General features: G+C 44.8%; 1 protein-coding gene across 1 annotated transcript; it reads right to left on the bottom strand.

Moving 5' to 3' along the window:
• Nucleotides 1-17977: 17977 nt before the first annotated feature.
• On the bottom strand, nt 17978-204575 carry LOC144504817 (follicle-stimulating hormone receptor-like). Its single transcript, XM_078230567.1, has 10 exons — nt 204266-204575; nt 122085-122156; nt 92266-92340; nt 72373-72447; nt 40076-40147; nt 30730-30807; nt 29649-29717; nt 29424-29498; nt 23759-23953; nt 17978-20423 (listed from the first exon to the last, which is right to left on the bottom strand). Exons 1-10 carry the CDS (start codon nt 204424-204426, stop codon nt 19082-19084), a joined length of 2214 nt encoding a protein of 737 aa, XP_078086693.1. The 5' UTR covers nt 204427-204575; the 3' UTR covers nt 17978-19081.
• Nucleotides 204576-288358: the final 83783 nt, after the last annotated feature.

Genomic DNA, 288358 nt, shown 5'->3' on the forward strand with positions numbered 1-288358 from the left:
GATTTGGTGTAGTTTTATTAATAAAACTGCAAGTGGGTTTAATAATTTTAAAAAACTTTTTAGAATCATAGAATCCCTACAGTGCAGAAGGAGGCCATTCAACCCATCAAGTCGGCACCGATCACAATCCCACCCAGACCCGATTACCGTAACCCCACATATCTACCCTACCAGTCCTCTTAACACTAGGGTCAATTTAGCATAGCCAATCAACCTAAGCCTCACACCTTTGTAACATTTTTATTAATACAATTATGAGCTTTATAAGGTTGTTGCGCTTTGGAACTAGGTCTTTCAGATAAAAAGGAGGGGATCATGTGACCTACTCTGATGTCTGCTTGACAAAGGCTTGGGACAGTTAAAGATCACAGGGGGACAAGATTGTGTCACTGGGGCGATTGTGAAAGGTGTTCACGTCTGGAGACAATGGCAACTTCACAGGGTAAGCTCAGTCACCCAAAGTCCCATAAAATTGCTGGAAGCATCAGGTTATAAACATTTATGTTATAAACTGTGCATTTACTTCTAAGATGAAAGTTGGTTAGGGTCAAGAATAACTAATTAGTATTTCTACCTGGATGCAAGGCTGATGTGTTTCATGTTGCCTGGCGGAAGAGTGCAGTAAGGAGTCTTACAACACCAGGTTGAAGTCCAACAGGTTTATTTGGTAGCAAACACCACTAGCTTTCGGAGCACTGCTCCTTCGTCAGGTGAGTGGGAGTTCTGTTCAGAGGCAGCCATTTTGGAGGTCAGATTACAGGCTTCTAACAAATCAATGCATATCACAGACAGGCAGCAGTGTTGCGTGGTCAGCATCATTGGCGATTTTATCTCTTAGATTCAAAGATCGAGCATGACACTTGATACAATCTCACACCAATTCCAATGCCTTTATTAAGAATCTTAAATAAAACAGTTTCAATTAAACCATACAGCAATGCTTCCGAAACTATATTTTTTCTGCTGTGACACCATTCTAATGCTTCACACAGGCTTATTTTTGATGGATGGGGTAGGGTGCATGTAAAATATTAGGGGTGGCAAACCCACCACCTTCCCACACACTCCAAGCTGTGCCCCATAATACGTTAGGTGGGTGGATACCAAAATCAATAGTCCACCTGCCAGTTTGAAATCAATAATTGACAGTCAATTGAGCTTGTTGAAAAGCCAAATGACTTCAATGCTGTGTTGCCAATGCCATACTCTGGCTGGCCGAGGCAGGCACGTGGGAGGGGCTGGCCGTTGTTTCAAGCAATCTGCTTAAAAGGAGGAAAGGAAAGATGCCCTTTTGTGCCAATTGGGGGCATTTCCTCAGGATGATGGCACCTTTTTGTTCCTCCCCTACTGGCCTCCAAAGACGTACCTCTCCATCCCTGCCCAACTCCCCACTCCTCAGGCTTCCTCACCCTCTTCCATCTAAAACCCGGTACTGTCCAGAAGCCATGGCTGCTTTCACCCATAGATCTACTTGCAGTCCCAGAAGTGCCTACTACTGAGTTCGAGCAGATTGGCCGACAGCTCTTGAGCATGGAACTTCCTATCACTGAGAGGTGGAATTCCCACTCTTACCTTGTACATGCCACCCACAGCATGTTATTTCTAATGAGTAGTCTTGTTTACTGTGGCTTGGCTGGAATCCAACATTTCTTCCAAGGGTCAAGCTATTTGCCCCCCTATAAAATTCAGCTAAATGTGTTGGTTGAGCAGAAGTCAATGTAGGCCAGTGAGAGTGATTAGCGCAGGTTAGGACACATACAGTGGAGTTCTGGATGACCTTAAGTTTATGGAGGGTGGAAGATTGGAGGTAGGTCAGGAGAACATTGGATTAGTTGTGTCCAGAGTAAAAGAGAAATGGATGAGAGTTTTGGCAGCATGTACATTGAGGCAGGGGTGGAGTCAGACAATATTATGGATGTGAAATTTGGTGCACCTTCTGTTGGAGAAAGCATGGGATCAGACATTCAGCTCAGGATCAAATGGAACGGCAAGGATACAAAAAGTTTGGTTCAGCCTGAAACAGTAGCTCGAGAAAAGGATGGAATCCATGGTGAGAAAACAGATTTTGTGGTAGGGGTTGAAGATAATGGGTGGGATTCCCCCGCCGTTCACACCAGTTCTCGGAGATTTGGCTGAGCACCAAATTCTCCATCCTCTCCAATGTTTAATTAGAGAAAATTGCCACTCATACAAGACTGGACATTGGAAAAGTGGTCCAGCAAGACTGACAGCAGAGGGGCCAACAGAGATGGGGATGAGGTAGGGCTAGGTGTCATCAGCATACATGGAATGTTATCATTGAGGGGCATTATGTAGATGAGAAATACGAAAGGGTCAAGGATAGATGAGGGGCAATTTTGGATAAAAAGTTGCAGACAGGAAGAGAGGCCATTGCAAGTGATTTTTGTCTACAATTGTCTAGAGGTAAGAGTAGAACGAGTTGAGGTTAGCCCCATCCAACTGGGGATCAAAGGAATTGGATGAGAATGGTGCAGTCAAGAATGTACATTATTATTTGTTCTTTGGTTCATCATTCTGTATTATACTCTTATTCACAACTATCCATTTCTAATTTCCTTAAGTACCATTAGTCAAAAGTGTAGCATACTTGTCATTCGAAGCTCTGACTACAGACAATTGTCAGTTCACAGTCTTTTCTGAAACATTGGAGTTACTGTGATTACTTTGCTGCTCACATTATTTTTGCAAATTGTTTGTGGAATGTTCTCCTTTTCATTAATATTGGCTCTTTGCTACCAAATGTAAAATCATCCATTGTTTAAGCACTCATTAGTTCATCTGATTAAGCATCCAATTTTATATTTATCTTTCTACTTACCGGCCAAAAAAGATTTTTTTAAAAATGTTGCCTAATTCTTAAGGTGTTGTTACTATTTATTATCATGTAACATATAGATAGAGTAGATTCAGAAAGAATGTTCCCAATGGTGGGGGAATCCAGAACTAGGGGTCATAGTTTGAGGATAAGGGGTAAACCTTTTAGGACTGAGGTGAGGGGAAATTTCGTCACCCAGAGAGATATGAACCTGTGGAATTCACTAGCACAGAAAGCAGTTGAGGCCAAAACATTGTATAATTTCAAGAATAAATTAGATACAACTCTTAGGGCTAAAGGGATCAAGGAATATGGGGGGAAGGCAGGATATTGAATTTGATGACCAGCCATGATCAAGATGAATGGCGGAGCATGCTCGAAGGGCCGAATGGCCTACTCCTGCTTCTAGTTTCGATGTTTTTATGTTTCTCTATTTGCCTGTTATTGTCTGAAATCTGTATGACGGCGTTGTTGTCTTTCCCCAGACTGTTCCCCTGTTGAGTCTACAAATGATAGTCTCTGACTGGTACTAGTATTCCCTGCATGCTGTCTGTTTGCTCAGTGGTAGATGCCTGTGTGGATTATTTCATTCTCAGTGGTTGTTTTTCCTGTTCTACTGCTGCTTTGATGCATTCACTTTCTGTCCTCAGAATAGTCTCCTACCTCTGGTATTATCTTTGTTTGTGCATGCTTTCCAGTTGCATTGGTATTTATTATATGTCTTAAAGATTTTTTTCTGTTTTTATTTACATTTTTCAATGGTGGTTCATAAGGAACAGACTGTCCCATGGGAACTCAAAGTAATTTTGGCTTCAGTACGTTGCATGGGAAAGTGGGGCTGAGTCCACGAGTCCTGACAATAATTGAACTGTTAGTGATTTTCTTGATGTGGTGCTGGCATTATCAATTGTGAGATTGACATAGTGGGCAAAATTTTATAAGTGCAGTGCAGACCCAGAACTGTGCGCCGCTCCTGCTCTCTTGCTCTTTTCCATTTCTCACATGATTCAAAGTAGAATTTAAAACACTGGCTGTGTGGACGGGAAACAAGTGTGATTATGCAATGGGGATATTTTTCCATTGCTGAAACCCACCATCAGCTGGCGATGCAGCAGGTACAGGGAGGAAAGGAAAGAGCCTCCTGGACAAAAAGGGAGGCCACTATATTGTTGCCAAATTGTTGCCTGCCTTCTATACTGCCTTTGCTGGGTGGCTGCATCCTGACCAACTTCCGCCTCTGGTGTTGTCTGCTACAGCCTCTGTTATTGACCAGCAAGAACCCTCCTTTGTTGCATCCTCTCACCCTGCTCCTCAGGTTGCAGGAATATTGGGTGTGAGAGCCATTGGTATTTCAGCAATTGACCTGTTTGAAGAAGGCAGACTGTGTTATGAGAGGAGGTTGTCCATGGATTCATCCATGGATTCTGTTAGGTAACCAATCCTCTATCCATGCTAATACATTACCTGTAACACCATGCACCTTTATCTTATGTAGCAGTTTTTGGTGCAGCTCCTTGTCAAATGTCTTCTAGAAATCCAGATACACCACATCCACAGGTTCCCCATTGTCCACTGCACATGCAATGTTCTCAAAGAATTCCACAAAATTCATCAAACATGACGTTCCCTTCATGAATCCATGCTGCATCTTACCAATGGGACAATTCATATCCAGATGTCTCGCTATTTCTTCCTTGATGATACATTCAAGCATTTTCCCTACGACAGAAGCTAAGCTAACCAGCCTATAGTTACCCACCTTTTGTCTACCTCCTTTTTTAAACAGTGGCATCACATTTGCTGTTTTCCAATCTGCGGGAACCACCCTAGGGTCCAGCGAATTTTGATAAATTACCACTAGTGCACTTGCTATTTCCCCCACCATCTCTTTTAGTACCCTGGGATGCATTCCATCAGGACCAGGAGATTTGTCTACCTTTAGCCCCATTCACTTGCCCAACACTACCTCTTTCGTAATAATGATAGTTTCTAGGTCTTCACCTGCCACAGCCTTCCTGTCATCAATTTTTGGCATGTTATTTGTGTCTTCCACTGTGAAGACCGACACAAAATACTGTTCAATGCCTCAGCCATTTTCACATTTCCAAGGTTATTACATCCCCCTTCTCACCCTCTAAAGAACCAATGTTTACTTTAGCCACTCTTTTTCGTTTTATATGTTTGTAGAAACTTTTGCTATCTGTTTTTATACTCTGAGCTAGTTTACTCTCATAATCCATCTTACTTTTCTTTATAGCTTTTTTTGGGCTTTCTGTTGACCTTTAAAGATTTCCCAATCCTCTAGTTTCCCACTAATCTTTGCTACTGTGTATGCATTTTCTTTCAATTTGATACCCTCCTTTATTTCCTGAGATATCCATGGCTGATTATCTCTTTTTCTACAGCCCTCCCTTATCACTGGTATATTCTTTTGCTGAGCACTGTGAAAGATCGCTTTGAAAGTCCTCCACTGTTCCTCAATTGTCCCACCATAAAGTTTTTGCTCCCAGTCTACCTTAGCCAACGCCCCCTCATCCCTTTGTAATCTCTTTTGTTTAAGCTTGCAATAAGCTTCCATGCTGCCATTCTCTTGCTCCCCTCCCTCATGCCACAGAATCTAACAAGGACCACCAGTGACCTCTGACGCAACTGCTGACTGTTGCACTCCACCTTTAAACAAACATGAACTGAGTGCCACAAGATTCTTCTGCACTGCTGACTTTATCTTAAAAGTAGGACATAATTTTAAAAAAAGTTTTAAGCTAATGAGTATTCATGGAAGGCAAATGTATTACATAGGAACCCATACAGAATGGTGTGAAGTATGACATGCCACAAACACGCAACTGACTTTATTTCTGTATCTCAACGCACCATCGGGAAATAAAAACTTTGCACCCTGTCTACTTTAGTTATGTAGCACGCCGCATTTCCCGCTCTTGTGGGCTCCATGAAATCTCTCCAGTGCATGGAGCGTACATTTGAAATGTCCACATCCCCCAACAATTATTTTTGACTTTATCAATTTATTCACCAATTTTATGAACTACAAACATCCTAATTAATTATATTTGCACTTGGAAAACTAAAACAGAAAGTTTATTCAATTGCAATTTGCATGGTGCACTTCAAAATCCACTCCAGACTACTGATCAACTCTTAATATGAAAAACAGCTAAAAATATTCTGGTATTTTGTGTTATTTGAAATACCACTAGATAATTCCTGCTGGAAAACAATTTCCCAAATTTATGAATATGTTTGTACACAATAATAATTTTGTGGTTGAATAAGTGCAATTTGAATTTAAAAGGGATACATTTATAACATTAAATGCTAGATTATCTTCCAGATTTGTACGCAAAATACTGAGGAGTCTTGACAAGGGAAGAAGGAGCTGTTGGACTGTGAGGCATACCCCTCCCTGAGCTGATGAAGATTTCCCTCCTCCTGGCTGTGCCAGTGCCACTGCTGGCTGTTCACCTCCCACTTACCATTGATACTCAGGCCATCACTTGGAAGGTGGCAGCAGACCCCAGGAAATTGTGGTAATGGCCCCAAAGGCCCTCAATTGATAAGGAAGGTCCCTTCCCTCTGCTATTCTGGCTTGGCACTTCCTTGCTGGAGATTTTGGTCGAAACTTTCACTGGAAGCCTTAATGTGGGCTGTGGGGCACTTGTTTGCCCTTAAGGTCCCTCACCTTCTGTTGTTGCTGCAGTACTGTATGGGTTTTAATGCTGGCGGAGTGATGTTTGATTTAAATTGGTAAGCTACTTCATGCTACTGTAAGGTTGATAAATAGTTCTGATCAGATTTGGTTAATTCATTCAATAAGCTAATTTTCCCACTTTGGTATATAGTAATGAAAATATTACACTGCCCTATTTCAGGAGGTTGTCTCGCTTGAAATGAGCGAGTAAAATTCTTTGTATTCCATTCTAGAAGCAGGAAAGACCTTGCTCTCCCTCCAATCCTTTATCTTTGCTCTGCTTCATTTTTTGTCATCTGATTCCAGTTCCTGTGTTTAGCCAGATTGAAAACTGACTAGCCGCCAAGGCAGAATCCTCCAGCCTAGAGTTGTGCTGACTGTACTATTTTGATGAAGGGCCTACACCTGAAATGTTATGCTGCCTGACTTGCAATATTTGTTGGCAATGACTTCTGTTGTGTTCAAATGAATGGGAAGAATGAGTGTGAGTGTTCGCTGCAATGCTAAATCATTCTTCTTTGTCTCCAAGAACTTGATCCAGATGACCTGTGTGAAAACCCATCTGCACCTGCCAGCTCCACCGTCCTTCGAATGTCGAGCCTTGACAGCTAAGTTAAAAACCTCATTTTAGGTCAAGTGTAACATTGTTAATATATTAGACGAAGGTGTCCACATTGCAACCTGGTCTGAAATCCTGAAATGTGATAGTTACATTACCTACTTTTATCCAGGTGATCAATTTTACAGCTGCACATTACATCCATCAACAAAATTACATTTGTCAACTGGGTAGTGAGTAGTAAAAATGCAGGGCTTTAATGGATAGGTAACTATTTTCCTTCAGTGCTCAGCCACACTCTCATACTAGTTCACCTTTTGGAATGACGTTATGATGGAGGATTGGGTGGTGCAGTAGGTTGGCACTGGCCTTCTATCTCTCAGAACAGGGGTTAAAAATGATGAAAGTGTCCTTGCTTTGCATTCAGAGTCCTCTGTGAAATAAGTGAGCCTGCAGCCAGAGTGTAAGATCCCTCTAATCTTTTGTCACTCGAAGAAAACCAAAATAATTTTGGTGTGGAAAATAGGAAGAAATGGTGCATTGGTGCTCATTACTATTGAATCACATTGTGAGGCAGAGTACAGGGTGTTTTATATTGTATCTAGCTATGCTAAGCATGACCTGGGCATTTGTGATACCAATACTGGACATCTGGAAACAAATTTGTTTTCCAGCAATAAAATACTCATTTCGGTGAGAAAATAATTCAAAATATTGTAAGTTTTTCTTACCAAGAGTAAACTTAGAAATCCTGATGTCATAATTAACCTAACAAAATAATGTAGGTAGATTCAAATATTCCTCCTTTTGAAAAAGATGAAACAAAATGGGCTCTTAAGCATCATCAATGCTCAGGTTAGCAACAATCCTGGCTAATTCCCAAATAAATGATGCATGTTATGCAGGTTACATAAAATATTTTGCAATCGGCAGGAGACTGTTAACTATGCAAGTCAAATTCAAGTAATTGGAATTGTTTTGCTGAATATCGATTTTGCATTTAATACTAGCACTGGTTAAAATATGTTAAGTCTTTCAGAACTTGTTCTACAGAGAAAAGATGAATGTCTAAAGCTGAACTTTTTGTAGGCCTGACAACAAAGGAAGCTCATTAAATACCATTGGGAGACATTTCTTTGATTGCTTTATGTCAGCAATATCACAAATGAAGAGTGTTTATTGTTAAATTCCAGGGCTTAGAGTCTTGGCAGCGAAAGGCATGGCTCCCAATGGTGGGGTGATTAAAACCAGGGATGCCCAAGAGGCTGGAATTGGAAGAACGCAGATATCACGAAGAGTTGTAGAGTTGGAGGGGATTGCAGAGATAAGGAGGTCAGGGAGGGATTTCAGAACAAAATTAATAGGTAACTGACGAAGATTGCAGCACAACTATACAGGCACCAGTAACTTAATATACAAATGGAATGACAATCAATAAATTAATATAAAAGTAGGCAGCCAATAAACTAATGAATTAATAGAGCAGTGGCAATCTGCAAGTCAATATACATATAGAGCAGAAAGTCCAGCAAATTAATAAGTTAATACAGCAGTGGGAACACTATAGCTAATCAATTAATAGAACAATAGCCACCATCAAATCAACAAAAATAGTAGTGAGAATATTAGCAAATATATAAATTAATACAGTACAAATGAATACATCAATAGCTCAGTAGATGCCAGTGAATTAATAAATTAATAGAACACTTAACATAAGCAAATCAAAGGGTTAATAGAATGGGCACCAGCAAATTATAAAAAATCAAGCAGTGAGCATATCGTATGTAACAACAATATAATAAATTAATACAGAAGCACAACTTTAATGAATACTAATTATTTTGAAAGGGAGGAAACCGAGAGTAGAATTTAATACTATTTTTCAGAGTGATTGGAAATGGCCAGTAATGTTTCACAAGGGTAGTAAGTTGAAGGGGAATATACCATGTGCTCCAGTCTCAGTTTCACATTGTCTATGAGTACAACACGTCTTCGAGCTTCCAGCTTTTGTATAAATGTTCTTATGTGCCTAGCCTAAATAAATGATCCCACAACGTATTCACCCAGTCCTTTTAGAGTGATGGGTGCCTTTATAACACAACATGATGTGCAACAGTGGTCAAAGTGTGTGGCAGCAAGGTTATGTACAGCTTCCACATGGTGATCAGTCTTAAATCATGCTATGTGGCATGAGATGACTCTCAAACCTTTGGTCGGACTGCAATGGAGCTGCAGCATCAGAGAGTGCTGAATTTGCAGTGTAGTTACTGCACAGAAAAACTTTGAAGACATCAGCAGCAAAGCTGCATGTGCTGTGTTATTCTCAGTTGTTAATTGAGACCCTTGTTCCAATAATTGATAGACATAAAAACTTTATATTGTATCCAGGGTCAACATAGTGGCACAGCAGTTAGCACTGTTGCCTCACAACGGCAGGGATCTGGGTTCAATTCCAACCTCGGGTCACTGTCTATGTGGAGTTTGCACATTCTCCCCATGTCTGCGTGGGTTTCCTTCCACAGTCCAAAGATGTGCAGGTTAGGTTGATTGGCCATGCTAAATTGCCCCTTTGTGTCATGGGGACTAGTGGGGTAAATACCTGGGGTTATGGGGATAGGGTGGGATTGTTGTCAGTGCATACTCAATGGGCTGAATGGTCTCCTTCTTCACTGTAGGGATTCTATGATTCTATTCTATATTCATTCAGATTATCCATGCACTGAGCTCTGATAAGTGTGGTTGGATTTAATGAAAAGTTTCCAGCTGATTAAAACAATGTAGATCATTATGGAGTATAAATCCTGGATGGCTGTGGTCCCAGCTTGTTTGTCTTGTTGCTTATCATCTGCTTCCCTTTCGACTAAAACCATCAGGGAATTTAGGGGGCTCCATACTTCCTGCAGGGGCACTCAGCTCCTAATCTCATTACAGCCTTGGTTTACACATTAACAAAAGAGCTGAACTCCAGAGGTGAGGTGAGAGTGACTGCTCTTGACATCAAGGCCGCATTTGAATGGGTATGGCATCAAGGAGCCCGAGCAAAACTGTCGTCAGTGGGAAAACCGTCCGTTGGTTGCAGTCATATCTAGCACAAAGGAAGATGGTTATGGTGGTTGGAGATCAATCATCTCAACTCCAGGACATCACTGCAGGAATTCCTTGGGGTAGTGTTCTACGCTCAACAATTTTTGGCTGTTCAGCACCACCTTCTCAAGGGCAACTAAAGATGGGCAATAAATACTGGCCCAGTCAGTGACACCCACATCCTGTAAATGTATTAAAACAAAGTTTTCCATAGTGTCAAGCAGCAAGAATGACTAAGCATTGGATGCCAACAAGAAGATATAGTTGCAGCCATCCCTTGTTGTGTTGGACATGTATAAAGTCACCAAATTCTCTCCTGGCCATTAGCTCAATAGGTTCTGTCCCATACATTTGGAGCCTTGTTTCTTTAAGCAGTTAAGACATTGTAGATTAACTGGTCTTCCACCAGTTTGTGTTCTCTATTGATAATAATGCTCATGTTTCTGCTTTGAAAAGAGACAAAAGGGTCCCTTTAAACATCAAAATGTAATAATGAGCAGCCTATGTTCCATCTGCCATAAAATTATAAGAATGTTCAGAGAATGTACAAGTAATTCTCATAAGCATATGTGCCAGAGCTGCCTGAATGTATGGAAAGCATTCTGCTTGGCAATCACTGAACTGTCAATACAGCTTCAGATAAGTAGAGATCTGAAGCAGAAGTCAGTGCTTGGCGCATGGCATATTGTGGGTTGAGTTCTTGTGTAGAATTACATGGACATTAGAGGCTGGAATAGCCCACATTAGTATTTCTGTTTGAGCCAGACCACATCCTTGACATTGGCTAATGAAATAAATTCAGACTTATACACATTTTCATTGAGCATGGTTTGTTTCACCACTTAATGTTAAAATAATGTTGTTCAAAGACTTGGGCTTTATTGAATAGATAATTTTGCCAAGTTAAAATAGTGACAGGTGATATATTCCAATAAACTAGGGTACAGTGGCAAGGCTTTTCTGACGCCTGGGCTTTGCTACATTTAACATAATATTGGATAGGCAATGACACACTGAATCATAAGGGACACAAGGTCCACTTACAGGAGGGGGCAATGATGCTGAGCGTGAGGAAGATATCAAGCATAATGTTGCAAAACCATAACAATGTGGCATAGGGACTGTCATTTTGAATGGATATTTAAATAATTTAAATTTAAAGCAAATTGAATAATAAGAAGCTATTTTAAAATGATCTCAATAGTTCAGAAAACATTGTCAGGGAGCTATAGTTAGTCAATTTTACAGCTAGTTTCTTTAGTTGCGAAAACAGAATGTGCAGATTCATCTGAGGTGCTGGACCTGGAGGCTGCACAGGAACTATCCAAGAAGAAAGAAGGCCCCAAAATTTCACAAAATCAAAAATTAAGAATTGTCAATGCAGATATTGAGCTCTCTTAAATTACTGCAAAAATTACCCTTTTATTCTCTGTTAGCAGGTGGCTAATGTAACCAACAATCATTGATTGATAAACAGCATAATAAGCTGCAGCTATGGGACAACACACAATGCGCTCTGATAAAAGCTGATCACTCATTCATGTGGCACGACATGAATCATTGAATCAACTGCAAATAGCTGGAAAGTACCATGTCATTCCTGGGAAATTAAATTCTCCCCATACCAACAGGACCAATCTCTGCAAATGTATCTAGAGTCCTTGATGAAATACTTGACATTAGTTTGTTTGTGCATTGCAGTTATATAATAAAGGGTCATCTACTGCACAAAGAATACCCACGTTTATGCAGATAGAACATTGTTTCAGTGTTACGTGCACTTCCAAGCGTACTTTCCTTCACACGATCCAAATCAATACCAGTCTCCAGCTTCACATTTCTAGCTGCAGTTATCAGAATGCAGATTTAACTTTGTGGCAATATTTGCCACTTGACCATCAAAAACAAAGATGTGTTACCATTTAACGTTCTTGTAAATGCTGATAAAGATTTTTTTTCAGGATCAGGTTTTCAGTAGCTACACATTCTGCAATATTTTTAGCCTCAACAAATCAATTCTTTGTGAAATTTAAATGAGACATACTATCCAAGCTACCATGAGTGCAGTACTAGCCTGAAGAACTCAGCCAACTGTATATCCTAAGCTTCTTTTTGCTTATAGCTTCCGCAGTTGAAGGTGGGTAGAGGTAACGTCTTCACCCCTGTCACCATGTTTGAATATAAACATTATAGCTGGAATTTTATGGCCCTTCCCGCCAATGGGATCTTTCGGTCCCACCAAAGTCCGTAGAATCCATGGAATTCCTACAGGGCAGAGGGAAGCCATTTGGCCCATTGAGTCTGCACTGGCTCTAGGGAAGAGCATCTTACTCAAGCCCTTGCTCTATCCCCGTAACCCTGCACATTTACCATGGCTAATCCCCCTAACCTATGCACCTTTGTACACTAAGGGGCAATCCACCTAACCTACGCATCTTTGGACTGTGGGAGGAAACCGGAGCACCCGGAAGAAACCCACACAGATACGGGGGGGGGGGGGGGGGGGGCGGGAAATGTACAACCTCCACACAGAAGTGACCCGAAGTTGGAAGCTGGAATCGAACCCAGGTTCCTGGTGCTACAAGGCAGCAGTGCTGTCGCCATGCTGCCCAAGTCTTTTGAACTGCTCATTGCATTTTCATACCACACCCTTGCGGTTTCAGAGCCAGAAAATTCCACTCTTTATTTTCAAAAAATAATGGATGGATTTCATTGTAACCTGGTGCACAGATAGATATAGCCCGAGGAAGCTGATTTGTTTTTAAGAGACAATGTGGATCTGAATCCTGCAATTTTGTAATGGAATCATTAACTTTGGGAGATGGGGTGAATTGACTATTTTTTTGGGTGCTGTTGTATTTAGAATGCTGTTGATGGTTTTGGAATTGTCTCAGCTGCTTTGGTGTGATTTGTTGCAGCTGTCAAAATGTGAGCAGAGTTTTCAGAGCAGGTTGTTGATTGTGGATTGGCCTGAAACCTCCTGAGTGACATGGAAGCTCTTAATAAAGTGATTTATTTTTTCATTACAGTTATGGAGCTTCAATCAGGCAGGAAAAAAGTCTCAAGGAAGGCTTGTTTTATTGTAATAATGTTGATTTAGCACAGCTTGGTGCACATAAGCACTCTTGAAATGTTCATTGTTTTTAAACTACTGACTGTATGATTATGTTATACTGGCGGTGAAGCCAAATACATTTTTTCACTTTTGTATGGACAGTTCTATTCTATTCTATTTTATTCTACTGAGTGTCCTCTTTATTTGTGCTGCAAATGCATTTGTAAGGATTCATCAATGAATTGATGTCTCTTTTTCTCAATACAGTTCATTGATTTTATTTGGTAACAACATATTAATTCAGTTTGAAAAAGTTCAAGTTTCATTCCAGATTTTATAGTGTAAGAGTGATAACATCTTTGAGAATGAATACTTAGTTACTTAATACTCTTCTGTATATGGGTAAATAAATCCACTAGAAATCCACTTGAAATTACACAGCGCCTTAGGTTTCAAGGCATTTTAAGAGACGTTATCTGACAACTATGGATGCTGAGACAAGTAAACAATGGTGAACAAAAGCTTGATCAGAGAAGTGGGTATTATGAAGAAATTTAAAGGAGAAATGGAGCAGTTTAGAAAGACAAATCCAAAGCATTGGCTCTTCCAAGTGCTGTTCAAGAAATAGAGAAAATATATACTGGAAAAAAGAATCCCTCAAGGGATATTAAGAAGGTGTAATTGGAAAGCATTAATTGGATTCCTCTGCTCTGTATACACTGCACAAGTCTTCTTCCACCTTGTTTCATCTAAGCATATTGGCACTACCTTTTATTCATTTCTCCATCATGCATCTAACATCAGAATGAGGAAATATAAAGGCCATTTGTATACGTGTTTATCAGCAATTGTTTTACAGTTGCACAATTTCTCAGTTTCTACTCATGTGCATCATTTTTCATCTTATCCAATGGGCTTGTACAGAGTGGTGTGTAGCTAGTGACAAGATAACACCAGTGATGCATCAACTTGTCATCAGATTTGATATATGTGCAGAAATAGTCCCAAAACTCAAGGAGATCAAAACAAAGATGTTGTCACTACACGTTGCTGATTGACAACACTAAAACTAGTTTTGATTATGTCAGGAAGCTGAGAAAGTCAGCAGTCATCCCCAGTAAGTCATTTGGTATAATACGTGTGCACATCAAAATCTTTTAAGGAAAAAAAACACTTCTGTCTCTACTGGCAATCCATTGCCTCTGGGAACATTAGCTCAGTCCAATCTGGTGTAAGACAATCAAAGCTTTCTGATCAGTCAATCTTCATCTTTTAGGGCCTTAGGCAATTTTTCAATCAGGTTTTTAAAATGTTGCCTATCAAAACCTCTAAACAGCTCAGGTTAAATGGAATGTAGAACATCAGGAGAGAATCCATTAAAATTCTACTTTGGAACTAGAGTCCCAGGTTAGGTGAGGTAATGAAAACAAGCTTGTTTGTCGATTCTAAGAGGATAACAACCTGCAAACTTGGGCGGAATCTTCCAGGCCCACCAGCAGCAGGAAGCTTGGTGGAGGGGGAATTAATTTGTTGCAAGGTTAAAAAAAATGTTTCCTGGTGGCTGGATGAATTTTTGCAATTATTTTCTTGAGACTTTAACAGCGGCAAGTTTCTCAATGAACAATATTGGGAACCTGTTTTGCATGTATTAGTAAGTCAAGCATGCTCATTAAAAGGCCAGCTCAATGGAATTAAACTCCCTCTCCAAATTAAGTTGCCCACCAGTTAGAAATTAGAATATTCATATTTACAACTGCATATAAGTGGTGTGTACCTGGCGAGATTGACTTCTTCCATGATTTTGAAGTGCGCAGCCATTGCTTTAGCCCTCTTGGGGATCACTCACAAATATCAAATTGTGAATTGAGATTGGGTATTAGAGGTCCAAGCTGCCCAAAGGCTGGTCATGGAAGGCAAGACCAGGGGAGAAGGGTGGAAGTTTGGAGAGCAAGCTGGATAGGAGGGGCAGGAAGGCAGACAGACTGTTAAAGGCAGGGAAAGAGGATGTCTGAGGCAGGCAGACACACTGGCCGAGGCAGAAAGGGAAGTTGTCTGGGGAAGGCAGACGGACTGTCCGAGGCAGGGAGGGAGGATGTCTGGGGAAGGCAGACAGACTGTCTGAGGCAGGGAGAGAAGTTGTCTGGGGAAGGCAGACAGACTGTCTGAGGCAGGGAGGAAAGTTGTCAGGGGAAGACAGACAGACTGTCTGAGGCAGGGAGGGAAGTTGTCTGGGGAAGGTAGACAGACTGTCCGAGGCAGTGAGGGAGGATGTCTGGGGAAGGCAGACAGACTGTCCGAGGCAGGGAGGGAAGTTGTCAGGGGAAGGCAGACAGACCGTCTGAGGCAGGGAAGGAGGATGTCTGGTTAAGGCAGACAGACTGTCCGAGGCAGGGAGGGAGGATGTCTGGTTAAGGCAGACTGTCCGAGGCAAGGAGGAAGGCAGTGAAGATTTCTTGTTGCAAAAGCCAAGTGAATGTTAATGGGTTTTGCTAATATGACACAGGTTGTGTCCAGGTGAGAATGGTTATTTAACAGCCATCTGAATGCAGCATGAAGGACGAAAGAAAGAAACAAGCCAGCAAAAAAAGCACATAGAACAAGATGGAGGCAAACGTTATGATCTGAAGTAATTGAATTCAGTATTGAGTCCAGAAGTGAGTTGAAAAATTAAGTTCCATTCCTTGAGCTTGCATTGAGTTTCATTGGAACATTATAGCAGGCCATAGATAGAAAAGTCAGCATGAGACCAAGTTGGAGTAATAAATGAGTATATGGAAGCTCAGGGTCATGCTTGCAGATTGGACAGAAGTGTTCCACAAAATGGTACCTGGTCTGCATTTGGTCTTCCCAGTGTAGAGGAGGATCACATATTGTGTACAGTGAATTCAGTATACTAAATCGAAAGAAGTATATGCAAAGTGCTTTAATTTGGAAGAAGCATTTGAGAAGGGAGGATGATGAGGAGGGAGGAGGGGAAAGGACAGGTGTTATATCTGCACTTGCACTGAAAGGTGCTTTAGGGAAGGGAAAGGCTGTTAGGGGTGATTGAGGAGAGGAGCTGAGGGAATGGTCCATTGAGAATATTGAGAGAGAAGGAGACTGGAAGGAGACTGCACTAACTTGCACATTTTTAATAACGATGGAGCCCAGCATGTCAGTACAAAGCAAGGCTGAATAATTTGAAGCCACCTTCAGCAGGAGTATTAGGTGCATTACCTATCTCAGCCTCCTACAATTATGATGCCAGTCTCCATCCAATTCAATTCTCTCCACCTAATATCAAGAAATGGCTGAACACATTGGATAGACAAAAGACTGGCAACCCAACCACACCCTGGCTGTAGCACTGAAGGCTAAGTAATTTGTAGTGGCAAAAAGTGATGATTTGATTCTTGTTTGGTACTCGTAATGATTTGTGAACATTTTTTTTCCTCTCTTTCTACGGTTTCAAAATTAAAATACATAGCAGAGTTATTTAAACTGGGAAGGCAGATTGGAGAGTCAAGGCCCAAGTGTAAAACTTCATCAAGAGTAAGAGAAACAAAAGAGCAAACAAAGTAAATCAGGAAGCAGTGATTACCTGACAGTAAAATCTGTTTTTTAAAACCTTAAATATTGCAGTAGGCAAGAAAGACTGCAGGAAAGAGTTTTGTGGTCCTCGGAGAGAATGAGTCAGAGTAGTTAGGTGGGTGATGAGCTGTGATCTCAACACAGTACCAAGGCTGATTTGTTCAAAGAGTGTAATGACACCCAGCATTCTTTAGTAAAGAGTTTCACACTTTAGACCATAAATATTAATAAGTCATGGAAGGAAACAGAGCATATTGAGAGAGCAGATAATAAAACATATGGTATCCTAGTTATTATGAGTAGGGGCACCGAGTTCATGAGAAAGGAGGTCATGTTAAACTTACATAAGGCATTAGTTAGGCCTGATCTGGAGTATTGCGTTTAGTTCTTGGCGCCATACTTGAAGAAGGATGTGAAGGCATTGGAAAGAGAGCACAGCACAGATTCACAAGAATGATTCCAGGGATAAAAGAAACTGTAGCTATGAGGAGAGATTGGGACTGTTTTCCTTGGAGAAGGGAAGGCTGAGTGGAGACTTGATAGAGATATTCAAGATCCTGAGGGATATAGACAGGGTAAATCGTGAGAAACTGTTCCCTCTCAAGAGAGCACCATGAAATAGAGGGCACAGATTTGAAAGTGAGGTGAGGAAAAAGATTTTCACCCAGAGGGTGGTTGGAATCTGGTCTGAACTTCCCTAGAGGATGTTGGAGGCAGATTCGATTGAGGTATTCAAAAAGGTTTTGGATCGTTCTCTGAATAGAAAGAATGGGCAGGGTTATGGGGTTAAGGCAGGGAAGTGAGATTAGGTAGAATGCTCTTTAAGAGAACCAGTGCAGGTTCAATGCACTGAATAGCCTCTTTCTACATTGTAAAGATTCTGTGAATAATACAAAAAGGGCAATATAATGATGCAATACATCAGTGTTTACCTGCCTCAGTGGAAAGGAATAAAGTACAATTAAGTTACAGAACCTTTGTATTACTAGACAATCAAATCTGATGAGTATATAACTTTAAAGTCTAATACATGCATCACAGCACAGTACAAGTGGCCATAGTAAATTCAACAACTTCCCAATGTCCAATGCATTTTCTGTATATCCACATGTGAAGGTGCTGAGAAACTGATTGCATGTAATGTACTTCACCCACAGTGTTCAAAGATGATACAGCTCTTTATTATCACAACAAATATCCATAAGCTTGAATAAAGTTTTCAATCAACAGGTACAAACCGGACTCTTATGAAAACAATTCCAATCTTTTCAGCAGTTAACAATCCTGCAATACATATAAATCAAATCTTAAGCTATAGTTAGAAAATTGCTGATAATCCTTGTTACTCCTCCTCTACTTTTCCCCTTTCCGCTCCTGAATGCTATTTTACTTTGATGGAGGCGGGTGGGGGACATTCACTGTGGCAAAATCCAATGCTCCTCACCTGTCCTCACCCAGATTGCTCCCACTTGCAATATTTCCAATCTAGACATTATTAGATTGGAATCAGGAGCAAGAATCTTGGCAGGTTTCCCCCTCTCTCATCCAGGTACCCTAACACCAATAATAACACATTTAATATTTTGATAACAGCAACAACATCATACTGAGACTTATACAATATAACATGACATTGGTCATTATTGTGATTAAGCACATGATTATCTAATTCAACATAAAACATAAATCTTTAATTCAGCATTGGTCCAACATCAAGTGGTCATTATCTGGAGTATATTTTAGAAAAAAGAGGCAATAGCAACTTTTAAACATTCAAATTCTAGGAAACATAGATGTAGTTTGTTTTCAGGAGTAAATTGTCTCTATCAAATACAAGAAATCCAGAGTACAATATCATTGCTATTTTACATTAAAACATTACATTAAATAACAATAAAATCTGGTAAACTTTAAAGCAAGTCTAATATTGACAAAGTAACTCAAGTGCATTTAGAATATGACATTGATAACTTGTTGCAGAAAATGGGTCTTTGCAAATTACTTGAAACACATATCTGTCTCCTGCAATCAGGTCGTGGTAATGCCATGTTGTACAACCATTGATTCATTTCCTGTAAGATCAGCCTTAACTTAGAGGTGCCCGTTCTGTTGCAAAGGATGCACCACAGGTTTACTAACTTGAGGCTTGGCATCCTGATACACTTAACAACAGATAATAACTTCCTGATATTTTGACAGGAAGACACCCGAGATCTTCTTCAAGGTTAACCAATACAAATTTACTTCAGGAAAATCTATGCACTGTCAGTTGATAGCATAGATTCCTGTAAGCGATTGGTGAGACTCTTGAGAATTGAGGTTGTGAGCTCCACATGGTTGGCGATGAGTGGCTACTGTGCATGCTGTGCTTTGGCCAAAATACGGCATAGAGGCCAAGGTACCATTTCTCACATTGGAATTTTGAACTGAGGATGTTGTTTCTGTCCTGTAAAGCTGTGCTTTCATTTTGCAGTAACCAAACCTGCTTAAAAGAATATAGAAATCTCGGCGAAAGGTCTTGGTGAAAAATGCGTACAAGAAAGGATTGGCACAAGAATTGATTGGGTAAAACAAGACCAGAAGTATCTTGGAACTAGACACTGTGATAAAAGGCACCTTGAGAGCTGCTGAAATAGCAAAGAAAGATATCGGTGACATGCAAATGAAATCTGTGAAGATTAGCACAGCCATGCGTTTGGCAATTTTTGTATCACCATTTGTAGAGATGAAGTTGGGGTTTCTAACTGTTTGGTAGATTTTAATATAGCAAAAACAAATGATCAAAAATGCAATGACATTCAGTAGCAAAATGAAAATAATGTAAGCCTGAGAAACTGGGGAGTTTACATCCATAGGGAGACAGATGCTCACCTTCTTGTAGCTACTGACCCCAAGAAGAGGCAGTAGTGCAACAATGAAAGAAAAAGCCCACCCACCACACATAATTACGATGGCATGCCTTAGATGGAGTTTTCTGTCTAGTTGCATGGCATAGGTAATTGTGTGCCACCTTTCCAGGGTGATTGCAGTGAGTGTGTACACTGAGAGCTCACTGGCAAAAACAGTGAAGAATCCAGCAGATGCACAACCAGCACCAGTCTGCCAGTCTATTGCATAGTTATAATACTGGCCTTTGGTCCAGATATCTACAGAAGCAATAAGCAACAAATAAAGACCCATACAAAAGTCAGAGAAGGCAAGATTGCACATCAGAAAGCGTGGAACTGTGAGTTTATATCGACTGGTTAATAAGACTATGAGAACGATGACATTCCCTATAATAGCAAGAATGTTCATTAGCCATATTATGACTCTTAAAATATCTTTTCCCACAATATCTTCACATGGATTGAAGTCATCTGCTTTTGGATTACAGGTCACATCTACTACATTAGAACAGAGACCATAGTCAAAAAATGGCTCATCTTCACTTAAGTCAAACCATGCCTCACTTTCAAGGAATGCATATTGTTGAGGTATTACAGAATTCAGCGGTATGGATCTTTTTGAATGTGTGGAACCGATCTCAGATTCCATCTCAGAGCTTGTGTTGCTGGAGTCATAATTCTTGCCATAGAACTTGTTACATAACGGAGACCATTGTAATCTGGAAGAAAGCAAAGTTACAAATTTCGGAATGATTCTGGTGAGAAATGAGCAACCTGGAATCAATAACACAGTGTAAGGTGTAAGGAATGTCTGGGGCAGAAAAAGTGTAAGGAATATCTCAGGCAGAGTATCTTTTGCTTAAAGCATGATCTCAATGGGCATGTAGAAAAATTCAGAAATCTATTTTGCAATTTAGAAGATACCATTGTTTTTCTTTCTTCACAGAGCTACTCCAGTGAGACCTCAGACACAGCAAGGTAAAGTTAAAGTTTATTTATTAGTCACAAGTAGGCTTACATTAACACTGCCACGAAGTTACTGTGAAAATCCCCTAGTCGCCACATTCCAGCGCCTGTTCGGGTACACTGAGGGAGAATTTAGCATGACCAATTCACCTAACTAGCACATCTTTGGACTGTGGGAGTAAACAGGGGAACCCGGAGGAAACCCACGTAGACACAGGGAGAACGTGCAGACTCCGCACAGTCAGTGACCCAAACCAGGAATTGAACCCCGGGTCCCTAGCACTGTGAGGCAGCAGTGCTAACCACTGTGCCAACGCATTAAGAGTCCAGAAGCGCTCTACTAATTTCAAAGAAGTTGCAACATCAGATTGGCCTGAGAACTATTCGAATGCTCATTCTGCTGGCTAGCACTATTGCACATTCAGCTCTTCTGGAGTTTGACTGCTCCAAACTGATGTATTTCATTATTTATCAAAATATCGCCGTATAAACTTTGTTTCTCTCTCCAGAGATGCTGCCTGACCTGCTGAGTATCTCCAGTATTTCCTGTTTCACTTTCAGATTTCCAGCATTTGCAGTATTTTACTTTTCTTATTTGTAGTGACTTTTTCATGTTTTTTGGTTTCTAGATGTTCATAAGATATCGGAGCAGAATTAGACCATTCAGCCCATCGAGTCTGCTCTGCCATTCGATCATGTCTTTTGCATTACATCTTTGAGACTGCATTAGTAAAGACATTGAAATGAATCTCTGAACTGTGCTCTTGACTGATGATGGTGGAGGAGATGGAACACACTAAAGGCTAATGGACGGGAGAATGAGCGACACTGTCACTGGGCTATTCAAAGGCACGGGCTAATGTTCTGGGGATAGGAAATTAAATCCCATTATGGCAGCTTGGGGAATTTAAATTCAATTAATTAATAAATCTGGAGTAAAAATCGCGTCTCCATAACAAGAAACACCCATCTGGTTCACTTATTCCCTTCAGTGGGGGAAATCCAGGCTTGACAAGGCCTACATGTGACTCCAGACCCACTGCAATGTGGTTGACTCTTTCTTTCCCTCTAAAATGGACTGGCAAGTGGCTCAGTTGTATCAAAATTCTATAGAAATGTTAAATGAGACTAAAACCAGCCTGGCCACCTGGCTATGACCTAGGCACTAAAAATAGCAAAGGCACATCCTATCCAGATCACCCCTGCTGACTAACATCTGGGGACCTGTACAAAGAAATTGTGAGAGCTGTCCAAACAGACTAATCAAGCAACAGCCCAACATAGGCACAGATTTTTAATCCCAGATGGGGTTTGCTGAGTCGGGAGATTTCCTGGCTCGACAAAGAAAACCTTTAGAAATGTCTGCACGCAGATTTCGGAGCGAGCGTGGAGTCTGCCAGTTGCAGAGGCGGGCTGGGCACAAGGCCTGCCTCAGTGCCCCAGCACTGTGTTTAAATAAAGAAAAAATAAATCTAACAAAAAACATTCCTCCAGCCCTCACCCCTCACACACTCCCTTTGTCTCATTCATGCCAACTTATGTCCCAACCTATGTTATATCATCAAGTATCACCCCTCATGGCCTCCATAACCGCAAAGTCAACTTAGTGCCTCTCGAACCACCTTCATTTCCCCATACCCCTTATGCCAACTCAATGCCAACTCATTCCCTCACCCACCACCCTTTGCCCTTACCTCCTCAATGCCACTCACTTCGTATGCTTGACAGCTTTGACACTTCCTGGATAACTTCAAAAGGCTTGACAGCGGGACAATTCCATAACAGTTCTTTGACAGTTCCTTGACAACTTCCTTGATTCAGTTCCTTGATTATTTCTTGACAGCTTGACAGTTCCTTGACAGCTAAATAGCTGGTTACCACTTCCTTGACAGCTGAACAGCTGGTTTAACAGTTTCTTGGCAGCTGGACAGCTTTTTGACAGCTTGACAGTTCTAATGATTTTGTGCATAAAAAGTGCATAATCATATTCACTTTTAATAATCGCAAGGAGTGCCTTACTTCTCCCAAAAGTATCCTGGGACCCTATCCAAAGGGGTACCTGACCTCTCCAAAGGGGTATTCTGGTTATCCAAACACATGTGCCAAGTTCAGATCTCATCTCACTTGTGCTAATCTGCATACTCCAGATTTCACACTCCTGTTCTTCCAAAATCTAACTTCAGTGGAGGCAGCTGTTGATTTAATTGGCTGGCTGCTTCCACAAAGCATGCATGCGATTCACATTTTCCCACATTATGCTCCATCTACCAAACCTTTGCCCACTCATCGTTAAACCTATCTAAGTTCCTCTGTAGACTTCCTTCGGAAGGCTCCTTCAAGTGCACCTTCCAAACCTGCAACCTTTACCACTGAGAAGAACAAAGGGAGCAGATGTATGGAACATCACTACCTGTAAGTTCCCCTTCAGGTTACACACCATCCTGACTTGGAACTAAATCGTCGTTTCTTCATTGTTGCTGTGTCAAAATCCTAGGCCTCTTACCGTCCTGTGGGTGTACCAGCACCACATGCATTGCAGCGGGTCAAGAAGGTGGTTTACCACCTTCTGAAGTGCAACTACTGAAGGCAATAACTGTTGTCCTTGCCACCGACACTCACATCCTATGAATGAATCAAAGGAACTTGCTTAAAAATAGTTCCATTGTATGTCCTAGAAAATAACCTGTCATCATTGATTAATCTGTTGAGTTGAAATCGTATTTAATTTTTTTCACTGTTCAGTGTTCCCGCATGCATTTTCGATTTACAGGCACTCTTAAAGAGGGCCGTCCCACATAATTAAAGAGCTACTTAAAATGACACAATACCAAACACCAGGGTGATAAAAATGATGAAAATACAAATGCTGGATATCTGAAATAAAAATAAACTGCTGGAAATACAGTCTTATTCCGAAAAAGGCCACATTCCCAGAATGTGGTAATGTATCTTTTTACATTACAGTTGCTAACTGATATGTTGTGTATTTCCAGCAATTTGACTTTTATTTGCAGGCTCTCAGAAGCCTCTCCTTCCTTTTGTGCATTTACATTGGTTCGACATACGTAAAAGAATAAATAATACTCACTCCTTTTTCTTCTTAGCATTTTCATTTTCAAAGGCACAGCAGTGGCTGGGATATGTCATACTGGCCTCCCTTAGTTCTACAAAGTTATCCAGGGGTGGTAACCTTTTCAAGTTATTGGTTGACCGAGCTATGAGCTTCTTAATAGATTTCAAGCCATGAATTGGAAGTGCAGTGATACCAGTTCTGGAAATGTCCCTGTTAAAAGAGTAAGACTGTTGGTGTCCATGTTACCAGCATTATGCCCACCAAACCATTGTGTTGCTGCTGCTATAAGACATCTAGAATTCTGTTTGCGTGTGAGGAGAGAGTTATCTAAATGTATTAATTGAGGGTCTTTTTTTATCAGTTTCAAGCACACTACAAATATTTAAGAAAAATAATGTAATACCGATAGGAATGCATGAGAATGTGAATGTGCTGAATGCTGTATGCACAATTTAGAATATGAAGAAGCAACAATCTGTTGCACATTAGACCACTGGTTTGCAACCTTTGCCATACTATAAAAAGAACTGAGGCACACCTCCTATTTTCTCTGTCTTCTTTCCTTACAGGGAACTTGTTTTTAACTTCTTCCTGTCCTTCCGCCTGTGTTTTGTTTTAGCCTCTCTTTGTCTCTCTCACTTCTCCCAGGCTTTTTGCGCCATTTCTGAGTTTTTGCTCTTTGTGCAGGCACATGGCACCACTCTCTTCAGCTCCAAGTCCCATTGGTCACGTGCATGGGCCTGACCGAGGTAAAAATAATCTAAACAACACTTGTGTGGCTCTTTCCCAGCTGGCACATGCGCGGGAGGCCCAGGATTCGTCGGGTCTTGGAGATGCCAGCCACAGAGCTGAAGACAAAGGTTGAGTTTTTGTTTAATTACATGAATTTTGAATCATTTTGAATCTTTTTTTTGTGGCACTTTGCGGTGAGGAGTTGGGGGTGGGGGTGGGGTTGGTTTTCATGATACACCAGTGTGCTGTGGCACACTGGTTGGGAAGCACTGCATTAGGCATATGCTAACACTGGAAATATGCACCAAAATCTTCCATCCTTGCTTGCGACTGTGATTTGCCAGTGCTGCTCAGAGAGAATGGAGCTTTGGCTGGAACGCCAAATTCTCCGTTCTTTTTTGCAACAGTTCCTGTCATGGACAAGACTGGAAACTTCCACCCATGGACTCACCATGTGCCACTGGAGCCTAATTGCAGTGCAAATACAGAGAAGATGGAAAGAAAGGATCTAACACTGGCTCCAACGTGACTTACAATCCCTCTGCTTTAACTAGGGTGGAATCAATAGTAAAACATGACAGAATTGTACAACTGACACTACTACACAGTAAATATTGAGTAACTAAAGATATGTGATCATCAAGTAATTCATTTCCATTGATATTGATATATGTGATCCGAAAACTAACATTAACCTCCACCTATTCACGTGGAATTGGTGGTCCACAGGTACCTCTGAATAATCTGTTGTTTTTATCATTACTCAATTTTCTTGATGGTGCCTTCTTTCAGATGGTGAGGAAGAGCTGAAGCTAAGGGCGTGTGAAATACTTCATGTTTCACAAATTGTGGCATGCAAACGAGTGCAAACTACTGAAAAGATGAAAGAACCATAGGCTCATGTGTGCCAGCCTCAAAGTTCTCTCAATCCAGCCTCTTGCAATTGCAAGAGAGCAAAGTCTCTTTAAAACCAGCCAAAGCATTGATAAAAGATATTCCTCCATTATTTGGGCCCTCCTCATACAGGACACTGTTCCACACAGCTCCAATGACCTATTTTGCACTCGGCTTTGAAGGATATTTTCCACAGACATGGAAAACTCCTGTAGATGGACTTTCTGAGATGCTAAGCTTTCTTTATAAGCAGGTGTGTGTCCATAGACACTGCAGCAGAGACCCTTGGCCAGCAGGACCTTGCTCTTTAGCTGCTATCACCACTTCTTTCTCCACACCACTGCACTGCCACTCATCTAGTATTTCTCAAACTCACTGTGTAGACTGAATTTTACATGCCTTGGTGGATGTGTTTTGCATGGGGGGATGGGAGGGTGGGGGGCAGGGGGGATGGGGGGAGTGGTGTGGGTACCCATCTCAGCACCTTCCCGCACACCCCTGAGATCTCCTCCACAGTTCAGGGGATGGCGGGTGCTGAAATCAGCTGCCTACTCACCATATTTAAACGAATAATTAAGGGTCAATTAGGTTTGTTATCAAACTAGTTGACTCTGATAATATGTTGTCCACACTGTAGAATGTTTGATGTTGGTGTGGGCCAGGAGTGGGAAGCCCGTTTTTTAAAATTTAAGTGTTCACAGGACAGGAAGGAAGGGGAGATCGCTCTTTAGGGACTGTCTTTTGCTGATCGCGGAGGGCTCCCCTTAGACTGACGTCCCCACTTTGTACCAACCCGCTCCCTCCCTGAAACCCACTCTTTCTCCTACCACCCCTCTGCCTCACCTATCAAAATCCTCCCCACTCAATTGGCCAGCAACTCCAGAGAGTGGGACTTCTGCCGTACTATCTTCACTTTGAGAGGCGGGGATGGGGTACAGTCAGGGCAGCTGCCTCTATCGGAAGCTGATCAGAGGCAGTCATCGAGGCGGCTGAGTGCCAAGGTGGGCTGGTTAAAATGCCTGGTCCTCTTGGCCATTGTCCCAGTTGTTTAGTTATGTTTTAAGTCCTTTAGTCCTCACCCCTCACACCCATCACCTCATTATGCATGCTTGGCTGAAAGCCCAGGGTCTTCGAAAAGGGTTATGTGAGTGTGTTTTTTACATAGGCACAGAGCTAGGTTGATTTTACTTGACTGACATCTTATGAGATTATAATAAGTTTTTCTTTCTGTCATCTCTTTTGCCAATGTCTCATTGTTTATTTGCACAGGTTAAGAGGTATCAAGTACTTAAAGCTTCCGCATTCATACTTTAATAGTCTGTTTGGTTGACATTCTTTAACTATTTTTTTTCTAAGCAGTTTCACACCACAATTGTTATTGTTGGGTTCTTTATTTCTGAACATAGTGTATACTATGTGAACAGGCATGGAAGGGCCATAAGTTGGCTTGGAGAGTATGAGTGGAGGGACCATTAGAGGTGGGTGGGGAACAGCAGCTAGCTTTGAGTTGGTGTGAGGTTATAAGGGGATGTGTGAGGGCAAGAGTTGGCAAAGGGGCTAAAATTGGGCACAAGGGTGGGTAGGGGTGTGAACTGACATTGAGTTAGACCATAGGAAATAAGAACAGAAGTAGGCCATTTGACCCCTTGAGCCTGCTCCACCATTCAATAGGATCATGGCTGATCTGGCATTCCTCACATCCACTTTCCTGCCCTTTCCCCATAACTTTGATTCCTTTACTGATCAAAAATCTATCTATCTCAGCCTTAAATACACACAATGACTGTCCCCACAGCTCATCCATGACAGTGAAAATTGGGGATGCCAGGAATGGATTTGGGAATCCCAGAATTGGGTCCCACCTGCCATTTTTAAATGGCTCAGAGTCCTCCCAAATCTGAGATCATAAGGCCTGTCGTCTCACTTCTGCTATTGTTTCATCTGCCATCATTTTGATGAGTCTTCAAGTAGGTGGTAAATGTTCGATCCAGTAGTGCAGGATGTAGAGCAGTCTAACCAGATGCCGATAAAAAGATTGGCAGAGGCTGCTTCAAAGGTGGGGCCAAGAGTAGCATCAATGCTTCCCCAGGTCTGACTCAAATTGATCTGACTAATTCCTGGTTCTTCTTGGGATTTCCTCCACGTTCCATTCATTTATATTACTCAGCTCAGCTCGAATTTCCCCCAGCAACCCTCCCCCACCCCAGATCCTCTCTAATAATGCAATTAGATCACTAGAAGGCACTGGGCCTCTGACTAGTTTCACTAAGTGGCAAGCAGGACTTGCTACATCTGACCATCTTTTATTTTAAGAGGTCACTTCAAAATCAGCCTCATGTACTAACAATGTTGAATCCCATAGAATCCCTACAGTGCAGAAGGAGGCCATTCAGCCCATCGAGTCTGCACCTTTCACAATCCAATCCAGGCCCTATTTGCGTAACCCCACATATTTACACTAGTGTCAATTTAGCATGGCCAATCAACCTAATCCGCACATCTTTGGGAGGAAACTCGAGCATCTGAAAGAAACCCATGCAGACACGGGGAGAATGTGCAAGCTCCACACAGACAGTGACCCGAGGCCAGAATTGAACCTGGGTTCCTGCAGCTGTGAGACAGCAGTGCTAACCACTGTGCCACCATGTTACCCACGGTGATCTAATAATTGATCTAATAATATCAATCGACATAAATTAAATGCTCTAAAGCAGAGTGCATAATTATCAATAATTGTTTCAACGAGATACAAAAAAACAATGAATTAAGTAGTACAGTCAGAATTGATAAAGCCAGATTAATAAATTAAATTATTAATACACAAGCTGCTAACTCATATATCAACAGATGCACCGATGGGCAAAGCCTTGAAATAATGTGTGAATTACCCATGATTCTCTAAAAGCAGATGCTTAGTAGAGATGAGGTATTGTCCACTAAGAGGGAAAGAACATTTGAGGCAAAGTCAAAGGATTGTCATCTGAACCAAAAGTGGAAGGCCACCTAGCTTCGTCCACAGCCGAGAGCCACATTTGGGATGGCAGCTAATTAAATGGCTGTCACTGGGTCACTGTTCCAGTTAAAGGTGGTGGCTATTGGCCCAGTTGGAGGGCTGTAGACTCTGCAATGCCACCATTAGTGGTGGCCGTGACTGAGACAGCAGCTTCAGGAAGAAGGTGTAACAATGGGGGGGTAGGGCCTGGGTGGGATTGTGGTCGGTGCAGACCCGATGGGCCGAATGGCCTCCTTCTGCACTGTAGGGTTTCTATGATTCTATGATTCAATGGCCGAGCACTCTGGAAGAGGAGTAAGTGGGATCGGGAATGCTGGGATCAGGCAAGTGATTGTGAGAGTGGGCCTGTTAGGTTTGAGCAGTGCTGTTTCTATTGGAGCAACCATTGCAACTGGAGAGGTGGAGCTCTCCACAGGCCAGGGAGAACCCACAGAATGTCCCCTCACCTGAAACCCACTGGGAGGCTGCCAAGTTTCACTGGATGGCCTACCCATCTGCCAGTATATGCACCCCTACCCTTCCCCCAGGAGGTGGGAAAGTAGCCACTTAAGTGGCTCAATTGAGTTCCTTCTGAGCAACCAACCTTCCAACTTTCTCACCACTGGTAAAACGGCATGGAAGGAGGAAGATGCCATCAAACCTCCTGCTGCAACTCTAATGTATACCCCTCTTCCCAAAAGGGCTCGTAAAATTCCAGCCAGAGCATGAGGCTATATTATTCCATCTACTGGTTGGCTGAACAATGATGGGTAGAAACCTGTATAAAAAAACTACTTGCTCAGAATGGAAATTTAACCAAGAGAATGCCATTTATTTTCTGATAAGGAGGCCAATTCAGCTGTTGGGATTAATGAACAAATGTTCCTCACCTTAATTTTGACTTCACTCAATTGAACAAATATTAATTGCTACTACTGAGTCCAAATTAATTCCACCATCTTTTACAATTTTATGCTTGAAAATGTTGTTGGACAATGCCCGCCAGTTGTGCCAATGTGCCTCATTTTCCCTTGCTGCATGCCGTATTGATATTTCACTTACAGAACAGTTGGACCTGTCGCTCCCACGAAAACATCGCCGTGCAATTTCCGTAGATTCTGGTTACCTGTGAGGTTGCTGTACATGATGAAAGGCAAAAAAAAAATCATCAAAATTCCTGAACAGCCACCATGCAATGGGACAATGGCATGCTGTGCGTCCCTTCAACAATACCAACTCAAAAACTGCAATCATGACATTGGGACAAAACCAAATCAGCAAACTTACAGATGATCTATATCTGTTCCGTTAAATGCATGGCTTTGTACTTCTATGAGGTCATTGTTAATCAGTTTTCTGTGTTTGAAAAAAAAAGGAAAAAAGATTTCTTTGGCTTTTCCCCTTGCTGCTAAATGATCTTTCACAGTATAAGCCCAAAACAGTATACATGATTTATTTTACGACTTCTTTATTGTACAAATAAAACACTAAATTAAACAATATTTTATTGCAAACTGAAGTTCTATTTGGAGTTCTCAAAACATTCAATTCCCAGTTTCTGAAACAAATTGTGATACATTATTTTTGCTGTATTGGCCATTATCAGGACTTGACAACAGAAGTGGAACCTGATCAAAATACGCACATGTAAATGCTCCAAATCTGAAATTAAGTCCTCAAATTTCTGGATCACACTGACTCAGAAATCACATCAAAACTTACACGGTTTGTGCATCGATCGTAATACAGAATCTGAAGGTACATTTCCTATAGAGCTCACTTGGTCTGATGTGAGAATGTAAAAAAACTGATGGCAAAACGAGGGCAGCTTGCCCATTTTGTTACAAATAGCTGTTATTTTTAAAATCATGTTTCTCCTCGGAAAATGTAGACTTATTTTCATACGCAGGTGTGAAACCAAGCATCTTGATGCTTCACAGCAGCAGTGCTGAATTATTTAGTGGTTTAAGAACCACCAAAACTTGCTTAACGAGGGGAAAGAAACCCAAATCTCAGTTCAATCCTGGTTCTCCACTCGGGATCACTGAAACTTAGACAACCAGTCTTAATACACAGAAATTTATTTCCAATTTAACCTCTCATTTCTACATGCACCTGAAATGGCACGGACTCCATTGCCAGTAACAAAGATTAATTTACACAGCTTCACCAAACTGTCAGTTTGGACATCCTCCAACAATAATGGAAAAAAATTATTGTTGACATTATTGAAGTCTGCTTTATTCAGTATTGCCTTCTCATGTTAACAACTCTACCAAATGTAGTTTTGTTTTTGAGTGCTATCATGTTGCTGTGCTAGAGACTTCATTTTCAGTGTCTGATGGTCTGTTAGTAGATATGTACTTACATATTTAACGTTCCAGTGCTTAGTCCCTGGAAAGCGTAAGATGGTATAACTTGCATTTTTATGTTGTCTCGAAATTCACTAAAGGAAACAGCCAGTATTTGAGTCAAGAAATGAAGAGGAGAAAACAGGCCAGTTAGTCTGACATCAAGTCTTAACAATGCACTAAGAAAATTATAGTACGATCAGTTAGAATTAACATGGTTTTACTGAAGGAATCAAAAACAGAAAATGCTGGAAAAACTTAGTTGGTCTGGCAGCATCTGTGGAGGGAGAAGATAGAGTTAATTTTCTGGAATTTTCCAGCTGTTCTCAATGGTGGGATCTTCCAGTCCCGCTGATGACAAACCTCCATTGTGGGTTTCCCAGTGGCGGGGGCTCCATAGAAACCCCGTTGACAGTGGCAGGATCAGACGTTCCTGCTGCTGGCCAATGACGAGTCGCCTCCACCGCTGTGAAACACTCCACGGGGTGGGGGGATGGGTGGGGGGGGGCATGAAAAATCCCGCCTGACGTTTTGAGTCTGTATGATGTCACACTGGAATTTTACCGCCTTGCCTGCCCGAGGCTCATAAGATCCCGCCCGAGGCCGATGGAGAATGCCATTCTACGAGCCTCGCCCGTCCCGATTCTGGGGCGGCGAGGCGGTAAAATTCCAGCCCATGCGTTTCACTATTTTGTTCGAGGTTTTTGAGGATGTAACTAGTCGAGTCAACAAAGGGGGCCCGGTGGATGTTTTATAGTTGGATTTCAAAAAGGCATTCGACAAAGGTGCCACACAAAAAGATTAATACACAAGTTACGATGTGGAGCATAATATATCAGTATGGATAGAGGATTGGTTAATGGACAGGAAGCAGAGAAGAGGGATAAATGGGGCATTTTCAAGTTGGCAGGCCATGACTAGTGGAATTCTGCTAAGATCAGTGCTGGGGTCTCAGCTACTTTTAATCTACATGAAAGACCTAGACAAAGGGAACGAGAGTAATATATAAGCAGATATGGACAGGTTAAGTGAATGGGCAAAATCATGTGAAGTTGAGCATAATGTGGGGAAAATGTGAGGTTCTTAACGTCAATCGTAAAAATGGGATTTTTCTTTCTAAAAAGTATGAAACTTTTAAATGTGGATGTTGAGAGAGATTTCGGTGTACTCACGCAAGGAAACCAGAAAATTAGCATGCAGGTACAACAAACAATTAGCGAGGCAATTAGCATATTGAGGGCGATTCTCCCAGTGCAGTGGGCCGGGAGACATAAGCGGAGGCTGTCTCCACGCATCTCCAAGACCTAGATTTCCAGTGGTGTCTTAAATCGGGATTTCCATCCCATTAATGGGTCCGGAACTGAAGTCTCTGGGCCTGCTAGCTTCTCCCCTGCCCCTGCCAGGAGTGGTTCACTCCAGCGGGATTTACAACAGCTCCCCAGTAATGGGTAGCTGGCAGCCTAACCCTGCGAGAGTGAAGGGAGGCCATGGAGGCCCCTAGGAGTTCAGGGGTAAGGGGGGGAGGGTGCCCCCTGGGCATTGCTAGCCTGCCAGTACAAGCCTGGCCCCCTGGCACTGCCCAAGGGTCAAAATGACAATGCCCACCAGGCAGCAGGCAGTGCCAAGAGGGTGGGGCCAGAGTGGGCAGGACCTATAGGAAGCATGGTCTGTGGGGGGAGATCGGTGGGGGTGTGGGGGCCTGCTGCAACTCTGCACTTAGGATCAGTGATGTGGAGATGCCGGCGTTGGACTGGCGTGAACACAGTAAGAAGTCTCACAACACCAGGTTAAAGTCCAACAGGTTTATTTGGTAGCAAATACCATAAGCTTTCGTAGCACTGCTCCTTCGTCAGATGGAGTGGAAATGTGCTTTCAAACAGTGCACAGAGACACAAAATCAAGTTACAGAATACTGATTAGAATGCGAATCCCTACAGCCAGCCAGGTCTTAAAGATACAGACAATGTGGGTGGAGGGAGCATTAAGCACAGGTTAAAGAGATGTGTATTGTCTCCAGACAGGACAGCCTGCAAGTCCAGGAGGCAAGCTGTGGGGGTTACTGATAATGTGACATAAATCCAACATCCCGGTTTAGGCCGTCCTCATGTGTGCGGAACTTGGCTATCAGTTTCTGCTCAGCGACTCTGCGCTGTCGTGTGTCGTGAAGGCCGCCTTGGAGAACGCTTACCTGAAGATCCGAGGCTGAATGCCCGTGACTGCTGAAGTGCTCCCCCACAGGAAGAGAACAGTCTTGCCTGGTGATTGTCGAGTGGTGTTCATTCATCCGTTGTCATAGCGTCTGCATGGTTTCCCCAATGTACCATGCCTCGGGACATCCTTTCCTGCAGCGTATCAGGTAGACAACGTAGGCCGAGTTGCAAGAGTAGGTACCGTGTACCTGGCAACCTCAAACAGACCATTGTCCGCAGCAAACTACCCAGCCTTCAGGAGAACAGTGACCACGACACCACACAACCCTGCCACAGCAACCTCTGCAAGACGTGCCGGATCATCGACACGGATGCCATCATCTCACGTGAGAACACCATCTACCAGGTACACGGTACATACTCTTGCAACTCAGCCAACGTTGTCTACCTGATACGCTGCAGGAAAGGATGTCCTGAGGCATGGTACATTGGGGAAACCATGCAGACGCTACGACAACGGATGAATGAACACCACTCGACAATCACCAGGCAAGACTGTTCTCTTCCTTTGGGGGAGCACTTCAGCAGTCACGGGCATTCAGCCTCGGATCTTCAGGTAAGCGTTCTCCAAGGCGGCCTTCACGACACACGACAGCGCAGAGTCGCTGAGCAGAAACTGATAGCCAAGTTCCGCACACATGAGGACGGCCTAAACCGGGATGTTGGATTTATGTCACATTATCAGTAACCCCCACAGCTTGCCTCCTGGACTTGCAGGCTGTCCTGTCTGGAGACAATACACATCTCTTTAACCTGTGCTTAATGCTCCCTCCACCCACATTGTCTGTATCTTTAAGACCTGGCTGGTTGTAGGGATTCGCATTCTAATCAGTATTCTGTAACTTGATTTTGTGTCTCTGTGCCCTGTTTGAGAGCACATTTCCACTCCATCTGACGAAGAAGCAGTGCTCCGAAAGCTTATGGTATTTGCTACCAAATAAACCTGTTGGACTTTAACCTGGTGTTGTGAGACTTCTTACTTAGGATCAGTGGCAGAGGGAGGGAGGACATCGATCGGGGCTGGCCAACAGGATTGGGGAGGGTTGCGGGGGTGATCGGCCGACCAGAGTGGTCGGGGCCGTGGGGGGTGGGGAGAGGGTGGGGTGGTCAGGGATGCAAAGTGGGGGGGATGGGACTGCCAGTGTGGGGGTGGGGGGGGGGGCGGGAGGATCAGGAGATCGGGATAGCCAGGGGAGGGGGTGTGAATGGGGAATCGAGGTGGTCTGGGGGGGAGGGGGCGGGTCGGGGCTGGCCCGGAGATGTCTGGGAGGCCAGTGATCGTCGGATGGAGGGGGTTGGAATGGCAGCGATGTGGGGTTGTGGGGCTGGCCAGCGATCGGGAGGCCGGCAGTGTGGGGCTACTGTGCATGCGCTGACCCCGACACTGACAGATTGACACATGCACTGTGGCCCGCTCAGCGGTATTCTGCCGGCCTCTCCAGTGGACACCACTTTTTGGAGCGATTCATGCCAGGGCACTCTGCAGTGCCCAAAGTCTGGGAGACGCATTTTGAAAATCCTGCTAAACAAATAGAGGGATTTACTCCAGTTTTTATGCAAATTTGGCACTTAGAATTACCAGCCATTATCTTTTATTGAAAGGGGGCTGGAGTACAAGACCAAATGTTGTTGCAATTGTCAATGAGACTTTGTTGAGACCATATCTGGACTCCAGTGTGCTGTTTTGATTTCCATACCTAATGAAGGATCTACTTGCCTTAGAAATGGTACAGCAAAGGTTCACTAGATTGATTTCTGGAATGAGAAGGTTATCCAGTAATGAGAGGCTGAGTAAATTGGTTCTATAATCTGAGTTTAGAAGAAAGAGGTGTGATCTTACTGGAACAGAGAGGATCCTGAAGGACTTGACATCGTAGATTCGGAAGTTGTTTTTTCCTCTTGGGTAAGATAGAATATGGGGCCATATCTCAGGATAATGGATCAATTGTTTAAGATTGAGTTGAGAAGAAATGTCTTTACTCAGAGGGTTGTGAATCTTGGGAACTCTATCTAAGAGGGTTGAATACGTTCCATCACTGAGTAAGTATATTGAAGACTGGGATGGACAGATTTTTCATCTGTTTTGCATTCAAGGGATATGAGGAGCGAGTGGGAAGGTGTAGTTGAGGGAGAGCATCAGTCATGATCATAGTGAATGGCAGAACAAGCTCGAAGGATTATTATGGTCTAATCCTGCTTCTACTTTTTAGGTTCTTAAGTGTCTATTTTTGTCAAGGTGTGTAGAACATCAATTTGAATTCAATGCAATGTATGTCAACCCTACTCTTTATTATGAGGTTTAGAATTTTATGTGCATAAGGATAATCGATCAATGAGAGTTTGATCTGATCCAAAAGCTTATGCAATTGTTGTGAAGGCATCATTTCTTCATAATATTGCAGTTGTTTCTTTGGGTTCCAACACTGACTCATGCTTGATATGTACTCTTCAGTCCAAACACATTACTCATCGCATGTTAATCAAACAAAATGATATCATTTCTAAAAGGTATTTTATCTCAAAGGCATAATAGTTTTTCACATTACAGATTAGCTAAGTGTGAAATCCTGTCACTTTATGAATAAACTTAAAGCAGGAGATTGCAAATGCCGGAAATCTTAAGCAAAGACAAAAAGTACTGGTAACACTCGGTGAGTCAAGAGATAGAAGGCAACATAGCAGCATTAAAAAAGAGGCCCAGTGGGGATCTTCCCTCCTTTCTGGTGGAGGAATTGCAAGATATTGTGGAACACTCTCAGTTACGAAAGCTGTCTGTTAAATTGTAATAAAGCCAGGGTCTTTGCCATTTGTTCCTTGCGCTTTCCATTTGGAGTATTCATTCCGATGGATACAAGCAGCACGTATATATCACCCAACTGTGCACTGCTGACCTGGATTTTCCACAGTGGATAGAAGATTGCAAGATGCGAGGTTGGTAATATGTGCTTCCACTGCACAGTAAGAAGTCTCACAACAACAGGTTAAAGTTGGACTTTAACCTAGTGTTGTGAGACTTCTTACTGTGCTTACCCCAGTCCAACACCGGCATCTCCACATCATCACTTCCACTGCATGCCAGGGAGCGGTACATGGAATATCGTTCCCTCAAAACCTGTCCATGAGTCTGCACACTTACACACGCAGGCACACTTCTCCCCCTCACCTTCCATTTGTATAAGCCCTTGACAATGCATCCAGTAAATATTTATGCTGCCACTTTTAATCTTCTCCCTTTTAAGTCAAAATTGTAGTCTTTTCCCCCTTCCTTCAGGTCAGGCTGATACTTGTCTCCCTTCAGTTTATGTCAGCACTCTTTATCTTAAATTCATGCTGATGATTTTCCTGTCCTGGCATTCTTTGCTTTAAATTGATTTGATTTGATTTATTGTTGTCACATGTAGTGGTACAGAGTGCAAAGTATTGTTTTTTGTGCGCTATACAGACAAAGCATACCGTACACAGAGAAGGAAAGGAGAAGGTGCAGAATATAGTGTTACAGTCATAGCCTGGGTGTAGAGAAAGATCAACTTAATACGAGGCAGGTCCATTCAAAAGTCTGATGGCAGCAGGGAAGAAGCTGTTCTTGAAGCAGTTGGTATGTGACTTTTGTATCTTTTTTCTGATGGAAGAAGGTGGAAGAGGGTATGACCGAGGTGCATGCATTCCTTGCTTATGCTGGCTGTTTTTCCAAGACAGTAAGTAGCCAGACAGAGTCAATGGATGGGAGGCTGGTTTGCGTGATGGACTGGGTTTTGTTCACGACTCTTTGTAGTTTCTTGCGGTCTTGGGCAGAGCAGGAGCCATACCAAGCTGTGATACAACCGGAAAGGATGCTTTCTATGGTGTATCTGTAAAAGTTAGTGAGACTCATGGCAGACATGCCAAATTTCCTTAAATCTCTATTTCATTTATTCCCTTCCGGTGATACCAATACCCACCTATTCCCTTTCCGTTTGGTTCATGGTGGAAGATTTCAGCCTCACCTGTCCCTCACTTCCCACCAACACGTTGCATTATCTTGCAGTGTGGCTCCCCAATCCTACCTCTTACTGGTCAGAAGATCCAAGATGGTGCCAGAACGTGGCGACTTCTTGCTAATTGTCCCCAGCATACTGTCTAATTCTATCTTTTACTCTTGTTCTATGCTTTTAAAACTGTGCTCTAACTCTTTTACATTCTGCAACCTCCCATTTCCTTCTCCTCTATGTACTCTATGAATGGTACGCTTTGTCTGTATAGCGCACAAGAAACATTACTTTTCACTGTATACCAATACATGTAACAATAATAAATCAAATCAAATCCAATCCAATCCAATCAAGAATGATATGGTTGGGGCATCTTGAGATAGCTGTGCAAAATCAAAGTTGTTGAGGTCACAAAACTATTAGTGAGAATGTCTGTCCTGACTCATGCAAGATCCAAGAATGTGGAACAGTGTGGAGGAGTGGGGGGAGGTGAAGCAAGGAGCATGCCAGGGAATTAAAAGTGGGCATGAAGGCACAAACTGCGTATGCCTGACTCAGCCCTTGTGACACAATGGCCGAGGATTGTAAGCATACATTGTTCCAGAGAAGGAAGGACGCACACTGCTGCACGTGAAAAGTGGGAATGAGAAACAAAGGCCTGAATTTTATGTTCCAGGATCGGATGCGCTGCCAACCCAAACAAGCGCAAAATTGTGTGAGATTATGTCGGGCACATGTCACAATGTCAGGAGGATGTCATCCAATATTACAGTCGACAGGCATACTCAGAACTGGGAAATGCAACCTCCGACAATTAATCTGGCAATTAAGCCACTTAAATGCCCAATTCTTCACAATTGTACATTGTCTGTGCAATTCAGAAGTGGGCACATGGGCAACATGGCTAGGAGGCCATCCTGTTTTTATTGATTTCTCCATCCAGGGCGTGATAAAAGCCAACTGGAGCCTTGGCAATGTGAATATTTAAGAATTTAGGTGAGAGTTTATTGTTTAGTCTTGATAGTTATAGCATTTTCAGTGTTTTTTGAAGGACTCTTTGCCTTTCTAGCTTTTTTGTTTCAGGACTATTTGGCTTACAAACCTTTTTGCAGGCTTTCTGCTGGGTGCACCCTTCAATGCATAAGACAGTGTCATCTGCATTTCTGCGAATAGGGATTGTATGCTCAATTGGTGGGACCCCCTCTGAAGAGGATGAGAAGGCCAGAAGGATAGGAAGTCAGGTGTCCACAGGCAGCACCTCAGAGAGCGATCTATGGGAAGAGAGGTGTAGCCACAGGGGATGCAAGGTGGGATATGCAGGATGGGATATGCAGGCATACAATTTAGACCTGAGCGTTTCAGTTCAAGGTCAAACAGACTAGCAAGCCATTGGGCTCAACTGAATAAGCCGACAGAAAGAGGACTGGAATCAGTGGCAGAAACATTAAGCTCTTGGTTAAGACTAAACTGTCTTGATTTAAATCTGTGATTGAAGTAACGAATCAGATTAATTTTGAAATCACAACTCATTGGTCAGCTAGCTGGTACACTTACATCACAGGAATGTGAAATGTCACCCAGGGAAGGGAAAGTCTGGGAGAACAGGGTACATGCAAAGTTACATGTGTTTACTTTGATCTGCATCCTTAGGGTCCCAGTCATCATTATGAACTAGAACATTCATAGTGGAATCTATGAAAGTGAATAATAGACTGCACCTAAGAATTGAGATATACAGCAAAAAGGGCAAATTTAGTGCTTCAGTGTACCAGGCATTCAAAGGATGCATGAAGCAGACAGCCATGATATAAGGAAGTTGCTGCCCTACCTCCGACCTGAGCTTCCTTCATACATGGCTCTCCACTGGGCACAGTAAATGTACCTTTGAGTGCATGTGCATGACAGTGGCCGAATAAGACAGATTTCCGTGTCCCTACCTATGGGACTAGTGATGCATCTGGGACTAGAAAGAACATTGGTCAGAGAGGAGTTCAGGTTCATAATGGAGGCCTTGTTTAAATGAATTGGTGGAAAATCTGATGGCTTTTCCCTCCTCCCGCTTTTCCAGTGTTCAGCCAATCCAATAGCTCCTGGGCCAGGAACAGCAAAATTTGCTCCTATAGGTCAAGTATGTGAAGGCTGTGAGATATATGTGAATAGCAGATTTGTAAAATATATTTATTCATGGGGTGTGGGTGACATTGGCAGGGCCAGCATTTTTTGCCCATCCCTAATTGCTCTTGAACTGAGTGGCAGTAAAGAGTGAACCACATTGCTGAGGGTCTGGAGTCACATGTAGGCCAGGCTGCAGACAGCAGATTTTCTTCCCTAAAGGACATTAGTGAACCATATGGGTTTTTACAACAATCAACAACGGTTTCATGGTCACTGTTAGACTTTTAATTCCAGATTTTTATTGAAATCGGATTTCACCGTCTGCCATGATGGGATTCAAACCCAGGTCCCCAGAGCCTTACCCTGGGTCTCTATTACTAGTCCAGTGACAGCACCACTGCCCCCCCTTAAAGACATCTGATTTTAAAAACAAACTGATTTAATTCTATACTATTCACCTGGCCTGCAATGTCAGTTTACAGTCAGCAATACAAATGTTCTGTTCACAGATAAAAGCTATTTACCCACTGAATGACCTTGGAGATTGTTCATGTGAATATCTCACCATGTGCATAATTTAAAAACAATAAATACTAAAATATGAAACAGCAAACAATATTGGAAGATTTCAAAGTTGTTTGGACAGTTTAAACTAAAATTAGTATGATTTTGAGCTGTGTGCCAAATATTTGATGTCTATTATGACAAATGTTTGAACATCCAGTTGGACAGTTGCTGTTATTAGATGCTCCATATCAGTTGAGACTTGCAACTCCCTATTTCAGGATAACAACGCCTGCAGACAACAATAAATCTATATCTGAGCAAGTTGGTTCAAAATCACATTGGAATTCAGCTACAAATTCTTAAAGGGCAGAGAACTTGTCTGGAATTAGCGTCCACCAGCCCAGCCAATAAAACATGCATTGATTTATTTGTAAATGATTAGTATCAGAACTAGAAAAAAAAGAACAGAAAATCAACCAGGGAAGCAACAGCTTCCAAACTTTATTGAAAAGATCCCTACTTTAATCACTCTTAATGTAGCAGACTCAGCTCAAAGTACTTACAGAAGCAAGAAGTCTTCAGAATGTATATGCGTGATATCAGGGAAAAACCTTATGCCAGTGTTTGTAATCGTCCTGCAGAGGTGAAGAAGCACAAATGAAACATGGTAGTCAAGCATGCATTACAGAACTAAGTGTTTATGACTTGTTAGCAACAAAATGCACCATAGACTATTCCGTACAAACCTTGTGCTTTTCATTGGAGCTTGGGGAAAGGATTTTTGTGTGATTATATGCTAATTCTGAACTGCAGTTAGACAGATAGAGCCAATTAAGCACAAGGTAAAAGTTTATTTAACATGATGGCACATTAGTCTTTTGCAGGTTGTTGCAAATCTGGATGGTAACATTGACATTTAAAATGTAGACAAATTCTAAAGGACTTTGTGCTCGCTCACCAGTTCTCCAGGCTGGTGGATTCATTAACATACTCATGTGCTGCAACCATACGGCCCTAGAAATTCGCAGAACTACCATCCGTCTCCCTCAGCAACTCGAGCAGGAGATGGGAGGAACCCAGTTGAGAATAACAAGAATTCACTTACAATTGGTCTCGTCTGTTTCTGGGAATGTATAGGCTACCTTGCAAAGAATGGGACTTGCTCAAACAAGGCAAATATCTCTACAAAATGGATTCAAAATGCAGTTTAGTACAGGAATGCTGCCATATTTAGTGAGAAAGGCTGAAATTCTCTGATCTAGCATGCCCCACTACCATTGCAAGCGAGAACAGAGAATTTGGTGCTCAGCCAAATCTCCATTCACTGCAGGGGACCTGGAGGATCCCAGCAACAGACAAAGTCGGAGAATGCTGGCCAAAGTCTACATTAGGGGCTAAACTAGGCCTGGACCTGTCCTACCCACCAGAAGGTTGATGGCATGGGGAAGTCCATACTCCTTCGATGGTTCTTGCATCAGACCACTCGATGTATGTGATATGCCCTCCCCTGACCCCACAATCTATAACGCACACTGGGAAACATTTTGATTGGTGCAATCCAACCAGAATCAACAGGTCAAAGAACAAGAACAAAGAACAAAGAAAATTACAGCACAGGAACGGGCCCTTCGGCCCTTCAAGCCTGCACTGACCATGCTGCCTGACTTAGCTAAAACCATCTACCTTTCTGGGGACCATGTCCCTCTATTCCCATCTCATTCATGTATTTGTCAAGACAGCCCTTAAAAATCACTAACGTATCCGCTTCCACTACCTCCCCCGGCAACGAATTCCAGGCACCCACTAGTCTCTGTGTAAAATATCTGTCTCGTACATCCCCTTTAAACCTTGCCCCTTGCACCTTAAACCTCTTCCACCCTGGGAAAAAGCTTCTGGCTATCCACGCTGTCCATGCCTCTCATAATCTTGTAGACTTCTATCAGGTCTCCCCTCAACCTCTGGCGCTCCAGTGAGAACAAACCAAGTTTCTCCAACCTCTCCTCATAGCTAATACCCTCCATACCATGCAACATCCTGGTAAATCTTTTCTGTACCCTCTCCAAAGCCTCCACATCCTTCTGGTAGTGTGGCGACAAGAATTGAACACTACATTCCAAGTGCGGCCCAACTAAGGTTTTATAAAGCTGCAGCATGACTTGCCAATTTTTAAACTCAATACCCCGGCCGATGAAGGCAAGCATGCCGTATGCCTTCTTGACTACCTTCTCCACCTGCATTGCCACTTTCAGTGACCTGTGTAAGAACATAAGAAGTCGGAGCAGGAGTAGGCCATATAGCCCCTCAAGCCTGCTCCGCCATTCAATAAGATCATGGCTGATCTGATAGTGGGTTCAGTTCCACTTACCTGCCCACTCCCCATAACCCTTAATTCCCTTAATGGTTAAAAATCTATCTATCTGTGACTTAAACACATTTAACGAAGTAGCCTCTACTGCTTCATTGGGCAGAGAATTCCAAAGATTCACTACCCTCTGGGAGAAGAAGTTCCTCCTCAACTCTGTTCTAAATTGACTCCCCCGTATTTTGAGGCTATGTCCCCGAGTTCTTGTTTCCATTGTAAGTGGAAATAACCTCGCTGCTTCTACCCTGTCTAGCCCCTTCATTATCTTATATGTCTCTATAAGATCTCCCCTCAACCTTCTAAACTCCAATGAGTCTACTCAATCTCTCCTCATAAGCTAACCCCCTCATCTCCAGAATCAACCTGGTGAACTTTCTCTGTACCCCCTCCAAAGCTAAGAGATCCTTTCTTAAATAAGGGGACCAAAATTGTTCACAGTACTCTAGGTGCGGCCTCACCAGTACCCTGTACAGTTGCAGCATGACCTCTCTGCTTTTATACTCCATCCCTCTCGCGATAAAGGCCAACATTCCATTTGCCTTCTTGATTACCTGCTGCACCTGCAAACTGAGTTTTTGTGATTCATGCACAAGAACCCCCAGGTCCCTCTGCACAGTAGCATGTTGTAATTTTTCACCATTTAAATAATAGTCCATTTTACTATTATTCCTTCCAAAGTGGATAACCTCACACTTACCAACGTTATACTCCATCTGCCAGATCCTTGCCCACTCACTTAGCCTATAGGGTATAGATAGGGTGAACAGTGGGAAGCTTTTTCCCAGGTCGGAGGTGACGATCACGAGGGGTCACAGGCTCAAGGTGAGAGGGGCGAGGTATAACTCAGGTATCAGAGGGACGTTTTTTACACAGAGAGTGGTGGGGGCCTGGAATGCGCTGTCAAGTAGGGTGGTGGAGGCCGACACGCTGGCATCGTTTAAGACTTACCTGGATAGTCACATGAGCAGTCTGGGAATGGAGGGATACAAACGAATGGTCTAGTTGGACCAATGAGCGGCATAGGCTTGGAGGGCCGAAGGGCCTGTTTCCTGTGCTGTACTGTTCTTTGTTGTTCTTTGTTCTATCCAAATCTCTCCGCAGACTCTGTGTCCTCCACACAATTTGCTTTCCCACTCATCTTTGTGTCATCCGCAAACTTTGTTACCCTACACTCAGTCCCCTCCTCCAGATCGTCTATGTATTTGGTAAATAGTTGAGGCCCCAGCACCAATCCCTGCGGCATGCCACTAGTTACTGATTGCCAACCGGAAAAGCACCCATTTAATCCGACTCTCTGCTTTCTGTTAGTTAGCCAATCCTCAATCCACACTAACACTTTACCCCCAACTCCGTGTACCTTTATCTTATGCAGCAACCTTTTGTGAGGCACCTTATCGAATGCCTTCTGGAAATCTAAATACACCACATCCACCGGTTCCCCTCTGTCAACCGCACTCGTTATATCCTCAAAAAATTCCAGTAAATTAGTCAAACATGACTTTCCCTTCATGAATCCATGCTGCGTCTGCTTGATTGAACCATTCTTTTCCAGGTGTCCTGCTATTTCTTTCTTAATGATAGATTCCAGCATTTTCCCAACTACGGATGTTAAGCTAACCGGCCTGTAGTTACCTGCCTTTTGTCTACCTCCTTTTTTAAACAGTAGCGTTACATTAGCTGTTTTCCAATCAGCTGGCACCTCCCCAGAGTCCAGTGAATTTTGATAAATTACAACTAATGCATTTGCTATTACTTCTGCCGTTTCTTTTAGTACCCTGAGATGCATTCCATCCGGACCAGGGGACTTGTCTACCTTTAGTCCCATTAGTCTACCCACATTTCCACTCCATCTGACGAAGGAGCAGCGCTCCGAAAGCTTATGGTATTTGCTACCAAATAAGCCTGTTGGACTTTAACCTGGTGTTGTTAAAACTCTTACTGTCATTACACAGGACCAGACCCAAGATAGCTTGCTCCCTCGTAGGTTCTGCAACATACTGTTCGAGGAAACTATCGCGACAGCATTCTAAGAACTCTTCCTCAAGTCCACCACGTCCGACTTGAGTTGACCAATCAATATGGAGGTTAAAATCCCCCATGATTATTGCTGTTCCATTTTTACATGTATCTGTTATTTGTTTGTTTATAGCCCGCCCCACCTTGAAGTTATTATTTGGGGGCCTATAGACTACGCCCACCAGTGAGTTTTTCCCCTTACTATTCCTTATCTCCACCCACATTGATTCCACATTTTGCTCCTTAGAGCCAATATCGTCTCTCACCACCGCCCTGATGTTATCCTTAATTAACAGAGCTACCCCACCTCCTTTTCCTTCCTGTCTATCCTTCCAAATTGTCTGATACTCTTGGATATTCAGTTCCCAGTCCTGGTCACCCTGCAACCACGTTTCTATAATGGCCACTAGATCATACCCATTTGTACTGATTTGTGCCGTCAACTCATTCACTTTGTTTTGAATGCTACATGCATTCAGGTGAAGTGTCTTTATGTTAGTCTTTCTTACCTGGACCCGATTTGTTAGTGCATTCCTTTGTTTGCATGCTCTGTCCCTTCCTGTCACAGACTGGTTATTCTTCCCCAGACCATCTCCTTGCACTGTGTTGACCACCTCCCTTCTCATGCTTGTCACCTTTTTTACTCTGCCTGAGGTTAGATTCTTGCCACCTTCTATACTCTCTGTTCTATTACGTGGTCTGGAAACTTTACTAACCTCTCCCCGGACCGCAGCTCCTTTAACTAGTTGAAAGTCTTCATCATTAACCTGCACTCCTACCCTCTCCTTTACCTTTGATTTTCTAATTCTCCATACAACTGAACCCTCCCCCCCACTATTTAGTTTAAAGCCCTATCTACAGTCCTAGTTATACGATTCGCCAGGACTCTGGTCCCAGCACGATTCAGATGAATACCATCCCATTGGAACAGGTCCCCTCTTCCCCAATACTGGTGCCAATGTCCTATGAATTCAAACTCTGCACACCCAGATCCCTTTGCCTATCAATACTCTTAAGGGTTCTGCCATCTACTGTATATTTCCTATCTGTATTCGACCTTCCAAAATGCATTATCTCACATTTGTCCGGATTAAACTCCCTCTGCCATCTCTCCGTCCAAGTCTCCAACTGATCTATATCCTGCTATATCCTCTGATGGTCCTCATCGCTATCCGCAAATCCATCAATCTTTGTGTCGTCCGTAAACTTACTAATCAATCCAGTTACATTTTCCTCCAAATCATTTATATATATTACAAACAGCAAAGGTCCCAGCACTGATCCCTGAGGAACACCACTTGTCACAACCCTCCATTCAGAAACGCACCCTTCCACTGCTACCCTCTGTCTTCTTTGACCGAGCCAGTTTTGTATCCACCTTGCTAGCTCACCTCTGATCCCATGCGACTTCACCTTCTGCACCAGTCTGCCATGAGGAACCTTGTCAAAGGCCTTACTGAAGTCCATGTAGACAACATCCACTGCCCTACCCTCATCAATCATCGCATGGATTTTCAATACCACTTCATTTTATTGAGTTCCATACTCTTACAATTCCATACATATATAAAAAGGCAAGCTAAAACAAATTCACTGTTTGAATGCACCACTCGCTAAGGTTACAACAAAAATGTTAATTAATTTTACAGGGATGTAGGCCACCTGGAAGTCGGTAAAATCTGCTGCGTTTCACAGGCTTATTTTGATGATGGCAATATGGTTCATGTAATTTAAAAGACTGCCATAAAATGTAATGAAAAGTTTTATATGACATCAATCAATGTTACATGGTATAGTTTTGGGAAAGGGGTGACATGTGCTACATGTTGTTTGAGGATTCAGAGTAAGGTAACAGGAAACAATGTTTCACATAACTAAATAGCAAGTATCTACTAAAATTCTGAGCTTCTCAGGATACATACTTATATTAGGCAAAGTAAAGACTTAACTGAAAACAATGGTCCAATATCTATAATTGCACTTCTTGAAGTGTAATAATTAATACAATCATTTTCTGATTCTGGGTAAATTTTCTTTACCTCAATATTCATAAAGTTCACTCAAGAAACCTCTTCCCACCATTGCAAGATGAATCCAGAGAAAGCTGACGGTAGCAAAAAAATTCCTAACAACCCTAAAGACAGAACCACTTTCATGGTCAGACTCATTTTTCTACTCCAGACTGCATCTTGTTGAATTGATGGCCAAGAATAGCTTTTCCTAGCAGTCGTGAGAGTTGAACATTTTTCATTCTGTGTGAACTGAATTAATTCCTCAAGCAAGCATCCTTGACTGCACTGAGTTGCTTTCCACGTTTTTTCTTCCTTAAGATCCTCTGCATCAACTGTTGCGTCCTCTTCTGTTTTCTTCTTTCTTGGATGCCATATTGTTCCTGGCTGCTGGAAGCTTGGTCTCTTGTAACAAGTTGACACCAGTCAGCCATCTGGATGGTTGATCAAGGTTAAACTTGATGGACTTGAAACATTAACTATGACCAGAACTTTTCAGCTGTTCATGCCGGTGGGATCTTCTAGTCATTCCAGTCATCTCAGGGTTCTATATACTGGGAAGGCAAAATTTGGTACCATATGCTTTCTCAAGTGGCAGGAACATCTGAGAGGAAACACATTCTTCATGCATTATCCATCAGATTAAAGTTCCTGTGATAGACCTCCAGCTTAGAATCATGTGCTTCTTTAATTGAATTGAAAGGTTTGCCTTGTGCCAGCCATCTATTTAGACCAGTTGTAAGGATATGTTTTGTCAAGAATTGATCTAAAATGACTCTAATAAAGTATTTTTCCATTTTCCCTGTCATTTTGCTAGTCTTTCACAAAACCTTGTCTTGTAGAATAGTTTCCGCCACCTCTACTATATGTTCTCCACACATGAAGTGTAGTTAAGAAATTTCCCTTTCTTCCAGTTGAGAACACTCTGAATAGCCACATTAGATTTCAAAATTAAGACTTTCAGCTCCTTAGTTTCAATCTGAAAAATTCTGCATTGATACTTGAAAGGAACCTTCATGAGTTTAATATGTTAGTACTAATTTATAATCTGTAAGTTCCCACTTAGCCATGCTTTTGATTTATGCATCCCAGCAAAAAGGCTTTGCAAGCATCTTCATAACTCCATTATTTACTGCTTCACTTCTGTTTTGAAAATCATTTTCTCCTCAATAAAGACATTTCCTTCTTGGTCAAGCATGTTTAAGCTCTTGATGCTTCTTCTTTTCAATGACTCACAGCTCCAATTTAGAGACCTCCCAGTGAGTTTACGGATATTCTGCTGAAGAACTAACTTCCCACCCACTCATAGTAGAATTAGATCTAGCTGACGTCACTGGGGCTGGGCCTCATTTAAATCCAGCCAGATGATATCCCAACCAGACTGAGGGGGAAAGGAGTTGAAAACTGCATTGTCCAGAGGCTGCTGATTAACCATCTATAGATGGTGGGATCGGCTTTCAAAACTATCATGTGGGGGGAGGTCTTGTTTTTGAGACGGGTGACACTTGACAGAGCAGGTCTCAGCTTTCCTTGTGGAGCCCAGAGAAGCATCGCTACTCCTCCTGGTCAAAAAGTTAAATTAATTATTATTTGTATCTGGAGGGAAAGCTATCGTGTCTTCCCCACCCACACCTCCAGTTAAAATTCCGATAACACAATAGGGACCGATATGCATCAGAAGAAGTGCTTGGTTTTGGCCATTGTCCTTGCTGCTTGTATAACTTTAAGATGGTGAGTTCTTTGTGGATGCCTAGTAGGTGAATGAAGTGGGAAATTTCTAATTAGTTAATAAGTTACATAACAGAATACATTCAGATACTGACAAGACTAGCAGTAAAGAATTAAATGATCCTTGAAACAGAGTTAGTAAGCCAACGAGACTAATAGTTTACACATATGTGGACGCAGTAAGAGAATTGAACAAATCATTGTGTCTTTAAAACATATATATTAATAATTTTAAATGTATTCATCATTGTTCATTTCAGCCGAAAGTGGGTTACCGTAAGGGATGATGGTAAAGGTGAAGAGTTCAGAGCCAAAGGCCTGAGAAACCTAGTAGTTAGAATAATTCATATCAGAAAGTTTCTGTTAAGGGAACACATCTTGAAACATTATGAATCGGGATCTTCATTGTCCGGACATAGAATAGATATGTACCTGGACGCAGAATCAGTTTGGCAATGAGCTGGTGAAAATGTTCACTTTGACCTCTATGATGAGCGTCTATAGTTATCTGGCAACCAGGAAATGACTTTAGCCAAGATGGGAGTTAGCGTCCGGATTAAATGGACAAATGAGATATCATTATACTGGATGGCAGAATGCAATTGGTTGAGGTGAATTGCAGAGATTATTATTGATGTGTGTATACTAAATGTAATTGATTTTAAACTAATGTAAGGCAGGAAAAATTTACAAGAAAAACTATAATTGGTCTGTTTTTGATTGTAAACGTCAGATTCATCGGAAAGGTTCTGCCGCTCTATCCCAGAGCTACTTAACTCTTTTGGTGATCTCCGAGCAGCTGCTTGTTGTGTTTTTGTTAAAAAATGTTGCATCTTTTAACAGAGATATCTGCCTCGTGAGCTTTGTATTGTCTGTAGTTAAAGATAGTACCAGTTATCTCAATTATCCCACAACAGTGAATAATCAGGACACTTTGACTGCCGATGTATCCAGCTTTCACTGTACAGCTTGGGTTAAAATCCTCCTTAAAATCATTCACTGCAAGTTACAATGTGCTCTGAGCAGGGAGATTCAAACTTACATTTTAAATTGTCTCTCATTTGTGGCTCATCAGGGATTCTTCAGATGCTTGGCTTTGTGTACCATCTTGTCTGAATGTTTGTTTGAATACACTAACATCTCTCCAAAACACTACAGTTTGTATAGCTGTGTCAAGTCTCCTGCTGGGCTAAGTACCACAGGTCTTAAATCACATGCTTGTTTGCAGAAGACTCCTAAACCTTATAATGTGTCTGACTGGGTGCACAGAGAGTCGGATTTGTCAGAATATTGGTTTACTATACTTTTTCATATACCCCTCAAGGTCCTCCACCTTGAATACATTTCTGGAATGCTGGTGCACTTCAAACGTGAATATATTGTGAAGTGATAATATTTCATGGATAATTAGCCTACATTTCACAATTGAACTCACCATTGAAAGGCAACGAGAGTCTGGGGTACAATCTTACCGGCTGTTCACGCCACCTTCCCACCGGAGCAAAGTCAAGGATTTGGTGAGCAGCCAAATCTCCGTTCACTGCAGTGGAAATGGGAAAATCCCAGCCGCGGCCCTTGATACAAACTGACTGCAAAACATTAAGTCTTGCCCATTCCAGTCTGTACGGTTTTAAAATATGCTAATTGTTAATTAATGTCAATCAACCTTTCCATTATTCAAAAGTAATTATTACAAATGTAGATTTGATTTGATTTATTGTCACATGTATTAGCATACAGTGAAAAGTATTGTTTCTTGAGCGCTATACAAAGCATATCGTTCATAGAGAAGGAAATGAGAGAGTGCAGAATGTAGTGTTACAGTCATAGTTAGGGTGTAGAGAAATATCAACTTAATGCAAGCTAGGTCCATTCAAAAGTCTGATGGCAGCAGGGAAGAAAGTGTTCTTGAGTCAGTTGGTACGTGACCTCAGACTTTTGTATCTTTTTCCCGAAGGATGAAGGTGGAAGAGAGAATGTCCGAAGTGCTTGGGGTCTTTAATTATGCTGGCTGCTTTGCCAAGGCAGCAGGAAGTGTAGACAGAGTCAATGGATGGGAAGCTGGTTTGTGTGATGGATTGGGCTACATTCACAACCTTTTGTAGTTTCTTGCGATCTTGGACAGAACAGGAGCCATACCAAGCAGTGATACAACCAGGAAGAATGCTTTCTGTGGTGCATCTGTAAAATTGGAATCGGAATAGGAGTCCTATTCCTTCAGGTTTTAATTGTTGTTGGAGATTCAAATAATGTCAAAAATAAAATTAAAAATGTATTCTTTAATTTTCCTTTCTTTCTCATTAATCTCATCTTTCTTTCCCTCTCTTTATTCTGTTTCTGTATTTGCTTTGACATTGAGTTCACCCATTCTTATTTACACTTCCTCTCAGTCCTTGAACTATTAATTTTAAAATCCTTCAATCTGATTGGGGTTAGGGAGATACATAATTGCTCATCCTGTTCACACAAATTCCAGATGCTCAGTTTCTCTGGCCATGACATCATTAGCTTGCACATTCAGCAAATTACTGTGCACAACATTGTTGAGATGATTGGGGAAAGAGTAGCCTAAATAATGGCAGATGCTGTTTAATGCCCTGCCACAGCAACATTTTGGTCCAGTGTGTTTTTTCACAGCATTCTGTAACAGTAATGTCACCCAGTTTGTTACTTACAGATGCATCAAGCAGTTGATTTATTCAGACTGGGTAACACTTTCATAACATCTTCCATTGAGCAGCAGCAGCATGGCTATAAACCTAGACCATACTGCTGAGCACAAGATTGTAATGTGATTTGATTCCAATGAAGTAGTCTTTTGAGCCTGTTCACATGAAGTGAGAGGTTCTACTCTCAATATTTGGCTAGTCTATAACCAGCTCTGTGTCAAAATGTTATGGGTTCAAGCCCTACTCCAGGATATGATCTGTTGCAGTACTAAGGGGGTGCTTTACTGCCAGAGATGCCGTCCTTCAGATGAGATGATGCCCTGTCTGTATGTTAGGGTGACAAAAAAGATCCCATGATGCTTTTCTGAAGTAGTAGAGAGGCCTTTCAGACCAATAATTACCGATTTATATTTTCTAAAACGATAACACACTTGACTTACTCTACTTAATTTCCCAGAACCAGATCCAAACTGCTTCCTTCTTTTCTGGATGAGAGACACGTTGACTGAGCAATTTCTCCTGTGCATATATCAGAAATTCTTCTCCTTCACTATCTTTAGCACTATGTTTTCCCTGTCTATGATGTTGAACAAAAGCCAAAAATTGGTGGCTTTTGCTACCAAATAAACCTGTTGGACTTTAACCTGGTGTTGTTAAACTTCTTACTGTGTTTTCCCTGTCTATGTCAGGGTAATCCTTCCTCCTCTTTTTTAGGTAACAGCCTCTATTATTCAAGGGTCACCATAGCTTTATTATGGGGCAGGCCCCAAATCTTTTTTTTTATTCATTCGTGGGACATGGGCGTTGCTGGCTGGCCAGCATTTATTGCCAATCCCTAGTTGCCCTTGAGAAGGTGGTGGGAAGCTACCTTCTCGAATTGCTGCAGTCCATGTTCTGTGGGTTGACCCACAGTGCTGTTAGGGAGGGAATTCCAGGATTTTGACCCAGCGACTGTGAAGGAATGACGGAATATTTCCAAGTCAGGATGGTGAGTGATTTGGAGGGGAACTTGCAGGTGGTGGTGTTCCCATGTATCTGCTGTCCTTGTCCTTCGAGATGGGGTTGGTCGTGGATTTGGAAGGTGTTGTCTAAGGATCTTTGGTGAATTGCTGCAGTGCATCATGTAGATAGTACACCTCAACACCTCAGTAGAACAGGAATCGAACCCCAGGCTATGGCGTTATTCTGAACCACATGCTAAACATCTAGTCAACTGAACCAACTAGCCCCAGGATAATTAAAGCCTCCTAATGCTACTACTGCTAATTTTGTTGCTGTCAAAAGTCAGAAAGGAAAAATCCATTCGGCATTCCTTCGTCTTTGAATGCTTTCTTGGAGCAATTTGAAAAGGATATGCATCTACATTGTCACATTCAGGGACACATGGTTCAGAATGTCTGTTGAGAGCTATCAATGCAGGTTCTGGGAAGAAAAGTGATGGAATTATTCTGTCTAATAGGAATCAAACCTGTAGATACTTCCATCGCAGGAATGGAAATTCAAGCAACAATCAATGGCCCGCAGCCTGAAATGTTTATGTTTCAACTTCGCTTTGAGCAATCATAGTAGCAGCAACCCCATCATTCAATCCACATGTGCACTGATGCATCCAATAGCGTGTTGATACTTTGTTTGCCAACACCTATCCAATGGAAAACTAGAAGCAGAATGAAAGCCAAGGCAATTATCCCACATCGTGGGGACGATTCTCCCAAAACAATTCTAAGTGTCGAATTCGTGTAAAGATTGGAGTAAATCACCCTGTTTTTTTGGGGGGGTTTTCAAAATGAATTGCCCACATTCTGTGCATCGCAGAAGGCACTAGTGTGAATCCGGGAATGGAGCCTATTCCCACTGAAGATCAGCGCACTGAGCGGGGCCTCCGTGCATGTGCCAATCTCTAAGTGATTACTGAACAAATCCTCCCAGCATTGAGATCGCTAGCCTCAACCCCCCACAGTCATTGCTGGCCTCATCGCTGGCCTAGCAACCCCTTCCCCCTCACAAGAAAATCGCTGCCCTCCTGGCCTCCTCATCCCCCACTGACCTAGACATCACTGGCCTTCTCATCCCGCACTGACCTAGACATCACTGGCCTCCTTCATCCCCCACTGACCCGGACATCACTGGCCTTCTCATCCCGCACTGACCCGGACATCACTGGCCTCCTCATCCCCCATTGACCCAGACATCACTGGCCTCCTCATCCCCCACTGACCCGGACATCACTGGCCTTCTCATCCCGCACTGACCCGGACATCACTGGCCTCCTCATCCCCCACTGACCCGGACATCACTGGCCTCCTCATCCCCCACTGACCCGGACATCACTGGCCTCCTCATCCCGCACTGACCCGGACATCACTGGCCTCCTCATCCCCCACTGACCCAGATATTGCTGGCCTTCTCATCCCCCACTGACCCAGATATTGCTGGCCTCCTCATCCCCCACTGACCCGGACATCACTGGCCTCCTCATCCCCCACTGACCCGGACATCACTGGCCTCCTCATCCCCCACTGACCCGGACATCACTGGCCTCCTCATCCCCCACTGACCCGGACATCACTGGCCTCCTCATCCCCCACTGACCCGGACATCACTGGCCTCCTCATCCCTCACTGACCCGGACATCACTGGCCTCCCAACCTCTGCATTCATCCCCCCCTCACACACAGAGCACTGTGCTGCCATGAACACCCATTACCTGCGAGCATTTCTCACCCACCCACCCCATTTAATGAGAGTCTTGAGCATTGCACTCCCTCCCCCCCTGGACACAGCACCTTGTTGAGTTAACCCAATCAGCACCTTTGGAGATGGCTCACCCTGTATTGAAACCAGATTGCCTGTACATTATTCACAATGAAATTTAACTAACGGGCCCATGACAGGCCTAAACTGACTGCACCTGGACTCCCTTAGCAAGCTCGAGCTGTATATAAGCTGCATTAATGGACACACAAATAAGCTAGGAAGATGGCCCCAAAGAAATGTGGTCCCAGATTTTCGGAAAGCGTGCAGGCGCACCTGCTGGACATATGGAGGAGAGGTGCCAGCTGCTGTATCCCACTCAGGGCCATCGCCCAAGGGGTCACGCAGCAAGCACGTTATGGGAGGTAGTGGCAGCTGCTGTGACTGCCACGACTCTGACCCCTCCGTTCGGACAGCAGTACTGCAAGAAAATGAACGACCTTGTTCGAGCAGCAAGGGTGAGTGTGCATCCTATTCTGAAACCTATACATGTGCTGTGCTTACTTACAAAGAACAAAGAACAGTACAACACAGGAACAGGCCATTCGGCCCACCAAGTCTGTGCTGACACAGATGCCTCTCTAATCTAATATTTTTTTGCCTCTACATGATCCATATGCCTCTATTCCCTGCCTGTCCATGTATCTATCCAGGTGCCTGTTGAACATTGTTATAGAATCTGCTTCCACTACCTCCTCCGGCAGTGCGTTCCAGGCATTCACCACCCTCTATGAAAAATTCACCCCTTACATCTCTTTTAAACTTTCCCCCTCTCACTTTCAATCTATGTCCCCGAGTAATTGACCCTTCAACCCTGGGAAAAAGATTCTGACGATCGACTCTATCCAAGTCTGTCATAATCTTGTAAACCTCTCTCAGGTCCCCCCTCATCCTCTGACCCTCCAGTGAAAACAATCCAAGTTTGTTCAACCTTTCTTCATAGTCCATATCTGCCAAACCTGGCAACATCCTGGTAAATCTCTTCTGCACCCTTTCCAATGCATCAACATCCTTCCGGTAGTGCGGCGACCAGAATTGTACACAATACTCCAAATGCAGCCTAACCAAGTCTTATACAGCTGCAACATAAATTTCTAATTCCCATACTCAATGCCACGACCGATGAAGGCCAGCATGCCATACGGCTTCTTGACCACCTTGTCCACCTGAGTTATCACCTTCAGGAAACTGTGGATCTGCACGCCTCGATCCCTCTGTAATATTTCTAAAGGCTCTACCATTTACTGTATATTTTCCTTCTGCAGTAGACCTCCAAATTGCATCACCTCACATTTGTCCAGGTTAAATTCCATCTGCCATCTTTGAGCCCAGGTCTCTAACCGATTTGTACCCTCTGACAATCCTTGTCACTATCCATTCTTCCCTAATTTTTGTATCTGCAAATTTACTAATCAGACCACCTACAGTTTCCCCCCAATCATTTATATATACAGTGGAGCCCCGTTTTAATGCAATGGTTGGGGTCCATAAAATGTGATCGCGAATGTTATCGGGGTCGTGCTAAATGGGGGTCGCGCTAATTCACAAAACCGGAAATAGTAAAAAGAGTCCGTCGCGCGATCTTGTAATATCCGATTTCGCGCTAAATTGGGGCGCGTAAAATCGAGGCTCCACTGCATTACAAACAACAGAGGCCCCAGCACTGATCCTTGTGGAACACTGCTTGTCATAGACCTCCAGTTAGAAACGTACCCTTCCACTGCTACTCTCTGCTTTCTATGCCGAAGCCAGTTTTGTATCCATTTTATCAGCTCACCTCCGATCCCATATGAAGTACAATGTCAAACCACCCCCAGACATCTCAAGGACAGTCACCAAAGCTCCCCCCGCAGTATTGCCTCCAATCCCTGTGGCACCCACCCAGTCAGAACCTCCCAGTGGGGAGCCATTTCCCTGAAATGGCCAATACGAGCTCCTCAACCCCAACACCCATTGCACCCTATGCCCTTCCATACATCATGCTTTCAATCCCCCTCATATCCACACAGGAGAAAAACACACACAACTGCCATGAGAAGAAAAAGACTGCTGGGGGTGTTCCAGAGCTGTGGCTGTTGACCATCTGGAGCTGGCGGGGGACACACACCTAGAATGGTCACCGACAGCCAGGTCGGCGTCCGGCATGTAAGTGAGCATCAGCCGAACCCTATTCATAAGTCTTCCTTGAAGTAAGTGCTATGCTGCGCAGGCTGTTTTCCCTTCATTCCCCTAATGTGTGTTCTAATTTTCGGTGCTGGGCCCTGACACGCCAGGCCCTTCTGGTGTTGCGGCCCCCCTGCTGCTCCTGAACCAACTCCGGTGGACATCTCGGATGACACCTCGGAGGGAGGCCCTGAGAAATCCTCTGAGGACAGCACGAGTGATTCAGCACGGGCATGAACCACACAACCCACCAACACAGAGACTATCACGATGGTGCTGAGGCATCTGGATCACTCACTGGTAAGCACATCATGGCTGCTGATGCACATCGGGTGGAGGCGGGCACATCCGAGAACTCGGGCATACGGAGGTCTGCCAAAGGTGAGGATTTAGCTGTCCCCAAGCCAGATGCCGGGCTTCAGGATTCGTTCATCTCGAAGCTGCTGGAGGTGCATCAGGAAACCCCAGTAGTTGTGGAAGGGCTGTCAGCAACCATGCTGCGACTGCAAGACTGTTTAGAGGTGTCAAACAGAGTGCTCTCCCAGGAGGTGGTGCCGACACAGCATGAGACCCAGGCCAACACTGCAAGGGTGATGTCCATAGTGAAGTTCACAGTGCCATAGTCTGGTACAGGAATTTGGGTGACAGGGTACATGCCATCCTGGAGACACAGCAGCCATGGCAGAGGCACAGTAGGTCATGGCCAAGGGTGTTAGTGGCATCCAGAAGGCACTTTGATCCATGACCATGGATGCCGGGGACATGTTGGAGACACTGGCCATGGCTGGGACTCTCGCTGGCATTCAGAGACACAGCAGGCTGTATCTATGAGCTTCGACAACTTAGCCCAGGCTCAGAGGGCTGCTGCTGAGGGGCTCCAGAGCCTGGCTCGCTCGCAGAATGCTGAAGTAGAGGGGCTCCAGAGCTTGGCCCAGTCTCAGAGGGCCAGGGCTGAGGGATCATAGATCATGGGGCAGACACATCAAGGCCTCCAGGACTGGCAGAGCCAGGTGATGCTGGAGATTCTGGAGCTCAGTCCAGCTACCCTGGTGTCCCATGGAGTGTCCCCGGGGCCTCTAGGCACCCTGAGGGAGGAAGAAGGGCTCGAGCCCATGCCAGAGCCTTTAGCCAGGAAATCGCGGATGTCTCAAAACCTTCCGATTCCCCTCTTCCTCACACCAGGTATCTCAGGGCCAGCTGGATGAATAGGGTGGCACAGAAACATCCACAAGTCAGCCGGGGCCCTCCAGGTCTTGGCCCACACAGGGGACGCCTGTCAAGAGCATCACAGGCAACGGGGCGTGGATCACAGCTGGACGCCTCCACCTCCTGGGGGAACAAGCTTTTAGGCCGCACAAGATTAGAAAGTTGTAGGGTCACTAAGAGGGCACGGGTGAAGGTCAGCAGTAGTCAGGGTTATGTTTTGCTTAATGTTAACAGCAATGTTATTTGCACCTCACAGCTCTGACTAATCTGTCTCTGATTCTCCCCCCAAAGAGCTGAGTGTTCCCCAATCCCATGCATCGAGGCACAGGCTGCTGTGCTGCGTGATACCAGTGCCTTGGACAAACATTATAGACTGCTTGCCCTACTTTCTTGCCAGTATTTCTGATACATCCCTAATTTCCCTTGAGAAGATGCTGCGGAGTCACCTCATGGAGTCAGCATTGGAGTCCATGTGTTTAAACTCCTGAATCTTATTGTCCTTCTCATAATGCTGCTGGGCACATTTTCCAGGGACCTAGATTGTACTCACTGCTCCAGCTAAGGCGGAACTGATGATTGTTTTCTTTCACACTCCTTAGTCAAACATCATTCCCTGGCATCACCACACACACCCCTCCCCCCACACCCCCAGCCCTGTTCGAACCCTCCCGACCAATTGCCCCACATGTTTGTGTTTCTAACCCTTACTGCTACGTGGGCTCAGGTGCCAGTGTGCCTTCGGAGTACGGGTAGGAGTCAGACTTGAGTGGCACCAGGGGCAGGATCCCAATGTGCACAACAGCAAGTCATCATCATCCTCCAGCCAAAGACTTGCTACCAGTGCCACCCCAGGCCCATTAACCTGCTGTGATGTTCCTCAAAATCAGGGGGGGTGGGCTGAGAGAAGGTTGGGGAGAAGAAGGGCCATGTGGGTTGAGGGGCCAGTTTTGCGTTGGGGGATGATGGCTGTAATGGCTCCTGGGGTGTGATGGAAAGGTGTTGGGTGCAGCCCTCACACTGCACGGTACCAACTAGGTGAAGTGGTCTACTATCAAGGCCTCCCTTGCTGCCTTGCGCTGCCGGACCCCTGCCATCACCGCCTGTCCTCCATCCTATGGCTCTACCAGCTGGCCTTCCCACTGCTGCGCAATGTTGTACAGAATGCAGCACACAATTATAATGCTTGAGGCATGCACAGGATCATACTGGAGGGCACTCCCAGCGCGGTTCAGGCAGCGGAAACACCTCTTGAGCAGGCCTATGCAACCCTCCACTATGGATTGGGTGGCAGTATGGGCCTCATTATAATGGGTCTCCACCTTGGTCTCGGGCCTCCGTATGGGTGTCATCAGCCAGTGGTTCACCCTTGTCCCCCACGAGCCATCCCGGCAGCCTGGGCTGGTCTTCAAATAGCCCAGGGATGTTTGACTGTCTCAGCACAAAGCTGTCATGGACACTCCCTGGGTGGTGTACACAGACCTGCATGACGTTCATCCGATGGTCACATGCAATTTGAACATTCAGTGAGTAGGACCACTTCCTGTTAATGGATGGCTGTCCCTCACCTCGTGGGGACTGCAGGGTGATGTGTGTCCCATCCACTGCCCCCTGCACATGGGGCATCCAGGCAATGGCAGCAAAGCCTGCAGTCAGGGCCTCCTGCTGAGCCTGCCCAACATCAGAATGGATATATTGGCCTGTCCAAGCGTACAAGGCATCTGTGACCTGGCGAACACATCTATGGACTGAGGCCTGCGAGATTCCACAGAGGTCGTCACTGGGTGCCTGGAACATAGAAGATGAGTGCCGCCGTCACCTTAACTTCTACTGGGAGCGGGTGGCCACCCCTGCCCTGAGATGCCAGGTGTGCGAGCAACTCACATATGTGCCAAACCATTTCCTTTGATAGGTGGAGCCGGTGACTTGACATGGCTTCCGATAGGCCCTCAAATAACCTCCTGATTTGGTATTGCCTAGGCCTCCGCACCTTCCTTCTCCTGGCCACCCTTTTGGGAGACTGCTCTCCCACCACATGGGCATCACCGACTGCCCCCTGGCCTCCTTCCTGAGCGCCTGCCACTGGCTGCTTCTGGAGTGGCCGAGCTACTCCCTCCACTTCCTGAGCCGCTTCCTTCTCCTCAGCCACCACCACGATGGGCAGCTCTAAATCAATCAGTCCCCGATCCGTACTGTATAGTCGGGGTTAGAGAGAGAAAGATTGATGGATACATGTCATTGCTTGCAACTACCCCAGCACACCTGCCCCCACCCCGCCACCCCCCCCCCCCCCCCCCCCCCCCTCCCCAATCCCTCACTGGGATCAGTACTCCCATTTGTGGATTCCCTTCCAGGCATGTGTTGCAGGTATCACAAGATGGGTTCTCACTCACTGCATAGCACATACAGTATGAGTGTCTGTGTTAACAAGTGTGTCCCTGCTTGGAGCACCAGCTGCCTGATTCATGAGACCTCAAGCAGCACTCTCCCACACCACCCCCACTCCCTACAACCCCAGCAATCATTCCAGTCCCTCACCACACCCCACAGACAGAACAACGGAACTGCCCCGTGGCTGCAGACAGTAAAGGACCCCGCCCTACCCCACAGAGACTACATGGAACCTTGGGCCTGGGGACAGCACTTCCAACTCTCCAGGAACTTTCCCACACCAAGCAGAATTTTTCCAGGCCCTGCCGCCAGCCTCTCCTGCAGTTCGGGAGCTGCAGCCCCATAAAACTTACCTCCTTACTCCTGTTCAACGCTGCCACCACGCCAGGTCCCGACTTTTATAGAGCAGTTGTAAACCCCACCTGCGCGACGTCACGCCGGAGCGGGGGGAGACGCGAGCAGGGATGGAGAGTCGAGTTGCGGATCCGCTAATGGCATGCTAATGTATGTTAACGAATGCAAAACGCCGTTACATTGATCATCAGCGTGGATCCGTTGAGACAAAAACACTTCGGCTGGGAGACGCGTGGAGGCCCAAACGCCCAGCGCGAATCTCGCAAATCGGCTGCCACTGATGTCTCCCGGCCCACTGCGTGACAAAAGCAGCACAGCTGGTTGGGCGAATCACTCCCAACATATTTCCATGGGCCTGTAGTGTTGTCAGCTGCACCCAGAAGGCCATCCTAACATACAAGCCTATGGATTTCAGGAAGCGCAAAGGAATTCCTTTCCATTGATGTCTGGGTGATCAATGAACAGAAAACAGAATTGAGGTATTCAATGCCTCTGTCTCCGGTGACAGTAATGACATATCCATTTTTAAGGTAATTCGCTGTGCAGGAGACAATGGCTAACCATAGTAGTCCTAGCCCATGGCACTATTCCAACAGACCTGAACACCAGCTTGTCACAGAGACAGCAAAATGCATGTAGCCACCAAGATCATTACCGGGAATTTGCATAGGCATCTTGAAGCTGTGCTTCAGTGCTTCCCAACCTCTGCAGTCAGTGAACACTCAGCTGCAGGTCCAATCTAGAATGGGAGGTTGCTGTGAGTAGCCCCCACACTGGCAGATGTTCACCAGCTGTGAGAATGCAAAGCTTGCAACATACCAGCCTCACTTGCTTAGCATGAGATCAATATGCCCTCGTACATCATGTTAATAAGCTACGCAAATATTCTCTGTAGTTTGCATTATATTGACTGTAATAGAGTACTTGTGTGGTGGAAAATTTGGCAAGAGCCTACAAGACATGTGGAAGAATTGCTGATGGTGGGCGGTTTTAAAAGGGAAGGTGGGCATTGGTGAGAGCTGGAAAAGTTAAACAAGCTTTGCTTGGACTGAATTAGGTAGGAATCAATCATGTTCAGCCCTTGAGCTTTTAGGCCTTGGAATATTTTGCCGCTGCTGATTAGGTTATGTAAAATGTGTAGCATAACATTGTCTCAACAAATCTATCAAGCTGATTAGTAACTATAATGCTTCAGCGGCAGATGGTGACTAATTCTCATTAACATGTAAATTTTATGGGTAACAACTGTAATAATAAAATATGAATGCAAAGTACAACTTAATCAGCTGAATATATTAAGATGCTATTGATGGAAAATATAAGCTGAATCGTTAAGATTAAATGTTGTAATTTTTTTTGCGATTTACCTAATTATGACTGCAATTAAAGTATAATTAATGACTTCATCCATCGAATATCAATAGTATTAATAAATCTTTTAGAAACCTATTTTATCCTTTGGTTCTTCAAAGATAAGTGCCTTTTTAAAGGTTACTACAGATTATAATTCATTAACATATTCAGATCCAATTCTGATTTATATTCCCTGAAGATCATAAGGTTTACAAAATACTACGGTCAGCTAGTTCAATGAAACTCATAATCCTCTTTTTAAAATTTGAATTGTGTTCTTCAGAAACAATGATGCAGTAAATTCTCTCTGTGATCGAATTTGGTTCTTCCTTCAGCACGTTTTCTTTAGGGATCTCAGAATACCAAGAAATGACCAAACATTTTCTCTCGCTTGGTCCCTTATTGATGTACCTCGGAGCCCTGGCAGCTGCGTATGCCATTTGTCAGGCATCGAGTGGTTCTTCCGACAACGGGCAGAATTTTACACCCCTTTCGCAGTGGGGGCGGAGTCCTAAACTATGGAGAGCCGTTCCAAATTCAACTGACTTCAGTGGGACTGGAAAATTCCATTGGCGGGAAGGGCTGTAAAATCCCACCCAACCTAACTGTATAAGCTTGTTGTGTACATGCTCAGATGCATATTAAGGTCGGGGATTGGAGCGTGTGGAAAGTTTATTCCAGACCCTGTGTTTTTCCACTCATAATGGAAGGGGGTGTTCAGTGAATGGTGGGAGTGGGTGCTGGGTGGTGCAGAGTAGGATAATAGCAATTCCATAATGCAAAGAGCAGATGATCAGTGGACTTGTATCTGAAAGACAGATGAAAGCTTGTTCATTGGTGATACTAGAAATGAAATGAAGGACCTGGTCCATAATAGAGGAAAATTGAAGCCATTATGAACTGGACTAATTTTACAGTTCTCCACAGGAGCATCTTAGTCCAGGTTTCCTGTTTTTCTCTCCCCCACTGATAGCAGACTTCCTGCAAGATAGCAGTGCATGACGCTTGAAAATAGATAGTGGTCAGACTCAATACTAGACATCCAGGGTCCAATGTAGGAGAAGATGGCATTCAGAATAAACCTGAAGCTAAGATCACCCAACAGCGCCATGTACAGGGTAAATAGGACACGATCGCATGCCAACGAATAATTGCTGGTCAGCTTTTTCCATATTCACCAGTCAACCATGCTATAGCCTCGTAAGGAAAAACAAACTTACATTTATGAAGCATCTTCCATATCCTCCAGAGGCCCTCCGCCACCAATGAAGTACTTTTGACACGCAATCACTACTGGAATCTAAAATCATAGAAACCCTACAGTGCAGAAGGAGGCCATTCGGCCCATCGAGTCTGCACTGACCACAATCCCACCCAGGCCCTACCCCCACATATTTACCCGCTAATCCACACATCCCAGGACCCTAAGGGACAATTTTTTAACCTGGCCAATCAACCTAACCTGCACATCTTTGGACTGTGGGAGGAAACCGGAGCACCCGGAGGAAACCCACGCAGACACGAGGAGAATGTGCAAACTCCACACAGACAGTGACCCGAGCCAGGAATCGAACCCGGGACCCTGGAGCTGTGAAGCAGCAGTGCTAACCACTGTGCTACCGTGGAACCATTGGCAGTGCCACATTCACTCAGCACTGAACAGAACTGTTAGCTTACACTAGGTGCCGGAGTCGCTAGGATAGCTTGTTCTTTGCTTCTTATATATATTTCCATACTTCAGCAGGGCACATATCCAATTTGAAATTTACAATTGAAAACCATGCCACACTCGAAACTTCCAAAGGTTTGGCACATCAAAGAAAGAAAGAATGCAACCAAAGGAGCTATTTTTAGCACTCCAACCATGAAATCCCAGATTTGAGTCACTTGACTAAAAAACCTTTCACAGTTGCCAACAAACTCAATAAAAATATAATGATGGAAAAATGAATGATATGACACTGAACCATAAAGATTATAAATGCATTTCAAAAGTCCTTGTCACATTAAGAGTTCCTTTACTCCTGTTCCAAATGGACGAACAAGAAAATGAGAAACTCAGTACAAACATGCAATGTCAGCTTGGCCCACTGGTAGCTTTCGTGCCTTCATATGATATAAAATGATTTATGCAGAAAATGTTTTGAAATACGTTGTGAAAAATAAAACCTGGGTCTAACAATCAGTAACGACACTGTCATCGCTTATCATAGAATCATGCGATCCCACAGTACAGAAGGAGGCCATTCAGCCCATCAAGTCTGTACCGACCACAATCCCATCCAGGCCCTATTCCCATAACCCCTCATATTTACCCTGCTAATCTCACTGACACTAGTTCAATTTAGCATAGCCAATCATCCTAACAAGTTCATCTTTTGGACTGTGGGAGGAAACCGGAGCACCCGGAGGAAACCCATGCAAACACGGGGAGGATTTGCGAACTCCGCACTGACAGTGACGCGACACAACAATTGAACCCGGGTCCCTGGCGCTGTGAGGCAGCAGTGCTAACCGCTGTGCCACCGTGCCACCCACATATATAGGGAAACTAGCAAAGAGGGAGCACTTCCGTTCAAAGAACTCAGATACTTGGTGTGGTGACAAGATATGTCTAGTTACAAAGAGATTGATTTTCAATGCAGGGTTGGGAATCTCGCCCTGAATCATTTTCAGCTTGTGATTGTGATTCTTGTGCCGCATCTGTGCCACTCATGTGATGCAATTTTCAAATGTAAATGGCCTCATTGAGTCTGTGGCGAGCTCAGCACCCAATTATTGGGGCTAAGCTTTCTCCGAGGGAAGAGCTGCCTGCTGGGCCTGGGTGGAAAAGGCAGACGGCAGCCATGATGGGGCCTGATGCAGAATTGCACAAGAGAGTCGGCAGCACATTGGAGGGCCGTCAGTCTCACCTCACAAAAGTATTCAAATGACCAACTGAAAGGTACTGCGCCCATTCCATATCAAAGTCCCCGAGTGGGAAAAGATTCCCCTCATATAAAAAAGACTCCCCATGTTGAACACGACATCTGTGCACTTAATGTATACCAGACAGTACAGGTTTTGTGATTTACGAATTGATTATCACCTCTGGTCCTCCTCATTGACAAACTCCAAACTGAGACCATTAACCGAAGGCAAGTAGATTCCGAATTCCCTCCTCCAGCCCTCACTTTGAAAATTCTAACACATCCCAGAGGCATCAAAGTCCATCCCTAACTGTCCCCCAATCTCATCAAAGTGCCCCCTTCCTGAGGTCCCCTCTCCAGGTTGACCTCCCCATGACCTCTCAAACCGCAGACTCCCAGCCCTCTCGATGCAACCCCACCCTGCCCCCCGCCCCCCCCCCCACCCCTCACCAGAGTCTGCCAACTTACCACCTGTGAAACCCTCAAACATTGACCAAAACCTTGACCCAATGCCACATGCCTTCATCCTGAAGGGATATAAGGTGGGACTTCCTGATGCAGAAGGGTAGATTTCTGCTTCTGATTTATTAATGATTAAGTGGCCATTAAATGGCTGCGGGGCAGCTATTGTTCCCCTTGGCAGATTCTCCCTGACTTTCTAACTGGGGAAAGGGGTAGGAGGAGAGGCAGGGTGGTGGTGGGGGGGGGGGGTTGTGGAGTGGGCAGGGAATCCAATGCCCTGTATAACTCAGCCCCCTACAATTTTCCAATCCCCAAATACCCAGCAGATGTTTTCCTCCATCTTGAGAGCCTGCCCTATTATGGACAAATAGCCCATGAAACCTGACACAGCCATGTTGAAGACAGATGTTGTAACTTCAGAATAACTAAGCGTTGATCTAGGACCACAGGTCCATAGCAAAGCACACTACAAGCTGAATGTGCTCCTTCTCCAGCCAGTATCTGGTCAACTTTGACAATAGCTTTTACCCTGAGGGATTTAGTTGCCAAATTAGGATAACTGGTCAATTTGTTCTGGTCTGTGGTCTGGATTGTTCTAATTATACTAACATCTCCTGTGGTATCGGTCATCATTGGTCAGAAGATATGCAGTCATACAACAATGGAACCATACATTATAAAGCATTCAATGTATACTTTTTATGTCAACGTGCAGCAGTCTATATGTTGCTTTAAGGCAGTAATGTGCAATTGTTGTGTCTTCCTTCAGTTGAGGCTAACTGTTCTTAGACAGTTCTTTAAGCCAATTAAGAGGCCAGACTATCTTTCCTTAATAATGTGATGACTAAAATCAGTTAGAAGGTCATTTGATTGTGGGAGCTGTTTCTCTATACATTGGAAAGTATTACTTCCTTTAAAAACGGAACAACATTTACAGGTGTATCTGTGTCATATTTGAAATCTGTCTCAATAGTTTTCCTGAGTAGCATTGCACAAGGTTCATTGGAGGGCATACTAAAGTACGCTGCCTGAAAGAAATGACAATGATAGGAAGTGCAGACTCCATGCAAGATCTTTAACGTGTTATAAGTATACTAAATTCACTATTAATCCTGACTGCCTGTGTGGCTTTTGCTACCAAATAAACCTGTTGGACTTTAACCTGGTGTTGTTAAACTTCTTACTGTGTTTACCTCAGTCCAACGCCGGCATCTCCACATCATGCCACACCATGGTCAGGAGGAGTTCTGGGTGGGTTACACTGTGAAAAACATGAAAAGTCACCCGAACCCAATGATCATAAGAAATAGGAGCAGGAAGAGGCCATTTCTGATGGCCACATTGATGGGTGCCATTTAAATGGGGCTTGCCACTTCCAGCTCCTGCCTCCTAATCACATGCATCATCATTAATTGAATGGATATTTCGGAAGTGGCACGTTGGCACAGTGGTTAGCATCTTTGCTCTCACAGCTCCAGGGGCCCGGGTTCAATTCCAGCCTTGGGTGACTGCCTGCATGTTCTCCCCATGTCTGTGCGGATTTCCTCCGGGTGCTCTGGCTTCCTCCAACAATCCAGGTTAGGTGGATTGGCCATGCTAAATTGCCCCTTAGTGTCCCAAAATGTGCAGGTTAGATAGATTAGCCATGGTAAATGTGTGGGGTTACAGGACGGGGAGAGGACCTGGATAGAATACTCAGTCAGAGAGTTGGTACAGACTCGATGGACCGAATGGCACCTTCTGCACTGTAGGGATTCTATGATCATTGGTCACCTCCCATAAAATGCTGACCTTCAATGGGGTTGAGATCCAGAAATAACAACAGGATGTTGACCACGCGGGAGAATCCCGCCTACAGTGTCTAAATCAATAACTATCAGTTGGAACATTTAATAAAATGGCAAATCAGCTACAGAAAGTGATATAAAAAGAGTGAAAGAAGGTTTAGGTCAGGAAAGGACGATAAAAAGTACAGAAAGCAAAAGTAAAAAAGGATTTAAAAAAAGAAGTTTCAAAATCTCCAACCATAATTGCATCATGGAAGAATGAGACTCCACACAAGCAAACATTATTTTCAGTGCCGGAATTGTTATTCAGGAGGTAATTAACATTTATCACGTCTCTTAAAATTTACTTACACTGGCCTGAACAAGTCGCACGTTTCCTGGAGAGTTTCGAGGGCATCTATTACAACTATTCATCATTCCATGTATTTCAATCCCAATTCTTTGGGCGAGATATTGGCCGGAATTTTACGGGAACGCAGAACGGAATTCTCCGTTGGCCTCGGGTGGATTTTACGAGTCTCACTTAAGCGAGGTCATAAAATCCTCGTAATTATTTTGCAGCCTGTGGAGGGGCGGAATCTAACGCACTCAGCAACCTCTGGATTTCTACAATTCACTGTCCAACTGCTGGACTCATTTGTTGGATTCACAATTTAATAATAAAGTTTATTTATTAGTCACAAGTAGGCTTACATTAACACTCCAAGAAGTTACTGTGAAAAACCCCGGGTCCTGTTCAGGTACACTGAAGAAGAATTTAGCATGGCCAATGCACCTAACCAGCACATCTTTCGGACTGTGGGAGGAAACCGGAGCACCCGGAAGAAACCCATGCAGACCCGGGAAGAACATGCAAACTCCACACAGTTACCCAAGCCAGGAATCAAGCCCACATCCCTGGTGCTCTGAGGCAGCAGTGCTAATCACTGTGCCACCATGCCATCCTACTTAGCACTGTCAGCCTCGCCATTACTTCTATAGTAAAATCCAGCCTAATGTATCACAGAGGCCAGTAAGATGAGACAGCACCACAAAGTCAATTGGGATGAGCCACAAATCCTAAACATAGTGTATTCCCACACATCCCAGTGGAGCCCAATCCAATTGTTTATTCTGAGATTCAAACAGGTAGTGCAATGTGTTCTAGAGGCCCCATCATAAGTTTCTAATCTGTCTTCTAACCTTCTCCTTCACCCACCTAATCACTCAGCAGGGGGCTGGTTTATCTGCCCAGTCACCAGCCAGCATATCAACTAGCTCTGCTGCTGTGTGGGAAACAAAAGAAAAATATTCGCTACATCCCCAATCATCGGGTTCTTCAGCAGTTTCTGGCTTCACCCGCATCTTCCCAATTTTCATAAAAATATCGGGGCCATTGGATTTTATCATCAATATAAAATATAGAACATCTGCTTTATTTCTCCTCCCCTTTAGGATTCATATAATAACTCCAGGGGGGGGGGGGGTGATTCTCCCATCGCGACCCGCTAATTGTTTGCTGGGTCAGGTTGGGAGACGCGCGCGTGTGCCGATTTGCGGGATTCGCGCATGTGTTCCTGAAGGAGGAAAAATATACAGATGGGTACACATAAGATGATGGCCTGACACATAAACAGTCACCTGGGAAAGAGACATTAAACAGACACTGACTTTCAGTACAAACAGCCACCTGAGATTAAAACATAAAGGACAGACAGCTATCCAAAGTTAAACATGCAGGAATCAAATTTTACAGGAAGCCAGCCAGGGCTTAAAGATAAGGACAATAGGGATAAATAATGAGATTAACTACAGGTGGGATCGCGAATACATAACTGCAGGAAAACCAATTACTGTCAACTACTGTATGAATAGACCGAAACTAAAGTCATTGATAGTCACTGACGTAGGAAATGTATCCATTCATGGAACAATGCGATGTTAACATGTTTATGTCTGTATCTGTCTGTATTTGTCTAGAACGATGTGTTGATGTGTTTCATGATCGATCACCTACTTGATTACAACGATGTGATAATGGCTAGATGTCCGGTCCATCTATTGTGTAAAGGGTATAAAGATGGACCGCTCCTATTGTCTCATTGTGAGAAGGTTTTGCTGCTTGTTAGTGCCTTTTCTCCACGAAGCTTTGTTAAATAAAACTGTATTGTTGAAACATAGAACATAGAACATAGAACATAGAACATTACAGCGCAGAACAGGCCCTTCGGCCCACGATGTTGCACCGACCAGTTAAAAAAAAAAACTGTGACCCTCCAACCTAAACCAATTTCTTATCGTCCATGAACCTATCTACGGATCTCTTAAACACCCCCAAACTAGGCGCATTTACTACTGATGCTGGCAGGGCATTCCAATCCCTCACCACCCTCTGGGTAAAGAACCTACCCCTGACATCGGTTCTATAACTACCCCCCCTCAATTTAAAGCCATGCCCCCTCGTGCTGGATTTCTCCATCAGAGGAAAAAGGCTATCACTATCCACCCTATCTAAACCTCTAATCATCTTATATGTTTCAATAAGATCCCCTCTTAGCCGCCGCCTTTCCAGCGAAAACAATCCCAAATCCCTCAGCCTCTCCTCATAGGATCTCCCCTCCATACCAGGCAACATCCTGGTAAACCTCCTCTGCACCCTCTCCAAAGCCTCCACATCCTTCCTGTAATGTGGGGACCAGAACTGCACACAGTACTCCAAGTGCGGCCGCACCAGAGTTGTGTACAGTTGCAACATAACGCTACGACTCCTAAATTCAATCCCCCTACCAATAAACGCCAAGACACCATATGCCTTCTTAACAACCTTATCTACTTGATTCCCAACTTTCAGGGATCTATGCACACATACACCTAGATCCCTCTGCTCCTCCACACTATTCAAAGTCCTCCCGTTAGCCCTATACTCAACACATCTGTTATTCCTACCAAAGTGAATTACCTCACACTTCTCCGCATTAAACTCCATCCGCCACCTCTCGGCCCAACTTTGCAACCTGTCTAAGTCTTCCTGCAAACTACGACACCCTTCCTCACTGTCTACCACACCACCGACTTTGGTGTCATCAGCAAATTTGCTAATCCACCCAACTATACCCTCATCCAGATCATTAATAAATATTACAAACAGCAGTGGCCCCAAAACAGATCCCTGAGGTACACCACTTGTAACCGCACTCCATGATGAATATTTACTATCAACCACCACCCTCTGTTTCCTATCCGCTAGCCAATTCCTGATCCAATTTCCTAGATCACCCCCAATCCCATACATCTGCATTTTCTGCAGAAGCCTACCATGGTGAACCTTATCAAACGCCTTACTAAAATCCATATATACCACGTCCACTGCCTTGCCCCCATCCACCTCCTTGGTCACTTTCTCAAAAAACTCAATAAGGTTAGTAAGGCACGACCTACCTGCCACAAAACCATGCTGACTATCACCTATCAATTCATTACTCTCCAAATAACTATAAATCCTATCCCTTATAATTTTTTCCAACATCTTGCCGACAACAGAAGTGAGACTCACCGGTCTATAATTCCCGGGGAAGTCTCTGTTCCCCTTCTTAAACAATGGGACAACATTCGCTAACCTCCAATCTTCTGGTACTATACCAGAGGCCAACGACGACCTGAAGATCAGAGCCAGAGGCTCTGCAATCACTTCTCTTGCCTCCCAGAGAATCCTTGGATAAATCCCATCCGGACCAGGGGATTTATCTATTTTCAGACCCTCCAGAATATCCTGCACATCCTCCTTATCAACTGTAATACTGTCTATTCTACTCCCTTGCAACCCAGTGTCCTCCTCAGCTATATTCATGTCCCCTTGCGTGAACACCGAAGAGAAATATTGGTTCAATGCTTCACCAATCTCCTCCGGTTCCACACATAACTTCCCTCTGCCATCTATAACTGGCCCTAAACTTGCCCTAACCAACCTTCTGTTCTTGACATACCTATAGAACGCCTTAGGATTCTCTTTAACCCTATCCGCCAAAGTCTTCTCATGTCCCCTTTTAGCCCTTCTAAGCTCGCTCTTCAACTCCCTCTTAGCCAATCTAAAGCTTTCTAGTGCACTACCCGAGTGCTCACGTCTCATCCGAACATAAGCCTCCTTTTTCTTTTTAACCAACAAAGAAACTTTTTTGGTGCACCACGGTTCCCTAGCCCTACCAATTCCTCCTTGCCTGACAGGGACATACCTATCACAGACTCGCAGTAGCTGCTCCTTGAAAAAACTCCACATGTCGGACGTTCCCAGTCCCTGTAATCTCCTAGTCCAACCTATGTTTCCTAATTCTCTCCTAATAGCCTCATAATTACCCTTCCCCCAGCTAAAACCACTGGCCCGAGGTTCATGCCTATCCCTTTCCATCACTAAGGTGAACGTAACCGAATTGTGGTCACTATCACCAAAATGCACACCAACTTCCAAGTCTAGCACCTGGTCTGGCTCATTTCCCAGCACCAGATCCAATATAGCCTCACCTCTAGTTGGCCTGTCTACATACTGAGTCAAAAAACCTTCAAGTCTGACTCACAAGTGGCATTTTTCCCACAACAGTTCCCAACGCATGCACATCTCTCACTGATGGAGACCTGACGCAGTCGAGACCACATTGGAAACTGGCGGGAAGACTAATTTAGTGATCTTAATCTGTTTTTAATGTAATTTAAATGTCATTATTGGGCCCGGGGCTGAATTCTCCAGGCCCGATAGCCTCTCCCACCCGCCAGGAGTATTTCACACCGTCGGGGTTTAGAGTAGCTCCCCACGTTCAGTGAACCAGCAGGAGACCCCGCTGGAGTGAAGGGGGGGAAATCAGGGCCTCCCCCAGGGGTCGGGCAGGAGGAAGAAGGAGGAATGGAGGCTCAGACTATTTTCTAAATGGGAAAATGCTGAGGAAATCAAAAACACAAAGGGACTTGGGAGTCATTGTTCAAGATTCTCTTAAGGTTAACGTGCAGGTTCAATCGGCAGTTAGGAAGGCAAATGCAATGTTAGAATTCATGTCGAAAGGGCTAGAATACAAGAGCAAGGATGTACTTCTGAGGTTGTATAAGGCTCTGGTCAGACCCCATTTGCAGTATTGTGAGCAGTTTTGGATCCCATATCTAAGGAAGGATGTGCTGGCCTTGGAAAGGGTCCAGAGAAGGTTCACAAGAATGATCCCTGGAATGAAGAGCTTGTCTGTGAGGAATGGTTGAGGACTCTGGGTCTGTACTCGTTGGGGTTTAGAAGGATGAGGGGGGATCTTATTGAAACTTACAGAATACTGCGAGGCCTGGATAGAGTGGATATTGAGGGGATGTTTCCACGAGTAGGAAAAACTAGAACCAGAGGGCATAACCTCAAGCTAAAGGGATGACCTTTAAAACAGAGATGAGGAGGAATTCCTTCAGCCAGAGAGTGGTGAATCTGTGGAACTCTTTGCCGCAGAAGGTTGTAGAGGCCAGGTCATTGAGTGCCTTTAAGACATAGATAGATAGGTTCTTGATTAATAAGGGGATCAGGGGTTATGAGGAAAAGGCAGGAGAATGGGGATGAGAAAAATATCAGCCATGATTGAATAGCAGAGCAGACTTGATGGGCCGAGTGGCCTAATTCTGCTCCTATGTCTTATGGTCTTATGGTCCTATAGGGGGCGATCGGTGTTGGTGGGGGGTCCTGCTGCCACTCTGCATTGGGATCAGTCGGGGCTAGAGGGAGGCCAGCGATTGGGGCGGGCAGGGGAGGTTAGTGGTCTGCCGGGGGGGCCAGCCTCCTGGGGGGGGGGGGGGGAGAGGGGATCTGCCTCCCGTGGGGGTGTCCGCCAGGGTGGGAGTCGGTAGGGGAGGGATTGTCACTGCTGGGGGTGGGGGGGGGTGCTGGAGATCGGGGTGCTCCGAGACGATGTTGGGGAGGAGGTCAGGGCCAGCCCGGGAATGCTTGTGGGGCCGCGATCGGGTTGTGTGGGGGGTGGGGGGGGGGGGGGGGGCGGGGGGAGGTGCTGGGGGGTCAGCATTGCAAGGGTCCTGGACTGGCCAGCTCTGGGAAGGCTGACAGGTCGGGTCCACTGCGCATGTGCAGAGGCCCGGAACCGTCAGACTCCGGCGTGAATAGGCCCTGCCCCCGCCCTGAGCTTTTAATGATATTCACGATTGGTGACTCTGCATTGCGCAGAGTGTGGGAGATTTGAGTGTGTACTCCCACTGGAAAAACATCATGAATTGCACTTACATTTTTTTGGGAGAATCGTGCCCCCCCACCCCTCTCACCCCCCCCCCCCCCCCCCCCACCCACCCACCCACCCCCCCCCCCCCACCCCCTGCCAGAAATCAGCTGTAAAGGAACAGTGCTTTATTGCACAAAATTCAGTAAAGCAAAAAAAAACCCCACAAGCCTGTGGTGAACACAAACAGGTCCCAACCAGGATAATACAATAATGGACCCACTCAGGGGCCTGCTTTATACTTGCTATATGAGTTCCACCTGGTTAGTGACTTACCAATCCCCAGGGAGCTTGAATTCAACAAGTCCGACAGGGCGGTCAATCAGTGATTTCCCCGTGCAGGCCATGAGGATTATCACAGTTCAGCTCCAAACTTTGGAAACTATCTTACTAGATAATTGATTGTGCCAGTAATGCCCGTTTATCATATTGACGCAAAAATACACAGTATATAGTTATGAAAAATGAAGAACTTCTCTTACATGTATCTCAGGTGGGGAAGATTTCCGAATGCTCCTTGATCAATATGCGCAAGAAGTTTTGCTTTATCAATTATTCTGTAAAACAATAGCAAAGAATGGAGTGATTGATTATGACTCCATTTTGTAAACTACCCAGCAATAACAAATTGTTAAGATGGTGCCATTAAAATGAAGCTGATTGTATTGTAAACCCTAGTGTATTATAGATTATAGCTTTTGTAAGGTATGTTTAAAAATCAGTTTTTATTTGCATCAGATATTACAATCTAAATAGTAGTGATTAAAGAAAATCTATGGAGTTACTACTTTCTTTGGCATTTTTCTTAAACCCTGAAGCAATGTTAAACCTTTATACATACCATATCAGATGCATGATTCTCAATCTGAGCCACAAAATAGAACTACAACAGGTGAAGCATTGGTACAGATCTCCTTCACTGGAGGAATAAACCTGCCCTTATTTGATATTTCATCAAATATGAAAATAAGCTTGTATTTTGGTGGAGTTTGATCCCATTGGATGGTAACCGTTTTCTTGCATACAACAATTGTGTGAATCACTATGGTTACAGTCAGCCTTCACTTGTGCAGAGATCGAATGCTCAAGTATTTAAATCACTTTGACCATAACTAGCTCATGACAAAGTGGTTCTGCTGAGTTGCTATCTTATCAGCATGGAATAAATTCTATATTCCGTGAGAATATCATTCTAAAACATTATTAGCAATATGTCAAAGAATTTCAAGGCACAAAAAAACATTAAATGCAAAATAACATTTTACTTTGGAGAATTGCATGTGAATATTGCAATACTGTGTTTAGGAAAAAGCAAGGTGAAATGATGTACCAAATTACTGACCACATACTTAAATTACAATACTATACATTGATGTGCATCTGTGACCACCGCTTCATGCAATAGCTTGCATTTATATAGCAACAGGGAACACATACCAACAGGCAGAAGCATAAGTAAAAAAATTTCACTGAACCATAGACGGTGATACTAAGATAGTTGATAAAAAGTTAATCAGAAAGATAGGTGTCAAACAGCTACAGAAATGTAAGGAAATTGGCAAAGTAGATACCAGCATCAGTGGTACGTGGCAGAATGCTTTAAAAATAATGCTGGTTTTGGGATGGCTCAATTGCATTATTTCATGGCTGAAATGATACAAGATGAAGGAAGTCATGTCAGGTGACTGAATACAGACCATAAATAGAATTAAGGAATCATAGAATGGTTCCAATAAAAAAGGTCATTTGGTTCATTGCTAGCTAATCTCACTGAGAGCCTTCTCCCTTTAGCATGCAATTATGTTTTCACCAGAAAATCGTCCAATGCTCTTTTGAAAGCCATGATCGAATCTGCTTCCACCATACTCCATACTTTTTAACTGCTGTGTTAAAAAGGCTTCCCTCATGTTGCTGTTGTTTCTCAGACCAATCACCTTCAAGGGGTAGCCTTTGGTTCTCAATCCTGCTGCCAGTGGGAACATTTTCTCCCTGTCAGCAGCCCTGCCACATCCTGCTGTGAATAGTGGTGAACAATTAAATAACTCACTGGAGGAGGAGACTCCACAAATATCCTTGACCTCAATGATGGGAGAACCCAGTACATCAGTGCAAAAGTTAAGGCTGAGGCACTTTCAGCCAGAAGTGCCAAGTGGATGATCCATTACAACTATCTTTGCATGTCTCCAGCATCACAGATGCCAGTCTTCAGCCAATTCCATTCACTCCACATGATATCAAGAAACAACTGAAGACACTGGATACTGCAAAGGATATGGGCCCTGGCAATATTTCTAGCAATAGTATTGAAGACTTGTGCTCCAGAATTTGCCATGCCCCTAGCCAGCTGTTCCATTACAGCTACAACACTGGCATCTATCCAGCAATGTGGAAAATTGCCCAGGTATGTCCTGTACACAAAAAGCAAGACAAATCCAACCCGGCCCATTACCATCCCATCGGTCTACTCTTGATCATCAGTAAAGTGATGAAAGGGGTCATTAACAGTGCCATCAAGCAGCACCTGCTCCGCAATAACCTGTTCAGTGATGCCCGGTTTGGGTTTCGCCAGGGTCACTCATTGCAGCATTGGTTCAAACAAAGACAAAAGAGCTCAACTCCAGATGTGACCCCCATGGGGGTCAGGAATTCAGGAATACCATGGGGAGAGGTGGGTGCGGCTAGTCGGAGGGGTGGTGCAGTCCCCTGGGGGGTTAGGGGTCCAGTGGGGGTGGGAAGAGGGGGAGGGGAACGCCTTTATAATAGTTACCCAGATGTTAGAAGAAGTTTTAATTGTTCTCACTCTTTCTGAGTAACTATTTGTATAACCCTGGTAGAACCATTCAAATTTTGCGATTTACGTCACATTATCAGATGATTCCCAGCACAGGGCAATTGTCCAGAGAAAGTTTAGGTAATTGCCTTGAAAACCCTTACCTGTGAAGCTCTGAAAGAGATTCCCCAGCACAGTTTGACTTGATTTGATTTGATTTATTATTGTCACATGTATTAGTATACAGTGAAAAATATTGTTTCTTGCACACTATACAGACAAAGCATACCGTTCATAGAGAAGGAAACGAGAGAGTGTACATGGTGGACAGACTTTGGAGATTCAGAGGGTTACTCATTAGACAATAATTAGAAACTTACGACTTGCTCCACATCAGAAATGTTTATAAACTGAATGCAGTATAAGGTAGTACACAACAGGCATGGGGTGAGAGGATATGATTTTATTTGAGTTATTATTGTCACATGTATTTGTATACAGTGAAAAGTATTGTTTCTTGCGCGCTATGCAGACAAAACATACCATACAATGAGAAGGAAAGGAGAAGGTGCAGAATGTAGTGTTACACTCATAGCTAGGGTGTAGAGAAAGATCAACTTAATGCGAGGTAGGTCCATTCAAAAGTCTGATGGCAGCAGGGAAGAAGCTGTTTTTGGGTCGGTTGGTAAGTGACCTCAGACTTTTGTATCTTTTTCCTGACGGAAGAAGGTGGAAGAGAGAATGTCCGGGATGCACGGGGTCCTTAGTATGCTGGCTGCTTTGCCAAAGCAGCAGGAAGTGTAGACAGTGTCAATGGATGGGAGGCTGGTTTGTGTGATGGATTGGGCTACATTCACGACTTTTTGAAGTTTTTTGCAGTCTTGGACAGAGCAGGAGCCATACCAAACTGTGATACAACCAGAAAGAATGCTTTCTATGGTGCATCTGTAAAAGTTGGTGAGAGTCGTAGCTGATATGTCAAATCTCCTTAATCTGAGAAAGTAAAGGCATTGGTGGGCTTTCTTAACTATAGGTCGGCACTGGGGGGACCAGGACAGGTTGTTGGTAATCTGGACACCTAAAAACTTGAAGCATGTATGAGTTACCCCCACCTCACCCAATATGATGCTAGGGAGCTTGGACGTTCCGACCCGTTATCTTTTTGATATATACATCTGTCAGTGATAGTGAGATGAATAATCGGAAGTGTTGATTGGCACTATCCCTGTGCTTGTTTGTGACTTCATGGTTTTGTATACATGCACATTCAGGGTGAGGTATCCACTTTGGTGGCAAAAACAGGAAGGCAGATTATTATCTGAATGGCTATAGATTGATAGAGGGGAATATGCAACAAGAGCTGGTGTCCTTGAATACCAGTCGCTGAAAGTAAGCATGCAGGTGCAGCAGGCAGTAAAGAAGGCAAATGGTATGTTGGCCTTCAGAACGAAAGGATTCGAGTACAGGAGCAGAGATGTCTTATCGCATTTATACAAGGCCCTTGGAGAGACCACACCTGGAATATTGTGTGTAGCTTTGGTCTCTTTATCCAAGGAAGGATGTTCTTGCTTTCGAGGGAGGGCAGAGAAGGTTTACCGGACTGATTCCTGGGATTGCAGGGCTGACGTTTGAGGAGAAATTGAGTTGGTTCAAATTATATTTGCTGGACTTCAGAAGAATAAAGGGGGATCTCATAGAAACCTATAAAATTCTAATGGGACTAGACAGAATAGATGCAAGTAGGATGTTCCTGATGGTGGGGGAGTCCAGCACCAGGGGTCACAGTCTTAGGATACTGGGTAAACCACTTAGGACTGAGATGAGGAGAGATTTCTTCACCCAGAGAGTGGTGAGCCTGTGGAATTCGCTACTACAGAGAATAGATGAGGCCAAAGCATTGTGGCTGCGAGCTTACTGGCTCGTCCTGCCAATCGATCAATGAGGTGAGCCGGTAAGTTCAAATGAGAGGTGAAAAATCAGGATCGTGCCTGATTTTTCACCTCTTGCGATGTTACCGGCACTGATTTGCCGGAAAAATCGGCTTCGCACTCCAAAAGGACGCAAAACCAATTTAAATATTCTTGACATGCTTTGCATGTTATTCGTGAGTACTGGATGCTATTGCCTGGGCTCACTTGAAATTACCACCTCACTGGCCAAGGTCCTCACCGGGGAGGATCAGGTATCATCCCCACCAATGGGTTAAGACTGGGCAATGCCCCTTGGGCAGTGTCAGCCTGGTTTTGCCCACTGGGCACTTTGGAAGTGCCAAGGGCAGTTCCAATGGTGTGGGTCCTGAGGAGGATGGGGTCTGAGAGGGCATGGCCTGAGGGGGTGGGGCCTGAAAAAGGATGAAGCCATGACAGGTGGCAGGTAATGAGGGAGCTCTGCAGTGGGGGAAGGAAGGGAAGGGGGAGGAACTCTGCAGAGGATGGGGGGCTAGATCGGTGGGGGTGGCCACTGGGGGGTTGGGGTGATGCCCAGGCTGGCAAAAAGGGGGTGGGGAGGGTGATGTCTGGGCCGGTGATTGGGGGTGAAGGTGAAAAATGACTACACCGAAATCAAGGAGCATGAATACTAATTATGAGCTGTAATAGTCAGTCATGTGAAAGATATTTAAAGTATAAAGAACTCAGTTAATTCTATTCTAAGTCAAACACGTTAACACAAATTTCCTTCTACATTCATTTGACTAACCCTCAATTAGTTCATTTCAGGCACTTACCAGAAATTGGAATATTGATCACTTTATCTGAATTCTGTTTCAAAGATTCGCACAAGGATTGAAATTTATTCTCCCTGCCACTTACTGCTGGCAAGATTGTCCCTTCAAATCTCCTCCAAATGTCCATTGTTGTAAACTGCTGTTCAACACAGGTATCACTAGCATATTAAGCATGGCCGCCTCATATCAGGGCTCTCCTGGTTTTAAGATTTTTTAACGCTGGAGTCTTAGCTTTAAAACTCTCTCTTCTGAACTTGGCTATCTCACTGTCAGGAGTTCTAGAGTTCCCAAGACATTGAGACTCTTCTATTCACACACACAGAATTTCAAATGAATCCTGCTTGTAAGAGGTGTTCCCTTCAGCAAGCCTGTTATTAGCCAAAATCCTGCTTGAAAATAAAACTGCATCCACAATCCAGTGACCCCTATAATTAACTTCTTGTTGATTCTTTTCCAATTGTTCATCTCTCAGGAAACCGATCAGTTCCTGGAAGGAAGGTGCTTTACCAGAAATAATCTCCCAGAGAAATCTAGGGCCTGATTCTCCCATTGCGACCCGCAACTTTTCTGGTGGGTCCGATCAGGAGTTGCGCGACGTCGGCCATTTTGCGGGATTCGTGCATGCATCGGAAACGCATGCGCGTCTCCCAGAGCCAGGGAACAGTCGTAATCAGGACCGCGCTGGAAACTGATGGGAAGAGAGGTAAGTCATTTAAATCTTTTTAAAATGTATTTTAAATATATTTTGCATGTGTTTATCAGGCCCAACACAGAACTTGCCGGGCCCGATAGCATCTCCCACCCCGCCAGGAGTACTTCATTTCGGCAGGGTTTAGAGTAGCTCCCCACGTTCGGGGAACTAGCGGGAGACCCCGGCGGAGTGAAGAGGGGCAATCGGGGTCCCCCAGGGGGTCAGGCGGCGGGGGGTAGTGCCCCCTGGGCAAGGGCACCCTGGCAATGCCAGCCTGTGCCCCCGGCACTGCCCAAGGGGCAAAGTGCCCATGCTCAGGAGGCACCTTGGCACAGCCCATCGGGCATTGGGCAGTGCCAAGGCCTATTGTGGACGGGGCCGAGGGGTGATTGGTGGGGGTAGGGGGTCCCACTGCTACTCTGCATGGCAATCGGTCTGGGCCGGAGGGAGGCCAGTGATTGGGGCAGGCTGGCTGGTGGGGGTGGGGGGGGGAGAGAAGCTCGGTAATGGTCTGCTGGGGGGGGTCTGACTCCGGGGTGGGTCAGCGGGGGGGGGGGAGGGATCTGCTGGGGTGAGGGGGGTGGGGGATCGTCACTGCTGGGAGGGATGGGCTGGACATCGGGGGAGGGGGGTGGGGGGCACCAGGGCTGGCCCAGGAATTGTCATGGGGACCGTGATTGGGCTGTGGGGGGCTGGAGGGACAACATTGCTGTGGTCCCTGGCTGGCTAGTGATCGAGCTGGCCAGCAAATGGGGAGATTGACAGATTGGGACCACTGCGCATGCGCAGAGTTCCAGAACTGTCAGACCCCAGCATGAATAGACCCTCCCCCCACCCCCTCTGGCTTTTAATGAGATTTCCGATTGTGATCTCTGTATTGCACAGAGTGGGGGGATTCCAGTCTAAAGTTGCACTGAAAAAACAGCCGTGATCTAGACCAGTTTTCCCATCAATTCAGCACTTTTGGGAGAATCGCCCCCCATCCCGCTAGTTCTTAAAGGGGCTGTCACCGTCTCATAAAATATAGCCCCTCACCCGCATCTCCCCAAGCCACATGGGCTGTAACAATTGTAAGGAAAATTGCTACAGATGTTGAGCTGCCTATTGGGAGCTGGACTAACACATATTGAAATAGATTCAAAGTGATGCTGAAGAAATCTTCAAGGGACCTAGTGACACTGCTCCATGTCGGATCAAACAATATAGGGGAAAATATCAGGGTCTTAAAGCTCATTTACACAAGTGATAGCAAAATGGAATTCATAGGAACAAAGGATTTAGGAGCAGGTGTAGGCCATTCAACCCTTCAAACTTGTTCCACTATTTGATAAGATCATGGTTGATCTGATTGGGCTTCAACTCCACATTCCTTTCTACCTCCCATAACCCTGACTGCTTTGTCTATCAAAAATCTATCTAACCCAGCCTTCAATAAATTCAATGACCCAGCTTTGCTTTCTGGGGAAAGAGAATTCCATAGACTAACAACCTTCTGAGAGAAAAACATTCTCCTAACCTCCATCTTAAATTATTCTTATTTTTAAACTGTGTCACCTAGTTCTGGTATCGCCAACGAGAGGAAACAGCCATCCTATCCAGTCCCCTCAGGGTCTTATTTGTTTCTATCAGATCATCTCTCATTTTCAAAAGCCCACTTGGTACAGGCCCAACCTGTTGAACCATTCTTCATCGATAAACCTTTCATCCCAAATATCAGTCAAGTGAACCTTATCTGAACTGCTTCTAATGCAGTTAAATCCTTTTACAAATAAGGGGCAGGATTTTCCCATCCTGTCAGCCACGGGAATCGTAACGGGCGGGACACAGACCATACAAAGTTCTGTTGACCTCGAGCCGAACTTTCCAGTCTTGGGACGAGCAAGGCTGGAAAATCCCGCCCAAGGAGATCAAACAGTACTCCAGATGCAGTCTTACAAGGCCCTAACCAGCTGTAGAAAAACATCTTTACTCTTATATCTTGCTCCTCTTGCAATATATGCCAACATTCCACTTGGCTTCTTCATTACTTGAGTAGTACCTTTGATGTTGCACCTTATCAAATCCCTTTTGGAAATCCAAGTGCACTACATCGGCAGATTCCCTTTATCTACCTTGCTTGTTGTTTCCTCAAAGAGCTCTAATAAATTACTTAAACATGACTTCCCTTTCACAGAACCATGTTGACTCTGCCTGATCCCATTAGGATTTTCTGAGTATCTTGCTCCTTGATAATAGATTCTAGCAATTTCCCTACGGCAGATGTTAGGCTAACTGGCCTATAGTTTCCTGCTTTCTATTATCCCTCCTTTCTTGAATAAAGGTGTTACATTTGTTATTTTCCAATTCATTGGGAACATTCTAGATCCTAAGGAATTCAGGAAGATTAGAACCAATGCCTTACTATCTCTGTAACCACTTATTTAAAGATCCTAGAATGTAGGCCATCAGGTCCTGGGGACTTGTCAACATTTAAGTCTAAGAGTTTTCCCTGTACCTTTTCCTTGGCGATGGTGAATGTTTTAAGATTCTCCCTCCCTTTCACCATTTGATTTTCAAGTATTGCCAAGAAGTTTTCCAAGTCTTCTTCAATGAAATAATAAATTCTGGATGATGTGCTAATAATAGCCTGATTGCTCCAGCTTTTTCAAACTTTTTCAAAGAAGCTATGTAATGATATTTTTAAAATTGGCTGTCGTATAAAAGCAGCGAAACAACAGCTATCCTCTGAGGTAGATAATTTATGCTGGTTCCTGCTTTGTGATATAATTTGAGTCATACTCCATTGGGCGCAGTGTTGGAACCTGGCGAGGAAAGGAACATTTAACTAGACTGCAGTCACCATTTGTCCTCGCTGGTGTTAAAATGACTCATAAACTGCAGAAATGCTGTCAGTCTCCAGCTCTGGGAGAATCAACTTTTTCCACCATGCTGATTCTTGCTATGCTCTGCTGCATTTGTATAGAACCATTCACAAACCTCAGGATGTTCCAAAGCTCTTCACAGCCAATGAAGTACTATTGAAGCATGGTCATTGTTGTAATTTAGGAAGCAAAGAAGGCAATCTGGTCGCAGCAAACTCCAACAAATAGCAATGAGTCCTCGCAGCTCCGATTTCCACTTCAACTAACGCCAGGGCTCTTACATCCTCAATTGTACAAACAAATGCCATTCGAGATGGCCCATCACCGTCTGAGGGCAAGTAAGGAGGAAAAATAAATACGGCTTTGCCAGTGCCAGAAATGAATATTAAAAGTAGACAGTAACTCTTCCAGGCAAAATACCATGGATGCGGAAATCTGAAACAAAAACAGAAAATGCTACAAAATCTCAACAGGTCTGACAGCATCTGTGGAGAGAGAATAGAGCCAATGTTTTGAGTCAGGATGACTCTTCGTTAGAGCCGCTCTGACCAAGGGTCATCCTGACTCAAAACATTGACTCTGTTCCCTCTCCACAATAATGTTCACGCTGATTAGCAATTCCATGGCACTCATTCATCAGAGAGCTGCTTTTAAAACTTCACCATCAAACCACCAGACTAATACGTATTCCTCTTCTCTCCTTCCAAATGTCCCACAAGATGAACAGTTGGGGGCAGCAGGTAAGTCTTTTATTTCATAATACACAGTCCCTCACATTAACTTTGAAAGCACACAAAGGGATTTGAACATATTGAGATGAGGTTGATATATAGCCTGATGCACTGACCACGAGTGTACAGGAGGAAGTGAACGGGACAGAGAGGAGACCAAAGCTGGACAGAAAGCTCAGCCTGCTTGACTAATGAGAACAGAGATGCTGATTCCAGGGGGTCTACTCTAAAAGGATGCTTTGAAAATGAAAGCTTGCTGCGTTTCCCTTCCTTAGATGGCAACTGTTGTTGAGGTGTCCACTGTCCTCAGCAGCATAAAGCTCTAATCAGAACTAAAAATGCCTCTAGAACAGAAACTCTTGAGTCTGTGAGTAAATGAAAGACAGAAACAAGAAAAAACAGTACAGAACAGGCCATGTGGACCAACCAGTCCACACCAGTGTTTATGCTCTAGTCGAGCCTCCTCCCATCTCTCTCCTTATCTAAATCTACCATCATCACCCTCTACTCTCTTCTTCCTCATCTAGAATTCTCTCTTCCCCTTGAATGCATCCAAAGGATGGTGGAGTGGTTAGCATCCTTTCTCTGACACAGAGACTCTGGCTTTGACCCGCTCCCCAGGACGTGATGGTCTCAGAAGATAAATATGTGGCATGGCTACGCAGGTTGTTTGTCAACCTGTAAGTCATTCCAATACACCTGCAGCAGATGCCGCCGTTGGACTGGGGTAAGCACAGTAAGAAGTCTCACGACACCAGGTTAAAGTCCAAAAGGTCTATTTGGTAGCATAAGCTTTCGGAGTGTCACTTCTTCTTCAGGTGAGTGGGAGTTGTGTTCACAAACAGGGCATACATAGACACAAATTCAATTTACAAGATAATGGTTGGAATGCGAGTCTTTACAGGTAATCAAGTAAGGTACAGACAATGTGAGTGGAGAGAGGGCTAAGCACAGGTTAAAGAGGTGTGCATTGTCTCCAGCCAGGACAGTTCGTGAGATTTTGCAAGCCCAGGCAAGTCGTGGGGGTTACAAATAGTGTGACATGAACCCATATCCCGGTTGAGGCGTCCTCATGTGTGCGGAACTTGGTTATCAGTTTCTGCTCAGCTATTCTGCGTTATCGTGTGTCGTGAAGGTTGCCTTGGAGAATGCTTACCCGAAGATCAGAGGCTGAATGCCCTTGACTGCTGAAGTGCTCCCCAACAGGAAGAGAACACTCTTGCCTGGTGATTGCCGAGTGGTGTTCATTCATCCGCGGTTGTAGCGTCTGCATGGTCTCCCCAATGTATCATGCCTCGGGACATCCTTTCCTGCAGCGTATCAGGTAGACAACATTGGCTGAGTCGCAAGAATATGTACCGTATACCTGCTGGATGGTGTTCTCACGTGAGATGATGGCATCCGTGTCAATGATCCGGCACGTCTTGCAGAGTTTGCTGTGGTCACTGTTCTTCTGAAGGCTGGGTAGTTTGCTGCGGACAATGGTCTGTTTGAGGTTGCGCGGTTGTTTGAACGTGAGAAGTGGGGGTGTGGGGATGGCCTTGGCGAGATGTTCGTCTTCATCGATGACATGTTGAAGGCTCCGGAGAAGATATCGTAGCCTCTCCACTCCGGGGAAGTACTGGACGACGAAGGGTACTCTGTCCACCGTGTCCCGTGTTTGTCTTCTGAGGAGGTCGGTGCGGTTTTTCGCTGTGGCCCGTCGGGACTGTCGATCGATGAGTCAAACGCCATATCCTGTCTTATGAGGACCTCTTTCAGCGTCTGGAGGTGTCTGTTGCAGGCATTTAGAGCAGGGGTGTTCCCTGGTCAGGAATGTGTGGTAACTGCAGTACAAAGGCATACTCCAAATTAAAAGATTCCATGCACAAGCTTTTGCCATGGGCTCAACGGCAAGATCCTCCTCATCAGGACCGACTGGTAGAGAGAGAAGGAGAAATGCATTTAGACTATTCACTTCAACCACTTCCTGTGGAAGTGAATTCCACATTATCACCAGTCTTTGGTAAATAATTTCTTTAGGCGAAGGTGGTTGTGCAGTGGTACTGTCAGTGGACTAAGAATCCAGAGACTCAGAGTAATGCTCTGGGGACCCAGGTTCGAATCCCACCATGGCAGATGGTGAAATTTGAATTAATCTGGAATTAAGTCTAATGATTACCATGAATCGATTGTTGTAAAAACCCATCTTGTTCATTAATGTCCTTTAGGGGAGAAGATCTGCCATCATAACCTGGTCTGGCCTACACGTGACTCCAGACCCACAACAAGGTGGCTGACTCTTAAATGCCCTCAGCTCAGTGGTAATTAGGGGTGGGCAATAAATGCTGGCCTACCCAGTTACACTCACATCCCCTGAATGAATAAACAAAAAGTGGCTGTCTTATATTGATGGCTTCTAGTTTGGCTTTTTGCCACAGGAGGGGTCATTCTCTCTGTATCCACTCTGTAGGCCTGGGTAAGATGCTCTTTCGTAGAGTCAGAGCAAACTTGATGGGCCGAATGATCACCTTCTGTACTATATGGATTCTACCCAATTTTTCAATTCAATCACTCAAGAAATAAAGCCTCGAACTTGTTTTTTTTATCACCTTGCTAAGCTGTGGTTTAGTGATATTCATATAAATATCAATGCTACAATGTTGAAATATCAATATTATAATGCTCTGCTAATTCTGAAGATTTATGTTTTAATGCATCATGGAATGTAAGATGCTGCAAATATCGTAGTTTGCTAAATAATTGTAGGCCATTATCACATTCTCAACTAGTGCAATTAGTGCTAACATTCAAGAAGAGTCTTTGTCGTATTGTCTTCAGGTCTTCAACACTGCATGCACAAAAGCAGCATCTGTTTGCAAACTTATGTTCATGCGTTTTTGCAAGCATTGAGGAAACTCTGTTTTTCCTCGTGCCTACTTGCAAAATTTGCTGACACAAATTGCGACAGAGATTGGATTTAATAAGGCACCTTAACTCCTGCTGTCCCTGGCTAAAACATCTGCCCACAATCCCAATTATGCTGGAGCAAAGTTAACTATTTGGAGGTGAGACCTCCGCCCCTCTCTCGGGATGAACTCCTACCTCAGAGAGCTGTTGGTCAATTGGTTGGTTAAAGTTGGGGTGATGACCAGGGGGAAAGAATCAAAGCCGCCTCCTCCACCATCCTTGGCCAATATCAGCCTGTGCAGCGAAAGCTGTTGGATTTCCTGATTGGTGTAAGCCACGAACCCCCCCTTCCCCAGCAGTGAGATGGGATCCTTAAAGTGGTGATTAATTGGCCAAAGGCCTGAATAGGCATAAGGAAGGGAAGGCTGCTTCATTGCTCCCCTGTCCACCAATAAGTGCAGTGGGGGCAACAGTAGGCAAATAGGTGGCAGACATTGTAGCGCTGGATTTCATATGCTCCCCGCCTCCTTCAAACTTGCCAACAGTGGAGCAAATTGTCCAGCCCAGAGTCACAAAGTATTGAATTAGTGATTAAAGTAAGCAGGAATGGACCTGGTAAAATACATTCAATAGGGGCTATTTTAACCAAACTTGCAAACCCACAGGACCCTGTGCAAAGTGGATTTACACCCTGACAGATATTACTGTTCCTGGGAGCCATTAGATGCCCAACAGGCCAATTATGTTAAAATTTCTCCATTCTCTCAAGACTTTTATATTTCCTAATTTTGAATTAAAGACACATAAAAGTTAAAAAATTAGAAAACAATTACTGTAACACGATATAGAAGATATACACAGAGAGTATGGTAACTGGTATCTGATAAATAAAGACATTTCTTTTGTTTACTTGACAATCAGACTGATCCATTCACACTCACAGGCCCATACGGACACAAATGAAAATAGTTAGCCAGCATTCATCAAACAAAGGTAAACCAAATAAACAAAGAAGTACGTAATTTGTCTGGAGATTTCTGCTTCTTTATGCTGTAGGTTTGCACTTTAATTCAGTTAAAGAATTTGAGAGCTATATGCCAGGAAATAATTTGCTGCTTTTTGTAAGTCGTTTTCAGTATTTAGTGGTGGTGGATTCAAAATGTGCATTTGTTTTGCAATAAATCCATTTGCAACTGTATTAATCAATCTGCGCAAAATTGCGCTCTTGCATGCATCAAGGGATAATTTTAAAGCCAAATTATTTTATTATGAAATGCATTTTAAAAGTCTACCTGATTTAACTCATTCATGGTATCTTTGTTCATATGACCATTTTGCGACTGTACCCAAACGGGAAACTTTACCCTAATCTCTCACAGCTGTTCATCATTTTGTTTGTGATGTTGTGGGATTTAATTTAATTTTGTTGATTAATGTCAAATTTGAATTCATTGGGGAGAATTTTCCCGTTCCGCCCACCACGGGAATCGTAGCGGATGAGGAGAGGACCATAGAAAGGTCCGTTGACCTCGGGCAGGATTTTCCGGTTTCGGGGCGAACTCGACTGGGAAATCCCGTCCATTGATTTCCAAGATCTCTGCAAATGATTCTAGATATTTCCGTGCCTGAATCATTGTGTACCTGGATGGGAATCTTGAATAGACAGGATCAGATTTGATTTTCACTACAAACCAAGTCATTCAACAACACCTTCGCTACAACTCAGGAGAAGTGCAAGATGTTTAGAGAAACCAATACACAAACTGTAAAGCTAAACAGCAATGGAGTTACGCAATATGAAAATAAAGACCTCACTTTTCATAGAAAACCTACAGTACAGAAAGAGACCATTCGGCCCATCGAGTCTGCACCGACCACAATCCCACCCAGGCCCTAGCCCCATATCCCTACATATTTACCCACTAATCCCTCTAGCCTACACATCTCAGGACACTAACGGCAATTTTTAGCATGGCCAATCAACCTAACCCGCACATCTTTGGACTGTGGGAGGAAACCGGAGCACCCGGAGGAAACCCATGCAGACACGAAGAGAATGTGCAAACTCCACACAGACAGTGACCCAAGCCGGGAATCGAACCCAGGTCCCTGGAGCTGTGAAGCAGCAGTACTAACCACTGTGCTACCGTGCCGCCCTGAATTGCTTTGAATTGCTTTGGACGTCAGAGAGCCAAATAGTTGAAGCATTTACGAAATGAGTGGACCCTTATTCAGAGTCAAGATTACCTTTAATCCTCCCACACTTGCTTTCTCTATACCATTTCTGCGTCTCATTTTTTTTACTCATTCATTTATTCATCACTGGCTGGTCAGCATTTATTGCCCGAGGGCATCTGAGAGTAAAGCACATAACTCTGGCTCTGGAGTCACCATGTAGTCCAGACCAGGTAAGGACAGCAAATTTCCTTCCCTAAAGGACATTAGTAAGTTAACATTAGAATTAACATTCGGAGCATCTGATACTGATGTAACAAGGCTATGTCACAAGGCTATGAGGCTGTAATCTTGTGGGGAGCATAAGTACATCTGCGAATTGTATATGGATCTGTAAATAAACAAGAATAAACAAATACCGGTCTATGGTAACATTCTTAGAGTAACAGGCAAACCCTAAACAAACCGAATCATTTAACAACACCTTTGCTCCAACTCAGGAAAAGTACAAGATGTTCAGAGAAGCCAATAAACATACACCAAAGCAAAACAACTGAGGTATGCGATATGGAAATAAAACCTCACTTCTGAATTGCTTTGGGCAAATCTTACCCTATCTATTCAAGATTCCCATCCAGGTACAGCCCGAACCCAAGACGAAACAAGGTGGCAGTAGGTGGTTGGTTCTCAAGTACCTCCATTGTTCCTGACCATAATGTTTATATAGCCGCTAAGCCTGATTGACAACTCTGGTTTCTTCAAAGGGAATAAGTGGTTGCCAAAAGAGGAAGTTAAAATACTTATTCCCTTTAAACAGGAGGTAATTGGACCGGTGAATGGGCCATCAAACCCGCTAATTGTGTTACAATTAGTGAGTTTGCATTATCATTGAGTGCCCTGGGGCACACCACTGGTGACCGACCTCCAATTAGAAAAAGACCCATCTATACACACTCTCTGCCTCCTTTGGGCAAGCCAGTTCTGGATCCACAGGGCAGCAGCCCCTTGGATCCCATGCCCTCTCACTTTTTCAAGAAGCCTTGCATGGGGGACCTTATCGAACGCCTTGCTAAAATCCATATAAACCACATCTACCGCTTTCCCTTCGTCAATATGTTTAGTCACATTTTCGAAGAACTCCACCAGGCTCGTAAGGCACGATCTGCCTTTGACAAAGCCATGCTGAGTATTCTTGAGCATACTAAACCTCTCTAAATGCTCATAAATCTTGTCCCTCAGGATCCTCTCCATCAGCTTACCAACCACTGAGGTTAGACTCACCGGTCGGTAATTTCCTGGGCTATCCCTATTCCCCTTCTTGAAAATAGGAACCACATCCGCAATCCTCCAATCCTCCGGCCCCTCTCCCGTCTCCATCGACGACGCAAAGATCATCGCCAGAGGCTCTGCAATCTCTTCCCTCGCCTCCCACAGTAACCTGGGGTAGATCCCATCTGGACCCGGCGACTTATCTATCTTGATGCCATTCAAAGATTCCAGCACAACCTCTTTGTTAAAGTCCACATACTCAATCTTTTCAGTCCACCGTAAGCCCACAGTACATCCACCCATGTCCTTCTCCTCTGTGAAAACCGAGGCAAAATACTCATTAAACACCTCTGCCATTTCTACTGGTTCCGTACTGATTTTCCCACCTTCACCTTTTATAGGCCCTATTCCTTCACGTCTCATCCTTTTACTCTTCACATATTTATAGAACGCCTTTGGGTTTTCCTTAATTCTACTTGCCAAGGCCTTCTCGTGACCTATATTTATAGAACGCCTTAGGGTTTTCTTAATTCTACTTGCCAAGGCCTTCTCGTAATCTGGACTCGAAACGTCAGCTCTTTTCTCTCCTTACCAGACCTGCCAGACCTGCTGAGATTTTCCAGCATTTTCTCCTTTGTTGGATATGAAGTGAGTTGATATGATAGGTATAAAGGCAAAGGATGGTGGGTGGTGGCATGGGTTGGCAGTAATTTGGCATGGGAACAATAAATGGCCATGAAGGGTATAGGTTGGCATAGGAGATATAAAGAGGTGGGAGGATAGGTGGGCATTGCTTGGCATGGGGGATAAGAGGGGCCACAGGGATTGTTTGGGAGAATATTTTCTCATGGGGGCATGAGGGACCATAAGGGATGGATGGGGGCAAAGTTTGGCATGAGGGCATTTTTTTGTATTCATTCAAGGGATGTGAGTTTGGCCAGCTAGGCCAGCATTTATTGCCCATCCCTAATTGCTCTTCAGATGGTGGCAGCGAGCTACCTCTTTGAACCCCTGCAGTCCATGTGGTGTAGGTATACCCATGGTGTTGTTAGGGAGGGAGATCCAGGATTTTGACCGTGACAGTGAAGGAACATCGATATATTTCCAAGTCAGGATGGTCGGCAGCTCAGCGGAGAACCTCCAGCTGACAGTGGCCCCAAGTATCTGCTGACTTTCTCCTTCTAGATGTTTGTGGGTTTGGAAAGTAATGTCTAAGGAGCCATGGTGAACTCCTGTAGTGCAGCTTATAGATGGTACATACAGCTGCTACAGTGCATCAGTGGTGGAGGGAGTGAATGTTTGAGGAAGGGGTGCCAATCAAGCAGGCTGCTTTGTCCAAGATGTTGTCAAGCTTCATAGTGTTGTTGGAGCTGAACTCATCCAGGCAAGTGGAGAGTACTCCATCATACTACTGACTTGTACCATGTAGATGGTGATCAGGCTTTGGGAGGTCAGGAGGTGAGTTACTCACCGCAGGAATCCTAGCCTTTGACCTGCTCTTGTAGTCACAGTATTTATATGGCTAGTCCAGTTCAGTTTCTGATCAATGGAAACCTCCAGGACGTTGATAGGGGCTATAAAGGTTAGCATGGAGATTATGAGGGGACATTTGGGGGAGGCGGAGGCATGGGTTGCCATGGATGAAGCATGGGGAGTGTGTGGAGGGCTGAAGGGTGAGGACAGGGGGGATATTTCATGTTTAATCTTTTTATTATGTATTGGACACAGTGCAGGAACCCTTAAGCAGGCCTTCCACCCAGCCAGTCTCGAGTCTCCATCCCCAGCATTCTCCTCAGTTCTTCCAGGTTCCATCTCCCCAAATGGGCAGCCATTTTTAAATTTCGGGTTCGTAGAGCCAGGAGCTCCCCCATGTCTGCGCAGCCAACTCGACAGCGAAAAATCTGGGTCTGAGTCTAATTTAGAAAGCTCTAAATTTGTTATGTTGTAATCTATTTTATAGCCAAAACAAACTGCCTGCAGTTAGATCAATCACTCGATAATGCAAGTCGCTGACCTGAAAGCTACAAACTAGATTCCACATGCTGCAGTTTATTTCTTTTTAGTAGCTGTAATTCACAAAACAGAAATAACTTTGTTATGAGAAGCAAAGCATAAATAGGCAACAGATGATAAAGACAAATGCCGAAGTTGTCAAGATGGTCCAAGTCCAGGACTTACAGTTCCTCTCATCCCGCTCTCAAAACCTGCACAGAGATTAGCATATTTCTTCAATTGTTTTTTAATTCACTCATAGGGTATGGGCATTGCTGGCTGGGTCAGCATTTGGTGCTCATCCCTAACTGCCCTTGAGCTGAGTGGCTTGCTCAAACAATCCAGAGGGCAGTTAAGAGTCAACCACATTGCTGTGGGTCTGGAATCACATGTCAGTCAGACAAGGTAAGGATGTCAGATTTACTTCCCCAAAGGACATTAGTGAACCAGATGGGTTTTTCCAACAATCGCCAATGGTTTCATGGTCATCGCCAGTCTTTTATTGAATTCAAATTTCACCGTCTGCCATGACAAGGTTTGAACCCAGATCCCCAGAGCATGACCATGAGGTGTCTGGATTACTAGTCCAGTCACAATACCATGATGCCAGCGCCTCCCCTTGTTGTATTGGTAAATTGGTACAGCCGTGGGACTGAACCATACACAACAACAGCAGCTTCCAGGCTGGTCTCCATCCTATGCTGAGCAATTATAGGCTGCCGGAGGATAATAATGGGAAGGCATGGGCCCTCAGCATTCCCAGAGTAGAAATGGAAACATTGGACTAGACTAATGCAGTGGCCTGTGACGTGCGTTAAAAAAAGTGCAACATGTGGATTCCAGATAAGATTGTGATGGGATGCGGCTGTATTGCTCCCAAAGGACGAAGAGCAAGCTAACAATTCACAATCCAGGATCGAAGGGTTAAAGTTGGGCCCAATTCTGAATGGAAAATAGCATAAACAGAGAGGTTAAGGAAAATGTTTCTCTGATGCTGGCAGTACTGGAACAGTGGTACAGATGCAGAAATTGTTCACTGTAAATTGTACATGGGGGAGGCGGGGGGTTAAAACTCTTTTTTGGGTGTCAGTGAAGTGCAGCCCAGTTTACCTTCTGACTTATTTTCTCCCCCACTGAAGTTTACATGAAAGCCGAAGAATAATTTCACTCCCATCAATTCCATACATATGACACACATCCCTATCTTCTGATTTTATTCATTAATTACCATAGAATCATAGAATCCCGACAGTGCACAAGGAGGCCATTTGGCCCATCGAGCCTGCACCGACAGCAATCCCAACCAGGACCTATCCCCGTAACCCCACACATTTACCCTCCTAATTCCTCTGACACTAAGGGGCAATTTACCATGACCAATCAACCTAACCCGCACATCTTTGGACTGTGGGAGGAAATCCAAGCACCCGGAGGAAACCCACGCAGACAGGGAAAGAATGTGCAAATTCCACACAGACGGTCACCCGAGGCCAGAATTGAATCCAGGTCCTTGGCGCGCTGTGAGGCAGCAGTGCTAACCACTGTATCATCGTGCCGCCGTCACGCACCAATCCACTTTCCTTTTGAAACTATTGACCACCCCTGCTTCCACACCCTCAGCGACAGAGAACTCTAGGTCAGTGCCACTTGCTGCACAAAATTGATTTGGCTTGGTTCTCACCAGTTAGTAATTTATAATGTGATTTATTGCTGTATTGTAACATATTCCTGTTGAACATCTTCTGATAGAAGAATCACACTCCACAAATTTGGCTATTTCACTTGATCCGACAACGGTGGTCAAAATACTGGTATGTATTCAACATACACAGCCCATTTATCTATGTTCTCCAGCATTTATCTACACAAGCTGCCAACCTTGTATTCTTCACGCAAATAGGCCAGGATTTTATGACCTTGCTCGGGCGAGGCTCATAAAATCCCACCCGAGGCCAATGAAGAATTCCATTTTGCGAGCTGCATCCGCCCCAATTCTGGGGCGGGCGTGGCAGTAAAATTGCGGCAAGAGGCATAGGCCAAAATTTTACCGGCACACCCACCCCGATTCTGGGGGCGGGTGAGGCTCGGAGAACAGCATTCTCCATTAGTCTCGGGCGGGATTGTACGAACCTCGAGCGGGCATGCTGATAAAATTCCGCCCACAAACACAAACAAACTTTAATGCTGAAAGTCATGATAAAAAGACCTTCAAGGAGATACTGATTTAAAAAAATTCTCCAACAAAAGCTGATAACAAGATACATTTACTTACATTTCTTTAAGATTGGGTAGATTGACAAAGGTATTTTCTTCAATATTCTCCAGAACATCGTTCTGTAGCACCCAACTTTCATATGCAAAAAACAGAATAAAAATGAGATTAAAAATTAATATAATGCAAGTAGGAGCAACCCTGTTTCTGAAGATTTCAATATTATTTTCCATAATGCGATAGTATTATGGAATTATTATTGTAGGTATTACATAAAATCATATAGTTATTATGGCACAGAAGGAGGCCATTCAACCCATTGAGCCCATTACAGCACTTTATAGAGCCATCCAGTTAGCCCATTTCCCAGCTCTGCACCTTTCCCTGCTCTGTACCTTCTCAAGGACTATCACTTCTTTCCTACGTACTATCATGGATAGGAGGGGGGTCAATTTAAACTGCCCTGATTGCCGCACTCTCTATCTGTCCTTAAAGAGAAACGTGTTACACACATACACAACACTCATGCACATGCACACATGAGGGGCGGCATGGTGGCAAAGTGGTTAGCACTGTTGCCTCACAGTGCCAGGGACCTGCATTCAATTCCGGCCTCGGGTGACTGTCTGTGTGAAGTTTGCATGTTCTCCCCGTGTCTGTGTGGGTTTCCTCCGGGTGCTCTGGTTTCCTCTCACAGTCCGAAAATGTGTGGGTTAGGTTGATTGGCCATGCTAAATTGCCCTTAGTGTCAGGGGGGGTTAGGAGGGTAAATACATGGGGTTACGGGGATGGGGCCTGGGTGGAATTGTTGTTGGTGCAGGCTCAATGGGCTGAATGGCCTTCTTCTGTACTGCAGGGATTCTATCCTTCTATGAGGGGAGGTTGACTGATTCTGGAAAGCTTCGTCTTTCAGGAGTGAGACTTGCAAGGCAGGACCTGGCATATAGAAAACGGTAATTTAGAGGCACAAATCGTGAAGCTTCAACAGTTGACAGGTTTGATGAGGGTCCGAATTCTGTCTGTTGCCACCAGCTGGATGATAGACAGTGCAGGTTGTTGATGGGTGTTCTCTTCACTTTGCTGGTCAAACATGAACTGCTGGAGTTAAGTGCAAACAGATAATGTCACATTGCAGCTTCGTGGGGAGAGAGGTCGTGTGACACCCCCTTGGTGTTGGACCCAGGATCTATATTCCCATGGCTGGAATTTAGGTATTTACTTGGAATTGGGAATCTTTTAGTTTTTGGAGACACTGTTGTCAGGTTAACTAACTACTGCTCCCTTTGTTAACCTGTGGCATTATGTTTTGAACCATTAGCACCATATGGGAGATTACATCTTGTGAAGGTTTCCTTTGTGAGGAGATCCCTGTCCAGACTCCTCCTTTCTATGGCCATTATTACTTTGAAATTGCAGCAAGGCATCAGGTGACTGGCTGTACAATGTGTTAGTTCAGCATTTCTCCATTTTTAACAGCAGGGCAGAACTGGTGGGAGTGAAAACCTGAAGCAGCAATACTTCCAGCAACTCCATCCCCATCTCCGTCCAGTGAATGAACCTGCTCTCTGGCTATTAACTGGCAGGCCATCACAAGATTCGGCAAAGAACAGGAATTGGAATGGGAGTACAAGAGCTACTTGAGTCTAGTCCCGCTGTTATAAAATACTTTATAAAATATTGCAGTTGATGAATAAATACATGCATATATTATATATTTTTTCCATCACATCTTAACCATAACAATGTGGTGACAAGACAGTGGTTAGCACTGCTGCTTCACAGCTCCAGGGACCTGGGTTCGATTCCTGGCTTGGGTCACTGTCTGTGTGGGGTTTGCACATTCTCCCCATGTCTGTGTGGGTTTCCTTCGGGTTCTCCGGTTTTCTCCCACAGCCCAAAGATGTGCGAGTTATGTTAATTGGCCATGCTAAATTGCCCCTTAGTGTCCCGGGATGCGTAGGTTAGAGGGATTAGTGGTGTAAGTTTGTGGGGTTACTAGGATAGGGCCTGGGTGGGATTGTTGTCGGTGCAGACTCGATGGGCTGAATGGCCTCCATCTGCACCATAGGGATTCTATGAAGACATGGATGCAGTGCTCTCATTATGGCCTAACAAGACCTTTATGCAAGTTGAGCATAACTTTGTGGCTTTTTGACCTCTACTTAGGAAATCCAAAATTCCACATTCTTTGATAACTGTTCTCTCAATGTGTCTTGCCATCTTCAAAGATCAAACCACTCCCAGGTCCCTGTGCCTGAACACTCTTTAGAACTGTATCATTAAGTCGACATTGCCTCTCCTCCTCCCTCTTGCTGAAACTTATCAGCTTACTATTTTCTGCAATAAATTCCATCTGCCACTTGCTTGCCCATTCTAATGGCCTATATATGTCCTGATGCCGTCAACTGATATCATCCTCACTTTTTGCTACACCTCAAGTTTGGCATCATCAGCAAATTTCAAAATTTTGCTTTGAATTCCAATATTCCAGTCAATTATATGTATGAAAAAGAGCAATGCTTCTAGCACTGACTCTACTGTCTATCACCCTCTGATCTGAAAACAACCATTTATCATTACTTGCTGTTTTCTGTCCTAAGTCATATTTTTAAAATCCAAGCTGACACTGTTCCTCTTATTCCTTGCACCTTAGTTTGTTAACCAGCCTATTATTTGGTATTTTGTTGAAGTTCTTTTTCCTCTCATATCCAATCTCATGTTTCTTAGCTGCAGTCTGTGGGAGGTTTGTCTATTTTGAGGTCTGAAGCTGGCCACTGAATTAAGTCCAGATCTGATAAGGATGAAACTAAATCTATTTTTCAGAGTACTTTCCAGGGAGAAACCTCCTCTGAATCAATGAGAGAAACCTAATTCAGTTTACCTCTGCCTCATCAGAAAAGTAGCAATAAATATTTCTAAAACTAAAGCAAAATACTGCAAAACCTTTCTAACCTGTTTCCAAAAAGGCTGAAAAGAGTAAATTGTTTGTCATTTACTAAGCATTAACACATGCTATACTAAAATACAGTATTTCATTACAGAGACCCAGATATAGCTGTGAACATAATGTTTTAATTATGATATTGCTAATGTATGCTGGATATTGTGAAGTATCGGATAACTGGCTTTGGAACTTGCTGTGGATCAGTGGGGAGGAGAAGGTGGGACCAGACTCTTGTACTCCCATTCCAATTCCTGTACTTGGCCGAATCTCGTGCTAGCTTGCCAACTGATGGCAGAGTCATTCATTGGACGGAGTTGGTTGAAGTGTCCTCAGCTGACATCATCTTCAAAGCATTGCTAGCACTAAACCGTTGCTTCAGGTTTTCCTTCCCACCAGTTTCTGCCCTGCTTCAGGGCTGTATCAGACCTTCCTTCTCAAGACTTCCAGCCAGCGATGCAGACCTGCCACTGGGAAGAGGGCCAACTGGTCGGTGAGGTATATGCAGTGAAGGCCTGAAGGAGCATGTCAGCTTGGTCGAGGGAAGACACTGGGTGGGCCCATGACTCAATGACAACTCCCTGCATATCCTTCTCCAGGCTAATGGGCAAGGCGGGAGATTCTCTTCCTCAGGGATAGAAGGAAATCGCACCTCCTAAACCAAGCAAGCCTGGGCAGAGGTCGCAGAGAAGGTCAGCAGTCATGGGGCCATGTAAAGAATCTGGCTGCAGTGCCACAAGTGGGTCAAGCACCCTCTCTGCTCCACAAGGGTGAGTATCTTACATCTTGGCACCCGTAGGGGTCAGTGGATGAATAAATGTCAGGGTGCAGCTGCCAGGGAGGGAGAGTCTGATATGTGGGTAGCAATGGATGGAGGCTGCAGTATCTCCCTTGAACCAAATGGCTGTAGTTCTCTCGGTGACACCACGTCTCTGGCAGCTGGCACTGCCATCCTTTTCAAGGTCACTCCAGTGTGCCTCGATTACAAGCTGCTTAGACTTTGTGCCTGTTCTTGTGGGGCAACTAACATTGTTCTTCCCTGTTCCCACAGAAGAAGAGGGCCCACAACACAAAGAGAAAATCCTGGACTGACAGTGGGATCCTATTTCCAGGTATTCGGATGTCCGTGGAGGAGAAGGTTCTTGAGCTGGGTGGCCGTCGTAGCTGCTCCATCGTCGATAGTAAAGAGTGTGGAAGAAAGGGTGTGAGCAACCTCATGAGTGACCATGAGGGAGCCTTAGGCAAACACAATGCATGGTGTTCCTCTGTCTTCCACTGTACATGCATCAACATTTCTGTTTTCTCTACAGGTTAACCACAGGAAGAGAGAGCTGCTGTCCACAAGGAACATTCATCCATCTCTGAAGAGGAAGTGGAGTGTCACATATTCCCCCACACCCTCCACCAATGCAGATAGTTTCACCTTGTGACAGCATTACACTAATGCCTGGCCAGCTGTTAGAGGCTGTGATAGCGGGGTCACTAACAGGTGGAGGAGAGTGGGAGGTCAAGTCCATGCTGAACCCGAGACTGATGACATGTCGCTGGAGCTGCCAGACATATGCTGGAATGTCAGCGTGAGCTTCAGAGGGTATGCACACCCTAGGTCAGACAGTGGGGGAATTCCATTTAGGACGCGAGTGCTGCCTTTTCCCTCTCATCTGTGTACCTGGCCTCCATTGAGAAATTGGTGACTCTTCTGGAGATTCAGATCCAACAGGGCAGTTGGTTGGTGTAGCTCACACGCCTGCATACCACCACCTTGGCCATGAGCTCAAAGCCGTAGTGGCATGGCGAGAGGGGATGAGCTGCCTGGAGTCCCCACCAGGTCCTCGTCCATCTCAGGTCAGCAGGAAGGCACAAATGGGCCTCTCTATGAGGAGAAGTGGATGTTTTCTGCACCTGTGAGTTTCTCTTAGGGCATTCCAACTGTGGATAACGATTCCTCGGCCCCTCTGCCAATGACACCAGTGTCTCAACTTGCCAGGATAATACCGGGAATCCTTCAGCACGATGGTGCCTACCACGCCTCTGGCAGCCAGAGGGTAGCACGGTGGTTATCCCAGATGATTGGATAGCCTGTCTCCACTGCAATTGGCAGAGCAAGGGGAGGACCATGTGGGAGCACATAAAAAATAATTTAGAACATTAGATACTTCATGGTGAATAGATAGTTGAGGAGTTACTCCTTTTTAAAAATTCTTTCACAGAATGTAAGTGTCGCTGCCTCGGCCAGTAATTTAATTGCCCATCCTTAATTCTCCTTGAAAAGGTTGCGGTGAGTTGGCTTCTTGAACCACTGCGGTTAGAGAGGGATTTCAAGGATTTCAACCCAGCGACAGTGAAGAATGGAAATATTTCCAAATCAGGGTGGTGTGCGACTTGGAAGTGGTGATGTTCCCATTCATCGGCTGCCCTCATCCTTCTAGGCAGTAGACGGGATTGTGGGTTTGGAAGGTGCTGCCGTAGGAACCTAGGTGATTTGCTGCAATGCTTCTTGCTGGGAATGGGTGTTGGAGGTGGCGGATGGGGTGGCAATCAAGTGGGCTGCTTTGTCCTGGATAGTGTTGAACAGCTTCAGTGTTAATGTTTGCGTAATGAGGACAGAAATAATTTTCTCCACAGCCTCATCATTGTTGGAGGTGGTTTGGAAGTGCGGGAGTACCATGGCTAACCCCAAGGGTAATTTGGGGAGAACATTACAAATATTTCAATATTTTCACTACAGAGCGCACAATTCTGTTCAAACTATATACATCGGTCATGTTGCACTCTGAGGTGCTTCAATACAGTTACATACTGTTAGGATTAAACAAGTCTGAATGGTTTTACACGGTTTAACAGCCCTTTAGTGTACATTGGCTGAAAGACCTTACACAATGCCCTTTCCCATTGCACCTTGGTGGAAGCTGCCCCGAGCTTGAGTGCATCCCTCAGCACATAATCCTGGACCCTGAATGTGGCAGTCCACAACATTCGATCGAGGACAACTATTTGCACTGGAAGATCAACAAGTTTCAGGCAGACCAAAGAGCATCCTTCACTGAATTAATGATCCTCCAGCAGCAATTGATGTTAGTCTTGGTGTGCATCCCTGAGAACAGCCCGTAGAGCACAGAGTCCTGAGTCACAGAGCTGCTTAGGGTGAACCTCGACAAACACCATTGCATTGTTCTCCAGACCTTCTTTGCAAAGGCACATTCCACAAGGAGGTGTGCAACAGCCTCTTCCCCCTCGCAGCCATTCAAGGCCAGCGTGTGAGGACACAGAGACTTTGGGTGTGCATGAAGGATGCGATGGGGAGGGCCCTTCTCACCACCAGCCAAGCTGGGTCTTGGTGCTTGTTTGAAAGTTCTGGTGATGAGACATTCTGATGACTCTGATGGTCTGCTCAGGGAACCAGCTGGCATGATCCACCATCTCCTTTTCCCTTAGAGCCTTTAGGACATTACGTGCAGACTACTGCTTGATCACCTTGTGTCCAAAGGTGTTGGTTTGTGCAGATTTTTCCATGAGAGACAGGTGATACAGCATGGTGAAACCACTCAGTGCATTCTGCGACAATGTGGCCAGACCCATGCTTCTCAACACCAGGGACAGGTAGAACCTCAGTATGTAGTGACATTTGGTGCTTGCGTACTGAGGATCTACACACAGCTTTATGCAGCCGCACATACAGGTGGCCATCAGGGTGAGGGCGGTGTTGGGTACAATTTTTACTTCATCATCCAGAGATTTGTACATCGTGTCCCTTCAGACACAATCCATCTTTGACCTCCAGATGAACTTGAATATGTCTTAGGTGACTGCTGCGGCGCAGCATAGAGGTAAGGGCCAGACCTGCGCAATGTACAGCAACACTGAGAGTGCCTTACATCTGATGACAAGGTTCTCACCCGCAATGGAGAGGGAACGTTATTCCCAAATGCCCAGTTTCTGCCTCATCTTGGCAATACACTCTTCCCAGTTTTTGGCACACGCCCCAGCCACTCCGAAACATATTCCCAGCAACTTCAGGTCATCTGACCTGATGGGAAAGGAGAGGCCTATATTTGTTGCCCATCTCCAATCACCCTTGAACTAAGTAGCTTGTTAGACCATTTCAGAGGGCAACTTAGAGTCATCCACATTACTGTGGGTCTGGAGTCACATGTAAGCCAAACCAGGTAAGGATGGCAGATTTCCTCCCCTAAAGGATGTTTGTGAACCAGATGGGTGTTTACAATGATCAATGATGGTTTCATGGTCACCATTACTGAGACCAGCTTTCAATTCCAGGTTTCATTGATTGTACTTAAACTTCACCAAACGTCATGCTGGGATTTGAACCCACAGCTTTAATCTGGACTACAGTGACGTCACCACTATGCTGCTGTCTCCAGCTATAGCTGGTCATAAGCTTCCTCATCATCGTCCTTGTCTGGGGCATATTGAATTGCTCTTCTGGGATGGTCCAGCGACCTGAATCTCACTCTCAGGAGACTGAGGCTCTGCTCGATGGTGACTCAGGTGAATTCATGGCTGTTGCATTTCTCCACTGCCTTTGTCCTAGGCTTCCTCACTGGAATCAAGTTCAACCTCTGTACACCCTTGCATTGGATACCATCTTCTTTGGGCTGGCATTTGCTTGCATTCCCCTCTGTAGCCTCCTGCCATATCCCCAACCCAAGGTTGCCATGGCAAGTGCAGTTGCCGTGATCTGAAACCGTGTGCCCCCGCTTCCCTCCCTCTCAGCTTTTCTTCACCCTTCAGCATGCCAGGGCAGCATGGTGGTACAGTGGTTAGCACTGCTGCCTCACAGCATCAGGGACCTGGGTTCGTTTCCCGGCTTGGGTCACTGTCTGTATGGAGTTTGCACATTCTCCCCGTGACTGCATGGGTTTCCTCCGGGTGCTCTGGTTTCCTCCCACAATCCAAAGATATGCGGGTTAGGTGCATTGGCCATGCTAAAATTGCCCCTTAGTGTCCTGGGATGTGTAGGTTAGAGGGATTAGCGGGGTAAATATATGATGTCGTGGGGATAGGGCCTGGGGTGGGACTGTTGTCAGTGCAGACTCAATGGGCTGAATGGCCTCCTTCTACACTGTCGGGATTCTATGATTCTTCCTTATTGGAGGATTGCCTCCTGACTGTACAATGCCCATGGCTCCTGGGCACTGTCAGTCTGAAGAGCCACGCTGCCAGTTGTTTTCTCAACATTGCCTGCCATACTTTCTCCTCAGGGCTTTCCCAATGGATTCCCTGGGCGAGGACTGAGATGGCATGATGGAGGCTCAACCCAAAACCCCTGGCATGATGACTTTCCTCATATTTATCACCCTGGCTGGGCTGCACCAGTCTCCCTGTGAAGATGAACTGCCTGACCCCGTGGCTGCCTAATGTAGCAATGATGACAACAGTCGTGATCCTTAAATACCTTCCGGGCCTCTGACGTCCTGTGGCCTCACCCCCAATAAAATTTGATCAATTACAATTTTATTGTAATAAGCACCTAATAAGCACCCCACCAATATATACAAGACAGAAGTCTGATCGAAAGTTTAGCTGGCACCATAAACTAAGTATAAAGCATAAGACATGCAGTGTGCTCTTAGAACATCTTCCTTTGAATTTACACATTTGTTAAAAATGTTTTTGTGGAATAATGTCCCTTTTTATCCATTCTTTGCGATCCTGAAAGAGCTATAGGCCACTCTCCCACAGTAAAGAACTGAAGTACCTTTCTCACAAAGCCAAGATCGAGAGTGAAGCTCAAACAGCTTATTATCATTATTTGAAATCACTCACACAAATCCTTTATACATCCAGGAGCTAAACTTAAAAAAAAAATACAGAGATTGGGCCTGAGAGGAACATAGTCACAATAGTGCCCATCAGTCCCAGGATGGTGAATGGCAGAGTTTATGGACAGGTGTCAAAGATAAGCCTGCAGTAGTTCTTATGCCCCTTGCCCCTTCCAATTAGGTACACTCTCCGCAACCTTCCAAATACCAGTTGGTCAGCATTGGAAGCCAGTCATTGATGGGACCGTGTCCCGAGGAATTTTGAGGCACTCATTTTTAGAATCATTTAATTTAACCCATCAATGTTTTCTTCTTTTCTCTCTTTTTTTGCTGTCAATTTTATTTCTCCATTACTTTACTGAAAGCACTCACTCTGCCTTGTGTATTACTCTGAGGGCACAAACTGCCTTCTGGAATCATGGACCTTTCATTACTCTTAACGTGTGGCTTTATTTCAATAACTAGATAAATACACAAGGGAGAAAGGACTAGAAGGATATCTAGATAAGAGTTGAAGTAAAGTGCATGGATCATAAACATCACCATGTGTAGCAATTCCAATCAGGCTCATTTGCCCACTCTATCTCCATGTCCCTGTATGTTTATTTTGATCAAGTGCTCACTCAATTTCCTATTGAAATTCTTCATCATCTCCACTTCCATCACTCTCATGAGCAACAAGTTCCAGATCATTTCCACTTGCTGCGTATAAATGTTCTTCCTCATGTTCCCCTGCATTTTTTGCCCAAAGCCTTACATCTTCTGTCCCTTTTACCAGAAGTTAATGGGAACAGTTTTTTCTTTATCTATCCTACCTAGATCTTTCATAATCTTAAACACTTTGATCAAATCTCTCCTTTGCTCCAAGAAGAACAACCCAGCTTCTCCAACCCAACCTTGTAGCTAAAACCCCTCATCTTGGCCCCATTCTGGTAAATTTCCTTTGTGCCCCCTCAACTTCCTCACGTTCTTCCCAAAGTGTGGTGGCCAGAACTGGACACAATACTCTAGTTGAGTCCTAACCAGGGCTGAAGGTTCAATAACTTCCCTGCTTTTGTATTCAGTGCCTCTACTCATGAAGCCTAAAATCCTGTATGTTTTGATAACTATTCTCTCAATATTTCCTGCAACCCTCAGAGATCTATGCACATTGATCCCCAGGTCCCTCTGAATCTACATTCCCTACAACTCTGCTACTAAGTCTATATCGCCTCTCCCTATTCCTTCTGTTAAAATATTTCACCTCATTCCTTTCTGTTTCCATTTTTATAAACCTATTTGCATATCCTGTTGCAGTCAATTGGTATCATCCTCAATGCTTGCCACACCTCCAAGTGGTGTATCAAACAAGTGTTGAAATTATCCTTTGTATTTTAATATCCAAGTCATTTTTATGCATAAAAGAAGTAATGGTCCCAGATCTGACCACTGGGGCATACTGCTGTCTACTGTCCTCCCGTCTCAAAAAATAGCTTACCATGACTCACTGAAGATTGCTGTTGGGAGGTGGTAGCGGAGGGTCAGTAACCTAACAACGTCCTGAAAAGAATGAAAGGGTTTGATTGTCTATACAGTGAGAAGATGTTTCCATTCTTGGAGGAGATCAAAACCAGATTCCATGAAGATAAGACAGTCATTAATAAATCCAATTGGGAATTCAGGACAAGCTTTCTTTTCTACAGAATGGTTAGAATGGGGAACTTGCTACTCCAGGGAGTAGTTGAGGTGAACAGCACAGATGTATTTGAGTGAAAACTGGATAAGCGCCTAATGGAGCAAGGAATGAAAGGTTATGCAGATAGGATTAAATGAAGAGAGGTGGGAAGAAACTTGTGCTGGGTGTAATCACTGTCGTAGACCTGTTGGATTGAATGGTCTATTACCATGCTGTAAATTCTGTGTAATTCTATGTAACCCATGTGCCTGGAAACCAATTGTAGAACTTGCACTACCAACATGCCTGATATTACCTAAGATTTGTATCGACCAAGCGTAAAGTAGATTATTCATGGTCCATATTGCTGAAACATAAAGGCAGCTTAACTCAAGATCATACCTCAAGAAAAGATGACAAAATATATTTTCACTCCAATTATTTGATGAATGATTACTGCTACAAAGATTTATTCGCTTTTTAAAAAAACATCAAGGTACCTGCAAGTGCGATTATTTGTTCTGGACAGGATTTTGGCAACTCAACCACCACCTTCAACATTCGCTCCCTCTCCCATTGACGCACATTACCATCTACGGGATGTACTCCAGCAACTCATCATATCTCCTTCGACAGCACTTCCAGACCCATGAAGGGCAAGGACAGCAGACATATGGAACACCACCACCTGCGGTTACCTTTCCAACTCAAACACCATCCTGACTTGGGACAATATCACCGTTTCTTCACAGTTGCTGAGTCAAAATGCTGAACTCCCTTCCTAATAGCACTGTGGATGTTGCTATAGCGTGTGGGCTGCAGCACACTATCATCTTCTCAAGAGCAATTAGGGAAGGGTAATAAATGCTGGCCAAACCAGTGACATGCACATCCCATGAACAAATGTAAAAAAAATCTAGCTTTTCCAGATGCGCTGCTGCAAATGTATGGCTTTTTGTGACTTGCTTCTTTGTAACTTCGTGCCTACAAATGTACATTTAATGGCATCTCATTCCGTGTATAGCCAGGTTGAGAACATGATTGCATTGGGGTTTTATATCAGAATAGGCCAATTATGTTCAGAAAAGTGAAGTGAGTCTTTGAACAACACTTCATTTGTGCTCATAAACTGTTAATAAAAGCGACTCAAAATCCAAGGACTTTGCTTCCCTCATACATATCTGACCTCGACTGGGAAGCACCAGGTGTTCTATCTTTGAAAGCCTTTGTATCATTCTGATGAAAGAGGAACATTTTTTCCACTATTTATGCTGACTACAACCCTAAAACATCACTGTAATAGCTTCTAAAGTGAGTTGCAGGCGATTAAATTATTGAGCAATCTTTTTCACAATGCCTCACCACAGAGCTAGAATTTTGCATTTAATCTTGAAAATCTGCATTAGTATTGCAAAAAAATATACTTTAGCAACAAATTGAGTGGGAGCAGGTATGAGTGTTACGGGGAAATCTGTATACTGGCATAGACTTAAGGTTTCTGTGCTATTGGGATTGGGAGATGTTCTTTGGAGGGCAACAAAGTATATTGACTATTAGAGATGTGGGCTGGGATTCTCTAAGATCCCGATTCGTGGAAAAATGGGAGTAACTCCCTCTGTTTTTTTTAATGTGATTTTCAAATTGAATTTCCGACACTGAGCACTGCAGAGCGCCTGAGCGGCATTCCCTCTGAAAATCTGTGGGCGTGGCCTGTTCCCACGAGAGGCACAGAGCTGAGTGGCCATGATGCATGTGCCGATCTGTCAGAGTAGAGATCGGCGCATGCGCAGTGGCCCCTCCCAATCGCTGGCCAGCCCAGCAACCCCGCATTGCTGGCCTACTGACTGCCCCCCCCCCCCCCCCCGCCTCCCCCCCACCACCTGACTGTAGGCCTCCCGTACCTCTCCGGGCCAGCCCCGATTGTCCTCCCCCCCCGGCCCACCCTGATCTGCCCAACCCTCCACCCGACCCCCCTGATCTTCCTGCTGACAATCCCGACCCTGTTCTCCCCGCCACAGCCAGCCCCGAACTCCCAATCCCTCCGACCCCTGCCACCCCCGACAGACCCAACCAACCCGATCAGCAGCCCTGACTCCCTAACCCCCACCCGGAAGCCAGCCCCAATCGCCGACCTCCCTCCCTCTGCCACTGATTCCGAATGCAGAGTGGCAGTGGGTCCCCCCCACCCCCACTGATCGCTCCCCAATGGCCCTGCCCCCCCCCCCCCCAATAGAGCAGTCCCTCTCTGGCCCCACCCCTTTGGCACCGCCTAATGCTGTGGACAATGCCAAGGTGCCCCTTGGACAGTGCCAGTTTGCCCCTTGGGCAGTGCCAGGGGGCCAGGCTGGCACTGCCCAGGGGGCATCCCCCTTATTCCTGACCTCCTTGTGGGGGAGGGACCTCAATGGCCTCTCTTCCTTCCAGCCAGGTCGGCCGGCTGTTCGCTGTTAGTGGGAGCAGGGGTAAACCCTGCTGGAGTGAACCACTCCCATCAGGAGGGAAGAGACAAGCGGACCCGGAGACTTCAGTCCCGGGCCCGCTAATCAGATGGAAATTGCAATTTAAATATTGAAATCAGTTTGTGCTGATGATGCCCAAAATCTTGGGCTGGAAGATTTGCGGAGGCCCGGGTGCCCAGCGGGAAGCCGGCGAAACGGCCTACGCTGATGTCTCTCAGCTTGCTGTGCTGCGACAGCAGCGTAACACACTGGGAGAATTTCCTCTGAGGAATTGACGTCCATTCTGGAAAATTGCATGATTACCTGAACGACTGGGGAGGATCTATGTGAAACATTTCCCTGAGAGATTCAATTGACGATGCAGAATCCACAGTACGATAGATTGCACACTGCTGCTTGGTAGAAAACCCTGGCCAAGAGGTTGAAAGATCATTTCTCTTCTCATTTTCTTATGCTTCTTACATTAAAACAATTCTAAGAATTTCAGTTCCAATGACAGGTCATACATCTTTTCAGCTCTTCTACTGAAAAATGGAAGGTTTTGGTAAATATCCAAACTTTGACCCTGAATTCTTTTTACAGGTTTTTGTGGAAGGGATGTGAAAGGCCTGAGAACTCAGTGGTGAGTTTCTTCTTTCGCTTAAAATACATTATAGAGTATTACAGCACGAAAAAGAGGCCCTTCAGCCCATCTTGTCTGCACCGGCCATCATGCACCTATCTGTTCTAATCCCATTTTCCAGCACTTGGTCCATGGCTTTGTATGCCATGATGCTCGCCTAAATGCTTCTTAAATGTGAGGATTCCTGTCTCCACCACCCCTTCAGGCAGTGAGTTCCAGATTCCCGCCGCCCTCTGGGTGAAGAAGGTTCTCCTCAAATCCCCCTTAAATCTCCTGCCTCTTACCTAAAATCTATGGCCCCTGGGTTATTGACCCCTCTATTAAGTGGAAAAAGTACTTCCCATCTAACCTATCTATATCCCTCATAATTTTGTGCTCCTCAGTGAAGTCTCTTGCAGTCCATGTGTTGATGCCGCTCCCCACAAAGGTGTGAGGTGGGAAATTCCAGAATATTGACCGAGTGTGGTTGAAGGAACAGCTTTATATCTCAAAGTCAGGATGGTGAGTGACTTGACAAGGGAACTGAATTTGATCCAGTTTGACAAAGGGTCATCTGGACTCGAAATGTCAGCTCTTTTCTCTCCTTACAGATGCTGCCAGGCCTGCTGAGATTATCCAGCATTTTCTCTTTTGGATTCAGATTCCAGCATCCCCAGTAATTTGCTTTTATTTGAATCGAATTTGATGGTGCTTCTGTCCTTGGTGCTAGAGCAAGTGAAATGGGGAGGTGCCATCTACCTCTTAGTTCAGCTTACGTCTGGGATAGTGAACATTTTGAGCAGAATGGAGTGCATTGTTTCTGCTGTTTGTTGTTGTTTCTCTTCCCGTGCTTAGTGGTGCACAAGGCGGACTTTCATCTATTCCCATAGCAAGGTTTTTCCAATCACCAGGCAGGAGTATTCCCTTCCAGTCAGGAAACACTTCAGCAGTCAAGGGCATTCAGCTTCCAATCTTCGGGTAAGTGTTCTCCAAGGCGATCTTCAAGACACATGACAAAGCAGAATTGCCAAGCAGAAACTGATAGCCAAGTTCCACATGCATGAGGACGGCCTCAACCAGAATCTTGGGTTCATGTTGAATAGGTTGGGACTTTATTCCCTGGAGCGTAGAAGATTGAGGGGAGATTTGATAGAGGTGTATAAGATTTTGATGGGTATAGATAGAGTGAATGCGAGCAGGCTTTTTCCGCTGAGGCTAGGGGAGAAAAAAACCAGAGGGCATGGGTTAAGGGTGAAAGGAGAAAAGTTTAAAGGGAATATTAGGGGGGGCTTCTTCACGCAGAGAGTGGTGGGAGTGTGGAATGAGCTGCCGGATAAAGTGGTAAATGCGGGGGCACTTTTAACATTTAAGAAAATCTTGGACGGGTTCATGGAGGAGAGGGGTGTGGAGGGATATGGTCCAAGTGCAGGTCAGTGGGACTAGGCATAAAATGGTTCGGCGCGGACAGGGAGGGCCGAAGGGCCTGTTTCTGAGCTGTAATTTTCTATGGTTTTTCTATGTCACACTACACGTAACCCCCACCATTTGGCCTGGGCTTGCAAAATCCTACTAACTGTTCTGGCTTGAGACAATTCACACCTTTTTAACCTGTGATTATCCCTCTCTCCACTCGCATTGTCTGTACCTGTAAAGACTTGATTTCCTGAAAAGACTTGCATTCCAACCATTATCTTGCAATTGTTTCTTTGTCTATAAATGCCGTGTTTGTGAACCCAACTCCCTATTCACCTGATGAAGGAGCTGTGCTCTGAAAGTTCCTGATTCCAAATAAACCTGTTGGGCTTTAACCTGGTGTTGTGAGACTTCTTACTGTGCCCACCCCAGTCCATTGCCGGCATCTCCACATCAAGGTTTTTCCTGGAACAGGCTACTAGCCTGAGCCAGAGGCTTATAGCTTGAAGGGCACCACTCTGCATCAAGCATGGCTGGCCAGGAGTCTGTTCCGCTCTTACTACCTGCCAGTGGCATGGCGGAAGGATTTTGCAGGTTGATACGCAACCTGTCGGCTGTTTTATGAATGCACTTTCCTTCGCCATCAAGTCCTGGGGTGGGACTCGAATCTGGAACTCCTGGCTCAGAGGCAGGGATACCCATCAAGCCTGGGCAGTAACTGGCATCACATAAAATTGAGAATTTCATGAATAGCACATTTATAGATGAGCTATAATGTGCTCATCTCTCCTCACAGAGTAAGGTTATGCAGAAAGAGAGGGAATGGGTAACTGCCAGATAGATAAAAAGGAGCAAGTAGATGGTGCAGGAGTGTCCCGACTGCATCTCACTCCCCAAGCAGATTCCATTCTGAATATTGGCGAGCGAGTAATGGTTCATCTAGGGAATGCAGCTGGAGCTAGGTACACTGCAAGTTCCTGGATATGACGACCGTACTTCAGCACTTTTGCTTTACCATTGTTTTGCACGTGCTCTGTTCCATTCTCACTCTCAGCTCCTTTCACTTGCATCCTCTCTACTCCAACCTTTCTCCCGAGCCCCTGCTCACATCGAAGGCGCAGGAGAGAAAGTGGTGAGTGAGAAGGTCTGGAGAGGGAGAGAGACAGCCTGCAGGAGAGGCAGAGAGTGGGAGAGTTGGTGAGAGGGACAGAGTCAGCCTGCAGGAGAGGTAGCAAGTGGGTGGTAGGTGGAAGGATTTAGGATTTTTGGCCAAAAGCTTGGGTTAAATTTACATAAGCTGAACCCTTACATGAGCATATAAAGAACAAAGAACAAAGAACAGTACAGCACAGGAAACAGGCCCTTCGGCCCTCCAAGCCTGTGCCGCTCCTTGGTCCAACAAAACCAATCGTTTGTATCCCTCCATTTCCAGGCTGCTCATGTGACTACCCAGGTAAGTCTTAAACGATGTCAGCGTGCTTGCCTCCACCACCCTACTTGGCAGCGCATTCCAGGCCCCCACCACCCTCAGTGTAAAAAACATGCCTCTAATATCTGAGTTATACTTCGCCCCTCTCACCTTGAGCCCGTGACCCCTCGTGATCGTCACTTCTGATCTGGGAAAAAGCTTCCCACCGTTCACCCTATCTATCCCCTTCATAATTCTGTACACCTCTATTAGATCTCCCCTCATTCTCCGTCTTTCCAGGGAGAACAATCCCAGTTTACCCAATCTCTCCTCATAGCTAAGACCCTCCATACCAGGCAACATCCTGGTAAACCTTCTCTGCACTCTCTCTAATGCCTCCACGTCCTTCTGGTAGTGCGGCGACCAGAACTGGACGCAGTACTCCAAATGTGGCCTAACCAGCTTTCTATACAGCGTTCGATACAGACTCCAGCTTTTATACTCTATACCCCGTCCTATAAAGGCAAGCATACCATATGCCTTCTTCACCACCTTCTCCACCTGTGTTGCCACCTTCAAGGATTTGTGGACTTGCACACCTAGGTCCCTCTGTGTTTCTATACTCCTGATGACTCTGCCATTTATTGTATAACTCCTCCCTACATTATTTCTTCCAAAATGCATCACTTCGCATTTATCCGGATTAAACTCCATCTGCCACCTCTCCGCCCAATTTTCCAGCCTATCTATATCCTGCTGTATTGCCCGACAATGCTCTTCGCTATCCGCAAGTCCAGCCATCTTCGTGTCATCCGCAAACTTGCTGATTACACCAGTTACACCTTCTTCCAAATCATTTATATATATCACAAATAGCAGAGGTCCCAGTACAGAGCCCTGCGGAACACCACTGGTCACAGACCTCCAGCCGGAAAAAGACCCTTCGACCGCTACCCTCTGTCTCCTATGGCCAAGTCAGTTCTCCACCCATCTAGCCACTTCTCCTTGTATCCCAATAGTATATATAATAGTAATCTCCTGGTTACTCCTGGTACAATGCATAAGTCAATATAGAAACAGGAGGATAAAGAAGATTAATGTATGGTTGGAGAGATGGGAGGGCTTTATTGTAACCAATTCTGGGGCAGATGGGACCTTTACAGGCCAGCACAATTTCCTTGCAGGGCAATTTGCGAATGATATTGGGGATAAGCAGATGTGTGGGAACCGGGAACTCATTCTAGAAAGGAAAAGCATGGGAGAGTCAGTTATCACTAGTGTCAGGAACAGCAAACTATAAGGTAGAGTCAGAGGAGATATAATGAAGTCTAAATTAGGATTAGTTTGTATGTATGTGAATGCATGGAGTGTGGTAAATACGATTGGTGAGTTGCAGGCACAAATAGCCATGTGGAAATATGATCTGTGGGAATAACAGAGATCTGACTCAAAGAAAGTCATGTTTGTGTACTAAATATTTCTGGGTACAAGATAGGGAAGGAATGAGAGGAAGAGGGGTGACAATATGATGAAGGAGAAAATTACAGTGCTGAAGAAAGGGGATGCTCCAGAGGAGTCAATGACAGAATCAATTTGGCGAGAGCTAAGAAACGATAATAGGCAGAATGGTCAGAAAGATGCAGAGGAACAAATCTGCAAGGAAATTACAGAGAAGTGAAAGACTTATAAAGCAATTGTAATGGGGAAGTTTAAGACTATAGACTGGGATAGTGGTGGTATAAAGGGCAGAGAGTAGCAGAATTTCCTAGTATATGATCAGGAACATTTTCTAAAGCAGTATGTTTCCAAGCCAATGAGAAAGGAATATTGCTTAATCTGGTTCTTGGAAATGAAGTGGGCTATGTGGATCTAGTGTTAATGGGAGAACATTCTGGGGAAAAGTGATCATTGTATCATAAGCTTTAGGTGAGCTATGGAAAAGGACACGGAACAATCCCGAGTAAGGATAATTTATTGGCAGAAAGTGAACTTCACTGGGGTGAGAACTGATCTGTCCCAGGGAAATTGGAACCAAAGGTTGGCAATCTAAACCATCAAGGAACAATGATCTTCCTTTAAAGAGGAGATAGTTTGGGTGCAGTTAAGGTGCATTCCCACGATAGGAAAGGTAAGGAAAAACTAGTGCAGAATTCCTGGATGACAAAAGAGATAGAGCAAAATGATAAAGAAAAAAAAATGCATATGACAGATATCTTGTGGATAATACAAGTGAGAAGCAGGTTCAAAGGGAGTTTAAAAAACAAAGAGAAGCACAGAGAAAGCATGAGAAGGGGTTGGCAGTGAAATGAAAAGGAAATCCAAACATCTTCATAGAAATCATAGAAACCCTACAGTACAGAAAGAGGCCATTCGGCCCATCGAGTCTGCACCGACCACAATCCCACCCAGGCCCTATCCCCATATCCCTACATATTTTACCCGCTAATCCCTCTAATCTACGCATCCCAGGACACTAAGGGGCAATTTTAGCATGGCCAATCAACCTAACCCGCACATCTTTGGACTGTGGGAGGAAACCGGAGCACCCGGAGGAAACCCACGCAGACACGAGGAGAATGTGCAAACTCCACACAGATAGTGACCCAAGCCGGGAATCGAACCCAGATCCCTGGAGCTGTGAAGCAGCAGTGCTAACCACTGTGCTACCGTGCCGCCCCGTCTTCTGTAGGCATATAAATAGTAAAGGGTAGTAAAAGGAACGGGGTTCATTAAGGATCTAAAAGGACATTTATGCAGGGACACAGGAGCATAACTGAAGTACTAAATGAACATTTGTTGGGCAGAATTTTACGAGATTAATTCTAAGTGTCCAGCTAGCGTGAAAATGGGAGAGTTCCTGATCCTTTTTTTGCGTGGATTTTCACACCCAATCTTATGCACTTCGTCATTGAAAAAATGGTGTAGACTGTTTCCAGCTGCTGCAGGCAGTGGGCTGGACTTAATTCACCAGCCAGCCTGTAGAGGGAGCTACTTTGCATGCACAGACCTCTGATTCTGCACATGCTTAATAGCAGCAGCAGAGCTGTCAGGCCCCTGCTACTGCAGGCAGCCTCCCCACACCCCCACTGCAATTGAGGGGGCCTGTGGCCAATCATGAGCCCCACAACGCATGGCCATCTAGCCCCCGTAGCCCAGACAGATCGTGCCCACTGAACTCTCAACAATCAAATCCCGTTGCAGAGTGGCAGTGGGCATAACCCTCCCCCGATTAGGTCACCCCTTCAGGCCACACCCCTTCATGCCCTGACCCTTCAGGCCCTACCCCTTCAGGCCACGCCTCCATAGGCCCAACCCCTGGCAGTGCCCAAGGTACCCAGTGGGCATTACTCAGGGGCCAGGCTGGCAGTGCCCATGGGGCACCCCTCTTGCCCTCAGCCGCCCCAGAAGGCCTCAATGGGCGAGGTGAGCCAGTAAAAGTCTGCCCCTTGTATCTGTCTTTACCTAGGAAGTAGATGCTATCGAAGTCATGGTGAAAGACGAGGGCTGAGATTTTCTGCTGCTGATCATGTTGGCCAGGTTTGGCAATATGGGCAGAAAATCGCATGAGAATAGTCAAATCACGTTTCACATTGACGTGAACACATGTCGCAATTGTCCCCTCCCTGTCAGTTCCCCAACGTTCATTGTCAGGAACATCATTTGAATTAATTAACATATCATTATCAATCCTCGACTCCTGAATTATTTTTTTCATCATTTGAATCATCAGGTTTACCAGGCTGATTCCGGGGATGGCGGGATTGATCTATGAGAGATTGACTAGGTTAGGACTGTTTTCGCTGGAATTTAGATGAATGAAGGGGAATCTCATAGAGACTTATAAAATTCTAACAGGACTGGACAGGATCGATGCAGGAAGGATATTCCCAATGGTGGGGGAGTCCAGAACCAGGGGTCACAGCCTGAGGATTCAGGGTAGACCATTTAGGACGGAGCTGAGGAGACATTTCTTCACCCAAAGAGTGGTGAGCCTGTGGAATTCATTACCACAGGAAGTAGTTGATGCCAAAACATTGAATGTATTCAAGAGGCAGCTGGATATAGCACTTGGGGTGAATGGGATCAAAGGTTCTGGGGAGAAAGCAAGATTAGGCTATTGAGTTGGATGATCAGCCATGATCGTAATAAATGGCAGAGCAGGCTCGAAGGGCCAAATGGCCTCCTCCTGCTCCTATCTTCTGTGTTTCTATATTTCTACCCTCACCTCCCCCTCACCCCCCCCCCCCCTGCCCCCCCCCCCCCCCCCCCCAAACCCCCCCACCCTCCCCCATCAAGAAAATCATCCATGGCAATGTAGCAGCAGAATGATATAAAACCCAACTGGTCTGCCAAGGTGTGCATGTGGCGACCAGACCTCCCAGGGTCATGCCCGGGTACTCGCCCTGGCACTACCTGGGCACTGCCCTGTCACTGCCTGAGCATTGCCCACTGGTTCTGCATTGGCACTGCCCCAGACTCTGTCTGCAGGCACTACATGAGCAGAGCCAGGGCAATGCCAGTGGGCAGTGCCAGGATCGTGCCAGGAGGCTGTGCTCAGACAGTGCCAGGGGAGTTATGGGGGGCATTCCTGGGTGAAATCCTCTGCACTGGGGCAGCCTTTAAAAATGTTGCCATGATGCTTGAGGGGCGCAGTTGCTCGTGGGGGTGGGTGAATCAGAAGCCGCCCCACCAGCGACACATCGTGGGACCTGCCGCTTGCTTTTTTCTAAGTGTGGGACTAACGCCAGAGAAAGCCACTGTTACTGTCGGCTTCAATGCTGCTTTCCGTGACCACATCAAACAGCCAATTTTCAGGAAAACTCAGCCCGAGGTAATTTGAGATACCAGACAGGTTTAGAATTGATAAGGAGGAGTTATTGAGTAGGTTGGCTGTACTGAAATCTGATAAGACACCAGGATCAGATAAAATGCATCCAAGAATACTGTCGGAAGTAAAGGTGGAAATTGCAGTAGCACTGGCCATAATTTTCCTGAGATACTGTTGTGGTATCAAGAAGATTGGAGAACTGCAAATGTTAGCCCTCTTCTTCATAACAAAGGTATAAGAATAAGCCCAGCAACTACTGGCCAGTCAGTTTAATTGCACTGATAAGAAAGCTTTCAGAAATGATGGACAGAAATAAATGCCTGTCCCAGAGACGAGTTCCGAAGCAGGTGTTGGGAGGCTTGGGTGTGCTGTCTGACCACTGGTAGGGTGTAGGATGGAGGTATTGCCACCCCCCCAACTCCCCCCTGATTAAGTCCAAGCCGAGATATCTTGTGAGTGGCTTTCCCACCTGGCCACCAATTCAAGCTCTTAAGAAACATAAGAACCAGGAACAGGAGTAAGCAATTTAGACCCCCGAGCCTGCTCCACCATTTAATACAATCATGGCTTATCTCATCGAGGTCTCAACTCCACTTTCCTGCCCGTTTACCATGGCCCTTCGAACCCGTTACGAAGTAAAATTCTGTCCACCTCGTCCTTAAATTTATTCAGCAACCTGGCATCTATTGCGTTCTGGGGTAGTGAATTCCACAGACTTTGAGAGAAGGAGTTTCTCCTCATCTCTGTTTTAAATCTGCTACCCCTTATCCAAAAACTATAACCTCTTTTTTTTTTGGATTTCCCCACAAGAGGAAACACCCTCTCCACATTTGCTTTGTCAATCCCCCTTATCATCTTGTGTATCTCAAATTGTTCTCTTCTCATTCTTCTAAACCCCAGGGAGTATAGGCCTAAACTGCCCAATCTCTCTTCATAAGACAAACCCCTTATCCGTGCAATCAATCTCGTGAACCTTCTCTGAACCGCCTGCAATGCAATTACATCCCTTCTCAAGTAAGGGGACCAAAACTTGTGGTCGGTGTAGACTCGATGGGCCAAGTGGCCTCCTTCTGCACTGTAGGATTCTAGGATTCTATGAACTGTACACAATATTGTAAGTGCAGTCTCACTAATGCTTTGTACAGTGGCAGCAACATTTCATGATTCCAAATCATTAATATGGATTGTAAATAGTTGGGACCGAAGGACCAAATCCTGTGGCACCCCGCAGGATAGTTGTGCCACATAGTTACGGCTTGCCAACCCGGAAATGACTCATTTGTGGGCGGCACGGTGACACAGTGGTTAGCACTGCTGCCTCACAGTGTCAGGGACCCAGGTTCAATTCCCAGCTTGGATGACTGTTTGTGTCTGCAGGAGTTTGCACATTCTCCCCATGTCTGCATGGGTTTCCTCCAGGTGCTCCGGTTTCCTCCCACAGTTCAAAGATGTGCGGGTTAGGTGGATTCCATGTTAAAATTTCCCCTTTGTGCCAGGGTAACTAGCTAGGGTGAATGCATGGAGTTGTGGGGATAGTGCCTGGGTGGGATTGTGGTCGGTGTAGAATCGATAGGCTCCTTCTGCACTGTAGGATTCTATGATTCTATGATCCTGACTCTCTGTTTTCTGTTGGTTAGCCAATCCCTCTATCTAAATTAATAAATTACTCCTAGTCCGATATGAAATAACCTTGTGTATTAACCTTAAGAACTCCCTGGATATTTAAAAGGACAAAGAAAAAGTGTGCCTAAGGCAGGTGTCAGGTGGAGAATATAACCGAGAACCAGGCTAGATATAGAAGGTTCAGAGGTAAGTCCAAGCCAAGATATCTTGTAAGTGGCCTTCCCACCTGGCCAGCAGCTCTGCCATTCAATAAAATCATGGCTGATCTGAGTGTCGTTTCAACTCCACTCTCCTGCCTGCCCTCCATAAACCTTAGCTCCCTTGTTGATCAAAAATCCATCTCACACAGCCTTGAATATATTCAATCAGCCAGTCTCCATTGCACACTGAGGATGAGAATTGCACAGACGAATGACCCTCTGACAGAAAAAACATTCTCCTCATCTCAGTCTTAAATGGGAGAGCCCTAATTTTTAAACCGTGTCCCGTGCTTCCAGATTGCCCCACAAGAGGGCATCAACCTTCTCTGTTATCTCATCAGTAACCTCCGGCAAATAATCAGACATGATACGCCCTTAACAAATTCAGGCTTGCATTCCTTAATCAACCTGCATTTTCCCCAAGTAATGATTAACTTTGCCCTGTATTATCATTCCTAGAAACCTCCCCAGCACTGAGATTAAACTGACTGGCCTGTAGTTGCTGTGCTTATCTTTACACATTTTATTGGATTATTGAATAAGGTTTTCGCCAGTCCTCTGGCACCATGCTGGGTCTAAGGAAGACTGGAAAATTATGGCCAGTGCCTCTGCAACTTCCACCCTAATTATTCTCAGTATCATTGGATGTATCTCTTCAGGTTCTGATGCGTTTTCAGCCGTACGTACAGCCTATCCAATACCTTCTCTACCAATTTTAAACACTTCAATTATAGCGTTAATATGGGATAGTACTGAAATGACAAGAAATTTCTTCACTCAGAGAATGGTGAACCTTTGGAATTCTCCACCACATAAAGCTGTGGAGACCAAATCACTTAATATATTTAAGAAGGAAAAATAATGATATCTTTGGACTCTAAAGGTGTCAAGAGGTATGGGGAGAATGCTGGGGTATGGCATTGAGATAAAGGATCAACCATGATCATATTGAATGGTGGAGCAGGTTTTAAGAGTCAAATGACCCATTCCTGGTCCTATTTTCAATGTTTTAATTGTCTGAATTACTCCCTTTCAATGTGAACTATGCAACATCTTTTTTCTTGGTAAAGAGAGATGCATAGTATTCATTTTATACATCGACTATGTTACCCGCACAAATCTTCTTTTTAGTGCCTCCTCCTTTAACCACCTTTTTACCATTTAAATGCCTATTGAAGATTTTTGAGGATTCATTTTTATATTCGCTGCCAGTCTCTTTTCATACTCTGCTTTTCTTACTTGCTTTTTCACTTACCTCTGAACCTTCTATATTTAGCCTGGTTATCAGTTGTATTCTCCACCTGACACCTGCCTTAAGCACATTTTTTCTTTGTCCCTTTAAATATCCAGGGAGTTGTGGATTTGTTGGCCCTACCTTTCCCTTCATGAGAATGTACCTTGGCTGTGCTTGAACTATCTCTTTAAAGTCAGCCCATGTTCAGCTATCATTTTGCCTGCCAACCTTTGGTTCCAATTTATCTGGTCCAGATCCATTTTTACCCCACTGAACATGCCTCTCCCACAGTTAATTATTCTTACTCTGGCTTTTTTTCTTGTCCTTTTCCATAGCCAACCTAAACAATGATCACTGACACTTGATCCACATGGTCCTTTCCTATCTTTCCTAGACACCTTATATCTAGGAATACTTAATACCTCAGTGCTGCTTCTCTTTAAACCAGGTCTCTGTTATGGCCACAGCACCATCATATTTCCACATGGCAATCTGTGCCCATATTGAACCAATTTTATTTAACACACTCCGCATAGTCACATGCATGCACAGTAATCCTAATTTAAATGTTATTACTTCCTTCCTTACCCACCTAATAGCTTACTATTTCTCACTCTAATGCTAGGCAGGCTGGTGGAATAGATGGACAATCAGCAGATGAAATTCAATGCTGAGAAGTGTGAAGTGAATCACTTTGGGAGGAAGAATGGGGAGAAGCTATATAAAATGAAGGGTAAATTCTAAAGGGGGTGTAGGGGCAGAAGGACCCAGGATATTTATACACAAATCATTGAAGTGGAAGGGCAGGTTGAGAGCACAGTTAATATAACATACAAGCTCCTGGGAATTATAAAGGGACATGAAGTACAAAAACAAGCAAGTTATTATAAAGCTGTATAAAACACAGGCTCAGCCTCAACTGGAGTAATGCATTCAGTTCTGAGCATTAAAGATTTGAAGGCATTAGAGAGCATGCAGAAAATATTCAGAGAATGGGGTGAGCAACTTCAGTTACATAGATAGATTGGAGAAGGTGTTCTCCTTGGAGGAAAGAAGATTGAGAAGGGAATTGTTAGAGGTATTCAAAATCATGAGCGGTCTGGACAGAGTAGATAGGGAGGAACTGTCCCCCTTGATGGAAGGATCGAGAACCAGAGAACACCGGTTTAAGGTGATTGGCAAAAAAAGCAATGGTGACATGAGGAAAAATGATTTTGTGCCGCAAATGGCTTGGGTCAGGAATGCGCTGCCTGAGCATATGGCAGAGGCAGGTTCAATTGTGACTTTTAAAATGGAATTAGACCATTATCTGAAGGGGGAACAATTGCAAGACTGCAGGAAAAAAGCAGGGGACTGGCACCGAGTCTTACAGAGAACCAGCCAGCAATGACTTGAGGGGCCGAATGATTTCCTTCTGTGCTGTAATCATTCTATGATTCTAGGATTCGATGCAGGACTTTATAAAATCATTGTGGCTATTTTCCAGCAAGCATCAATGTGGCTCGCTATAACATTTGGAAATAATTCCTCAGTGCAATATAATGTAAGGATTTGTTTCCCAAAATTATTTCAAAACAAGCTGGACAATGATTTTAGAACATTTGCTGCGTACATTTTGACAAGAAACCAACTTTAAATGTTTGTTTTTGTTCTTTTACAGAAAGACTGTTCTGAGTGACAGACATATGCAGGCAAAGACCAAGGCTGATGATCAGAGGACTTATACTTGTTTGTACAACAATATATATAACACCCTTCAAGAGGAGATTTTAGCAGGATTGTTTTTGTTATAAGTTCCACACTGGATCTATTATCAAGTCTTTTTTTACATTAGGAAGAGAGAGCATAAAAGAGAACGGGAGAGACCAGCCCAAATGTGCTCCACAGTCCAAAGATGTGTGGGTTAGGTTGATTGGCCATGCTAAAATTGCTCTTAATGTCCTGAGATGTGTAGGTTAGAGGGATTAGTGGGGTAAATATGTAGGGATATGGGGGTAGGGCCTGGGTGGGATTGTGGTCGGTGCAGACTCGATCGGCCGAAGGGCCTCTTTCTGTACTGTAGGGTTTCTATGATTCTATGATTTGGTAGCACAGTTTTAAAGTAAGTAGGTACAGGATAGCCTTCTGCAGCAAACAATTTTTCATCGTCTTCATGAACAACAGGTCAGAAAATGACAAAACAATGCAAATTTAACAAGCTGAATTGTTTGTCAAAGTAAAGATGATTAGATTTCACCCAGGTAGCCAGAGGCTGCACCCTTCATAATCCTATTACATATATCAACAGGAAAGAATGCTACTTGTTTAATTTTTATCTGATGCTGTGGTTGTCAGTACTGCACCATTCAAGTTAATATTTACTTTACTGATTGTTGTCACACTGAGTTCGATTTGGAAAAGATGGATTGTTTATCTGTAAACATACTTATGCAGTGATGATACATTTTTTTGTCATTTATGCTGCTGTACTGGGTGAAGGAAACAATAATTACGTATTTATTTTATTGTAACTAAACAACACATTTGCCTCACAGTATCTGAGCAGAAGTTTTTTAATGTCTTTTTGATTCTTTAACTGGATAATTACATTCCTCTGCATTGCTATCTCTTCAGGTCCTTGGCTTTCTGGGTCAAACAGTCTTGGTACATTGGACTAACTTAGAATCAGAAGATACAAAAGTCTGAAATCACGTACCAACCGACTCAAAAACAGCTTCTTCCCTGCCGCCATCAGACTTTTGAATGGACCTGCCTCACATTAAGGTGATCGTTCTCTGCACCCTAGCTATGACTGTAACATTACATTCTGCACTCTCTCCTTTCCTTCACTATGTACGGTATGCTTTGTCTGTTTAGCGTGCAACAAACAATACTTTGTGCTGTACACTAATATATGTGACAATCATAAATCAAATCAAATCAGAAAACATAGAAACATAGAAAATAGAAGCAGAAGGAGGCCATTCGGCCCTTCAAGCCTGCTCCACCATTCATTCTGATCATGGCTGATCATCAAATTCAATATCCGATCTTTGCTTGCATATCCCTTGATCCCTTTAGCCCCAAGAGCTATATCTAATTTCTTCTTGAAATCACACAATGTTTTGGCACCCAGATTCATAGAAACCCTACAGTGCAGAAGGAGGACATTCAGCCCATCGAGTCTGCACCAACAATCATTTCACCCAATGAGGAGAGGGCAAAACCATCAGATTACAGGAATAGGTATGAAATTCCAGTAGAGGGAATTTCAAAATATCTCATTCAATGACAGGCAAATAGGGTGGAACCCATTTCTGTCCCCGTGTTTTCCAGCTGGAATTTTTTTAGTAATAGGAATCTTGGGTAGATGTTACAAGGATTGGCCCTCTTATCAAGAAGTTCCCTAAAGTGAGTTCCTCAGCTCCCTTTGGAATGTTGACCATTGCATTATTAAAAGGCTTCAAATGAACTCAAAGCTTTTGAGGTCTTTTGAAAGGCCTTCCATGATAATTCATCCCAAAGAGAATCCTTTACCTTGGAGTAGATTTTCTTATTCATTGCCTGGGCAATAATCTGGTGGGGTGGATTGCAAGTCTGTAACAGATTACATTTAATTTTCATTCCATTTTATTTTCAGTAGGATGACTGCTAGGAAGTAAATTTCCTCATCATTTTTAACCATGATTTCAATCAAGATGAGCAATGGCTTCAGGTCTGTATTCAGTAGCACATTTTCCAGCATTGCTCCCTCCATGATAATGTGGGGTTTGCATATTCTCCCTGTGTCTGCGTGAGTTTCCTCTGGGTGCCCCATTTTCTCCCACAGTCCAAAGATGTGCGGGTTAGGTGGATTGGCCATGCTAAAATTGCTCTTAGTGTCCAAAAATATGTAGATTAGGTGGATTAGCCAAGGTAAATGTGCAGGGTTACGGGGATAGGGTGAAGGGGAGGGTATGGGTGGGATGTTCTTTTGGGGGGTTGGTGGAGAGGCTGGATGGCCTCTTTCTGCACTGAAGGGATTCTCTGGCTCTATGGAACGTGTCCAACATTTGAACCTTTTACAGCACAAGCTGATTTCAGGCAGCCATGGTGATTTTGAAGATGACATAATAGATAGAATCAAAGGCCTGAACTTTCCGGCCGTCCACATCAGCGGGATTTTCCAGACCTGCCACAGGGTTCATGGCAGCAAAAGGATGCATTCAACAGGAAATCCTGTTGACAACTGCAGACCAGAAGATCCCGCTACCAGCCAATGGTGGGCCACATCCCGCCCCTGCGAAATACATGGTGGGTTGCGGGGTGAAACCCGCCCAAGGAATTTTACATTACGAAGGAGGCTATTTGGCCCATCGCACTGCTTACTAGCTCTGGAAGAGCTATCCACTTAATCACGTTTCCCTACTCTTTCTCCAGATTATTTTTCAAATATTAGTCTGATCCCTCATAGCCCTGCATTCTTTTTATTCAAATACATATCAATTTTGTTTTGAAAGCCATGATTCAATCTGCCTCTATCACACATTGTGACAATGCATTCCACAAGCTCACCACTTGCTGCATAAAAAAGCTTTTCTTCACGCCACCTTTGATTATTTTGCCATTCATCTTAAATCAGTGTCCTTGACTTATTCGCCCACTGGGAACAGTTTCTCTCTATCTACTCTATCCACCTCTCTCATGATTTTGAACATTTCAATCAAACCCCCTCTCAACCTTCTCCTCTCTATGGAGCTTCACCAATCTATCTACATAAATGAAATCCCTCACCCCGGAACCATTTGTGTGAATCTTTGCTGCACCCTCTCTAATACCTTGACGTCCTTCCTAACCTGAGGTACTTAGAATTGAACACAGTACTCTAACTGAGATCAAACAACTGTTTTGCAGAGGTTCACCATGCTTTTGTACTCTATGCCTCTTTTCATAAAGCTCAGGATCCCATTTATTTTAGTAACTGATTCTCAAACTGTTCTGCCACTTTGGTGATTTGTGTATAAACACCCAAGTTCTTCTACTCCTGCACCCCCTTTAGAATTGCATTTCATATTGCCTTTCTTCATTCTTCCTGAACAAAATGAATCACTTCACTCTTTTCTGCATTGAATCACATCCATGTATACACCCCATTCCACCAGCCATTCATGTCCCATTGACTCTAACACTATCCCCCTCACAGTTCACAATACTTCCAAGTTTATTGCCATTGACAAATTTTGCCCTACACACCCAAGTCTGGATCATTAATATCGATTGATCACTAATATTGATTAAGAAAGGCAGTGGTCCTAACACTGACCGTTGGGGACCCCTCTTAAAGACTTCAATCTAGTCTGAAAAACAACCATTCACCACAAATCTGTTTCCTGTCACTTAGCCAACATTGTATCCCTGCTGCCACTATCCTTTTTATTCCACTATCCTTTATATTCCATAGGCTTTAACTTTGCTGTCACATTGATTATACGGCACTTCATCAAGTGCCATATGTGCACCATATGAACTGAATTGCCCTCATCTACCCTCTCTGCTACTGCAGCACAAAGTTCAATCAAGTTATGTAACCACAATTTTCCTTTAACAAATCCATGCTGGCTTTCCTCAATTAATGCACACTTGTCAAAGTGCCTGTGAACTTTATCACGGATTATCGTTTCCCACCATATTTCCCCATGTTTCAGTTTGCTTTAGATGATGCAAGCAGAGCCACAACTGAATGTCCAACACATCACACACATCAGTTGAATACATACATGATTGTTAAATTGCTGAGTCCAGAGAAAGCTCCACTTGGGATGATGCTCAGACTGGTGTATTTAAATGTCCTGGAGTTGGAAGAAAAGAAGGTGTTAGAAACACAAGGTAAATAATTGACACTTGGGTTTATTGAAAAATCCACAGTGAGAGACCAAAAAAATTAGTGCCCATGGGTGGTCGGGAGAGCAAATCACACAAGGGATTCCTGGTCAACTCACTTGCATTGCCATTGGACAAGTATTTGGTAGAAATCCCTGATTTTACTCACTGACGCCGTCGAAACTTCAGTGCACTTCAGAACAAAGATGATGCTTACAGTTGAAGCGGTAACAAAATCTTAAAAAATATTTGGAGTCAAGCTCATTTCTAAACCATTGGAGAATTGTGCTACATAAGTCAACTTGCTGTATGTATTGGCATCATACAAATCACTAATGCCCCGTTAAATAAGGCAGCATCATTTATTAAATTTGATGGTGGTCCCAGCCAAGTGAACAGGCATGCAATAAAGTTCTAGAATTACTGAATTTCCCAAGCTTCTCGGGGCAATCAATATCACTCAAGTTTACGCGTGACCTGACTACTAGTGTCCAAATTCACATTAGCAGAAACAAATTTCATTCTTTGAATGTACATTTATCGGTGTCAATTCTTGCCGGGATTGTTGGGATCTCCCATGATACGATTTTCCTCTCCTGTCTTACACCTTTCCCTAAATTAAAGTTAAGTGCCAGAATGGTACTTTGAAGACTATTCCTCCCAACTCATGAGCACCCATACATTGGAGCACTCTTACAATAATACACAGACAGAACCAGAACTTAACTAGACAGGTTGTCAGTATCCTAAAAGGATTGTTCAGATGTTTGGATTTTTCACCGCATGTCCTAAATTTTTGGAACTGTCACAGAAATTGCAAACACCTGGGCTGAAAAGTGCAGACAATACCCATGACAGCAGTCATTCAGGGGTGAAGTGGCCAACCTGACAACATTGACGTACATGGAAGGAGAGGCCATTCGTTTTGGTTAGATATCCCTAGCATAGTGCAGGCAAGCAGCAATGGTAAGATGGTGTGGGTGGAGAGGGGCTGAAGTTTTATTGACTGATCCATGAATGCATCTTGGAGCAGCTTCCAATTTTAGGAAGTCGTTTCCAGCAGAGGCCGGTTGATGTGCTGACAGATAGTTAAGACAATGAACCTGGTGTAAATGATGTTTTCTCTGTTACACAGGGCTGACAAGGAAGGATGAGCTGCAGCCAATGTGCAGGCCAAGGTGGCCTCAGAGGATGCCTTGCAATCTAAGGAAGCACCAATATAGGAGTCAAGCACACTCTCTGCCAGCACAGATACATACACCTTCATGTGACCCCAGGTAACTTTAGAACAGTGGCACAAAGTGAGCATCATTGCACACATGAGCAGGAGTAGCTGATGAAAGCAGAGGCCACTATGGGCAGTCAAATTCAGTGTGTAGCTCCAGCCTTATCCAGCTGAACATGCTGAACCTCGGGCCATGTACAAAGTGGGTGCAATGGAGCAGCAGAGGGAGATGCGTGGACATCTGTCAGAGTTCCTGACACACTGGGCCCTATTTTACCATAGGCGCAAAAATGTGGTAAAGTCGGGTGTGAGGCCATTTACACGATCTGCGCCCGCATCCGCGCAGATTGCCACTTTACCGAAACCCAGGAATGGTGGCGATCTGCTTCGCGCCCAAAACGGACGCAGCGGCGATTTAAATGTATTTGCATGCATTTAAATTGAACTAATGAACTGCCCGCCCGACTTTATCAGCATTTCCCCATTTACCACCGCGTTTGCCAATCCGGAACCGTGCCGTAATGGACCTGCTAAATAAAAGTCTGAATCGGGCGCTCCAGCTGCTGAAGAGCATATTCAGAGCTTCCAACAGCTCTCTGACTCAGATCAGTGGTGGGGGTGGGGAAGGAGGGAGGCGGGTCAGATCATTCTCTGGATGGGGGGAGGGAGGGGAGTGAGGCCAGATCGTTGTCTGGTTGGGAGGGGGAGGAGGAGGAGGCGGGTTAGATGTATCTCTGGTGGGGGCGGGGGGGAGGGACGATCATTGTCTGGGGGGCGGGGGAAGGGTTGATCGTTGTCTGCTGGTGGGGGAGGAGGGCTGCTCATTGTCTGGTGGTGAGGGGGGAAGGGTTGATCGTTGTCTGGTGGTGAGGGGGGAGGGCTGATCATTGTCTGGTGGTGGGGGGGGAGGGCTGATCATTGTCTGGTGGGGAGGGAGGAGGAGGCGGGTCAGATGTTCCTCTGGTTGGGGGGGGGGGGGGGGGCGGTGAGTGAGGCCAGATCGTTGTCTGTTGGCGGGGGAGGTGAGTGGGGCCAGATCGTTGTCTGGAGGGAGAGGGGAGGAGGGAGGCCAGATCGTTGTCTGGGGGTGGGGGGGAGGTGGGAGGCCAGATTGTTGTCTGAAGGGGGGAGGGGGGATGAGTAAGGCCAGATCGTTGCCTGGGTTTAGGGGTGAGTTCTGTGGGGTCGGGGGGGGGGGGGGGGGTGGGGGGAGGGGGAGGCGGGTAAGATGTATCTCGGGTGGGGGGGCGGGGGGGGGGAGGCCCGATCGCTCACTGGTGGTGGGGGGGGGGGGGCAGATGGATCTCTGGTGGGGGGGGTGGGGGGGGGGGGGGTGGTCAGATGGATCTCTGGTGGGGGGGCAGATGGATCTCTGGTGGGGTGGCAGATGGATCTCTGGCGGGGGGGGGGGGTTGGTCAGATGGATCTCTGGTGGGGGGGTCAGATGGATCTCTGGGGGGGGGGGGTGGGTCAGATGGACCTCTGGTGGGGGGGCAGGGAGGTCCCCCTGTGGATGATCGGTGAGGGGGGAGGGGGGCAGGGGTTGCAATCGGTCTGGGAAGCGGGAGGCTTGATAAGGGGGACAGTGATGTGTGTGGGTAGTGGGGGGGGGGTGGATAAGGGGAACAGCGATGTCTGTGGGTAGTAGGGGGGGTGGATAAGGGGGACAGTGATGTGTGTGGGGGCCATCGCTCCCATTTTTCGCTCCCGGGCCGCTTTCTCCACTTTCTGCGGCCCGGGAGCGATCTGACATGGGAGCGCTTTTTCAAATTTTTTTCTAACTGCGCATGCGCAGTTCAGAGCTCCGATCGTTTCGGCCGCGCTAAGCCCCACCCACAGCACGAATGGGACCCGTGATTTTTATTTCAGACTGAGTGCGTATGGGGGCGCCTGAGAGCAGATTTCCAAGTCGGACCTGCATTATGCCCAGATTCAGCACTTAGAATGAAAATGGTAAAATCGGGCCCACTCTCTTCTCCTGTATAGAAAATGGAAGAATCCACCCATGACATGAACAACGCAACATCTCAGGTGGATGAAGACATGAGCTCCTTCACTGAAACACTGGCTACCTTCATGAGGAGAAAAAGTTTCAGTTCACTGAATGGATGCAGGAACAGTGGGTCTGCATGAACAGGTTGTTTGATGCATTTGACATTTTCAGGAGGCTGATGGCCTGCACAATGGTTCCTTTTTCTGAGGTAATAGTGGTTGTTTCGTCCTGTGTTTCTATTGTGGGGTTTCACACTGGGGTCAGCAGTCATCTGTGACTGCCTCAGGATGAAAGAATCATCATAGTTGCCATAGGAACTATCATAGGAAACCTGAAGAAATCACTTACAGTAGTCACACACCAGCTGCACATTTAATGAGTGGAAACCCTTCCTGTTGATGAATAATCCAGTGTCAATGATGGGACTTTAATGGCCACATTCTGTATATAAGGGAATCCGGCCATTGAGATAAACCCCAAGGCCCTTTCTGCCTGACTGGCTGCACGGGTGTTGAAGGTGACAAAGTCAGAGAGGCACCCATGAAGCTATGGATGGGCCCATTGCTAGATCTCACAGAGATCAGCTAATAACCCATGAAAAGAGCCCAAAGCTGGAATGTTCAAGGACACTATCAGCTTGACAGCTACTAGCATAGGGTGTCCCCCAAGCCTTGTGCCATGGGATCACTCTCCAGGACTGAGTACAACCCGGCCACCATCTCCAGGAGAAAGGCAAAGATGTCAGCAGCACTGCTGCTCCGACATGTTCATGGTCTTCTGTGAATATTGCCTCCTGGTCTCTCCTGCCTCTCAGCCTGGGGCTCTGCATCCCGCTGTACCAGGCTGTTACTGTACCTCAGGTATCTAGCTCAGTTTTGAGTGAGTGACCCCTATCTCCCTATCTGAGTAAAGAGAAGTGGAAGTTCTCGGTCTTCTCTTCCTAGCCCAATAAAATTGAGGATAGTCAGTCACAAACTCCTGAAATGTAGAAGTGACCTGACACGATGGGTGAGGATTTATGGCCTCACTCATCCCAAAACCATAAAATTCCGCCCGAGGTCAATGGATCTTTCTATGGTCAACCACTCACTCGCTCCAATTTCCAAAGTGCATGGGATGGTAAAATTCTGGCTTATATTTTGACCAGGCTTAAGCACAAGTTTAATCACCTTGCCTCTTTTTCGACATTTCTAATATGATAGCTGGGCATCTCAGTGGTAAATACTGTAGCTTTACACAGTCTCCTCTATGCCTCTTCCCTCTTTTAAATAAAAAATATAATATCTGATGCTTCAATGGTTTCCTGTTGTGGAGCTGCCTCCTTTGTTTGGACAAGGCACTGACAAAATGTGAGGCCTGTGTACATTGGGAAAATGGCAGATGAGGAAATAGACCATTTAACGTAAAGTTTGTTTATTAGTGTCACAAGTAGACTTACATTAACACTGCAATGAAGTTACTGTGAAAATCCCTTTGTCACCACATTCTGGCGCCTGTTCAGGGAGAATTTAGCATGGCCAATGCACCTAACCAGTACGTCTTTCGGATTGTGGGAGGAAACCAGAGCACCCAGAGGAAATCCATGCAGACATGGTGAGAACATGGATACTCCACACAGACAGTGACCCAAGCCGGGAATCCATTGGATTAATAATGAGCTTAACTGATGCCCCACTGCTTCTTGGCAGTCAGTCCTCGCCAAGAGATCACCAAAATGCACATAGAGGCAGCAAGTGATCGAGTAGCTGTTATTCCGCTCTGCAGCACTAATAAGCTCAGCCACCTCCTACACTGCTTCCACTTCCAGGACAAAATCCAGCCCCCTGAAAATAAGGATCCGTTACAAACCAATGGCATTCCATACCTTTTTGATCATTTTGTAGCTGACATTGGTAAAACTTTCCATTGACAAAATTAATTCTCTAATTTGTATTGTCATTACATGAATAAATTTAGTGTGTTAAGTCAGTAGATAGCAATGTTGTTGTGTAGACTTCATCTCTATGAATATGTTCTACTGTAAAAGTCCAGTGGCATTTTCTCATGTCATTTATGGCATAAGTCATCATCACCGTGGGGTATTGGAACATAATGCTTCAGACAAGATGCTATCAACTGGGATTTAAAAGTCTGGCTGTGTATCATTGCCTTTCATAGTCATTGCATGCTGATTATTGTGGTTTAATTTATTGGTTATTTTTATTATAAGTAAACAGACACAAATAACAATGATCAGATCCCTATTTATAAATTATGTCATGGCGGTGTTCTGATCCTGGACCAGTCCCACAAGTTTTTGGTACAATATGGTTCAGGGCCAATAATCTTTTGTTTAAAGTTGACAAAGTTTGTGACCCAAGATACTTGATACACAATTCCATGGATTTTTAGCAAACAAAAAAACTTTACTCTGCAAGGTCAGAAAATTAAACAACTTACAATATCTATCTTATGCTCTGTTATTTAGGGGTAATATAAGGTACATGTGAGTTATCAGGCAAACTGTAGTTGAACATGCCCACACTGCACTATAAATGGCAGGTGCTACCAAGACAGATTCCATGGATTTCTCAACAACCCACCTAGATGTCAGTACACAGTGTGAGTCAACCAATCTTTTTGAAACTCCGACTCTCTCAGAAGGGATTCCAATCTTCACCTTCAAAGATCTCACCTTGGAACTCAGTCCAAGCATCACTCCAACTCGATGGTCTCAACAATGGCACACCTTGCAGGGTTTCAATCCTGTCTCAAAGACTCTATTTCTCTAGATTCCTGATTCTGCAATCCAGTACTAATGCCCAAGTACAACTTCTGCTCTTAGCAAAACACAACTCCTTTAGAGGATTACCATCTCAAGGCTCACAGCATGGAATCACCAACCTTCTGCTGCATTTTTTTATTGCTCAGGCTTCTCCTGAGACCTCTCCACTTAGGTTATGCCAGACACAACCCTTTATCTACTTAAAGCCTCTTTCTGCGCCTCTTTCTCCTTAACTGGAAACTCTTCCTATCTGTGACGTCCTTTGGGAGCTCTCCCTGTCCCTTGCCTAGGACTTGTCTTGAATCTTCACCACTCCTGCTCACGTAACTAGGATGTTCATGTCAATTCTCTGTTCTTTTTCCTGCAGGTGCACCGCTGTCAGGATGGCCAAACCCTTCCGCTGCCAGATTGTACATTTGCCACCTGCTCCTGACCCACTCATATGCAAAACTCGAGGCCTGTTGGGATTTAGAGTTTGAGGGCAGGGTAAGTTGGATGTTATCACAGTGGCTACATTATACTGGGGCAAGAGAATATACTTTTGCTGTGTTTGGCTCAAAGGAGCATCTTGAATACAACACCTAGAGGGAAACCAGCTGTGCAACAGCTCATTTTAAGTCCATTGATTTAAATAAATCAAATATCAGGCACCCTCCATTAGAAATGTGATTATCCCCATACAATTTACCTCTATGCATAATACCAAGGCAATCTTTACTTTAAAACAAAGTAAGTTGGACACACTCCCTGTTTTGTTCATTTGAAACTCCATTGCAAAGCTAAGACACTTGGGCAAGAGGTTTGTCTATGATGTACAATACTAAAAGTGCCCAGTGCCTGGCATTACTTTATCTCAATTGCCATCCATCATTTGACAGGTCAGACAATGATTGCTGTCTGGTTTATCTCCTGTGAAGACATTACAGCCAAGCAGGATCCTTCCCTCACCAGATGTGCATTAAATTGCAATGTCGGCAAAGATCCATTAAGTAAAGAGAAGTGGAATGGGCCGCACGGTGGTACAGTGGTTAGCACTGCTGCCTCGCAGCCCCAGGGACCCAGGTTTGATTCCCGGCTCGGGTCACTGTATGTGTGGACTTTGCACATTCTCCTCGTGTCTGTGTGGGTTTCCTCCGAGTGCTCCGGTTTCCTCCCACAGTCCAAAAATGTGCGGATTAGGCGGATTGGCCATGCTAAATTGCCCCTTAGTGTCAGGGGGAAGAGCTAGGGTAAATGCATGGGGTTATGGGGATAGTGCCTAGGTGAGATTGTGGTCAGTGCAGACTCGATGAAATGAATGGCCTCCTTCTGCACTGTAGAATTCTATGATACTATGGAAGCTCTCGGTCTTCTCTTCCTAGCCCAGTAAAATTGAGGCCAGTTATATTCCCCCTAAAGCTGCACCAGCTATGAGCAGTTAATCTAATCCCAGAACCATCCTGATCTATCAAGATCAATGCACTACCCAGCCCCTTGTACAATTAAGGAAGGAAGAACCACATGTTTAAATCAGGCATTTGAATTCGCACTTACTACAACCAAGTTTGGTTTCTGATCATCTCAGTCGCTCCTGTGAGAAAATGTATCTGGTATTTTGCTTCAATTTAAAAGGAAGGGCAACCTTTTAAAACAAGCTTTCTTAATTCCATGGCGTTCCAAGCACCAGGACAGTAGTTTGTGGGGTCAGCTTAAATTTTCAATCATGTTTTAAGATCAATACTTCACTGTATGTAATGTATTAATTGTGCTTATTTAATTGTACTTTGCAAATTTCTTCTAGATCGTTAACTTTGATTGACTGTTCACTCAGTAATCTGCTGCTAATTTGAATTACAGATTTTCTGTTAAATATTATGTTTTCAATTATTACTAAAATGGCTTTTAATGCATAGTCTGGTCCCAGTTAGCCTTCAAGCATTTCCACAAGTGCATAGTGGTACAATATCTGATCGGAACCAGGAGATAAATCACTGATAAAGACCTTGCAACAGCCACAAAGAATGGGAATTTACTGAAGGAGGTTTTGAACCTATGGACGTTGCCAGAGGAATATCTAATATCGTGGTCCGAACAAAGAATTGGACAATTGTAGTTCAATTTTGCTAGGATACTATGATCTTATCAATGAAGCAGCCTGCTTAGCTTGGAGTAATGGCTCTAAATATTGCTGCACAAAGGTAATCCAGAGTAATTTGGTCAGAAGGCTCGATTGATAGGAGTTTGTCGACTTGCTGTTGACTGTATATATGATTTCTTGTAATGTGTATATGACCAATAGGTATAGTGCTAATGGGTACATTGTAACAGGTTCATGTTATTGTTAATTATTATTCCTATCAATTCAGTCAAGACATTAGTCTTTAATTTGAGCTTTGCATATTGTCTCCCAAGTTCTTGTAATTCTCATGTATGTAACCTGTTGAGGGTAAAAGGTTACTTGCTACACTCCCTCAACAGCAACATTGACGTTCTAAGGCATCTTTAGCATTGTAAAATGTCCCAGGGTGCATCACAGGAGCAATATCAGACAAAGATTTACAGTGAATCAAGGAAAGAAATATTAGGGCATGTGATTAAAAGCTTGGTCAAAGAGTTAGATTTTAAAGGAGCTTTTAAAGCAGGACAGAAAGAAAAAAAGAGGTAGAGAGATCTAGGGAGGAAATTGATGGGCATGGTTGCTACTAGTGCAGTGTAGGATGTGTAGATTTGCATAAGGCCAAACGTGAAGGAATACAAAGGGTCAAGAGAAGTTTAATGAGATGTTGGGGGGTAGGGGTGTTGGATGTGGAAGGGGTTGATGAAGACAATGAGGAATTTGAACATAAAAACAATGTAAAATGAAGGATAGTATGTAGATGAGAAATAGGAGAGGGCCAAGGGTGGATTCCTGAGGCATCTGCGACTGAAACGCTAATTGATATCTTTGCTACCTTGGGACAAAATTATTTCAATGTGCTGCTGGCTGGCCTCCATTGTTCTATCATCTACAAAGCTCTGCTGCCCATTTCCTAACTCTTACCAAGTCCTGCTAATTCATTCTCACGATCAAGCAAATTCTTGATTTTAAAATTCTCATCTTTTTTTTTGAATCTCTGCATGGCCTTGCTTCCCTATCACTGCAATCACCTTCAGCCCTACAATCCTGCAAGATTTCTGTACTTTCCAATTCCAGCTTCTTTACCATTCCTGAATTTAATCATTCCACAATCGGTGGCTATGCCTCCAGCTGCCTAGGTCTTCCCTCTCTATATCATACTGCCTCTCGCTTTTCCTTTCCTCCTTTAAAATGTTTCTTAAAGTCTACCTCTTTGACCAGGTTTTTGCTCCTCTGGCCTAATAACTCTTTATATGGCTCAATGTTAAATATGGTATATAAATGCAAGTTATTATTGCTGGGGTACTCCTGAGGTAATGGTTGTAAGACAGGAAGAAAAGCCATTGTAGGAGATTCTCTGGACACAACTGCATGTGTGGAACAGGGGAGAGCAGTCCCACCATGCTAGACAATGGAATACAGGTACTGGAGTACCTTGATGTGGTTAACCGTGTCAAAGATTGTAGACAGGTTAGGTAGGATAAGGAAGAATAGTGCATCATGATCGATACAGAGGATACAACATATACTTTGGTTAGGACCATAGCAGTACTGTGGCAGAAGTGGAATTCTGATTGAGGAGGTAAGATGTGGGAAAGTTGCCCATGGACCTTGCAGTCAGCTACATATTCAAGGACTTTGGAAAGACAAGGAAGTTTGAGACAGTAAAGTAATTTACAAGCACAAAAGGGTCACGGATGATCTTACGGGAGGAGCTGATGATGGCAGATTTGAAGGAGAAGTGAACAGTGCCTGATGGGAGTGATCTGTTTACAAAGGCAGCTGACCTGGGGGCTAACAAAGTTGGGTGATCAGCATATTAGTGGAGATAGGTTTGAGAAAGCAGAAAGTTGGACCCATGGTTCAACTGAGCTTGGTGAGTCTATGAGGAGAGCTAAGGCAGAAACCAATTCAGAGCTCAGGCAGACAGGAACTTGAAGTGAAGTTTAGCCCTGTAGGCTTGAAGGAGGGAGGGCTGCAACAGAAGCAGCTCAATGGATGGGCTCAATGACAAAGAGGTCCATGATGTTCTTGAACTTATTTATGGATATCAGAGTGAGGGATAGGGGAGATGCGTTTAAGGAGATATTTTGCAGTGGATGGGTCATCTTTGCAAGCTCAGATGAGCCTGGACTACTGAGTAATTTTGACAGAAGCGAAACAAGCTGATGTTAGAATATTTGGTCTGACCATAACTGGCAATGGATGAATGAACCAACAGTGTGCCATATACTTTTAAATCTCCCTCTTTTGGACTTAAGGGATGGAAGATGGGAGCCATACCAAAGGAATGTGAAAAGGGTGGGAAAGAGTCATGGGCTTTATTGGGGACAAGTGTACCAAAGGCAGAGGCATGGTTGTCGCAAATTAAAGGCCAAAGGCTGGAAAATTGTGAGTTTGAAAGTGCTATTGTAAGTATATTGTTGGATTTTTTGTTTTCCAGGGGAAAATGAGGTTATCAAGGCCCGGGGAAGAGATGTCGGTTGGAAGTGAGACTGGGGCAAAGCAGGGTTCAGCTGGAGGTGACCTGGGGAAGAAGTGAAGCTAGGGTTGGAGGGTGGAGGTAGGCCAGAGATGGGGGAGTGGGTGGAGATGAGGTCCAGGGCAAGGTTGGATAAGAGAGCAGAGGGAGGCTAGACTTGGGGAAGGCAAGGTCTGTGGGAGGTGAAGCTATGGGAAAGTGAGGCTGGGTGGGGGGAAGAGGCAAGGCTGGACAGGCCGGGGAAGAGGGACTGTAAAAGGAGAGAGGTGGGCTGCAAAGATGGAGATGGGGGCTTAAAAGGCACAGGGGTGGGTTGCAAGGGCGATAGAAAGCCTGCAAAAAAGGGAAGGAGCTGCAGATGGGACAAAGGGATAGCCTGGAAGACTAATAGATGCTTTTGATCATTGATGAAGACTTTTGAGTACAAATGAATGTTGCTCAATATTATTTTGAACATAGTCATAGAGTGTTGGACAGCATGGTGGCGCAACAGTTAGCACTGCTGCCTCACAGCACCAGGGACCTGGGTTCAATTCCCGGCTTGGGTCACTGTCTGTGCAGAGTCTGCATGTTCTCCCCGTGTCTGTGTGGGTTTTCTCTGGGTGCTCAGGTTTCCTCCCAAACTCCAAATGACGTGCTGGTTAGGTGCATTGGCCATACTAAATGGCCCCGTAGTGTCCAAGGATATGTAGGTTAGAGGGATTGGTGGGGTAAATATGTGGGGTGACGGGGATGGGGCCTGGGTGGGATTGTTGTTGGTGCAGGCTCAGTGGGCCGAATGGCCTCTTTCTGCACAATAGGGTTTCTATGATTTCTATTATCTGTGCCATGATTGATATGGGCCAGTGTCCTGAATGCTTCTTAACTAACCTGTCATGCTGCCTTCAGGAATCCGTGGACAAGCACCTCCAGATCCCTCTGTTCCTCTAAGCTTCCCAGTGTCCTGACATTCATTGAGTACTCCCTTGTTTTGTTAGAACTCCCAAAGTGCATCACCTCACACTTTTCAGGGTTAAATTCCATCTGCCACTGATCCGCCCATCTGTCCAACCCATCTATATCTTCCTTCAAACTAAGACCTATTTCCTCAATATTAATCATCCTGCCAATCTTCGTTTCCTCCGCAAACTTACTTATCATCCCCCTACATTCTAATCGATATTGTTTATATATATGTCAGGAACAGTAAGGGACCCTGCACTGATCCCTGTAGTATGCCACTGGACACTGGCTTCGGAATGCCAAAGATTGCATCTGAATGATAATCACTTCTGAATGCTAATGATGATTATCACAAATTTATCAAAGCTCTGATGGTTTCTGAACACTTCTGAGCATTTTTCAGGTAATTGGGAGCAATCAAAAGGAATCATGATGATGTTAACATATGGCAATTAAGCATTTTATAATGGTAAATAATGAATGTTTCTCCCATAAAGCCACGTTCCAAATTATGCCTTTTGATGTTAATTGGCATCTCCAAAGATGTGCAAGTTAGGTTCATTGGCCATGCTAAATTGCCCCTTAGTGTCAGGAGGACTAGCAGGGGAAAATACATAGGGTTACGAAGATAGGGCGTGAGTGGGATTGTTGCTGGAGCAGGCTCGATGGGCTGAATGACTTCCTCCTGCACTGTAGGGATTCTATGATTCTTCGATATCCTTCAGTCACCAATAATTCTTTACCAGGCACTACAGAAATAATTCTCCTAGCGCAGCAAGCATTAACTCGAGCAGGCCTCAATAATTATAGACATTCTCATCATCGAGAAAATAGTTATGGTTGAACATCACCTTCTTCTCATAATCTTCTGATAATAATCAATTGTTTTATTCTCAACCAGGCCACTTCATTACTGATCTGTGACCCATGTGGATTGTTATTAGAAATATATACTAAATCATTCTTGAGAGATCACCCGGTGATGCTTGATAAAGCTGGGCAGCATTGGACAGCAACAGAGTAGCACTGTACTACAAAGGGAGTTTTCCTTTGATTGTTGTCCATCTTCATTGATTAATAGCATTGAACAGCAACCAGTGACTAATAGTCAAGAGTGAGCTTTATTAATGGTGAAAGGTAAGGTACTTATTTTTACACCCTCTCCTCTTGCTAATTCTTATTGATGACATTGTCAGGGATATTCATCTCTTTATAGATGACAGTACAATGTTCAGAAGTGTAACCTTTCTGGACAAAAATAGAAAGTTATTGCTCAGATGAAGATCAATGGCTACGCCACATTGGCAAACGGCTGTACAATGAAGAGCTGTAACTGCTTATCAATTGGGTCTGTGACTTGTCTACTTTATCTGAAGGCCAGCAACTTAAAAAAAACTCCCCAAAATCAATTTCTGCACACAGTTGTCAACAGAAGATTGGCTTGCAATACACTCAAACTGTGCAGAAGCAAACTGAACAGATCATCAGGTCCTTTAGAAATGCTCAGGAACCAGGAAAGCAACATCAGAAAATAGAAATTCTTCAATCCTTTCTGTCAAAACATTCCCAACAATAAATAACAATGGACGTGCTTACTGTAGAAATATTAGGAAATAAGTTCCACATGCAAAGAATGAACAGCTACAGGCCGAATTTTCCAGTCTTGCATATTTTGCCAACATTGCCAGTGAGAACAGATAATTTGGCGCTCAGCCAAATCTCCATTCGCGGCAGCGGGACTGGGGAATCCCAGCCACGGGCGAGGTCGGGGAATTCTAGTCAGTTTCATCAACATACAACCTTATATAAAATCCTCTTTGAGAAGAAAGCCCACCAACTTTCTCAGAAGATTAAGGAAATTTGGCATGTCAGCTACGACTCTCATCAACTTTTATAGATGCACCATTGAAAGCATTCTCTCTGATTGTATCACAGCTTGGTATGGCTCCTGCTCTGCCCAAGACCGCAAGAAACTACAAAAAGTTGTGAATGTAGCCCAATCCATCACACAAACCAGCCTCCCATTGACTCTGTCTAGACTTCCCGCTGTCTCGGCAAAGCAGCCAGCATAATTAAGGATCCCACACATCCTGGACGTTCTCTCTTCCACCTTCTTCTGTCGGGAAAAAAATACAAAAGTCTGAGGTCATGTACCAACCGACTCAAGAACAACTTCTTCCCTGCTGCCATTAAACCTTTGAATGGACCTACCTTGCATTAAGTTGATCTTTATACCCTAGCTATGACTGTAACACTACATTCTGCACTCTCTCATTTCCTTTTCGATAAACGGTATGCTTTGTCTGTATAGTGCGCAAGAAACAATACTTTTCACTTTATACTAATACATGAGACAATAATAAATCAAATACTTTTAAATAAAATTGGAAGTCACTTCTCTTATATTATGCATAAATAAGGCTTGTAAATTAGCATTAGATTGGCTCTCAATGTATTTGAAAAGCATCTCACCAGAACATATTTCTTAACAATTAGACATATTTCACACAATCAAGATTGCAGACTTTATAATGAACACACATGATAATTATTCCTATTATTCTGTATTATAGTTTCAAGAACAGCTGTCAGAGTTGCACATGGTTTATCGGAACAAGTCATCACTACAAATTATCCTTATTTAAACTGTTAACTTGCCAGACATTTCCAGTCTGACGATATCTCGTGATGATATCAGTGATGTGCACTGGAACTATTGCCTGGCACTGGTAGGGTATTTAGAATCTGTGTTAACAGGCAAGCTGAGGAGCGTATCTTTAACCAATCAGCTTGACACTGGGACATTATTTTGGCCAAAGGGTGAAAACAGGCATTTAAATGACTACTGGCACAATAAGAAAAATCTGACTGAAATTCTGGATTTAGTACACAATTTTCAGGTTAGTTAATGGGTATCATGACTTGAGGGTGCCTGCAGGTAGTAACTAGAAATCGGCAGATTAGTTTTCAGGTTTTGATTAGGTGCATATTTTGTGGAGCAGTGTATGTGGAGTCCACTCACACAACTACATTGAAGGTGTGAATAAATCTGGCTGGCACATTGCAGCATGTAGCAGGCCAATGGATAAGTTGTTGGTTGTGGCACAGCGCAATTCAGACCCGCGATTTTTTTTCACATTAGTGCAAATGGGGGCGTCTGGGAGCAGGTTTCCAAGTCGGATCTGAATCGCACCCAGATTCAGCACTTGGAATGAAAATGGTAAAATCGGGCCCATAGAATCCCTACAATGCAGAAGGAAGCCATTCAACTCATCAAGCCTGCACTGACAACAATCCCACCCAGGTCCAATCCCTGTAACCCCACGCATTTACCATGCTAATCCCACTGTCACAAAGGGGCAATTTAACTTGGCCAATCAGCCTAACCTGCACATCTTTGAAGTGTGGGAGGAAACCAGAGCACCTGGAGGAAACCCACGCAGATACGAGGACAACGCGCAAACTCCACATAGTCAGCCAAGCTGGGAATTGAACCCAGGTGCTTGGCGCTGTGAGGCAGCAGTGCTGACCACTGTACAAGTGTGCCACCCCTCAGAAATCCTCAGAGAACTTCGAAATAAATGCCATTTGGGTGTGGATGAAACAGTTTGAAGTGTCCCAGAAAATCTCCTGATGGGTTTCAGAGGTTTCTTCACAACTCCAGCAGCAACAAACATCAAGCGGTGATTATCCCTTTGAGCATGAGTATCCCTTTAAGTAGTGCTTGAAATCGACATCAACATCATGTTTAATCACAAGGAAATAGATGCTGTTAGGAGGTTGATTCGCTCGGCATTAAAGTGTCGGCAGCTTTTTAACAAGCACTGGAAAGCCTTTTATGTGGCAAACAGCTGTTTCATTTGTCTCATGGTGGCCATTGCTTTTGCTGGCTCCAACTCCACACCATGTTGGCGTCTTGTACTAAACGCGGGTTAAACTGAAGTTTCACCTTCAGATTTCTTTACCTCTTCAGCACCTGGAGTATCTGGTGCAAATCACCCACACAGATTCTAAACCAGCATGTTCGAATATTTCATTCAATGGCAAACCAGTTACAGAGAACAAGATGAAGAGAGGAGAAAAAAGATGGGATGAAAAGGGAGATAAAAGAGATAAAAAGAAATAAAAATAAAGATGTATTTTAATTTTAAAACATTATAAATCTCCAACACAAATAAAAGCCAGAAAGAATTTACGGCCTCACTTGTGCGAGACCGCACATTCCTGCCAGTGGTCAGTGGAGATTTCCGTTGTCGGACCCTCGCCCGCTCCGATTCTGGGCGAGGTAGGTGGTTCCGGCACATGTTTCTAATATCTAACTTTCAGTGTCAGTGATTGCTTAATGCCGTCATTCAAAATTCATTTACAATTGCATTGACAAGCCCTAATTTTCTCTGGGGTGTTTAATGGGTATCTATCTAAATGCAGCAACTTCACGCAGTTCAATGAATTTCAAAGCCAATCTATTAGCGAGGTACCCAGTGTAGTGAAGCTTTCAGAGGTGGTCTGAGGGGGGCAACTCAGAAAGCAGCTGCCAACCCTTTATGTTTAATGGCACATGTATGGTCAGCAGAGGTTGTTGCGTGGTTGACTGTCTAATGAGGATGAGTGCTGAGAGCCTTGCTGGTATATTTACCACAAGACCCAAGCAAAGAGGCAGAATTTTAACAGCCAAGTTGGGAGAGCAATGTGTGGGCAGGAGGTAAAATCTTCAAAAAATGCTGTAAAGTCAGAAAGTCAACATGACCCTGTCCAGATTTTACTGGGAATGCATTAGGAGGCAATCTCCACCCAAGCATTTAACTATTTCAATAAGAATTTAATTTAGTGTTTAACCTTGAATTCTGGCATAAACAGCCAGTGATTTGAATGTGTAGAACTTGCCAGGGTTAAAAAGGCAGAGTGCAGGCATCCCTTTGATCGACTAAACTGACAGGCTTGAAAGGTTTAAATAGTGAACTTTCATAGTTGTTGCTCTGCCTATGTGAAAGGCTTGTGCTCATAGCAATTGTTCTGAGAGTGTGCTTCACTGCTCTGCAGGTGATTTCTAACTCTTTCGGAAGTTATTCGACCCACCTTGAATTTAATTCACCTTGATCAGATGCTTCTTGCTATCAGCCTTCGCTGCATAATGAAGCAACTTGCGTAGCTCCATCTTGGATCTCTGATGAGAAACAGAAGCAACACCAACAGCAGTGGTCAGAGTAGCAGCAATACCAGTGTCTTCTCCTCAGCCACATGGGATAGAGTCATAGAGTCATCGAGGTTTACAGCATGGAAACAGGCCCTTCGGCCCAACTTGTCCATGCTGCCCCTTCTTTTAAACTCCTAAGCTAGTCCCAATTGCCCGCGTTTGGCCCATATCCCTCTATACCCATCTTATCCATGTAACTGTCTAAACGCTTTTTAAAAGACAAAATTGTACTCGCCTCTACTACTACCTCTGGCAGCTTGTTCCAGACCCTCACCACCCTCTGTGTGAAAGAATTGCCCCTCTAGACCCTTATATATCTCTCCCCTCTCACCTTAAACCTATGCCCTCTAGTTTTAGCCTCCCCTACCTTTGGGAAAAAGTATTGACTATCTAGCTAATCTATGCCCCTCATTATTTTATAGACCTCTATAAGTTCACCCCTCAACCTTCTACGATCCAGAGAAAAAAATCCCAGACTATCCAACCTCTCCTTATAACTCAAAGCATCAAGTCCCGGTAGCATACTAGTAAATCTCTTCTGCACTCTTTCTAGTTTAATAATATCCTTTCTATAATAGGGTGATCAATGTTCTGACCCCAATGAAACCAAGCATGCTGAATGCCTTCTTCATCACCTTGTCCACCTGTGACTCCACTTTCAAGGAGCTATGAACCTGTACTCCTAGATCTCTTTGTTCTGTAACTCTCCCCAATGCCCTATCTTTAACTGAGTAAATCCTGTCTTGATTCAATCAATCAAAAAGCATCACGTCGCATTTGTCTAAATTAAACTCCATCTGCCATTCATCAGCTCACTGGCCCAATTGATCAAGATCCCGTTGCAATCCGAGATAACCTTCTTCACTGTCCACTATGCCATCAATCTTGGTGTCATCTGCAAACTTACTAACCATGCCCCCTATATTCTCATCCAAATCATTAATATAAATGACAAATAACAGTGGATCCAGCATTGATCCCTGAGGCAAACTGCTAGTCACAGGTCTCCAGTTTGAAAAACAACCCTCAACAACCATCCTCTGGTTTCTGTCATCAAGCCAATATTGTATTCATTTAGCTACCTCACCCTGGATCCCGTGAGATTTAACCTTATGCAACAACCCGCCATGCGGTACCTTGTCAAAGGCCTTGCTACTGTCCATGGAGACAACATCAACTGCACTGCCGTCACGTACCTTCTTGGTTACCCTTTCAAAAAACTCAATCAAATTTGTGAGACATGATTTTCCACTCACAAAGCCATGCTGACTGCCCCAATCAGTCCTTGCATCTCTAAATGCCTGTAGATCCTGTCTCTCAATATACCTTCCAACAACCTACCCACCACAGATGTGAGGCCCACCAGCCAGTAGTTCCCAGGCTTTTCCCTGCAGCCCTTTTTAAACGAAGGCACAACATTTAGAGTCATAGAGTCATAGAGGTTTACAGCATGGAAACAGGCCCTTCGGCCCAACTTGTCCATGCCACCCTTTTTTTTAAAAACCCCTAAGCTAATCCCAATTGCCCGCATTTGGCCCATATTCCACTATACCCATCGTACCTATGTAACTATCTAAATGCTTTTTAAAAGATAAAATTGTACCAGCCTCTACTACTACCTCTGGCAGCTTGTTCCAGACACTCACCACCCTCTGTGTGAAAAAATTGCCGCTCTGGACACTTTTGTATCTCTCTTCTCTCACCTTAAACCTAGGACCTCTAGTTTTAGACTCCCCTACCTTTGGGAAAAGATATTGACTATCTACCTTGTCTATGCCCCTCATTATTTTATAGACCTCTATGAGGTCACCCCTCAACCTCCTACGCTCCAGAGAAAAAAGTCCCAGCCTATTGAGCCTCTCCTTATAACTCAATCCATCAAGTCCCGGTAGCATCCTAGTAAATCTTTTCTGCACTCTTTCTAGTTTAATAATATCCTTTCTATAATTGGGTGACCAGAATTGCACACAGTATTCCAAGTGTGGCCTTACCAATGTCTTGCACAACTTTAACAAGACGTCCCAACTCCTGTATTCAATGTTCTGACCGATGAAACCAAGCATGCCAAATGCCTTCTTCACCACTCTGTCCACCTGTGACTCCACTTTCAAGGAGCTATGAACATGTATCCCTCGATCTCTTTGTTCTGTAACTCTCCCCAATGCCCTACCATTAACTGAGTAAGTCCTGCCCTGGTTCAATCTACCAAAATGCATCACCTCGCATTTATCTAAATTAAACTCCATTTGCCATTCGTCAGCCCACTTGCCCAATTGATCAATTGATCAAGATCCCATTGCAATTGAAGATAATTTTCTTCACTGTCCACTATGCCACCAATCTTGGTGTCATCTGAAAACTTACTAACCATGCCTCCTATATTCTCATCCAAATCATTAATATAAATGACAAATAACAGTGGGCCCAGCACTGATCCCTGAGGCACAACGCTAGTCACAGGCCTCTAGTTTGAAAAACAACTCTCCACAACCACCCTCTGGCTTCTGTCAAGAAGCCAATTTTGTATCCATTTAGATACCTCACCCTGGATCCCGTGAGATTTAAATTTATGCAACAACCTACCATGCGGTACCTTGTCAAAGGCCTTGCTAAAGTCCATATCGACAACATCAACTGCACTGCCCTCATCTACCTTCTTGGTTACCCCTTCAAAAAACTCAATTAAATTTGTGAGACATGATTTTCCACTCACAAAGCCATGCTGACTGTCCCTAATCAGTCCTTGCATCTCTAAATGCCGATAGATCCTGTCTCTCAAAATACCTTCCAACAATTTACCCACCACAGATGAGAGGCTCACTGGCCTGTAGTTCCCAGGCTTTTCCCTGCAGCCCTTTTTAAATAAAGGCACAACATTTGCCACCCTGCAATCTTCAGGCAACTCACCTGCGGCTGTCGGTGATTCAAATATCTCTGCTAGAGACCTGCAATTTCCTCCCTAGCCTCCCACAATGTCCTGGGATACACTTCATCAGGTCCCGGGGATTTTTCTACCTTGATGCGCTTCAAGACTTCCAGCACTTCCTTCTCTGTAATATGTACACTCCTCAAGACATCACTATTTATTTCCCCAAGTTCCCGAACATCCATGCCTTTCTCAATAGTAAATGCTGATGAGAAATATTCAATTAGGATCTCACCCATAGAGGGATAGAGGCGATGGACACAGAGGGGGCAATTCTCCTGGCCCACCATGCTGCTTTTGTAGTGCAGCGGGCTGGGAGACTCAAGCGGAGGCCATTTTGGGCTCCCCGGTGGGTGCCACGGCCTCCACGAGTCTCCGGCAGCCGGAGTTCCAGCGCCGTCAGTTCCATGCCAGAAATCGGCGTGGAGCTGCATAACTTATGCTAATGGCCATTTAAATCTATTTTACATTTGCTTATCGGGCCGGGACTGCTAGCGTCTCCTCCCCCCCCCACACCTCAGCCAGGAGTGGTTCACTCCAGTGGGGTTTACAGTAGCTCCCCACTTGCAGGTAGCTGGCTGCACGAACCCGCTGGAGTGAAGGTGGGGCCATCAACGCCCCTCAGAGGGTTGGGCATTGGGGGGTGCCTCCTGGGCATTGCCAGCCTGAATTCCTTGGCACTGCCCAAGAGGCAACGTGCCAATGCCCAGGGAGCACTTTAGCACTGCCCACCAGGTATCGGGTGGCAGGGCATAATGGGCTTCTGGGGGTGGGGGTGGGGATACCGCTGCTACTCTGCACTCGGGCTGAGTGACAGAAGGAGGGAGGACAGCGATCCGCAGTGGGAGAGCCAGCCTGCTGGGGGGATCGGGGCTGCGGGGGAGGGTTGGAGCTGCCAATGGAGGGGAATCGGGAGGTCGGAGCTTCGGGGGAGGGGGTGAGATTGAGGCGGAGTGGGGGAGGGGGTGGCGAGGCTGGCCCAGACACAGCTGGGGATCAGCGATCAGGCCAAGGGATTTGGAGGAGCAGCGATGTGGGAGTCACAGGGCTGGCCAGCGATCGAGTTGGCCAGCGATTGGGAGGTTGGCAGTGCAGGTCGACTGTGCATGGGCCGATATCGCAGCGGTGAAAGATCGTTGCATGCGCAGTGGCGTGCACCCAGTTGCAATCATAAGGCATTTAGTGATTCTCACCAGCAGGGAGTAGGACAGAGCCTATTTGCATCAGAAAGCCGGTTGCTGAGCTCCAGGGGCACCATTGAACAGGTGCCCTCATCTCCCAATGCACTGTGTATACACTGGGAGATCTCCTATCCCCTATCCCTTTCTGATCGCTGTCCCGCACACCTCCACGCCCTGATCACCACGCTGCACATCACCGATTCCCCCCGCCCACTTGATCGCCGCCAGGGACATTGCCGATCCCCAACAACCGCCAATCGCCACCCTGGCCAAACCCCACTCCACAACCCCCCTTTGAAGAGTAATGCCTTCCCTCACTAACCCCTATGGAGTATGCCCCATCCCCTTGACACTGCCCAGTGGGCAGTGTCAGGGTGCCATGCTGGCACTACCTGCCCCTGCCCCAACCACCTGGGGGGCTTCAATAGCCTCCATTCCCACCATTGAGGCCATCAAGTCTGTTCCCTGTTGGTGGGGACCATCTGTAATCCTCACCGGTGAGGACCTCAGCCGGTTAGCATTGTAAGGGCAAGTGCATCTGGATGTAATTATATGCAAATCAACTAATGAATATTGTAATCGGCTGCATGCCTATTATGAGCACGAAGCCGATTTCACTGGCTAATCATTGCTGGTAACATTGAGAGAGGCGAAAAACCAGGCACAAATCCGATTTTCCACCTTCCGCCTGATTTTACCTGCTCGCCACACCAATCGACCGGTGGGACAAGCTGTTAAGATCGCCCCCTAAGGGGCAATTTAGCATGGCCAATCCACTTAACCCGCACACCTTTGGACTGTGGGAGGAAACTGAAGCACCCAGAGGAAACCCACACAGACACAGGGAGAACGTGCAGACTCCACACAGACAGTGACCTAAGGCCAGAATTGAACCGGGGTCCCTGGCGCTGTGAGGCAGCAGTGCTACAGCAGAAGATTCGCTTTCTTGACATGGCTGAGTGCCAGTGTCTCATAAGCCTCAGGCTTTCAAGACAAGCCGTTGCTGACGTCTGTTGCTCCCTGCGACAAGACCTCATTCACTGTGAACTCTGTGAGCTGTTGCCCCCTGACACACAACCTCCTTCACTGTGGGCCCTGTGGGCTGTCGAATTGGCCATAACCCCATCATTGATTCTCTGCCTCTCCCGGCAGCTGTGAACTCTCTTCTCCTGCAAGCAGAGAGAGAGCAGGGAGTGATGGGTATGGGAATTATAATATATGTGGAAGAGGCTGATAGTGGGGGACGGGAGTGAGATATCAGTTAGATGAGAGTCAGAGTGGCATTAGCTGTTCTGATGGGGATGTGAGATGGCTGAAGAGAGAGAGGAATGAGTGGAGCTGCAAGGCATGTTGTCTGAGGAATGCAGTGCAGGAGAAAATTGGGACGGTCAGAGTGTGAAGCTTGGCACCTGAGTGCCACATCACGAACCTTTCCTGCCCTCATGAGCAGGAAATATTATTCTGTTTTGAGCAGAATTTGCCCTTCCTTCACCGATTGTCCATTATCTGGAAGTGTTGCTTTTTATTGCATCAGTAATATCATCTTTAATCATGGGAGCTTAAACCAAATTTTGGAGCAATAAATCACTCTGCAGCCAGGTCACTTCGACCACCCCTTTTCAATCCAAGTGGCAACAAGATGTAAAGGGAATGAAATTCAGGTCAATTAGCATTTAGTGAGGGATAAGAGCGAGGGATAATGGCAGAGTGTTGCAAAAGCCCCCCAAAAATATAGAGTAGCATCATTAATAACATAGATCACTTGCTCCATAACCTTATCTTCCTTGTGCGATTAAAAAACCCCAACAATATAAATGTGCCATTAAAGTGTTGCACGTTCCCAGGAAAACCTGGACTGGGTCCTTTTCCCAGAAAGCTTGCTTAAAACAAGGATTGAGTTTATTATAAGTTATTTTGTGTTTACAATGATCGATAATTTGTTGTCAAAATAACAGTGAAGCTAGCTTATCATCATTACTTATGCACAAATGGTGCAGCAATTTTAGTGAAAGAACAAATGCATGATTCAGTGTGAAAATCCACACGCTGTTGTTGTAAATGCACCACTTCACTGCTGCCTTCTCCAAAACAACGTCTCACTGTTTGATTTCTCAGTCATAAGCATTAAAAGTTATGAAGTTGCTGTACTTGCATGGTAGATAAAAATTAAACTGGCAATAGAAAGTTAAATGTTATTCGTTTTATCGAAGTGTCCCTTTAACAATATGAGTCCCTTTAACAATGTGAAAAGTGTTAATTATTTTCCAGACAGCCTCTGCATCGAAAATTGTGGAGTTTCATTCTTGCAGGTTTTAATTGTTGTTGGAGATTTTAACAATGTTACATTTTAAATTTGAGTTTTTTTTAACTTTTCTTTTCATCTGTCTTCATTAAATCTTTCTTTCCCTCGCTTTATTTCTCTTTTTCAACTAATTTGACAGTTAATTTGCCAACTCTAATTTACACTTCCTTCCCAGTCCATATCAACCTCACAATCTATCAATCTGATTGCCAAAGAAGATGCACCATTATTTTCCCTGTTTGCTCAAATCTCAGATATCCACTTTCCCCCACTGCAACTCAGACTTTTGGTAACAGTGGTTTGCAAAATATTATGGTGATTAAACAGGCCACGGACAAGTCACTAACAGTGGATGCCACCAGCTACATCAAATTATAGCCATAGTCTAAAGTGGTTCCATTTTTAAAAACTTCCCATTATCCATTACAACATTAAAAATAACACAGTTCTTGTACAGCAGGACACACCAAGCCAATCCTGTATAAATTACGACTATATCAATGAAAACAAAGAATCTCCATGGCAACTACCTGTCTTTAGTGACCAATCCTTAATGATCACTTACCCAGCAACCGTGCTGGAATATATCCTGCGGCTCACATTGGCAAATGATATTTTAATAATCAGATTTGTTCAGATAATGATTTCTCTCGTGTCCCTGACATCTTCTCGCAAAACTGCAGTACTAGGGTGGCAAATGAAGTAAATGTTGAACATTACAGCCTGTCGTCATGTACCAATAACTTGCCCTATCTATAACATATTGGGCTATTGAAAAATAAATCACTGCTAAATGACAGTGTCTATCAGGCGATGATTTTAGAAGTCAACACTAGCTAAATGATCATACTAAAATAACCTTTACAAATCATCTTTCTTACACTCACAGAAAAAGCAAATTAGCTCCAGATAATTGAAGTATTCCACACTTTACACCCTTTCATTTTATTTCTAAGTACAAAGCCAAAGAGAATGGAAAACTATTCATTTGGCACAACTAAATTCCGTCTTTTTTTTAGTGTCACAAGTTGGCTCACATTAACACTGCAATGAAGTTACTGTGAAAAATCACCTAGTGACCACACTCTAGCGCCTGTTTGGGTACACCAAGGCAGAATTGAGCTTGGCTAATGCACCTAACCAGCACGTCTTTCAGACTGTGGGAGGAAACCTACGCAGGTACGGGGAGAATGTGCAGACTCTGCATAGACAGTGACCCAAGCCAGGAATTGAACTGGGGTCCCTGGCACTATGAGGCATGAGTGCTAACCACTGTACCACTGTGCTGCCCCATCTTGTGCATTAGAGCAAGCTTATGCCTGAATCAACAGAGTATAGGCTCCAGTCCCATATCAGGTCAACCACTCCAGGACAGTACAGAGTGCCAAGGACCAAAATATCAGTTATCTATTGCAGTGGTTTAGTTGGATATAAATGTCTACTTTCTGACAAAAAAGAGGAAGTTTTCATGCTGTTTTTCCCAGTATTTTCCTTCAAAACAGCAACTCATATTGTTGCCTATGGGATCGCACTGGTTCAACATTTCTGCTATGTTTGTCACCATTACTGATCATTATCGAACATCAAAAATAATTAATTGTGTAAACTTCTACATAAAAGCAAATATTATTGTATAAATGATATTCTTTTTATCAAGACCACATAATGTAAACATATCACTGTTACTTTAATGTATCAAACAAATCTCATTTTCCCATATTCCTACAGCATTATCAGCACATAACTTTAAACACATTTTTTCTGATTCATATATAGCTTATGCTTCTATACTGAATAATATTCATACTGTACTTTTCTGCTCTTCTTTGGAGTTGTGGCATTTCTGTTGGAGCTCCAGCCATGTTTGTAGAATCTCTACAGTACAGAAAGAAGCGATTGGGCCCATCAAATCTGCACCGTCTCTCCAAAAGAGCATCCCTCCCCTCCGCCCTATCCCTGTAACCCCACACATTTACCATGACTAATCAACCTAACCTACACACCTTTGGACACCAAGAGGCAATTTAGCATGGCCAATCCAGCCTGCACATGTTTGGACTGTGGGGAGGAAACTAGAGCATGCAGAGGAAACCCACGCAGACACTGGGAGAACATGCAAACTCCACACCGACAGTCATCCTAGGCCAGAATTGAACCCGGGTCCCTGGCACTGTGAGGTATCGGTGCTAACCACTGTTCTCCTACTTGTCACACCTGTTGTCTCCAATTAAAAACTGCTTAAGTCTCTCCATAATGGAAGCCTCTGGCATCATTCAGGCCCTTACCAGCAAATATGTTTTTTGCCCCCAATTATCTTTCAGCCGCTTTTATCACTGAACTAACACCCAGATGATAAACATGCTCCACTTCACCTCAAAGAATGAACAAGAATAACTGAGTGAAAAAACATCTTGAAATCTTTACCAGTTAGTTGCGCCCTTTGCTCTGAAACACCAAGTGAAGTTAATTACCACACTTGGCATGATTGGCTGCCAGTTTGCCATTACTGCCCATGAACCTGCCATCACAGGCATTGCATGTTTCAAAGACACATGTTGCTAAGATTTCATTCGTGGTTTCATAAAGTCAAATGAAAGGTTTCTCCCAATTTCATTTTGACCAAAGAGGACATTACAATCACGTGTGATGGGTTTGACAAATTGGTTCTCCAGGCACGGTGTTTTGCATGGCAGCAACACTACTTCATCAAATCTACCCCTGCACATTTTAATATGCACCAGAAACAATGAATTTTTCACTGAGCGTTGACAATCTATTCATGGTCTTCCATCCAACATTATTGACCATCAGTTTTCCTCCTTAAAATAAATTTGAATAGACTGTAACTTGTCATTGTATCTTATAAGTAGTGCAGCTGTTAATTGATTTGTATTGAACTGAAAAAAATCTAAAAGTAAATAGGCAATATTGTCAAAAGATCATCTAAATAATCGAGCTCAAAAGGATCAATCTTTTAATCTGGTTATTGATTTATAAAATGGTTCTAAAAGCCCATGAAGGAGATGAAGGAACCGTGGATTACAGAGTGTTTAATCTTATGCAGAAAAAAATATACACATATTAAAGGTCAGCCGTGGTGAAGTTCAGGCATGGGTAGTTGTGCAAAAAGGTTCAATAATTCTTAATTAAAGGAGCAACAGTGTCAACTGGAAATAAAAGTTAGCTCTTTTCATTTTTCACAATGTTTTTACAGAAAAATGCATAAAATTATGTTTGCAATGACAAAACCCTCCTAGTTAAAGTACTTATATATAACGTAACTAGGCAACTGAGAGGCAAGTGAGGTTAAATTTTCTGCAAAGCAGCTAAGGATGAAATGGAAGATGAAACATTATTTATATGCCAATGATTGTATTTATTCCATGTCCACCCCACCCGACTTCTAAACTTGGAGATATGAATCTCCACCCAAAAGTGCCAACTACAGTGAGGGAACAGGTAATATATCTCACTGTGATACTATATGTACAAGTATATGGGGTCAGATTTTGCTGCAACAATGGTGAGGTTAACTGTGCAAATCATTTTTGCATGCAGTAACTTGTGGAAATCTGGAAGTTGCGAAGTGAGTTGCCTTGCTTATTCAAATGTATTGAACACCTGAAATTGGGGTACTTACCTCATAGAGATGAATTAAATGCAGCAGAAAAAAATGTGATGGTTTGCGCATTCCAGTCTATATACCATTTAAGTTTTGTGATGTTTTAATAACTGCCAAATAATCTCTCTGGAACATTAGAAATGTGGAGTCTCATGCCCATGCCTACATGGGTTTCCTCCAGGTGCTCCGGGTTCCTCTCACAGTCCAAAGATGTGTGGGTTAGGTTGATTGGCCGTGCTAAATTGACCCTAATGTCAGGGAAATGGCAGCGTAAATTTGCTGGGTTTCGGGAATAGGGCTTGGGTGGAATTGTGGTCGGTGCATTCTTGATGGGCCGAATGGCCTCCTTCCGCACTGTAGGGATTCTATGATTCAATCTTTAACTATTACAAGGGATTTAATTTATTTTACTCTTTCTTTCTCTGTCTTTTATTTATCTTCATTCCGTTTTTCTTTTTCTTTATTCATTTTGAATTCAGTGTTTCCAACTGAGATTTCCTGGTCCAGACTCTGCACTGCTCATCAACAATTCTTCAATTGGTTGAGGAGATACTCAGTTGCTTGCCCAATTCATGCGAGTCCCAGCTTCCTTGTTGAGGATGCCATGCTGCACATGTTTGACTGACAGGAGGTCTTTGGGCAAGTGCTAGGCTAATGTGCCCCAAGCATTCCACAGTGTCCACAACAAAACAACAGCACCTCACTGGCAACTTGGAAAAGGATACTTCTTGTGAAATTTAGAAATTTTATTTACTTTGAACAGTTTTTCTTAATTGGAGTTGATCGAATGGTATGATTATGCATTGATACAAAATACAAACAAAATGCACAGAGCAACTCCTTACCTGCAGCAAGTAATGAATCATATTTTGCTCTAACAAGGTATCTTAACAGTTGGACTGCTTCTGCATACTCCATCTCAACAACTCCTTTTCCCACAGAGTTGCTGATAATGATGCAGGGTGGGAAACAGGGCATCTGGGACTTGAGAGAAAAGTATAACCCAAAAGAGTGTCTTCCAAATGAGCTTTAAAGATTATGAAATTAACAGTGGAAGGACTGAGAAGGATGTATAAAATTCAACGTCACTTCAGGCACAAAAAGGGAAATAACGATTAATTTAAGAGAAAAAAAGGAGAAAGGAAAAAAAAATCTGACATTCTTAAAATATCTCAAAACAATTCACAAATTGTAGAATGAGACTTATGAAAGGTCGCTTTAGGCGTCTGAGAGGTTGATTGGAGTCATCGGGGGTGTCAGGGTGAACGGCAATGCGGGGTGAAAATCTGGAGAAAATTGGAAAACGCGATTGTCTCCGGAGAGATCGCATTCTGTAATTTTCCCCACCGCTCGCCAGTAACATAGCAAGGTTCATGACCACAAAGAGCAAGAACCTCAAAGGGCAGCATGGTAGCACTGTGGTTAGCACTGCTGCTTCACAGGGCCAGGGACCCGGGTTCATTTCCTGGCTTGGGTCACTGTCTGTGTGGAGTTTGCACGTTCTCCCCGTGTCTGCGTGGGTTTCCTCTGGGTGCTCCGGTTTTCTCCCACATTCTGAAAGACGTGCTGGTTAGATGCATTGACCCGAACAAGCGCCAGAGTGTGGCGACTAGGGGAATTTCAAAGTAACTTCATTGCCGTGTCAATGTAAGCCTTACTTGTGACTAATAAATAAATAAACACAATAAGCTTAAACTTAATGTATTTCAACAAATTTGGATATCATTAATCACTCCTTCACTACATATTCCCTGCTGGCTATATTTTCAAACCTCGCTAACATGACATCATATCGGTGATGTTTACAACAGGCCCCTGGGTTTGGGGGGGTGGGGGACACCAGCGTTTATCACGGGGGTGGAGGAATGCCACGAGCATCGATCAGGTTGAGGGGGTTGGGATGTCAGCATTGACTGGAAGCAGGTTGGATTGCTGGGAGATGCCGCTGTTGATCCCGGGAAGGGAGTGAAAACAGTGAACTAAAGGGCAGTTAGCTTGGCATCAATAGTAGGGAAATTGCTAAGATCTATTGCTGGCAATGTGGTAACAGAGTACTTGATGAATCACAATATGATGAGTCAAGTTCCTTACATTTAAAAGGATGAAAGGTGATCTCATTGAAAAAGATAAATCTTTGAGAGTCGAATCTTCTAGTCTGGAGAATAAGTTGGAAGCTGGGGATGGAGGGAAGAGTGATTTCACTTGCGGGTGGGATGGCTGGCCACATATGATCTCACACTGGTCAGCCCGTCAGATATTCATGCACGAAGATCATGGTGAATCTTGCAGTGGCATGAAATTGATGTGCCACCACTTCTTCCTTAGCTAGATCACAGCTAGTCGAAGTGCAGGCTTGCCTGATGTCAGCAACGTGTATGTCTGAGATGATCTATGAATAAATTGCAGCGCTCCATCTTGTCAGCATAGTTGTTTGAAGCTGTCCCTCCAATCTGGAGCATTTCAGCCAATGGGAAGTCCTGTATATAGCACCAGCATACCCTGTGCCTCCCCCCCATCTGGTATAATGAAGCCCACCCTGGAGGAGCACAGATGAGTTTCCCTCTCCCTCACACATCCATGTACACAGAGACTGAAGCATTGACTGGGGCAAAGACAGCCATGTCTGTGCACCCTCCCTCAATACTATTGGGCTTTTCTTCGTCACCTTCGAGACACATTTGTGAGACCCTTGCCTTGCCTTCATAGACATACCACCCATTATGAACCGTATCCAACTTACCTAGGATTTTTGCACCCTCCCCCCCTTCCTACCACCCTGCTGGGAAAGCCAACCCCTGCCTCCTTCCCTTCATCCATCATACCTTGATGCAATTCCAAACTCTGCTGGGATATCAATGTTAGAAAACGCATGAGTCAAAGATCAAGCATTCTGCTGTGGGCAGAAGAGAGGAGAACACACCTGAACATGGTTCTGATCCAGTTGATTCAGAAAAGGCCAATTGTGCTCACCTTTAACCACCCAGCAAAAGGACCCTCTTCCCACTTGGAGGATCCATGTGTAACCGCGGTGTGACAAACAGCCTTGTGGAAATTGCACGCATAACTTTCCAGACACGTTCCACCATCTTCTCTCCTCCCCCTGCCATCACCAACTTCCTCCCATCGCTCTTAACCCACCAGATCTAATCTCCCCTCTGTTATCTTTGAACCTCCCTCTTATATCCTTGAGCTATAATCATCACCCTCCAGGTGACTTCTTTCCCTTCTGAGCCTACACTCATTAGTATATCCATGCCCACCCTGACCCCTCCCATTATCCACGCCACAGTTTTGTCCGTTTCTGTGAATCCCACCCGGCAACCCCCTGCCCCTCTCCCCCACCACCACCCCCCGCATGAAACATCTGTTACCCAACGTGGTCCTGAGGGAATGTTCCTCGTGGATATGGAATGTAGATCACATGCTCAAATTCTCAGAGCATTGAGGGGTGGAGGTGTGTGTGTGTGGTGGTGGCCATTTAGGACTGATATGAAAATAAATTTGTTCACGGTTGTGAATCTTTGGAATTTTCTATTCCAATTCAGTATTGGAAACTGAAGCAATCAAGGGATATGTCAATAGTGCAAGGTGACAGAATTGAGGTAGGAGATCAGCCAAGATCTTTTAGTCGACCCCATCTTCAGTTTCTTATGTTCACTATGTTCTCAACCACACTAGAAAGAATTGGGGCTGTACTTTTAGGTTGAAGTGAAATCTCAATGGTGCGATCAGTCATAATTACCGCCTAGCAACTCTCTAACCCTGAAATTGTAACTTTACAAGTATCGAGTCACATTCCTTCAAGTAAAATGAACATCGGTAACAAGCCATATTCTACAAAACTCCATGGGCATTTCTCTCCATTAGAGAGGAGAGGATTCACAATATAGCTTGAGGAGCACCACTCCACATTGCGTGGGACAAGGCAAAGAGGTACGTCTCCATGAACTACCACAGTTAGTACAGGGACTGAACCCCTGCTGTTAGTGTTATTCTGCACCGCATTCTAGCCAAGTGTTGGAGATGTAAATTTTTGTTTGTACATACTTCCGTCTCTGTTGTCTCTCTTTTCATGCCAGCTTCCGTTTCCAAGAACCATGAAGCGTTGTGTAAATTATTTTATATTGAATTAAATACTCTAGTTCAAACTTGACTTTTAGACTCTGCTCTGTGCTTCATTGAGGATTATTCAAAATGATCAGTTGAAGCATGTAGCAGATTTGTCAGAAAAATTAAAGCTTGTGGCATCAAAGACGAAATGACAAATTGGATCCAAAACTGGCTCAGTGACAGGCAGCATGGGATGATAGTCAATGGGTATTTTTGTGACTTGAAGGCTGTTTCTGCAGAACTCAGTATTAGGTCCCGTGCATTTTGTGATATATATCAATGAATTAGACTTAAATGTAGGGGCCATGATTAAGAAGTTTGCAAATGATACAAACTTTGCCATGTGGTTGACAGTGAGAAAGAAAGACTGCAGGACGCAGGCAAGGAGAAAAGAGACAAATGTTACCCAATCCATTGAACTGCGAGGTATTGCATTTTGTATGGGCAAATAAGCCAAGGGAATGCACAATAAATGATAGGATACTGAGAAGTGTAGAACAACAGACAGGCATTGGAGTGCATGTCCAATGATCTATGAAGGTAGTAGGACAGGTAGATAAAATGATTAAGACAGAATGCGGGATACTTGCCTTTATTGGCTGAGACATAGGGCACAACTTAGAGTCTGGTAGGGTAGGCAAGATTGCCAGCAAGTCAGGAGAATTGTGCAGGAAGCCTGATGAAAAATGTCCTGCCTTTAGTGAGCGATGGAAAGGGGCAAACATGGGAAATGCACTCACTAGTGGTGGGAACACAATTAGGCTCATTTTTAAGACAGTTGAAATCATTATCCCTGATCTCATTGGGAGTTAATAGTAGTTCAGGGAATTAAAGAAGACTTACATTGAATCATAGGGCCCCGTTTTACCATCGTGTTGCACCTGTTTGCGGGCACGAAAACTTGGTAGTTGGGCGTGAGGTGAGTAGTGCAATTCGCGCCCATCTCCGCGCATTTGCATGCATTTAAATTGACATAATGGGCTGCACGCCCAACCTTCCCAGCAATTCCTTCTTTCCCACCGCGTTCGCTTGGCGGAATCGGCGGGAAACAGACATGCTCCACAAAAGTCCGATTTGGGAGCTCCAGTTAGTGAGGAGGTAGATGCCAAGCATCAAATGACTCTCTGCTTGAGATCGGTGGGGGTGTGAAGGGGGGGGGGGGGGTCTGCTGCCACTCTGTCAGTGATCAGTGAGGGGGAAGGGCGGTCCACTGCCACTCTGTCTGTGATCAGTGAGGGGGAAGGGCGGTCCACTGCCACTCTGTCTGTGATCAGTGAGGGGGAAGGGGGGGTCCGCTGCCACTCTGTCTGTGATCAGTGAGGGGGAAGGGCGGTCCACTGCCACTCTGTCTGTGATCAGTGAGGGGGAAGGAGGGGTCCGCTGCCACTCTGTCTGTGATCAGTGAGGGGGAAGGGCGGTCCACTGCCACTCTGTCTGTGATCAGTGAGGGGGAAGGGGGGGTCCGCTGCCACTCTGTCTGTGATCAGTGAGGGGGAAGGGGGTGTCCACTGCCACTCTGTCTGTGATCAGTGAGGGGGAAGGGGGGGTCTGCTGCCACTCTGCCTGTGATCAGTGATGGGGAAGGAGGGGTCCGCTGCCACTCTGCCTGAGATCGGTGGGGGGCAAGGGGGGAGAGGCCCGCGATCGGTCTGGGTGGCGGGGGGGTGGGGGAATAAGGGAGTCAGTAATGTTGTGGGGATGGGGCAATGTCCATGGGACCAGGGGGAGACATTATCCAGCTTGGGAGCAATGTAGCAGGGGAACAGCATTCTATCATTTTTTTTCTGCCAGAGGCGCCGATCGGAGTTGCAGGATTTCGGGCACATTAAGCCCTGCCCACGGGCTTCTGCAACGCGATTCAGAATCGCTGATATTTTTGCAGGCAGTGTGCGTATGGGGATGCCTGAGAATGGGTCTAAAAGTCGGATCGGAAACATTCCCAGTTTCAAATCTGCCCAGAACTTCGAATCAAAATGGTAAAATAGGGCCCATAGAGTCCCTACAGTGCAGAAGGAGGCCATTCAGCCCACTGAGTCTGCACTGACATGCCAACGGAGCATCTCACCCAGAACCTATCCCAGTAACCCCACTTATTTAATCCCCCTAACCTACACATCTTGGGACATTAAGGGACAATTTAGCATGGCCAATTCACCAAACCTGCACATGTTTGGGCTGTGGGAGGAAACCGGAGCACCCAGAGGAAACTCACGCAGACATGGGGAGAATGTGCAAACTCCACAAGACAGTTACCCAAGGGTGGAATTGAACCCGGGTCCCTGGCACTGTGAGGCAGCAGTGCTAAACACTGTGCCACCATGCTGCGCAGAGCATGGGTCTCGTGTGCTTGAGAAAATTGCACACTAAACTCTGTCGGGGTTGCCAGAGGGGTCACTCATTCACAGGCATTCATTATTACTCCATCAAAGGAGTCGGCATCAGGAAAGGCAGGGAGAAGAGGGTGTGGTTGCTGCTGAGAGCTAACCTCCCTGTCCTTACATCCAGTGACGATCCCGAGTGAAAGATACAGGAAGTGGCCACTACTCCTGGATGTTGCTGCTAGTAATGGAGAGCTGCTAGTACTTGATTGGCAGCTCTCAGGAGGGACTGCCACTGTCTGGGGATTTAATCGAATATGAGGCCTGACTCCAGGCCAGTTAACAACCTGCTAACCCTGTAATTGCATCACTCCTCGAACTGGTGGACAGGACCCCCAGCGTCACAACTAAGTTCTACCAAAGGAATATAAAAGCAGTAAATTTATGCTAGGATTATATAAAACACTAACTTGTCCACAGCTAGAGCACTACATAAAGTTCTGCTCACCACATCACCGGAAGAATATGATCATACTCGAGTGGGCACAGATGATGTTAGAATCATAGAATCCCTACAGTGTAGAAGGAGGCCATTTGGCCCATCGAGCATGCGCCAACAACAATCCCATCTAAGCCCTATCTCCGTGACCCCACATATTTACCTTGTTAATCCTCCTGACACTGACAGGTAATTTAGTATGGCCAATCAACCTAACTCGCACATCTTCAGAGTGTGGGAGGAAATTGGAGCACCCAGAGGAAACCCACACAGACATGGGGAGAATGTGCAAACAGTCACCCAACGCTGGAATCAAACCCGGGTCCCTGGCGCTGTGAGGCAGCTGTGCTTAACACTGTGCCACCGTGCCACCCGAATGTTGCCAGGAGTGAAGATTTTAGTTATGAGAAAAAATTGCAATAGCAAGGGTGGCTTTTTTTGGAACAGAGAAGGCTGATTTGAGATTTAATTGAAAGGCTTAGATAAATTGGATAGAAAGGCCCTATTTCCTTTCACAAAAACCTCAATAACTAAGGGACATACATTTAAAATAATTGGCTGCAGAGAACCTTTTTTCACGCAGGTGGTGGAAAGGCTCTAAAATACTAAAAGAGTAAGGCACCTTCATCCTATTTAAACATTACTTGGATATATACTTGCAGTGCCGGAATCGACAAGGCGGACAAGCAAGAATTAGAAAATGGGAACTCTTTTACAGTTGGGACTGACACAATGCGTGAAAAGGTTTCCTTTTGTTCTGTGAGACACACTGTTGCTTGCTCTGTTCACACATGTCACAGATTCCCTGTACAGGGTGCCATACTGGAAATGATCTGTAGTAGACATGGGCAGATTCCTACTATGGGCTTCTGGACCCTGATGTTGGGGCGAAAAGCCCGCATTTGTCGGCAGTGAGACCACTGCGGCAATTTTACCACAGGCAGCCTCTTAATTGTCCTCCAATTAATGACGGGCGGGTGATCTCCTAATACTGTCAGGCCAATCAGAAGGCTGATAGCCCTGAAGCCTCAGCAGTGCCATGGAGAAAACTGCTTGTTGCTAAGGCAGGTGGGATACCTTGGGAGCTGGGCCAGGTAAGTTCAGGAAAGAAAAAAGATTTGTGCAGGCGAATGTCAGAAGGAACGCCCCTCCAAGTAGATGTTTGGCCCAAGGGACTACTTTCCCTTCCCATGGCCCCCTCTGGTTCTGAAGGCCATCCTAGACTGCTGCAGCAAGAAAGCCTCCATTAAGCTGATTGCCTCCCATACAATGGGACAAAGACACTCTGCTGTCTGCAAAGTGTCCAACCACCCCTAAAATGGCTGAGTTGGGCTTTTAATTCTGCTAATCAGCTCATATCCAGACACGCCATTGGAAGAATGCCCCAGCAGTGGAACAACTGTCCTGTTGAGGTTCCCCACAATTCTACTTCCTCCCTGACCCCCCTTCCCCACCCCACAACCCTCAGCCTCCCAAGTTGCCTCCTGAGGGTCGGTCAAATTTATTGTAGAATCATAGAATCCCTACAGTGCAGAAGAGGCCATTTGGCCCATCAAAACTGCAACAACAGGGTATCTAACCCAGACCCCCTCCCCCACCCTGTCCCCGTAACCCCACCCATTTCCCATGGCTAATCCACCTAGCCTACACATTGTTGGAGTGTGGGAGGAAACTGGAGCACATGAGGAAATCCACGAAGACACTGGGAGAATGTGCATACTCCACACAGATGGGTTTCCACTCAAAAGCCCATGCAAAGTCAGTGACTCGTTTGCAATGTAATGGATGGCACATACCATTCGTTTGCTGCTGCCCACCAAATTCGTCAATTATCAAGTGACAGATTTGCACAGTAACTTTCAAATCTCCAAGTAAGTGATGATTGATACAAGATTAATACACTGTGATCTAATCTTGTAAGTAATTTAACACATGGCTGATGATGTGTGCATTGCAGATTAGACTGATAGTCACAGGATTCCTTCCCGTTTGTGCAATGGAATTAAATTTGGGGAATTATTCAAACTGTGTGTAATTTATTGCTCCGAGGACTTTGAGAAGACCAATGATGACAATAAAATATAAATGTGTTTTTTGTTCTTCACTGTCGTTGGCAAAATAGATAACCTGAACTGCCACTCTGAGCAAAGCAGCTGTCACATGGCTTCAGTAAATGAAGTGCAGTTGACTGACTGATTCCAACAATAACACCTACAGGGGTCTGTGAGGTCCCTCCATAGAACGTGAGAGCAGCTCACGGCTGACACCTTTAGTGCCCGTGCACTCAGGCTCAGCTACCTTGAGCCAGTGTTTTTGAATCAGTGCCCCAGTTCCTGACAGAGGTCAAAGCCCCTTGCTTTCATTACTAAATTCTGTCAGACACAGTTTGTTTGTCACACCAAAATCATTTAATTGGAGCAGATAAAACAATAAAAGAAATATCCCCCCCTCCTTCCCCACCCTCACCCGAGTCCCCCTTCATCGCTTCAGTGGAATAAAGCTCTGACTTTCCTTTCCTGGTTTGGAGCTGCAGACTATTGATTGAAGACACTGCTTTTTCAATATCTATAATTTTGACTATAAAACGGGATGGGAGAGGCTATGGGATATGCACAGACTGGCGTGAGGTTGTTGTCCATACAAATGAACATGGGAAAGGTCATGTGTACTATGCTAAAATGTATGAATTAGCAATATTAACACTGCTACACGCAGCAGCTTATATTTGCATTCATGCAAAAACACATTTTCACAATGGTCAGCAGTATAAACAATATATTGCCTTCTCTTCCCAAGAATAAAGACATAGCACTGTAACAACAGCACCAGCCATATAACATGAGTTCATGTTACTGTCACATTTAGTGCACTTTCACCTGCATTATATAATCTCTGTTCAACTCAATGCACTGAACAATTGTGTTGCAATGAAAGAAAACGTCATTTAAAAAGTTGAAGGAAAAAATTATTCTAAACTTCTTTAATTCCAAATCCCCTTTACGTCTTAATTCCTCATGCAAAAATTGTTGAAAAAATAAGTTTACCATTTTGATTTGAATCTATGTCCTTGCCAGGTTTCCTGCCCACCGGCCATGCCCATGAAGAAATCACTGAATGCTGCCCATAAGTTTCCATTATTTATCAGATGGGAAAACTAGGAAACCTGTGTGACAGGCAAGTGTTCATTTGTAGATTTGTCCCTCTTGATACTGGCTCTACACATTCCAAGTGTTTTGAATTCAAAATACCATTTTCATTTAGAAATATTTTAAAGGCCTCACTCTATCTTTACAACATCCATGAGCTCACACCCTCTAACCTGCATTCTTCTACTCTCTCCCTGTCTGTTAACCACCATGCATCCTCCCCCACCGCCCTCGCCATCCCATTCCACCATTCATTGCAGAAACCTCAGCTATCATGTATTCTGAAACATTTCTTACCTCCCTCTTCCTTTTCTCACCATCTTCAAATATCTCCTTTAAAATGATTTTGTTGACTGCGTCTTTGGGACTGTCCTTATTCTAACTTCTGCCAGATGTTCAATCCCTATTGTAATGGAGTTTGGATATTTTGTTATGTGTCGGGATTTTTTTTATTCATTCGTTCAACATGGGCATCACAGGCTGGCCTGCATTTATTGCCCATCCCTAGTTGCCCTTGTGAAGGTGGTGGTGAGCCGCCTTCTTGAATCACTGCAGTCCACATGCTATGGGTTAACCCACAATGCCGTTGGGGGGGGTGGAATTCCAAGATTTTGACCCAGCGACTGCAAAGGAACGGCGATATAGTTCCAAGTCAGGACTGTGAGTGGCTTGGAATTTGCAGGTGGTGGTGTTCCCATATATCTGCTGCCTTTGTCCTTCTAGATGGAAATGGTCATGGGTTTGGAAAATGCTATTTAAAGATCTTTGGTGAATTGCATCTTGTAGATAGTACACACTGCTGCCACTGAGCACCAGTAATGGAGGGAATGGATGTTTGTAGAAGTGGTACCAATCAAATGGACTGCTTGTCCTGGATGGTGTCAAGCTTCTTGAGTGTTGTTGGAGCTACACCCATCCAGGTAAGTGGGGAGCATTCCATCACACTTCTGACTTGTGCCTTGTAGATGGTAGATAAGCTTTGGGGAGTCAGGACGTGAGTTACTTGCTGCAGTATTCCTTGCCTCTGACCTGCTCTTGTAGCCACTGTGTTTATGTGGTGAGTCCAGTTGAGTTTCTGGTCAATGGCAACCCCACTGCAGTTTGTTGAGTGAGAAATTGGGATCATTGGCGTATGTTCCCTCGAAGCCCCAAAAATACCACACACACTTGTGAGGTGAATCATGTTGACGCCATATTGCAGAAGGTGTTAGTGCACACACAGAATGTCTATCAGAATGTTTGATTTGATTTGATTTATTATTGTCACACGTATTAGTATACAGTGAAAAGTATTGTTTCTTGCGCACTATACAGACAAAGCATACCGTTCATAGAGAAGGAAATGAGAGGGTGCAGAATGTAGTGTTACAGTCATAGCTAGCGTGCAGAGAAAGATCAACTTAATGCAAGGCAGGTCCATTCAAAAGTCTGATGGCAGCAGGGAAGAAGCTGTTCTTGAGTCGGTTGATACGTAATCTCAGACTTTTGTATCTTTTTTCCGATGGAAGAAGGTGGAAGAGAGAATGTCCTGGATGCGTGGGGTCCCTAATTATGCTGGCTGCTTTGCCGAGGCAGTGGGAAGTGTAGACAGAGTCAATGGATGGGAGGCTGGTTTGCGTGATAGATGGGCTGCATTCACGACCTTTCGTAGTTTCTTGCGGTCTTGGGCAGAGCAGGAACCATACCAAGCTGTGATACAACCAGAAAGAATGCTTTCTATGGTGCATCTGTAAAGGTTGGTGAGAGTCGTAACTGACATGCCAAATTTCCTTAATCTTCTAAGAAAGTAAAGGCATTGGTGGACTTTTTTAACGATGGTGTCAGCATGGGGGGACCAGGACAGGTTGTTGGTGATCTGGACACCTAAAAATGTGAAGCTCTCGACCTTTTCTATTTTGTCCCCATTGATGTAAACAGGGGCATGTTCTCCTCTATGCTTCCTGATCGATGACTATCTCCTTTGTTTTGTTGACATTAAGGGAGAGATTGTTGTCGCCGCACCAGTTCACCTGATTCTCCATCTCATTCCTGTACTCTGTCTCGTCATTGTTTGAGATCTGGCCCACTATGGTGGTGTCATCGGCAAACAGGCAGATCATGAGGTCAATTACCCATCAATTACCCATGACACCCACAATGCTATTTTGAAATTCAATGCTTCAACTAATATCCTCTTTTAACTTTGCACAGCTGAATACAGGTTCAGCAGTGGGCTCTGAAACTGAAGGAAATTCCACTCTGTTCGTGCCCATCTGGTGTCTGGGAAATTATGCGGGTCAATTCCTGGTATCCTGGCAAAAGTCATATCTTTTTTCTGCAGCAATTTGCTGTGCCAAGACAAACAAAGATGTGGCTACTGGGTGACAAGGGTTATCTGCTTACCACATGGCTGATGACTCAAATGCATAACACGTGTATAGTTGCAATCAGTGTACAAGAAAAGTGACAGAGTGAACAATTGACATGCATAAGCAATGCTTCCAATGCCTAGACCACGTTGTAGGAGGGCTGCAGTACTTGGGAGGGAGGGTGTAGAGATTTGTGATGGTCTACCAAATGCTGCACAATCTCACCACTGTGAGGGGGCAATACTTGCTGCCAGCTATACAGTGAGCATCTGAGGAACATGAGGAGGAAACTAAGGAGATGGAGCAGGAGAATGAAGGGGTAGGGAAGAGGCAACCTAGACAGCCCCTTTCTGCCCAGGCTGTTCATAAACAACTTATCCAACCGCAATGTAGGTAACCAAAACCCCAATTCCCAATTCGTCAACAGCCCCATACCCTACCTTGCTTCTGTCATTGACTATCACATGGTCCTCAAGGCCACAATGCAAAAATAAAAGCCGACATAAAATAAACATTCTAGCTAAAATTTATACATGAAAATCATGCCATATTCTGTACAGAAGTCAACTAATCATCCGTGTGCACTTCCTTACCTGTCTTCTGGTGAATTAGCCTGTCCCAGTCCACCTACACAGTACAACCCTATTGGTTGCTGCAGAGCTGATGGAAGGCTGCTGGTTTTCAGTGGGGAGATTACAGATGGTTTTAGAAGACGATCTCAAGCAGCTCTGGGTCTAGCAAACCCAACTTCAAAGCGCAGCATGTTGGCAAGGGCGGCAGCGGTTTAGATTGGCTCTCTGACAGGTAATAGTAAGGGCACTAGAAGAGTGGGAGGATTAATGCTGTCTTCCTGAGAAATGGCTGCACCTCATCAATCCCAATAATCTATTGGAGAACAAATTGCTGTGACACTCTGCAAACCCCTTTCACACACTGTAGCTTGCACAACAGCAACTGGCTTTGCAATCTAAGAATCTATAGCTAGATGCTGGCTGGCCACTGCTCGTGCTGTAATGGATGCTGAGACATGAACTATCATACATTGCCTCATGGGTCCACACGTGTGTGAATGGCCACTAGCACATTCATGCTGGAGGGATGGGCTGTACCAATCCCAGTTAGTGATTGGCACTGGACTCCTCCATGTTCCTTGACATTACCCATAAATCTACTGGCAGACTTCCCAATGCACTGAGAACTTGGTTCCGCATACCCATCAATGTTCTTCTGTAGGATTCTCCAACATCTGGATCCTCTACAGCGCAACTCCAATGAGAACTTTCCCTCCAGTGAGCTGGCACCTGGATCGTACTTGTCTTCTGCCCTGACTGAAGTTCATTTGTGTCCCTTGTCTCTCCGCTTGCAGATCCCTCCCCTACACAATCTTCAAAAATCGGAGCAATGTTAGTATCTGAATTGGTTGCTGAAAGTGTGAAATGAAGTGATGGTGGTGTGTTTTCATTATTGCTGTTTGCTTGCTGTCCTTACACTGCCTGGCCAGGTTGCAGTCCTCAAGAATCTGAAAGGGGAAAGGCAGAAAGTTAAGACTGTGGTGCAGTGAAGGGAGGAAATTAAGATGTGCATGTTTGCAACACTAGCGTTTACATAAAAGAGTGTGGGATAAGAGGGAGGTGGGATTTGTGAAGGCAGATTAGATTTGAAAATATGATCATCTTTCAGCCCCACCAATGTCCTTGGCCTTAGTAATGGCCCTTGCAACAATGATCGGTATCATCTTCTCCTTTGGGTTAGGCAATACTTGTTCCCCTTGCATTGGTCTAGCTACCTCTGACTGTGGACCACATTCTCCTTCAGAACAGAGGAAGTCTTTGGCTGTCATGGTTGAATAGTTGGCAGCGCATGCAAATTTTGAGACTGAGTGTTAGGTTTAACGCAGTGCTCAGTGTGTAAGGTGTCAAGGAAGATAAGAATGTCAAGTATGAGTCCTGATTGATAGTGATTATCAACAGATTTTTAAAATTCCTTCACAGGATGAGGACATCATTTCATTGCCCATCTTGAGAAGGTGGTGGTGAGCTGCTTCCTTGAACAATGATAAAGAATAAGGGTGTGACAAATTGAGCAGTGTAAGAGTAGAGGGGCAGTTGGTAGGATATGACATTTGAAGATACTTGGCTATGCTTCAGAAGTCATTGATCTTCTTTCCATACTGCATCCAGAACCTCGGGGCTACACTGACCTCCATGGCTATCTGTTTCCATTGCCTTCTGAGCATCTGCATGGAGGGCCTCAGTTCCTTGTGGATACAGGGCATTGCTGTCTTTCCACCTCCTTCACCAAGGCCTCCAACACAGCATCTGAAAATGATGGGGCACCCCCACTCTTATAGTGCCACTATTCAAAGTTTCACAGGCCACATCCACTCTCTGCATGACGACCAGCAGCTGCTCCAGTCACAATGAATGTACATCCTGTTTAAGGAGAAATGCAGGCTTGCTTTCACTGGTGCTAGCCACTCACGATATCAGCCACCCACTGATGCACCAAGCCAATCAATAGTGTGTTTAGTGCTGGCTGAGCACTGAAATCATTGAAATGATCAGGCAGCGTGAAGTTGGCATTTTGCATACATTGTAATCAATGGGTGCAAGTTAATTACGCATCAAGATTCCCACACCTATTTTCGAGGGACTATTCCTTCCCCCTCCTCCCCTCCTTTGTGGCTTACCGATCGGATGTGCAGTACCTTTTAATGCATTCAGAGTGAACATGCTCATTCCAGTTGTTCTTTGGAAGCCTCGTTGCTGCAGCCTTTCATACATGCAGAATTGAACTTTGAAACTAGGCAGAATTATAATTAATTTCACTCACTGGGGAAAAAAAGAGTGATCCAAATTATACTACTCTTGCCCGCATTTATAACTCCACTCCTAATTTCTTTCTTCTGATTCATGCCAATACCTCTGGGATAAAACCAAGAGAGACCGCAAAGTAGGTCACTTTGTACCAGGTCATGTCCATGTCTATGTCCGTGAATGTCAGTGAGCTAAAAATAGAAAGCACTTTTCCGTGTACAGTACAATAAAAATGAACATTGAAATATTAAAATGGGAAATTGTTTATGCTTTTAGAGTTCAATGTTCCACATAACTCAGCTTAGGCAACATCAAAGTGTTTTTGATCAGGACTGTTTAGGAGCTAAGAGACTAAACAGTAGCAGTTTATTACTACAGCATTAATCTGAATCTGTCAGACCATCTCGTTTACTCATGCTGGAGCACAACATTTCTATTTGCATAATGGAGTCACAGACGATGAATTAAAAATGCATTTATAACTTATCTCAAATAAGCAGATAATAGGGGCTGATTATAAAACCAACATAAATATGCATAGTTGAATTCAGTTTACTTTGTTAGCTTTCTACTGAATTTAATGTTGCTTTTAGCTGCACGACTACCAGAACTGTGCACAACAGTGAATAGGCTCCTATATCCAAGTTGTGTGGTAATTGTATTTTCTTTTCATTTTGCATCTTCTGGAAGCAAACTTTGTAGCCACTCTTTTAAACCCACACTAGGGGCAGAATCGTTCCTTCCCGTTATTCATTGCTAGAATCAGAAATTCAGTTATTCTCGCCGGGAAATGCAACAGGCTTTTACCCACAATCATGTGCTCCCTGCCTTATTATTACGTACGCACACAGTCCATGCTGAGTCTTGTGACGGGGCAGGCAGAAAATCAGCTGTCTCGTCATCATGTCTGGTCACCCAGACAGTCCTTCACCTACGGTGCCAGGACCCTGGAAGATGGATGGGCAAGTGAATGTGATGATACTGTGCCTTTAAGAAATGTATTTGTGTCGTGTTTCTTGTACGGGATTTGTTTTAGCAGTCAGCTCTATTAACCGGTACCGCTTTGTCTGTAACTGGCATCCTACACGTTGTTACTGCAGCAGCATTAGTGATCTTAATTCCTGAAATTTTTGTTTTAATCTGGAATAATACAGTTCTATTATTTTAGTGTTTTTCTCTGGGGTTTTTCAGAGTAGGGCTTGATTAGGTTCATTGACATTAAAACTCATGTGACCAGGCAGGACTAGGCTTACACAGAGCAATAAGCTCAGCTGCTGCTTGGGATCTTTCTTCTCATTCTTCTCCACTGGACCCTCCCTCCTTTATGTCTTCAAGATCCACTTCATGTCTTCCACCCCCCTCTTTGTGTCTTCCACCCATCTCCCCTTTATCTCCCCCGGACCTTGCCACCTTCATGTCTTCTGTAGTACAGCCAGCTTTGGTAACGTTAGTGCTCTAAAATTCTCCCTCATTTGGGTGCACACTGTGCATGTTCAGTTGGGTAATGGAAAGGTGTAAATTCCCACTGGCGGGGCAGAAGATTGACCGGGGTGCACAAACTGGTCTGCTGGGGTTTTAATGGGAATGCATGAGATACAAAATGGGTTCCCACCACGATCCAGTGGGAAACCTGACCTTTCCTCAATCCACCATGAATGTCGAGAGGGAAATAGAGTTTTGCATTCCATCATGTTTTCCACCCCCACCCGCCACAAATCCTTCTAACAGTAGTAGGGGATGAATCTGCCCTAAATGCACAACCCCAAAACCAATTTTACAACTACACTGAGTGCACAAGTGGTCCACATAAAATACTAAAGTGCTGGATTGTCCTCGAATTGGATTTTGGGCAGTGAAGAGAGTAAAATGGATGGCAGTTTGACCGCCTGAAAACCACCAGTCTAATGTGTATCACAATTATTATTCTAAGTTCTACCTCGAGTCTGCCCCTCAGCCCCCGCCACCTACATATTTCAATAGATTCAAGTGGGTTTGACTAATCTCTGAATCATTTTCTCCAACTACTGCTCCAAACACATACCGCATCTTTATCATCACTATGGCAGATGGGGCAGAGGTAATGTACCTATCGCCAATGTGGATGCTGCTTGGAAGAGGCCATTTTATTTGCTGTTACAAAATCGTTGGTGATACTTTTGTCAGCACGTCAACCTATTTGGAACTTTGGAGGGTCTATCGATTCATAAGGTCCACTCAGAAGTTGCCGAACTCCAGGTTAGCTGTGTGCCGCTCCTGGTCTGTGCTTGGGGAGGCTTGGGATGTATCCATACCCAGAAATTTCAGAGCCAATGGATCCAAAGCTTGTCTCCATAACAACGGCATTCACTTTTAAGACCTTAATCAGTTAAATATCTTCTGGCTGTATTTATAGAAGAGCATCCTTGCCAAGATTCCTTCCTCAACTGATGCTATCAAAATTTTCACCCATCTCATTACTGCTTGTGGGATTTTTCTGTGTGCAAAATAGCTGTTGCCTTTGCTATGTAACAGAAGTGGTTTCATTAAAATGCACTATATCTGACATACTTTGGAATGTTTCTAAGAGATGTGATAAGGTGCTGTATAAATGCAAGTTCTCTCTTCCTTAAAATTCCCTCAGCACACAGTTGGCAGAAAGGCTTTTTCAAGTGTCAAACAATTAAGTCACTTATTAGTTGGTTCAGAGGAAGAAAACTGCGATTCTTTGCGGGTGTAAGACAGATTTTCCAGCCTCTCGGATAAGCTGAATGCCACAAGTATCAGGAAACATATGTCTATTTGTCCTTTCACTTCCCACTAGTAACGACCAAAGCACAGCTCACTAACACAAATCTGAAAAACGGGAATATATTCATCAGTTTCGAATCCTTTTCTATTTTTGCAAACCATTCTGACATCAAATACAAGGAAAGCTGAAAATGTCCAATTTACATCTGGCTGCAGCTGGTTTTGAAGATTGCTTCCCCCCGGGCCAGAATTTTAAACTACCTACCCCTCACCACCCCTCCAGACCCTGGCCCTTTTCCCCACCTTCACCCCCAACAGGATGGCAGCCGGGGTGGTGGGGGGGGATGTAAAATTGGGTGCCATGGCAGCAACACTCTGTCCATCACATATCCACCCCTGATCACCCAGTGAGCATTTTACCAGTAATGGTGAGGGCATCAGGTGCCCCATTAACCCATGGACCAGTTGAGGCAATGTGGCTAATTAATGGCCACCCAAGGGCCTCCTTCTGCTACCACAGCGGTTTTACCCATGGCGGGGAATGCCAGAACAGAAGTGTCGAGGCAACCAGAAAAATGTAGTTAGCCTTGAGGCTGGGTCAGGGACCTTGCCTCCTGTTAGCACTGCAATAAATCGAGGGCAATTCAATGAGGCTTTATTGTCAACACAAAACAACCATTCGGCCCTTCATGTCCACGCCAGCTTTCTGCAAGAGCAACTCAGCGAATCCCACACTCCTGCCATTTTCATGTTCCCCTGCAATTTTTCTCTCTCCAGATAATAATCCAATTTCCTTTTGAAAGCCATGATTGAATTTGCCTTCACCACACACTCAGGCTGTGCATCCTAGATACTAACCACTTGCTGCTTGAAATGCCTTTCATCATAAAAGCCTTTGATTCTTTATTCAGCACCTTAAACCTTGTTCTCCACCTTTCCACCAATGGGAGCAGGGTTTCCCTATCTACTCTGTCCCCTTCCATTATGATTTTAAACACCTCAATCAAATTTCCTCTGAAACTTCTCATTACTAAGGAGAACTGCCTTACCACCAAGGTTAAACTGACTGGCTTATAGTTGCTGACTTTATACTAATCCTTTTTGAAGGTGTAACATTTGCAATTCTCCAGTTCATCTATGGGGGATTGGAGGCCAGTCCATCCTTACTTCCTCAGTATCCTTGGATTCATTTCATGCAGTCTTGGTGATATATGAACTTAAGTACAGCCAGTCTTCCTAAAACCACCTTTTTATCATTTTTTTGCCCATTCAATGTCTCTTTCATTTATCTCCTGTTCTTGGTAGAAACAGAGGCAAAGTACCTCAGCTATACTTGCTGCCTAAATGTGTAAATTCACTTTTTGGTCCTTAATTTTCCCCATGCCTCCTTTTAGAAAGTATAGACCAAGAGGAGACTTTTAGATTCCCTTTTATATTAGCTGCCAGTTTCATCTCATACTCTGTCTTTGATTCTCTTATTACTTTTTCACTTGCCCTCTGAACTTTTGGTATTCCGCCTGGTTTTCGTTTACATTATCCACCTTGGATAATGTAAACGCCTTTCTCTGCTTCATCTTATTCTCTTTCTTTTGTCATCTCGGGAGCTCTGACTTTGTCTGTCCTTTCTCCTCATGTGAATGTACTTCAACTGGGACTGAACTCGCTCCTCTTTGAAGGCAGACTATTGTTCCATTATATTTTTGCCTGCCAATTTATCTGGGCCAGATCTGTTCTCTCGCCAATGATGTTGGCCCTCCTCCAATTAATTATTTTTACCCTGGATTGTTTCATGTCCATTTTCACAACTAACCTAAACCCTTATGATACTATAATCATTGTCCCCCTAAGTGATCCCCTACTCACATCTGATCCACTTGACCCATCTTATTCCAAGAGCCAGACTTCCCTCTTCATTGAGCCTGATACATAGTGATCTAGAAAAGTTTCCAGAACACAGTTGAGAAACTTTTTTCCCTCCCAGCCTTTTACACTATTACAATCCCAATCTATAGTAAAGGGAGAGCGATCAATAAGAGGAGGATGATTGGGATACAAGATGATCACAAGATTGAAATTGGTCTTAATGCAGCAACCAACAAGAGGAAGAAGCCAGTGATGTAGAAGAGTGTTGAGGTAGTGTTTGAGGGGACAAGGCCTACTCCTCCTTTCAGCAAGTATATTTTACATATTTATATTTTTTGGTGGCACTTTGTTAGGTTGCATATAAAACTGTTTTCTCAGAATATAGCCAGCCTGGTGCCAGCTGCATTCAGGGTATCCCAGTGTTGTACACGGGGCTCCAAGCAGATGACCGTCTACTTATTTGCTTATACAAAAAGCTTAAAGTCTGCTTTAGGAGTGGCCCAACACACCTTATTTTGGCCTACGTCAATGTGGTGTAATAAGAGCAGGAAAGAAGCATAGAATCATAGAATCCCTATAATGCAGAAGAGACCATTTGGCCCATCGAGCCTGCACCGACAACAATCCCACCCAGGCCCTATCCCCGTAACCCCACATTTCTACCTCGCTAATCCCTCTAACCAACGCATCCTGGGAAACTAAAGGGTAATTTAGCATGGCCAATCAACCTAACCCGCACATGTTTTGAAAGCATTTTTCCTGGCCACCATTTAGGCATGTGTTTGCACTGGGCCTCTTTCTTTGTACTATTGAATTTCTAAACTACCCTTCCTTGTTATGAAAGGCAGCAGAATAATAATGGAAAAATACTCTCTCTGTGCTATCTTCATAAAGAATTGCTTTATGATTTCACAACATATAACAGACAGGAGAAAGCTTCCCCCAAGTGTGCATTTATTACATATGGTATCTATGATTCACGTCTGGAGAAAAAAACATGAAAATCCAAAAGACTTACATTAATCTTTATGGAATGTTCATTCATCAGAATATTACCAGCAGTCCCAGTCGCAATAAACACAAATATGTTTTTTCCTTCAAATGAGGTAACATTAATCTAAATATCACTGCAATTTAAATTGGTTCATCATTAAAAATCTACCCAGTTTACTATTATTCTTTAGGGAGGAAGCTTGCTGTTCTTTCAGGGTCTGACTTAAAAGTCACTCCCGTTTCACGGAAATGGGATTGATTTTTATCTGTCTTCTGAAGTGGGGATGCTGACTCTGGTTCGACATGTCATTTCAGAACTTCTCACCTCCAACCTTCCATGTCAAATGGCCATTTATCCCATTCCACTTTTCCAGTATTTGCTATTATTAATAAAACAGTGTGTTAAAAATATGGAAAAGGTATACATTTTTTTTGCATCCCCCATGACATTTCTTCTGGGTTGCTCACAGCAGTTTCCAAGAGATTAATCTTTAGTTCCTGGAAATCTTCAGGACATTCCTGAGGCAAGCCTAATGGAACTGGCTCAGCAAGCCACTCAGTTGTATCACAGAGCTGCTATCAGTTCAAGAAGAAGGCTACCATCTTCTCAAGCCAACTAGAGATGGGCAATAAATGCCATCCTTGCCAGCAAGGGTTACATCCTGAGAATGAGTTTATAAAACCATGGATTTATTTGCAACAGCTTGTTGGTTACTCGGGAAGAAAAACTCACATAAATGTAAGAGTTTAATGGTCTTGGCAAACGTTCATTTTCATTCTCTATAACATGATCTGATCACTTCAACATGCTGCTGTTTTGCATGCACTCATGTCAGCATGTTAGCCTTCGTGCAGCATACTCAAACATTATTTTAACGTGTAATATGAATTACATTCACACATCTAGTTCATACTGAGTGGCTGCCTCTCATTTAATTTCATCAAGTGGCACAGTGGCACAGTGGTTAACACTGCTGCCTTACAGCACCAGGGACCCAGGTTCAATTCCAGCATTGGGTCACTGTCTGTGTGGAGTTTGCACATTCTCCCCATGTCTGCGTGGGTTTCCTCCGGGTTCTCCAGTTTCCTCCCACAGTCCAAAGATGTGCGGTTGATTGACCATGACAAATTGGCCCGTGGTGTCAGGGGGACTAGGGTAATTATGTGGGGTTACTGGAATAGGGCCTGGGTGGGATTGTTCTGGGTGCAAGCTCGATGGGCCGAAAGGCCTCCTTCTGTACTGTAGGGATTTTATGATTCTGTGATAATGCATTCTTGAAGACTGTCAGCTTCCTGGGCATTCTTTCAACATGCTAATGGTACACAGTCCACAGCCATAATACATTTCTGATAGAGAATCAACAAAACAGCCAGATATATCTGAACACTTAACTTCAATTTTCTTGTAAGGCTCTGTGAAACCTTTGTGAAATTCAATATGTGTACCCTTTCACAATTACATTACTACACTACGCTCACAGGCACAGTAACCAATGAATGTCACACATCCCTCTGCAGAGAGAACATTTCCTTCAACATTTAAATAGTTAATTGAAGAATGCAGTATTAACAGGCAGTGTAGCCACTGATTAGGAAGGTGGTTGAAATTCTATTCAGGGTTCAGATAACTTACAAAGCAATTGAATATTGATCTCATGGTTAATGACACAATGCAAACTCTTTGATTGTGTTACACGCTCATAAGTGTTTCTTATTCCAAACATCTATATCAAGTAATGGGAATACTGGTACAATATGAAGAGAAAGAGTAGTGGCTAGTTTCTATATCAGGTAGCATTTTGACACATTGGAACTGTCTCAGCTATTTCCTGGCTTTCATGGTGTGCTAGAAATGTCCACAGGTTTTATTACTGATCTTGGCAGATTTCTATTTCTCATAGCAATTTGCACAATGTATTAGTGCCTTTGTCTGCAGCAATCAAATCCAAATACAGTCCTACGTTAGAGTCACCTATCTGAAAGGAAAGGTGACAGTGGTGTGCATTTCCTCTGAGAAAACCTTAAAGGGGTCTTGAGATAGGTGAAAGATGATGGTACTTTATTGCGAAGACTAGTAACCCATTAACTGCTGTATTCTACCTGTGAAACAGGGAAGTACTTAGGTACTGGTGATGCACAGTCTCCTTTTGCATAGCTGCCATTAGCTGATGAATGAGAAGAACATTATTTTCAAAAATTGTTCATAAAATAAAAATATTTAACACAATATAGGCATTAAAAACGGATGTCATAAATGTAAAGATAACAGGAGTGCAGGAATTCATTTCTCAGTGTTCCTTGCAAAGGTATTTAACATTTAGGTTAATTTTACAACTATAATTATTGATGGTAGGAATAAAGCATATTCTGTTACATAATAGATAACTGTACTAAAAATGTTTGAAAACATGTTGGTTACTATTGATGATGATAGCATCCAAACACTTAACAAGCGTGCATTCACGGTAAATTCCTCTCTATCAATTTTAAGGGGCTTTAACCCATTTAGTTTAAATGGGTTTACATCTACGTTCAGACAGCAGGATGATGAATGCAACCACAACAGAAATCCCTTGGCTTAGACAAAACTTAAAGGCATCAAATTAGATCTTTCTTTTTATTTTCTTGCTCTCCTCCCAAAAGGAATGAGTTTGCAAGTATTATTCTTCCACCGGTAACAATCAACCTCAAGTATGAGTGTACACACATTTGAGATCTACAGGAAATGTTGGAAAATAGCAGCAGGTCTGACAGCATCCGTGGGGAGGAAATAGAGGCAGCGTTTCGAGTCTGGATGACCCCTTGTCTGACCCTTCATCAGCATCTCTCTCCACAAATGCTGTCAGACCTGCTGAGAATTTTAAGCATTTTCAGTTTTTGGGCAGGATTTTCTAGCCGTGCTCACCCCGAAACCGGAAAATCTCGCCCGAGGTTAACCTTTCCATGGTCTGCCCCTTCCCTTCCTCCCTCCCTTCCCCCCGCACCCCCCCCCCCCCCCCACTACGATTGCCATGGCAGGGAGAATGGGAAGATTCGCCCCTTTGTTTCAGATTCCAGCATCCGCAGTAATTTGCTTTTATCATTTGACATCTATACCAGGCGACATGCCCATGGTGACTGTCGAACACTGAAATTCTAACACTACAGCTTCTAAATAGGTGGTTTGGAAGTAGCTTCTTGTGTTTCAATTGTCCAAGGAGATTGATCAGTTTGTCTATTCCTTTCAGCCAGATTGCCAGGCACAGACAGCCAATTATTTTTGTCATAATTTTGTGGTTGTGTAACACTAAAAACAACCGGTTCTGTACATGAAGCTGGAGTCATTGAGGAATCAGCCATACTACTCAAGATTCCCATCTGTTCCAATCCCACTTCTGCAAAGAAACTCGGAAGTAAAATCTAGACGGACAACCTAGTCAAGAAATACGACATTTTCACTGTTTTCTGTCTTTATCTATGTGTTGATTACCTTTCTCTCTCTGTACTTCTATTAGCATCTTGGCATTTTTACCTATTTATTACATGTCTTGACACATACATTGAGCTATCACTGCTTCAATTCTGTGGCTGCAGTACACAAAAACACAAATATTGTCAGATATTGGGGGGATAGTTTCTCTTCTGGGGAGGGTTCACTGACAGAGTGTGCAGGCCAGCTGCCTGATACCTGCAGCGAGAGGTTAGGTTTGTGTTGACAGCTGCTCTTCATTAATATACATCTGGCTGGGATATATACATTGATCTACCCGGCCACGCAAAGAGAGGTCCGTATTTTGCAGATGTAATAACGGTGGAACTGTCAGCATGCACCATCATTACCCGGTGAAACTGGCAGCAACCTCTGGCATCCACACACGCACAGTTAAACACAGAAATCCAGTGGCTCCTGTCAGTTCCCAGTCCCTCCAAGCAGTGTGCTGTTGAAGTCCTTACAGATGGTAATCTTTAGAAATAGTTGAAACAATAAAAACTGCCCCCGCCCCCCAGCCCCCACTGTAATATTGCTGTTAAAACTTCCAAAAATGTTATGCCCTGTTAATCGGATGTATCTGGGTTTTTAATGAAGTGCTTAAGTCATAACTAATTATTCTCCCTCAGTGTACCTGAACAGGCCGGCGGAATGTGGCGACTAGGGAGTTTGCACAGTAACTTCATTGCAGTGTTAATGTAAGCCGACTTGTGGCACTAAAATGAAACTTGCTAACGACTACAGAACAACCTCTGTGTAATGACACTTTTATCCCCCTTATGATAAAACTTCAGTCTTTTTATACAGTAAAACCTATTTGTTCCTAGTTCAGTTTCTATTGTGTATGCCCAATCTTTATTTCGCTCTCTCCAAAATGTATTTAAAAACTGAAGGATAATTTGTAAATATTACAATTCTTCATGTGTGATTGGCTGCTTACTCTGCGTGATTGGATCACTTTTGCAGCATACCTGGAGATCCCCTGGACCTGATATCTATCAAATTAGCATTAAGAATGTTGAAATCCACGTCATAACGTTGACTAGAACTTTGTTAGTAGCTTTCTTCAAGATCAGGACGTCAGGGTGGGATGTTCAAGTGGTCATCGGGAAAGGGTTGACAATTGCAGGCAATAGTCCACAGTTTAAATGTAGGGTTACGAGGAACACTCCAGCGCCTCGTGACTCCATATTCAGGTAAGTGGATTTCACAAACTTACCTTTTTGGTGGCAGCCTGCAGTGATTCCTTTAAGGAGCACATATAGACCTGTTTCTCTAGAACACATCCATCCCATTTTGGTCCAGAGAAACATTTGCCCCGGGAGTCTGCAAACAAATGCATTTTCAATGCCCCAAAGACTTTTCTCCTTTGGTTGCTTGCTGCAGTGAAATTAATCTTTAATTCTGGGAACTTCCAGGACAACCATTCAGGGTTGATCGCCTAATTTTAAAGCACTAACTGCGGCATAATTCAGAGATGTACCAAGTCGACTGAATTTCAACTTATTTAAACTAAATTCAAAACTAGTTAAGAAGCATCAGTGTGAGAAGCAGACATAAGTGAGATTTTCTTTGTGTGTTGGTCACCGCAGCTGCAGATTAATGACGATATGTCAACATGGGTAAAGGTGCCTGTGCTCCCAAACCTTTAGGCGCAATGCAATGAACAATTCCATACAGGACAAAATTAGTGGTAACTCACCATGTCTAACGGGGAACAAGAGGGGGTGATTCTCCGACCTCACTGTGCCAGCTGCAGATCGCGCCAATTCCAGAGAATAGTATGCGGGCCTAAAAATCAGTTTTGTGCCTACACCAGACGGTTTGCAATCCTCCCAGCCACTTTCTAATGGCGCGAACCAGATCGCACTCAGAACATTATGAATCACTGCTGGTCTCCACCAGCAGAGTCCTGGCGCAATGGCCACACCAGGGGGCTAGGAAGCCAGTGAAGACCTCGGGTGGTCTGGGGCACGGCCAGGCAGTGCCCATCGGGCAGTGCCCATCTGGCAGTGCCTACCAGACACCCTCATAATGGTCATGAGGCACTCCGGCAGTGACCACCAGGCAACCAGGCACTGACCACCAGACACCCTGGCAGTGATCATCAGGCACCCCAGCAGTGCCAGTTGGGCACCATCAGTGTGCCAGAGGTTGTGCCAAGGGGGTGGGCCTGAGTGGGGGTTATGACAGGGGGGCTATGCAAGGGGGCTATGATGGGGTTGGCTATGCAAGGGAGCTATGATGGGGTTGGCTATGGAAGGGGGCTACGATGGGGAGTTATGCGGGGAGATTGTGCGGAGGTTGATTATGTCGGGGTCATAATGGGGGACATGTCGGAGGTCAGGCAAGGGGACCCATCGGGAGGGCCCTGATGCCAGCGACACGTGTCAGGGAGGAGGTGGGCAAACATGCTGCTGATGGAGGGGCGTTCCCAATGTCTGTGTGTGGAGGGAGGTCTCGTAGTGTACTGTGAAATGGCGTCCAAGCGCCCTGAAACCGGGTTCACCGACGTGTTTAGCCCCCCCACCCCCCCCCCCCCCCCCAACCCCATTACTGGCATAAAAATGTTGCTGCGTGTGGGAGGATTGTGGTGCAGAGCATGCCTGGAAGACCAGTACGGATTGCTCCATTATTCTCGCCGTTATGACAAGTAATTTTTTGGGGAGAATTCTGCCCAAGGTCAGTTTTGTTATTGGGCATTACTTTGAGGGAAATGGCTTTTGAACCAAAATAAAAGGTCATAGAAAAATGAACATCAGAGGTTATGAGTGTAATTCACTAAAGTTTTAAATTCCACACTATTTTGCACTGTTTCAATCAACTTTGTCAGACACGGAGAACTGAATGAAAATCATGCTAGTACACCAAGTCAAAGTGCTTCCTTGTACTCATTCATTAATAACTACATTCCAATGTTTATACTTGATTAACTCCATTTTCCCTATTTATTTTTTCTTTCAAAGAATATCTATGTTATAATGTGGCATTTGAAACATCCGTTTAATTGCTTTTACAAAGCACTGACAGGAAACGCAGGTATTTTCTCCCTAAATCAATGACTGGTATATAATTATGTCCAGAACGTAACTATAAAAGCTGATCTCGATAAAAATTCAGTAATAACTCCAAAAGTCAATGACCAAAAATTGACTATCCGAATATTTCAATTTTGTGCTGGTCATCCTTTTCTCAAAATATCAGCTTCTGACCTCCCAGGATACTAAAGGTCTTGTCGACCATTTACTCATGACGAAATAAAGCTATGGTGCTGAGCAATTAAATCTTTCAAAGATTCTGAGCAAGCTCGGTGAAGACTGCTTCAGTGTTCTCATTGCTTCTGAGGAGCCCTGAATATCTTGAACTTAAAGTTAGCCGCTGGGCTTCTGACATCGAGTACTTGAGGGCAAGCCATTCCAGAATCAGACTCACAATCAGATGCACATCCTATTGTTTATGAAGTAAATGCAGAGCTTGCATATTATGATCACCAGCCCTGCACCCCAGGTCCAAGTTGTGTGCGCAGCATAGCAACTGATACCTCGGAGGTAAGCATTACAGCAAAGCCATCTGCAAAAATAAATTATTTACCATGTCACAATATATCTTGACAGCTCTCGGTTGAAATAAACACACTGATTGTGAAAGGTCACAAGCCTATATTTATTTACATGCACGCTCACTGAATTCTGCCACCTCTTGCAGACAGACCTGCAGCCTTGGGTCAGGCTGAGAAGAATTGCTTTTGACTGTCAAGGTGACTGTGGCCACGAGATTCTTCATGATGAGCTCCTTCCCAGCTGGAGCAGGGGACATCTCTAACATATCACAGTTCACTTTGGGATAGGGGAGGTGACTGATGATCTGTATGCATGGAGGAGGGAATACATTGCATTTACTCTTTCCAGAGAGAAGCAGATGGAGCGTTGATGTGGCTTCATCAGGATAGCAGCTTATTGCAAAGACCGCAAACACATTGATTAGTAGGCGCCACATCCAAATTCAGTGACATACCTCAACCATAAAGGGATCCATTCTCTGAACGTGCAGCTCATGTGTGACCATAATCAACACTTGCAATTGTCTGGTATCCTGGCAGCAGTCAAGGTCAAGAACCCATAGAATCCCTGCAGTGCAGAAGGAGGCCCTTTGACCCATTCAACCTGCACCGGCAACAATCCTACCCAGGCTCTATCCCTGTAACTCCACGTATTTACCCTGCAAGTCCCCCTTACACTAAGGGGTTATTTAGCATGGCCAATCCACCTAACACACATATTTTTGAATTGTGGGAGGAAACCGGAGCACCCAGAGGACACCCACACAGACACGGGGAGAACGTGACACTGACCCGAGTCTGGGATTGAACCTGGATCCCTGGTGCTGCAAGGCAGCAGTGCTAACCACTATGCCACCGTGCCTTCGTTCTGCGCCAGTCTACTATACCATTGGCACTTGAAAAACCAGAAGAGACCAGAAGGTGGCTCCTGGGCAACAAGACATATCCGGTTACTTCCTGGCTCAAGCCTCTGGTGCCCAACTCCCCACATATGGGTCACATTGATACAACATGCTTAAGTCACGCTTCCACTGTCTGGACCATCCTGGAGGCGCACTGCAGCACTAAGCAGAGTGCATGTCACAATTTATCGCGATTTGCTTATGAAGACTTGTAGATTAATCTTGATGTCACTACTGAGTCATTTTCCACACATCCTGAATTATTGGGATTGGAACATCATTGAGCTCCCATTACTGAAGGAAGTAACAGTGTTAATTTAAGCAAGAAGTTACTGTCCAAATCTAATTGTGTGTTATATAGCATACAGGGATGAGAGACATAAGCGGTTGAATTGCTTTAGCATGGCTTATGTCCCCCAGTTTCTCTGCTCCAATTCCCTGATTGCTCCTGATGTTCCCCGAAATCATTGTCCTCTGTTGGAGACATGCTAAAATTCAATCCTTTACCGGTGTGATTGTTAGAGGTTTTGCAACAAACGCCAAGGCCAGTTATTCACTGTTCTCATGAAAGTTAACATAATATCAGGGTCTTCATTTATTTTTCAGCTATGGGAACTCTTGGCTCTATGGTCCAATAGTGGAAGTTTGCCATATCCTTGGTACATTTGTTGCTGTTAAACAACTTTTGATAAACAAGTTGTCCATGTTGTGTCTGCTTTCGAATTTTTAAAAAGGCACAGAAAGATTTGAAAGTCGCACATGGGCCTTCATAACTCATCACACTGGTCGTTTACAATTGTGATTCGGATCAACTCGGGTCCTTCACGTGTGGAACTGAAATTGTGAAGGGCCTGTTCCTCACAAACAGAAATGGTACACTGAGAAGCCAGTACGCCATCTGGGACTTCGTCCTTTCATACTGAATTTCAACACTCAAATTAAATATTATTACGAAGCAGGATTGCTTAAATATTTTCCCAACAATCATAATTTTGAGTGTCTGGTGCATCTGTCGTTTTGCAGTTCTTTCTATTTTACTGTATCACCTAATCAACATTATGAACATAGTGAATAATTCATATTCATTTGTTTTTAGCTGGATCAGTGATAACTTTTCATTTGGTACTGTGATTTACATTTTTTTGCATCAGTGAAGCTGTTTTTGTTCCAAGGGTGAATGGGTCATTGGATTAGCTTTCATGAGAACTGTGCGATTGTGGAAATGTATGGCAACTGGATATAGAAACAGGAGGGACCAGATACGGGCCAGATGGGGTGGCATGGTGGCACAGTGTTTAGCACTGCTGACTCACAAATCAGGGACCCGAGTTCGATTCCAGCCTTGGATCACTGTCTATGTCAGTGGTTCCCAAACTTTTTTCACTGGGCCGCACTTTCGGAATAAAAATTTGCTCGCGCCACACCGAATTTTTTATTGATAAGAAATACATTCAAAAACAAAAAAAACAACTCCTAGCAGTGCTTGATTCATAACATAGAACACAACTACTTTATAATATGATCATGGGACATCGTCCTCAGCATCACTTGATGCTCTTGCTCTCACTTTGGAAAAACATCTATCCATGTTTAAATGTTTTTTTGATTGTCCTTGAATCTTCCCGCTACACTTGCCATCCTCTCTCGCCGCACCAGTGTGGTGCGCCTCACCCTTTGGGAACCACTGGTCTATGTAGAGCCTGCACATTCTGTGTGGGTTTCCTCCGGTGTCTGTGTGGGTTTCCTCCGGTGCTCTGGTTTCCTCCCACAGTTCAAAGATGTACATCTTAGCTTGATTGGCCATGCTTAATTCCCCTTAGTGTCAGGGAATTGGCAGGGTAAATACGTGGGATTATGGGAATAGGGCCTGGGCGCGATTGTTGGCATCAAGGCTCGATGGGCTGAATCGTCTCCTTTTGCACTGTAGAGATTCTATGACTATGATTCTACATTGCTTATATTTATTGTGATAAAGGAAACAATGCAAACTAATGTAAAATACTTGCTTTCGCTTAATCTCTGAAGCTATGCACATTGAAACTTTCAGCAGCATTTGAAATTGGCCCCAGTTTTGCAGTTAGCAGCGACTGAACAAGCTCAATGTTCATTACATTTACAATTGCCCAGACATTTTCTGTGGGCTTTTACGCTGTGGTTTGAGGTAACTAGTGTATTTCTGCCCATTTCATGAGTAATCTTCATTCATCTGATGTGAAGCACTGTTACTTTTTTTTAAAACAGGGTCTGCTCCTTTATCCTTGCTTTCCCCTTAGTACCTCGGGAAAGGACAGCTCGATGTGGATATGAGCTGTTAAAGTGCCATGGGGCTTTTTTTTTCAGTTTTCACAATGTCTGCAGTGCCATTTTTAACACAGTATTTTTTATTAATATTTCTTCTACATATTTTTGGAAATTTTCATTACCAAGAAAATGCATTTTTCAACATTGGTGAGGGGCACTTTAATTTACTCTAGACAGTAAAATTGTTTTAAAATAATCTATTTCAAGATTGAAGTAGTAGAAGATGAAAGGGTGCATTCTCGGGCTATCAGTCAGCGCCAAGACATATTTGCAGACCTTGGCACACATACCTGCATCGAACCAAGGACAGATGCCTTCAGTCAGTCCAGGTCAATATGCAGCCAACTGCAGGATTTTGCCACCTCCAGCGAGGACACCTGTGGGAAAATGGCACAAGAGGGAAAACCCTGCCAGTTGAGGGTAGTGTAACCTTGGACAGCTGGCAAGTTTACTACCTCCCATTATTATTATGCTTTCAGTTTATTCCCAGCTGGCATTAAAATATCAGTTAAAGTGATACATCCAAGGTGAGATCAGGAGAGGAACTTAAGACGAATGTGGGTGCCATCTCTGCTTGCGTGTTGGGAGCCAGCACCCACACAATCACAAAGCAAATTCTATATGTGCACGGTGGGCACATGTTCCACGTGTAATCATTGCAGCGGGGGATGCCTGTCCACCTCATCAACTGCTGAAGTCAGGATCGTACCAAAGAGTAGTGGTCATGAAAGAAAAATTAATGACTACTGAGGATGCAATGATGGCATGGATGTGGAGACACTGTTATGATATGAACATTGTATATAGGTTTCACGGTACATTTAGTACATTTGACTATTGTGTGTATTATGCGCACTTGTCAAAAGCCCCCCTTCAGAGGGCATTTTGCAATGTCTTGCTTCAAATTTGGTAGTCATTGCTGAAAGAAGAGACTGTGGGGCATCTTACCTATGTAGGTAACAATGTGGCAGTGTGTTAGAGTTCAGTCTTTATTGAATGGTAATGTATGTGTTGTGATTTGTTTCTCAAGGTGATGCAACATGACTGAACATGCAGCATCTGCTGATCTCCTCATAAATGACGCACCAAGGAAGTGGCCTGAGGTCACTGACAAGCAAAAGAACTCCTGTGCTGCTCCTGAAATCGTGGCCTTGATAATGTGAGCAAGGAGCAGAGAGATGGCTCAAGATAGTTTCATTGACTTGTCTGTCTGTGCAAAGCTGATAACATCAGGAGGAGTCATCACTTTTCATCCCACGTGAGAATTACCCACTCGCCTTGGTCTTCTGGGCTTGGAGGATGTGTGAGGTAGCTTTGGATGGAGGTTGGCAAAGGTGGATACAAAATTGGAGCAGGCAAAGGCTTCCAGATGAACAAATGATGGTCAGGTATGTGCATCATACATGGCCAAAACAGTTAAAGGTGAGGTTGTCCCTCACAACCTCTGGCTCAGATTCCACATGTTATCCTCATCTGAGGTGATTAGTAGCTCCCCTATGTCTGAGCTCGACAATTCTTCTCCCCTTTTGTAATGGCATATTGTGCAATGCACAGTAGACGGTGACAATCCTGGACACCATCTGTGGCTTGTATTGTAAAGCTCTGCCAGAGCAGTCAAAGCATCAGAAGTGCATTTTGAGCAATCCTGTGGTCTGTTCTATTATGCTGTTTAGCAATGTGCAGCCTTGTCTCACTCCTCCACAGGGCTTGGGATGATGCACTGGGTGTCATTTGTCTCCTTCTGAGGGGATAACCCTTGACACCCACAATCCCAGACCGCAATTGGATAGAAATCTCAAATAGCTGTGGCAGCTGGGAGTTACTTTAGTGTGTGCATCATGAGAGCTCCATGGAAAATGGGCACAGGGCTACCTGATTCTTATTTAATGGTCACCTGCCAGTTCCCAAAGAGCCCTAGGTAGTGCGCATTCTGAACACGTGCTGACATACCAATACTCTTCAACCTTACTTGGTTTCCTTCTGACCTCACTCAGCTGATGCTAGCTGATGGCCTCGTGCTGTGTCATGTTATTGTGTGACCTAGGCCCTCCTCTGGTGAATCCTCTCCTCCACAGCCCCATATTAAAAAGAAATTGGGTGCTTGACCCCCTACAAATTCACAGAATGAACTGTGTAAAGAAGGCCAGCAAAGACATGAACAGCTCCGTTGACCTGGCTTCTATTTTTAAGGCATCTTCAGTTGACCAATGGGAATGTATGACCGTCCCGTGGGCCACATCAAGAACTCCTCCCACAACAACCTGATCTCCTATGAGGTAAAAGTTTCCTAGCAGCAAGTGACCTCCTGCAAGGTAGCAATTATAGCAGTCTACTGATGGATACAATGACCCTGCAACTGCAGCTCATTCAACTCCGCCCTTTCTCTCTCTGTCACCTTTGTTCTTGCCACCTTCCCCGCTCTTACAGTGCTCATTAAATACTGTCCACGGTCTTCAGGCTTGTAAGTGGCCGTTTAATGGGGGTGGATTTGTCCCTGCCTCTCCACCTTCCTTCCCTTTGTCTCTCAGGAGAGACAAGAACAAACACAGTGGACCATAACCAAGCGTAGGAAATATCTGCCAATAATCCTTTCCACATAAATGTTCGGGCAGCCCCCAGGAAGCTTTTCACCATTGCATAATAGCCAAGGTCATGCCACAATATTCTTGTTGCCAAAAATATGACTCATGTTCTTCAAAGCTCTCTTACTCTCTGAGAAAAACAAAACTCCAAGCATATGACTTCACAATCTACTTTCTCCATTTAATTGGATAGCCTCTCCTTCTATCTGACCCCATCGCATCAAGCAACCGTACCTACTTCTGTCAATGTGCTGAATAACTTAAAGATTTAATCGGAGTCCAGTTTCCCTGTGAATCTAAAAGGTACTGAGGTGACTTCCCTTTTTCAGATGCAAAGGATGGAATCTTCTGCTCCATACTTTCAGTGCTGTGATATTCAAATGGAATTCATGCCTTTGAATGTCAGCCCAGGTCCTTATTTAAAGAAAGCCGTGCAATGCTGGTCTGAGGAATCAGATGATCTTCCAAGGGACTGGTTCGAGTGAATATTTAAGAACTCAGCGACCAACCTGAATGATTAAGCCACCACAGTAACAGACTTCATTAGTAAGTGCGTAAAAGACTGTGTGACAAAGAAGCAAATCCTTGTGTTTCCCAACCAGAAACCATGGATGAACAGGGATATCCACTGCTTACTGATGTCCAGGTCTGAGGCACTCACGTCAGGTAATCCTGACCTATACCACAAATCCAGATACAAACTACGGAGAACCATCAAAAATGCCAAGAGACAGTACCGGACCAAGCTTGAGTCCCAGGCTAGCAACACGAACACCCTCTCGACTGAATCCTCTACTTACTAACCGGCAGACCGCAATCAGTAAGGAAAGGCAATGACACCTCCTCCACGATTATCCTCAACACCGGTGCCCCACAAGGCTGTGTCTTGAGCCCCTTACTATACTCCTTATACACTTACAACTGCGTGACCAAATTCCACTCCAACTCTATTTCAAGTTTGCTGATGACACCACTGTAGCAGGTCAGATCTCAGGGCGGCACGGGAGCACAGTGGTTAGCACTGCTGCTTCACAGCTCCAGGGACCTGGGTTCGATTCCCGGCTTGGGTCACTGTCTGTGTGGAGTTTGCACATTCTCCCCGTGTCTGCGTGGGTTTCCTCCGGGTGCTCCGGTTTCCTCCCACAGTCCAAAGATGCGCAGGTTCGGTTGATTGGCCATGCTAAAAATTGCCCTTAGTGTCCTGAGATGCATAGGTTAGAGGGATTAGTGGGTAAATATGTAGGGATGTGGGGGTAGGGCCTGGGTGGGATTGTGGTCGGTGCAGACTCGATGGGCCGAATGGCCTCTTTCTGTACTGTAGGGTTTCTATGAAACAATGACAAGGCACAGTACAGAAAACAGATGGGGAATCTAGTGAAATGGTGCGATGACAATAATCTCTCCCTCAATGTCAGTAAAAAGGAGATAGTCATCGACTACAGGAAATGTAGTGGAGGAAATGCCCCTGTCTACATCAACGGGGATGAAATGGAAATGGTCAAGAGCTTCAAGTTTCTAGGTGTTCAGATAACCAACAGTCTGTCCTGATCCCTCTACACCGATGCTATAATTAAGGAAGCCCACCAACACCTCTTCTTTCTCAGGAGGCTAAGGAAATTCTGCATGTCTGCCACGACTCTCACCAATTTTTACAGATGCACCATAGAAAGCATTCTTTCCGGATGTATCACAGCTTGGTATGGCTCCTGCTCTGACCAAGACTGCAAAAAACTACAAAGGGTTGTGAATGAAGCTCAGTCCATCACGCAAACCAATCTCCCATCCATTGACTCCATCTATACTTCCCGCTGCCTCGGAAAAGCAGCCAGCATAATCAAGGACCCCACACATCCCGGACATAGGGCCCAATTTTACCATAAAGTTGCGTCCGTTTTCGGGCATGAGAGCTTGATAAACTCGGGCGTGAGGCAAGTAGCACGACCCGTGCCGGTCTCCACGCTGGTTCCCCCTTTACCAAGGGCCGAAAATGGCCGCCATCGGGACCACACCCGAAACAGGTGCGATGTCAATTTAAATGCATTTGTATGCATTTAAATTGACTTAATGGGCTGCACATCCAACCCCTTTACCACCGCATTCGCCCATCCAGATTCGGCACGAAACAGACATGGTCCGCAAAGGCCCGATTCGGGCGCTTCAGCTTCCGAGGAGGTATGTTCCGAGCTTCCAGTGGCTCTCTGCTTGAGATCGGTGGGCTCCACTCAGATCGGTGGTGGGAGGGGCGGAGGTGGTTCAGATGGTTCCACTCAGATTGGTAGGGGGAGGGGGAGGGAGGTGGGTCAGATGGCTCTCTGACTCAGATCGGTGGGGGAGGGGGAGGGAGGTGGTCAGTTAGCTCTTTGACTCAGATCGATCGGTGGAGGGGGGGTTCTGCTGCCACTCTGCCTCTGCTCAGTGAGGATGAAGATGGGTCCACTGCCACTCTGCGTGTGATCGATGGGTGGGGGGGGAGGGGGGGCAGGAGGCCGTGATCGCTATTAACGTTGTGGGGGTGAGGCATTGTCTGTGGGGGCCAGGGGGAGGCATTATCCGACCCGGAAGCGATGTGGCAGAGGAGCGTTTTTCTATTTTTTTTTCTGCGCATGCGCAGTTGTTGGTGCCGATCAGAGCTGCAGCGTTTTGGGCGCATTAAGACTCACCCACAGGCTTCTGCAGCGCGATTCGGAACCACTGCTATTTTTTCAGGCAGAGTGCCAGATCTGAAACACTCCCAGTTTCAAGTCTGCCCAACACTTAGAATCAAAATGATAAAATAGGGCCCATACTCTCTTTCCATCTTCTTCCGTTGGGAAAAAGATACAAAAGTCTGAGGTCACGTACCAGCCAACTCAAGAACAGATTCTTCCCTGCTGCCGTCAGACTTTTGAATAGACCTACCCTGCATTAAGTTGATCTTTCTCTACACTCTAGCTGTGACTGTAACACTATGTTCAGCACCCTCTCCTTTCCTTCTCTCCCATGTACTTTGTGAATGGTAAGTTTTGTCTGTATAGAGCGTAAGAAACAATGCTTTTCACTGTATCCTAATACGTGTCAATAATAAATCAAATCAAATATTTCTGCAATCACGTTACAACTACTGGCTAGCTTTTGCATTGACAGATGACACTGAATTACATAAAGTACAACCAAAAAGGTCACTCGGCCCAACTATTCTATATCAGTGTTTATGTTCCACACAAGCCTCCTCCCAACATTTAATCAAACCCTATCTGCAAATAATTCTACTACTTTCACATTCTTATCCAGCTTCTCCTTCAAAAGATCCATGCAACTTCACTCAACTAGTGGTAGCAAGTTCCACATTTTAACCACTGTCTGGGTAAAAACTGTTGACAAGCCATGCACGTCTGATGAACAGTTCGGTTTGTCTTTGTTTCCCTTTTGATGATAATTAAAATTGGAGATGATCGAACAAGATAAGTGCAGGGGAAGAAATGTTAAATCAGCAATGGCAGATAGAGCTGCAGTTCAGGGGAAGGTTGCTCCTCAAATATTACAACAGGAGTGGAGTAAAGATCATTCGAATTTGTTAAGGCAGAACAGAAAGGGAGTGTACTTTGGGAAACCATGCAATCAAGATGAGAATTGGTGGATAGAAGTATTGTGATGTTGACTCTTTCTGACTTATTCCTCCCCCTCCACAGCGTGTTTCACAGTAGCGGGAGACAATGCACTACATGCTGGCCTCAGGACTTTCTGGTCCCATTGTTGTCAGCAGAATTTCCTGTTGCATTCACCCTTTGCCACCAGGAGGGTGGGGGTGCGCCATCGGCAGGACCATAAGATCCCGCCGGAGTAAACGCCCGCAAAATTTTGACAAAGGTCTTGTTACCATTTAAAGTTTGCATTGTGCATGAGGGGTGGAAATGGGCTGCCATTTAAAGGCAAGACAGCTACTTAAAGCAAGGGTGACCATGTATTTGGTGGGCAAAGTTGCATGTCAGTGCAACATTTTTGACTGGCAATGGAAATTTCACATGTTTATGCCTCAGGTTGATAGATGGCAAATGTAAGCGTTCCTGTCTGAAATGGATATGAGAGGATTGTCCTTTTTGGCTCTCCAGGTCTTACTCCTCACAGGACAGTAGTGCTACATATATTTCTGCACATGGTGACAAGGTTAGTAGTGCATCCATTAACCTCTGGGAGCATGTCTGTTGAGGAACACTAATTTGGGTTATTTGCCAGTGAATGTATTAAGTCTGTCTATGTGAAGTTCATTTTGTCTTGCTCATGTCTCGCCCATCACCATGAGTGAATACAGTATCCTGTGGCAAACACAGATACAATAACATAAAAAGATATGTCAAAGGAAACAGCTATCATTTAGAATATTATGTAACATCTAACCAGAAGCACCGAACACTGTGTCATATCCTCATACTAAACATGAAAAATGAAGGCCCAAGCAGTCCTGGAGTTATCTTCTGACACCTTCCTAGCTTTGAAATATCTCTAATTTCTGAATAGTTTCTTTGAAGGTATACTTCCATCAAACAATCCCATCACCTTTTGTGAACATATGTCCTCTGGCTTTAATTGCTTTCAAGCTTTCTAGTACTCAATAATATTTGTTCTACTTCACTTTGCTATTTAATTTGTACTGATAAATGTCAAGGATTGAGTACTTCAACACTGAAACAACCACAAGCAATCAAATGCTTAATACCTGATGATTATGTTTGCCACCCTCGATTATGCTTGCTACCCTCTCTCAGTTACGGTCAACAAAGTGTCATTCAAATGGAAGCCAATAATGTACTATCAATCTTCTGTAAATTTATGGTTAGAGCAAATGAAATAGCGACACAACACGCTACATACTAGTTAGAAATGTATGCCGTTGGAGCTGAGATATTCCACATGTTCTTCTTGTGAAATCAGGTTATCCTTTCTTAAGCTCCAAGTTGCCATAACTTCTGCTGATAAGGTAGCATCCGCTTAGCTGCTACATTCACAGTTATGCACAATAAAAATATAACCGCCGTAAATATCCTGCAAAACAGATGCTGCATTCAGTCTGTACTAGAAGTCTTGGGAACATCTTGGAATTTTTATCAATGTCTTCAAAGGTGTTGTAGCTAGTGATAAAGGTACCTTAACAGCAGGCAGTTTGCTGGAAAGTAGGAAGTGTACCGCAAAATGGTATTGCGAACTTTTTCAAGAACTTGTACAGTAAGATGTCCAAAGGAAAGCCAACACTTTATAAATATTCATTTTCTAAGGGTGCAACTTTAAAAGTGTCACTTTGGTACTTGCTTCTGAACCAGAGGATATGGATTCAAGCCCCACTCCAGGATTTAAATAAACAGATGATAAAATTTTGTACCATTTCTCTTAATCATCCCCCTTTGAAGAGCTGAGGAATTCCTGAAGAAGTGGTGTAAACAGTGTCGATTCTGTTTCTCCTGGGTTCCCATGGATTTTCTGCTGGAGTTATGGTGGATGATCAAGAAAGATGCATAGAAATTCAGCTCCATAACCTTCAGAAGGATACTGAGAGAATATTGAGATGTCAGAGGTGCTATATCTTTCAGATGACCCCTGACTCCTGAAAGCTACTATCTAGTAATAACTATATCAGTAAAACAACACTACATTGCCCCAGGTCGCAATGGCTTTTTTCAAGTGGACTGGAGGGAGCAGGTGCAGATACATCTTTTGTCGTCTAAAAGTGACAGAGGCCAAATACATGGTAAGAGAATAAGATACACAGGACCTCTTATCCCTACCTTTGTGGAAATAATTCCATTGTAACAGTAGGATTCAGGAATAGGCATTAGTGAGAACAACTTCAATGCAGAAATGCATGACTTGCACTCGATCTTACACATTAGGTAGTTGATGTACAAGATTTAATTTGGACATGGAAAACATTCAGGTTTTCATAGATTGTTGTCATGGCTTTTTGCGGAACTTCAGTTCACTGCGTTAATTGTTATGGCTGAAAGCTAATGATGCATGATCATTTAGCTAACATAATGGAGAGCATGCAGGCTGTACTGTGTGTGAGATTATCAAATATTTGGATATTATCTTAGCTAGATAGATGTAAGCTCATGAAACCATAATACAAATAAGCTTTGAATAACTTTGGCAGGAAATCATCAATCTGGAAAGGGGTGTGCCTGTAGCAATGACCATTCACAGATATATATATCCTTTGAAGCAAGAATTAAAATAATTTTGCTCTGATATAAGATAGCAAAGGGCCTTGATATTTCAGGTGCCATGATCAGTGATACTGTGTTGTTTATCATTCTAACATTACAATCCTTCAAAATGGAAAGGATGTGTTTGCTCTCTGCTTGCTGTGTGACAACTGGTAAAGATAAAAGAAAACAACTAAGTGTAAATGGACTTCAAGACAAACTAGACCACCAAGGTATAATAATGTCTCAATAAAATTGCACAAAATATTGTGTGTTTATGTGCATCTGATACAATTTTCATGAAGCATATTGAGAAACAAATTAATTAATATGACATCAAATTTAACAACCACAATCAAAGGGAGGTCATTAAGTGAATTGCATTGAAATCATATTGATTGCATTATTTATTGTAACATTTTTGTTGGATGATTGATTAAGTTAACAATGGAGTGTAGTTTTTAATCCCAAAACGGCCACCATAAGAAAACGATGGGCGGAATTCTCCAGCCGTTCATACCCTGCTGCTGCTGCCAGTGAGACCAGAGAATTTGGCACTCAGCCAAATCTCCATTCACTGCAGCGGGACCGGAAAATCCCAGCTGCGGGCGAGGTCGGAGAATCTGGCCTGAGAATTACAGTCTGTTAGTTTTCATACTTTTAATTTCTAGGCCAATTTTATCATTCCAGTTCCATGTAAAATATTCCTGAATATCCAGACAAGAAAGCTATTAAGCTCAGGAAAATACTGCAGATGCTGGAATCTGAAACAAATAGGGAATGCTGGAAAATCTCAGCAGGTCTGACAGCATCTGTGGAGAGAGAATAGAGCCAACGTTTCAAGTCTGGATGACCCTTCGCCAAGAAAGTTATTAAGCTAAACAAAATAGTCCAAAGATGTGTGGGTTAGGTTGATTGGCCATGTTAAAATTGCCCCTTAGTGTCCTGGGATGCGTAGATTAGAGGGATTAGCGGGTAAAATATGTAGGGATATGGGGGTAGGGCCTGGGTGGGATTGTGGTCGGTGCAGACTCGATGGGCCGAATGGCCTCTTTCTGTACTGTAGGGTTTCTATGATTTCTATGATTTCTATGACTGCGGATGCTGTATTGAAACAAACAGGGAATGATGGAAAATCTCAGCAGGTCTGACATCATCTGTAGAGAGAGAAAATGGATGGTAGGATTCCCGGGACTCCCCCGCAGTATGTTTCTCAGCAACGGAAGGCAACCCACCATTGATCGGTGGTGGGATCTTCTACTCCCGCCACCGACTTTCTAATGAATCCACCCCCTGCTGATGGGGAACCTACGGTCGAGGGCCCCGTCGACATGACTGGAAGATCCCACCGCTAACCAATGGCCTGAAGATCCCATCCAATGTTAATGTTTCGAGTCCTTCTGGCTCTGCATCAGAACTGAGTGAGAGGGAAAATCTGTTGGATACTGTATTGTAGCTGGAAGAAACTGTAACAAAAGTGTAGCAAATTTAAGAACAAGAGATAGATGAAAGTTATTATATGGACATCGAAAAATAGGAACAAGAGTAGACCATTTGATACATCAAGCATGATGTGTCATTTAATAAGATTATGGCTGATCTATGATCCAATTCTTGCCTTTGCTGCATTCCTCTTAACTTCTGATTCACAAAAATCTATCAATCTCAGATTTAGAATTAACAATTCGACGAGCATCAAGTTCTATCTGCAGCAGAGAGTTCCAAATTTCTTGCACTCTTTCTGTGAAGAAGTGTTTCCTATTTTTCTAATTTTAACAGTTGTAAGATCGGGCTCTAATTCTTAAGACTATACTCCCCAGCCAGAGAAAATAGGTCCTCCTTATTTACCCTTTCAATCAAGTCATCCTGCAACCTTCTAAACTCCAAGGAATACAAACCTAGTTTGTATAATTTCTCCTCATAATATAACGCTTGGAATGTGAGTATCCTACTACATTGCACACCCTCCAAGACCAATATATCCTTCCTGAGGTGTGGGGCCCAGAGCTGCTCACTCTACTCCAGGTATGGTCTAACCAGGGCCTTGTATACCTAACACATAACTATGACACCCTTTCAATAACACTCTCGTTCCTCTGTTACATAAAAGACAAGGAAACATTAGAATCAATACCTAACTGGATTTCTAAATTATTCATGAGACAACATACAAACATATGGAAATAAATGTCAGCCAGGAAAAGACCAGCTGGTCTATCTAGCCTGTTCAGTATATTTATGATGCCTTCAGCATCGCACATTAAGACATTTCCTATCATCTAGGTGCCATGCAAACACCTGGGATGAAAAACCGAGAGTCAACTAAGGGAATAAAAATCTAGAAAATTTCTCCCTCATTATTCTAGGCAACCTACACTAGTTCAGGAGACTACATTGACCGTCATCCCTATCTCTTGTACGCTGCTCCAATCAATAACCGAGACAGCTCTCTCTTAAAAGTACGTAACAAATCAGCACTAATTGTACACACCAGCAACTTGTTTCACCCAAAATAAAAGTAAAGTACTGCAGATGCTGGATTCTGAAACAAGAACCGAGAAAGCTGGAAAAACTCAGCAGGTCTGGCAGCATCTGTAAGGAGCGAAAACAGAGTTAATGTTTTGAGTCCGTTTGACTCTATCAAGTGGGGAGAGGAGGGCAGAAAATCCCAGCCAGTGTGCTAGGGAGCTGATAAACAGACTGGTCCCTCAATAGATGGGGATTGTTGAGGAGCCTCATCTTCCAATGCATTGTTTAATGTCCACCAGCATTCATGACTGGATGTGGCAGAACTGTAGAGCTTAGTTCTGCCCCGTTGGCTGTGGAATGCTTAGCTCTGTCTATCACATGCTGCTTAAGCTGTTTGGCATGCAAGCTGTAGCCTGTTCAGGTTGACACCTCATTTTTAGGTATGGTTGGCGCTGCACCTGGCATGCCCTCCTGCACTCATTAGCTTTATCAAACACAATCTGTCCTTTTCAAATCAATTCTGGATCTCCTTATTTAACTCAAACCTCGCCAAATGCCTGCTGATTTTTCTTCCTGATTATTGTGTCTGAAACTTTTTCCACCACTGATATTAAACTGATTGACCTTTAGTTACCTTGGATGCCAGCATCCTCAATGATGAGGAAGCCCAGCATATATCATAACATAGAATCCCTACAGTTCAGAAAAAGGCCATCCAGCCCATCGACTCTGCACCGACTCTCTGAAATAGCATCCCACCCAGACCCTGCTCTCCGCCCGATCCCTGTAATCCTGGCAGCACAGTGGCAGAGTGGTTAGCATTGCTGCCTCACAGCACTAGGGACCTGGGTTCGATTCCAGCCTTGGGCGACTGTCCGTGTGGAGTTTGCACATTCTCCCTGTGTTAGGGTGGGTTTCCTCCGGGTGCTCTGGTTTCCTCCCAAAGTCCAAAGATATGCAACCAGCATAATCAAAGACCCCAGGTACCCCGGACATATCTCTTCCACCTTCTTACGTTGGGAAAAAGATACAAAAGTCTGAGATCATTACCAACCAACTCAAGAACAGCTTCTTCCCTGCTGCCATCAGACTTTTGAATGGGCTTGCAATATATTAAGCAGATCTTTCTGTATACCCCAGCTGTGAATGTAACACTGTATTCTGCACCCTCTCCTTTCCTTCCCCGCTATGTACTCTATGAATGGTATGTTGTGTCTGTATTGCGCGCAAGAAACAATACTTTTCATTGTATCCCAATACCTGTGACAATAATAAATCAAATCAAAATCAAATGCCTTTATATCTTTCCTAGAGTAAGAGTGTCACATTTGCCACTCTCAATCCTTTGAAACTTCTCCCCTTTTTAAAGGAGTTTGGGATATACTGCGAGCCCTGTGGTAGCTCCACATCCACTTTCTCTGACAAACTGGGATGCCAGCCATGCAGACGAGACCCTCTTGTCAGCTCTAAACCAGACTTGCAGTGCATCCAGTCAATGAATTTTCAACCTATCCCAATCTCACTAACTGTCCTGTCTGGAGACAATACACATCTCTTTAACCTGTGCTTAACGCTCTCTCCACTCACATTGTCTGTACCTTTAAGACTTGATTACCTGTAAAGACTCGCATTCCAACCATTATTTTGTAAATTGAGTTTGTGTCTTTATATGCCCTGTTTGTGAACAGAACTCCCACTTACCTGACGAAGGAGCAGTGCTCCGAAAGCTAGTGGCTTTTGCTACCAAATAAACCTGTTGGACTTTAACCTGGTGTTGTGAGACTTCTTACTGTACTATTTACGTGCCCATAGAAGAGTTTTGGCTTCCCCGTTATTTTAATTGCCATTCTATTCTTCATATTCTCTCTTTGCTAGCTTTATATTCATCTTTACTTGCCCTCTTAACTTATTGTATTTGGCCGGCCTCTTGCTTGGAGAATTCACTTGAAGTGCATCATATACCCTCTTTTGTTGCTCTATTATATTTTCTATCTCCATTGTGATCCAAGGGAGTACTGGCTTTGGTTCCCATGCCTTTCACCCTTGTTGCAATGTATATAGCCTGCGCCTGAAACATCTCTGACTTAAAGATAATCCATTTTTCCATTATAGTTCATCCTGTCAATCTTTGATTCCATTTTATTCTGACATTCTCCCATTTCATTGAAGTTGGCCCTCTTCCACTCAAGATTTTCCCTTCCTTTTTTCCATTGCAAATCTAAATCTTAGGAGATGATGATCTGTCTTACCAAAGTGCATCCCAACAAACACTTGGTCCTCCTGGCCCACCTCATTCCTCAGCACCAGATCGTTCCTAGTTAGACGGAGAAGATACAGTTCAAGGAAGTTCTCCTGAGCGCATTTCAGATATTCTTCCCCCTTCTTTTTCCTTTCCTCTAACATTAACCCAATTGATGTTTAGGTAATTAATGCCCCTCAGTATGGTCCTTCCACATCTTTATGATCTCTATGGGGCAGCACGGTAGCACAGTGGTTAGCACTGCTGCTTCACTGCTCCAGGGACCTGGGTTCGAATCCCGGCTCGGGTTGCTGTCTGTGTGGAGTTTGCACATTCTCCCTGTGTCTGCGTGGGTTTCCTCCAGGTGCTCCGGTTTCCTCCCACAGTCCAAAGATGTGCGGGCTAGGTTGATTGGCCATTCTAAATTGCCCCTTAATGTCCCGGGATGCATAGGTTAGAGGGGTTAGTGGGTAAATATGTAGGGATATGTGGATAGGGCCTGGGTGGGATTGTGGTTGGTGCAGACTCGATGGGCCGAATGGCCTCTTTCTGCACTGTAGGATTCTATGTCTATCTCCCTGCAGATTTGCCCCTCTATTTTTCTCTCACTATTGAATACCCCAAATAGCCTGACTATAGCTTTCTTTCTTCTCAACTCTAAAGTATACCCTCTCCATCTTCTCTATCTTCTCTTTCCAACAGTCCAATGTCTTCCATAATCTGTACTGCCACTCCACTACCTGTTTCTGCCTTCCTTATCTTTTCAGAACATTTTTTATCTTTGAGTATTAATTATCCAGTCCTCACAATTTTAAAGCCATAATTTCATTATTGCCACTGCATCATAATTCCCACACAGTTATATGTGCTTGTAGCTCAAGAACCTTATTTACCATACTTTGTCTGTTGACATATATACATTGTAACCCTGTCTTTGCATTCCTTGTTGACCTTCTTAGTCTGCTCCTATCCAATATTTCATGATATAATAGAATATAACTTCATTCTCTAGTACTATCCATACTCTCATCCCCCAACCAATTTAGTTTAAACCCTTCCCAACCATGCCTGAATGTCCCCCTAACGCTTTGCTGTTCCCTCTGATGCAGTCCCTTGCCTATTGATGCCATGGTTTGGAATGAACATCTTCAAGGCATCACCACTCTCAGCAGTCTCCAAGGCTGAATAAGGATTTGAGAATGGCGCACATTTTGAAGATTCCTGCGCTTGCGACAGCTTCTTCCCTGCTGCCATCAGACTTTTGAATGGACTTACCAATTTGATCTTTCTCTACACCCTACCTATGATTACAACACTACGGGGGGCAATTCTCCCATCCCGTTCACCATGGGAATCATAGTGGGCGGGGGGAGGGGGCAGAGGGGGGCGCGGTTACAACACAAAGGTCCATTGACTTCGGGCAGGATTCTCCGGTTTTGGGGCGAGTGCAGCCAAGGAATCCCACCCAACATTCCACACCCCCTCCTTTCCTTCTCCACTATGTACACTATGAATGGTATGCTTTGTCTGTATAGCGCGCAAGAAACAATACTTTTCACTGTATACCAATACATGGGGTGGCATGGTGGCACAGTGGCACAGAGGCACTGCTGCCTCACAGCACCAGGGACTCAGGTGCAATTCCCAACTAGGGTCACAGTCTGTGCGGAGTCTGCATGTTTACCCCCGTGTCTGTGTGGGTTTCCTCCAGGTGCTCCAGTTTCCTCCCACAGTCCGAAAGACGTGCTGGTTAGGTGCGTTGGCCATGCGAAATTCTCCCTCAGTGTACCCGAGCAGGCGCTGGTGTGTGGCGACTAGGGGATTTTCACAGTAACTTCATTGCAGGGTTAATGTAAGCCTACTTGTGACTAATAAATAAACTTTATGTGACTATAATAAACCAAATCAAATTAAATCAAAAACCCTGCTTCTTCTTAGACTTCAGCATGGCACCCATTTACCCTGAACATGTGCCAGCTGTGAGATCACCACCTCTAGAGCATCTGACCCAGGAATTTCACAGCCTCCCTGATTCTCCACAGTGACTATAGCTTTCCCACAAGCTCAGAAATCCTGAGCTCAAACTCAAACAGTCGGAATGCTTTCCTGCATATGTTGTCCCTCAAGACAAGCCAGAGGGTGTGGTACATGTCAGTCCTAAAGACAAACGAGAAGGCAGGTACTGAGGAAGATAGAGAAAGCCACAGATCTCAGCTGCACATTTCCGATCTAAAATGTCTCTAATCCCACTGTTAGAATCTGATTAGTACCTTGTTTAAACTATTAATTTAAATTCATGCCTCCAGGCCTGCTCTGTGCTAATACTCATTAATTCATTCACTGTCATACTTACCCCTGCTCATGTTAAGATTATTTTCCTTTTTCTTCTTTGTTTCCTTGCTCTTTGGCACTCAAACTCACTCTGCACCGGAAAGAGAGTTAATGGCCTACATTTAATATGGACCCAATGGCTTTGGTGGATCACCCAAGACAGGCTCCCCACCCCCAAGAGCTGCCAGGCAAGAGGACTGGCAACTCTTCCAGATGTGCGGCTTAGGTTGAATGGCTATGCTAAATTGCCCCTTAGTGTCTGGGGATTAGCAGGATAAATACATGGGGTTATAGGGATAGGGCCTGGGTGAGATTGTTGTCGGTGCAGACTCGATGGGCCAAATAGCCTCCTTCTGCACTGCAAGGGTTCTATTAATCTATGATTCTGTGATTCTTGATTGTTAAAGGGATCAAAGATTATGGGGAAAAAGCAGGAGAATGGGGTTGAGAAACTTATCTGCCATGGTTGAATGGCAGAGCAGACAGGATGAGTCGAATGGTCTAATTCTGCTGCTATATCTTATGGTCTCACCTGCACATCTCTGGACTGTGGGAGGAAACCGGAGCACCCGGGAGAAACCCACCCAAAGACAGGGAGAATGTACAAACTCCACACAGGCAGTCACCCAAGACCAAATTCGAACCCGAATCCCTGGCGCAGTGAGGCGGCAGTGCTAACCAGTGTGCCACCGTGCCGCTGTCCCCACCCTCCCTCCCCCCAGAGTCTCTCACAGCAGGGCATAAAATTCTGTCCAATGTTTCAGGTCAACAATGATAATAGGGCATTGAAACATTAACTTTGTTTCTTTTTCCATACATACCGCCTAATGTACCATTTTCTCTTTTTATTTCAGATTTCCAGCGCCGACAGTATTTTACTTTTGTTTAACATCTAGCCCAGCATCTGTCTCTGTGCAATCTGTAAGAGTGACCTCTGGCCATCCCGAACTGATCTGACTGAAACAATTTGTCAGCCTTGTCACAATCATTGTTTTACGGTCATTGATCAAACGAATCAAGTATATAAACTCAGCTTTGTAAGCCTATCTGGGTATTTAAGGTACTTTAAACTGGGAATCGATCTTTGCAGCCTGTCTCTGAACCTTTTCCAAAGCCTCAATATCACACACCATGTGAGGGGATCAAAACTGGACACAGCGGCCAGAATTTTACCGGCACGCCCGCCCAAGGCTCGTAAGATCGCGCTTGGGGCCAACGGAAAATGCTGTTCTGCAAGCCTCGCCTGCCCTGAAATTGGTGCGGGCGTGCTGGTAAAATCATTTTAAATGAGGCCATGCTAAGTTAGGCTTTGTCCATTCCAGTCTTTTTAAGAGTGGCAACTCTTAATCACTGCCAAGACTTCATTGCACTGATGATTAATTTTTACAAGTTTTGTAATTACTTGCTGAGAGATTTTTTTTAAATTCTTTCACTTTTCCTTTCTCTATCTTCCCTCTTAATCTGGTCTGTCTTCCTCTTTTATTTTGCTGTCTATACTGGATTTGACGCCATTCTAACTTACACTTCCTTGTTCAGACCTTGTGCTGCTTGTTAATAATTCTCGATTTGATTAGTTAAGGAGATACACAGTTGCTTGTCGTGTTCAGTCAGGTCCCAGTTGCTCTGTCGTGGGCCCCGAACTGTTTGGATGTCCTGCTGATAGCAACTTGCCATCCAAAGCTCCATTGAAAGTTTATGTGCTGGCACTATTTGTTCACCTTGTACAGCAAAATCTGTATTATTATCTTGCGGTTAGATGGATGTACCCTGTGTCAAGTCTGTTACATCCAAAGCTCATTTAGAAAAAAACATGCTGTTGCATTATCATTGCGATGTGCTAGCCTGTTGTTTCCCAGGTAGATAGATGAATCTGGAACACATGATGAACAATGCGCCAGTGGGTTCAATCTGCAAATGAAGCCAAGCACTGCCAGAAGCCAATACAATCATCTTCTGGTATCTGCATGGAGCATCTGGTATAGAAATTCATGGATGCTGCCACCACCCATGTTATGGATAAATACAGTGACAATCTGAAAGAATAGGTTGAAGGTGGCATGTAACCGCTAACACACTGAGCCCTGTTGCTCTCTCTGTCAATACCAAATAATTGGATCTAGTCATGTCAATTGGCCATTCTTCTTCCCCTTTATTTACTTTGTGATGTTGTACAGCTATCGCCAGCAACAAATCAATCTTCATTCATGTTTACTGCCATTTGATAGTATAGTCAATCAATTATATATGTGCTTGCAGAATTAAAACTTCAAGTATGCGCCACAGCACCCAAGGAATACAATGATAATTTCATGTGGAAAATAGCTGGTTAACATCATTTAGTTATGCCTGCCTCCAACAGCTGATCCAATTAGTATTTTAGTCACTCCTGTCTGGTTGTTTATAGCTCAATCTGGAAAACGCCAAGAAAAAGTTAGATTATTGTTAAAATAGCCAATGTAAGTGGTAAAATTACCAGAGAAACTATTATTCTGGCCATTTAGCATATAATTGCATACATGCAGTTTTCCCCGCCCATTGGGAGTAGCACAATGATTTATAAATGCTTCTTTTATTCTAAAAATAAGCACTATAGTTCTGGTGTCTGGTTGCACTTATCATTAAGAACACCTGTTCACAAAAGAGACATTCTTAACATCTGTTCTTCAGATATTCCTGGGAAGAACTGCCCTGACTGCGAGAGATAAGTCTGAAGACAGTGCGAGTGACTTTTTTACATTCTAAAATTAACAAGAAGTGTATTTGCATGTCAGTAGAAATGGAATACAGTGCTGCATAGTTTTATTTACATTGGTAACTGGAACAACTCTTGTATAGCTTGGTATCACTGAGATAAGAGTTTCAGCCAGCCTGGTTACACGGTGTTCTGAGAGAATGAAGAGAGCATTGTCTGGGATGTGAGCAAACACCGTATATCCTACAAAATAAAATTTGTACAATGGAGATTAGGAATTTTGACGATGCAAAATAGTTTAATGTCTGCAAACCGATAGCTCTTGGTGTGTATCACATCAAAACAAAGCATGTGAATGAGATCTATGTACATCATTCTTTTCCCTCCAAGATAAAGAATATATTTATTTGGCACTTTATAAATCCATTTTAAACAGAATGCTTCAAAAGTCACTGAACGGAAAGGGAAATTTACATCTCACTTCTAAACTAAAGCAGAATCATAGAAGAGCATGAAAACTTTAGACAACTCATTTCTGAATAACAATTTGCAAAACTTAACAACGTTCCAAGTATTAGTGAAGAAAATCAATCTTATAAAAAAGCAGCCTTAATGAAAAACATATGCACAGAAATCTATGCACTCAACCATATGTTTCGAAAGTTCAATTACATAAGGATCACAGTCACTTTCAATTTGAGTCATTCTCAAGAAGCTGGCCACCAGCTCTCATCTATATTTTCACTTCGCTATATGCTGCCACAGCTCTTCCATTCTCATGTCATGCAACGTCACTGCTCAGTTTTGAAAATCCACATGGCTATTTCTTAGCCCTTTGCCTTCCCAGAATTCCAGTCTAGCATATATTCAACGCCTATTGTATTCTTCCTGCTGTAAGATGTAGCTAATCCATCATTTGGATGAACTCCATAGGATATACGGACATTATATTAAACCTGATACAACATGGTCAATTTCAAATAGAACAACGGACATTTTAAAGACAATATTATTTTAAAAAGTTACATTCAAGCAAAATGGCTGCAGACCAGACATCGGAATATACAATACCACCAGACCATCCAAGGAGTGAACAAGAGTCGTGACAAAGCTATCTGACAAGATTGTGCAGAGGAGTGTCGATAGCCCTGATCAACCAGGTATAACCTAGGAGAGACAATGGAAATGGTAACGCATTTTACCCCAGTTATATAGAATAATGCCTCCACTAATGGGAAAACATTTAGCAGTTCCAGGAAACCATCTTGGGACACTTAGCAGCACATCAGATACCTCCTAAAACAGTTTGGGCTCTTTGTCATTGAAGCTGATCAAATCGGTTTCATCCTATAAGCACTTTGCACCCCATTGTTTTGACATTGACCGATGGGAGGAGTCAGCCAGTTTGATTAAGGAACTGCCTTTTAAAAAATATCAAACTCTGGCCAAGAGGACACAAGAGTGGTTGACCTTTCGGCAGTTAACTCGGCAAGGAGCCCTGTGAAGAACAGTGCAGGAGAGCTGTATGACATCGGAAAGGAATGAATTCAGGTGTCCAAGTAGACAACTACTTTGTGGCAGAGGAAAGAACAAGGAAGATCCAGCAGCAAGGCAAGACATCAACTATTTTCTCAGCAGCAGCAAGGACTTTTGTTTTTAAAACGATCCGAGAAGTGGTGAGTATATTCTCTCAGCCTTCAGAAATCCCCCAATTAAGTAAAGGTTGAGGAGGGGTCTAGATTCTTCTTGTTTTTGTGTGAATCGTGTAAATTGTGTAATGCTAAGAATTTATGTTGTGCCGTTAGAGTTTTCTTTCCATAGCATAGTATTGTAGTGTCTTGTGTTTTATTGACTGAGTTTGGTTGGAGTTATTCTTGAATAAATTATTTTTAAATTAACTTTGACTAGTCTCTCTCTTTCATCGTCCATCTTGGTGAGTCACTAAAAAGCCAGAACATAATTCCGGGCTACAGAACCGTAAGGGGGCCGAGCACTTCGAAACTGCTCACTCAAGGGGTCTACTGGTCAGGAATAAACAGTGGTCTCTCTCTCTCTCTCTTGTGGAGCTGGCCCAGTGTGGCACTTCTGGGTTGTATTTTACTACCTACAAGAAAGAGAGACACATGGTCGCAGGTGGCAGCCAGGGTAACTCGTGTGGCATAAGGGTGAGCTCACTGGTCAGAAATAGACAGTGAGTCTTTCTCCCTCTCTCTTGCGAAGCTGTCCCAACGTGACACTTCTGGGTTGTGGGTTGAACACCTGCAGGAGAGAGACACCCACAGTTATCAGTGGCATCCGAGATCCATCCCTGTGGAGTAAAAGGACCTTTATGCCATCCAAACTCATCCTGCTCCGACACACAGGCCAAGCATTTATTGTTTTAGAACATAAAGCCAATAATATTTTTGAACCAAAAAAGACATTAAGGAGAAAAGATAAGCTTTGTCCTTATATCAATCCCATCCACCAGCCTTTCCAGTGTATCTCTCAATTTATTCTCTTCTAAAACAAGTGTCTTTAATCCCTATAATCCATTTATAGTTTTGGTGTCAGTTGCTTTCCCTCGTAGCTGATTGGAGAACTTCATTTGGGGAGAAAATACATTGCTGTCTTTTCTTCTTACATTTAACTTTTTAAATATTAGCTATTATTCCTGGTATTTGAACATTTTTTCTTGACCAATTTGGTCAATTTTCTTGAAAACCATGAAAACCACAATCAAATTATCTCAAAGACTCTTCTTTCACATTTTATTTTGATGGTTTGGTGTCAGTCATCAACTTCTTCCACTTGAAATATAGGGGTGATTCTCCCAGCCCACTGCGCTACTCCAGTGAGACAGAGCGGCACGGTGACACAATGCTGCCTCACAGAGCCAGGGACTACGGTTCGATTCCCAACTTGGGTCACTGTGTGGAGTTTGCATATTCTCCCCATGTCTTCGTGGGTTTCCTCTAGGTGCTCCGGTTTCCTCCCACAGTCCAAATATGTGCAGGTTAGGTGGATTGGCCATGCTAAAATTGCCCCTTAGTGTCAGGGGAGCTAGCTAGGGTAAATGCATGGGGTTATGGGGATTGGGCCTGGATGGGATTGTGGTCGGTGCAGACTCGATGGGCCAAATGGCCTCCTTCTGCACTGTAGGGATTCTATGATTCTATGATCAATGGACACTGGTTAGCAGGCTCTCCGCTGGGCGCCACAATCTCCACGCACCTCCGCGGCAAAAGTTTCTTGGAGTCACCAGCTCTGCGCTGGAAATCAATGTGAAGCTGATTTAAATATCGAAATCCCCAATTTCATCCAATTAGCGAGCCCGGGGCTGAAGTCTCCCTTGCAGGATTTACTACTGCTCCCCACTAATGGGGAACTGGTAGCCAGACCATTGAGGCCCCCCCTGCCCCCCCAGGAGGTCGGGGGTAAGGGGGTGCCCCCTGAGCAGTATCAGCCTGGCCCCCTGACACTGCCTAAGGGGCAAACTGGCAATGCCAGTGGGCATTGGGCAGTGCTAAGGGGGCAGAGTCAGAGGAGTGAGGCCTGTTAGCGGCAGGGTCTATTGGGGAATTGGAATTGGGGGGGGAGATCGATGTGGGTGGGGTGGCCTGCTGCCACACTGTCAGTGGATCACTGGAAGAGGATGGGAAGGGGATGATTGGGTACGGCCATCCAGGTTTGGGATGGGTGGTCTGCCGGGGAGGGGAGGGGGGGTCAGGACTGCTGGGGGGGGGTCGTAACTGCCGGGGGGGTTAGGGAGATTGGGGCTGGCTGGGTGGGAGGAGGGCACAGATCGGGGCTTGCCTGAAGAGGTCCGGGAGGACAGCGATCAAGGGGTGGAGGGGTCAGAGTGGTAGCAATGCAGGGTTGTGGGGCTGGCCAGCGATCGGGAGACCGGCAGTGTGGAGCAACTATGCATGTGTCGATTTCTGCTATGACAGATCGGCGCATGCGCAGTGGCTCGCTCAGCACTATGCTGTCAGCCACTCCAGCAGGAATAGGCCCCACCCCCTGATTTTCAGAGTGAATCCCATTAGGGCATTCTGCAGTGCTCAGAGTGTGGGAGATTCATTCAGAAAATCACACTTACAAAATTAGTGGGAGTTACTCCAGTTTTCACGCAAGTTCGGCGCATAGAATTTTGGGGGGAAATCACCCCACATTCATAGAATAGAATCCCTACGGTGCAGAAAGAGGCCATTTGGCCCATCGAGTCTACATCGACCAGCATCCCTCCCAGGCCCCATCCCCACAACCCCACTTATTTACCCTGACACTAATTTAGCATAGCCAATCAGCCTAGTCTGCACATCTCTGGACTGTGGGAGGAAGCCAGAGCACCCGGAGGAAACCCACGCAGACACAGGGAGAATGTGCAAACGTCACACAGACAGTAACCCAAACCAGGAATTGAACCCAGGTCCCTGGTGCTGTGAGGCAGCAGTGCTAACCACTGTACCACCATGCCAGCAATGTGGAAAATGCATTCCTCAAACAGGACCATACATTAGAGCTAACTCGACACTAACACACTCTCCTGTTGACATCTTTTCTCCCTCAGTCCAGTTTATCTGCTTTGTTAAAATTCGTTCAGTGAAAATATTGCAACTCTTCACCTCTTTCTCACACCTCTTTTGCTGACATTCAACTTCACAGGTGGATGATCTCTACCACCTCTCATTTTATTGGGAACTTTGCTTTAATATCATTTTAAAGTGGACACATTTCTCATGTGTCACTTTATTTTCACCGAAGTACACTTTGCAAAGGACTATCCACAGCACCCATCTCTGATGAACGCAATGAGGCACCAACAAGAGTGGGTTTTACTCAGCACAAGACTTGAAGTGTAGCATTGAGAGAAAACATAAATGATTACATTTCAGTAGTTATGATAGATGACTTTTAAAAATTTTGCTTATAGTTTTTTGCGTTACAGTAAAGGCTCGCCCCCAAATTCCGGGGGGGAGGAGGAAATATCAACACTCAGAAAATCAATCTTCCAGGTTCCATGAACAGTAAATGGATTCTGTGATTGTAATGGAGTAAGGCAAAATGTGTTTTCCTTTTAGCAGACTGAGGTGTGTTCTATATATGGTCTTTTGGGTGAGAGGTCAGACCCAGGTCCCTTTTTGGAATCTCAGATGAAAGTAAAAGACCTCAGTGGGTTCCCCCGCTGGCCAACATTGATCCCCCAACCAACATCATTAAAACAGATGGTTAATGGTTTGTGTCCTTGTTTTGGGGACATTGCTTCGTGCAGGCTGGCTCGTTTAGTTGTTCCACATTGCAATAGTGACTGCACTACTTTTAAAAGTGCTTCACTGGTTTAAACCCTTTGGAATGTCCTGAAATGTGGTAAATAGACGCCGACTTCTTTCTTTTTCAGCCAGACTTCTTAAGGTTCGGCGCTTGCCTCACAGCACAATGAGAAATCTGTGAATGGTTACAAAAGCCAGACACCTTGAGCTGAAACGTTTACAGATGGAGAATTATGGAACAACCTTGAGTTTATTATCTGGGCAAGTGAATACTGCAGAGACATTATGAATAATAAATCAACTGTCAGAGTACACGGCAAATTCTGGATAAACGAAAAATAAATCGCATTCTCTCCCTCCCCTGGCCCCCACCCTTCCATAGTCAGTGATGGCCAAACTCATCACACTCAAGGGAATCCCAGTGAGGTTCAGGGTGGGATTGGAAGAGGGTGTCAAAGGGTCGGTGTTGGGTTTGCAGTTTCGTTTTAGTTCAGTTTCATGTGCCTCCACGTATTCCAACAGCTGTCCCGCCTCAATGTAAAGAAGAATTATGTACTCACAGCTTGCTGTAGCCTCTGGAAAAATCCTTTGGCATATGATCGACTTCCCTGCCTTCACAAGTGATGCGATCACCCGATTCACAAGTGCAAAGTTTGGGACAGTGAGCGCAAGAAATAGGGGAGCGGACCAGGCAAAGCAATACGAGTAAAAAGAGGGGCATTTTTTTTAAAAAATGTGCTTTAGATAGTTTCTGATTGCTCCAAGAAAGTTCCGGCTCGTTAAAAATAAAGTTAATTGTAGCAAGTTCGACTGGCCGTCCCGGAGCACTATCAGGCGTGTCAGGAGCTCTGCGTTATTGGCGTCCCGGAGGCGGAGCTGCCGGAGGGGGGACACTATCAAGGGGGGAAAAAACAACATCATCCACACTGTACATCCAATCACATTCTGGAGCATTACCTTGACACTTATTTTTAAGATTGACCTCAGAACCCCGGGACACGTTATAAGGGTCTTAAGAACTCTTGTTAAGAAAACTTCCCGGCCCATAGATTTTACAACTTGCCGGATTCTTCAGATATTTCCTTTCCTCCCAGTCGAGTGCGCCAAAGCAGATCCACACAAGACCCTCCGAGGGGGCATGGTGATAAGACTCAATGCTGCAACTCCCCAGAAAGCAACCAAAAACTGTTCAAAATGGTCAATTCCAATAAGATAAAAATCATCAACGCTGGCAACATTTTAAACATGATGTGGAGATGCCGGCGTTGGACTGGGGTAAACACAGTAAGAAGTTTAACAACACCAGGTTAAAGTCCAACAGGTTTATTTGGTAGCAAAAGCCACACAAGCTTACGGAGCTCTAAGCCCCTTCTTCAGGTGAGTGGGAATTCTGTTCACAAACAGAGCTTATAAAGACACAGACTCAATTTACATGAATAATGGTTGGAATGCGAATACTTACAACTAATCAAGTCTTTAAGAAACAAAACAATGTGAATGGAGAGAGCATCAAGACAGGGTAAAGAGATGTGTATTGTCTCCAGACAGGACAGCCAGTGAAACTCTGCAGGTCCACGCAACTGTGGGAGTTACAAATAGTGTGTCATGAACCCAATATCCCGGTTGAGGCTGTCCTCGTGTGTGCGGAACTTGGCTATCAGTTTCTGCTCAGCGACTCTGCGCTGTCATGTGTCGCGAAGGCCGGACAGAATTCCCACTCACCTGAAGAAGGGGCTTAGAGCTCCGAAAGCTTGTGTGGCTTTTGCTACCAAATAAACCTGTTGGACTTTAACCTGGTGTTGTTAAACTTCTTACAACATTTTAAAAGCATGCACCTTCCATTTCCAAAGTTTTACTGGTTTTTTCCCCCCTTTTTGGAAAATCAATTGGACAAAGATGGTTGCATTTTATGACTTGTTTTAAGTCTGTTTATTAAATCACATGGTTCGACATTTTAAATCACCCATGGTTCTCCCAATAACCTGGATGTAACATCATGAAAGCCTCTAGGGAAAAAGGGAGGAGGTTTACTGGGATCAGTACAGGAAATGAAGAATGGTGATACAATCTTGGGCGAAAAGAGACTAGGAACTGAAATCAAGGTGTATGGTAGCCATCATGTGAATAGATATTCTCTGATTCACATGTATATTAGAGCAACATGGTCATGGAAATTGCTTATTTGTGCAATCAAAATAGCCTATGACATGATTATGGCACGGCAACACAGTGGTTAGCACCGCTGCCTCACAGTGTCAGGAACCCAGGTTCAATTCCGGTCTTGGGTGACTGTCTGTGTGGAGTTTGCACGTTCTCCTCGTGTCTGCATGGGTTTCGTCTGGGTGCTCTGCTTTCCTCCCATAGTGCAAAGATGTGCAGGTTAGGTGGATTGGCCATGGTAAATTTGCCCTTTGGTGTGCAAAGGTGTGTAAATTAGGTGGATTAGGACGGGAGGGGGGTTGGGCCTTGTTAAGACGCTCTTTTGGAGAGTCGGTGCAGACTGAATGGGCCAAGAAACCTCCTCCTGCACTGTAAGGATTCTATGGATTCTATAGATATGTAGTTGTGGCAATCTGCTTCTTCCACACTTCAAAAAGAATCTAATCATACCTGAAGATCCATACCAGTCAACAGCATACTCACTTGAAGCAAGCATAACCAGATATACGCTTCCTATGGTAGGTATTGTAGATGATGAGCAAACACAAGGTGACACACTGAGGGCTGATGATGAAAGGGTAGCAGTGGTTTCAGTTAATAAAGGAGCAGCTGGTATAGAGCTGAGGTTCATTATGTTGAGTGTCCCTCTTAAACCGGATAGGAATATAAATCTTAATCTGGCTGGACTGAAACTGAGGCTGATCCACCAGAAGCATAGTGTTAAGAAAGCTACATACCTCTTTGCACTCAGCAATGGAAGATGGGTAACATGAGGATTCAAATATCTTTCATTCAATACTATCTCCCACATGAGTAACACCGTGAAGCATGTCGTCCCACTGTAGTGGGTTATGGCTGCAAGATCCACTCGAGAGACCTGAGCATTAAATCTTGGCTGGCACTGCAATGAAGTACTGTAGGAATGCTGCACTGATGGTGGTGACATCTTTCCCATGAGATGTAAAACAAAAGCAGCAAAGGATGTAAAATAACTTATGATGCTATATTGAAGAAGAGCAAGTGATGTCTTCTTGGGGTTCTGGCTAGAATTATTCCTCAGCCAGCGCTACTAGTTAACAGTATCTGGCCATTTTTCATTGCTAAATGCCAACAGTAAGAGGTGGACTTACAATGAAATACACTGTGCCAAGGCATAGGATCCTGACCATTGGTGGGGGGGGGGGGGGGGGGGGCGGTTGCGGAGGATGGGTGATGTGCTGACCAATATCTGTGGGCAGTTCTTGGGCACCAGTAAGACCCAGATATCTCTGCATTTACTGATGGGCTCATTTGTATTTTGTCTATCAGTAGGCAATGCAGAGCGACATTAGACTCTGATTAGTTGAGTCCCCTTAGAGGGGGAAAACATGGATCCAAAGTTGTTGAGGTGACAAGGAGAGAGAGAGTCAGCAGTCAAGGCGAAGATCTCTTGTGTTTTTGCGAAAAGAGCAGCAGGTTTCTTGACCTCAACCTAAGGCTGAGGGCAGGCCACAGCCATTAGTGAGGTGAGGTCGAGGTGAGATGAGAAGCACCAGATGTGAGATGGAAAGACCATAGCCAGGCAGCCTGAGCCAGCGGCGAGGCGAAGCGAGGTCACCATTGAGGCGACGTGTGAGGTGCCATTCGGTGAGGAGAGCAGCAGGGTGATTCAACCCCCAGACCAGGGCTGAGGAGGGCTGTGCAGGCAAGGCCATGGTCAGGCAGCCTGAGCCAGCAGTGAGGTGAGGTCACTGAGTGTAGCAAGGGCAACCCGACCCCCAAGAAATTCATATCATTAAAATCAAGCAACGCTCTCAATCTGGCAGTCAGAAATGCAGAAAATTGAAGGCGAGACAAGAGGAGGAAGCTCAGCAAAAAGATGATTTGTCATTTTACTTTAAAAGGTTCGAAGTATTGAACAATGCACAAATTTCACATTCATTCTCATCCACCAAAAGTATGGGTGAATTATCTAATGACTTAGACTTGCCCATTTCCGGAGAAACTGCCTGAAAAAGTTGAATAAGAAGTGGAATCTGAAACGGCAATGGAACTACTAGATATTTCTTCTGTTGAAGTGCGGTAAGAAACCCACCCTGAAGACATTGTCTTATTGCTAAGATCTGTTCCACTGGGTATGATAGAATATTTAGTACTAAATAAAGCAAAAATCATGGGTAATATGTAAAATTTGAAAAAAGAATTTGGGCTGGTGCGCCAAAAGCGGCTTAGAAGTCTTCATTAGTCCCATTTTCTGAGGGTGAAGAGAAATGGGATGACGGAAATTAGAAATTGTATTTTTTTTCCGAAACCTCTAAGGAAGTCTGCTGTTAAGTTTGTAAATTATTCCTGACCCTCGTAAAAGAAAACAAGCATTCATCAAGCAGTACTCTCACTGGAGAAATGTTGGAAGATATATTATTGATCGCAAAACTTCCATTGCTCATAATAAAGATATGTGTGCATTTGCTCATTAATGAAAACCATCTGAAAGAATTGATTCTGCATTATCAGCTCAGTTTGAAAAGGATCTCTTTTTCTTACTGTCAAATTGTTGCCTTCTTTGGGACTAGCTCTAAGAGGACTTGATGAGTCATCAGTGTTAACTCAAAGAGGTAATACTGCCTTGACAGAAATCACTGCCTTGAATATTTCAGTGAATTTGATGAACTTCTCAAAAAGCATTTGAAAATGTATCAATATTGTGGCTCAGGGAAAACCAACTTTTCAACACACAGAACCTACAATGACTTCATCACTTTAATGGCAGAGCAGCTCAGAAACCAATTCACTAATGAAATAGAAGATGGTAAATACTATTCTCTAATAACTGATTCAACACCAGATGTGACTCATGTGGATCAATTAACATTAATTTTAAGATATGTTTTAAAGTTTATTTATTAGTGTCACAAGTAGGCTCATATTAACACTGCAATTGGGTTACTGTAAAAATCCCCTGGTCGCCAATTTAGAAATTAGCACGGCCAACACACATGAATTTAGTTGAGAATTTAGCATGGCCAACACACCCAACAGCCCATCCTTTGGACTGTGGGAGGAAGCCCACACAGATACAGGGAGACCATGCAGACTCGGCACAGACAGTGACCTGAGCCAGGAATTGAACCCGGGTCCCTAGCACTGTGAGGCAGCAGTGCTAACCACTGTGCCACCAGTGATGGCGAAGTTGCGATTTCTTTGTTTTGTCCAGATACAATCCAACACTTCTGAGTGTCTGGAGACAACTGATTTGGAAATCATTGCAAATTTAGGTTTAGACATCAAAAAGTGTCATGGGCACAGCTTCGATATTGCTGCAAATATGGCAGGAAAATTATCCAGTTCTACAAGCAAGACTGAACAATTCAAGATCCTATGCATTATTCATACAATGTTTCAGTTACTTCTTAATTTTAATCTGCACACAGCAGCTGAATCTTGTGGGAAACCTGTACATTTTTGTGACTTTGTTCAAAACTTGTATGCCTTTTTTTCAGTTTCCACGCATTGGTGGAATACGTTGCAATCACGCTTGGAGCGGGTATATGAAAAACATTTGATGGTCAAAAGAATTTGTGACACCAGGTAGTCCACTCATGCAGATGCTGTTTTGGCTTTGAAACAAAACTTCATTGATATAAAATGACCTTATTAGACATAGCCAATAATAACCTTCTTAGACAAAGACAAATTCAAAAAAGCCACGCGTGAAAGCCAAAGCAAAATCTTTAGCAGAGAAGTTTGAAAAGTATGATATTGTTGTTTTTATTACTGTTTTGTTGAACCATTTACTTCAAAGAATTAATGTCATCAGTAATTTGCTGCAAAATGTTGATACAACTTTAATGAATGCTGCATCATTGTTAGCCTCAGTTAAAGTTTTGTCGTGGAAGTTCGAAATAACTGCAGTTTGTTAGAAGCAGAGGCACTAACATTAACAAAAATACAGGTCCTCTGAGTTGAGAAGCACACAAGATGCAGGAAGTTAGTTTTTGATGAAACTAGATGATGAAATCACTTTAAAAAGGAAAGAGAAGATCATTGTTGAGACTGTCAGTGTTATTTGTGACATGATAATGGTGCAATTGCCAACTAGAATTGAATCTCAGGAGAAAAGATTTGTTTTGTGTGCAGAAATTTGGATGAGAATGCTAAAAGCCACTGCAGAAAGAAATTAAATAAATTCTACCAGGACAAAGACACAAATCTTTTGAAGGTGAAAGTGAAATGATTAATTAATTTCACCGATAACGATGAGTTCTGTGCTTCAAGATCACTGGCTGATTTGTACAGACTTGTACATGGGAGTTTGCTGGCAACTTCTCCAAATGTGGAAACCATTCTGATGATTCTATGATGATGAAAATATTTTTGACAATACCTGTCACAAATGCGACTGGTGAATGTTTATTTTCGGTATTGAATAAAGTTAAAATTTATTTGCAAAGTACAAGGAGACAGGAATATTTGACAAGTTCAGCAATATTGACAATTGAAAATGTGTCTTTACAAGATTTCACCTACGCTGATGTAATTGATGGTTTTGTGAAGAAAATGTACAGAAGAAAAGTTATCAAAATTGCCATGCCAACAAGGGATGAAGCAAGAAAATTGTGACAATCTGTCCCACATCCATATTCTCTTGTTTAAATTCTGTTTTTCAGAATGGAGCATTGCTGGTCTGATATAATGGTTGCAGCTGGTTACATGCTGGTAATTCCAACCACCATCACTCTCAAGACTGGCCTTCAGAAAGTCTCTTCTAGGATAAAGAATGGATCCTGGCAGACAAATTATTATACTTGCACTCACCGGACACCCCACTTGCATGAATGTACAGCAATAACTTATTTGATTTTGTGAGAGGATAAAAGGAAATTAATTTTTATTTTTGAAAGCGAATGAGACTCTGAAATATACAGAATGACAACATGTGCAACTTGTTTATTGGAGTATTTGCTCCTGCACTGGACAGGCTCATCCATTGCATTGGCCTGTGCTGCAGTCATATCATCGGCTGATTTTCCCATCTCATTGCTCATCAGCAAGTTTCATGTTTGCCCGCCTCAAGACTCACACATCGCAATACTGACCATCTTTACCACCGTTCTGAAAAGAGATAAGATTGGATTTCAACTCAGCAATTGTTCGTACAGGCATGCTTTTACAAGTTAAAATGCACTAAAGCAGTTAAGCAGGATTAAGTTGTGTATTTTTGTGCCTTGCGCATTAGTGCTCTATGGGGCAAGGACGGGTGTGGGTGGGAGGGGATTTAAGTCATGGGGGGGTAGGGACGTGATGTCATTGGGGGAGTGGTGTGACATCAGGGTGGTGGGCTAAAAATGAAGATGAGCGAGGGCCCCACTTAGTGTAAGTCCACCACTGCCAACAGTCTGCTAGTTTTCTTATGTTGCAGGTTCTAAAGTACGTAATTGGTTGCAAAATATTTTTGAGAATCCACAAGGTTTCAAATGGTGCTATGCAAACGCAAGTTCTTTCTTGTTATATATATTAATAAACCTACTAAGACAGCACAGTATAGCCCTGCTGACACATTTAAAATGATGTTAAGTGTGAAATGACAACAAATGGTTTGTATAAATTGGAAATTTTCTTGAGGCAAACTGTCAAGATATTGGGTCTGCACGGTTGTTATGAGGCAATTTTATTGACATCTTTTGTAGTGGCAATTTTCTCCACTACTTGTAAAAATAATTTCCATATTTGCAAACATTATAGAAAAATGAACACTATTTGACTTGGACGATTTTAACTATAAACTACATAAAACCGTGGGCTGATCAAAAGAATATTCATGTGCCCCCATATTATTACTTAAAAATAAATATTTTTAATATACCAATGAAAAGATAAATTGGTGAATTGTACTTAGTTCGATCTATACTCCATTTTATGAAAGAAAATAAGCAGCTTAAGGAGAATTTGGATTATTTTTAAAAATTTTCTTCTATCCAGTATCTAAATTTAAACTGTGGAGTTTTTCTTTGCCCCTTCCTTTGCCAGAATACGTCTACAACTGTCATTCTGCTGAGGCACCCCTTCATGTTGACCTTTGATGCCAATGTCACAAGAAAGACCTTTACTTCTTCCCATCCTGGTTGACTTCCTTGGTACGGCTCCTATATTCACTTCATTGCAACCTTGTGCGTATCTGGTACACAACTGGACAGCCAGTTTAGCCCAACATTTTGGTCAGATTCTGCTATGATTTTTGTGCACAGACTACCATTAACTACCGTCAGCATTTTCTGCAGTTTCCACAGTAACATAATCCTCTCTTTAATGCGTTCTGATCACTAACTATGTCATGCTGAGTTAGTTTTCAATGTAGCAAAGATACAAAGTCAAGAAAAAAGGTGAAATAAAGGCAGAGAATGCCGAAAAAAAAACTCAGCAGGTTAAGCAGCGTCTGTGGAGAGAGAAAAAAAGTTAACATTTCAGGACAATGGCCTTTCATCAGAGCTTCTGGAAGCTTGGGGTCTCACTTGAGGACTGAATTGAGATGTTTTGAAAAGCAGTCTCACAATTTTTGTTTAGTCTCCCCAGTATAGAGAAGATTGCACCATGAGTAGTGAATTCAATGTGCTAAATTGAGAGAATCCCATGTTGGTGTTTCATCTCGAAAGTTGAAACTTCCCATGCAATTCCCACATAAGTCTGCACTTCAGGACTTCCACAGGGTCCTGATGTGCATCTTTTGATGATCCAGATACTAGAAGATTTGTGCCATTCTTTACCGGCAAGCAGACTAAGAGACTAACAGGCTAACAAACAGGAATGAAAACATTACCTTCACTCACTTTGGCATTGTGGTAATATCACAGGACTGGTAATCCAGAGGCCCAGGCTAATGCTCTGGGGACATGGGTGCAAACCCCACCACAGCAGCTGGTGAAATTTGAATTCAATTAATAAAAAACCTGGAATAGAAAGCTGGACCATGAAACAATCACTGATTATCATAAAAATTCATCTGGTTCACTTTAGGGAAGCACATCTGCCATCTTTACCTGGTTTGGTCTACATGTGACTCCGGATCCATAGAAATGTAAGAGACTCTTTGTGGCCCTCTGAAATGGCCACTCAGTTCAAGGGACAATTAGGGATGGGTAAAAAATGTTGGTCTTGCCAGCGACACCCATGTCCTATGAAAGAAAAGTAAAAATAATTGGAAATATGTAGCAGAACAATCATGGCAAGGCCACATTACTGTTATAATTCAGGTCAGAAACTCCAAAGTGTTTCATGAAGTTTGCCTGGATCATAGGTTTTGCAGTTTGAATTTGGCTAGGGTAAGCATGAGATGGTTCACTTCAGGCATTTCGGGAGCTTTCATCAAACAGAGTTTATTGAAGAATCCAATTAACATAGAGCAATAACTTTTACCAATTACAAACAAAGAGCAAAGAACAAAGCAACAAAGAACAAAGAAGATTACAGCACAGGAACAGGCCCTTCAGTCCTCCTAGCTTGCACCGACCATTCTGACAAGGAAAAAAACCATGATATCGTATAACCCTTGACAAATATATGAAATGTTCCAACCAAACAAACCTTCTTAAAACATGCGCTTGCCACAGGTTTAGCACAGAAAATACAAATGCTCACGTGATGCTGGAACTTAGTCCTTTGCTTGGAGAATGGAAACTCTGACTTCCCAGCCTTGTAACTTCCAGTAGCCCTCGAGGTAGAAATAATGCCGCTGTTCGCTTTTAGCTTTCAGCCAGCAAACCACCACAAGAGACAGAATCCTCACTCCAGGAAGGCAAGAAGACCTGCTTCCAGCTAACCAGCAGAATTTGCAATACCAGAGAGAGAGAGGGAAACACTGCTTTTCAGTCTGATGTCCAAATACCTCCTAAACTAAAACAGCGGCCAGCAGCCCAAAACTGAGAATGAAAGAACTCCTGATACCTGAACTGTCAATCATTCTTCCCCCTAACAATGCAAAGGGTCATAAAATCGGGACACTGCATGAAGCCCAGAGTAAAAATAAACAAAACCCCATTTAAATCATTTAAAGCAGCAATAAAAGGACTTCTAAGCAGGCAGCTCAGCAGCAATTTTAAAAAGTGTTTACAAACTGCAGAGAACATGATTTTAAAAAATACATTTCTTAAAGGTACTCTAGCATCACATTACACCTTCACTAAGTGTGGAAAAACAAATCTGCATCATAGAGAAGATATTTACATGAATCCTCTGCTATTCTTGACAGGCAGATATTAAGTTTTTACAATTTATTTTACCCTTCCTTACCCTAAATATATTGAATTTCAGTGTCTTACATCATTGTTGGAGTTGAAGACGGGAAACTTGTGCTGTCAGTGAGTGGGCCATATGTTTCATAAGAATAAGAGTTCTGATACACAAAGGGCTGCATTTAAGTTTGAATGTCACAGGTCACTCTGTAGAGTCATGTGGTTGGCTAAATGTGATCATGTGGTGACCGACCAATTAACTAACTGGAGTCCATCCAATCAAATGGCTTGAGAGCGAAAGGACCATTGGTCTACCTTTGAGGAGAAAGAGACATCCTCAGAGAATGCATTGTCACATCATTGTCCCACACTCTCCATCAATGGAGGGACTCTCACATCGCTGGCAATGCATTCATGATTAGATTCAAGGTTACAACCTGGTGAGCACAGGACCGATTTGTCCAAATAGCTATGGCAGGCAAGGTCACTGACTGTGGAAGGCCAGGCTGATGCTGGGCTCCAGGCTCATTTTGGGCCTCTGGAGTCCATGGCAACATGATATCTACTGGAGCTGCAGCGAAGGATCAAAGAATATCAAACAGAACTGCCTGAACCTATGTGCAGCCATGGGCACTTGATGGAGGAGTCCAACTAGGCCATGAATGCTGCCATATCTCAGGCATGCCTGATACTTACTCTATCATCAAGAGGTTAGCAACTCACATAAGGAAATTGGTAAATTTACAATGTTTAATTCATCCTCAGTTGTGTTTGACCTAACAAGGTATGAATAACTCATACTTACAAATTAAGTAGAATTTATTAAGCAAATCTTACATATACTTAAGACATAGCAGTAAAGACAATGTGGGAGTTCCTCATTTCCTCATCCTCAAGTTCCTAGGAGTCCTTAAGTGTTCTCAGCACAGATAATGCCATACACTTCTCTGTCTTTTTTGATTTGATTTGATTTATTATTGTCACGTGTACTTGCATGCTATACCAGCAAAACATACTATTCATAGAGTGCATAATGGAAAAGGAAAGGATAGGGTTCAGAATATCATGTTGCAGTTACAGTTAGGGTGAAGAGAAAGATCAGCTTAATATAGGACCATTCAAATGTCTGATGGCAGCAGGGAAGAAGTTGTTCTTGAGTCTGTTGTTACATGTGTTGAGACTTTTGTATGTTTTTTCCAACGGAGGAAGGTGGAAGAGCGTATGTTCGGTCCTTGATTCCCCGAGTTAGCAGGAAGTGTAAACGGAGTCAGTAGATGGGAGGCTGGTTTGTGGAATGGATTGGGCTATATTCACAATCCTTTGTAGTTTCTTGCGGTCTTGGACAGAGCAGGAGCCATACCAAGCTGTGATACATCCAGAAAGAATGTTTTCTACGGTTGGGCATCTGTAAAAATTGGTAGCAGACATGCTGAATTTCCTTAGCCTTCTGAAAAAGTAGAGGCATTGGTGAGGTTTCTTAACTACAGCATCTGTGTGGAGGGACCAGGACAGATTGCTGGTGATCTGAAAACCTAGAAACTTAAAGCTCTCGACCATCTCCACTTCATCACCAGCGACGTATTCAGGGGCATCTCCTCCACTACGTTTTCTGTAGTCGATGACTATCTCCTTCGTTTTACTGACACTGAGGGAGAGATTATTGTCATTGCACCATTTCACCAGATTCTCTATCTCCCTCCTGTACGCCATCTCATTGTTGTTTGAGATCCGACCCACTATGGTGTTGTCATCAGCAAATGATGTTTGAAATGATGTTGATGTTGAACTGTGTCCAGAAGAGTCATACCCCAGAAGCCATGGTAACATTGTGCCAACACAGAACTTTTATCCTATATCTTGAGAATAAATTATAAATACACAGATATAAATGTATAAATGAACTTAAATGTGCCTTGGCAGGATTAAATAAACCAATAGGAAAGTTACAGTTAGGCAAAAATGTTCCATTGTAAATATTACATTTATCATGGCTTTTCAAAGATCTACCACTAATTAGGTTTGGCTTCAGTTTTTGTGAGAAATCACTGAATTAATAAGATCGTCTCTGCATGCAATTGGAAATACATGTCTAAAAAAATGTTCTTCACTGGCTGTCTATGTGCCAATGGCCACGTGCTTGAGTTAGGGATCAATTATGTCCCTGATATAAGGATTAATTCATTTGATTCTTACCCCAGGCAAACCGTTTTTTCACTTAAAAGGTTGGCTGTTTACACCTACCCTAATGTATTGAAATAGATTATTCTTGTTATGTGTGATATGCAACAATTACAAGCTAAAACCTTGTTATGTCATGCGTGTACATCATTAGTTGCACTGTTCTGTGTGTCTCTGTGTTAGCCTCAACACAAAAGCTTCACTTAAAACAAAAATTGAGTCAAATTTTCAACTCTTTTGAGGAAATATTAAAAATACACTGATGCACTATTATCCATTAATTTGAAAGTCCATCTTATCTTTAGCCTGAGGAGGAAATTATTTTGTTGGAACACTATGGTATTACTGTTTCCCACATCAGCTGTTCTTTCAACTTCATTGATGCAAATTGTTTAATTAATGTCAATCTGGGGGATTTTTTTTATGTTGGAATCTAAATTGTAACCAACTGAATGAGATTCACCCAGCAGTGTTAATATCCTTCAGAACTTCAGATCTTTCTTTTATAATTTCTGTCTGGGCTTAAATCCAGACATTGAAGAACAGTTGGTAACTCAATGTAAACTAATCTCTGGTTCTACCATTTTTTGATACATGCACAAAACAAAATTTAGGAATGTCTGTTGTTTGCAGCTATACTGTGGAAAGCTCAAGTTTAACTTACTGAATTAACTGAAGGGACAATTTTGCCATCATGGAAATTTGGACAAAATGGGACAGATAATTATCTTCATAACCAATTGGAATAGGGCAATGGAATTTGGTGCACAGGATTTGCCAGCGCTTTCTAGCTGCTGTACTGGCAGTTGACACTTTAGGTGGGATTTCCTCGGTGGGCTTCAGGGCTCTGCTGTCAGGTTCAAATAGGGGCTAGGAGTCCGTACAGTGTAAGGAACATCCACTCACCTGTTTTTCCTTGAATAAGAAGGTAAGGATCAGGGTGCAGCAATTGGCCATTTCACTCCTCAGGCCTGCTGTGTCATTCAATAAGATCACGGCTGATCCGATTGTGGCCTAAATTTCACTTTCCTATCTGTCCCCCCATCACCACGCACCCCCCTCACCCCCTGCCCCATAACGTTTGACGCTGAATTGACCAATTAATGGCCAGAGATGGATTTACTATCTAATTAAGAACAGTGGGCGGGCTTTCAGAGTTAGAGGACCAATAGGAGACTCCCCAGCTTCAAAGCACGAGTGGATGCCATGTCAGGTAAGTGAGGCAGAGCGTGCCCCAAAATTGATCTTCTCTTCAATTTTTACGAAGTTAAAGTAAGAAAAGGCCTTTGCAGCTGAACCGTGATTATTGAGGGTGGGCGGCCTGCAGCAGCAACTGGACTTGGTAGGAAGAGGCCCTCTGGGCCTAACCTGCCTCCCATCACCTGCGGGCACCTGGGGTACAACAGGAAAACCCCATCCATCCTCTGACAAAAAACCTTACTAGGCCCATAAGCAGGTCAATTGCCTTCCTGTCTTCCACCATCCGACCTCCAGGAAAACGGCTCAGGGGTGAGATGGTGCCAGAGAACTAGCACACTGACTGATCGTGTAAAGGTCCCTGGCTGTCTACCTCCATTGGCACACCCTGCCATGTTATGTTGTCTGTGGCTGGGGGTGGATGGGGGTGATGCAGAGATCAGTTCCATTCAGGAGGTCTACACACATTTTAATAAAAACAGCAGGCAGGTTTATTTTACATGTGCACTGTGCAGGTTCCAATCCTCAACTATCAGCAGGCTGATTTGACTTGACTTGACTTGAATTGATTTATTATTGTCACGTATTAACATACAGTGAAAAGTATTGTTTCTTGCGCGCTATGCAGACAAAACATACCGTTCATAGAGAAGGAAATGAGAGAGTGCAGAATGTAGTGTTACAGTTATAGCTCCGGTGTAGAGAAAGATCAACTTAATGCAAGGTAAATCTATTCAAAAGTCTGATGGCAGCAGGGAAGAAGCTGTTCTTGAGTCAGTTGGTATGTGACCTTAGACTTTTGTATCTTTGTCCCGAAGGAAGAAGATGGAAGAGAGAATGTCCGGGGTGCGTGGGGTCCTTAATTATGCTGGCTGCTTTGCTGAGGAAGCGGGAAGTGTAGACAATGGATGGGAGGCTGGTTTGCGTGATGGATTGGGCTACATTCACGACCTTTTGTAGTTCCTTGCGGTCTTAGGCAGAGCAGGAGTCATACCAAACTGTGATAAAACCAGAAAGAATGCTTTCTATGGTGCATCTGTAAAAGTTGATGAGAGTCGTAGCTGACATGCCAAATTTCCTTAGTCTTCTGAGAAAGTAGAGGCGTTGGTGGGCTTTCTTAACTATAGTGTTGGCATAGGGGGATCAGGACAGATTGTTGGTGATCTGGACACCTAAAAACTTGAAGCTCTCGAGCCTTTCTACTTTGTCCCCATTGATGTAGACAGGGGCATGTTCTCCTTTATGCTTCCTGAAGCCGATATCAATCTCCTTCGTTTCGTTGACATTGAGGGAGAGATTATTGTTGCCGCACCAGTTCACCAGATTGTCTATCTCATTCCTGTACTCTATCTCGTCGTTGCTTGAGCTCCGACCCACTACGTGGTGTCATCAGCAAACTTGAAAATCGAATTGGAGGGGAATTTGGCCACACAATCATAAGTGTATAAGGTATATAGTAGGGGGCTGAGAACAGCCTTGAATGGCACCAGTGTTGAGGATGATCGTGGAGGAGGTGTGGTTGCCTTTCCTTACTGATTGTTGTATGTGAGTTGGGAAGTTCAGGATCCAGTCGCAGAGGGAGGTGCCGAGGCCCAGGCCACAGAGTTTGGAGCTGGGTTTCGTGGGAATAATAGTGTTGAAGGCTGAGCTGTAGTCAATAGCTGTAGAGGCCCGGTAATATCACAGAGTGATCATGTGACTATCCTTTTAAAGGGGCATTCCACCCACAGTAATTTCCTGAATACACAATACGTTGCCCTGGGCTAAAAGTTCTGTCCTTTGGTGGAGGCAATGGACAGGGAAAACCGCTGGTTGTCCCCTTATATCTTGCAAATGGGACTCAGCAGAACCCTGATGTAATTTCAAAGTAGCAATGGGGCAGAGCTGAACATGCTATGTTTTTTAGCAACTTGACATTGAGCAACTTATCCAGATGTCCTTAAAGCAAAAAAAATGCTGAAAATATTCAGCAGGTCAAACAAATGATACATTTCTTCCAGATACAAAGAAGCCATAAATATATTCTCTTGTCAACAGATTTTAATCCAAGTCACACAGATATCCGAAAATAAATGTTTCCTTCCAGCACAGATCAATTAAAGCAATACATGGTTTGTTTAAACATTGTGTCATCCAAAGTTTAGCCATCCTTTCAAACTGATATTTTAAAAAAGCAAATTGCATTGTGGGCAATTAAGACATATACTGCTGCTTCAACTAAAGACTCAAAGTCATCAGACAACCAGTTTATTCTCACAAAAACAGCCTCTTGTAAAGAATTCCAACTAACAGAAATTCAAACTAACTCTTTTAAAAAAGTGGTGAAGGAATAAATTCCAAATATGTTACAGATTCTAGAAATTAGTAGAATTATCAAAATCTTACAAATACATTAGGTGTAGATCAGGTATAGGTAGGCCATAGTGCTGTGAGGCAGGAATTTCCAAGTTTTTAACTCAGTGACAGAGATGGAATGATGACATAGTTCCAAGTCAGAACACTGAGGGTGGGATTTTACACTTGGGTGAGATCGTAAAATCTTGCCTGAGGCCAACGGAGATTTCCGTTCTGTGAACCTCGCCCGCCCTGGAATCGGGGCAGGCAAGACGGTAAAATTCCAGCCAAAGTGTCTTGGAGGCGAACTTGCAGGTGGTGGTGGTCTTGTGCATCTGTTATCCTTGTCCTTCTAGGTGGTGTAGTTTGTGTTTTTGGAAGGTACTGGTAAGTTTGCTCCCCCAAATGAGTTGCTGGCGAGTTGCTGCAATGTATCTTGTATATGGCACACACTTCTGCCACTGTGTGCAGTGTTAGAAGGAGTGAAGATTGAAAATGGTGGGTGAGGTGCCCCTTCAAGCAGGCTCTCTGGGTGGTGTTAAGCTTCACAAGTGTTCATGGTATGACACTTGTTTTATGGCCCTGATATATGCAAAGATGATACACCAGCTTCTATTTGTGTATCAGGAGTTGTATTCAATGCTTTATAATGTATGTTCTCATGCTTACAGAGCTTGCCTAAGTTTTGTTTCTTTTCTAAGTGACCATACCTGAGCTTAACTAACCATGCACAGTAAGTAGTCAACAGACTCACTAAATCAAATACAGAACCCAGAACACCACATTCTTTCCCACTCGGAAAAATGAAAGATGATGGCCGGGATTCTCCGGCCATTCACTCCGGCGGGATTCTCCAGTCCCGCCGGCAGTGCATCCCACCCGTGGGTTTCCCACCGGAGTGGGGTGACATCAATGGGAATTCCCATTGACAGCAGCAGGACCAAATAATCCTGTCGCAAGCGAGCAAACTTCCTGCTGGTGGGAAACACGAGGCTGGGAGGCCAGAGAATCCTATCCATGATTTTAAATGAGACCAACCAAACTTTAAACATTAATCAAGTGATTTCTTCGAGTTCAGCTTGCTCATTTTGTCAAAGTATAGAAAAGGTCTTTGAGATATGAAGGCTGCTGAGATATATAAATTTGAGATTATGATTCTGTTGACCAGCTCAGTTGTCAGATACTTAGCCTTGAACTTATACTGACAAAGAAAATCTGATCATCGGTAGATGCTAAGAGATTAATGACCAGATCTGAATGTAGCTAAAAATTTAGTCCTCATTTGGGGGGAGCGGTCAGGAGGTTAATTTCTTGCTGTAGAATTCCTGGCCTCTGACCTGCTCCTGTAGCTATAGCATTTATATGGCTACTTCTGTGAAGTTTCTGGTCAATTATAAACCCCAGGATATTGATGGTGAGAGGTTCATTGATGGTAATGCCATTCAATGTCATGGGGAGATGTTTAGATTCTCTCTTGATGGGGATGGCCATTACCTGACATTTGCGTGTCGTGAATGTTACTTGCTGGTTACCAGCCTATGCCTTTGACTACTCTCTGTGAAGAAATGCTTTCTGACCTCCCTCATGAAGACCTAGTTCTAATTTAAATGTAATGATCCTTTGTTCTGAACTCGCCCCGAAAAGGAAATAGTTCTTCTCTATCCACCCTATCAAATCCTTCAAGCACTTTTTATACCTCTAATAGATCGTCCCTTTATCTTCTATACCCAATACAAGTTAATGCAACGTCCTAATGAAATGACATTTTACCCTGGTATCATAGCGCAGAATTCTCCCATCTGGGACAATGTCCTCTGGTTGGCAGGAAAATGTAGTGTTTCCCGCTGCAGAGCCTGGCAGGAAAGCAAGCCATATTTTCCAGGTCCAACCTTATTAATTATGTAACTATGTGTTCTGCACCTTATCCTGTGGCAGGGCAGGCATGATGGCACAAGTTCCGCAGTGGTGTTTGGGCATCATATTGAAAAGACACCCAACATCACTGACCTCCTTTTGAAGAAAGAAGATGGACCTCTGAGAACAGTCTGAGGTTGGAAGATGGACCTCCTGAAAATGAAGATAGATCTCCAGGAACATTCTAAGGCTGGAAGATGGATTTCCTCGATGACACTGAATCTGGGAGATCCACTTGTAGATGCTGCCTCCACCCACTGCTGTGGTATTTAGGGGCCCAGGGTTGCTGGTGGCCTCCATTGCAAACTCCGAAGGCAGCCCCAGACAGTGTTCAGGTGTGTCCTGTCATTTGCATGCCACATTTTTGCAGACGGATTTTGATATGATGTGTTTTCCTGCTGGCTTTGTGGAAACATAGAAACTAGAAGCAGGGGTAGGACATTCGGCACCTCGAGCCTGCTCCGTCATTCATTTTAATCATGGCTGAATATAGAATTCAATATCCTGATCCCATCTTCCCCCATATCCCTTGATCCCTTTAGCCCCTCGACCTATATCTAATTTCTTCCTGAAATCAGACAACGGGCCTCAACTACACTCTGGTAGTGAATTCCACACATTCACCACCCTCTGGGTGAAGAAATTCCTCCTCATCTCAGCCCTAAAAGGTTTACCCCTTACCCTCAAACTATGACACCTTAGTTCTGGATTCCCCCACCATTGGGAACATTCTTTCTGAATTTACCATGCCTAACCCTGTTAGAGTTTGATAAGTTTCTGAGATCCCCTTTCATTCTTCTAAACTCCAGTGAATATAATCCTAACCAATTTAGTGTCTCTTAATATGACAGACTTGCCAGCCCAGGAATCAGCCTGGTAAACCTTTGCTGTACTCCCTCTATAGCAAGGGCATCCTTCCTCAGATAAGGACACCAAAACTGCACACAATACTCCAGGTGTAGTCTCACCAACGCCCTATACAATTGCAGCAAAACATCCCTATCCCTATACTCAAATGCTCTCACCATGAATGCCAACATACCATTTGCCTTCTTTACTGTCTACACAACCTGCGCGCTTACTTTCAGCGACTGATGCATGAGGACACCAAGGTCTCGCTGAGTGTCCATCCCTCTACACACTCAGCCTGTCCAAATCACACTAAATCATCTCTGCATCCTCCTCACAGCTCACCCTCCCACCCAATTTAGTATCATCTGCAAATTTGGAGATAATACATTCAGTTCTTTCTTCCAAATCATTAATATATAATGTGAACTGTTGGGTCCTAGCACAGATCCCTGCAGAACCCCACTAGTCACTGACTGCCAATCAGAAAAAGACCCATTTATGCCAACTCTTTCCTTCCTATCTGCGAACCAACTTTCTATCCATCTCAAGACATTACCTGTAATCCCATGTGCTTTAACTTTACAAAGTAGTCTGTTACATGAGACCTTGTCGAAAGCCTTCTGAAAGTCTAAATGAACCACATCCACTGGTTCTCCTCAGTCAACTCTACTAGTTATATCCTCAAAGAATTCCAGTATATTTGTCAAGCATGATTTCCCTTTTGTATACCCAGTACAGACATCAGGCTCACTAGTCTATAGTTCTAATGGATTTACTATTTCCAGGGCCACTTCCTTAAGTACTCTGGGTTGAAGATTATCAGGCCCTGGAGATTTATCCACCTTCAATCCCATCAATTTCCCCAAAACCATTTCTCTCCTAATGCTGATTTCCCTTAGCTCCTCACTAAAATTTGTTTCTCTCAGAACTTCTGGTACATTATTCATGTCTTCCTTTGTGAAGACTGAAGCAAAGTACAAATTTAATTCCTTGGCCATTTCTTTATTTCCCGTTATGAATTATCCTGTTTCTGACTGTAAGGGCCTACATTCATTTTTGTCATTCTTTTTCTCTTTACATACTTGTAAAAACTTTTACAGCCAGATTTTGTGTTTCCGCTAACTTATCTTCATGCTCTAGTTTTCTCTTCTTAATCAATCCCCTGGTCCCCCTTTGCTGAATTTTAAACTGCTCCCAATCCTCAGGCCTATTGCTTTTTCTTGCCAATTTGTATGCTTCTTCCTTGAATCTGATACTATCTCTAATTTCCCTTGTAAGCCATGGTTTGGCCACAATTCCCGTACCACTCTTGTACCAAACAGGAATAAATGACTTCTGGAGTACACCTATTCATTCTTTAATGCCTGCCATGCTGTCCACTGCCTTTCCTTTCAGTAACACTTCTCAGTCCATCATAGTCAATTCATGCCTCATAGTTACCTTTACTGAGATTCAGGACCCTGGTCTCAGAATCAACTACCTCACTATCCACCTTGACAAAGAATTTACCATATTATGGTCACTCGTCCCCAAGGGTTCTCTCACAACTAGATTGCCAACTAATCCTTTCTCATGACATAACACCCAGTCCAAGATGGCCCGTTCCCTTGTTGCCTCCTCAACGTATTGCTCCAGAAAACCATCCCATATGCAATTCAGAAATTCCCCTCCTGACCAATTTGACTCACCCAATCGATATGCAGATTAAAGTCACCCATAATCACAGATGTTCCTTTAACACATGCATCTCTGATTTCCTGTCTAATGCTACTCCCACTACAGTTTGGTGATCTGTATACCACTCCACCAATGTTTCTTGCCCCTTGTTGTTTCTGAACTCAACCCATACAGATTCCACATTATCTATGCTAATATCTTTAATCAATATCGTATCAATATCATTTTTGATCAACAATGCAACTCCACCACCTTTTCCTTTCTGTCTGTCCTTCCTAAACACTGAATAGCCCTCAATGTTTAGTTCCCATTCTTGGTCACCTTGGAGCCACGTTTCTGTAATGTCAATTATATCATACCCCTTTACATCTATCTGAGCAACTAATTCACCCATTTTGTTTTGAATGCTTCAAGCATGTAGGTACAAAACCTTAAAATCCCTTTCCTACTATTTTTTACTCGGTCCTTATCTGATTCTGGCCCTTGATTTCTCTGCCTATCACTTTCCTTATTCTCCTTACTGTCTTTTCCTCTTGTTTTCAGTTCCTCCTGTTCTGAATCCTTGCAAAGGTTTCCATCCCCCTGCCATATTTGTTTAAACCCTCCTGCACCACTCTACCAAGTACCCCCAAGGACATCAATCCCAGTCTTGCCCAGGTGAAACCCATCCAGTTTGTACAGGTCCTGTCTCCCCCAGAACCGGTCCCAATGCCTTAGGAATCTGAAACCCTCCCCCTCACACCACCTTTTCAGCCCCGTGTTCATCCTATTTATCCTGCTGTGTCTACTCCGACTAGCATGTGGTACAGGTAGTAATCCTGAGATCACTACCTGTGAGGTCCTACTTTTCAACTTGCTTCCCAGTTCCCTATATTCTGTTTTTAGGACCTCATCCTTTTTTACTTATGTCGTTTGTACCAACGTGTACTATGACCACTGGTTGTTCGCCATCCCCCTTCAGAATGTCCTGCAGCTGCTCCAAGACACCCTTGACCTGAGCACCAGGGAGGCAACATACCATTCCGGAGTCTTGTTTGCGGCCATAGAAACACCTATTTATTCCCCTTACAATTGAATCCCTGTGGTGGACCTCAGTTGTGCCTTTGTCCTATATGGACCACCGTTGTGTGTGTTTGTCATACCTGGACACATCCCCTTCCGGTTTGGTTCCTCCCCTCGGCACCTAGTATAAAGGTGGCTGTCTCCTCCCCCTTGTTCAGTCCAGGTTGGTTATTTGTTGGGATCTGCTCCTGATTCTGTTGTGAATAAAAGCCTACACTTGTATTGGCACACCGGTAGTCTTTCGCCTTATTGATAGCGCATCAATTTTATTCACAACAGTTGACCAACATGGAGCAGTTTCTAAAACCCGACAAGTTAACATTAGACCCTCAAGAGGTTGGAGCCTCTGATAAATTTGACCATTGGCTGGACTGCTTCGAAGCATTCATCGACACCGCTACGGCCATCGACACCGACGACGCTAAACTCCACGTGCTCCGCGCCCGGGTAAGCGAAGCTGTCTATGGTATTTTCCGGGACTCTGCTACATACGCGGACGCTATCGAGCTCCTAAAAGGGCAGTTCCGAAAGAGCCCTAACGTGGTCTACGCCAGACATCTCCTAACTACCTGCAAGCAGCAGCCAGGAGAATCATGCGCCCAATTTCTGCGCGCCCTGCGGGTCCTAGCTCAAGCTTGTGACAGTAAGGCTGTTACAGCAGCTCAGAACACGGAGGACCTGATCCGCGACGCCTACGTTGCGGGCATTGAGTCTACATACATTCGGCAGCGCCTGCTTGAACAAGATGGCCTGGATCTCCAAAGAACAGCCACGATGGCTGAAACGCTAGAAGCGGCCTCTCACAACCTCGGGTCCTACCCTGCATCCCGTTCTATCGACGGCTCCACCGCGACGGCTGTTCCGGCAGGGCCCAAATGTTACTTTTGTGGCCTATCCAAGCACCCTCGGCATCGCTGCCCGGCGAAGGATGCAATTTGCTCCGGATGCGGTAAGCTAGGCCACTTCGTTAAAGTCTGCCGGGCGAAGCTGCTTCCGAAGCTTCGTGGCACCACGTGTGTTCCGCGGGCGCAGCCATCTTTAAGGCAGGCGGCAGCTGCGCGCGAATCGCCATCTTTAATGCGCTCACCCGAAGTGTGGGAATCGCCATCTTTGATGCGGTCACCGGATGCGCGGGAATCGCCATCTTTGAGACTGGCATCAAGACGCGCCGAACAGGAAGCGTTATCCGTGACGTCATCAGACGGGGACGAAGATGGATTCTTCCTGGATTTGATGGTGGCATTGATTTGCCTGGACCAGTCGCAGCCTCATCAACTCTCCAAGTCAATAATGGAGATCAAGGTAAATGGCCATGCAGAAAACTGCCTGTTCGACTGTGGGAGCACAGAAAGTTTTATACACCCTTGCACAGTGCGTCAATATGCCCTTCCCGTGCGACCCTGGAGCCAGACCATCTCCATGGCCTCGAATTCCCACTCAGTGGAGGTCCTCGGGTGCTGTTTGGTGACGCTGACGGTACAGGGTGTGGTTGTCTGTTCCACATCGTTCCTTTTTAGCGAATAAAAGCCTTCTGTTTCTGGCAACATCAGCCTTGTCTATTTATCAGACGCGCATCAATTTTATTCGCTAAAAAGTTTTTAAGGCGATGGAGCAGTTGCTAAAACCAGACAAGTTAGATCTCGATCCTCAGGCTGCTGGTGCCTCCAAAATCTTTAACCACTGGCTTCATTGTTTTGAAGTATTTATCGCCTCATCCACCTCGGTCGTCGTGACGGACAGCGACAAACTCCATGTGCTCCACGCCCGTGTAAGCGCACACGTCTTCGCAATGATTTGCGACGCCACTACGTATGATGAGGCAATCGAGATACTGAAGGGCCGGTACAACCAGCGGCTGAACCAGGTATACGCAAGACACCTGCTAGCCACACGCAGGCAACAGCCCGGGGAATCTACAGAGCAATTCCTGAGGGAGCTGCGGGCACTCGGCAGGGCTTGCGGCTGCAAAGCCGTCTCAGCCGCTCAGAATACAGACGATCTCATTAGGGATGCCTTCGTCGCGGGTATCCGGTCATCGTACATCCGGCAGCGACTTCTGGAGCAAGGTGGGCTCAACCTTACGAAGTCGGTGGAACTTGCAGGCTCATTGGAGGTGGCTTTTAGAAACCTCGACACATATACCCCCGACCATGTGAGCACACCGTGGGCGCCGCGATCGCCAGCGCCGCTGTACCCGGATGGGTCCCAAGCGAACGCCGTGCCACGTCCCGAAGTGGAGCGGACCACAGCTGCCGTCCCCGGAGGCCCAAAATGCTATTTCTGTGGTCTGGACAAACACCCACGACGCCGCTGCCCTGCGAAGGACCCTACCTGTTCTGCCTGCGGGAAGAAGGGGCATTACGCTAAGGTATGCCGGGGAAAGTCGGCCTCAAAGCCCAGCAGCGCCACGTGCGACCCTCGGGAGTCACCCTCCCCACCGCCATAAACCACGTGCGGATCGTGGGGGCCGCCATCTTGGGCACCTGTCGACCGCGTGCGATTCGTGGGGGCCACCATCTTGGGCATCATCGGCCGCGTGCGACCTGCGGGGGCTGCCATTTTGGATGCCATCAATCGACTCACGGGGGCCGCCATCTTGGATTCCATCCACCGCATCCACGGTGCCTGCTACTCCGGACGCATCGCCTGCTCCGACAGTGGCTTCAGTCGTGCTGGACCACTCCAGACCTCACCCACTCGCCTGGTCAACTATGGGCATCGAGGTAAATGGCCACGTAACTGACTGCCTGTTTGACACGGGCAGTACCGAGAGCTTCATCCACCCGGCTGCGGTGAAGCGCTTCGGGCTGTCAGTGCTGCCGATGCAGCAGTCCATTTCCATGGCATCAACGTCCCGGTCTGTGAGTATCCTTGGCTACTGTGAAGCAAGCCTCACTGTACGTGGCACAGTGTACGAGAGGTGCAAGCTCCTCGTGCTGCCTCAGCTCTGCGCTGCCGTATTACTAGGGCTGGACTTCATGTGCCACTTAGGAAGCGTCACGATGGTCTATGATGGGCCATTCACCTCCATCTCGGTCCGAAACCCGCAACTGAATGCTCAGCGGCCGCGTAATACCTGCGGTCTCTCGACCCTCAAGGTTACCCCTCCCTCGCTCTTCGAGCACCTCACCCCCGATTGTAAGCCTATTGCCACCAAGAGCCGGAGGTACAGCGCCGGGGACCGGGCATTTATCCGGTCAGAAGTGCCGCGTCTTCTGGGGGAAGGGATCATTGAGGCCAGTACCAGTCCCTGGAGGGCCCAAGTGGTGGTTGTGAAGACTGGGGAGAAGATGCGCATGGTTATTGACTGCAGTCAGACCATCAATAGGTACACGCAGCTGGACGCGTACCCTCTCCTGCGTATATCTGATATCGTCAATCAGATGGCGCAATATCGGGTGTTCTCCACCATCGATCTGAAGTCGGCATACCACCAGGTCCCTATCCGCCCATCAGACCGCCAATATACCGCCTTCGAGGCCGCTGGCCGGCTCTATCACTTCCTACGGGTCCCTTTCGGCGTCACTAACGGGGTCTCGGTCTTCCAGTGTGAGATGGACCGAATGGTGGACCAGAAGAGGCTACGGGCTACTTTCCCGTACCTGGATAACGTCACCATCTGCGGCCATGATCAGCAGGACCACGACGCTAATCTCCAAAAATTCCTCCACACGGCGGCACTTCTCAATCTAACCTACAACAAGGAGAAGTGCGTATTTAGCACTGATGCGCGTTATCACACACGAGGCTTGAGATGCTCAAGGAAATAAAGGCTTTTATTTACGATTACAACGAAGCTACCATGTATAGTACACGATCCCAGACTGAATGGTCCCAGACAGAGCAGTGACCTTTATACCTCTCCCAGGAGGCGGAGCCCGACTGGGATGTACCATAATAACTATAATACAGGTGTAACAGCCCAACCCTAACCCCAACAGCAACAAGTAGAACAACCCATCCCTAACCCCAACAGCAACATATATACATACTCGTAGTACTGGCCAGACCCTGGCTCAGTACTACCTAGTGGGGACTAACGATGGTTCACCACATTCACCCCTCCTTTGAAGACAAAGGCCGGCGGGGTACAAATAACCCAGAATAATTTGTCATCAGTCTATAAGTTCAGACGGTCAGGGGGACCGCACCGTCGTTGTGACCTCCTCAACACCGGCGATGACACCGGAGTAGGCACTCGTGGTGGCGTTCTCCCCAAGGCGATGTCCAACGGTTCCTCCACAGTCTCACGGGCCGGCTGACCCCGAGGTGATGATAATCCGTTGGGTTCCGACACGCCCTGAAGTGGCGACCATCTCCTGGACTCAGGCAAGCTGTACACGGGAGTAAAAGGGCTAAGTAATGGTCCCGATGCTGCCCGCGCCGTGTCCGGAGGGGAAACAATAGTTGGGGGGTCTCTAACAGGAGGTATGGGAGCGACAGGTGTTTCTACGTCCCCTGCTGGCACCAGGTCTCGGATCGAGACCGTGTCCTTTCGCCCGTCAGGGCATACACATAGGCATACTGAGGGTTGGCGTGGAGGAGATGGACCTGTTCGACCAACGGGTCGGACTTGCGGGCCCTTACATGTCGCCGCAGGAGGACAGGTCCTGAGTACGTCAACCAAGACGGTAATGAGGTCCCAGAGGAAGACTTCCGAGGGAATGAAAACAGCCTCTCATGGGGAGTAACGTTGGTTGCCGTACACAGGAGTGAGCGTATGGAGTGGAGCGCATCAGGGAGCACCTCTTGCCAATGGGAGACTAGAAGGCTTTTTGACTTCAACGCCAGTAAGACAGCCTTCCAGACTGTAGCATTCTCACGTTCCACCTGTCCGTTACCCTAGGGTTGTAGCTCGTGGTTCTACTAGAGGCAATCCCGTATGAGAGCAGGTATTGCCTCAAGTCATCGCTCATGAACGACGAGCCCCTGTCGCTGTGAATGTAGCCGGGGTACCCGAACAGAGTAAAAAGATCACGGAATGCCTTGATAACCGTGGCAGCGGATGTATCAGAGCAGGGAATAACAAAAGGGAATCTCGAGTACTCATCAATGATGTTGAGGAAGTACACATTCCGATCTGTCGAGGGAAGGGGGCCCTTAAAGTCGACACTCAGTCTTTCGAAGGGACGGGTGGCCTTGACTCGTTGTGCCCGGTCAGGTCGGTAAAAGTGCGGTTTGCATTCCGCGCATACCCGACAACGTCTCATTATGGACCTGACATCCTCCACCGAGTAGGGCAGATTGCGGGCTTTTACGAAGTGGTAGAGCCGAGTGACCCCAGGATGGCATAGGTCATTATGGAGAGCCTGCAAACGGTCCTCCTGTATACTGGCGCATGTTCCACGCGACAGGGCATCCGAGGGCTCGTTGAGTTTCCCTGGACGATACATGATGTCGTAATTATAGGTGGAGAGTTCGATTCTCCACCTCAAGATCTTGTCGTTCTTGATCTTGCCCCGCAGCGTGTTATTGAACATGAACGCCACGGACCGCTGGTCCGTGATCAGGGTGAACCGTTTTCCCGCCAAGTAATGGCGCCAATGCCTGACGGCCTCCACAATGGCCTGGGCCTCCTTTTCCACCGCTGAATGTCGAACTTCGGGGCCTTGGAGGGTGCGGGAAAAAAAGGCGACGGGCCTGCCCACCTGGTTAAGTGTGGCGGCCAGGGCGAAATCAGATGCATCGCTCTCCACCTGAAAGGGGATGGACTCATCAACAGCGTGCATCGTGGCTTTCGCGATGTCGGCTTTTAGTTTATCAAAGGCCAATCGAGCCTCTGGTGTTAGGGGAAAAGAGGTGGACTTGATGAGCGGACGGGCTTTGTCCGCGTAATTGGGGACCCACTGTGCATAGTAAGAGAAGAAGCCTAAGCATCTTCTCAGTGCTTTTGCGCTAGTGGGCAGGGGAAGTTCAAGGAGGGGACGCATGCGGTCTGGATCAGGGCCAATGACCCCGTTTTCCACCACGTACCCGAGGATGGCTAAACGGTGCGTACGAAATACACACTTCTCCCTGTTGTAGGTCAGATTCAGGCGAGATGCAGTGCGTAGGAACTTAAGGAGATTTGTGTCGTGGTCCTGCTGGTCATGGCCGCAGATGGTGACGTTATCCAGGTACGGGAAGGTAGCCCGCAGTCCGTTATGGTCCACCATTTGGTCCATAGCACGCTGGAAGACCGAGACCCCATTGGTGACACCAAAAGGAACCCTGAGAAAGTGATACAAGCGACGATCCGCCTCAAAAGCCGTGTATTGTCGGTCCTCTGGGCGAATGAGGAGTTGGTGGTAGGCAGACTTGAGGTCTATGGTGGAGAACACCCGGTACTGCGCAATCTGGTTGACCATGTCAGATATGCGCGGGAGGGGATACGCATCCAGCTGCGTGTATTTATTAATGGTCTGACTATAGTCAATGACCATCCGGGGTTTGTTCCCACTCTTGACCACCACGACCTGCGCTCTCCATGGACTAGCGCTAGATTGTATGATCCCTTCCTTGAGGAGCCGCTGAACTTCAGATCGAATGAAGATCCGATCCTCAGCGCTGTAACGCCTACTCTTAGTCGCGATGGGCTTGCAGCCTGGCAGATTCTGGAACAGGGAGGGTGTGGTAATCTTCAGCGTCGAGAGGCTACAGGCGGGGCGCGTTGGGCAATTTGGAAGCTGCTGTTCTCCCACTGAAAGCGGAGGGAGTGGCCCACTGTACTGTAGGATTACACTCTTCAAGTGGACCATGAAATTTAGTCCGAGGAGTATTGGCGCGCAAAAGTGCGGTAACACCAGGAGCTTGAAGCGCTCGTAAACCGTGCCCTGCACCGTTAAATTTGCCACACAACTCCCTAGCACGGTGACAGACCGGGACCTTGATGCCATCGAAATCGTCTGTTTGACAGGTTGGATCTCAAGGCCACACCGCTTCACAGCGTCTGGGTGAATAAAACTCTCAGTGCTCCCGCTGTCAAACAGACAATAAATCAAGTGTTTGTTTACCTGAATGTCCATCATAGACTTGTCGAGTCTGTGAGGCTTGGCCTGGTCCAGGATGATCGACGCCACTGTTGGTTCATGAGCGCCACTGCAGGCAGCTGAGATAGATGAAGATGACCCCTGCTGGTCGTTCGCGGTCGGTGCCGACCAACATGGCTGCTCCCATAGGTCGCACGTGGGTGATGTTGCCAAAATCAGCGACTCCTGGTGGTCGCGCATCTCTTGCGACTCCGTCGACTGTAATGGCGGCGTCCTGGCCTCGCACGTGGACGAAACCCTCGACGATGCCGACGACGAAGAACCAGGCTCCGGGGAGTTGCAGGCCGCACTGCTGTTCCTGGAAGTAAGTTTGGATCGGCATACCTTCGAATAGTGCCCCTTCTTACCGCAGGCGGAGCACAACACCGCTTTAGCGGGACATTGCTGCCGAGTGTGCTTCACTCCCCCACAGAAGTAACACCGCGAGCCGCCCAGAGCTGCTGCCGTCGTCAGGCCCCAGTGTGGGCACGCCATCACGCAGCTTTTCGAACCCGAGGGACGAGGAGGGATCAGCGACTGCTCCTGCCACATTGTCTCCACGTGGTCTTCGGGATACAATACTAGGCTTTTGGAGGCCGTCTCCAACGTATCCGCTAGTTCTATCGACTTAGTGAGATCAAGATTACCTTGCTCCAACAGTCTGAGTCGGATATAAGATGATCCGATTCCCGCCACAAACGCATCTCGAGCGAGGTCGTTCATGTTCTGGGCTGCCGACACTGCCTTGCAGTTACAGCCCCTGGCTCGCTGTAGGAGCTCGTTCGCGTACTCTTCCGTCGTTTCGCCGGGCTGCCGTCATCGAGTGGCTAAGAGGTATCGAGCATGCATCTCGTTTGGCGGTTTAATGTAACGCTTCTTAAGAAGCTCGAGGGCCCTTGTGTAGTCGGTGGCCACACGGATCGCGGGATATACGGTGTCGCTTACCCTTGGGTGGAGGACCCGGAGTCTGTCGTCGTCTGTGGTGACCGCTGCGGAGGCTGCAAGGTAGTCCTCAAAACATTTCAACCAGTGATCGAAGGTGTTAGAGGCGCCCGCCGCACGTGGGTCCAGTGTAAGACGTTCGGGTTTTAACATTTGCTCCATACTCTCTGTATCGTTCTCTTTTTTTTATAACGACGAGAGTTTAATTAATAGTAAATAAAATTGATGCGCATTATCACACACGAGGCTTGAGATGCTCAAGGAAATAAAGGCTTTTATTTACTATTACAACGAAGCTACCATGTATAGTACACGATCCCAGACTGAGGGGTCCCAGACAGAGCAGTGACCTTTATACCTCTCCCAGGAGGCGGAGCCCGACTGGGATGTACCATAATAACTATAATACAGGTGTAACAGCCCAACCCTAACCCCAACAGCAACAAGTAAAACTACCCATCCCTAACCCCAACAGCAACATATATACATACTCGTAGTACTGGCCAGACCCTGGCTCAGTACTACCTAGTGGGGACAAACGATGGTTCACCACAAGCACACGCAGGCTCGCCATCCTTGGTTGTGTCGTGGAGAATGGGGTCATTGGCCCTGACCCTGACCGCATGCGCCCCCTTTTAGAACTTCTCCTCCCCACCACCCTTAAAGCGCTGAGGAGATGCCTGGGCTTCTTTTCCTACTACGCCCAGTGGGTCCCTCAGTACGTGGACAAGGCCCGTCCGCTTATGAAATCAACATCCTTCCCTCTCGTGGCAGAAGCCCGACTGGCTTTTGACCGCATCAAAGCTGACATTATGAAGGCCACCATGCACGCAGTGGATGAATCCATCTCCTTCCAAGTGGAGAGCGATGCGTCTGACTTTGCCCTAGCCGCCACTCTTAATCAGGCGGGCAGACCCGTGGCCTTCTTCTCGCGTACCCTCCAGGGCCCTGAACTTCGACACTCCTCAGTCGAAAAGGAGGCACAGGCCATCGTAGAGGCCGTGCGACACTGGCGCCACTATCTAGCAGGCAAACGGTTCACCCTTCTTACGGACCAACGGTCCGTTGCCTTCATGTTCAGCAATGAGCAACGAGGCAAGATTAAGAATGATAAGATATTGAGGTGGAGGATCGAACTCTCCACCTACAACTACGATATCTTATACCGCCCAGGGAAACTCAATGAACCCCCAGATGCTCTGTCTCGAGGGACCTGTGCCAGCGCGAACCTGGACCGGCTGCAGACGCTCCATAACGATCTCTGCCAACCCGGTGTCACTAGGTTCTTTCACTTCGTCAAGGCCCGGAATCTGCCGTTCTCCATTGACGAAGTCAGGTCCGTCACCAGGCATTGCCAGGTGTGCGCGGAGTGTAAACCGCACTTCTATCGGCCGGACAGAGCACAGCTCATCAAAGCTACCCGCCCCTTTGAACGCCTCAGTGTCAATTTCAAGGGGCCACTTCCCTCCAACAACCGCAATATTTATTTTCTCAACATCATAGATGAGTATTCGCGGTTCCCTTTTGCTATTCCCTGCCCAGACATGACCTCCGCCACTGTCATTAACGCCCTGCATGACCTCTTCATCTTGTTCGGGTTCCCCAGCTATATTCATAGCGACCGGGGGTCCTCTTTCATGAGTGACGAGCTGCGGCAGTACCTACTTTCCAAGGGCATAGCCTCGAGTAGGACTACCAGCGATAACCCCAGGGCAAACGGGCAAGTGGAACGAGAGAACGCCACCGTCTGGAAGGCCGTTTTGCTAGCTTTACGGTCTAAGGGCCTTCCAGTCTCCCGTTGGCAAGAAGTCCTCCCCGACGCCCTGCACTCCATTCGTTCCTTGCTGTGTACTGCCACGAACGCTACCCCTCACGAACGCATGTTTGTCTTCCCCAGGAAGTCCTCCTCGGGAACCTCGCTACCGTCATGGCTGACGACCCCCAGGCCTTTCCTGCTCCGGAAGCACGTGCGGACCCATAAAGCGGATCCACTGGTCGAGCCGGTCCATCTCCTCCACGCAAATCCCCAGTACGGGATTTGGCCCCCGCTGGTACCGCACCCTACGGCCCCTCGCCCCTCATCCCCGATGCCCACCCTGACACCCCATTCCATCCTGACGCTCCTGCGCGGCACTGTGCTAATCCAGCCCCTGTGTACGGCACGCCTGAGACCCAGGAGCACCCTCCTCGTACCCAACGACGAGAAGGAACTGCGGAGACTGCGGACGTCATCAGACTAGACTCGGGATCGTCACCACGGCCCCCCGAAACAGCACCCCAACCCACACTACGGCAGTCGCAGCGGACTACCCGCCCACCAGACCGTCTGAACTTATGAAAGTATGAACTACTACTGTACCACCTCGCCCTGATGAACTTTTTTAAACAGGGGGTGAATGTGGTAAACAACTGTCGTGCCTTCGGCACGGTTGAGCTGTATATATTGTTGCCACTACTGTTCATATATGAGACACTCCCTGACACCTTTAATTCAGCTGCACCTTTTACTGGAGGCTCCGCCCTCAGGATATAAAGGCTGCAGCCCTCCCCCTCCGGCCTTCAGTCGCGGGGTCCACATGCTCAGTATTGTCTGTTTATTGTCTGTTCCACATCGTTCCTTTTTAGCGAATAAAAGCCTTCTGTTTCTAGCAACATCAGCCTTGTCTATTTATCAGACGTGCATCACAGGGCACAGTCTACGAGCGTTTTCGGCTCCTTGTGCTGCCGCGACTCTGCGCAGCAGTACTGCTGGGGTTAGAGTTCCTCAGCCATCATAGGAGTGTCACCCTGCAGTATGATGGCCCTTACCCCCCGCTCTCCGTCTGCAAGGCGCCGTCTCTGCAAAGCCCCTCGCGCACCACCTGCAGTCTCTTGACCCTCAAGATCACCCCCCCCCCTCCCCTTATTTAATAACCTCACCCCGGATTGTAGGCCTATAGCCACCAAACGTAGGCGCTATAGTGCGGATGACCGGGCCTTCATTCGGTCCGAGGTACAACGTTTGCTCCGGGAAGGGATTATCCAGGCCAGCACCAGCCCCTGGAGGGCGCAAGTGGTCGTAGTTAAATCGGGGGAGAAACACCGCATGTTGATTGACTACAGCCAGACCATAAATAGGTATACGCAACTAGATGCGTACCCTCTTCCCCGCATCGCGGACATAGTCAACCGTATCGCGCACTATAGGGTTTTCTCTACGATCGATTTAAAATCGGCTTACCACCAGCTCCCTATCCGCTCGGAGGATCGCCCATATACGGCCTTTGAGGCGGACGGTTGCCCCCACCAGTTCCTCCGAGTCCCCTTTGGTGTCACCAATGGGGTCTCAGTCTTCCAGCGGGCCATGGATCAAATGGTGGACCAGCACGGACTATGGGCCACTTTCCCGTATCTGGATAACATCGCCATCTGCGGCCATGGCCTGCAGGATCATGATGCCAATCTACAAAAATTCCTTCGTACGGCCACTCTCCTGAACCTGACATATAATGAGGCGAAGTGTGTTTTTCGGACACGCCGCCTCGCCATCCTTGGGTACGTGATAGAAAATGGTGTCCTTGGTCCCGACCCAGCCCGTATGCGTCCCCTTATGCAGCTTCCCCTCCCTACTACCCTCAAAGCACTGAGGAGATGCCTGGGCTTCTTCTCCTACTATGCCCAGTGGGTTCCCCGTTATGCGGATAAAGCCCGTCCGCTTCTAAAATCGACCTCTTTTCCCCTGGCGGAGGAGGCCCGTCGGGCCATCGACGACATCAAAGCGGACATCGCGAAGGCCGCGATGCATGCTGTGGACGAATCCATCCCATTCCAAGTGGGAAGTGATGCGTCTGACTTTGCCCTAGCCGCCACCCTTAACCAGAGGGGCCGTCCGGTGGCCTTCTTTTCCCGGACCTTACAAGGCCCTGAGAATCAACACTCCTCGGTCGAGAAGGAGGCCCAGGCCATCGTGGAAGCCGTCTGGCACTGGCGCCATTATCTTGCGGGCCAACGATTCACCTTAATTACGGACCAGCGGTCAGTTGCCTTCCTGTTTAACACCAGGCAAAAGGGCAAGATTAAGAACGACAAGATCTTGCGGTGGAGGATTGAGCTCTCCACCTACAGATATGACATCATGTACCGGCCCGGGAAGCTCAATGAGCCCCCAGATGCCCTGTCCCATGGATCATGTGCCAGTGCCCAACTAGACCAGCTACAGTCCCTCCATAACGACCTCTGTCACCCGGGTGTCACCAGATTTTTCCACTTTGTCAAGTCCCGTAATCTGTCCTACTCCCTCGAGGAAGTCTGGACGATTACCAGGCAATGCAGGGTCTGCGCTGAGTGCAAACCGCAGTTCTACCGGCCAGGTAGGGCGCACCTGGTGAAGGCCACTCGCGCGTTCGAGCGCTTTAGCATTGATTTTAAAGGCCCCCTCCCCTCCTCTAACCGCAATGTTTATTTCCTGAATATCATTGATGAATACTCACGTTTCCCTTTTGCCTTCCCCTGCTCGGACATGACCATGGCTACAGTGATTCGGACCCTGAACACGCTCTTCACCCTGTTCGGCTTCCCAGCCTATGTTCATAGCGATCGTGGGTCCTCTTTCATGAGTGACGAGCTGAGGCAGTACCTGCTCGCCAAAGGCGTTGCCTCCAGCCGCACCACTAGCTATAACCCCAGGGGAAATGGTCAAGTAGAGCGGGAGAACGCAACCGTTTGGAAGGCCGTTCTATTAGCACTACGGTCTAGGGGCCTTCCAGTCAGCCGTCGGCAAGACGTCCTTCCGGACGCATTACATTCAATTCGGTCACTCTTGTGTACAGCAACTAATACGACCCCTCACGAGCGGATGTTTTCGTTTCCCAGGAAGTCCTCTTCGGGTACTTCGCTCCCGGGTTGGCTGATGTCCCCGGGGCCCGTACTACTTCGGAAGCATGTCCGGACCCATAAGGCAGATCCCTTGGTCGAGGAGGTCCAATTGCTCCACGCTATTCCTCAATATGCTTATGTAGTGTACCCTGATGGGCGGGAGGACACGGTTTCTGTCCGTGACTTGGCACCCACGGGTGCCCCTGGGGCCACCACGTCCTTCCGCCCCACGGTTCCCGGTGTTGTCCACTCGGAGACTGCTACGCCTTTTTCCCCTTCAATCCCTGTTTCCAATGTAGTGTGCCCAGAGCCTGTTGCGGCCCCCCATCCCCCAGCTCCGGTTCCCACTGTTCTCCATACGCCACCAGGGCCACTGCTCACTCCTCTCGCCCCTATGTACAGCTCGCTTGAGTCGCCGGAGCCGTCGCCACGCAGTACCCGACGACTGGACGGGACGATGGATCGGTCCGCTTCACACTACCTGGCGCCTTCTCTCGACGCTCACTGTACGGAGCCTGGGCCGACATCGCTCCCTGCTCGGACGACTCTGCGACCTGCACTACGACGATCGCGACGGCGGATCAAGCCACCGGTTCGTTTGGACTTGTAATATTGTTTCCGCTTCACCCCCGTGTTGTTTTTTTAAAGGAAGGGGTGAATGTGGTGGACCTCAGTTGTGCCTTTGTCCTATATGGACCACCGTTGTGTGTGTTTGTCATACCTGGACACACCCCCTTCCAGTTTGGTTCCTCCCCTCGGCACCTAGTATAAAGGTGGCTGTCTCCTCCCCCTTGTTCAGTCCAGGACGGTTATTTGTTGGGATCTGCTCCTGATTCTGTTGTGAATAAAAGCCTACACTTGTATTGGCACACAGGTAATCTTTCGCCTTATTGATAGCACATCAATCCCCTATAACTATTGCATTCCCACAATATTTATTCATCCCCTCTGCAGCAGAACCAACCGTGGTGCAACGGCTGTTGCTGTTTTCCCCTGCAAAGCCATTCCCCTTAACAGTATCCAAAATGGTATATCTGTTTTGCAGGGGAATAGCCATGGGAGATTCTAGCACTGTCTGCCTAACTCTCTTGCTCTGCCTGGTGGTCACTCGTTCCCTTTTTGCCTGTGGAGTCTAAGCCTGCGGTGTGACCACCTCTCTATATATGCTATCCACGATATTCTTCATCTCGCGGATGCTCCACGGTGTTTCCAGCAACCGCTCCAGCTCTGAAATGCAGGATTCCAGGAGCTTCAGCTGGAGACACTTCCTGCACGCATGCTGGCCCCAGGCACTGGAAATGTGCCTGGCCTCCCACATGGAGCACCAAGAGCAGACCATGGCTTGGAACTCTCCTGTTATGTCTTACCCCTTTGACATGACAGGAGAGCTGGAGAATAGGCTGTGGGTGGAAGATTCCTGTCAGGCCTTTATCTGCATCTCATTAGCTGGATACAAATCAATTTTTTCAAGCTGGCCTCCAGCACATTTCCTGATCCGTCATGAAGGGCGCCAGTGGACCATCCTGCAGAAAATTCATGCCAAAATTATTGCATTTCCACTAAATTCTCCCCCGCTGCCTGTCATTGAAGCCACCGGCAAGGCCATAGAAGAGTTCTGCCTATTCTAGTGAACAAACACTCTATCCTCTCCAAGACCAATACATCCTTTTGAGCTGCGGTGCCCAAAACTGAATCTATTGCTCCAGATGGAGTTTAGCTTGAGCTTTGAACAGTTGTGAATGCAACTTTCACCGATATGCATTCCAGCCCTTTTAAAGTAAAGTCCAAAATTCCGTTAGTCTGTTCAATTTCGTTTTACCTCTTCACTAGTTTTTATTTCAGTACCTAGATCCCTAAACCACTCTGTTCATCCACAATTCCTAGCTACCAAGCATTCAGAAAATCCAATGGTTTATCTTTTTATGTCAATTCCATTTAGCACTGCTTTGCCTGCTCACTAAATCTATCCGTGGCCCTTTGCAACTTTCTGTTACAATCTACAACTGCTACTATCTACAATGGCGGCACGGTGGCCCAGTGGTTAGCACTGCTGCCTCACAGTGCCAGGGACCTGGGTTCGATTCCTGGCTTGGGTCACTGTCTGTGCAGAGTCTGCATGTTCTCTTCATCTCTGCGTGGGTTTCGTTCGGGTGCTCTTGTTTCTTCCCACTGTCCGCAAGGCATGCTGGTTAGGTGCATTGGCTATGCAAAATTCTCCCTCAATGTACCCGAACATGCACCAGAGTGTGGTGACTAGGGGATTTTCACAGTAACTTCATTGCAGTGTTAATGTCAGCTTACTTGTGACAATAATAAATAAACTTTTACTGTGCCATTTAACTTTGATTAATCAATAAACTTAGATATGCAGTTCATCCATCATTCCTTCATCCAAACCATTTTTAAAATGTAGTGAAAAGCTAAGATCCGTGAGGGACACCACTCTGTCAACTGGTATTTATAATCTTTGTCTCTTACATTCGAAGTAAGAAGTTTAACAACACCAGGTTAAAGTCCAACAGGTTTATTTGGTAGCAAAAGCCACACAGGCTTTCGGAGCTCCAAGCCCCTTCTTCAAGTGAGTGGCATTCGAACCAGTTCTTTCCAAGCTATGCTGCCTCCAATGCTATGCTTTTGATTTTGTTAAGTCATTTATGTGGAACCTTATCAAATTCCTTCTGAAAATCTGTATAAATAACATACATTGATCCTCTATAATCTAACACCTTGTTTATCACCTTGAGTAAGTAACTCGTTTCATTATGCATGTCCTACTCTTTACAAACCCATGGTGGCCCTCTCTAATTAGCTCATATGCATCAGAATACTCAATTACTCTGTCCCTATTAGTCTAATCCCTGTTAGACTAATGGACCTATGATTTCCCAATGTTTCTTACCCTTCTTCAATGGTGGAGTGACATCGGCAATTTTCCAATCAAAGGGACCAATTCCTGAAATAATTTGTAGAAGACCATGTCTAACGCATCAACACTTTCTTCATCTGCCTCTTTTAATATCCTGGGGTGGCAAGCATTGGATGCTGGAGATTTGTCCTTCCTTATTAACTCTGGTTTCTCCATCCTGAATAACACTAGTTCAATCTAGTTACTTCCGCCCATTGATTATTTTTAGGTTTTGTTGCGTCACACCTTTTTCTGTGATGATTGATACAAAGTAATTATTTATTAAGTTTGCTATTCCTGATTTTCAAAGGCAATATCACCTGACATATCTGTCATTACGTTACTCTTAGCCATCATCTTTCTTTTAATGTCTTTCTACAAATCTTTTACCTTGCCTTCGATAACCCCGCACAAGCTTTCCCTGCTACTACCTTTTTGCAACTTTTATTTACTTTTTTCATGGCTGCAGAAAATGTTATTTATTTACTTACTGGTAATTTTATTTCTTGGTCATTACGGATGTATTTTCCGTGTGATATCTTGGAGATTACTGAGGACATAGGGTGCATCCATCTAATTCCTGACAATCTAATAACAATGTACGCATTTGAATTTCTGCTTTTCTTGTGTAAGATGCCCCTCAAGGTCTAGTGCATTCTGGTCTCAGTAATAGACCTGGGGCAGAATTTGGAAGAACGCAGTTATGAAGCTTTACATGTGAATTCAAGGGCATCCGAGTCTTGCTCTTTGTTAAGTATTAAGCCTTAATGCTTCTTGACAAAGCTGGGCTGACAGGGAAGACCTGACAAAGATTAAAATGCACGGTAGGATTATGTTGCAATGTGAGAATTTCTCGTGGTATTTCAAGTTTGAAATTCTCAGGAAAGCCAATGGGCATAATTTGTCTCGGTAGAACTCTTGAAATGTAGAAGAAGGGTCACTGGAAGAACTTCATTATCGTCAAGTACATTTGGTTTGATTAGATTGGCTCAGTTCCATGTAAATTCTTCATTCCAAGCAGATTTATTCAATCGGAATAGTTCTGACTGCATATTTATTTTAAATTCTTTATTATTCCTAACTTATTGTTCCAAATATATATTTATGTTTTGAAAATTGTATATAAATCACATAGGTTTCTCAATGTGCATCAGATCAATGTAAAATCACATTTTCAGCTTTTACATGGAATCCCTACAGTGCAGTAGGGGGCCATTCAGCCCATCAAGCCTCCACTGACAATAATCTCTCCTCGGCCTATCCATGTAACCCCACATATGTACCCGGCTAATCCCTCTGACACTAAGGGCAATTTAGCATGGCCAATCCACCTAACCCGCACATCTTTGGAGTGTGGGAGGAAATCAGAGCACCCGGAGGTAACCCACGCAAACATGGGGAGAACATGCAAATTCCACACAAAGAGTCACCCATGGCCGGAATTGAACCCGGGTCCATTGGAGCTGTGAGGCAGCAGTGCCAACCACACTGCCACCGTCCCACCCATAAATAGGGGATAGATACACTAATCCCAGCTATAACCCAAATAAACATTTCAACACAATTACGGAAAGTAAACAGAGATGAGGAGTGGGTTCTCCCAGAAAAATTCAAATTGTCGAATTTGCATAAAATCTGGAATAAATCCTGCTGTTTTTTTCAGGGGGATTGTCAAAATGTATTTCCCACACTCTGTGCACTGCAGAGTGCACGAACGTGAATCTCATTAAAAATCTGGGGGCGGGGCCTATTCCCGCTGGAGAGGCTGGCAGCATAGTGCGGAGCGGGCCACTGCGCGACCACAGTGGAGATCGGCACATGCTCAATAGCCCCGCAATGCCTGCCTCCCAATTGCTGGGCAGTCCCGCGGCCCCGCAATACTGCCTCACCGATCCCACCCACTATCGCTGGTCCCCCGGATGTGTCCGGGCCAGCCTCGACCCCTCCACACGTACCCCGCCTTCCCCGATCTTCTCCCCCTCCCCAGCAGTCCCGATCTCCCGATCCCACCCCCTCCATCCCCAACGGCAGCCCTGACCCCCCCCCCGCTCCACCCCAGTGGCCAACCCCGATCACTGGTCCCCTTCCCTCCATCACTGCCGAGTGCAGAGTGGCAGCAGGACCTCCCACCTCCACTGATCTCCCTCCCCAGGGGCCCTGCTCCCTATATGCCCCGCACTCCCCTGGGCCTGCCTCCGTGGCACTGCCCGATGCCCGGTGGATAGTGCCAAGGTGCCCCCTGGGCATTGCCACTTTGCCCCTTGGGCCCATGCTTACACTACCAAGCTGGCAATGCCCAGGGAGCACCCCTCCCTTATCCCTGACCTCCAGCAGTGTTGGGCTGCCAGCTCCCCATTAGTGGGGAGCTATTGTAAACCCCGCTGGAGTGAAACACTCCTGGCGGGGTGGGGAAGGGGGACTGAAGTCTCCGGGTCTGCTAATAACATGTAAATTATATTAAAAACAGCATTTACATCATTCATTCAGCTCCGCGCCGACTTCCGGTGCAGAGCTGACGGCGCCGGAAAACCGACAGCCGAAGACGTGCGAAGGCCATGGCGCCCAGCGCGAAACCCACTACACGGCCTCCACTTGAGTCTCCCGGCCCACTGCGCTGCTAAAGCAGCACAGCAGGCTGGGAGAATTGCCCCCGAGCCCTTTGCAATTATATTATGATGTGACACTTAGCAACAAAAGTGTACTTGAAGTTAACAAATTTCATGAAGACTGACACTGAATGTCCAATCAGAAAAATATGTACTCTATTTAATATTGGGTGCTATTGTGCTCAACTTGTGGCAAATCATTATTTAGTTCCAATCTAATTCATACTGACATATTGAGGTTTTCAAACTGAATTGTCAGCCCCCTGGTATTAAAGGCAATTGACGAGCATAATTTTCCTCTAATAGGTTTAATCAGTGTTTTGAAAGACTTCGAAGTTGTGTCACAACATAGTCCACAACTCATTCATCAAGGCACGATTTTGTGCCAATGTAATATATAATTAACTTGACTGCTAATAATCAGTAACAAACTTGCTTGCCAGTTTAAGCTAAATTTTGAATTATCACCTAGCCTTTCCTACATTTCAATAGTGACTACTCTTTCAAAGTACTTAGCTGGGTGCAAAACTCTTTGGAGTGCACTGAGATCATGAATGGAGCTTCATAAATGCAAGTCTTTCTTTATCCTCCCTTTTTAGCCTTGCTATTAGAATACTTTTGTCCACTCGAGGCTCCAGTTTCATGCATATGCAGTATAACAAATGGACTGATATTATAAAAATTAAACTTAATGACATAAATTTTCTTAGCCTCAAAAATACATACATACAGAGCGAGAATGTTTTTGGCCCATTAGGCCTTTAGTTTCAGAGATGATGTGGAAATTTACCTTATCATTAATTTTTTTCAATATATTTAGTGTTCTGAGAGGTATAATCTGCTACAAATATAGGGCCCGATTCTCCAAACTCTTCAGCTGGCCTGTGGGAATCCCGATGCCCCGGTGGATGGGGCATCGGCCAAAAATCAGGATTCCTGATGGGTGTGAGGGATTCACCCAACCTGCTGTTGGCCTCAATCGGGTTCCCGCCCAGAGTAGGCGACAACCCAATAATGATGCGAACCCGCTAATTTGAATGGATTTGACAGCCGATTCACCAGCCTCCCGCCATTCATCCAGCCTGCCAGTGGGAATTGCATCAGACGGGCTTTACATGTGCTACCCACAAGCGGGGACATGCATACTGGACTCTGGAGGTCCAGGGGAGCCACAGCAACTGCTCAGATAAGAGGGACATCCTTCCTCCCACCACTCAAAGCACAGCTCACCCCCACGCCTCTACACATACGCACACACCACTCAGGCATGAGGGTGACCTAGTCTGACACCCCCCTCAGCCTCTGGTTTCACTTCCACTTTTGCAGGCTATCACTCAGGCTTAGATACTGTCAACATTGTGGTCAGGATCAATAGGGTATTTGAGGTGCATTCACGCATGACGGGAAATCAACATAAGCACAGGTGGCTGGAGCAGAAGTCCACTGAGCTGTCGATGGAATCTTTTTCAAGGTATTGAACATTGAATTTGTTCGAGATCAATTCCATTGGAATGGAAAGGATTTCAAAGATATTAGCTGGCTACGAAGCCTCAGAGACTTCAAATCAAAGCTGTGTGCATACGTTGAGGCTGAGCACACAGCTGTGCAGACTGGACCCCACCCCCGCAGGTGCCAGGTGAAATTGATATCTCTGGTGGGATTTTCCAGCTGTGCTTTCCCAGAAAATACTGCCAGAGGTCAGCGGACCTTTGCATGGTCATGTCCCGCCTGCTATAATTCCTGTGGCAGATGGGAAAATTCCACCCCTCCTCTGTCAGAGGACTTCAAGCGGTCTGCTCGTACCTGAAGCTTCTGACAGAGAGAAAGGGAAACCTCTGCTGCAGAATGGAGTGCGGCAATGATTTTAAATCCTGGCAGGTGACTGGGGGCATGGAGATTAAAGTGACCTGGTCAAAATTTTCACAGCTGACAGGAGGTGATGGCCTGGTGGCATTATCACTGGATCATTAATCCAGAAACTCAACTAATGTTCTGGGGACCCGGGTTCGAATCCTGTCATAGAAGATGGTATAATTTTAAGGGCAGCATGAACGGCACTGTGGTTAGCATTGCTGCCTCACAGCGTCAGGGACCCGGGTTCAATTCCGGCCTCAAGTCACTGTTTGTGTGGAGTTTGCACATTCTCCCCATGTCTGCATGGGTTTTCTCCGGGTGCTTCAGTTTCCTCTCACAATCCAAAGATGTGTGGGTTAGCTGGATTGGCCATGATAAATTGACCCTTAGTGTCAGAGAGATTAGTAGGGTAGATAAGTGGGGTTAGGGAGATAGGAGCTGGGTGAGATCGTTGCGGTACAGACCCGATGGGCCAAATGGCCTCCTTCTGCACTATAGAGACTCTATGATTCTATGACAGGCAGAAATGCAGGTGTTGATCACAGGGCTGCCTGAAATTACCATGCAAGGGGCGATCTTCAAATCTGCCAGGGAGGTCAGCCCCTTACCCCCAGCCCACACCCACCCAACACCCAGGAACCCTGAGGGACCCTTTCTCTGCAGTGTGGCAGCAGCAGAGGGGCAAAGGGCCCATGGACCATCCTCCTTGAGATCTCTCGGGGGTCCAAGGCAACAGACCAGGGTGTCAGTGCCAGGGGGAATGCATCATTGGCACTGCCAAGGTGTGTGGCCTGAAGGGGACTGAATAGGGGGTCTGAGGGGTAAGGGGGCCTGAGTAGGGTGGGTGGGGGGGGAGGGTTGAGTCACCTTCATGCCCCTCTTTGCTGAGGGGTTGGTTGTGCTCCCCTGGTCAGTGGGAGGCGGGCTGGGGGGTGGGAGGGGACTATTTCATTTTTTGGGAAGAGAGGGGGCCTGTCTCTTAACACAGAGATCAGTCACCCTTTAAAATAACGGCCCAGTCTCAGAATGGCAGGGCTGACAAATGAGCTTATTAGCATCTTTCAGGTGGGTGAATCCCACCAGCGCCAGTGGGAAACACTCCCGTTTTCCCTCCAGCATAGACATTTAGAAACTATGGGCTGAATTCTCCCGTTATGAGGCTTAGAAGATAAAACCTCTGTGAAATGTCCTCCTGGCCACTAATATGATAAGCAAGGTTATTAATTTACTGTTCAAACCTAGCTAGCTGAATTCCACAATTGGCATTGCCTAGTTCAAAGCAGCACTTTATGTTTGATACTGTGTCAGCTATTGATGTCTATGCTTACTCTAATGACCATAAATACAGTTCTTATCCATATAGCCATCTGACTTATTCTTAAACGATTTAATCAACATAGTTAGTTTTCCTCCAGGCCTCTTCAACACATCTGCTAACAATTGGAAACAGAATTCTTCCAGTTCATATCCGTCAGGCTTATTAACTTTATGTTGAATCTTACTCCATTCCTACAATGTTTAACGGCTCATTTAAATCTATACTTTATCTGTACTTCTCAGCACTTACATCTTTTATTACTCTTTTTTCACTGGAAATAAGTTCAATTTTGGCTATCTCCTTATCAAGACTGATGCATTTATCACGCACTCTTGCCCAATTCATCATGAAGAATCATATGCTTAACATTGCAGAAACTGATGTGATATGAGCGGTGGCATGGTGGCACAGTGTTAGCACTGCTGCCTCACAGCACCAGTGACCAAGATTCCAGCCATGGGTCACTGTCTGTGTGGATTTTGCACATTCTCCCCGTTCTGCATGGGTTTCCTCCGGGTGTTGCCGTTTCCTCCCACATTTCAAAGATGTGCAGGTTAGAGGGATTAGCAGGGTAAATATGTGGGGATGGGGGCTGGTTGGAACTGTGTTCAATGGGCTGAATGGCCTCCTTCTGCACTGTAGGGATTCTATGATTCAATGAGTGTGTTGAGACACCATTTATGTCTTGTTTTAAAAGGAAGTCATACCCCTTATTTTCAGTTCATTTTGACCTATAAGTATTATACCCTGATATAATTTATTTATTCAGGGATGTGTCATTGCTGGCTGGGCCAGCATTTATTACTTGTTAAATGAATGGCTTGTGAGGCCACTTAAGAGGGCATTTAAGAATCAAACACATGTCGGCCAGACCAGGTAAGGTTGGTAGATTTCCTTCCCGAAAGGGCATTAGTGAACTAGATGGGTTTTACAACAATCAACATTGGTTTCATGGTTATCATTAGACTTTTAATTCCAGATTTTCTTTTAATTGAATTCAAATTTCACTATCTGCTGTGGTGGGTTCGAACCTGGGTCCCCAGAGCATTACCCTGGGTTGCTAGTTTACTAGTCCAGTGACAATACCACTAAGCCTCTGCCTCCCCGTGAATGGATCCTAAAGTCTTTGAGGATTGCTCAAGAGGAGTGAGTGTGGTGTGTGGAAAAGATATCCATTAAAAGAATGAAAAATACTCCATCAAGACAGGTTGTATGTATTTTTATTTGGTCAACATATCCCACAGGCACCAATACTGAAAAAGGAGAAATTGTTCAAAGGTATTTTTGCCAAAATGTAAATCTTGGCAAGCTGACAAATGTAGGGCGGTATTTTATGGCCTCGCTCATCCCAAAACTGTAAAATCCTGCCCGAGGTCAATGGACCTTTCCATGTTCCGCCCCACGCCTGCTCTGATTCCCGTAGTGGACGGGCTGGTATCATTCCGGCCATAGTGTTCAATAGTTTGTTTAATCTATGTCCAATTGTGCTGACCTGGTAACTGATCCTTGTACACTTGCTTGATTGCTCAAGTCTGCGGATGGAGATCATTGCTTATGTCTGTGGGTGGAGCTCCTGAGTTAAATACTGACACCGCACCGGGAAAATTCGAGGAAGGATTTGAGCTCTGAGCTGTGAACATGCGTGTCTTGAAGTTCAAGATATTTTTTGAAATATAAAGTCTATAAATAAACAGTTTTGATTTAGAACTAGAGTCCTCTCTGCATTGTTCTGAGATAATTAAATTGAGTCTGTGTCTTATAAGTTCTGTTTGTGAACAGAATTCCCACTCACCTGAAGAAGGGGCTCAGAGCCTCGAAAGCTTGTGTGGCTTTTGCTACCAAATAAACCTGTTGGACTTTAACCTGGTGTTGTTAAACTTCTTACTATAAATAAGATGTACAGCAAACTGGTAAATGCCTGACAGAAAATAGACAATTAAATTCTGCTCCTAGCTTGCTTGTCAGAAAAAAGCAATAGCAAGTGTATTTTATATACCATCGCCCACTGTTTGGACCTCTAAGTCCTCGGACCATGGGAGATGGAGAATTGGTGTGCTTTGTGGAATAATATTAAAATTTATTAATATTGAATGGTAAAGTTTCATAGACATTAAAGTAATGGAGGTGCTATTTGTGACTAAAATTGTCAGCAGAAGGAGGAGGGAATGTTGGAATTACAGTTCCTGTGCCAAATAAAAGTGAAATGCAATCCTTAGCAGGAGTTAACATGCATTCTAAAAACTGTGAACATTACATAACAGTGATGATCTTCAACCCATTGCAGTAAGGAAACTTTGCAATTTATTGAAAAGTTCTGTGGAATCTGTAATCTTTTTAAGAATGTTTGAAAGGGATTTTTAAGAGTTTGCTTCAAAGGGATTATTCTCATGTTCTTGGATAATAAGACATACAGGCTCATGTGACCGAGCAACACTTGATCTGGAAACAGCACCAACCAGAAACTAAGAAAGAAGCCATGCAGCTGGCAGGCACAAAAGAGAGCCACAGACAGAAAGGAGAACTATAAGCAAGGGACCTTGAGGATGAAAATGATCAGCACAGAGATGCAGACACAAAGGAGAAGCAGACACAGGGAAAAAGAGGAACACTAAATTCTTGTGAGGAGAAGAAACAAATTTTTGTTTGGCAGAAAATGAGACAGATGGTCCTGGAGATAATAGGCACAATCTTGCCAGCTCACCGTACTCATGGTGAGCTGGGAACGTCTTTGTTGTGAAGGTAATTATTGTAGTTGGGGCAAGGGGGGAGGCTCCTCTGTGGAAATAGTATGCCCCTAGAGGAGGACCACCTCGGGAACTCATTGGAAGGCCGCCAGGTTTCACCCAAAGGTCTTACAACATGGCTGTGTGCCCTCTCAATACATGTACATTGTCCAAGGAGGAGTGGAGTGGCCTTTCATTTGGCCAATCTGCCACTGTGGGTAGACATCAAGCATCCCTCCAATGTCTTCTGGTACCATTTTGCCAACCTTCTCACCTCCCAAAAGGCCTGAAAAATTCCAGCCAACATCAGGAAGCCATCTTTTTCATCGCCCACAACAGCTTGTTGGAATTAGGGTTAACCCCTCTGCTGATCTTTCTAATTCATTTTTGGAATTAGAGGAAAGAGATTGAATGAATAGAGAAAATTGTGTCCAAGAAGAGGACAATTTGTCAATTATCCATAATACTGTTACTGTAATTCTCAGACTGATCAAACATGTTTTCTGGAGAAGAAATAGGTTGATCTTCAGATCCCTCCAGGCTTTGCATAATACCCAGCTGACTGTTTCTGCCTGATTATGAATAGACTGAGTGAAATCACTGTTGCACTAGATGATGAACAAGAGTAATATTTGCTGATCCAACAACCAAGAACAGACTGTGTGAACTTTTTCCTTGTTTGTTTTAGTAGTAATACATGTTGCCATTTTTGTCTTGTTATTCCTGTGCCCTCCTAGACATAGGAGCATCTAAATCATAATGATGTACAAAGATGAGTTTGAGGTGGTTGATGCGTCATCTTGACTGAATGGTGTTCATTTGTCTTGTGTGCAGCTTCCATGAAAGTAAGTTATTTATCAGGGAAGCGCATGGTCATTTGAAGCTATACCCTGGTGGTCAGGCGATGCTGTTAAATTTGGAACTTTTTGTTGGAAAATAGGCAGGGATGAATAACAGAGAGTCAAGTTACAATTCATTTTTCTGTGTGCTCTCCAATGTTGAATTTCATTCTCCACCCTCCATAACTATGCCCACCTGTGGTTTATCTTCTAGTCTATTAGTCTTTCCTGGGGAACAGTTTTCTTCATGCTCCGCCCTTCTCCCTGCTTTTCCATCCTGTATAAATGACTTTCAATTGCTTCATTAATCTGTCTTTTATGTTACTCCATTCCCACTTGCTTCAGGTCTTGCCCACCTCTTTTTCACTGTACATCACCTTCTTAAAGTACACGTGGTCCTTCATGAATTCAATTTCACAACTTGCCGTGGAAGGATTTGATTTAATTAGTGCAGTACAATAATCATTAGGTTATTTTATTGTGTCCAGTTCCAATTCTTAATTATCCATTTTAAAGTCCAATATTCGATTCATAGAATCCCTACAGTGCAGAAGGAGGCCGCTCAGCCCATCGAACCTCCCATCGAAAACAATCCCACACAGACCCTATCCCCGTAACCCCACATATTTACACTGCTCGTCCCCCTGATACTAAGGGGCAATTTAGCATGGCCAATCCACCTAATCTGCACATCTTTGGACTGTGGGAGGAAACCCATACAGACATGGGAGAATATGCAAACTCCAGACAGTCACCCGAGCCTGCAATTGAACCCAGGTCCCTGGTGCTGTGAGGAAGCAGTGCTAACCACTGTGCCACGATGCCGCCAGATCCCTGACTTAGCTAGCCAGATCTCTAGCTTGGTATACTGCATGCACTCTCCCACTTATCCACTCCCATTTACTTGCAATATAAGTTTATGTATTATTTCCCTCAAGCCATATCCATTTTCATCAGCTTATTGATCAACAGCCAATTTCCACATATCTTCACCTATTATATATAGTTGGTTTTCTCAGTGTGCAAACATTACACAGACTCTATTTTAATGAGACTACGATTGGCTTATTTCCTTTTAATCTTCTCTAATTTGACCAATTTTAATTTTAAATCTCTTGGGTGGGCTTTTTAATTCTGACTTCCTGCAGATGCTGCTACTTAATTTTACTTTCCCTTAGATTGTTCTGGTTAGTTTATCCACATTCAGAAACACCTTTTTGAACTTTTACTTCCTCACATGTTCCTTTTATTTTAATTCTAACACCCAGTAGGCCTTCCTTTCTAACTGATTTGCTTTTTATCTATATCTCACAGATGTTCATCTTTCTATTCAGGCTGTCTTCAACTCCCTTTAGTTAGATCACAGGTCAGCCATGGGGTTGGATGTTAACTGAAAGGCAGAGAGGGACTGGTGAGTAGGGTCCAGATTGGGAAACTTGGAAGAATGGGTTTACTGCAGGCAAATTTAATGGCAAGACCCAAATGTGTCTTGATTTTATTTCTTGGTTTCTGACCGCAGCTGGTTTGCAGAGAGGAGAAGGGAACATCAGAGAGGCTGGAGCAGTGGTTATTTGGCATACGCAATGAGACAGCATGAGAGAGGCGAGGGTCAGGAGGAGATTGTGGGCCGGAGGCAATCAGTGGCCAGGGTCGAGGAAGACCAGAACAGTTGCGGGTGGAAGGTGATTGGTGGACTCTTGGAGGAGATTGGAAAGGATTAGGGATGACTAAATGTGGGGATTGGTAAAGCAGGGGTACATTGAATGCAACAGGTAATTGAAAAGACGCTTACATCCCGGATCTAGCAGTCCACAACTCCATTTAGCTATTTAGGACCCCAAGGTCTTAAAAACTTGGCTCGCCAGTGTTAAATTTCAAATGGAGTTTTGAAGAATTTTGTGTTCCCCTGAATGCAGAGTGTAAAACTGAGTGCTGTGGCAGCAGCATCATGCTCATTGCCTTCCCATCTCTGTCAGTCCCTGTGGGCATTTTCATCCCAGCTGAGGAGGCATCAGGTAGCCCATCTGTCCATGTGCCCATTGAGACCCTTACATGGCAAATTAATGGCCCTCTTCCTGCCACTGCTAGCCCTGGCGGAAGGGGTTTTGTCTAGGTCGGGCACTCTGTGCCCATTAGAAGCTCCCAAGATAATCGCCTGTCCCACACTATTTCCTCTCCCCTCTACCCTGTCAGTCCTGGATCCCAACCCACCACAACAGAGCCTGTCAGCCTGATCCGAGCAAGCCCCAGACTTAACTGTGACTGCGTCTTCTGTTTGAGATTGCCTGCATTCCCAACTGTGGACACCAATCTCAGGAGCGCTGCTGGAACAGGAGAACTACCAGCCATTTGACTGGTCAGGAGGTCTCTGAGGTGAGCTCTCCTCTGTGACGGGGCCAATTTAAAGCCCTATAGTCATTAAATAACTTGTGGAGCCAGCTGACAAAATATAGTGGGTTTGCCCTCAAGGTAAAATTCAGCACTGGGTTTGAGGCAAGGAGTCTCATGATAATAGTTAAACTGCTTCTTAAACCTAGAATTGGGTGGATTGGAGGTGAATTTGATTTGGGGTTCAGATATTAACATTTTCATATCCCTCAACAGTGCAAACTGACTCTTTTCTTTGGGGGTGGTAAAATTCATCTCACAATCACAGTAAATGACAGAACAGGTACAAGAGGCTACATGGCCTATTCCTCTTCCTATGCGCTAAATGCTTTTGAATGCCTCTCCTTCAATTTTGTTCTTTTCCTTTGTTAAATTTCCTTAGGATAAGTAGTGTTTACACTCTGCCTTTAATTAATAAATAAAATAAATTAAAAATGAATAAATAATGAATTAATGCATGATTTGCATCCAATGTTCTTTCCTTTAAGATAGAAAAAACAATGTACCAACCATGGCTCCAAGAGCAGGTAAAGATAGTATTATTCAAAGGAAGAGACCTCGAAAGGATGTTATGCTTCAGTTGTACAATTGCGAGCCTTCAATGCTTTGGAATGACTCTGGGAGTGACAATGTAGACTGCCCATTGATAGGTGGGACAAGACAGTAAGATCACCCCAATGTCAATCTGTTTGCATCTGCAGCAGCCACGATGCTCCATTCTCAGGTGAGTATTCAATCATCTTTTTCTTCTTGTCCTTTTTCCAAAGATTTGTAGCTCTTTCAAGTCCGCTGTATCTCTTTATTCCTATGAACTTTCTATGAGTAACCTTCTGGAGGTTTTCTGGGTCTTTACACTATGTCCGCTGCCACCATGTTTTGTTTTGAGTTTGGGGTCTCGATGGGGTTTCTTCAGGGTTTGTCTGTAATCCTCAGAATGCTACTATAGACCATTATTCATAAAGTTGTACTTATGCTTCCCACCAGATCTGGCTTAATCATGTAAAATTGCATCATTGTTACATCAGTAATTACATCAGTATAATGCACTCCTGATTTTAACTCTTTTCTTGTTAATTTGCCTGATCTCAATGAAATTTTACAGAGAGAAAATAAGAGCTATCAGAATTCTGGAAGGAGTGTAATTAAAAGTGCGAATTCAGGTACATTTTACGAACTGCTGGTAGAAGGAAGACTTACTCCTTTACTGGAACAATCATTGAACTGCTTTGTGTGCGTTCTCCTTGTTTAATTTCTGTAATTAAACATTTAACTGTTAAGTCAAATTCAGAGCTCAGTTTGCTTGTAGGGTGTTAATTACTGCATCTCCCACAATAGCTGAGAGAGAAATAAGGTGCAGCAAACATTAAAGTTTAGAACTCTGTGGGCCCTAAAGGATATCAGATCAGAGAACTGAAGGGATGTTGCTTTTGGCTCATGGTGATTGAGAATCTAATTGTGGGAAGTGTGGGAAGGACGCCAAGGCGATTCTAAGAAGGATGGTTCATTAAATCTCCTAAAACTACATCACACCAGAGCCAGTGAGATGTGAGATATTTCTCGCATCAAAAGCACTTTGAGACACTGTGTAAAGGTTGTTATTATAACACCACGGTGACTATTACCTATGGCTTTCAGATCTTTAAATAAACATCATTACAATACTAAGGTTGTGGCTTGAGTATGTAAGCTAAGGTGCTGACTTTTGGATGCTGTGTTAAACCAAGGTCTTTGCTGCATTCTCAGATGGATATCAAGAATTCCATGCCACAAGTCAAAGAAGAGAGAGCTGATGTCCTGCCCAACACTTCTCCCTCAATCAACTGAGATTACTTAAACAGGTTATGTGATCATTTATTCAATTACTATTTGAGGAATATCACTGTGTGCAAGTCAAATGCTGCTCAACATTACAACAGTGACGATACTTCAAAAAACACTTGAACGTGAAATCATTTTGGACATTCTGACGGTGCAAAGTGTGATAAAATTCAATGGGTGCGATTCTGTGGGTCTGTTCACCACGGGCTCAAATCCCATTATGGCCACTAAATCTCACAAGAGGGCCAAAGTGAGATTTGTGTTGGTGCAATCCCGGTTTAAGATCTTCTCTTTTGGTGATGTAATCAAGTTCACGCCAAGAAAGGGTATGAACCTGCTTTCCATGGATTTGAATGAATTAAAATATTATAGGCTTAACGCTTTCACTTCCAGCCTGTGTCAACCTGGCTGTACCAATGCCAGCTTGGTCCCCTTATGTGTGGGGGGGCCCAATGGTTGATGGGGCAGTTGTGCCTGCATTGGGGTGGGCGTGGATACTGTGAGGGGATGTGCCCCAATGCCAGCGGAGGGTGGGGTCACCGTGATACCTGCATGGTATGGGGTGGAGGAGGTGGTGACCCAATCATTGAGTAGTGGGGGGGAAGGTTGTCCCTCTGCGTTTAAGGGTTAGGGGTGTGCCCCTTCTCTGCAAATGTTCCCAATGTCCATTAGTGGGATTTTGGGGGGGTCCTTTAACTTTACCTTGAGATCAGGGTGCCTTTTAAAAATGTGCCTTGACCTTTGTGGAGCTAGCCTTGTCTGCTCCCATCAGGCCTCGCCCCACCAGAGTGACGGTACAAACCACCACCCCTGATTTATTTTTTTCAAAGTGTCAGAGGATCTGGGGTTGGATTCTCTGACGTCACCCACAGCTGAGATTATCCGGTCCTGCTGCAGTGAGCTGAAATTTGGCTGAGTGCTAAATTCTCTGTTCTCGCTGGCTGTGGTGGTGGGGCTTGAACGGAGAGAAACATGTCGCTTTTCAGTCAGAACCTGACACTTTGCCATTTTTCTGGAAAATTCCGCCCAAATTCTTTCCTTTCATCTTTTATTCCTCTGGTATAAATCCTTGTTTGTCACTCCTCAGAGTCTTAATCTGAAGCCTCACCTATTTCCTGGCTAGTTTATCTTAACGGGTGCATCCTTTGTCCTGATGACATTTTTTGAAGATTATTCTTGACTGCAGCATGATAATATCTCTCTTCTTGTCAAGAATCAATAATGTTAAGTGCAAATCTATACCAGAGAACATTTAGACATAATTGGATTGAACCAGATTGCATGAAACATTTGCCTCAAGCATTATTTGTACACATTTTGATTCTGAATCTTGACAATAAAATAAAAGTATTTTGCTTTTTTCTGATGGATCTAAAGCATTGCCATAAACTGTGACAAAGATGTCAATCTTAGTGAGGACAATTAGTGAGACGAGGTTCAAATGTTGGTCAGGTCTAACCTTTTGAAAGCCAACCTTCTCTACTGTCTGGAGTTTCCATAAAGCTACGACTGAGGGCTAAACACATGTTTAAGTCCTAAGAATAAAAATCCACCCCGGACTCAGGGTATAGATAAATGGCTGAATTGGCATACATTTTTCTGTTGGTTACAGAAAAATAGTCTTGAAAATTTCTAAACTTCCTCACTGCATGCATACACATGTTGTGTCAGCACTGACACATATGTGTTCTGCTTATAAAATATTAGCTCAGAACTTGCTGGAATGTTTGAAACCTGGGTGAATGATAAAGTCGCATGACTGTAATTCCTAAAATACATCAAAAACTCAGGAACAACGGAGGAAGGATAGATAAGGAGGGTAAATTAGAGTGGTTGAATTCAATATCAAATCAAGTAAAGAAAGAGAAATTAAGAGAGGGAAGAAAAGACTGAATTAAGAAAAAAGAGACAGGAAGGAAAAGTAAGAAAAAAAAATTCAAGACTTAAAATCTCGAACAATAATTTACTACCTGAAGAGAGAAGACTCCACACTTTTAATTGTTCAATTTTTGAACCTGGAAGCTTCACTGGCAGTCAGTGGCAATTATAATATAACTAATTACTATGCTTTACTTTCTGTGAGTTTTTAATAAGCGACTAATGCGCAAATGAAAAACTCACCAGGAGAGAAAAGAAATTCACCAAGAGGTTAAGAGTGAGATGTTGTTATGGCAAATCTAACAGTGGGGCAGTCCAAATTATCCAGCAACTTGTGTCGATTCACAATTCATGGACTTCACTTCTGGACACAGGTATTAATATTAATAATGGCATGCATTGTTCCGCCATTGGGTGAAAACGAAGACGGATGAAAGGGGTCTCCACATCCCCGATTTCCAGGAACCCAGCTGGAATAAACTTTCTAACTGATAGCAGGAGCCCTGCTGTCAGGCTCCTGCTATACAAGGGACATTAACTTGCCAAACCATCCAGTGTCGTGCATATATGCCACCTCTGACAGCTGCTGACCTATCAGAGGCTGGTAGTGCTCCAGTATGGATAACACCACCAGGTGCAGTGGCCATTGATCTTACTGCTCTGGGATCTACATCAGAGATCGTCCCTGGAGCCCTGGGAAAGTGATAAGTGTGACAGGATGGGGGCTGTAAGGAGGGAGGCACTGCTGAGGTGGAGGTGCGGGGTGGTTAATAGAAAGTGCAATGGGATGGCTTGCCTTGGCTGGCTCCCTCCTGGTGCTGAGTTTCTCTATTGGATACAGATTACCTTAGAACAGAGTGCCCCCTTACTAAACTGCAGGAAAATCCAGCATTGTTTGCTGTGAGGCTGGTCGAGATAGTGAGCCATCAGCCTGCTGTCAGTAGAATACCAGTGGTAGCAGGGTGAGGCCCTTAAGTGACACCATCCCGTATCTTCCTGCCCGATTAAAAGGGCCCACCCAACACCCAACCAGTCTCCGGGGGAAACATTATTATTCAGCCCATTGTCTTGTTTTCTCACTTCCACTTTGTTTTCTCTTGTTCAGTCCTCTGAAGGCTTATACAACCTACATTCTTTACTTTCAGATTCATTTTAATTTACATGTGCATCAGAAAAAGGTGGCTGGTACCTTGGGACTGTCCTCAACTGTGATGCCTTGTGTTTCACACCAAGCCATTCCTTATCCTTTAAATGCCATGCAATCTCTCGGGAGAGGTGAAAAATCAGACCAAAAGTCTGGGAGCAATTAGAGGAAAAATAAATCTATTCTGGTCCCTCTTGGGCCTGAGCAATTAAAGCCAATCTCGGAGAAATGCAAATACCATCACTTCTTTAACATGGTACCTACCTCATATATAATGTGACCCAGCTCTGCCACAGTGTTTTGATAACAGTACACAAACCTGCTTTCTCTTGCTTTTATCCATTGCATAATCAAATTTTGCACTTATTTTTTTACCTGTTCCATTATTTGGGCAGCACGTGGCACATTGATTAGCACTGCTATCTTACAGCGCCAGGGAACCGGGTTCAATTCTGTCCTCGGGTGACTGTCTGTGTGGAGTTTGCACGTTCTCCCTGTGTCTGCGTGTGTTTCCTCCGGGCGCTCCAGTTTCCTCCCACAGTCCAAAGATGTGTGGGTTAGGTTGATTGGCCATGCTAAAGTGTCAGTGAGATTAGCAGGGGTCACGGGGATAGGGCCTGAGTGGGATTGTTGTCGGTGCAGGCTCCATGGGCCAAATGGCCTCTTTTTGCACCGCAGGGATTCTATGATTCTATTCTATCATTTTCACTCTTGCAATCAGGATCCAGCAATTTTAGCAAATCTTGCTCACAGCTTCATTTATATTTAATCCAGTTATGTTCAACCTTCAGCTTTTCTCATTAGAGAGAAAGACTTGAATTTAAATAGCACCTCTCACAACCTCAGGACATTCCAGAGAGCTTTACAGCCAATTAGGTATTTTTCAATTGTAGTTCCTGTTGTAATGTAGGAAATGGGGCATGTTATGAATGCCCATGATACATTCCTCTAGCATTCACACCATTTTGTTTTCACTGACAGTCATCCCCTGAACATTGTGACCCCTGTGTGTAAGCCTGCACAGTGCATATTAATGGATGTTATGTATTTTTGATTTGCCACAGGTTCAATGGTGTCAGTCATTCCCTCAAGCAGACTGACTGTCTGCATTTTAAAGAACTTGCTTCCCGTTGCCCTCTATCTACAAGTGCAGCAGCAGGACTAGGGAGTATAACAATGAATCTACTTTATGATCTGCACCAGACATCTGTGTCATAAGCAGGCATGCTCCTTTTTAATCTCCCCAAAGGTGGATTGAATTAACACTGGATAAAGCAACATTTGGTTTAATTCGCAAAATGTTTTATTCCAAAGACAGGGCACCGTGTGTAATGAAAGTCACTTAGTTGGGAAAAACCTACATTTTCATTATTTAATGCTTTCTATGAAAGTCATTCGTGCATCCAACCATGAATAATTTGATTATCTTGAGATTTACACGTACACCAACTTGTTATCACTCATTCTTAAGCATGAAGTAATCTCAACCATATTATTCACACATTGTTATGGCATCCTAAATATTTTGAAGATTTCACCAGTCAAAAATAAAAACTGTAATTGGTTCACAAACGAAGCCTATATTGGTAATTAAACATCGGCATGGTTAAAATAGGTGGACATTTTGTTCTCTTTTATCTACAGTTGCCACCAAGATTATCTGTTGGGCATAAACAAAATGTTTTCCTGTGTCAAAGAAAAATGTTAATTATTTGCACGATATACAAATAAGGGGGCGATTCTCCCATAAGTGCTGAATTGGTGGGAAAACTGTTCTAGATCACAATTGTTTTTTCAGTGCAACTTCAGACCCGAATCTTCCCACTCTGTGCAATGCAGAGATCACAATCATGAATATCATTAAAAGCTCAGGGGGGGGGGGTTGCTATTCGCGCCAAAGAGCCTGAAAACGGCGGGATGAGCGGGAACCCACGCATGCGCACATCCGCTGAGAGATTTCTGAAAAGAACTCCCAGCATCCAGATCACTGCCCTCAAACTCCCAGAGACGTTGCTGGCCTCATTGCTGGCCCCCACAGCCCCCCCACAGACATCGCTGGCCACATCGCTGGCGCCCACAACCCCCCCCCAGACATCGCTGGCCTCATCGCTGGCCCCCACAACCCACCCACAGATGTCGCTGGCCCCTCTCTCCCATACAGACATCACTGCCAACTACCCCCCTCCCCCCAACGTCCCCGTCTCCCCCCACACACAGACATGGCTGCCTGCTCACCTCATGCCCTCATGGATCCGGCTAATGCGGGTACACAATCCCTCCATCCCTTGAACATACAGTCCTCACTGCTGCCCTGCAGAGAACTAGCATTGTGCTGACATGCACAACCTCAGCTTGCGAGCATTCCCTCTCTTGAATGGGTGCCTTGAGTATTGCACCCCACGCTTGGACACAGCAGCTTATTGATTAGGAACCCTGAGTGTTGCATACCCCTGGACACAGCAGCTAATCAATTAGGAGCCCTGAATATTGCAACCCCCCTGGATACAGCGGCCTATTGAATGGCAGCCAGTCAGAACCCCGAGGGATGCATTACACTCAACTGAATGCAGCCTTCAAAATCTCTGACAAGTATTTGTTGCCAACGGGCTCTTGACTGGCCGCACTCACTGCACCTGCACTCGCCTGATAAGCCAGTGCTGAATATAAGCTGCAGGAATGGATACACAGCCAGTCACGCCACAAAGATGTCTGCAGTCAAACCTGCACCCTGATTCACAGAGGCCGACCTGGAGCACCTGCTAGATGCTATGGAGGAGAGGCGTGAGCAAATCTTCCCCGCCAGGGCCCTCACCCAAGGGGTGCATCTGCCACGGCATTGTGGGAGGAGGTGGCAGAAGTGGTGAATGCCAGGAGCCTGACACCGCGCTCTGGCTGGCAGTGTCACAAAAATTGTACGACCTTCTTTGAGCAGCAAGGGTGAGTGAGTATCCCACTTGGAACCCCGTACATGTTTGGCACGGATCTCCAACCCTGCTTAGACACCTGAAGGGCATGCAACAAGTGACCCTTCCCCCAGGAACACAATCTAACCCCTTCCCCTCACCCCTTAACGAGCACCCTTCAGTGGTGACCGCTTTCCCTGAAACTGCCAGCCCAACGCCCGAGACACAGGCACGCATTGTGCACCATGCACTGCAATATATTAATGCTTGGGAACGTAGCACCTTATGTTCCCACAGGAAAAGAACATTCACCATGTACGTGAGAGACACAGACTGTTGATGGTGTGCCTGAGTAGCATCGAGGAGGGTGCCATGGAGCTGGCAGGGGATGATGGGCCTTCCCGATTGGTCACCGACAGCGAGGCCAGCGTCCAGCATGCAAGTGAGCAGAAGCGCACCGTCAAGCTAGGTCCCCCTCGAAATAAGTGCGATGCTGTACAGAATGTTTTGCCTCCCCTCCCCGAATGTGTGTTCTTTATTGCAGCTCTGGACCCAGAGGAACCCGGCCCTTCGGGTGTTGCCGCCGCCCCTGCTGCTCTAGCCCACAACCCCCTGGTTGACACCTCGGAGGGAGGCACTGAGGATTCCTCCAAGGGCAGCACCACTGAAGCATCACCAGCATGTACCACACAACCCATCAACACAGAGACTATCACCACGGTGGGTACCTTTAGTGTTGAGGCTTCTGGGTCATGAACTGGTGAGTACATCACAGACACTGATGCACATCGGGTGGAGTGGACACATCCGAGGGCTCGGGCACATGGACGTCTGCCGGAGGCCAGGATTCAGCTGTCCCCAAGCCAGCTGCTGGGCCTCTGGGTGTGTTCCTCCCAAGACTGGTGGAGATGCATCAAGAAACCCGGGGAGTTGTGGAACCATGCTGTGACTGCAAGACTCTTTAGGGGAGTCCAACAGAGTGCTGTTGCAGGAAGTGATGCCGACACAGCGTGCGAACCAAGCCAATACTGCAAGGGTGGCATCTGCAGTGGAAAGTCTGGCTCAGGGGTTTGTCCTCATGGGTGACAGGGTCCAGGTCATCCTGGAGACACGACGGGCCACGGGTGAGTGTGTTGCCAGCATCCAGGACACACAGCATTCGTTTGGCCATGGGTGTCTGGGGCATGTGGGAGACACTGCTGGCCATGGCTGGGTCTCTCGCTGGCATTCTGGAGACACAGCAGGCCGTGGCTGTGAGCCTCGACAACTTAGCCCAATCTCAGAGGGCTACTGCTGAAGGGTTCCAGAGCCTGGCTCGCTCACAGAATGCTGTAGCGGAGGAGCTTGGCCCAGTCTCAGAGGGCCAGGGCTGAGGGATCACACATCATGGGGCAGACACATCTAGGCCTGCAGGATTGGCAGAGCCAGGTGATGCTGGAGCTTCTGGAGCTCAGTCCAGCTTCCCTGGCATCCCATGGAGTGTCCCCAGGGCCTCTGGGCACACCAAGGGAAGAGGAAGGGCTTTCCACCCAGGAGATCCCGGATAGAAACATAGAAACATAGAAAACTACAGCACAAAACAGGCCCTTCGGCCCCACAAGTTGTGCCGAACATATCCCTACCTTTTAGGCCTACCTATAACCCTCCATCCTATTAAGTCCCATGTACTCATCCAGGAGTCTCTTAAAAGACCCTATTGAGTTTGCCTCCACCACCACTGACGGCAGCCGATTCCACTCGCCCACCACCCTCTGTGTGAAAAACTTCCCCCTAACATTTCCCCTGTACCTACACCCCAGCACTTAAACCTGTGTCCTCTCGTAGCAGCAATTTCCACCCTGGGAAAAAGCCTCTGAGAGTCCACCCGATCTATGCCTCTCAACATCTTATATACCTCTATTAGGTCTCCTCTCATCCTACGTCTCCCCAAGGAGAAAAGACCGTGCTCCCTCAGCCTATCCTCATAAGGCATGCCACTCAATCCAGGCAACATCCTTGTAAATCTCCTCTGCACCCTTTCAATCTTTTCCACATCCTTCCTGTAATGAGGCGACCAGAACTGAGCACAGTACTCCAAGTGGGGTCTGACGAGGGTCTTATATAGCTGCATCATTATCCCCGGACTCCTAAACTCAATCCCTCGATTGATAAAGGCCAGCACACCATACGCCTTCTTGACCACCTCTTCCACCTGCGGGGTCGATTTTAGAGTCCTATGGACCCAGACCCCAAGGTCCTTCTGATCCTCTACAGTACTAAGAGTCTTTCCCTTTATATTGTACTCCTTCATCCCATTTGACCTGCCAAAATGGACCGCTACACATTTATCTGGGTTGAAGTCCATCTGCCACTTCTCTGCCCAGTCTTGCATCCTATCTATGTCCCTCTGTAACTTCTGACATCCCTCCAGACTATCCACAACCCCACCAACCTTCATGTCGTTGGCAAACTTACCAATCCATCCCTCCACTTCCTCATCCAGGTCATTTATGAAAATGACAAACAGCAAGGGTCCCAGAACAGATCCCTGGGGCACACCACTGGTGACCGACCTCCATTTAGAAAAAGACCCATCTATACGCACTCTCTGCCTCCTTTGGGCAAGTCGGTTCTGGATCCACAGAGCAGCAGCCCCTTGGATCCCATGCCCTCTCACTTTTTCTAGAAGCCTTGCATGGGGGACCTTATCGAACGCCTTGCTAAAATCCATATAAACCACATCTACCGCTTTCCCTTCGTCAATGTGTTTCGTCACATTTTCAAAGAACTCCACCAGGCTCGTAAGGCACAATCTGCCTTTGACAAAGTCATGCTGAGTATTCTTGAGCATACTAAACCTCTCTAAATGCTCATAAATCTTGTCCCTCAGGATCTTCTCCATCAGCTTACCAACCACTGAGGTTAGACTCACCGGTCGGTAATTTCCTGGGCTATCCCTATTCCTCTTCTTGAAAATAGGAACCACATCCGCAATCCTCCAATCCTCCGGCACCTCTCCCATCTCCATTGATGACGCAAAGATCATCGCCAGAGGCTCTGTAATCTCTTCCCTCGTCTCCCACAGTAACCTGGGGTACATCCCATCTGGACCCGGTGACTTATCTATCTTGATGCCATTCAAAGATTCCAGCACAACCTCTTTGTTGTCCCGAGACCTTCCGATTCCCCCCCCTTCCTCACACCGGGGCATCTCAGGGCCAGCAAGATGAACAGGGTGGCACTGAAACAGTGCCATCCACAAGTTAGCCAGGGCTCTCCAGGTCCCAGCCACCTTGGGGACGTGCACCAAGGGCATCACAGGCAATGGGGCATGCATCACAGCTGGACACCTCCATCTCCGATATGCATCCTGGGGTAGCGCCTCGAAGAAGCAGTAGGTTGCACAAAGTAAGAAAGTTGTAGTTCATGAAGAGGGCACGGGTGAAGGTCACCAGCTGTCAGGCTTTATTAATCAATAACGTTAAGAACACAATAAATTGTTAATTGCACCTCACAGCTGTGACTAATGTGTCTCTGATTCTCCCCCCACCCCCACAGAGCTGAGTGTTCCCGATTCCCAAGAATGAGGTACTGTCTGTTGAGTCTTGCAGACTCAGCCACATGTTACAGAGTGGCTGCCCTACCTTCCTCAACATCCACCATCTCAACATCTCTGGACTGCTGGGCGATGTTGTGAAGAGCGCAGCAAACGATGATGATGCGTGAAGCATGCACAGGTCATACTGGAGGGCCCCCCAGAGCGGTCCAAGGAGTGGAACCACATCTTCAGCAGGCCGATGCACCACTCTATGATGGACCAGGTGGCTTCATGAGCCTCGTTGTAGCGCGTCTCCGCCTCGGTCTCGGGCCTCCGCACAGGCGCCAACAGTGATGACCTTAGCGGATAACCCTTGTCACCCAGTAGCCATCCTGGGAGCCTAGGCTGGTCTTCAAAGAGCCCAGGGATGTTCGACTGCCTGAGCACAAAGCTGTCATGGACATTCCCTGGGTGGCATGCATCAACCTGCATGATCTTCATTTGATGGTCGCAGACAATTTGGACGTTCAGGGAGTGGAACCCCTTCCTGTTCACAAATTGCTGTGGTCCTGCATGTGGGGCCTGCAAGGCAATGTGTGTCCCATCCACTGCTCCCTGGACATTGGGAATCCCGGCGATGGATGCAAAGCCAAGAGCCCGGGCCATCCCACATCGAAATTAATGAACTGCCCTGCCTGGGCATACAGGACATCTGTGACCTGCCGCACACATCTGTGCACGGGGGCCTGAGAGATCCCAGCTAGGTCGCCACTGGGTGTCTGGAATGATCCGGAGGCATAGAAATTCAGGGCAGCCGGCACCTTCACGTCCACAGGGAGTGGGTGGCCGCCGCTCCCCTGAGGTGCGAGGTGTGCGAGCACCTCACAAAGGTGCCACACCGGGGTCTTGGAGAGCCGCAGCCGGCGACGGCACATGTCCTCCAAGAGGGCCTCGAATGAATTGCGGGGCCTACATCTCCTTGCCCTCGGCACCCTCCGCCTTCTGTGCACCCTCTCGGGAGACTGCTCACCCACCTCCTGGCCCTCAGCGGCAGCCCCCTGCTCTCCTTCCTGAGGGTCTGGTAGTGGCTGCTCCTGCGGTGGTCTCTCCATGCCCGCCACCTCCTGAGCCGCTTCCTCCTCCTCCTCCACCCCTGCTGCCACCAACATGGCCAGCTCCAGATCGAGTAAACCGAGATCTATCTGCACAGTGGGGTTTGCAAAGAGTATAGAATGACGGATTATTATCATTGGCTACATGGACCCAGCACCACCCCAATCCCTCAATTGGGCCAGCATCCCCATTTGTGGGAGCTGGCAATCCCACGCAATCCATGGTGCCATGCATGGCCCGATTAGGGTTGTGTGAGATTCCCATCCTGACAAATGCTGGCACAGATTATGCAGGTCAGTGTGCAGACCTGGGCAATGCGCTCCCTTGAGCCATTGCTATGTGTGCAACTGCAGCATCCATTACAGGCATGTGTTGCTCGTACGTGTCACAGGGCAGGGACAGACTGCAAATCAGCACCAGAGGTGAGCCCAGGTGAGCCCATGCAGTTCATGTCTGAACCTCTGCATCCCAGCCTGGAGCAGCAGCTGCTTCATCTGGTTAGGCCTCAGTCAGCACACGCTGCACTTCTCCAGAACACAGTAAGAAGTTTAACAACACCAGGTTAAAGTCCAACAGGTTTATTTGGTAGCAAAAGCCACACAAGCTTTCGGAGCTCCAAGCCCCTTCTTCAGGTGAGTGGGAATTCTGTTCACAAACAGGGCATATAAAGACACAAACTCAATTTACATGAATAATGGTTGGAATGCGAATACTTACAACTAATCAAGTCTTTAAGACACAAAACAATGTGAGTGGAGAGAGCTTCAAGACAGGGTAAAGAGATGTGTATTGTCTCCAGACAGGACAGCCAGTGAAACTCTGCAGGTCCAGGCAACTGTGGGGGTTACAAATAGTGTGACATGAACCCAATATCCCGGTTGAGGCCGTCCTCATGTGTGCGGAACTTGGCTATCAGTTTCTGCTCAGCGACTCTGCGCCGTCGTGTGTCGCGAAGGCCGCCTTGGAGAACGCTTACCCGAATATCAGAGGCCGAATGCCCGTGACCGCTGAAGTGCTCCCCAACAGGAAGAGAACAGTCTTGCCTGGTGATTGTCGAGTTTGTGTCTTTATATGCCCTGTTTGTGAACAGAATTCCCACTCACCTGAAGAAGGGGCTTGGAGCTCCGAAAGCTTGTGTGGCTTTTGCTACCAAATAAACCTGTTGGACTTTAACCTGGTGTTGTTAAACTTCTTACTGTGTTTACCCCAGTCCAACACCGGCATCTCCACATCATGATTTCTCCAGAACACGAGCACTCAGTTGAGTCTCTGACCACACCCCATGGCAAAACAATGCCACTGCAAAGTGCCCTGGAGGGGAAGGGTAAGCAGGACTCCTTGATAGGGCCTCCCACACTCAGCTACAGCACTGCCCTGGAGGGGAGGGGTAAGCAGGACTCCTTGATGGGGTTTTCCACACTGAGCTACAGTGCTGCCCTGGAGGGGAAGGGTGAGTGGGACTCCTTCTCGGAACCTCACCCAGAGAGCTGTGAGAAAATAGAAGCCCCTCCCCCACTACCCCCAGATATCACTGGTCCATGGGCCAACACCTGAAGACAGCAGGAGGAAGGCCACCAGACATCTCCAGGGCCTGCCTGCAACATCCCCCGTGCTCCGCTAGCAGCACTGACCTCCTCACGCCAGTTCAAGGCTGCCACGCCGAGTTAAGCCTTTTATATACCTACTCTGATTCGCACCAAAGTGACATCATGCCAAAGAGGTGGGAGACGCAAATGTGGGCGGAGATTGCTGTGTCGATCCCGATCATGGCTGCTCAGGTATGTAAAGTCATGCAAATCAGCAGTCCACCGGTTTTCTGCGCGGTCCCGACAGCACCATTTTTCTCCATTTGGTAGATGCGCGCAGATCGTAAACGCCCACGGGGAACCTGCCAAATGGCCGATACGCACATCTCCCGGCCCGACCCGCCAGGTCACGATGGGAGAATCGGGCCCATAGTTTCACTAAATTAGACTGAATTGGATAACAGTGTAATAACAGGACTAGTAAAAGAAGAAAATTAAGCTGTGTGGTCCCTTCATTCTGCAGATCATACCGCAACCTGTGCAATAACCTTTATTGGAGAACATAGAACATAGAACATTACAGCGCAGTACAGGCCCTTCGGCCCTCGATGTTGCGCCGACCAGTGAAACCAATCTAAAGCCCATCTAATCTACACTATTCCAATATCATCCATATGTTTATCCAATGACCATTTAAATGCCCTTAATGGAGAGGCAGCTATTTTTCAGTGAGGGCTTCCAGAAAATCTTCTCAATACTTTTAATATTTAACTTGTTGAACTCTGAGAGTTGACAATATATCCTCAGCCATCCACAAAATTTAATTTTACTGTTAGTTTTCCAATGTGAAGACATACTTCACATTTGGGTGGCACAGTGGCACAGTGGTTCGCACTGTTGCCTCATAACGCCAGGGACCCGGTTCAATTCCAGCCTCCGGTGACTGTATGGAATTTGCACATTGTCCCATATCTGCATGAGTTTCCTCTGGTTGCTCCGGCTTCCTCCTACATTCCAAAAATGTGCGAGTTAAGTTGATTTGCCCCTTAGTGTCAGGGGGATTACACTGGGTTACAGGGATCAGCCCTGAGTGGAATTGTTGTCAGTACAGGCTTGATGGGCCGAATGGCCTCCTTCTGCACTGTTGGAATTCTATGATATACTCACACACCAGCAGTGGACCCATACGATTCATTGTGGTCTTAAAATCTGGTTCACAAAACAACACACAGTTGCCTAGAATAAAGTGATTGTCCTTGACAATATGTAATCATTGCATCAAAAATAAAAAAATCAACTTTTCAAAAGATTTGGACAAAATTATATTTGAGGGAAAGTCAAGTCATTGTTCGTGTTATGAGTAGTTTGGTATGTCTTATTAAGGTATTTGTAGTCCTTTGTAGTTCATCGCTAAGTATTTATTAACTACTAGAAACTATATACATAGGTACAGTAAACATGCTGACTTTCCTCCCTGCTGCCATGCTCTACAAAAAAACCTGAAAATTTTTGCCCTCCATATCTTGTTCTCACCACTGTTGGAGGAATGGCGGGCTCTGTTGCTGCAGGTAAACTTTGCTGAATTGGGGTTGTTCTGTCATTTGAGTGTCTTTTCATCTTCTATTTCCATTCTTTGGCATTGAAGCACTCTGTCAATTCCTTAATTGTAGTGATGGATGGAGGTTGGTCTATTCCACTCTTCATGGGGTGAACAAACTCAGGACTCATCTCTACACTTTTTTCCCCCCTCATTTTCCTTCTTGCCGCTCTCTGTGATGCACGCTGGGATGAAAGATGGCTCTTCCTGTTGTGAAAGTGAGTAAGCTCGCCTTTACGTTTGGCTATGTGGTGTGCTGTCATCAATGGATGGCTGCTATTCAGTTCCATTTGTGGTATTGTCATGCTGGCAGGGGATTGCAGCATCTGCTCTGTAGACTTGGGGTTTACCTTCCCAACAGACATCTTAGCCAGAGGTTGAGGCTCTTTTCATGGCTGGTTCCTCTCTTGACTGGCATCTTCTCGAGGTATTGTGGTAATCATCTGGGTGTTTGACTGCTCTGACCAATGGGGGGTTTCTGGCACCTGTGACAAAAGTGGACAAGCCGGTTTTGCAAAGAGAGAAGGCAATTCAGAACTGAAGTCCCAGTTGAGAAAATTTTCTTGTTGGAGCTATTGGGAACTTCTGACGAGATTGTTTGTCAAGACATCATCTGCCCTTTTGAGGAGATTGAGAGCTGCATCAGCACCTCTGCTTAAGAGAGAAAAAGTCTGGTTACAGATGACTTACATCAGCTCGAAGATTTGTTTGCTGCCATACGTTAATGGTTCCAGAATTACGTCTATGACGAGAAGTCAGATTCTTCTGGGCCCATAGAGTGGTGTGTCACTATCAGAGATCTCTCAGCCACAGTTCGTTGCCTAATAGGACCATAACACTGGCTGCCATTTGTTTGTGAAATGGCCATTAACCAATATGTCTGCATTCTAGAACATAATCAAGGATCTTTGACATTTAGCCAAGATGCATGGTTCTGTGTCCTCCTGGTGTGTTGCCTTGACCTCGTGAATCATCTTAGGATCTTCAGTGTATTTTGATGTTTTGGCTTTGCATTGCTTTCCCAAGTGTCCTATTTGGTAAATGTCAGGTCATCCATTTTGGTAGGAATAACAGCAAAATGGACTATTATTTAAATGGTAAAAAATTGCAGCATGCTGCTGGGTGTCCTTGTGCATGAATTACAAAAAGTTGGTAAATAGGTGCAGCAGGTAATGAAGAAGGTAAATGGAATTTTGTCCTTCATTGCTAGAGGGATGGAGTTTAAAAATAGCAAGGTTATGTTGCAGCTGTATAAGGTGCTGGTAAGGCCACACCTAGATAGTCAATATCTTTTCCCAAAGGTAGGGGAGTCTAAAACTAGAGGGCATAGGTTTAAGGTGAGAGGGGAGAGATACAAAAGCGTCCAGAGGGGTAGTTTTTTCACAGAGGATGGTGAGTGTCTGGAACAAGTTGCCAGAGGTAGTAGTAGAGGCGGGTACAATTTTGTTTTTTAAAAAGCATTTAGATAGTTACATGGACAAGATGGGTATAGAGGGATATGGGCCAAAAGCGGGAAATTGGGATCAGCTGAGGGGTTTAAAAAAAAATGGAGGCATGGACAAGTTGGGCCGAAGGGTCTGTTTCCATGCTGTAAACCTCTATGACTCTATGACCTAGAGTACTGTGTACAATTCTGGCCTCCTTATTTGAGAAAGGATATATTGGCACTGGAGGGAGCACAGAGGAGATTCACTAGGTTGATTCCGGAGTTGAGAGGGTTGGCTTATGAGGAGAGACTGAGTAGATTGGGGCTATATTCATTGGAATCTGGAAGAATGAAGAGAGATCTTCTAGAAACATAGAAGATTATGAAGGGAATAGATAAGATCGAAGCAAGGAAGTTGTTTCCACTGGCGGGTGGAACTAGAACTAGGGGGCATGGCCTCAAAATAAGGGGGAGCAGGTTTAGGACTGAGTTGAGGAGGAACTTCTTCACACAAAGGGTTGTGGATTTGTGGAATACCCTGCCCAGCGAAGTAGTTGAATGCTTTTAAGAAATTTTTGAACAGTAAAGGAATTAAGGGTTATGGTGAGTAGGTGGGTAAATGGAACTGAGTCCATGAAAAGATCAGCCATGATCTTATTGAATGGCGGAGCAGGCTCAGGGGCCAGATGGCCTACTCCTGCTCTTATTTCTTATGTTCTTATGTACATTGGAAGCATTGGGCTGAATTTGAAGAACATTGATGATGCCTGTGGGGGCGCTTTGCTCCACTTGGTCACTCAGCAGGTTGGATAGGGTATTGCTTCCCTTGGTCTGGAGTGTACCTATTTCTGTGCTGCTTCACCAACTGAACCGTGGGGTTTATTTTGTCCCCGGGCTTGTTTTGCCCCCTTAATATGGATTTGTGCTGCAAACAGATTCCAGATTGCCTGTCTCTCTGGATGGCCTTCTCAAGAGTTAGATCTTCCATCACTTGAAGCATGTCTGAGAGTGCATCGTCCACCACTCCTATCCCTAATTAGTTCAGATTTCAGGTCATGGTAATCAAAGCCTTCAGCCATTCTGTACAGCTCATTAAGGATTAAACAGGTTCTCCTGGCGACTGGACACATTGAATAAATCAGGCATCTTAAAGATTTTTTAACTGTCAATTCTTTCTTTGATTTCCTTCTAAGCTTTCATTTCTTGAGCTTTTCTTCAGGTCAGAATACTTACTTGATATTTTTTCTTCAATTTTCCCAGATTTTAATTTTCTTCTGCAGTCTCTCCGAGGTTTTGAGTTGTTCTATTCGCTGCCACTTTGTTATAAGGTGTTGTGTGTGGTTCAGTAGGTCTTAAGGGTATTTGTAGTCTTAGGTAGTTCAACAGTAAGTATTTATTGACTATTAGAAACAATATACATAGGTACAGTAAAGTTCCAAGTTAAGAGTTGTCTCCATGCTTGCTTCTACGCACGTCTCTGTCCAACACTTTACATACCACCTGGGCAGGTCTCTTATATCACTGTGTGGACAGTACCATACTCAGTCCCACATTAACCCTCACATTCTAGTTCCTTACATCTGAAAGAGAACCTGGAGTGAGGAGAGCAAAGCTTTTTCAATGATTTTGTTGGAGATATTTGGATGGATTTCATGATTTCATGCTCCTGGCACAGAACATTCAGTGCTCTGTCTGCCAATTTGTAAGATCTACCTTGTGAATGACACAGGAAAGCCCCAAATAGTTTATGTTCATTTCCTCTTACTTCTACACAGAATAAGGCTGCAATACAACAGTGGTGGTGGAGGCGAACTCAATAGGGTCTTTTAAGAGACTCCTGGATGAGTACATGGAGCTTAATAGGATGGAGGGTTATAGGTAGGTCTAGAAGGTAGGGATGTGTTCAGCACAACTTGTGGGCCGAAGGGCCTGTTTGTGCTGTAGTTTTTCTATGTTTCTATGTTTCTTAACATCCTGTTTTATATTTAGAAAAATACGATAATTTCTAGGAACAATTAAACAGTTAAAGCATGGATTTAAGGTGGGTATATTCCAGTAAAAGCAAACAGATGTGCTTCTGTCTGGCCGCATGGCTAGTATTGTCCGAAGGACCCAGAAAAGAAACAGAGAGTAAAGGATTCGCATTTAATGACAAGGTAAGCAGTAGCAATTGATTAACAATGCAAATGGTACCATGTTGTTTTTCTGTTCCTCACTTACTCCGTGGCTATATTTGTGTATCAGGCCCTGGATCATCGCATCTGCCTGCTGCCTCAGTATTTTTTCGCCACCGACTTTTGAAAAGTACACTTACTCTACCTTACCCAAGTGGCCAGTCTCCACATATTAGGCCAGACAGCGTGTATTTTTAGGCTATTTCCCTGTTGGGACTTAAGGATAAGACTCTTTGCAGCCATAAAGATCACAGAGACCCCTGAGATGAAATGTGTCCTGCAACAAATATAAAAGCAAAATACTGTGGATACTTAATATCCAAACAGAATGTGCTGCATATGCACAGTAGGTCCGACAGCATCTGTGGAGAGAAAAACAAAGTCAACAACATTTCAGGCTGATGAACTTTGGTTTGACCTTTCACCTGTAACATTAACTCCCTCTCTCTCTTGCCACGGACAAAATGCCCAGTGAAAGTCACTTGAAGCACAAAGCTTGTAATTCCATTTTGTACTCAATGCCAACTTTTTCATTAAGGTTATTGACTGGATGAATTTCACCTGAGGTAAATCACTGATCTGAAATCAGTTAACTCAGCCATGAGGCTACGGCAATCTATCTCTGTCTCCTCAAGTGGGGAATAATCAGACAGGGTACCTGCTCCTGATTATTTTCTGGTGGGAGAGCAGGCATGCATGAATGATGAATGAGGGCAAACTTGTACTCAGTTGTGATATTCCTGCAGTCAAATATCTTGGAAACACTCATTGTTTAGAATGAATGGAGATTGACAGCTTATGTAAGTTAGCAGAGGGCTAGTGTCCTTTGAAATGTACATAGGATAAACTGGTAGATATAGGAAATTAAGTGAGAAGGGAAGAATATTAATAACATAAACTTGGATCTGTATTTTAGGCTGATCTGTAACTGGCTACAAGAAGTTATGGCATGGTGCAAGTTATTCTTTCATATGGGAATCACATCACCTGGATATCTCACCTAGATAGGGTGTAACACTGAGATGCCACTGTGTAGGGAATTTTAGACATTGAATTTTTGTCCTACCATTTCTGCACGTGTAGGAAAATCAATACACTGCTACAGAATCACTGTTTCAGCATTACAACAAAAATGCTGCTGCATTAATTTTTACACTCATCAAGTGAAAGGCTGCTTTAGGGAACAGGACTATATCCTGTAACTAGTGTTTGCATCAAATATTCCATCTATCAGGCAGCGTAGTATAGATGTGGAATCATGTTCATTGTGCTGAAAATGTCAGCTCGCCATACCTCATAAGAGCACTCCTACAGCATCTGTAATTGTTCTATATTTCCTTCATTTTCATTTTGTGAAAACATTGCCAACTGAGTAGTGAATTTTTAGAAAAGAAACATAGAAAAACTACAGCACAAAACAGGCCCGTTGGCCCCACAAGTTGTGCCGAACATATCCCTACCTTTTAGGCCTTTTGCCACATGTGTGCTCAGGGACTGAAAACACCAAATATTAGGCTGTCCCAACCGAATCTGCCTCAGCCACCAGAGAAAATAAACTCAATTTACCAGAACAAGATGAATTCAAAGGCATGGTTCAAATTTGAAAAGGCTTTATGTTAGTCTAATATTGCAGCAACGTATTGATCCTTAATTAGCACATATTATTGAAATGCATTTCATTGCAAATATATGAAAGAAACATGTATTTATAAAGCACCTTTTACAAGCTCATATACCTTACAAGCTACACGTGCAGAAATGGTAGGACAAAAATTCAATGTCTAAAATTCCCTACACAGTGACATCCCAGTGTTACACCCTATCTAGGTGAGATATCCAAATGATGTGATTCCCATATGAAAGAATAACTTACACCATGCCATATCTTCTTGTAGCCAATTACAGATCAGCCTAAAATACAGATCCAAGTAGCTTGTAAGGTATATGAGCCGATGAAGTGCAGTCACTGTTTTAATCAAGGCAAATACAATGTCTTAGGTGCTGTTGGTTGATGTCGTAATGATTGCCAGGACACAATGAGAATATTTCACTGCTTTTGTTTTGATAGTGCTTTGGGCTGTTTTACTCAATCTCAGTATTGTATTGAAGTATTAATTTAATTTATATACTCATGTCTTTGGGTGAAACCACAACCTTCCCATTTAGAGATAAGAGTGCGGCGGCTAAACCAAGATTGATGCCTTGATTACAACGTTTTAATCAAAACATTTGGAACCGATTCCATCCAGTCTGAAAGCTGTTTGTCTCCAAATCTACTTTTGTTCCCAATTGGGAGGACACATGAGTCAGCAAGAGACTTCTCCATTGCTGCTTGTTATTTTCATGTATGGTAGGGAGTGCGAGTGACGTAACATCACTGAAGTAATTCTCCTGTAGAAATTGGGCATTATGGCCACAAAGAGGAAATTAGTAAAAATAGGGTTGATGTTGAAGAAATGGTTGCACTAATGTGATCTAATGGAGCCTTGAGAAGGTTGTGGGATGAGTCACCTTCTTGAATCACTGCAGTCCATGTGGGATAGGTGCTGTTAGGGAGAGACTTCCAGAATCTTGATCCAGTGACAATGTGATATAGTGATTGTGATATAGTTCCAAGTCAGGATTGTGAGTGACTTGGAGGGGATCTTGCAGCTGGTGGTGTTCCCACGTGTATGATGTCCTTGTTCTGAGTGCAAGAGGTCACGGGTTTGGATGGTACTGTTGTGGTGCTGGTGAGTTGTTTGTAAATGGTACACGCTGCTGTCACTGTGCACCAATGGCGGGGCAGTGAATGTTTAAAGTGGTGGATGGGCTGCCAATTAAGTAGGTTGCTTTGGTCTTGGATAATACTTGAGTGTTTTTGGAATGGCAATCATTCAAGCACATGAATTCCATTACAGTCCTGACCAAGATAAAAACAGAAACATAGAAACTAGAAGGAGGAGTAGGCTATTCGGCTCTTCGAACCTGCTCCGCCATTCATTTTGATCATGGCTGATCATCGAATTCAATATCCTGATCCCCCTTCCTCCCATTTCCCATAATCCCTTTAGCCTCAAAAGCTATATCTAATATATTCTTGAAATCACACAACGTTTTGGCCTCTACTACTTTCTGTGGGAGTGAATTCCACACATTCACCACCCTCTGGGTGAAGAAATTTCTCCTTACCTCAGTCCTAAAATGTTTATCCTTTATCTCAAACTATAACCCCTAGTTCTGGACTCTCCCACCATTGGGAACATTCTTTCTGAATCTACTCTATCTAACTTTGTTAGAATTTTATATATTTCTATGAGATCCCCTCTCATTCTTATAAACTCCAGTGAATAGATTCCTAACTGACTTAGTCTCTCCTCATTTGACAGACTTGCCATCCCAGGCATCAGCCTGGTAAACCTTCACTGTGCTCCCTCTATAGCAAGGACATCCTTCCTCAGATAAAGACATCAAAACTGCACACAATACTCCAGTTGTGGCCTCAACAATGCCTTATTGCAGAAAAAACATCCCTATCTCTATACTCAAATCCTCTCACCATGAAGGCCAACATACCATTTGCCTTCTTGACTGCCTGCTGTACCTGCGAGCTTATTTTCAGCGACAGATGCACGAGGACACAAAGATCTCGCTAAGTATCCACTTCTCTCAATTTACACCCATTCAAGTAATAATCTGTCTTCCTATTATTGCTACCAAAGTGGAAAACCTTACATTTATCCCCATTATACTACATCTGCCATGCAGGTGCCCACACACTCAGCCTGTCCAAATCACGCTGAAGTATCTCTGCATCCTCCTCTCATCTCACCCTCCCACTCAACTTTGTATCATCTGCAAATTTGAAGATAGTACATTCAATTCCCTCTTCCAGATCATTAATATATAATGTGAGCAGTTGCACAGATAGCACAGATCCCTGCGGAACCCCACTAGTCGCTGACTGCCAATCAGAAAAAGACCCATTTATGCCAACTCTTTGCTTCCTAACAGCTAAACAGCTTTCTATCCATCTCATTACCTGAAATCCCATGTGCTTTAACTTTATATATTAGTCTGTTATGTGAGACCTTGTCGAAAGTCTTCTGAAAGTCTAAATAAACCATATCCACTGCTTCCTCTCGGGCAACTCCACTAGTTACGTCCTCAAAGAATTCTAATAGCTTCGTCAAGCACAATTTCCCTTTTGTAAACCCAAGTTGACTTTGTCTGATTATACCACTGCCTTCCAAATGTTGAGTTATGAAATCCTTGATAATACACTCTAGCAGCTTCCTCCACACCGATGTTAGGCTCACTGGTCTATAGCTCCTTGTTTTCTCTCGACCTCTGTTTTTGAATAGCGGGCTTACATTAGCTACCCTCCAATCTGTAGGAACCAGTCCAGAGTCCAAAGGATTTTGGAAAATAACCACCAGTGGATGTACTATTAAGTACTCTGGGATGAAGATTATCAAGCCCTGGAGATTTATCCAACTTTAATCCTATCAATTTCCCCAAAACCATTTCTCTACTAATGTTGACTTCCTTCAGCTCCTCATTAAAACTTGTTTCTCTCAGTACTTGTGGTACATTATTTATGTCTTCCTTTGTAAGACTGAAGCAAAGTACAAATTTAATTCCTTGGCCATCTCTATACTCCCCATTAGGAATTCTCCCATTTCTGACTGTAAGAAAATGCTGGAAAAACTCAGCAGGCCTGCCAGCATCTGTGAAGAGAGAAATTGAATTGACATTTCAAGTCAATATGACTGTCTTTCGAAACTGGGGAGTGTTCTTTGGAACATTGCTAACTGGTGCCTTATAAATGGTGGACAGGCTTTAGGGATTCAGGAAGTGAGTTACTCACTGCAGAATTCCTAGTCTCTTAGCTGCCCTTGTAGCTACAGTATTTATATGAGTGGTCTGGTTCAGTTCTGGTCAATGCTCACCCCCCAGGATGTTGATAGTGGGAGATGGCCATCACCCGGGCACTCGAATAGCATGAATGTTCCTTACCACTTATCAGTTCAAACCTGCAAATGTTGCCCAGGTCTTGCTGCTTCTGTATCTTGGGAGTTACAAATGAGAGTGACAATTTGCAATCATCAGTGAATATCCATCTTCTCACGTTAGTTGGATGCCTCCAACAACAATAACTATCTTTCTTTGTGCTAGGTATGATTCCAATCACTGGAAAGTTTTCTCCCAATTCCCATCAGAACATAGAACAGTACAGCACAGGAGCAGGCCCTTCAGCCCACGATGTTGTGCCGAACATGATGCCAAATTAAACCTCTATTATCCCTCTATTCCTTGCATATTCATGTGCGTATCTAAAAGCCCCTTATCGGCTTCCACCATTGACTCCAGTTTTCTCAGACTCCTTGATGCCACACACAGTCAAATATTGCCTTGATGTCAAGGATAACCACTCTCACCTCAGCTTTAGAATTCAGCCCTTGGCCATGTTTGGACTAAGGTTGTAATAAGGTCTGAAGCCAAGTGGTCCTGGTAGAACCAAAACTAAGCATTGAGGAGCGGGTTGGTGCTGATTAAGAGCCACTTGATAACACTGTTACTAGCATCTTCCATCACTTTGCTGATGTTTGAGAATGAATTGAAGGGCTGGTAATTGGCTGGATTGGATATGTCCATTTTTAAGACAGGCTATATATACATTTGGGCAATTTTCCACATTTTCCAGTAGATAACTGCAGCTCTACTGTAACAGCTGGGTTAAGGGCATGGCTAATTCTGGAACACACGTCTTCAGCACTACAACTGTCAGGGCCCATAACCTCTTCTATTTCCAGTGCCTTCAGCTAGATTCTTGGTGAAGTGAATCAAATTGTTTGAAGACTGGATTCTGTAATGTTGGGGTCCTCAAGAGGAGCGAGCCCAAGATGGATCACCCACTCACTGCTTCTGGCTGAAAATGTTTGCAAATGCTTCACACTTAACTGAGGAATTTCAAGCACAGCTTCCATTCAGTGTGAATTGGGCATTTACAAGCTTTTCCTCTGGGCAAAATGCATTGTGCTGGAATCTGGCCCCACCTACCAAATTTACAAAGATCCCTTGCTAAAAATCACCAAGTCAAGTTTCTGCTCATTGTACCCATTAGCGGGCATTGAGGAGTCTCCTAAAATTAAACTGGAATTGTGTACGTGGTGGACTAGTTAGCTCAGTTGGCTAGATAGCTAGTACATGGATCAAATTAATACTAACAGCACAGGGTTTAATCCCTGCTTCAGATTAGGTGGATTCAGATCCTACCCATAGCTAAATATCACTGCCATTGGGCTGAGAATTAGGAGGCACCTACTGAAATATATTTAATTTACTGGAAACTGACTACTCGACAAAAGTAATTTTTAGTTATTTGGAATCAGGTTACTCACAGATGACGGACGAGAGGCTCTTGATAAATATGCTTATATTTTTGCGATAAACAAATTTTTAGTTATAATTATACCTATACCTGGTTACCTCTCTTAAATACATCAAGGAATATCGCTCAATGCAAAATAAATTTACAAAACACTGTCCAATTGCACCAGTCATGGACAATTTTACATTTGTGACTATGCAAAGGATTTTGAACAAACGCGCAAACAATAAAATCAAGAGAAAAATCCCATGCAATTTTGAGTGCAGTTTTCACTTGGACTGCAGACTGTGCTCAAAGCAGTAGCTCTACATCATAAACTGTTTAAAATATCAAATATTGCACCAACTATAATTCTTGGCAATCTAACATTCAACGTAACAAAAGGCATTTTCTGTTTGAGTAAGTACTGCGTGGTTATACGTGCAATACTGAAATGTATATTCTGTTTATTCCACAGATGTTAAAAAAACAAATGGAAAATCTCAGCAGGTCTGGCAGGATCTGAAAGGAGAGAAAAGAGCTGACATTTCGAGTCCAGATGATCCTTTGTCAAAGTGATTGGGTCACCTGCACTCGAAACGTCAGCTCTTTTCTCTCCTTCCAGATGCTGCCAGACCTGCTGAGATTTTCCAGCCTTTTCTCTTTTGGTTTCAGATTCCAGCATCCACAATAATTTGCTTTTAGTAAAAAAACAAATTGCTGAGTTTATCGTCATTTCTCTTTGTGGATGTTATCCTTTTTATTTTAATGAATGTAAATGCAAAGTTAGCAGGATCAGTAGATACTCATGTAAATATTGCACTTCAGAATTGCACATATATTTTAGGTCAAAAGACTCTGAAAATGATCCATTTTCAAAATTTCTCTGAGCAAGAGGTAAAAAAATATTCATGATCAGAACAAGCAAAAGAATAAAGCTGCAGTTAAACAAATCCACCACAGGGGAGCAGACATGGTCTAAAACAGTGAATATCACCAGGACACTTCATGATAAAATCTAAATTTTAGTACAATTGTTTCACAATATCAAACCATTTCCTAGTGAAGTCCATTAAACCTATTCCATTTCACTCAAAATTCATCCATTTTACCCTTAGTAACAAATAACCAAGCAGGTTGTAAAATATTAATATGTGATTAAATAGATCTCACTGCTTAAGTATTAATATAAATTTAGAATTTAAATTCAGAAACACAGTTTTCACATAAATCAGATTGTTTCTAATCTGACTTCCAACCTGAGGAAAAGAAACATTGCCTTCAAACAGGATTTCTCCTTACTATTTCTCTCTTGGTTCATTGTATTTGCTGCCATGAAATGCCACTGTTTCACCTCATAAATTATATCCAGCTAATTAGTGGCACAGCTTTCTTGAAACCAGAAAGATCTTATGTAAGTAGTGATTGGGTTAGCAATGGATTGTGCTAATGGAAAGTGCCTGCACAATTGATTAGAAATGAAAGTAAATGATGATTTCATGACTGCATGACTTAATCGGGATGAACAATCCATCCTTGAAATGATCAAAGATGCATTTTTAATGCTTTTTGTACCTCATTGTACAGTTACTTGCAGGGTTTTGCTTTTGTAGCAATGGAGCCAGTCACCTGCAATTCAAAAACAGGCATACACGATGATTTGTTCATGCCGAATAATACAGCAGGAAAATTGTGTAGAGCATAAACATGCCATATAATGATTGTTACAAAATTCATTTGTAGATTTATAAGCATAATGTACCCCTTTCCCAGAAAAGTGATAACAAATTTCAACAGCAACCCATTCCATTGACCGAATAAAATTATTTTCCTGTTTCTCCCAAGACACGGGTGGAATCTTATGGGGGTCTCAGCTGTCATCTACAGAGCTGGCGAGAGCTCCGCATTGCTTCCTTTTGCAACGACCCGCAGCATCCTGTTGTCAGACCACTGGTAGGCCTTCCCCTGGGATAAAGGACAGTGAGAGCAGAATTCCAGCTCATGAAGCGTGCTGGTCAATCGGGGGAGGTAGTAGCTGCTGCCGGCATGACACCGACCTGAGGCTTAGGATTGTCTCTGGACACAAGACCAGTGGCGAGTGGTGTGCGAGGGGTTCGTGAAGTGGGGGATGGGTGGGGAGGGGCTTGGTCAGCAGCAAGGGAAGGAGGGTGGCCCTCATACTCCCTGCATAGTGAGGTCCCCAACTACTGCTGGGTGAATACCAATGGCAGTAGAATGAAGCCATTAATTGGACACTTACGGGTCTCAATTGGTGGCAGGCAGGAGGAGCATCCACAGGTCTTCCCATGATTGGAGTTTAAGGTGGGAAGGCAGTGGAATCGTCACCCACCAACCTCCTGTCACCAAACACGGGGGAGGGATCAACAAGTTTGTTTCAGCACCAACCCGCAGTAAGTTCCCATGTCACAGGAAAATAGTATCAGTGATAACAGTCATTAATCAAGAATAATGTGTAATATTGCTGAAACAATAGCTAATCAGCATAATCATTGGGCTAGAAAGAGAGAGATATTGATAAAGACAGAGCAAATGAGACAACCAATAGAAGCAAAGAGAAGGGTGATGGAGAAAGGGAACAGAAACATGAACACATTTAGGGGAGACAGGTATGTTGAGAATGAAAAAGAAGGGTAATTAAAATGGAAAGAAAGGAGATAGGTAAAAAGAAAATTCAAAAGATAAAGGGCTGAATTTTACCATCCCACCTGCCACGGGAATCATCGTGGGCGGGACACGGACCATGCAAAGGTCCGTTAACCTTGGGTGGGATTTTCTGGATTTTGAGGCGAGCGCAGCTGGAAAATCCCTCCCAAATTATGGGTTGGGAAAATGTAGGTAATTAAAATAGTCAACCGAAAGAATGCTGATAGGGCAGATAAAATGGACAATTTTTTAAAAAAGCACGATCAAGATGCTGTACTTGAGATGTTAAAGTATAAATTCCTACTAACAATTCTCTTCTTAGCTAGTTCCTGATTCTATCCATAAGGTGGTTTTTCTTTCTAAGAAAAATGGAGTGGGAAATTGCCACACGTTGCCCCTATTCATCACCTTGGTAGAATGTGTCACACTTTGATACCTTCACACACTAGAATGGATGCCATGAAGTTGAGTAAATCGGGCAATCATAAATGTATCTCTGAAATAATCTTTGCAGTATTGAATGTCTTGTAAAGGCTTGATTTGCAAAGTCAAGCAGAAAAGTAGGAAAATAATGAGGCAAAAAACAGAGCATGTTATACTGAGACATTTTTGCCTACAAAATGTATTTATTGGTTAGTTAATGTGAGTTGTACGACCTGGGAATATGGTGTTAAATGATGTTGATCAAGCACGTGCAGGAAACTGATTGCCAAAAAGAATATTTTACCACAGTTTAAATTCAAATGCCACTGAATACAAGAAAAATCTTATACAATTGCTGCAAAGGCAATCTTCCATTTTAACCATTAGTATCCAGTCACATTCTATGAAAATATGAAGTATGGATGTCTACTCTTTTGTTGCTATAGCGGGGGATATGGCAACCGTTGTTTTCTAAGACGATTAAAACAAAGTAGATTAGTTTAAAATAGGGACCACAATGTGCCTTATATATTGAAGTTATCACAATATGCCTCACTTACATGCCACGAAGTTATTGTTTGCATAAGTACATATATAATCATTTTCTGAACAAGTATTTTGAACAAGATTTAAACTATACTTTTGTATTTTCTTCTGAGCTTTGGCCAGCAGGCAGCTTACCCTTTGACATAATGGGAAGTAAGTGTAAGCAGACAGACATCACTCTTTTGGAATAAAGAAATATGGGGAGCAATCCTCCCATTGCAACCTTTCTGGCAGCCTTTTTCCGGGATTTGCGCACGTGTCGGGTACGCATGCACATCTCCCAGAGCCAGAGAACAGTCGGAGTGCAGACCACGCTGGAAACCGGCGGGAAGACAGGTAAGTCATTTAAATCTTTTTTTAATGTAGTTTAAATATGTTTAGTATTTCATTATTGGGAACTTGCTGGTTCCGATTGAATCTCCCACCCCACCAGGAGTACTTCATTCGGCGGAATTTAGAGTAGCTCCCCACATTCGGGAAGCTAGCAAGAGATCCTGCCAGAATGAAGGGGGGGCAATTGGGGCCCCCCAGGAGGTCGGGTGGCGGGGGGTTGGTACCCCCTGGGCATGGGCACCCTGACAGTGCCAGCCTGTGCCCCCAACACTGCCCACAGGACAAAGTGCCCATGCCCAGGGGGCACCTTGACACTGCCCATCGGGCATCGGGCAGTGCCAAGGGAGCGGGGCCTATTATGGGTGGGGGCCTAGGGGCAATCAGTGGGGGTCCTGCTGCCACCCTGCATGGGGATCGGTCTGGGTTGGAGGGAGGCCGGCGATCGGACCGTGCTAGGGGGAGTGGTTTGCTGGGGGGGGCCTGCCTCTTGGCGGGGGCGGGGGGGGGTGGTCTGATCCTGGGGTGGTCTGCCGGAGTGAGAGGGGTGGGAGGATTGCCACTGCTGAGTACGGGGGGGGCTGGACATTGGGGTGTTCTGGGGCAGGGGGTTCAGGGCTGGCCTGGGAATTGTTTTGGGGTCTGCGATCAGACCGTGGGAGGGGGGCTGGAGGGGCAGCACTGCGGAGGTTCCGGGGACCAGCAAATGGGGAGACTGACAGATCGGGGCCACTGTGCATGTGCAGAGTTTCAGAACTGTCAGACTCCGGTGCGAATAGGCCCCGCCCCCTGAGTTTTTAATGAGATTCACGAATGGGACCTCTGCAGTGCACAGAGTGGGGAAATTTGAGTGTGAAGTTGAACTGAAAAAAACAATCGTGATCTAGAACAGTGTTCCCACCAATTCAGCACCTTTGGGAGAATCTACCCTTTTGTTAGAGGCAAGCTAGAGAGATGCGGTATCAAGGTTTTTGAAATGAATAGAGGACTTCAGCCTCCACTGACATAAGGGGCAGAAAACAGATAAGAAGGATGACTTTGTTATTGTTCTTAGGACTGCAGGTGTTGGGTCGACCCTTGAACCTACCAGATTTGCATAGGTAAAGTTACTAGGTAATGGTGGGAAAGAATCTATGGATTTGGTTGACCAATTAATTCCTAATTCTACTAGAGGGTAGAATGCTAATGGCCAAAGTAAATGAATGTATTAATGTAATTGGATCATCCAGTTTGGGCGAGAGGTGGGGCGGGAAGATCAAATCTTCAGAAATAACTGTTGTGATGTAACGTCAGAGAGAGATTTGAATTTGCTGACCATCTCTCTCCCAATACGTGTTGGTTAAGTAAAATGTCTTTTACTGTCTGCAGTCTTTCACAAGTCTTTGTGTTTGCTGTGTTCGGCTGAATACAAGACTCCCCAGGGGGATACCCTGAGAAATTCCCCTTACAATTGACGTAGTTGACAGGATCAGTCACTGGAGTTTGGAGGCAAGACACGTTTCCTAGAAGTGGGTGAGTACATTTTAAATTACCACCCAGTAGTTCAGGGTCTTATGCCTGGCAGCCAGAAGCTGGAAGTTGAACGATCCAGACTGGGGAAGGGATGCGAATACAGTATGACTGTGTAAAGATACCATGCTCAAAGCAGGGAACCAGGGATAGACAACTGGGAGCGCCCTGTTAGCAGAGTGATAAGGCCGTGTGGTAGATAAAGATGACAGAAGAAAGCTGCGTTTAGTGTAAGGGGCCAGGGACAGATTCTCGGATTGGTTTACAGAGCAGAGCAATAAAAGCCGTGCAATAAGAGGCTCCAAGGAATTAGACCGTACGAAAGGGTGACGGATAATTCAGGCGCGAGGAATCCCCATTGAGGGAGTCAAAAAGAGAGAAAAATGAAGGGACAGTTCAAGTCTCACTAGTAGAGACTTGTGAATAAAAGAAAGAGGTAATGAGGCGAGGGGCCGCAAGGTGGCGATGAGCGGTCCAAATTTGACAGATTCCGCTTGGGGATCTGACGATAGTTTAATTCAAACGATAGTGACAGAGCATGGAAAATTATTAAAGAAACTGATAGAGAAAGGAGATAATCCAGAGGCTCCGGAACCAGAACAAAAAGCATGGTGGAAACGGCAGTCAAAATACACAGCAGTGATGGCGGCTGTGAGATTAGCTGCAATGATAAGAAACCGCCTCCAAAGGAAGGCAAAGTCTAAGTAGGTGACCGCTGCAAAGGCAGCACTGGAGGAAGTAATGAATACCCCCATGGATAGAATAGTGGCGGGACAATCAGGTTCCGCACTTAGGGGAAGGAGCAAAAGGTGGAATAAATTTGGGGAAATCACCAGAGAAAACAGTTCAGAGTGATAGTAATCTCCTCTTTACTGAGGTATCTCTGTCCACTAATATGGCCCCAAGTCAAACCATAACAGAAGCTCTTGCGGACAGAATGCGACAACCTACAGTAATTAGACACGAAGTGCCACAAATGGCGGCAGAAAAACAAATGTTGATGGATAAATTAGGTCCGTTACATCAAAATCATCAGAATTCAGCCTTTTGGGAAAATATGGATGAGTTAAAGGAAGTTCATAACTTAACTTTAGATGATATGAGGATATTAGTGAAGGGAAAGTTAGCTAGTGACGGGTGGCATTTGCCACCCTCCGAATTGCAAGGGAGAGATTGGATATTGGCAGATGACCAAAATGAGCAACAAAAGTGCGTCAGATTTAAAAAAGGTATTGGATGGGCAATCAGTAGGGGAAGTGCCGTTTGGATCAAGATAACCTGAGCCAAACAAGAATCTGAAGAATCAGCAGAAGTATATAAGGAAAGTCCAGAGCTTATGTAGATGATGGAGGGGTAGCCGACCCTAACAGGGATGAGGATATGTTTTTAGGTCTACCTAAAGATGGTTTCAGTCCAGCCCTGACTAGAATCATAGAAATGGGTCTCCTGGTAAGAAACAATTATCAAGAAATAATGAATTGGGCTATGACAGCAGAAGATAATCATAAGAAAAATCCAAAACTAACCCCTGTGCAGATCGATAAACCCCAGCCACAACCCCAACAACAACCGCAATCACAGTCCCAGATTAGAAGAACTACAGGAATATGTTTTGTCTGTAGGGAAAAAGGACACCATGCTAGAGAATGTTGAAGCAAACTCATGGAGAGTAATAGGTGACGTAATTGTCAGAAAAAGGGTCATGAAATGAAGGACTGTTGGCTGAAAGGAAGGACAGGGTCCCAGATGGGTGAGGCAGCCCTCTGAGGCTCCGCCCCAACCTCCAGCCTCAGCACAACAGACATCACAGACACTAATCCAGATGTCAGCAGATGAGTTGCAGAAGTTATTGGGACAGAAATGACAATTAGCGAGTCTCATGATTACAGATTTTGGGAATAGATCTGTTAGAACAGTTGGGAGCTGTGATTGATGTTAAGGCAGGTACTACAATGTGGCAGAAGCCTTACAAGTGAATTTGGTGGGGTCAGAAGCAGAAGGGTACAATTTCTCGGATAGCAACCGTCCACACAAATTGGGAGAATGGAACGGTGTGAGGAAATTTGGCTTCGCAGTGCCCCCAGGTTTGGGCTGCGCATAAACAAGATTGTGGGTCTTTGACTGTTCTTCCGAAGATGATTCCCAGAGGGACTCACCTCCCTGTTAAACAGCATCCTATTAAGCAGGAAGCGATGGAAGCAGGTAAAATCATTGTTGCAGACTTCGGAAAGCAACAGATAGTAACTAAAACCTTCTCCGGGGCTAATTCACCTATCTGGCCAGTTAAGAAGCCAGATGGCAGTTATCAATTGACTATCGATCACACAGCCTCAAATCGCTACGCGACTCAAGAGCACCCAATAATGGCCAATTCATTAGCAGAGATGTAAGGGAAAATCCCTTAGGAGGACTGACGGTGCAAGGAACGGAACATGTGTATGTTTCAGAAGTGAATAAGGAAGTAAGTGAAGGCTTGGTGGAAGAGCCATTTACAGGAGAAAGGGTAATTAATCTGTATGTAGACGGAGCGAGGAAATACGTTAAAGGAGAACCCCTGCACTGCATGGGTGGTGGTCGGTGCTTAGGGAACAGAGATTGCAGGAGAACAAATCCCTGGGAATAATTCAGCACAAGTAGCTGAGTTGCTAGCTTTCACTGAAGCTTTATAATGGAGCAAAGGAAAGTGTGTTAATGTTTATACCAACAGCATTTGGAATAGTGCATGATTACATGGCAGCCTGGGGTAGGTGAGGTTTTGTAACTTCCCATGGGGCACACATACAGCACGAGAATTTGATTAGAGATTTACTCCAAGCAGCCTGCAGCCCCTGAGAGGCAGCAGTAATAAAAGTTCAAGCCCATAAAAAGATTGAGAATCAGGCACAGAAAGGAAACAATTTAGCCGATAAAGCTGCGAAGGCCCTGGTAGAACAGGATAGGGTATGCATACAGACTACAGGAGCAGCAGCTCAGATATTGATGTGAAACGAGTGCAGGAACAAGCAGCTGAAGAGGAAAAAGAAATGTGGAAGAAAGATGGAGGACAGAAAGACTATGATAGAGTATGGAGAAGGGAGGGGAAAATAATAGTTCCCGAGGTAATACAGCAATCACTGCTGAAAGTGTACCACGGATTAGCACATACAGGCAGAGACAAAATGTTTAACTTGTTAAGAGAATGTTGGTGGTGGAAGCAGATGGGGAGAGATATGGCGAGGTTTTGTCAGAAATGTTTGCAGTGCACCCTAGTGGAACCAGGTCATTCCTGCAGGATTAAAATGGGAAGTCAGCCATGACCCAAAGAACCATGGGAAAATTTACAAATGGGTTTCTCAGGGCCCTTGCCATGGGTCCAAGGAAAGATGTATTGTTTGGTAATTGTAGATCAGTTTACTCAATGGGTTGAAGCATTTCCATGTAAAGATGCCACAGCCAAAACTGTAACTCTGAAATTAGCAAATAAGATAATACCTTGGATATGTAATCCCATACATATATCACAGGCCTAAACTCCTTCTCCTGCCAAGACATCGGAGAGCCATTATAGAGACAGGGCGATTCTTTGGCATATTGTTTGCTCAGTATGGAATAGCTAAAACAATGCAAGAAGTTCTGATTTTACGCCCCATTTTGGAACAAGCTGCCAATGATACAGCCACCGCCCTCACTAAGATCAATGATGAGATGGTAGCCATGCGCACTGTGGTGCTTCAACACAGATTGGCATTGGATTATGTCGTGGCAGCAAGGGATGGGACATGTGCAGTAAGTGGATCAGAAGGTTGCACGTACATACCAGATAGTTCAGAAAATGTAACGGGGGTGATTCTCCCAACCCACTGCGCTAAAATATTGGCTGGGAGAATCTCGCGGCGGGCAATGTGTGGGATTCGTGCATGCATTCCCGTCGTGATAGCATCTCCCAGCGCCGGATTTCCGTCAGCGTCTGTTCTGTGCCGGAAATTGGCGGAGAGGTAAAGTAAGTATTCAAATCCAGATTTCAATGTAATTTGAATGCTATTAGCAGGCCCGGGACTGAAGCCTCCGGGCCAGCTAGCATCTCCCCCGACCCCCACACACGCCCCCACCAGAGTGGTTCACTCCAGCGGGATCACAGTATCTCTCCACGGAACTAGCGGCCTGACCCCACTGGAGTGAAGGAGGCGGGGGGCAATCGGGGCCCCCCCAGAGGGTCAGGTGGTGTGGCAATGTTCCCTGGGCATTTGCACCGTAGCAGTGCCAGCCTGGGCCCCCAGCATTGCCCAAGGGGCAAAGTGCCAATGCCCAGGGGGAACCTTGACACTGCCCATTGAGCATGGAGCAGCGCGAAGGGGTGGGACATAGGGGGGCATGACCCAAGAGGGCAGAGTCTAATGGGAGCGGGGCCTAGGGGGTGATTGGTGGGAGTGGGATCCCGCTGCCACTCTACAGTCAGGATCGGTGGGGGAAGAGGGTGGCCAGCGTTCTGGGGGGGTGGGGTAAGCCGGGGAGTGGGTGGTCAGCCTACTGGGGATATCGGCACTGCCGTGGGGAGGGAAGGGGGTCAGGACTGTGGGGGGTAATTGTCAGGGGGGATCGGTGTGGGGAGAGCTGGGGATTGGGATGGGTCGGGAGGGGGGTGGTTCGGTGCTAGGCCAGGGAATAGTCAGGGGGGCCAGTGATTGGGCCATGAAGGGACGGTGAGATGACACTGCGGCGGTTGCAGGGCTGGCCAGCAAT

Source organism: Mustelus asterias, chromosome 15 (genome assembly GCF_964213995.1).
Source record: "Mustelus asterias chromosome 15, sMusAst1.hap1.1, whole genome shotgun sequence".
In the NCBI taxonomy this organism is placed as follows: Eukaryota; Metazoa; Chordata; class Chondrichthyes; order Carcharhiniformes; family Triakidae; genus Mustelus; species Mustelus asterias.

Bases quoted from the DNA above. Each gene is read 5' to 3' on its own strand.
- LOC144504817 (XM_078230567.1), bottom strand. From the start codon at position 204,426: ATGCCCCTCTTTTTACTCGTATTGCTTTGCCTGGTCCGCTCCCCTATT. The intron at 92,341-122,084 runs GTATGTATTCAA...TGCATATGAAAG, and splicing joins CTCAGCAATTTAACAATCAT to TTGGGTGCTACAGAACGATG. The intron at 30,808-40,075 runs GTAAGTACTTTG...TGTTTCCTTTAG, and splicing joins TCTGAAGACTTCTTGCTTCT to TGAATTTCGAGACAACATAA.